The sequence below is a fragment of the Phocoena sinus genome, chromosome 1 (assembly GCF_008692025.1).
Source record: "Phocoena sinus isolate mPhoSin1 chromosome 1, mPhoSin1.pri, whole genome shotgun sequence".
NCBI lineage: Eukaryota > Metazoa > Chordata > Mammalia > Artiodactyla > Phocoenidae > Phocoena > Phocoena sinus.
Genome location: NC_045763.1, coordinates 91,094,725 through 91,383,082, shown reverse-complemented (window position 1 = coordinate 91,383,082; position 288,358 = coordinate 91,094,725). Strand labels below are relative to the sequence as shown.

The following is a 288,358-nucleotide window of genomic DNA, read 5'->3' as shown; positions in this document are numbered from 1 at the left end:
ATATTGTAAACAATTAATACATTTTTATTGAACTGGACAGATTCTGGTTCAGGAAAGAATCTAACAGTTCAGTATAAATCTAGCATAGATTCAGAATAAAAAATAAATAACTTCCTGAAACCTTCCTGAATCTATTACATTAACAATCAGTAGTAGAATTAAATCAGATTTATTTTTGAAAATAGCTGCTCTATAAGTTTTGGTGAGGTCAAAGAGTAAACTTTGTAAAGAATTTTCATTATAATTTTGCCAATTATTTAATATTCCCAGCATTTTAAAAAATGGATGGTGTATAAATCAAGTTATATGCAATTTGCTGGAGATAAAAAGAAAGTAAACTGTATTTGTTTGGAGAGTACCAGTATACTTAGGAATAAGCATGCAAATAATTGCAATGCAGTTATTTGGAGATTGTTGTATAAATGTGTGCATATAAGGATCATAAGGATATGAAACAATGAAGTAAAGCAAAGGCAGTCAAATAAGGGCTTCCCAGGAGAGGTTGCTTTTGAATGGAACTTAGGAGAAGTAGGAGTTGTGAGCATATGCAAAGTCATGACAATGTAAAAAAAAAAAAGTAACAAATTCAGAGAATATCATAGAGATTGTCAAGGATGAAAAGACATTCAGTAAAAGATAGAAGTACAAATTTTTGTAATAGAAATGAGAACTTCAGACAGTTAAAAGACAGAACATTTTATGAAAATCCCTGTAAAATATACAAATATGATGATATTTGACCATAAAACAATGCTAAGTCACTAAACTGAGAAATAAAAATAAACTTTTTCCTTGCTTTAAAATATCTGCATTAAGAATGGATAAATTCCCATTTAAAGAATAATAGTTAATGATAAATATTTTTCAAATATGTAATTTTAGATAGCTGTCATATTCCATTATACTGTATTTAATAATTCTTGCCTATATGTTACTTAGATTATTTTTTAAATTTCTCAATTTTAAGTACAACTGAGAAAAATAGATCAATGATTATTTCTTTAGGACAAGTTTCCACAAAAGGAATTACTAAATATTTAAGTTTTTAAACTTCTGGTACTTGCTATCAGATTAGTCCAAAGAAAGAGGATACCAATTTATATTCCAACCACCTTTATCCCTTAGTCTTACCTGTAATTAAAACCCCCAATCTGTATCATTATGGATGCTAAAGCTAGTGGGTTAACCTTTCATAACAAATAGGGTTTTATAAATCTTTAAATACCTTCCTGCAAACATAAATTATAAGCCAAAAATAGTGATTTTAACATAGAAAAACCTAGCAGATGGAACTTCAATCAAGTAACTGAAGTTGATATCACCAGTAATAGATAAAACTACAAAATTCACTAGAAAGAACACAACCTCACTTTCATGGTGTTCCTGCCAAAATATACACATACACTGATATAAGTGTGAGGAAACATCAGACCAACCCAAATCAAGGGACATTCTATGAAACAAACTAGCCTATAAAGTTCAAAGAGGCAAGATCAAGAAAGATAGAGGAGGAAAAGGAGGGAGACAGAGGGAGGGAGACAAGCAAGAGAAAGAATGATGAAGTAAAATGTACATAATTGCTGACTGTGGGTAAGGGGTATTTGGGAGTTACTTTTACGATTGCAGCTTTTTGTAAATCCAAAATTATATCAAAATTAAGAGGTTACAAAAATTGTCAATGTGATAGAAACAAGCCATAACTTAAAGAGAAAAAATATCTGGTTAAACATGTTGTATATTACATGTATATTATACATGTATATTACAAGCAGTCCTCATTTGGCATGGTATTGTGAGATCGTAATATAAATGTGCAAACTGAAAGCACATAAAGAGAATTTAATAACCAATGGGAAAAACCAGGATCGTTCCATGATCTTTACAAATTTTTGTTAAATTTAAAATCTCTATTAATGTCAGTTATAAATGCATAGGGAAATGAAAAAAACCTGATATTTATTTTGTGCACTATAATTCAAAACATTAGAAACATTGAGAATTAAAGTGTTTTCTTTGTAAAACCCTATCAAGAATAGTTTGAGGAGCATTTATCTTTCTATGACTTGTCAAATTGTCTTATTCCTTCATAAGTTTGAATCAGCTCCAACATTATATTCTTTAGATTTTCAATGCCATAAAATATCTCCAAATGTTCTTTAATGTGAATTTTTTTGCTGGTGTCATTTCCTCTGGGACATCATCATCATTTCATCAAGATCACTTTCCTCATCTATGCTGACAATTTCACCTTCATTAAATTCTGGTGGCTGCCGTATCTAGTCTTTCTAATAGTGTCAGTGTCAACATTCCCATAGTTGACTATTTCTTCTATAACTCCATTCACAAATTTCACTTCCAGTGCTATTTTGTTTCTTTGTTGGTCTTTCTTTTTTTTTTTTTTTCTCTCTCTCTTTTTGCGGTACGCGGGCCTCTCACTGCTGTGGCCTCTCCCGTTGCGGAGCACAGCCTCCAGACGCGCAGGCCCAGCGGCCATGGCTCACGGGCCCAGCCGCTCCACAGCATGTGGGATCTTCCCGGACTGGGGCATGAACCCATGTCCCCTGCATCGGCAGGCAGACTCTCAACCATGCGCCACCAGGGAAGCCCTGCTCTTTCATTTTTATTGGCCTATTCCCACTTCTGATTATTAATTTTTGTAAAATGTCAAGTGGGTTTATTACTGGAAGAAAAGGAGGCAATACAAATACATATTTTGCTCTCTGTATACAAACTAAATAAGAGCTGCACAGTGACCAATCACTGACAACTTTGAATAAAGTGATATAATGGGTCACTGATCATGATATGGGTCTGTTATAATTTGTGTACTGAAGAGCTAGCACAGAAATGTGTGCTTTATGCATTTACTAAGAGTTATTACACTGAGGTAATGGAAATTTGAACCTTGTTGCTAAAGGACTGGTATTACTTAACTAAACCATGGTAACTGAAATTTGTGCATTTAAGGACCTTACAAAAAAAGGACACTCTGTACTTTCTTTCATGATGTTAATGGAAAAAATACCTTAATCTTGATAATAATGAATTTTTTAAGTAGATAAATATATTTTGAAAATTCTTTGATATGACATGTTTGAATTCCCATCAATTCACTGTGGCTACTATGACTTTACAGAAACTCAACTGTGGGTCAGAAAACCGGGGTTTTACTTTTAGCTCTGCCACTAATGTGTTACATAATGGAGATAAATCATGTAAATTCCTATGAACTCTTGAGACATCTATTAAAAAAATTGGAATACATTTTTTTCTAGGACAGCTCATCATACTCCTATTGTCCTGGCATTGTTATTTAAAGCTACCCTTCCACTCTAAAAATTGTCCCAGTTGGGAGAATCAATTATATAGCTTGCCCCCCACCCAGTCTTTTCTGTGTCAAAGTTTTGTCTCTATGACAGAACATAAATACTATTTGTGACACAGTAGTATTAGTATTGCAAAGTTTTAATTGTTATTTACAATTATAAGAATATTAAAAAACAAAACAACTTTAAAGATGACCTTTAAATATATTCTCAGGTGCAAAACTCTATTCTTCCTTACATTTTCTGTGTCTTGTATATTTTTGCAAGTGATACCAAGTTCTTATAGATACTGAAACCTTTTATCACTTTTCAATACAAACTCACTTTTACCACTAAAAAGAGCTCTATGAAATTCACTTGATATTATTAAGCATATTATGCCTGTTGACCTGTCCTATGTTGTAGAGCACCAAGCAGTAAAAGCCCATATAGAAAAGAGATCTAAGTCAGGACTTCTGTACCTTCCTGGTTTTGCCTCTGACAGGTCTGAATTGAGAAACATGATGATATTGGTTTATAACTTGAATTATATATTTAAAAAATATTTAGACATTTTTATGTGGTTCAGAATGGGGTAACAACAAACAATGTTTAGGTGAAAGAATTTTAATTTTACTTGGTATATCAGAAATGTTCCAGAAATTTCATTGTAATTATCTCCAACATTTACCTCAGACAATAGCATTGACAGATTAGAATAGTAATCAACTTCCTACAGATCTGTGATGTTTCTAAATCTAAATGTTAAACACAGCCACCCCCAATCATATCTTAATGTTCACTCTAAGCTACATTCAAACAGAGAAATGTTGCATGAAATTTGATGACAATAAATTATGAATTTAAACAAGATACACATTATTCTTTCTTTACTAAAATCCTGAAATAAATACCAGAATGTTTTTATCAAAAGTTATTACTTTATATCTAATGTTTTAATATATTTGATACCAGACATAATCTTTCTCATCTTTCTAATCAAGTGCAAATTTAAAAATCTGGGGTTGAAGATCAATATGAACCAAAAATTTAGTTCATATTTTCCTTTATAATCTTTGCCTCTTGACATAGCATATTTGTTTATTTACAAGATTATTTATAGAAAGATTTAAAACTTTTAAGCCCTACTTAATTTGATATCAATGAAGAGTAACCCCCCAATTAAATATCAATATTTAATTTGATATTTAAAATATCACCTTTACTTTAAAAAAAAGTTTTATAGTTATATGGACATTAATATGTCCTAGAATTTCTAGGTTCTATATAACATAATATATAATTCCATAATTTAGTGCCTTATTACTAAGTTCTAGGGCCAAAATTTTATGTAGAGTATACAAATTATATAATAATGACCCCTGTTATAGTAAATATGATTTATCTCAAATATACCCTTTATACTAAATGGTCAAATATATCCTTTATACCAAATGGTCAAAATTCTTTAATGGAACACATATACATAAATGCAATATATTATAAAATTCTGGCAATCTTCAACTATTCAGTTAGCCATTTTCAAACGTAGTGATTTTTAAATATTTGACTTGGTCAAATTATTACAGCAGTCCAGTATTTTTAAACAGTGGTTGTTACAGAACACTAAACATTCAAATTACTTGTACTGGTCCAACCAAGTAACCTTGCTCTTACTCTCATATTCCAAGTGTAAAATGTAGGTATCAGATTGCATTATTTCCAAGGTTCCCACCTTCTGTAGCATTTTTTTAAATTAATTAATTTATTTTTGGCTGTGTTGGGTCTTTGTTGCTGTGTGTGGGCTTTTTCTAGTTGCAGTGAGTTGCGGTGTGTGGGCTTCTCATTGTGTGGATTCTCTTGTTGCAGAGCACAGGCTCTTAGGCACGCGAGCTCTAGAGCACGCGGGTTTCAGTAGTTGTGGTGTGCAGGTTCAGTAGTTGTGGCTCTCGGGCTCTAGAGCGCAGGCTCAGTAGTTGTGGTGCATGGGCTTAGTTGCTCCGTGGCATGTGGGATATTCCCAGACCAGGGTTCGAACCTGTGTCCCTTGCATTGGCAGGCAGATTCTTAACGACTGCACCATCAGGTAAGTCCTCTTCGGTGGTTTTGTAAGAGGTTCAATAATAGCATTCCCAAATCCCAGAGTTACTGAGACATTATTTATGATTATTTTGTGTTAGATTAAATTTTTTTAACTTATCCATTTATTTATTTAAAAATTTAGAATTCTTACATATTTCCTCCATTACCCAGTGTCTGTGAGAAATCACAAAAATATGTTTTTTAATCGTTTACTACCTATAAGAACATTATGTTATATAATTTCATTTACATCGTCTCCCTTAATCCTCTGAATGTTTCCAAAGATGGAAATATGGTTATCATCCCTATTAAAAAAAAAAATAAGGAAGAAAGAAAGAAAGAAAAAAGAGGCTTAGAGGCTTAAAGAGACTAAATAATGATGTCATGTAGCTAATGAGTACATGGTAGGGACTCAAGCCCAGATTTGTCTTCATTAAAGTGAGCACCCTTTAAACAATGAATTACAGCATGGAGTGGGTTGGAGATTTTACTTATTTATTTATTTATTTTTTTGTGGTACGTGGGCCTCTCACTGTTGGGGCCCCTCCTGTTGCAGAGCACAGGCTCTGGACGCGCAGGCCCAGTGGCCATGGCTCACAGGCCCAGCTGCTCCGTGGCATGTGGGATCTTCCTGGACCAGGGCATGAACCCGTGTCCCCTGCATCGGCAGGCAGACTCTCAACCACTGCGCCACCAGGGAAGCCCTACTTTATTTTTAAAGTATATATTAAACCAATTTTTTCTAAACCTGATTTTGATTTGACAATTTTGAAAAATATTATATTTGAGGCTTTCTAGCTGCAAAATCTGGAATATCATACAAAAGTCTGAATAGCTAATTTAATTAATATATTTATTGTATCTGTATTTAATCCAATGCTATTTTAAGAATGTGTAACTTCTTAAAATAAATATATGTCAATTACCCACAAGTAAGTAAAACTTTGCCTTTTCAAATAAAAATGATAGAAAGAAAGGGCCTATTTTAAGAGTACACCATGTTCTAATTTGTTTATGACATATTGAGTTTAGGTATCATTTTTAGCAAAGTCAATTCTATGAGTAACTGAATAAACAGTTAAAGTGCTTTTAAGAGTTTTAAGAACCACTCAAATTCAGACCTTAATTACTGCTGTAGCTAACTTTTGTCCTAGCCTCTAAGTTTTGCCCTATCTAAAATATCTATTATAATTCTGGCATATGTACTTTTTAAAATATCAAATATGCAAACATCCCTGCATCCATAGGGAAGACAGACAATACTTAAAATCAGTCATTTTAGATATATGACTGTGAATATATTACTAAATAGCTCTCTATCTTTTCTTAAAGTAAAATTATTGCCTATGATTCTTAAAACCGGCCACTTAAACCACAGAGTGCTGAAATCTTGAAAGATCAATATTCATTTTACCTTTTATGCACCCAATCCCCTCAACAGGAATACTCTCCCTGCTCCATTTATAAATATTGCCCATTTGAAAATTCAATTCAAGTGTCACCTCTTCAGTGTTTATTGAGCTTGTGATATTCCTTCTTTCATGGTATTGTGCTATTTAACTTTCTTTGTTCTTTAAAACACTGTATAGAGCAGAAGCAAGAAGAACCACAATCCTGCAGCCTGTGGAACAAAAACCACATTCACAAAATATATAAGATGAAAAGGCAGAAGGCTATGTATTGGATGAAGGAACAAGATAAAACCCCAGAAAAAAAAAACTAAATGAAGTGGAGATAGGCAACGTTCAACAAAAAGAATTCAGAATAATGATAGTGAAGATGATCCAGGAGCTCGGAAAAAGAATGGAGGCAAAGATCAAGAAGATGCAAGAAATATTTTAAAAAGACCTAGAAGAATTCAAGAACAAACAAACAGAGATGAACAATAAAACTGAAATGAAAAATACACTAGAAGGAATCAATAGCAGAATAACTGAGGCAGAAGAACAGATAAGTGACCTGGAAGACAAAATGGTGGAATTCACTGCTGCAGACCAGAATAAAGAAAAAAGAATGAAAAGAAATGAAGGCAGCATAAGAAACCTCTGGGACAACCGTAAACACAACCACATTCGCATTATAGGGATCCCAGAAGGAGAAGAGAGAGAGAAAGGAGCAGAGAAAATATTTGAAGAGATTATAGTCTAAAACTTTCCTAACATGGAAAAGGAGATAGCCACCCAAGTCCAGGAAGCACTGAGAGTCCCATACAGGATAAACCCAAGGAGAAACACACCAAGGCAAATAGTAATCAAATTGGCAAAAATTAATTAAATTAATTAAAGAAAAATTCTTGAAAGCAGCAAGGGAAAAATGATAAATAACATACAAGGGAACTCCCATAAGGTTAACAGCTGATTTCTCAGCAGAAACTCTACAAGCCAGAAGGGAGTGGCATGACATATTTAAAGTGATGAAAGGGAGGAACCTACAACCAAGATTACTCTACCTGGCAAGGACTTCATTCAGATTCAATGGAGAAATCAAAAGTTTTACAGACAAGCAAAAGCTAAGAGAATTCATTACCACCAAACCAGCTCTAAAACAAATGCTAAAGGAACTTCTCTAAGTGGGAAACACAAGAGAAGAAAAGGACCTACAAAAACAAACCCAAGGGCTTCCCTGGTGGCGCAATGGTTGAAAGTCCGCCTGCCGATGCAGGGGACACGGTTTCATGCCCCAGTCTGGGAAGATCCTACATACCGTGAAGCAGCTAGGCCCCTGAGCCATGGCCACTAAGCCTGCGTGTCCAGAGCCTGTGTTCCGCAACAGGAGAGGCCACAACAGTGAGAGGCCCGCGTACCACAAAAAACAAAAACAAAACAAACCCAAAACAATTAAGAAAATGGGAATAGGAACATACATATCGATAATTACCTTAAATGTGAATGGATTAAATGCTCCAACCAAAAGACACAGGCTTGCTGAATGGATACAAAAACAAGACCCATATATATGCTGTCTACAAGAGACCCACTTCAGACCTAGGGACACATACAGACTGAAAGTGAGGGGACGGAAAAAGATATTCCATGCAAATGGGAATCAAAAGAAAGCTGGAGTAGCAATACTCATATCAGATAAAATAAACTTTAAAATAAAGAATGTTACAAGAGACAAGGAAGGATACTACATAATTATCAAGGGATCAATCGAAGAAGAAGATATAACAATTATAAATATATATCCACCCAACATAGGAGCACCTCAATACATAAGGCAACTGCTAACAGCTATAAAAGAGGAAATTGACAGTAACACAATAATAGTGGGGGACTTTAACACCTCACTTACACCAATGGACAGATCATCCAAACAGAAAATTAAAAAGGAAACACAAGCTTTAAATGACACAATATAGCAGATGGATTTAATTGATTTTTATAGGACATTCCATCCTAAAACAGCAGATTACACTTTCTTCTCAAGTGTGCATGGAACATTCTCCAGGATAGATCATATCTTGGGTCACAAATCAAGCCTCAGTAAATTTAAGATAATTGAAATCGTATCAAAAATCTTTTTTGACCACAATGCTATGAGATTAGAAATCAGGAAAAAAATGTAGAAAATACAAACACATGGAGGCTAAATAATACATTACTAAATAACCAAGAGATCACTGAAGAAATCAAAAAATACCTAGAGACGAATGATAATGAAATCACGATGATCCAAAACTTATGGGATGCAGCAAAAGCAGTTCTAAGAGGGAAATTTACAGCAATAAAATGCTACCTCAAGAAACAACAAACATCTCAAATTAACAATCTAACCTTACACCTAAGGGAACTAGAGAAAGAAGAACAAACAAACCCAAAGTTAGTAGAAGGAAAGAAATCATAAAAATCAGAGCAGAAATAAATGAAATAGAAACAAAGAAAACAATAGCAAATATCAATAAAACTAAAAGCTGGTTCTTTGAGAAGATAAACAAAATTGATAAACCATTAGCCAGACTCATCAAGAAAAATAGGGAGAGGAATCAAATCAATAAAATTAGAAATGAAAAAGGAATAGTTACAACAGACACCGCAGAAATACAAAGCATCCTAAGACACTACTACAAGCAACTCTATGCCAATAAAGTGGACAACCTGGAAGAAATGGACACATTCTTAGAAAGGTATAAACTTCCAATACTGAACCAGGAAGAAATAGAAAACATGAACAGACGAATCACAAGTAAGGGAATTGAAACTGTGATTAAAAATCTTCCAACAAACAAAAGTCCAGGACCAGATGGCTTCACAGGTGGATTCTATCAAACATTTAGAGAAGAGCTAACATCCATCCTTCTCAAACTCTTCCAAAAAATTGCAGAAGAAAGAACACTGCCAAACTCATACTTTGAGGCCACCATTATCCTGATACCAAAACCAGACAAAGATACTACAAAAAAAGAAAATTACAGACCAATATCACTGATGAATATAGATACAAAAATCCTCAGTAAAATACTAGCAAACAGAGTCCAACAGTACATTAAAAGGGTCATACACCACGATCAAGTGGGATTTATCCCAGGGATGCAAGGATTCTTCAATATATGGAAGTCAATCAATGTGATACACCATATTAACAAATTGAAGAAGAAAAAACATATGATCATCTCAATAGATGCAGAAAAGCTTTAGACAAAATTCAACACCCATTTATGATAAAAACTCTCCAGAAAGTGGGCATAGAGGGAACCTACCTCAACATAGTAAAGGCCATATATGACAAACCCACAGCAAACATCATTCTCAATGGTGAAAAACTGAAAGCATTTCCACTAAGATCAGGAACAAGACAAGGATGTCCACTCTCACCACTATTATTCAACACAGTGTTGGAAGTCCTAGCCACAGCAATCAGAGAAGAAAAGAAATAAAAGGAATACAAATTGGAAAAGAAGAAGTAAAACTGTCACTGTTTGCAGGTGACATGATCCTATACATAGAGAATCCTAAAGATGCCACCAGAAAACTACTAGAGCTAATCAATGAATTTGGTAAAGTAGCAGGATACAAAATTAATGCTCAGAAATCTCTTGCATTCCTATACACTAATGATGAAAAATCTGAAAGAGGAATTAAGGAAACACTCCCATTTATTACTGCAACAAAAAGAATAAAATACCTAGGAATAAACCTACCTAGGGAGACAAAAGACCTGTATGCAGAAAACTATAAGACACTGATGAAAGAAATTAAAGATGACACAAATAGATGGAGAGATATACTATGTTCTTGGATTGGAAGAATCAACATTGTGAAAATGACTATACTACCCAAAGCAATCTACACATTCAATGCAATCCCTATCAATTTACGAATGGCATTTTTTACAGAACTAGAACAAAAAATCTTAAAATTTGTATGGAGATACAAAAGACCCCAAATAGCTAAAGCTGTCTTTAGGGAAAATAACAGAGCTGGAGGAATCAGGCTCCTTGACTTCAGACTATACTACAAAGCTACAGTAATGAAGACAATATGGTACTGGCACAAAAATGGAAACATAGATCAATGGAACAGGATAGAAAGCCCAGAGATAAACCCATGCACTAATCTATGACAACTAATCTATGACAAAGGAGGCAAGGATATACAGTGGAGAAAAGACAGCCTCTTCAATAAGTGGTTCTGGGAAAACTGGACAGCTAAAGGTAAAAGAATGAAATTAGAACATTCCCTAACACCATACACAAAAATCAACTCAAAATGGATTAGAGACCTAAATTTAAGACCTGACACTATAAAACTCTTAGAGGAAAACATAGGAAGAACACTCTTTGACATAAATCACAGCAAGATCTTTTTTGATCCACCTCCTAGAGTAATGGAAATAAAAACAAAAAATAAAAAAATAAAAAGAATAAAACACTGTATATTATAACTTTTAAAATACACATAATATCTGGTAAGGTTTAATGAGTATAACAGGTACTTATAATTATAAAGAAATATGGACAATTCCTAACACAAGGACAATTCTAGAATGGCCCAGGAGTGCTTGATTCAGTGATAGAAATTTGTTACAAGATACTAATTATGTTACTTTTAAACATTACATAGTTACCCTTTAAAAATGAATAGATTAAATAACATATTCAGGGTTCTCGAATTATTTGAGAACCCTGAACTATTCATTCCCCATGTCCCACATCTACGATTGTTTAGAGGGTAAAGTTTGTCCTTTTCATTCATTCACCTGTCTTCACTAGGTCAAATACTTTCAGTTGCAGAGCTTACAGTATATGATATAGGTCTAATATTTCCAGAAGGAAATCTCAATAAGGAGATCACAAAGCAAAATTTTGCCTATACTTTTGACACTGATTCCAATGACTTGCTTGAAACATGCTCTCTGATGTTTTCGATTAGAGTCAATGATTTTTTTCAGAGGAGGTAATTGAGTCTCATCTGGACAGTAGCTTAGAATATGATAACTGAAAAACATTTTGTAATCAAAAGCAGTAAAAATACAGTTGTCAAGCTTTTCCATATATGTCTGTACCATGGGTAGAACTTTCATAGCTTGTTTTTATTGTTCAGTAATTTTCCAGAGATTCAGAGGCCCCAGGGTCTGAAAATCCATTCTCCCTTTTAGGAATGTATTATTTTTCCTTTGAGGAGACTTTGGATATCAATTTCTTGTTAGGGGCCCTAGAAATATACTTGGTGACCTCCTGGAAACAAGAAGCAGATGGCCAAATTGAAGAAAGATAGAGGAAATCGCAGACTGGTTTTCTTAAATTCTGTCTTGAAATGCTCCAATAGATGGACAGAGCATACTGACTACATGTGAGGATGAGACACTGAAAAATCAAGGTACATATATATATCTGGAAAGTATGGCAAGGAGAAAAATGAAGGACCTAATATTTACTGAGCACATGAAAAGCTGATTATTATATCACTGTGTTGCTTGATAAATCTAGTGTCTATAGTCACACTGTCTGCTACTTTGTCCCTGTGATAATAAAAAAGCTTTAGTAAAATACTGTCAGGTTTAATAAAAGCAACCATTTGGTGATGAAATCAATTTTGTGGTAAACTTTTTCTGCTTTATCAATTGAATCAGTTATCTGCATTATCAGTTGGATTAGCCGTCATAATCAGCAATGATGGAGAACATCAGCTTGAACATGTATGTGTGTGTGTGTGTATACTGATGACATCATACACACATGCATATTCTTATTAGTACATATATACATACACACAACTGTGTGTATTCCTGTAAACCTTGAAATATAAAGAAGTAGCAAATGGTCTCTGATTGTTGAGTTGATTTAAATTTTTTTTTTGGTTGGCTTAATGATCCTTTTTTTTTTAGTTTTTTAAAATTGAAATATAGGTGCTGTACAATGTTATGTAAATTGCAGGTGTAAAACATAGTGATTCTCAATTTTAAAGGTTATACTCTACTTATAGCTATTACAAAATATTGGCTATATTCCCCGTGTTGTAAAATACATCCTTGCAGTTTATTTTATACCTAATAGTTTGTACCTCTTACTCCTCCACTCCTATGTTGCCCCTCCCCCCTTTCCTCTCCCCACTGGTAACCACTAGTTGGTTCTCTATATCTGTGAGTCTGCTTCTTTTTTGTTATATTCACTAGTTTGTTGCACAATGGTTCCCTTTTCTCCACATACTTGCCAACATTTATTATTTGTGTTCTTTTTGATGATAACCATTCTGACAGGTGTGAGGTAATATCTCATTTTGGTTTTTGTTTGCATTTCCCTGATGATTAGTGGTGTTGAGCATCTTTTCATGTGCCTGTTGGCCATCTGCATTTCCTCTTTGGAAAAATGTCTATTCAGATCTTCAGCTCATTTTTAAAATCATGTTGTTTTTTTGATGTTGATTTGAACGAGCTATTTACATATGTCAGATATGAATCCTTTATTGATCATATCATTTGCAAATATTTGCTCCTGTTCAATAGGTTGTCTTTTCATTTTGTCAAAGGTTTCCTTTGCTGTGCAAAAGATTTTAAGTTTAATTAGGTCCCATTTGTTTATTTTTGCTTTTATTTCCTTTACGTTAGGAGACAAATCCAAAAAAATATTGCTACAATCTATGTCAAAGAGTGCTCTGCCTGTGTTTCCCTCTAGGAGTATTATAGCATCGGTCTTACATATAGGTCTTTAATCCATTTTGAGTTTATTTTTGTATATGGTGTTAAAGAATATTTTAATTTTATTCTTTTACATGTAGCTGCCTTGTTTTTCCAGCACCACTTATTGAAGAGACTGTCTTTTTTTCATTGTATATTCTTGCCTCCTTAATGATCCCTCTTTAGTAATCCATTAAGCATCTCTATGTTAACTAAGAACTGAAATGAAGGAGGCATCTAAAATGTTTGAGCAGATATATGTAACTATTAGAGAGAAATATTGGTACAAAGTACAGCCCTTAATTAAATGAAAAAACTCTGCTTGTACCAAAAATGTGAATAATTTATCTGAAATTTAATAAATGAACAAAAGTAAATGAGGCTGAAATGAAACAAAAAACATAATCTTCTGCATTGTTTAAGCATTTCATCCTAATTATATCTAGAATATCTACCAGAAAGAAACAAACTTTACCTGATTTAAAAAATCTAAGGTGATTCTGAGATTCATTTGTTTTTTAGGAGGATGAAAAATCATGATTTTGTTCATTAGGCTCATTAGGTGTACATTAACAGGAGCTACCTAAGACGTGGTTGAAACTTTTGGAAAGTCATTGCTCCACCTTTTATCTTTTAATAAAGAATCAGAGGTAAATAGTAATGTGAAATGTGAGGAAATGACTTAGAGTATCCATTCTATGTAATGAAAAGAAAATTTGAGGAGGAGTAATAAATCTGGAGTTGCTTTGAGTTATAAACTTGTCCTTTGTCTGAGAGAACATGTTTGACAGAACATGTCACAGCTGGTTCCTCTCCACACATCAGTCTCTTGGATGGGAATATACCAGCCAGGAATGAGGACTTTTTAGAAGATGGTGGGGGTGTGAGACTGAGCTGCATCTTCATGGCTTTAGGAATAAACAATTAATAGTAAGAAGGTACCCATGTTAGCCCATATCAACAATGAAATAAAAAGGCCTCAAGAGTAAAAACTCTACTAACCATAGTTCCTCCAAATATACTGGCACATACTAGCTTTCCAAGATCTAAAGTGTAGCACACACACACAAAAAAATACTACTTAGAGTCTGCTTTAGAATTTCTAGAGGTAATAAAATCAACTAAGGCAACAATAGCTATAATTTATTGTGTGCCTATTATATATTGGTAAATGTGAACTATTCAAAAATATTTTCTTTAGTATAGGTAAATATTTTATTACCATTTTAAAGTTGAGGAAAATGAAGCTCAAAGAGATTGTGACTTGCTCAAAGCCACATGCTGCATAAGAGACACAACTTAGAACTTAAATGAACTTCAAATTCCAAGCTCAAACCACGTCAGGATCATTCTGTGACAGCAGTCAAGGGACAGAATAAGAATATTTCAAGATTTTTAACATCTCCAATGTTTGCTATTTTTGTAAATCTTTTTCAAAGTTACAATGGGTAACATAGCTATAGCAGTTTTCTGTTGCCTCTGTTATAAATCAGTACAAATTTATGGCTTAAAACACAGAAATCTGTTTTCTTACAATTAGTTAGGTCAGAAATTTGAAGTACGTCTCACTGGGCTAAAATCAAGGTGTCGGCCAGGTTCCACACATTGTTTCAAGCAGTTAGCACATACCAACTTATTTACTCCATGGTCTCCCCGCCCCCGACACACACAGTTCATATTTTTCCAGTGCCTATTTCAGAGAGAAGGAAAGCAAGGCAAAATGTGGTTAGTAGCTTGTCTAAGGTCATGAAGTTAGTGTGTTTGAGCCAGGATAATAATAATTAGCAACAAAATATTTGAAAGCAGGGCTAATGTATGTTCTAATTATCTGAGATTTTAAGAAAAAAAGTTACTAAGAAAATATATTTGACTTTATAGTTCAGAAGACAGAAACCCAGGAGGGAAAAATAGGTTGTTTCTACTCTAGAAAGGAGAAAAGAGTAAGTTGAAACTCTGCGACAAATGAGACTGATAAAGAAACCATCCTAGGTGCAAAGAAATGATCCCAGAGCTAAGATCTTGCTATCTGCTGCCAGACTTCTTGGATAAAAAACACCTGCCATCTTTATTTTCACTCTATCACTCACTCCAGATTCTCCACTATTGAAATGAGATTTCTACTTAGCTACTAGAATACTACCACTTTGTTTCTCTCAGACATGCCCCCTGTAACTGGACTCTACTATCAATTGTCACCCGCCTCCCTAGATGATAAGTTTTGTTTGCCTGCCTACACTTCTTCACACTGCATACAGCTGGGTCCCTCAATAGTATTGACCCTTAAGCAGGGTCATTCACTCCTCCATCCTAGACCATTGAGGAGGACAGACATTTGTCATGAATAGGGCCAAATGTGGACTCCTCTCCCCACCCACTTTATACACACTTCCCTAAATGCATTGATTCTTCATTTTTTCTTACAAAAAATTATCAAATGCAAATTAAGCAAACATGAGAATGTTTTTTCCTCTAACATATTTATAGAAATGTTGACAAGTGAAGGCTCACTACAAACTTCCCTTCTTCAACCATCATATAATTTTTTGTTTTATCAAATGCAAATATATTAAACAACTCTCAATGCAAATCATAATTTTTTATCATGATCAGAAAAATAACCATAAGATCTGTAGTTAAATAATTTATAAAATTCAAGATATACAGCCAATAAGGTGAATGTGCTCTTCTGGTCCACATATCAATAGTGTTACATGCAAAATAAATGATATTAAAATCATTTTCTTTGACATTATTTTTCTCAGTGAATTTATAGTGATACTTCATTTATGTTATGTTCTTTCCTAAGTGTCAAAAGTTTCTATAACAAGCCTAGATTTTGGTCAGATTTATCACATGTTTTAGTCTATAGGTTTTGAGTTTTTTGTTTCTTCTTTAAAAGAGGAAGGGCATTGACTTACCTCCAGTCTTTCAATAGTAACAGTTGCCTCATTTTTTCATAGTTTCTCAAAGATAAACAACTAGAGATTCCACAGTAATACTGAAAATATCTTTCAGTACTTAGACATGTGATCTGATCCATCTGTTTCAACACATAAACAAACTATAAATGATGATACTTTCTCCTATTTATCACTTTATTAAACATTAATTACTCTCTCTTTTATTCTATTTTGATTTTGTCTAGAAATATAAAAGAAAAATATATACATAAAGAATCTTCATATTCTCTGACAGAAGATCATGGACTCTGGAGCCAGACTTCCATGTTTCAAATCCTATTTCTGCCACCAATAACCTGTGTGACTTTGGACCAGTTTAAATGGTCTATGTCTTAATTCTCTCCTCTATAAAAATGATAATTGTAATATGACACATCTCAAAGGGTTGTTGTGAGAATCAAAGGATATCATATAAAGCACTGTTACCATTTTAGATTTTTATATATTTTAAGACTTTACTCCAAGCCACTTTTCTATATCATTTTTACTCAAGCATAGACTTTTTAAACCCCATTTTACATATTTAGTATTTCTATATAATAAAACAAGTTTGTCTTTGGGTTGTGTGTTGACTTCCCTCACAAATAAGAGACATTGTTATAAAATATTTGAAACAATTCTAGGCTATTAAACATTTTTTCTAGCATTTGTGGCATATTTTTGGATATGTGCTTTAATACTGACCTGATTAGAGAGCTAACAAAAATTTCCCTTTTTATCCATCATCAATGTTAATTGTAATTTGTATAATCAGAATTGCACCTTATAATATTGCTTCTCAGATTGGATGCAATAATTCTGTTCAGAGTCCATTGATTTCTTAATAACAATCTAAATAAATCTATGGTTTGGCCTCAGTAAGAGTAGTTTTCAGGCTTAAGTGAATTAATCTATTTCCCTTACATTGCTTTTGATTAGGATTAAAGCTTCAGGTATAGTCTACTTATCATTTAAAATAATTGTGTTGTATATATTTTTATAAGTTGAGATTTTATAAATATCATGCTTATTTTTAAAACTACATTTAAAGAGAATTTTGGTGTTTTCTTCCCTCTAACCAAATTCCTCTAAATGTCAGAAAATATAATAGAAATATAAATAAATTAGTAACAATACAAAGTAGCAAGAAAAGGATGGCTTCAGTGAATTTCATTTTGATAAGTTCAATAGATACAGAAAGCAGAATGGATGGAGGAACAAATGCAGAGAATCTACAGCCTAAAATACACATAAAAGAAAATGGTTACAAGGTTAAGAACAGTTCCAGAAATAACCCAAACTCAAATCCAATAAATACCAGGAGTGCAAGGGGGCTGTGAGGTTTTCAGTGGAAAGAAGTCAAGAGTTATGATCAGAAGAACTGTGCTTATGAACCCCTTGCCACACCAAGAATGATGCCAAATAGCTACCAAGTAGAGAAATACATTCCTCCTCAAGCTAACAATGCCATGAACAATATCTTTAAAAAGGGAAAGATCCTCGGACTTCCCTGGTGGCACAATGGTTAAGAATCTGCTTGCCAATGCAGGGGACACGGGTTCGAGTCCTGATCCAGGAAGATCCCACATGCCACGGAGCAATTAACCCGTGCACCACAACTACTGAACCTGCTCTCTAGAGCCCTCGAGCCACAAATATGAGGCCCACGTGACTAGAGCCCATGCTCCGCAACAAGAGAAGCCACCGCAATGAAAAGCCCGCGCACCGCAATGAGGAGTAGACCCTGCTTGCACGCAGCAGCAAAGACCCAACGCAGCCAAAAATAAATAAATAGATACATTTTGGAAAAAAACAAAAGGGAAAGATCCTCTGGAGAAGCCATCTAGATAGAATGCTAGGATTGGAGAAAGCAGCAGAAAATTTCTTCTGAGAATTCACAAAAACATCTCTGAAGGAAAAATCAAAGGGGACCAACTGGCTTTTTCCAGTCTAAAGTTATGAGAGTTATTATCCGAAAGGGAGAAATGTCAAAGGAATTTCCCAGAGGCACTTTCCACTTTCAGTCAGGACTTTATCTATACAATTCTGCCCTACTCATTGTCACCAATAACCTCCACATTACCCAATCTAATATTCAATTATTCACCTTCTCAGAATCATTAGAATAAATTAATCATAATCATTCCAGTTGGAAACATTTCCTTCACTTGACTTCTGAGATATTAAACTTTTCTGCTTTTCTTACTCTCGCAGTGTTCTCCTCTTTAAACTTTTGCCCTACAATCATTTGCTAGGTGGATAAACCCATCTCATGACTTTAAATACCAACGAAATGATCATGACTTTCAGATCTATATTTACATGAAACCCTCACACTCAGTTCCAGACTGTATATCTGACAGCCTACAGGACAACTTAACTTGTATGTCTAGTAGCCATCACACTTATGACACGCAAAACCAATTCACTGTCCTGCAGAAACCTGTTTCTACCTGACTGTGTTTCTATTTTTAGTAAATAGCCCCAACTTTAATATAAATTGCTTAAGCAAAAGCTTGGAATCATCATTGACTCTTCTTTCACACTCCCATACAATCAATTAGAAAGTCCTGTTATCTCTATTCAAATTTGACTACTCAAAATTGACAATTTCCCACTGTTCTATTACTGTTTCACTAAATCAATAGGTGCAAGTAATTCACATGTATCAATACATATTAAAAAACAGATTATACTCAATAATTAATATAAGATGAATATAACAAAGAAATAATATATAAATAGGAAATCCATATTATTCTTAAAAAGGATTATTAGGAGACAAAATGAAAAATGAAATAAAGGAAATTTTTATTTTGTATTGCTGTCATTTAACTTTATACACAAAGTTTTGATAAATGCAATTTTTAAGGTTTTGTTTAATATTATAAATGTTTAATGAATTGTGTAATATTGTATATAAACATTTGAAAGTTGATTTTTAAAACTATATGTTCAGATTACTTTATATTGACACATGTAGATGAATTTTGTTTACTTAAACCTCTGCACTGAAGCTGATTATGTAACTGAATACCTAGCTGAATTGAATGATTAAATCATATGTCACTTACCTATTTTTCCTACAGAGGGACATTTACTTGTCTCTATTTTTCTACTCTGGGACAAAGAGTGATAGAAGTTACCTGATTTTACTCATCACCTTGGCCATAAGTGCAAGAGCTTCTCTCATAAATAAACAGACTTTCTGTGTTACAGGGTATATAAACTTCAATTATACTAGCTGTGATTCAATTAATTTCTGAAGTGGTTGTGACAATTGATTTCCACTCTAGCTCTGCACTAGAGTTCCTGCTCCCACTTGCCAGCAAAAACTAGATGTCATCAGGTGTAATAATTTCTGAAAATCTGATGACTGGGAAATAGTATCTCACTATTTTGATATGTATCCCACTGACTACTAAGAAGACTGAACAGCTTTTCCAATCTCTGTTTTTCTTTTCTTTTCTCTTGTTGTACATTTATATTTTTAAAGAATCCTTCCTTAACTCCAATATAATAAACATATTATTCAAATGTTAATAAAGACATATTGCTACATTTTTCCTGTGCTTTGATACTCCACAACTTAAAATCTAGAATAACCTTAGAAAAAAATCACTTACTCTGAACCTCAATCATCTCATCTGTAAAATGAGGATAAGGGTTGTTATGACAAATGAGCACCTTGCCTTACTTAACTCACTTTCTGACTTCACAATTTACTCATGTTCATTCATGTAGTTCCAGTATATTTTTAACTGCTGTAAAGCATTTTATTATAGGAATATCTGTGAGGTATTTCTTCCTTCTGCTCTGGAGGGGAAGAAATCAGAGAAATCTTTAAGAAATAGTATTTGAACAAAATACTAGCAAATAGAATCCAGCAGCACATTAAAAGGATCATACACCATGATCAAGTGGGGTTTATTCCAGGAAGGCGAGGATTCTTCAATATTTGAATCAATCAATGTGATATACCATATTAACAAATTGAAGGATAAAAACCATATGATCATCTCAATAGATGCAGAAAAAACTTTCGACAAATTCAACACCCATTTATGATAAAAAAAAACTCTCCAGAAAGTAGGCATAGAGGGAATTTACCTCAACATAACGAAGGCCATATATGACAAGCCCGCAGCCAACATCATCCTCAATGGTGAAAAACTGAAACCATTTCCACTAAGATCAGGGACAAGACAAGGCTGCCCACTCTTACCACTATTATTCAACATAGTTTTGGAAGTTTTAGCCACAGCAATCATAGAAGCAAAATAAGCAAAAGGAAGCCAAATCAGGAAAGAAGAAGTAAAGCTGTCACTGTTTGCAGATGACATGATACTATACATAGAGAATTCTAAAGGTGCTACCAGAAAACTACTAGAGCTAATCAATGAATCTGGTAAAGTAGCAGGATACAAAATTAATGCACAGAAATCTCTTGCATTCCTATACACTAATGATGAAAAATCTGAAAGAGAAATTAAGGAAACACTCCCATTTACCATTGCAACAAAAAGAACAAAATACTTAGGAATAAACTTACCTAAGGAGACAAACGACCTGTATGCAGAAAACTATAAGACACTGATGAAAGAAATTAAAGATTACACAAACAGAGGGAGAGATGTACCATGTTCTTGGATTGGAAGAATTAACATTGTGAAAATTATTATACTACACAAAGCAATCTACAGATTCAATGTAATCCCTATCAAACTACCAATGTCATTTTTCACAGAACTAGAACAAAAAATTTCACAATTTGTATGGAAACACAAAAGACCCTGAATAGCCAAAGCAACCTTGAGAAAGAAAATGGAGTTGGAGGAATCAGGCTCCCGGACATCAGACAATACTACAAAGCTACAGTAATCAAGACAGTATGGTACTGGCACAAAAACAGAAATATAGATAAATGGAAGAGGAAAGAAAGCCCAGAGATAAACCCATGCACATATGGTCACCTTAGCTTTGATAACGGAGGCAAGAATATACAATGGAGGAAAGAAGGCCTCTTTGATAAATGGTGCTGGGGAAACTTGACAGCTACATGTAAAAGAATGAAGTTAGAACACTCCCTAACACCATACACAAAAATAAACTCAAAATAGATAAAGACCTAAATGTAAGGCCAGCACTATCAAACTCTTAGAAGAAAACAAAGGCAGAACACTCTATGACATAAATCACAGCAAGAGCCTTTTTGACCCACCTCCTGGAGAAATGGAAATAAAAACAAAAATAAACAAATGGGAACTAGTGAAACTTAAAATCTTTTGCACAGCAAAGGAAACCATAAACAGGATGAAAAGACAACCCTCAGAATGGGAGAAAATAGTTGCAAATGAAGCAACTGACAAAGGATTAATCTCCAAAATAGACAAGCAGCTCATGCAGCTCAATACCTAAAAAACAAACAACCCGATCCAAAAATGGGCAGAAGACCTAAACATACATTTCTCCAAAAGAAGATACACAGATTACCAACAAACACATAAAAGGATGCTCAATATCACTAATCATTAGAGAAATGCAGATCAAAACTACAGTGAGGTATCAACTCACGCCAGTCAGAATGGCCATCATCAAAAAATCCACAAACAATAAATGCTGGAGAGGGTGTGGAGAAAAGGGAACCCTCTTGCACTGTTGGTGGGAATGTAAGTTGATATAGCCACTATGGAGAACAGTATGGAGGTTCCTTAAAAAACTAAAAATAGAACTACCATATGACCCAGCAATCCCACTACTGGGCATACACTCTGAGGAAACCATAATTCAAAGAGTCATGTACCAAAATGTTAATTGCAGCTCTTTACAATAGCCAGGACATGGAAGCAACCTAAGTGTCCATCGACAGATGAATGCATAAAGAAGATGTGGTACGTATATACAATGGAATATGACTCAGCCATAAAAGAAACAAAATTGAGTTACTCGTAGTGAGGTGGATGGACCTAGAGTCTGTCATACAAAGTGAAGTAAGTCAGAAAGAGAAAAACAAATACCGTATGTTAACACATATATATGGAATCTAAAAGAAAAAAAATGGTTCCAAAGAACCTGGGGGCAGCACAGGACTAAAGACACAGATGTAGAGAATGGACTCGAAGACACGGGCAGGGGAAGAGTAAGCTGGGACGAAGTGAGAGAGTGGCATGGACATATATACACTACCAAATGTAAAACAGATTGCTAGTGGGAAGCAGCCACATAGCACAGGGAGATCAGCTCATGCTTTGTGACCACCTAGAGGGGTGGGATAGGGAGGGTGGGAGGGAGGGAAGAGATATGTGGACATATGTATATGTATAGCTGATTCACTTTGTTATACAGCAGCAAGTAACACAGCAATGTAAAGCAACTGTACTCCAAAAAAGATGTTAAAAAGAAATGAAGTAGTATTTGACCTGAACTTTGAGAAATACATACGCTTTTACCACAGAGATGCTAGAGAAAAAATAACTGTGCTCCTGAAAGGCATTTCTTTCATCTAGGGAAATTCAATTTCAATAGTTTTACTCTTACAAAAATAATTTATCTTTCAGTCTTTCTGACTGAAAACATTGAGGTTATTTTCAAATTCCTGGTCCATTCAGTGTTACAAATGGTTATAACAACAATTATAGTGGTCATATGCCAGATACACACCTAACTGAACTAAGGAAAAAAAGCCTCTGCACTAATGCCTTTGCTTTGTGGAAAATTAATTTTAATGAAACAGTCAAGTGAAGCTCCAATGGTTAGGGTTTCTGTCACTTTAGGTTTGGTTGAAAGCAGTTTTTGGAAAGGTTGCTCCAGAACCTTCTCTTTGGAATAATAGCACATGCTTAGAAAATTGAATTCTGTTTTTTTCCCTTGAAAAAAAAATGCATTTCACAAATACTTTCTCATCTTTTGTTACTCTAAACATTATTGTTCTTTGGCCTTTTTTGGCCTGATATTTTTAAATCATGTTTTCTATACCCAAAATGTTTCCCTTTAGAATACAGCAAGTTTTTATTTATTTGAGTACATTTGAAGCCAAGTAAACCTGGTAACATTAGAAATCATGTAAAATTAACCATGATCAAATATAAAGTTATTAATTTCAACATGTAAAACATGCTTTTCAATTCTTGCTATTAAATTATTAATGTACGTCACCTCCATCCTATACACCAAAAAGATAATCCTCCATATACACTCAGATTCTGTTCATAATCAAATATTCTTAAATACAATTCCTTGTATATGTGGACTTTAGACATTCTTTTCTTAGAATGTGGTTTTATTATTAATACATTAATGCTTATGCAAAGAATCTCTGAGAATATAAACAATTCTTCCAGAGAAAAAGATGAGAAATGTAAAAAACTTGTAGCATTTTTAATTGAAATTTCTTGAATTAAACATTTATTTTTTTGTTTCTTTTTTAAAAAAATTTTCTTTGTTTATCAAATGAGCCATATGGAATCAGTCTAGGTTTGGAAGATGATGTTTCATGAGATTATATTGGATACATCAGTATTCTTATTCAGAATATTTTCTATTTGATAAGAAAACGCCTTTACTTTTCTGATTTCCTCTTAGTCTCTTAGATTTGCTTTAACTCATTTATTAATGAGAGAACCAAATATGTTGTGACCAGTTCAAGCATTTAAGAAGGTAGAATATTCACAGACAATAAAAAGGAAAATGTTAGGATAAGATTGCTGAGATACGTATCAACATGTTCAATGTACAACAGGCCATGAGTATTTGAAGTTATCTGTAACACTGGGCAGAAATTATTTGCGTCTCTACTGACGAAATTCTACAAGTTAACAAGGAACTCCACTATATATGGGACTTCTAATCAATAGTGACAAAGACATTAATTTAGTAGATTCCCCAGACAATCCTTGTTACAGCCATTGTCCCATATGATATTGAAGGCATGCTATATTTTTTTGCCATATTTCCAAATTGTGGATAATTTTTTCCTACAGTACCTCCTTTAGCACCTAATACAGTTGCAAAATTTAGAGTTTTGTTGACAAATTGATGGCATTTTCATTTCTTTTTCTCACCCATGCTTATTACTCTCTCGTTTTTTCAAAGAACAGGGCTTGCTCCAAACAATGAACAAAAGCACAATTGTCATTTTCTCTATATATATTTTTAAAATTTCAGTACTTAACCTAGAACATTTTTCCACTTCAGGAACCCCAATCCTTTATTTTATTATTCTATTTTTTTTCTGTGGTAATTTCATAGCAGCAAAAATTGTCTTATTGATTATATATTATCAAGCCAAGAGTTTTGTGTTTGATCATTTGTTTGATTTGGTTTAATCTAATTTTCTTTTTAACCAGAATAAAATTAGAGAATGTATCTTACTCCTTCCTTCTGAAGCTGAATTTCTAACAGAATTTTTTTTAAAGTTTCTGCCTGGGTTGAGCCTGATGGAATTACATTTGCAGTCATTAATAAAGGACCATCACATGGACTCTCTTTAGAAATTTGAGGCTTTGCTTCTAAAGTAAGAGATTAACCCACTCTTTCTTTCTTTCTACATATTTTTTGGTCAAAACTGATACAGCAGTTTCTGCACTATATCCTACCTATATACTTTCTCATGTCTGTCCATTAAGAAGATATCAGAATTTTTTCTTCATAAAATAAGAAAGATTCATGGTAATATGATGACTTAATTAAAAATAATTTAATGTTCTGGATTAACATGGTGTTGAAAGGAGAATGGAAGAGTTACCTGGCAATTGATCAAGATGCTTTATCTTTAAAGACATTACTCACATAAAAATAGCTCATAAATCTGAAAGTCTGATTACTTTAGCAGTAGTGGGAACATTTTTACAAAAGAAAAATCAATTAATGAGAAAGGGGTCTTTAATAATACTGAAGTACGATATTCCTGAGTTTTTTCTCTTAGGTATCCTTATGTGGGTTATATGCATATTTCACTGAATATGTTTAAAAAGAGCAAGAAGAACTCTCCTCAGGTAGTCTTCACAGTATTTTAAAACAAAGAACTTCAGTAAAGAGATAAACAATAAATACAAAAATAGCTTTACACACGTGGTGACATGCATTTAATATAAATAACACTGTTGAGTGTTGACTGTTATTCATCATATGAATATAAATTGAGTTTTTATAGCCATTGCAAATGATCTCACTGTAAGAGTCTCTGTCAGTTTTTTGAGGCACCAAGTGGACACACCTAATAATCAGATTCATATTGATTATCTTCCTATAGTAAATGAACTGGTTTAATCTAAAAGCATACATTCAATATCTACCCAAAATTTGACCTGTTGTAATTTGACAGTATAATCATACTATGTTACTATATACTGCACTCCTTTGAAAATAGGTATATATTTTTCCTTTGAACTTAAATTTATAAAACTTCATACAATAATAAATGTTTTCCATGGACAGATGGATAAAACAATCTCATGATGTCAGGTGCTCAGAATAAACACATTTAAAAGGGTGTTTTAAGGGCCACTAGTGCCCTTGATCAATGGCTAGGTCTTTTATGACGCTGTCTGGCTTTAAAAAAGAAAGCTATGTAATGGTGTACACAGATAAATATTCTTCAACAAATACAATTAATGGACTTGATGCTATTAGAATTGGAGGAAATTCTTTCCCCAAATATATGTCTATTGACCTAAATCCATATATATCCAAATGATTAAGCTGAAAATGGTTCCATCATTGCTAACATTTGATGTGTCCTGTAACACAAGATTTCAGAACCACTCTGACATTTGCACAGAAGTAATGTAATAGAATACCATGTGCAATCATGCCAGAGACTGTTATGAAATACCTCTGTTATATAAACATATATAAACACATGATATAGAAAGGAAAGGACAACATGGACTTGTAAATCAATTCTATAATTCAATAACCCAGAAATGTCTCTTTACGACAGTATAAGAAAATATAAGTTTTTTACGTCAACTCTGTTGGAAGACAAGACAAACACCTGTCATATGGTTGCTAATCTATTTAATAAAACGACTTCCTAAAATAATAACAGTAACACTATTGTCAGGATTTCTTGTGTTATACAAAAGGGGAGTAAAGCTTAGGTCAATTTATAAATGATAGTCCCAGCATCTACCAACTGAAGTTAGAAACTTTACAGTTACCACTTCTAAGGCTGACAACATGAGGAAAAAAAAATCAATAAATAGTCGCACGAAGAATATGTTGGATTTATCGCAAAAAAATAAAAGACTGAATAGACTATTCATCTAAGACAGAAACCCTTGAGTGAGGTTGTAGAAAAGTTTACTGGTGTAGAAATGTCTTTAGGACATTGTTTTCTGCTCCTATCTCCATCCTTAGTGTAGGTCAGGCATTCAAGAAGAGTGCTGAATAATGAATGAAGCTTGCCCCAGCAAAGATAAACCAACTTTTAGCCTAAAGAAAGCATTTACAGCAACTCAGAGCTCCTATGTTGCCATCTCTGCAGGCATTCTACAAAGAGGAAATTGGCATAAGTGTGTTCCTTAAAATCTTATAGTCTTCCCCAATCTCCTTTTGTATAGAATGTGACCAAGGTAGCTAGTCACTCTCGACGGTGTTGAAATGTTCCAAGGGCAAATCATTAGGAAAAATACATGTAACAGAAGGGTCAAGAGTATTCATCTTTTTTATTGCATGATTTGCATTCTGTTGTGTCTCCCCTATATTATACTGATTTTAATTTTCTTTGCTTTTAATTTATTCCATATAACCAATCTATTTAATTACAGTTCTGAAAGATGCTTCCTTTTAATGATTTTCTTTGCATATTTTACTTTTTTCAATTACAGTTACCTGAGGAATTATACTAGAATAAGGAAGATTATAGCCCTTGATTGAGACCATGTTCAATTTCAACAGTGGCAGAAATATGCAGAGTTCTTTTTTTTATTTTTAAGCTGATAGTGTTTTCAGAGCAAAAGAAATGTTAGTCAAGACAAGCAATGTAAATTTTTTATGATTTAAGAGCACAACGCCTTCTCTACAGAATCACTATGGTTTGCAGCAAATTCCACATCAACTATGAAATATAAAAGTAGAGAAATCTATTATTATGTACTATTATACCCACACTGCTTCCAAATAGAATATATATTAATTCAGACATCTGACATTGCTTGACATCAACACAGCATGAGCTAGCTTCTGAGTTCCTTGCCTCTGTTTCTTTTAACGAAAATAAAAATACATTTTCTGTATTTTCTCAGATGTTAATCACAGGGAAGTTGAGAGGAAAAGATGCACCTACTTCCAAGTGGTTAATTAGCTTACACAAGAAATGAATAATGGGCCCAGTTACTGTTTTGTAACACCTTAATAATAAAGTTTTAAAGATAAAACATATTTTCTGCAGTTAGTATTGTTTCTATATTACCTACAAGGTATCTACATATTTAAGAAGAGTATTTTTAGATTTTAACCAATTCAAGTAGATATACAATAAGTTTGTAATTGATACAAAGATAACATCTATCAAATTCATTTTTTCATTTGCTTCCTTTAGAAATCCTCTCAGTGCAGGTAAAAATATGTCTGTCCATGTACATTTTAAGTGTCCCATAAAAATTCATTGTTTGAAAATGCCTTCCAAAAATCTAAAGTGTTAGAAAAATTTTAGATATATATGTTATTGTATATAGTAAGATGGGTAAGTTTTAGTACTATTGAGACTAAAATGTATATAAGTGTAGAAAAGAGTTGAGTCCTTAATACAGAAAACCTTTTTTCTTGACATAATATCCTTATGACCAAGCTTAAAGGTACTTCTGTTTTCAAGATCAGAGTACAAATAGTAGGGAATCTGGGAAGGGAATCTGGGCGCATAATCCACATTTTTCCCCAGAGGATAATATGGCCATATACAGCAACAGTTAATAGCAGCATGAGCTCTAAATAACAAACTACAAGCACTGCTTTCACTAAAATCTGAATATGCAAATCATTATTCTCATCTGGGTCATCTTATGTAATTTTCTTTTCAGAAGCTTCATGTCACTTGGTGTTTTAGCAGAAGTGGCATGCTTTGCTCCAAGCTGGTCAGTCATAGGACTGAGACAAGCAGACGTTTATCACTATGATAAATATTTGCAACTGTAATTTACTTAGGCCTTTGTTGATCAGACATGAGATCTTGAGAAAGGGCTGACATTTGATGAGTGAACTGGTGACAGGACAAAAATGTTTTCTACAGTATAGCTTTTGACATTTGGAATATGCTGAAATAAATTTGTGCCCAAGATTTGTAATCATCAGAAAATATGTCTGTGAACTAGCTTTTCAATAACCATCAGGATGCATTTCTGAAATGGTCTACCGCAAAGCTTATTTCTGTTCACAAACAAAATCTCTATAAATGCTTTCACCTGACGGGCCAACACAGACCATATTCACCGGTTTATAATTCCTCAAATATCTTATATGTTAAAATATTGGACTTCTATTATGTAAATAAAGTACCATAAAGGACAATAAATAAGAATTCACTGAAATGATTAAAATACACTCTTTGTGTATGACTTAAGTGAATAAGTTGCTTAACTTTAGAGAAAAATGTCAAGATAGCTTTATTATTCTGGCTAGAAAATGTTAGCATCAAGAATAAGGAATAGAGACAGACTAACCAAAACTCCTATTGTTCTACAGTTTAGTTGTGTCTTAAATTGGGGAGAGAAGGCTATACCCAAAATAATCAGTTTCCTGGCAATAAGTGAAGTTATTAACAGATCTGTTAATGACATCTTTGACCTAATTGGTGATCATATTTTAAATGACCGTACTGATTAAAGATTTCATGACTGTTGAAAAGTTAAGGTCATTTATTTCATCAAGAAAGAGTGTGGCATAGGCAAAAAGTCACTCGGTTCAAGTCGAGAATCCTGTTTTCTGATGTCACTACAGCCATCCACTGAACGATCGATCTTCCTTATATTCTCAAACGCTCAGTCCAATTGTACAATGTTTACTCTAGCAAGAGGATCTGTAAGTTTTCTTTTGCCTATGTTTCTCTGAATACTTTAACTGGCATTTCCCATAGACTGCAGATAAAATATGAGAATAGCTCTTAATTGTACCTTTGGATTATCATAAATATGGACCAAATTTGTTTTATTAGGTAGAGAAGGTCCAGTTTAAGTGGAAATATAAACAGTCAAAATGTTTATGTTTAATAAGCTACATGGTTTAAATGGATCTTTCATATCTATTATCATAAATCTCATAAAAACAAAAAGGTTTTTAATCACAGAAATGTAGTGAGTTAAAAGGTGACCGTGGTAGTTCTTCTTCTAGTATGGCTAGAAGAAGCCATACTAGAAGAATGACTAGTATGAAAGAACAACTAAAAAACAACTATGCAGCAGATAATTAACTATAAAGTGTGGATAAAATATTGAGAAAAAAAATTCCCAAAAGCCACAACAGCTGTTTGAATGTAACAGAGGGTAAACAAATATAAGCAGAACTGGAGAGACGCTGAGACCTGGAGAGAATAGAGCTTGAAAAGTTCATATTTTTGTCACATTTACCCAAATGCCACCCACACCCCAGTCTGCACTGTGTGGTATGGCTAAAACTCTTGATGGAAAACACAAGGTCACACTGTCTAGCAAATTAATGGACAGTGTGCAAGCCACCACAGCCACTAGAAAGTGAAGATGCAAATTCTTGAAAAAAGGATGCCAGAAAAAGGAAACTCAAATTAGGGTAATAGCTAAATATCTGATTGATCTTTGCACCAGATAGGCACAAGGCAGACTCCAAGCAGACAACAAATCAAAGACTGTAGCTTGGTTTATCAAAGATAAATGCTGCTTTAAAAATTGCTCTTTGGGGCTTCCCTGGTGGCGCAGTGGTTGAGAGACTGCCTGCTGATGCAGGCAACACGGGTTCATGCCCCAGTCCAGGAAGATCCCACAAGCCGCGGAGAGGCTGGGCCCGTGAGCCATGGCTGCTGAACCTGCGCGTCCAGAGCCTGTGCTCTGCAACGGGAGAGGCCACAACAGTGAGAGGCCCGCGTACTACAAAAAAAAAAAAAAAAAAAAAAATTGCTGTTTGGCAGATCCTAACTTAATTCAAATTTCCTGAAACACACAAATCAAAATGTCCAAGACAAAAAAATCCAAAATTACATATCATAGAAAGAAGAAAATAAGACCCATTTCTTAAGAGAAAAAACAAACAAAAAATCAATGCAATAGGGACCAATGCCAGATGAAACAAATATTAGATTTACAGATAAAACATTTTAAAGCACAAATTATAACTGCTCAAAGAGAATGAAACTGATAGATAAATAGAGAAATGAAGAGATGGATAGATATGCAATTAACAGATATGGTAAAAATATAACTGTAGAATCAAGATTATGTGCATGTCAAATTCCTTTCAACTTTTTTGGTTTTTAAAATGTTTTCATAATAAAAGGTGAAAAGAATAAATGCTTTATAAGAATGAAAAGTACTATCACACTGAAGAGAAATATTATTTATCTGTTACTGAAATAAAGTATATTTTACAAAATTTTCCATATGCATATAAATGTCTCTGCTCAATTAGTTTAGTTAATTCTATCTATCTGATAATGTGAAGGACATATAAGTATAATAGCTAAATTTATGTTTATATGTGAAAGACTGACTAGTTTTTCAGAAAAAAGAAGTGCTGTGTACAAGCTTTGAAAGTTAAAAAAAATTGTTTTACATAGCAGTTAGTCTTTTCCCTACTGTCATTATTCAAGTCAATTTCCTCTGAGCTTACATTTCTTCCATTTAAAACGTAGTTAATTTTACATATCCCCTAGGATTATTGTAAGATCAAATGAGAGAATGTATTCTGAAGGCATTATAGCAACTGAGGAGCATGCACAAAATATGATCGTTATATAATAAGTGGAAAAACAGATATTTGACCTATCTCAAGGGGTCTCAAAGCCCAGGAACTCATTGTGTACCCCTGCATCATTGCCTTTGATTAATTATTAGTAATGCTAAATTCCTAGTTATTATGAGGATAAAATGAGATAAAGTTTATGAGCATACTTCATAAATTATATAGTGCTAAAATAATGTTATTAACTAACATATTTTTTATTTTACTTTGATTAATATAACTATTTTGATTACTATTTAACAGAACATAATCACAATTACATATATAATTATATCCATATATGTGTGGTTTATACGCAGATAATTATATAAACATAAAATTTCGGTAATACACAAATAATGGTCACGGTTTATCTCTATAAATACAGATAGATATAAATACATATTCTTTATAATGGGTTATCTCATTTATATAAGTACATTTTCTTCTAAAATTTCCTTTTACTAATATAAAATTTGCTTTGAATTCTCTGTGCCACACTGTAGTCAGATAATGAAGCAACCACATCTAATTAACAAGGAAAAATCATATATATGAAGAAAACAGGTGTACATTTTAAAAAAAGATTTTATTTAAGTATAGTTGCTTTACAATGTTGTGTTAGTTTCTGCTGTACAGCAAAGTGAATCAGTTATATGTATACATATATCCCCTCTTTTTTAGATTTCCTTCCCATATAGGTCACCACAGAGCATTGAGGCATATATACACTACTATGTATAAAATAGATAACTAATGAGAACCTACTGTATACCACAGGTGATCATTTTTAACCTTTAAAAATTTATTTGCAATAGTCAAAATATCCTTATTTCTAAGACTTATACCTTACAATATTATATTATAATATATATTGTATTACATGTCATTCATATATATATATACACACACACACACATAGTGGCTTACTGTTAACTGTAAGTAGTTTCAACTAATTAGGAGGTTGTACAGTATAAGGCCCACCCTTTGGTTGTTGGAGCTGGAAATTGATTCTGACTGGTCCATCCAACCAGGTCTCTGAAGGGCTTAGCAACAGACAATACAGGAAAATAAAATAAAACCTATTCATGAATTAACCACAATGATTTTAAGAACAAAACAGGACTACAGTCTTGAGAGGATAAACTGTGTGGTTCCCAAGCCTGACAGATCATTAAAAATCATCCAGGCAAATTTTTAAAATACAGTTTCCTAAAAAACAAAGTCCTAGGGGTTTCCCAGGTGGCACAGTGGTTGAGAGTCCCCCTGACGATTCAGGGGACACGGGTTCGTGCCCCGGTCCGGGAAGATCCCACATGCCGCGGAGCTGCTGGGCCCGTGAGCCATGGCCGCTGAGCCTGCACGTCCGGAGCCTGTGCTCCGCAACGGGAGAGGCCACAACAGTGAGAGGCCCGCGTACCACAAAAAAAAAAAAAAAAAAAAAAAATCATATTTTTTGATAGTTTTCTGTTGATTCATATAATCAGTCGAGCATGGAAAACACCCAGTACTATATTTATGCTATATACATCACCTAATTCCCATGTTATTAAAACAGAATCTCAGTCACAAAGAATAATATGGAAACCCATTTTCAGAACTGGACAGCTCTGGGTCTCAAAAACAAGAGGAAGCAGAAGCTTGATTTCTTTTTTTCAAAAAGAGGAGATAATGATAATTTTACTTAAACCAATGATAATAACTAATAACTTATTTTAAGGTACATTGCCTGTTATTGAGCACCTGCTGTATTCTTGGCATTTTCTTTCATTGTTTCAAGTTGGGCTTTTCTGATTTTTAAGGAGCTGCTTGTAGAAGAAACCAATAGGGAGTGGTGGGAGTTAAGACAGAGAGTGAGAAGACAAGCACGACTAGCATTTCAGGCACAACCTATATCTGATTACGCAGAAAGTTCCGAAGCATAAATTATACTTCAGAGTTTGTCCTTCTTTGAGGCAAGGGAGTTGGGCTTCTATATTCCTACAGTAGCAGTCCCAGCTGGAAGTAGGGGAGAGAATGTAAAATCCCATGTAACTTCCAGCTCTTCCATGCATGTGGGCAATGGGCTTCAACGGGCCAAGGAAGTTGCCTGTGCAAATTCTTAAAGCATACAGGAAACTGAGAGAAAACTGGCAGTACGAATAACTGAACTGAAGGTACCTAAGAGGAGCACTAACAATGTCTAATATATCGATTTAACACATGTTTAATGAAGGCATGCCCTCTGTCAGACTTGTCACTTTGAGGCAGTGGAGACACAGCAGTGAACAAACAGACGAAAACCATTATCCATATGGAACTTACCATTCTAAAGGGTTACATGATTTGCAATGAATCAGGCTCAGAAATCAAGACTTAAAATAAAAGGTAACATAGGAAGCATTGGATGCAAGAACAAGGAAAAGCCTATATCACTGTATGTAATCAAGTTGGCAACTGCTAGAAGGGGTTGTTCAATCCCATGGGTCCTCCTAAGAAGCTCTATGAAGTTCACAAAGAACTATCTGTTAGAGGATGAAAAATGAGGAAGGCATTTTTTAAAAGGCAGCTCACTCCACAGGGCATTAACTCCCCCCACTACCAAAATGTGCATGTTATGCCAAGGAATTTCTTGTAGCATCCACACTGTAGCAGCCACTACCGTGTTATCCCTGGGTATGACAGCAGTAAAGGCCAGGAAACTAATAAGTATAGCAAAGGACTGATTTGACATACTCTCAGAGCATGTACAGAATGGATTCACAACAGCCATGGCTGCAATTAAAAACAAATGAAGACAATCAGATATGAAGTTGTGTACATGAGTTATCTGATACAGGTCACTTCTTGCACCACACTGTTCCACTTGTTTCCTCCCTGAAATCAAATCCAAGGCAGAGTTACTATCCAGCTGACGGTCTACTGAAATCTCTGTAAAGTCGTGAGCAAGAAGGCTATTAAAATAGCTACAATCAACAATGCAACCACTGATCTTTAGATTATATTTAATAGTGATTAAATATATCTTTCAATATCCTTCTAGATTGATCTCACCTCATATATCAGTTTAGCTGCTCTGAGACCCAAATTCCAAAAGGAATGAACTCTTCACTGTTTTGCCCTTGTCAGCCTATGCTGCTGTAATATATATTCAGATTTATAACTAATCCCAAAAGCTTCAAGAGACTTTGAAGAGAATATCTTATATTCCAGTGTATTCCTCTTCCGCTGTGTAACAGCAATCCTAGCTCCTCATTTTATTTGGAGTCAATTACTCCTCACATTTCAGTCATTCCTTTCTTTGCTTGCCAGTCTGCTGGAACGAAAAGACCAAAATGGACTGGATATAGTTTTAATGTTCTAGGAACAAGTAGTGTTTTCCCTAAGCAGAAGCACCCTCTCCATCACGAGGAATCAGAAGGTTAACTGTACAGAACCTAAAGTGGTGAAGACAGAAAGTACAGATTCTGAAAGTGGATCAGTGGGGTATGTCCATCTCTTGGTTCCTGGACTTAACATATTCTAGCACTGGAGACAAAACACTATGTATCAATGGTCATTTCAGCATATATACCACACTCTGAATATCAGTCCCCAGCTTCAGAGGATGTTAATCCCTTTCAGACATGTTAGCTCAGTATTCCACGTTATTTAAACCAGCTACATGTTATATTAAACCAGCTACTTGCAACTGATGAAATACATGTTAACATCTGTAAATCTCAGGGTCACTGTTAGACATCTTTTGTTGTAAAATAGGTACCTAATTGCAAGGCAGTGTTATGGGGGATAAATGCCTAAGAGATTAGGTGTTCTCTAAACTCTCAGTTGGTCACAGTGGAGGAGGCACTGTGGGAAAGGAAGATAAACCCAGATCTGGAGTTGATGTCAAAATCCTAACTGCTGCCTCTTCTAGGGCGAATGGTATCTGCTTCAGCTGAGGTATTTAAAGGGTCTCCAGGAAAGCGGAGATTTCTCTCCTCTGTAAAGGAGCAGAGATCTTTTTTTCAACGCATAGAAAGTTGAGGGAAATTTAGTGGTCTGAGTTCCATGGAATCATCCATCAAAATGTCCCCATCCAGTTCTCAAAATCTTACTCTTCCTATCAAGGTCTTAACCAAGCAGAAGAAACAAGAAAAAAGGACACCTGTCAAGGCTATGGATTTATCTCCTTTGCAATTCTGCCTCCCTTATACATAGATCCTGACCTGAGTTTCAATACAGTCTGTCTTGAGACTATAGGAGATGAAGCTCTCCTTAAACTTCCATAGAGATCTGCTACTCTTCAGTTGATGGTTATGAGATTTAGTCTCTGATTTTTTTTTCCAAAGATCCCAGTGCCAGTATCTCCACAGCCTTTGCAATATTTATTGCCTCTATATTTCCCAGGTATCACAGTCACAGTGTAACATAATGCCTTACTATTTTTCCTTCATCCCAATCCATCAAAGTTGAGAATAATATGAATTGTAAAGCTGGTGTGTATCCCAGGGTTTTTCAGCGCTCCACTTAACCCCAGCAAGTATCTTACTGCCATATGACTGATTAATGATCCACCTCCAAATTTCAGCTTTCTAGGCAACTTTGGATACTATTGTCTTAGCTTGTTTTTCCCAATAAAACAAAGCCTAAATGAAAGTTTAAATGTAAGTAATGTATTGGGAAGTATAAGCCAAGCAGCAGAGGTGGGAGTGGGGGGAAAAAGCAAAACAGCTGAGCAAAACTGAAATGGTGCACGACAGTGGTTGATATAAAGAAAAGGTAAACAATAAACAAAATAAAATGTACAGTTTGGTAGATTGTGATAAATGCTATGGAAGAAAAATAAATCAAGAAAAGGGGACAGATACATCAGAGAAGGCTGATTCAATTTTAAATAGAATGAACAGGGAGGGCCAGAGAGGTAAAATGTGGCCAAATCATATAGGGCTTTGAGGTACATTTTAAGGAGTTTGGTGCTGAGACAGGAAGAAGCCTTTGGAGGATTCTGAGAGGAGACGTTGCATGTATTGACTTATTTTTTTTTAATAGCTCTGCCTGCTGTCTGAAGAACAGACTATATATGGGGAAACAGCTGAAGCATGAAAATGTATTGAGGCTATCACAGTAATCTAGTGAGAGAAGATAAAAGTCTTGATCCAAAATGGTAGTGGTGGAAATAGTAAGAAGTGATCAAATAATGGATATATTTGGAAGTTAGACCTAATATGATTTGTTGACAGATTTTATGTGGGGTCTAAGATTACAGACTTGAACAATGCAAGCACTGAAATGGGAAAGAAGGTATATTATATTCATTATTTTAAATTTACTCCCTGTACAATTGGTATTATTATCACCATTTTCTGGATGAGGAAACGGGTTCAAGAGAAGTTAAGTGTCACATCCAAGGGCAACTAATACAGGGAAGAACTGGTATTTAAAAATATGTCTACTGGTCTCCAAGCCAGATGTTATCTCTTATATTACACTTCCTTTTCAAAGATCATTTCTGGAAATGTGACAGAACTGACTATTCTGAGTTTCACAGCATTGAATTAGAGTCCCTTATATTCTTTTTGCTTAACCACAGGATTTGGGAAGAAATGGAAGGTTAAAGTATAAATTAAGTGACCTCAACTTTGGTGGTAGTGGGAAACTTTACAACTATTTTGAAGTTATAAAAATTGAAGCATGAAACTCTAAGAATTGTGAATTAAATCACCATCTTCACAGTCCAAATTATCCAAACCAATGAGCAGCCCCATGGCTATTGGAGCCCTGGAGGAGCTACGTGGTTGTCAAGTCCTTAATGCTGGTAGTCATAGTGATCCATCAACATAAGAGAATGCTTCATACTTTAACCAACAGATGTTATCCTTTAGTGAAAGATGACACCTTAATGAACAATCATCTTGAAGGAAAGGAGAAGTACTCTGGGAATACCAGCTACTTAATTTATTGGTTTGGCAGGAGGGTAGGAAAGAAGCAATTCCATTGTCTGAAAAATAAATCTCTGGAGGTTGTACAGTCTGCCTTTACTCATGAAATTCATCTAGACATAGCGCTTCCACTAACCTCCCAAGGAACTCTAACCTTTGATCGGCATCCTTAAGGATGAAGAATTACAGGAAAAACTGTCTAGCTCCACCATACTTAACACCTGTAGAAATGAAAAATGATAAATGCTTTTACTTTGGGTTTATAATTCTCAGTTACCTTAAGAATTCCACAGACTGAATGGGCAGTAGGACAAGGATGTAAATACGAAAATAAAATAATGACTGATACCAAGTTTTGTGAAATAACATTACTGTAAATTGAAGCCTTTTAGGAATTGAAAAGGCACTTTGATTAGTGCATTTTAAGTAGAAAATTTGTATCTCAACTATTGGCAATTGATTTGGAGATTTAACTCCACTGAGACATTAAAACACAAGCAAACATCTCAGTCTATTAAAATACCAATAAATCCTGTGGTGTGAAATATTTGTTAAGGTAAAGACTTAATTCTAATGCATGTTGAAAGTTCCAACCTTTAGTGGAATTTTGAGTCTAAATCTACATTATCACTTAGCCTCGCTTATACTTGTGAAAAGGAAAATATCAATTATATTAAAATAGGGCTAAAAATATAGACTACTGTTAACTGGGAAAAATTTGGAAACTTTCAAGTCTATGCATTTAATACACACTTTTTATATATGTTGTACATAAACAATTTATAAGACTCAAAGCAATCAAATATCAAAATAATTTATAATAATACCAGATAGTAAAAAGTATTTAACAAATATTTTTCTTTAGCATAATGTATTAAAGTACTCTTTAAATACACATATGAGAAACAGAAGGATATTTAAGTATCTGAGAGTTTTAAGTAATTACACAAGGAATTAAAACCTTAGGATTAAACTGGCATGTGCCATTAAAGAGATTTAGATAAAATGCTAAAGGATTTCAGAGAAGATTCTACTCCCAGCTATGAAAAGGACAGGCACCAATCTAAAGCTAATGACTTAGTATCCCTTGACTAGATGTGAATTAAGTAATTAAGTAAAATACAAAGTAAAACCTTAGCAATGAAAAATCTTTCATTAATGACTGACTCACTTGAGACATTGAGGAGAAAGCATGGTTAAATCCACTATATATCTCCTTTCCTTCCTAAAAGGAGTCCAAATAACATAATATAGCTTTTACTTTATGATTCAATGTCTTCATTATAGTCGTTAGTTATTCTTGTGCACTCCAGTGGAGCGTTACGGTTCAGCTGGAAATGGTATTGTACATGAGGTTAAATGTGTAGCAACTACGATGGAAACTAGAACTTGATTTCTTAAAAAATGATGTCAACATTTTTTAATCTTTTTATATATTTTTCAATCTTTCTCTTGGAAATTTCTGTCTTCAAACTGTTGCTTGAAAGATGAGTACTTGCATGAATTCCGAAATTTCATAGCATAGTTGTGTGTGTGTGTGTGTGTGTGTGTGTGTGTGTGTGTATTCACAGGTTTAAGTAGACAAAGGCCAAAACTGTCTTTCCCCAAATGTTTTCTCAAATATTCTTTAACTCTTTAGCACCATTTAAAAACAGCATCTGATTTATACACAAACACATGAAAAACAAGCTCCTTCTTAAGAGCCTGCACTTATTATTCTAGGTCATTTGAAGCACATCTGACCTGGTTATGAAGAAGTGGTAACACCTTTCAAGAATCTGCAGTCAATTTTCTTAAGGAAAACATCCAAAAGCCTATATTTTTTCATCATCAGAGGAAAACATTTATGTATACCTGACACTAGGTAATATTTATTCTTTAGTTTTGACTTTTAACATAACTTCAGAAACAGAAGGTTTCTTCATCATGGAGCTACATGCCCTCCTGTCTCAGGAGTCAAAGAAGTTGAAGGAGTATTCGGGAGAAGGTTGAACAGATACAAGACTGCCTGCTAACCCCACAGTGACAGGATTAGACAGCAGATTGGAGACAATATGTGCCAGCTAGAAAATGCCTGTTGCTTCACTTCTCACCTCCAAATCTTGCACAGAATTCCCATTTATGGCCTACCCTAACTGAAATGTATAGAGAAGGAAATTCTGGGGTATGCATTTCACTCTAGCCCAAAGGTAACATATTACAAAGCCACCACATCACATACCATTTTTTTCAAAAAATCTCTGGCTTCACTTTCTACCCCTGTTGGACAGTTACCAAACTATACCCTATACCAGGGTCTCACAAACTTTTCCTGTAAATATTAAAATAATGAATATTTTAGGCTCTGTGGGTCATATATGGTCTCTGTCACATACATACATTTATTCATCAACCTTTAAACCATTTTTAGCTCATGACCCTGTAAAAATAGGTCACAGGCTGGATTTGGTCTGTGGGCTGCAGTTTACAATCTTGTCTCAGCCCATCTCACAGTGTAGAGGCTTACAATTACACCCATTTTCCTACATAATCACATACTTCCAATAAATAAATCTATTTCTCTTTCTTTACAGGTCTTTAAGAGATACATTTCTCAATGTTCTGTAAAACTACTATTCATCAAATAAAATGTCTTTATTCCTAAGAAAACTCTCCCAATCTCCTAAGCAATAAGGTACTTTCATTTTCCCCATAGAACTTTGTATAAAACTCTATAACAATGCCTTGGATATTGGCATTATATTATAATGGCATTATAATTATAATAATGCCATTTTAGATTCACATTGTCCCACAATTCACTTATGTCCAGTTTTTTCAGTCTTTTTAATATGTGTTTGAGTTTGAATATATACCACTGCGCCACCAGGGAAGCCCGTAATATATGTTTTAACTAGTAATTTATTATGGGTTAGGAAACCAGCTAACCAAACTTGTTAGAAAGATATAAAATAAAATTAAGGACATTTTGTGCATGGATTTATAGATATGTTTCATTGCTTGGGGTTTTTAAAATATGTGTTACTGTTTTGTTTTTAAATTTGTTTCCTTTTTTACATTTTCACCCCCTTCAGTCATTTTCCCACTCCTCCACCCCCACCTCTGGCAACCATCAATCTGTTCTCTGTATCTTTAAGCTCAGTACTTTTTTCTATTCTTTTTAGATTCCACATATGAGAGATCATAAGATGTTTGTCTTTCTCCGTCTGACTTACCTAACTCACTTCACTTAGCATAATGCCCTCAAGGTCCGTCCACATTGTCAAAAATGGAAAATTTCATTATTTTTTATGGCTTAATAATATTCTATCGTATAAATACCACAAATTTTTATCTACTCATCCATCGATGGACACTTAGATTCTTTCCATATCTTGGCTATTATAAATAATGCTGCATCAAACATGGGAGTGCACATATCTTTTTGAGTTAGTGTTTTTGTTTTCTTTGGATAAATACACAGAAGTGGAATTTCTCATTCATATAGTAGTTCTATATTTAATTTTTTGAGAAATCTGCATAATGTTTTCCACAGTGGCTGCACCAATTTACCTTCCCACCAACAGTGCACAAGGGTTTCCTTTTTTCCACATCCTCACCAACACTTGCTATTTCTTGTCTTTTTGATATTATAATAGCCACTCTGACAGGTATGAGGAGATATTTCATTGTGGTTTTGATTTGCATTTCCCTGATGATTAATGATGTTGACTATCTTTTCATGTGCCTGTTGGCCAATTGGATGTCTTCTTTGGAAAATGTCTATTCAGATCTTCTGCCCATTTTTTAATCAGATTGTCTTTTTTTTTTTTTTTTATTTTTGCCATTGAGTTGTGTGGGTTCTTTATATATTTGGGTATTAGCCCCTTAACAGTTACATGATTTGAACATATTTTTCTCCCATTCGGTAGGCTGCCTTTTCATTTTGTTGATGGTTTCTTTTGGTATGCAAAAGCTTTTTAGTATGACGTAGTCCCACATACTTATTTTTGCCTTTGTTACTTTTCCTTTTGGTGTCAGATTCAAAAAATCATCAGCAAGACCTAGGTCAAGGAGCTTGCCACCTATGTTTTATTCCATGAGCTTTGTGGTTTTAGGTGTTACATTCAAGTGTTTAGTCCATTTTAGCTAATTGTTGTGCATGATGCAAGATAGTGGTCAAGTTTTATTCTTTTGCATGTGGCTGTCCAATTTTCCCAAACACGATTTATTGAAGAGACTGTCATTTCTCCATTGCATATTCTTGGTTCTTTTGTCATAAATTAATTGACCATATGCATGTGAGTTTGTTTCTGGGCTCTCTATTCTGTTCCACTAATCTATGTGTCTATTTTTAATGCCAATACCATACTGTTTTAATTACTGTAGCTTTGTAATATAGTTTGAAATCAGGGAACATGACAGCTTCAAGCTTGTTCTTTTTCAAGATTGTTTTGACTGTCTGAGGGATTTTGGGGGGATTCCATAAAATCCATGAGCAAGAAATATCTTTCAATTTATTTGTGTTTTCTTCAATTTTGTTTGTTAATGTCTTGTAGTGGTCAATATACAGGTCTTTCACCTCTTTTTTTTTTTTGCGGTACGTGGGCCTCTCACTGCCATGGCCTCTCCCGTTGCGGCGCACAGGCTCCGGACGCGCAGGTTCAGCGGCCATGGCTCACGGGCCCAGCCGCTCCGCAGCCTGTGGGATCTTCCCAGACCAGGGCACGAACCCGTGTCCCCTGCATTGGCAGGCGGACTCTCAACCACTGCGCCACCAGGGAAGTCCTTTCACCTCTTTGATTAAATTTATTCCTAGATATTTTATTCTTTTTGATGCAATTGTAAAAGAGATTTTTTCTTTATTTCTCCTTCTGATATGCCTAATAACTTTGATATAATATAAATATAATAATATATTATATAAATGCATAATATTTCAATATATTATATGTATGCTATATAAATACATAAAAATATACAGATACTCATGAAAAGTCAGTTTACAATTATTCTGCCAGGAATACTGAACTCACGTATTGTTTTACCTAAATTCCAAATAATTCTAAGTAGCCTGCATTTTTTTCTAGATATGATAGTGCATTGGTGTGCACTGCTTATTCAATACTCCCTCATCAATAAAAGAACTTTGCATGGGCAGAGACAGAGTAAAATCAACAGTTCCACAAAGATTCAAGATGAGGACTTTTTGCCAAGAGCCCTATGTTATAATGATGAGTTAGGTTCATAAGGTACAAACTACATTTCAAAAGAATTTTTTACATCTCCCCATAGTATTCTGTATTTGATTTTTAGACAACTACATAATAAGCTAGCAGCTATTCCCTTAAGCACACCCCATGAGGTATCCCTTTAAATCCATATCAGAAACAGAGTGCTGTAAATGCTATTTTGTCCACTGATCACCTTCAATTCAATAAACTATAATGGAACGTTTACTAGTTAGTTTAATTAAATCACTGTAAATAATAACATTTCTAAATATAATGACTATATTTTTAAAAATAAAAATAAGAAAAACAACTCTTAAGGACAGAAACTTCCTGTATATTTTATGGTACCTGGTATCTTAAACATACTTTTCAAATATATTAATTTTCAAGAAGATAAATGTATTTTATTGAACAGCAATACATATTAAAATTTCTTAGTGTTTGTAGGCTACAAAAAAAACACATTCTGGGTTTCTTGAATTAATCTAGTTTGCCTCTAGATAGCAAAAGACTAATGTACCAACAATACGGATAGTTAAAACTTACCAATGGAGATAGTTCAAAACCCATCATTGTTGTGGCATGTAGACATAGTTATAATTAGGCTAAAATTTAAATAACTTAAAAAAGGTAAAGGATGGATGTTACCTGTTTGAGCAAGTATATACAATGGTGAACTGACACACTAGAAAAGGGACTACCAAGAGAGATCATCAGAAAATTAAAAATATGAATTCACATATTCATATTTTGCTATTTTTAGTAAAAGAAGATAATTTCAGTAGAAGTCTTTTTGAAGAAGAATAGGAAATAAATAAATAAGCACAGGTAAACTTTAATTATTGAATTAGGGAAATGTAAACACTATTAGTACAACCACAAGTTCCCCATGCATAAAATGGATGTTGAGCAAAACATGATTTGCTTGGGACTGAAAACGATTTTTTAAAGACAATAAAAATGAAATCTACTTGAAATAAGATGTCTAAAGTTATAAAATACTGCACGTAAAATAAAGAGGATATATAAATTACTTAAACAAAGGAAAATATGTACTAGAAAAGATAATTGATTTTTCTTTCTCTCTTGAGAGTTTGGGAGCTTAACTATTGGGCTTTTATTCTAGCTCATGGCATCATTCAAGTTATCTCTCAAAAAATGTGTATAACAAAACGCATTTAGTGCATACCCAATGCAATTTTAAAATATATTAGCTCTTAATAGTCAAATATAGATAGCAGTTTTGTAAATGATGACTTCTCTCATGGGAGTTTGAAAATCAAGACATTTAAAACTTTTAAAAATTAGGTTTGAATCCTCACTGTGCCACTTGCTACCCATGTGACTGTCAGTCATGCACCATTCTTAATCTTTGTTTCTAAGTGTGTAATGTATGTAATATCTACCAGCTTGCTGCAATGATCACATGTGATGACATTCATAAGGCACGTAGTGTGGTGACGGGTACTGAGTAGTCCTCAATAGAAAGCTGTGGTTGGTTACCACTTGTGGCAATCATTCCCAACAAATATTATTTTATAATTTATTTTAGTTACCTTTTCCTCTTTTTTGGATTCTACATTTTAGTCTAACTGTACTTCAAAATAGAATGCTAGTTGCAAGGGTTTTAAAATGAGGAAACCGTTCAGGAGAAAACAGGGTAGCTATTTGTAACACCCTCAGAAATATACTGGATCCTTATATGTTCACAACTGTAGATACCACTTCTGTGCCAAAAGTCTGTGTCTTCCAACCCATGCTCTATAAACCTTGAGTAATTCTTGGTGGGGAAGGGAGGGGGTGGGGAATGTGAGTGGGTCAAGATCATTCAGTCTTCACAACCTAACAGTCTGGGAACTGAAGAAGATCAAACCCAGTTTATTGCAGACAAGCAATTTTTAACCTCCGAAGAAACACAAAAGGTACCCATTGTTATTGTCTCATAATCTTTGCAGCATTACTACTTTCTGCACAATTCAGTCACCATTTCCACAAAGATGTGTGTGTCAAAAACACAGCTTCATAAAGCAACATGACTCTTCACCACCGATTGCTAATTGTCCTTGCTAATCTCACACTATATGTCAAAGAGTGATGAATGCTGTGGGATCAATACCAATTAACACGAACCTCTGTTTTCTGAAAATCAGAGTTTATTTAAAATTCTTTTTTCATCTAGTTGGCATTACCCTAAGTAGAAAGTACTCCTACTGAGTGTTTTGTATGTCCTTTCTTTTCTAAGCTTTTTGTAGGCAATTGAAGATTTATGAAACAGGAAAAAAAAGAAAAAGAAAAAGAAAAAAGAAAAACCATGCCCTCTCACTGCAAAGCAGAAACAGAAAGATCTCTAGCTTTCTCCAAATCACACTGAAGTGCTGGTAAAGCTGCTGAGAAATAGGCAGTCACACACTTTGCTGGTGGGAGCCTAAATCAATAAAATACATTTGCAAAGCAATTCAGCAATGTTTTTAAAACTCTGAACATGTTTATACCTTTGACACATTAAATGTACCTTTAGTAATTTATTCTAAAATACCATAAGAAATGCTGAAAAACTTTTTGCCCCAAAGTTTTGTTGAAATATTATTTGTAATAGTGGCAAATTGAAAATAGCCTAAATATTCAATAAAAGAGTTACTATGAGGTAAGTTGTGTACTTCCAGTAATACCTTATATTATAACCCAATACATGAAAAAATATTTTTAAAAGATTTTTAAAGTTGTTTAAATGAAGGTAATATGATGTAATGTAAATAGCAGCTCCACACTTAGGCTCTGGAGTTGGACCCTAATCTCAATTAACTACTAGTTAGCTTGGTGATGTTGGGTGGGTGAGTTACTTAATTTCTCTGTACCTCAGGTTCCTTATCTATAAAATGAGGAAAATCATATGATTTACCTCATCAGGTTGTTGTGAGCAACGAATGAAATATTGCATATAAAGTGACTACAGCATTCCTGACATAGAAATCAGTCAATAATATTAACCCTTACTATTACTTGCATAAAATTATGATACCTAAATCTGTGTGTGATGTGAAAAATACTTAGAAACAAGACTTACATAAATTGCACTCATATGTTTTAAAAGTAGTAATCTTTTAATGGTAGGTATTTTTTTCTGTTTTGATATGATCACTAGATTTTCTACACTTTTCTACATCTACTGCTTTTTTCACTGAAGAAAAGAAATTTTTAATTATCATTTAAGATTAAATAAAAAATAAATATCTCTGAAAATTTTTGTAGACAACCTCTACTGCTAAATCAGCAACTCTGTGTCACGAGGAAAATGTCAACTGTGTTGCTCAATCACAAGTTAAGCTATACATTATATCCATCACAGTTTGTTATTAGATGCTAGTATACTCCCAAGAGAAATGACAGACACAATTTAACATCCTCAGATGTTCTCAATTAGTTCAACAGCTCACTCGCTCACTCACTCTCTCGATTAAAAACTTATGTCTACATGGCTAGTCATATAACATTCCACTTGCCATTACTCAAAAACTACGTTTCAAAACTCATCAGCATTAATGGAGGAGGAATTCAAGTATAAAATGACTTGTTACACTAAGTCTATATTATAACGTGCCCTTTGCTATTCTATTTGTCAATGGATTTCTTCTTCCTTGGTCTTTGTCATTTTATATCTATTTCTAGTGTCATTTTTGATAGTCTTAAGCTAAACTGTTTCTACCATTTCCTGCTTAATTGGCCCACAGCAAGACTCTTCACTGCAATTATGCTAGACAGCATCAATAAGTAATCATTATAATTTTAGCATCAATGGCAAATTTAATACGCATGAGAGAAAAGGTTTATAACAGTACTTAATTTTCAAAATGCTGAGTTGTAAAAAAGTGGTAAAGCAATAGTATATATTATATGTGGTAGGTTATATTCTTTTTATTTTAATACTTGCTCATTTTATGTGATACTAAGAGGGTTCAACTAACGTAATGATTCTCAGTTCTACCCTAAAACAGACACACAGAGAAAACAAAACAATGCTGCTAAGAATTCAATTTCATGGAAGTCATAACATTCTAGAAGTGATACTGATGTTAGTAAAGCTTGCCCAATATCATGAGACACATTCACTTTCATAGGCCTGCAGTCTCTTTAAGTAAATTACAACTCCTGATGCACTAAATAACACTACTCACCTGCTAGAACATCTTTGAAAATTGAGGACTATCGGTTTTGATAAATAAGTAACATAGTTTACTCTTTTACGTATCCTGCTTCCCAAAGTGGACCTGTTTAGAGATAAATTGAGTTAACTTGATTTTTATTTCTAAATATCCTTATTTACTTCTCTCTCGTGTATGACTATCATCACTGTTGAAGTAAATTCTTGGCATACTGTGGCAATGGAAAGGGAAAGAAATTTCGAAGAGCCCAGTAATAAGGACACTGGCAAAAGACAGCTATGGAATAAAACCAAGCGGAAAGTGAAGGCAAATCTGAGATAATAGACTGGAATTCAGTGGGTGCCTGGAAGCTCATGTGTACAGAGAGCATGGAGCCTAAAACTGGTGAACACAAAGGAGGAGCACTGCATATAGGAGTTGTACACTGCTAAAGCAGTGCGGCAGGAGCCAGGAGACACCCGGCTGGATGGCAGCAGAACACAACCGGCTGCAGAAACATTAAGAAAGTTTAAAAAAATAATAAAATGTAAAAATAAAAACAAACAAAAGTAGTAGTGGCACTATAACCAGCAGCAGGAGCACGAAGGTAGGGTATCAAGTAAGAAAATTAACCTGGAAATCTTATGATTAGAAGATAAGGAACTTAGGAAAGTAAACTAAGCATCCATCACGGGTAATACAGGAAAGAATAATTTGTTTCTTACACAAGTTTTTAATTCAACCAATGATTTTCTAACACAATATCTGTTGGAGTAAGAATTAATCCTGAAATTTAGACAATTTATGGTGTTAGGAGTAAAAACTAAATATGCCAAAAAATAATATTAAGTCTGGTGAGACTGTGGTCCATATGTGTATTATCAAAGAATATGATCAAGGCAAACATTCATGAAATCAAATCCTTGCTGGATCATTTGCCATCAGGGTGACTATGGGAACATCATTTCACTGAAACTCAATTTTCTGATCTCCAAAAGAGGATATGAATTCCCACCTCAGATATTATTGGAAGACTGGAGATAAATGTAAAGTACTTGGCACATACAAGATGCTTCATAAATGATAGTTACTTTTACTAATATTAAAATGTCAATAGTGCTGAGTTTGAAAAACCCTGTATTATGGAATTGGTAGTCCCTAGTTTATGCCAACTTAGCACCTAGCACTTCTGAATTATATTTATCACAGTCTTGTTTCTCCCATCAAGGGCTCAGAGACAGAAAGAGAGAGCATGATAGGAACAGAGCAAAAAGAAAGCCAGAGTATTCGGACCTGACTTTCTAAAGCAATACCCTATCACTTTTACCATTTTCTACTTATTAGAAGCAAGTTACTAGGCTCAACTCATACAAGTGAGAAGGGGATTACACAAGGCTGTGAACACCAGCAAGTTAAGATCATTAAAGGCCATTTTATAGGTTGTCTACTGCAGTCCTTTCTCTGTCCTTTAATGATTCAATCCCTTGCTACTATAGCATCAGCTCAAAGTCTCATCATATAAATCAGATTCAAGCCTCTAAGGAGGCTTAGGTAAGCCTCCTTAGATGTTATTCTTAACACCTCAGGTGTAGTTAAGCACATTCATACCACACCATTGGGAAAGGGCACATGGAAGCTAGTGCACGGTTTCTCTTGAACCCTTGCTTTTTTTTTTTTTTTTTTGGCTGATCTTAATCTGTATCCTTTAACTGCAATAAACTGTAACTGTGAGGATAAAAGCTTTTTCTGAGTCCTGTGAGTTCTATTAGTGAATCATTAAATATTAGGGTGGTATTGTGGCCGCTCAACATCTACCCTCAACTCTTTGCTTGCAAATCTCCTTAGCCATATCACCCAACTTACTAGGCGTACTTTCTACTTTTCATGTTCATTAAGTAGATACTGTTGTTAAGCTTCTGCCACTCCATAACAAGTTATGTCCCTTCCTCCAGTTTCTAAGAACATGTTTCTCATTTCCCTTTAAGTTCTCCCTGGAAAGGCTCTCCACCTCCATATTTTTACTAAGTCTTATAGTAAAGACAATTTAGGATTTTCCTAACACTATGCTGAAAATCCTTCCCAGTCTTTATGCACTACCAGCTTCCTAAGCGACCCTACACATGTAGATATCTGATAGAGCATCACTCTACTCCCAGTACAAAAATCTGTATTAGTTATATATATGGATTTCTCCACAACTTAATGGCTTGAAACAACAAACATTTTTTTTAATCACCTAGTTTCTATGGGTCAGGAATCCAGGCATAGTTTAACAAAGGTCCTCTAGCTCAGGGTTTCTCACAAAGTTACAATCTAGGTGTTGGCTACAGCTGCAGTCTTCTCAGGGTTTGACTTGTGTGCAAAATGTGCTCTTAAGTCTCTCGTGTGGCTACTGGAAGCCTCACACCCTCACTGGCTGTAGGTCAAAGACATCAGTTCTTTGCCACGTGGGCCTCTCTCCATAGAGCTATCCAAATATGGCATCTTGTTTCTCCCATAATGAGGCCCGATAAAGAGAGAGAGCAGGAGAAAGTGGTAGAAGGAAAGAGAAAGAGAGAGAAACAAAGAAATGGGAAGAAAGGGAGAGGAGGATAGAACCCAGAAACATTTTGTAACCTAATCTTAGAAGTGACATCTCATCACATTTGCACTACTCTGTTCATTAGAAAGAAGTCATTAGTCCCAGCCCACACTTAATGGGAGAAAATTACACAAAGGTGTGTATACCAGGAGTTGTAGAAGAATGGGGCTATATGCCACCTACAACCAGACCAGAAAAAATGAGAGGAGACACAATTACAATATCAGGATTGAAAAAATACTATTTCTATAGATATAAAATGATAATAAAAGAATATTATGAAGAAGTTTATGCTACTACATTTAACAACAAATTCTTTGAAAGACACAAACTTCCAACCTTCTTGGAAGTTATTAGTTTTCTATTGTTGCATAACAAATTACCACAGATTTAGCTTACCATTTATTAGCCTACAGTTCTATATGTCAGAAATCTAAGCAGATTTAGCTAGGTCCTCTAATTAGGCATTCATGAGGCCAAAATCAAGGTATTTGCTTGGTTCAGTTCTTACATGGAAATTCCGAGGAAGAATCTACTTTGAAGTTCATTTATGTTGCTGGCATAATACATTTCTTGTAGTTGTAACACTGAGGTTCTCCTTTCCTTTCTGGCTTTTAAGAAAGAAACTACCAAATCTACACAAACACTTCCAGAAAACTGAACAGGAGGGAAACTTTGCAATTCATTCTTTGAGGCCAGAAATCAAAACCAAATACATTCAAAGAGAAAAGTACAGAGTAATATACTAACCCTCATGAACACTGATGCAAAAGTTATAATTTTAACAGATGGTATTAAACAATGTCTATAAAGAATAATATATCCTAAGTGGAGTTTATTCCAGGAATAGAAAGTTGGTTCGACATTTGAAAATTAATAACTGTAATTCATTCTCTTAACAAACTAAAAGAAAGCCCTTATGATCATCTCAACAGACACAGAAAAAGCATTCCACAAAATTCAACATCCATTCCTGATTTTTAAAAAGAGAATAAAAGAAAATTTCCTCAGTCTTATAAAGGGCATCTAGGAAAATCCTAGAGCTAAAATCATATTTAATGGTGAAAGACTGAATTCTTTCCTCCTAAGATCAAGAGCAAGTAAATAGTGTCTGCCCTTTCTCCTTCTATGCAACATTGTACAACTTGCCAGCACAACCAGGTAAGAAAAAGAAAAAAAAAAGCATCCAGACTGGAAAGGAAGAATCAAAACAGTCTTTATTCCTAAATGGTGTGATTGTCTATGTAAAAAAAATCCAATGGAATCCTCAAAAAAAGAACTATCAGAACCAATAACTGAATATAGCAAGGTTGTTGAATAAAATGTCAATAAGGAAACATCCATCGTATATCTATGTACTAGTAATGAATAACTGTACACTGAATATTAGAAAAAATAACATTTACAATACCATAAAAATATGAAATACTTAGAAATATATCTGGCAAATGACATGAAAAATATGTACAATGGTATTTGAAAAATGTTGCTGAGAGATTTAAAGACCTAAATAAATATAAAGATATATATCATTCATGTCTAAAGATTCAATAATATTAAGATTTCATTTCTTCTCAAATTTATCTATATATGCAATGCACCCTAATCAAAATCACAGCAGTCTACTTTGTCAAAAAATTAGATGATAGTTCTAAAATTCATAGGGAAATACAGAGGACCTAAAATTGACAAAAATATATTTGAAAAACACAAAGTTGAAAGACTAATACTATCTGTTTTCAAGCCTTATTTTAAAGCTTCAGTAATCGAGATGGTGTGGTATACAGGCAAAGGTAGACCAAAAGAACAGAAGCGAATGGTTAGAAATGACCCATACATATCTGGACAACTGATTTTTGACAAAGGTACAAAGGTATTTCAGTAGAAAAAGAATAAAATCTTTTAAATAAATGATGCTGGAATAAATTCATATCTACACACACACACACACACACACACACACACACACACACACACACACAAAGTTAAGAAAGACCTTTGATTCATACCACATACCATACTCAAAAAATAACTCAAAACGGTTCACAGACCTAAGTATAAAATGATAAAGCCTCTAAAAGAAAATGTAGGAGGAAATCTAAGTCTAAGTCAGGCAAAGATTTCTTGAACAGTACCAAAAGCACGGTCCTTAAAAGAACAAATTTACAAATTAAATATTATTGAAACTAAAATATCTGCTCTGTTAACAATGTTAAGGAAAATAAAGGTAAGCTAATGATAAGAAAATGTTTTAAAACTTATATCTGATTTTAAAATGTACCTAGAATATATAAAAAATACTCAAAACTCAATAATAAAATAATAGCTACCTCAATCAAAGATTGGGAAAAAAGTCTGGACACCTCACCAAAGAATATATACAGTTGTAAATAAGTTTATGAAAGACTCAACATTATCAGTCATTAGAGAAATACAATTTAAAACCATAATACATACCTAGCAAAATGTGTAAAATTTTAAATATCTGACCACATCAAGTGTTTCTGAGAATGTAGAGGAACTGGAACTTTCATACAGTACTGGTAGAAATGGAAAATGGTACAACCATTTTGGAAAATAGTTTTACGGTTTCTTAAGTAGTTAACCATAAACATACCACATTATCCAGCCATCTTATGTATTTACTAAGAGAAATAAAAGCATATGTCCATTCAAAGACTCACGTACAAATGTTAATAGCTGCTTGCCTCATAATAGACAAAATCTGGTAATAACTCAAATGTCCATCAACAAGTGAATGGATAAACAAAGAGTTATATCCATACAATGGAACACTATTCAGCAATACAAAGGAATAAACTATTGAAGTGTGCTACAACATGTATATCTTTCCAAATAACCAAGCCAAGTGAAAGTATACAGACAGAAAAGAGTACACATTCTATGATTCCATTTATATAAGATACCAGGATATGCACATTAGTGTACAGTGAAGCTTATCAATGGTTGTATGTGAAATTCAGGGAAATGAGAGGTGGCCTATAGAGATTACAAAGTTTCACGATAAAAATTTTGGGGGTGATACATATGTTCATTATCGTGTTTGTGGTGATGGTGTCATGAATATATATTTATGTCAAAATATCAAATTGTACCCTTAAAAATGTACAGTTTAATGCATGTTACTTATTCCCGAATAAAGTTATTTTTTAAATTATTTTAAAAACACACAATATAATACTATTTTATATAAACCATATTGGCAAAAAATAAAAACATAGACAAGTCCATAATAACAGAAATGTTTATACAGTACTATTGGTCAAGAGAATATAAGTTCCAATAAGAGCAAGGATTTCTTTTTTTGATTTGCTCACTGATATATTCCTAGGTCCTAGAACAGTACCTGGCAGATAATTCATGCTTCATAAATATAAATTTAACACTTGAATAAACGAATGAAGCATTTATCAGCACATCTGACATTATATCATAGAGTCAACAGTACTAACTTCACAAGAGCCAGTAATTTTTTTTTTCTTTTTTTTTTTTTGCGGTACGCGGGCCTCTCACTGTTGTGGACTCTCCCGCTGCGGAGCACAGGCTCCGGACGCGCAGGCTCAGAGGCCATGGCTCACGGGCCCAGCCGCTCTGCGGCATGCGGGATCTTCCCGGACCGGGACACGAACCCGTGTCCCCTGCATCAGCAGGTGGACTCTCAACCACTGCGCCACCAGGGAAGCCCAGAGCCAGTAATTTTATTTATCTTGTACTTGCACAAATACACCAAGAGACATATACAAAAGCATTCATTAGCAGTATTGTAATGACAAAAACCTCAAAGATGCAAATGTCTATGATAGGTAAATGACAACTTGACAACATATTCATGCAGTGGAATACTATAACTCAAATTAAGGGAATTATTACAGAACCATGCAGCAGTATGGCTGAATCTCAAAAATATAACACGCATGAGTGAAAAGGGCAGTAACAAAAGAATATGTGCAGTATGATGCCAATGACATAAAGTTAAGAAAAATTACTGATACATTGGTTTTACTATTAAAGTATCAATAGCAAAACAATTGTGAAACTGATATATAACAAGTCAAAATTCAGAACTGTGAGCACCGTTGGGGTAGAAAGGAATAGGATGTGAGAAAAAGCACAGACAGTCATGGTCTATGTAACTGTATGTTTTTAGCCTCTGTTATTATCTGTAGTACCTTATTTATCTGTATTGTATTTATTATTTTGTACATATCAGATAGTCCATCAAAATAAAATCATTTTGAAAAATAGTAAGGAAATAGGAAACCTGGGGGTTCTGCGTGTGACAGCCTACAGAGTGAGAAGGTGGGTGGCTGTGTTCCGGGGTGTGGGAGAGTAGTGGAGGTGTAAAGAGCTAAACTGAGGAGACGTTAATTGCTCTGCCAACACTCACATTAACTTCTCTCTTTCTTCCCAAGATGCTTCTTGGATGTTTAAGAGAACATTCTTTTTAATTTTTTTTTTTTCTGAGGGTATAATCATCAGGCTCCTTTGCTCCGTGGGCCAGGGTTATGTGAGAGGAATACGAAGCAGGCTCTCCTCTATACATCCCTTTGTATTCACCCACTGCTGGAGTTTCAACAGGCAGAGGAGCTCACTCGGTCAACACAAGAATGTTTCTGGTTCCCTCTCTTGAAAGGCTGCAGTTTTCTCTCCCATATTTTCCACTATTAACACTCTTTTATGTAACTCTTTTCTTGCACAGTTTTATTGAAACCTCATTTTCTTTGATATCTCTGTTCCTCTTTATACAATATCCTTAAAAAATACATATCCTATATATTTTAAGAGAATCACTAGTGAGAGAAGCAATAAACACATTATGTTCAGTCTGCCATCTTGAACTGAATTTCTATATTTATTTCCCAAGTAAACACACACACAAGAAAAAAGATACCAAATATAAATAGGCATAATGTTTTGAATAATTAGCTGTTTTGAGTTATTTTATTTTTCTTTTCACTAGTGCAAAACTGACCATATAAAGCAGCCATTTTTAGCTATTGCTTTTTACTCTGTAGCTTACCATAAGACAACATTAAGAGCAGTTTGTTCTGGTTTCTTAAATTGATGATTCATATAATTTACTTCTTGATTTTTTATGAAGAGTATCTGTCTGACTAAGGGACAGCATGTGAGAAAAACTTGATCTTTACCAACTGAGGGAGAGTGAGAAAATATATAAACCAAGTTTACATAAACACCTAGTAGCTTAAGATTTCTAAATGACCAGAATGGCTGCCAGCTGACAAAGAGATTACATTCTGTATTCATTTGCAGTGAAGCACCTACGTTTTGGCTGAGTTGCTTTGGATCTGAACACTCAGCAAATCTCAGTTAAGTAAGTTATACTAAAGCAAGACTTGGATGGGCACCATCCCCTAAAAAGGAATATAAATGTGTTATAGTGGAGATGATGTTAAATTAAAGATGTAGTTCTCTTTATTTTCTAAATTAATTTTAAACCTTTCATTAAGGCAACTTCTTATATAAAATTTAGGTCTTTGTTACCCAGGTTATTCATATCTGGGTCTAATCAAATGATTTATTTCCTTGGCAATTGTGTGACCAATAATACAAGTATCTTTCTTTTTAACAGAGTAATCTTGTATATAATCCCCTGAACATCCAGAAAAAGTCTCCTTAACAGTGATGACAACAGAATGGCACAATGCCATGGTTCTTATTAAAATGTATATTTTGAGATATAAGAACTGAATTCAAGTTCTGAATTCAACTCTGAGATATAAAACCCGAATTCAAAATCAAGTTCTTAACTCAGGTTGAATTACAGGTTCATTTTTAAAGCTGTATCACAATGAAAAGTTACTTGAAGTCTCTAACTTAATTTTGTCATCAATACAATAGTTAGTCCCTTAAAGAGAACACCTACTTACCTGGATTATTGTATGGATCAAATTAAACAACACATGGAAAAGTAGTGTGCAAACTTTATAAAAGTTATACATGTAATATGATACATTGCTTGATAAATGTTTGCTCATTTTAATGGAAAATCCTGGATTGTTTGTAGTATCAAGGTTTCCTAAGTATATGGTAACTAATAAAAGTATGATGCACCCTAATATTTCTTGGAAGTTCTCTAACACTTCAAAGTTAACACAGCACTTTTACACTCATTTGACCTTCCCACTCTTTTGCAACTTTTCTACGTCTACCAGGTGTCCTCAATATTTCTTCTCTCTCACCACAACCAAATAATAATAATATGTGTGTTAATGTATCTTTAATGCCTTCTTATTATCTCTATAATCTCTACATTTTATGATATAGTTCCAGAAAATGTAAGGTTATTCCATGTAAACTCTCCTGAAGGTAACTGGAGTAGTCCAAACAAATGCCTGCAACGAAGAGGGCAACTGCATTCGTTTTCTGTTGACACAATAACAAATTTCTACAAACTTAATAATCTAAAAAACATGAATTTATTATCTCACAGTTCTTTAGGTCAAAAGTTCAAAAGGGTCTTACTGGGCTTAAATCAAGGTGAAAGCAGGGCTGCTCTCCTTGCTGGAGGCTCTGGTGAAAAATCAACTTTCAAATTCATGCAGATTGTTGGCAGAATTGAGCTCCATGCAGCTAGAGCACTGAGATCCCTGTTTCCTTGCAGGGTATAGGCTGGGTCATTCTCAGCTTCTAGATATTGTCTGAGTCCTTGGCTCATGGCCCCCTTTACCTTCAAAACCAACAACAGTGGGTTGAGTCCTTCTCATACCTCATCTCTCCTATCTTCTATTCTTCACCACATCTTTGTCTGCCTCTTCCTCCTCTTCTTTCATTTTTAAAGGCCCATGTAACAATCCAAGATAATCTTTCTATTTTAAAGTCAATTTATTAGAAACTTAATTACATCTGCAAAGTCCCTTTTACCATATATCATAACATATTCACAGGCATTTAACGTAAGTGGGTTGAAGATTATGTTAGCCAAAAACAGCACAGCCTAATAGATAAATAACCATTTAGAAGACAGGAAAATATTAAAAACTTTTAATATCCTACAAAATGTTTATACAAACACTTTTATGTATTCTGATTTTAGAGAAGATATTTATTCAAGAAAATATAAAATCTGGGAATTCTGAACGACCAATCAATATAATTCTGTTATTTCTGAGATATATTAAAACAAAACTTTTCAATATAATATGTATCTAGACTCTTCTTTTTTGTGGTCTAACTTTTTCCTTTTTCATTACATTCTGGATAATTTATTTTTATTTTCAGTTTTTTGGTTAATATGACTTAGGTCAAACTCTGGCAGAACTCAAAAGATGCCTTAGACCTTATTTTTATTTTCAAATAATGTCAACTACAAATACAATGGATTATTACTCCACCATAAAAAGAATGAAATTTTGCAACAACATGGATGGAACTTGAGGGTATCATGCTTAGTGAAATAAGTCAGAAAGAGAAAGACAAATACTGCGTGTTATCACTTATACGTGGAATCTAAAAAATAAAATGAACACATGAATATAACAAGACAAACAGACTCACAAATACAGAGAACAAACTAGTTGCTACCAGTGGGGAGAGGGGAGTGGGGAGGGACACAGGAGAGGCAAGGATTAAGAGGGGCAAACAACTATGTATAAAATAAGCTACAAGGATATACTGTACAGCACAGGGAATATAACCAATATTTTATAATAACTTTAAATGGAGTATAATGTATGAAAATTTTGAATTACTATGTTGTACACCTGAAACTAACATAAATAACTAATATAAATCGACTATACCTAAATAAAATAATAAATAAGGTGACGTACAATCAATCCATTCCCTTATTATAAGTAATGAAGGACAGATATTACTATTGGAACATACAAAGTATCATCTATAGAAGGACTGATCAACCAACAGTGAATTTGGAGTAAGGAATTTAACACTATGATAAGTCCAGCACTAACTTCCCAAGTCACTATGGGCAGGTCATTTATTTCTTCCACATGTACATATTCTTTGCTTTATAAAATATTGCTGAATGAGTTATCTTTATGCTTTACATATTTTGGGCTAATTGCTCTAATCGTAGCAATATAGCATTTTGGTTAAGAGGAACAATTTGTGACCACCACGGCCTGGTTCAAATCCTGGCTCTACCACTTATGAGCTCTGTGACCTTGGATAAGTTATTTAACCTCCCTATGCCTCAGATTCTTTATATAAACAGTGCATAAAATTACAGAAAGTTAATATCTAATTTCACATGATTATGTTAAAGATTAAATGGCTATTATTTGTAAAGTTCTTATAAGAGAACTTGGCACATACAAAATATGTTCTTTTTAAAAAAAATTTATTTTATATTGGAGTATAGTTGATTTACAATGTTGTGTTAGTTTCAGGTGTACCACAAAGTGATTCAGTTGTACATATACATATATCTATTCTTTTTCAGATTCTTTCTCCATATAGGTTATTACAGAGTATTGAGTAGAGTTCCCTGTGCTCTACAGTAGGCCCATGTTGATTATATATTTTATATATAGTAGTGTGTATATGTTAATCTCAACCTCCTAATTTATTCCTTCCCCCACCTTTCGCCTTTGTTACCCATACATTTTCTAAGTCTGCTTGTTTCTGTTTTGTAAATAAGTTCACTTGTATCATTTTTTAGATTCCTCATATAAGTGATATCTATGATATTTGTCTTTCTCTGTCTGACTTATTTCACTTAGTATGATAATCTCCAGGTCCATACATGTTGCTGCAAATGGCATTATTTCATTCTTTTTAATGGCTGAGTAATACTCCATTGTATATATGTACCACATCTTCTTTATCCACTCATCTGTCAATGGACATTTAGGTTGCTTCCATGCCTTGGCTATTGTAAGTAGTGCTGCAATGAATATTGGGATGCATATATCTTTTCGAAGTATGGCTTTCTCCAGATATATTCCCAGGAGTGGGATTGCTGAATCTTATCTATTTTTAGTTTTTTAAGGAACTGTCAGATATTTACACCTGTTCTAAAATGCTTATTGGCATCTGATTACCTGTAAGTTTCAAATTTCTTAGTGTACCATTCATGACCTTCCATATTTTGATTGTATCTTCTTTTTCAGACCTAATATTCCACTCTTTTGGCCAACTTCTCCCCTAACACACAATATCTCTCTGCTGACATGATTTTTTGTCACAAACAGGTTTATTTTTTACCTCAAAACACCCTTAAAATGTCTGGTTTCATTTTTTATTATTATACTACCACCATGGATTGCCCTCCCTCAATCTTTCTACCTGTTCAGTTGTTCTCACCCTGCAAAGTCCTATTCATATTAATAACACAGGTTTATCACCTCTGGATGCCTAATATTTATGTCTACCATTCATTTGACAAATGTATACTGCGTTACTTTCAGTATAGTTGCAGCTTCTTGAAGACAATGTTTTCAGCTTCTGCATATTCACTACTATGTCATTATTTACAATAAAACTGTGTGGGCTTATTTATTGAACACAGACATTATAATTTAAGTAAAAATTGAAATTACATTATTATTGAATTTGATCTTATGCTACAAATTAAATAAAATTATAATAGGAATTGTTAGTTCTCTATTATTTCTTTGTAATTCTACAGAACAAAAGCATGAGTTTACAATGTAATCATGGCAGAGACGCTTTAAGGTATATTACATTGTTGGTTTAATTTGAGAAATATGAACACAATGCTTTCTGGAATTTTTAATATAAAAAATACAATGAAAAATTCAAAATAGCCTTCAAGGGAATAAAAGTGTATTTTGTAAGAGAATTTATAGTCTGGATGTGTGTTTTTTAAAATTCTAGCTTTACTAAATATCTGAAGAATTGAAAAATTGAAACATTTTTCCCTTCCCTATAGCAAAGGCTTTTAATGTAACTACCAGGTTGCATACTAGCCATTTTTACTATGAGTTATAATGTGAAAGATGAACTGAACAAGTGAAAAAGTAAATCTACAATTTGTTTAAAGATTTACAAATGTAACAGAATAAAAAGAAAATGAGAGGTGTCAGATTTTATATTGCTATACAACTTTGGTTAGGCATAAAGAGGTACATCTGTTTCCTTTTAAGAATTTACAACTGCTTCCTGAAATTAAACTGATACAGTCATTAAATAGTTTGCTAATTTGAAAGCAGAACTTTAGGGATAAATAACTATAATGGATGAGAAGGTTATCTAGTCATGGTGTTTTAACAGTGACAATTAACAAACCAACTGAATTTTTAAAAGATTTGTCTTGGATAAGCTAATAATTGAAAGCTCCTATAAGTATTGCTTGCCACTATGGCTTATCAGTAATAAAAACAAATGCAAATTTAAAAAGAAAAGCAAAGAATAAACTATCTACTTGATCAAACTTATTTCTGAGGCACACATTTAATACTGACTATCTCTGATAACTCTATTAAAATGTTAACACATTTTAAATAGCACAGTATCACGGTTATTTTATATTCAGATTTATTAACTATTACTAACAGAATACATACGTCATTTGTCAGTAGATAAAAGCTTACACCAATAAACTGATAGGGTAAGTTTTTTCTTTGTGTTAGTATTTTGTTTTTATAACATGAAAGGTCAATCAAAAGAAACTACAGATGGGTGATTAAGAGTTTCATTTAAGACCTTGAAGATATGAGAAAAAATTCATAAGATATGTAATTTTAGATAGCAAACAATAAGAATTTATCAAAGAAATTAAACGCATCAGTAACATTTCAATTCCCTTGGATATTGTAATACCATCAGTTGGTAGTGTATTTTGATTTTTTTTTTATTTTTGCTTTTTTTGGCTTTTTCTTCTTTAGGTAATCTTATGAACAAACTGCTTTTTATTTATTCAACATGTTTTATTCAATTACAGTCATTATTACTTAAACTCCTCTAATTGCTCCACATTTGGCCAGTGAGAGCCTCTTTATATGAGCTGTTATGCCCTTTCGACATGACCCTATTAGTCTGAAAAATTCCTTCTTACTGGCACAAGACATTCTCTGCTTCTTTTCTGTAGTCTTTGCCCAGGACCTAGAATCAGTGAGTACTTCAAGGAGTCCAAATTGTTTTAAGTGGAGAAAACACACACACACACACACACACACACACACACACACAATCTGTTTCTGGTTTTCCAAAATGTTAATGCTATTTGGAAAAAGAAATGCGAGAAGAGACTGTTACTCTCATTACTCTCCTTGGTTTTCAGGAGGATAATGAGAAGATTCAGTAAGAATCTGCCAGTAGGGTCCTGATAGAACCCTGGAAGTTTACAGTCAAAAGATATGTCAAATCATGAAACCACTGGGAAACCAAAAGTCTAGTATGTATAGGGATTGTATAGGTCCAAATAATAGGATATTTTGAATGCAACCTCAAACAAGAAGTACCCACATATCAAAGAGGAAAACAAGGCAGATGGCTGAAGATAGCGTGCCTGGAAGGAGCAAGGAAAGATCAAATCACATCAGACAGATACACAGCCATAGGTAGCAGTACCAAGAAGATCTGGAAACTGAAGTTAATTTTTTCCTCAAAATATCTTTCATGCATCCTGCTGAGGTAAAGTTACATCTTTGGATTTGGCAGCCACCATACAGATAAGAGAAAAATAAGCATCTAGACAAAAGAAGTAATAATTAAAACTTTGCAAAGTCTTTGAAGCCCTCTCAAAAGGTACAAGCTGATTCACAAGTTAATTAATTAACTGCCTGAACAAAATTCAACACTGTCTCTAGTAAAGCCACAAAATCCAGACACTCAACAACATACATGCAAAATGTCCAACATCTAATAAAAAACTATGTCAAGTGAGGAACATGACCCATAACTAGGAGAAAAATCAATCAATAAACAAACTCAATATATTAAAGAAGATATAATTAGTAGTCAAGGACCTTAAACGAGCTCTTTTGACATGTTCAACTACTTAGAGTAAAGCATAAAAATTATGAAGATGGACTTGGAGACTAAGTAAACTTCCAGAGCCAAAAAATATCAGAATGAAGTATCACTGGCTGGGCTTTCAGAAAATTAGAAAAGGATGAAAAAATATTAGTAAACTTGAAGACAGGAAATAGAAACACCAAAACTGAAGCAGAGAGAAAACAGACTTGAAAAAAAATAAACAGATGCCCAGTGTCCTGTGGGGTAATATCAAGCAGTCTAACATACGTGAATTTGGAGACATTTTTAAAAGACAAAGAGAAAAGAGGACAGGGGAACAAAGGTAAGAAATAACACAAATTTCTTAAAATGCAATTCAGAAGACAACGTAACAACATCTTTAAAGTGCTGAGGGAAAAAAACAAATTGTCAACCTAAGTACTGTTTGCAACAAAGCATCCATGAAAAATAAAGACAAAATATTCACATTTTCAGATAGGCAAAAGCTGAGTGAATTTTGAGCCATCAGACCAGCACTACATGAAATGCTAAAGGAAATTACTCAGGCTGAACGTAGAGTTTCCAAAATGGTAAATATGTGGATGAATAATACTATTCTATGGTTAATAGAATAATTCTATTCTATTCTGTATACTATTATAATAATGATAGTTTACTTTTCAAAGCAAAATTACTAACACTATATTGAAAGTTTATAACTTGTATAGAAAAAATTCATGATAATAAGAACAGCACAAAGATAAGAAGGGGGAAATGGAAGTATGCCCGACTAGAGTATTTAATTACATATAATGCTATAATATCTTTTAAAGGTAGATGGTCATATTTTAAGGATATACACATACACACACATACTCCTATTATGTATAATAACTCTAGCAACCATTAAATCATAAGGCAGGGTTTCCCTGGTGGCGCAGTGGTTGAGAGTCCACCTGCCGATGCAGGGGACATGGGTTCGTGCCCCGGTCCGGGAAGATCCCACATGCCGCGGAGCGGCTGGGCCCGTGAGCCATGGCCGCTGAGCCTGCGCATCCGGAGCCTGTGGTCTGCAACGGGAGAGGCCACAACAGTGAGAGGCCCGTGTACCACAAAAAAAATCATAAGGCAGAGAAGTATAGCTAATAAGTCAATAGATGGGTTGTTTCTCACCCCTTTCATTACTTTCTACATTCCTTCTACCTAGACTGAAATTTCCTGCTGTTTTCTCTTTTTCCCACCACTTCTGTACTTCTGACCCTACTCTGGAATTTTCAGTTATTTTATTATATATGAAATACTTCATATATCACACACCCCAATCTCCAGTTATGTGGCCCACCATAATCAGGTCACACACGTTAGGGCATACAACATTACTGCAAGCATTTTCTTTGATGAGCTAGACACTAAAATAGGTACTAGGGATGTGGCAGTGAACAAGTTAAAATGAATTTCTGTTCTCAAAAAGCTTGTATTCTATGAATAAAGACAAATATTAAATGTGTGATAAGTATAGCTAAAGAGATTTACAATACAACTAGCTCTTATTCATCTTTGTTTCCCTATTGCCTAGTCCATTTTGAATCACAGAAAGCACTCAATAAATAATTACTGACTGAATAATGGAATGTAGTCATGATTTAAATGCTGTTCTCTAATAATGTCTTCTCTGATTTCTCCAGGAAATATAAGCTTCCACAGCTCTTTGTTCATGTCAGTTCTTAATAACCCTTACCATCATATCGATGATAATCTATCTGCTTAAATAACTATGGGCTACAGGAAGGCAAGTTCTGCACATTTTCTATGAATAATCTGAGTATCTCCAAATTAAAACTTCTGAGGTAACCCTTTATTATTGTTTAAATCGCTTTGACTGATTTTTCAAATGGATAACCACCCTTGCACTACTGAAATAAATTCCACTTGTTCATGATGTATTATGTTTTCCATATAGTGTTGGGTTCCATTATGAGTTAGGAATGTTCTTCTCTATTTTATAAGCTAAGATAAGATTGGTGTTCTTTCTTTCTTAAATATTTGGAAGAATTCTCTGGAGAAGACATATGGGCCTGGAATTTCCTTCCAGTGAATGTTTTTAGTAAGACTTTCAGCTTCTTTAACAGATATAAGATTAACCATACTTCTTATTTCATGTTCTAGAAGTTTTAGAAAACTGTTTTTTAAATAATTTGTCCATTTCACTTAAATTCTAAAATTTGTTGGCATAAAGTTGTTCATATCATCTCCTAAATAGTGTTTTAATGACTGTAGAAACTGTGCTGAGGTTACCTTTCTATTTCTAATCTTGAAAATGTGTCCTTTTCCTTTTTTCTTGATCAGTCTTAAAGAGTTTATAAATTTATTAATCATTTCAAAGAACATAATTTAGGATTGGATATATTCTTTATTAGACATTCATTCTCTGTGCTATTGATTTCTGTTCTACTTTTATTACTTTATTCTATTTCTTTTGCCTTTGAGTTACTATGCTTTTTCTAGCTTTGGGGAATAGAAATTTATCATTCGTTTTTAGCCTTTTTTTCCCCTAATATGTGTATTTCATTCTTGTGAATGTTTTAGCTGTGTGCAAGTTAGATATACATATTTGTCATCATCAGGCTCAAAATATTTTCTAATTTTCATTGTAATTCTTTTTGACCCATGGATTATTTAGAAGTGTATCTTAATTTTCAAGAAGTTGGGCACTCTGTTATTGACTTCTAGTTCATTCCACTAAGGTCAGAGAATATACTCTGAACTACTGAGACTTTATGATTTAGAATATAATCAATTTTGGTAAAAGTTACACATGCATTTGAAAATAATATAGTCTTTGTCATTGGTGGATTCATTTTCTAAATATGTCAATTAGGTCAGTTTATAAGCTGTGTTTAGATGTTGTCATTTTATTCTGTCAGCAATTAATAAAGACATTAAATTATCCCTTTCTGATGATGGTATTGTCTATTTCTGCTTCTAATTCTGTCAATTTTTGCTTTATTTATTTAGAACTATGTTATTGGGTGATATACATTTAGAATTGCTTTATCTTCCTTATGGATTGACAGTTAAATGAATGAAAACAAACTCCTGTTAATTTGCAGTGATGCATTTTAACAGTTGTTTTGTCAGCAATACATCTACATGAGCCTAGTGATTAAGGTTTGAATAGTAAATTACTTTACTTCCAAAGTTTTGAGGTTTTTTGTTTTTGTTTTTGTTTCCTGGGTATGGAGTTGTAGTTTGATCTGAATTATCTTTTAGCATTTTAAAGGTGTCATTTCACTGTTATATGGCTTCTATCTTTAGGGTTCAGAAATATTATTGTTCCTTTGAAAATAATTTCCCCCATTTGGCTAGTTTTAAGATTCTTCTTTGTCTTTAGTTTTCAGCAGCTTTATTATGATGTGTTTTATATTCACTGAGCTTCTTGAATCTGTTGGTTGATATCTTCCTTCAGTTTTATATAATTTTTATCATTGTTTCAAATATTACATTTGCCACATTTTTTCTTTCCTATCCTTCTGGGACTCTAGCAACATATATGTTAGGGATACCAAATACACATATGGTTGAATGTGTCCCACATATGTCTTACCATCTCTTTTTTTCTCCATTCTTATTTTTTATTTCTACCTCAGAAAGTAGATTTCCTACTGAAATGCCTTTTGAGCTACTGACATGATTTCTGCTGTTTCCTGTCTACTGTTAATCTCAATTATTGAGATCACAATTTTGGACATTGTAATTTTCTAGTTTGAGAATGCCCATTTGATTTTTTTTAAAGATTCTACTTTATTATTGAAATTCTGTATCTTTTAATTCATTTTGTCAGTCTTTTTTCTCTACTTTAACATATTTATAAAAGTTATTTAAAGTCCCTATCTGCTATTTCTAACATCTTATTCATATGAATCTGTTTCCATTATCTATCTTTTTCTTGGCATACCTTATAATTTTGATTGAATGCTAGGAATAGTGCATACAGAGTCTAGAGATTCCAAACAATGTTATCTTCCATCAGAGTGGGTTCACTTTCTCCACTACACAGATAAATTGACAGGTGGGTTGAATCTTAATTTAGAGACTGAGCTGAGTTGAGTCCAGGCTACAACTTTTCTAAAACTAACTGTACTCTTACATTTCCCCTGTTTTTTAGATAACATCTTTCATGCTTTCAACTGGTGTTTTCAGTAGGTTCCTGGATCCTGGCACATCTTTGTCTTCTGAGCACCATTAGACTACAGGTAATTCCACTCTGCTTTTCAGAAGTCTTCAGCTTATCTGATTGTCCTACCACCTTGCTTCAGAATTGAGCAAATGTCTGCCAGGGAAAACAGGCTGTTCATTGATTCTACTCAGATTTCCTATTTTGTCACCTCAAGTCCATACAACTGCCAAAAGCTCAGTTGGTTTCTCTGTTCTAGCAGTACATCTGTCCAAGTTCAGATTCTTAATTCTCAAACCTGGCAAATACCACCAAGGGAAAACAGTTATAGATTATCTGTATCTTTAAATACAACTCTCAGATATATTTAGACAGATGATTTTTTTCCTTTTAAATCTTCTCAGTGGGAGTATTTTTCTGCTACAAATAACCTAAAAACCATTCCTTCACATGAGAAAAAAAAATCAAACTCCACTCCAACAAAATTTCAATAGGTCCAGTACCCTTCCCAGTATTTCTACAGATCCCTGAATGTGGGATTTAATGCCAGGTGAAGTTGAGGGGCAATGCTTTCTTTTTCTTGTGTGTACCTATATTCTCTTCAAATTCCTGCTCTCTTAGCTCAATTTCTGTCTTCTGTTGTTAGCTGTCCATGATCTTACCTGCTGTTTTCTCTGGCTGACTTTTGCCTCAAAACATTAAAAAAATTACAAGAGACAAAAACTAATTTTTCACTACCAAACCCTCACTAACACAGCCAGCTAATATAAACAGTTTATGATGTTTCAGGCATAATAAGATGAAGTTGTAACATTTAATTTATTCTATTATGTAAAATATTATAACATCCCCCGAAACAAACTAACCTGGACTCACCCTTTCTTAGTCAAAAGGCTCGATAGGGCTTCCCTGGTGGCGCAGTGGTTGAGAGTCTGCCTGCCGATGCAGGGGACACGGGTTCGTGTCCCGGTCCGGGAAGATCCCACATGCCGCGGAGTGGCTGGGCCCGTGAGCCATGGCCGCTGAGCCTGCGCGTCTGGAGCCTGTGCTCCGCAACGGGAGAGGTCACAACAGTGAGAGGCCCGCATACCGCAAAAAAAAAAAAGGCTCGATAATATAACAAAGAAAATAATAAGTTTACTCCTGTTGTGTTCTCTGAACAATTAGTCAAATAAAAGCCAATATTTAAAATAGTATTTTTGGAGATACCTGTACATTAGTGCAAAGAAGACTAATCAATATAAAACTGTAAAGCCTCTGCCTGAGATATGGTAGATGTCTGGTGATACTTATGAGGGATAAACCACATATTTTTCTCAAGTATAGTTTTTACTAACTAAACACAAAGAGTGGTATTTATTATTTCTTTACCAAATGATCTTTAAATGCCAAAAACTGGGCAATGAACAATTTACACAAATCTATTTTTCTTGGGCGCATATTTGAAGGAATTATTTGGACGGTGGCATTACTTGAAGTCAGAGGGTGTGTGTTGAGTGCTGATTTGGCAATTCATTAGCTATGTCACCTTAGGTAACAAATAGATTACTCACTAGTTCTTTCTGAATCTGTTTCCTCAAAAGTAAAATAAGAGAAAACTACCTGCCCTGCAGGGTTGTTGTGAGGTGTAAATGCAAAAGCATTTAATCATTCATCTTTCATTTAGTGCCTATTTTGAGCACTATGTTGAATGTTGTGGAAAGAGATGTAAAAGATACATTTCTGGCTCTGAAAGTGTCCAGTGTATACTGAGGAAAACAGAGATGCATGTACATGATTAGAATTAAATGTGATGAATACCATGGCAGAATCAAACTTAGGATGTAATAGAAATCAATAGAAGGGCTAGATTCAGCCTGGAGGGGCTAAGAAAGAAGTATATTGAGATGTGAAACCAAATACAGAAGTTGGTAAAAGATATTCAAGGTAGAAGGAACTGTTTGTGTAAAGAACTGTTGTGAGAGAGTGCATGGTATTTTGGAAAAGTTAAAAGTAAATCAATATAACTTGATTATTTTCACCTAACAATTAGGATAGTTGATTATAGAGAGCAAGGTTGTACCCAAATGCTAAAAACCTTGTGTGCCATCCTAAAGGATTTATATTTTTTTCATGGAGTCAATGGGGGTTCACCAAAGGAGCATTATTAAATGCTCAGTCATGATTATATAAATTATATAAATGATAATCTCTTTGCTGAACCTGAATTCATAGACTTGCAAAAGATTAAAGTTAATTAGAGAATGGATCCATGACACTGCCTCATTAGCCTAAAAATTTGCCAGTCACTTTTTGTCATGTCTGACTAACAACTAAGGGACAAACATCAAGCCCTACAAACCATAAAAAATCAAGGAAGTTTTATGACATCCCTATGGCAAGCTCTATACAAAACTTCAGCACATTTTATCTTCATTAAACACTTTCAAAATATCAAGTTGTGAGTTTCTCCACAAAAATCTGTATCAAGGGGTTACCATGGATCAGAGGAAGATGTAGATACTGGTGGACCAAAGTATTAGCTAATATTGATTATTAGCTAATACTAGTGATCATCAAGGTCCTGTCAAAGTTTATTGATGGTCTGTTCAAGTATTTTTCCAGGTATCAAGTTAAAAAAAATGACAGCTCTGTAACCTCAAAATTTTTAATAAGTTCATTTACAAAAAGAAAAAACACATTACTGTTCCTTCTTCCTGGTTTAGAGGTGGGGTTGTATTGCAGTATCTTCAGTTAATACTCAAAGGTAATAGCTAAGGAATATAGAAATATATGACACTAAGTTTCCTATAAATGAAAGGACTTAAATTATTTTAGAGAAAGGAGGAGATTCTCTATTAAGAATGCATGCCTCTAATCACAGACTGGCTCTAATCTGGTTGTCTAAATTTATTTGTTAAAATTAACATTTTTAAGTAGAGTATGAATAGCCCTAGTGTCTTAATATCGTCTGATATCAGTGTTTTCAGCAACCATCACCTCCCACCTCAAATTATCTTATTCTTGATCTACTAAAGGACACATTTTTTTAAGTTGTCAAAAAAATAACAGTTTGCTGTTTTTATTTCTTTCTGTATTTGTTTTTGGTTAAATGTTTTGGTTGCCAAAGGCCTTTGTTCTAAAACAACTAAGTTTAATAAGATGATATAACCCTTTGGGTCACAGTATATAAAAATCAAACATGGAAAATTGTTTCAAACCAACATGCCAAGACTATTAGAAAGTACATAAGAAATGCATTTCAACATTTTCTACCATTACAAAGCAGAATTTGATTAAAGTACAGAAACTGCCTTCTTTCTTTTCATTATTTGCAGTAAAACCAATGCATTAAGCTACTGTTGCTGGTGACCAGACTTTCTACTCCTCACTTTCCAAGCTCAAACTCAATTAAGAGATTATAAACTCTAAGTAGTAAATACGATTTGCAAATACCACTAAGGTGGCAAGTAGAGTCCATTAAAGGAAAAGATTTCTTCTACTTCTCTACAGAAATATTTGTCTTACTATTAACACAACGTATCAGGTTGCCCTTGTCTGACGACCCCAAATATAAATCTGAAGCACTGAATATAAAAAGTCCATTTGATTTGATTCCAAAACCTAAGGGCAGAACTTAAAAGAAAATAACAATTAAAATAAACAAAAAACCATTTTTTTGCAAGAGCAAAAAGTGTAAGAACTTCTGTAACCCTGTATAACTAAGTGATAGGGGAAGAAATGGACTTTTTTTTCCATTTTATAATGGTCAATATACCCTCTCTTGATAAAATATTTCTAGCTGGTGGTGGGTCAGTACTCAGGAATATTATATTCAAATGAAAGAATGTTCATCAGGCTGGGTTTTTTTTATAAATAGCAAAATATACTTAACATGAAAGTTACCATTTTAACCAGTTTTAAGTGTGCAATTCAATGGCATTAAGTACAATCACAATATTGTTCAACCATCACCACTATCCTTTTCTAGAACTTTTTCATCATCCCAAACAGAAACTCTGTACCCATTAAACAATCACTCCCCACTCCCTTCCCCCTGCCTTACTAACCTCTATTATTAATTGTCTCTATGAATTTGCCTACTTTAGGTACCTCATGTAAGTGGACTCATATGATATTTGTCCCTTTTTTGTCTGTCTTATTCACTTAGCATAATGCCTTCAAAGTTCATAGATGTTGTAGCGTCTATCACAATTTCATTTTTTAAGGCTGAATACCATTCCATTGTATGTATATACCACATTTTATTTATCCATTCATCTGCTGATGGACATTTGGGTTGTTTTCATTTTTTGGCTATCAGAAATAATGCTACTACAAACGTTGGTGTGTGAGTCTGAGTCCCTGATTTCAATTCTTTGAGGTACACACCTATAAGTGGCATTGCTAGATCATGTGGTAATTCTATGTTTAACATTTTGATGAACTGTCATACTGTTTTCCACAGCGGCTGCATCATTTTACATTTCCACCAGCAGTGCACCAGGATTTCAATTTCTCCACATCCTCACAACATTTGTAATTTTCTATTTTTTTGATGAGTCATCTTAATGTATATGAAGTGATATTTCATAGTAGTTGATTTTCATGTCCCTAGTGATTAGTGATGTTAAGCATCTTTTCATGTGTTTATTGACAGTTTGTATATCTTCTTTAGAGAAATGTATATTCAGATTCTTTGACAATTTTGTCAGGTTAGTTTTTGTTCTTGTTCTTGTTAAGTTGTAGGAGTTCTTTATATATTCTGGATATTAATCTCCTGTGATTTGCAAAGAATTTTTTCCCATTCTATGGTTTGCCTTTTCACCCTCTTAATAGTATTCTTTGAAGGACAGTTTTAAAAAATTTTTTTAAATATTTTTATTGGAGTATAATTGCTTTACAATGGTGTGTTAGTTTCTGCTTTATAACAAAGTGAATTAGTTATACATATACATACGTCCCCGTATCTCTTCCCTCTTGCATCTCCCTCGCTCCCACCCTCCCTATGCCATCCCTCTAGGTGGTCACAAAGCACCGAGCTGATCTCCCTGTGCTATGAGGCTGCTTCCCACTAGCTATCTACCTTACATTTGGTAGTGTATACATGTCCATGCCTCTCTCTCGCTTTGTCCCAGCTTACCCTTCACCCTCCCTGTATCCTCAAGTCCATTCTCTAGTAGGTCTGTGTCTTTATTCCCATCTTGCCCCTTGATTCTTCATGACCTTTTTTTTTTTTTTCTTAGATTCTATAAATGTGTGTTAGCATATGGTATTTGTTTTTCTCTTTCTGACTTACTTCACTTTGTATGACAGACTCTAGGTCCATCCACCTCACTACAAATAACTCAAATTCGTTTCTTTTTATGGCTGAATAATATTCCATAGTATATATGTGCCAAATCTTCTTTATCCATTCACCTGTTGACGGACACTTAGGTTGCTTCCATGTCCTGGCTACTGTAAATAGTGCTGCAATGAACATTTTGGTACATGACTCTTTTTGAATTATGATTTTCTCAGGGTATATGCCCAGTAGTGGGATTGCTGGGCCATATGGTAGTACTATTTGTAGTTTCTTAAGGAACCTCCATACTGTTCTCCATACTGGCTGTATCAATTTACATTCCCATCAACAGTGCAAGAGGGTTCCCTTTTCTCCACACCCTCTCCAGCATTTATTGTTTCTAGATTTTTTGATGATGGCCATTCTGACCAGTGTGAAATGATATCTTATTGTAGTTTTGATTTGCATTTCTCTAATGATTAATGATATTGAGCATTCTTTCATGTGTTTGTTGGCAATCTGTATATCTTCTTTGGAGAAATGTCTATTTAGGTCTTCTGCCCATTTTTGGATTGGGTTGTTTGTTTTTTTGATATTGAGCTGTATGAGCTGCTTGTAAATTTTGGAGATTAATCCTTTGTCAGTTGCTTCATTTGCAACTATTTTCTCCCATTCTGAAGGCTGTCTTTTCGTCTTGTTTATGGTTTCCTTTGTTGTGCAAAAGTTTTTAAGTTTCATTAGGTCCCATTTGTTTATTTTTGTTTTTATTTCCATTTCTCTAGGAGGTGGGTCTAAAAGGATCTTGCTGTCATTTATGACATAGAGTGTTCTGCCTATGTTTTCTTCTAAGAGTTTGATAGTGTCTGGCCTTATATTTAAGTCTTTAATCAATTTTGAGTTATTTTTGTGTATGGTGTTAGGGAGTGTTCTAATTTCATTCTTTTACATGTAGCTGTCTAGTTTTCCCAGCACCACTTATTGAAGAGGATGTCTTTTCTCCACTGTATATTCCTGCCTCCTTTATCAAAGATAAGGTGACCATATGTGCATGGGTTTATCTCTGGGCTTTCTAGCCTCTTCTATTGATCTATATTTCTGTTTTTGGGCCAGTACCATACTGTCTTGATTACTGTAGCTTTGTCGTATAGTCTGAAGTCAGGGAGCCTGATTCCTCCAGCTCCCTTTTTCTTTCTCAAGATTGCTTTGGCTATTTGTGGTCTTTTGTGTTTCCATACAAATTGTGAAAATTTTTGTTCTAGTTCTGTGAAAGATGCTTTTTTGGTAGTTGTTGCCTGTGCTTCTGGTGTATTATCCAATTAGTTTTGCTTAAGGAAAAATACACAGTAGCTATGTACAAACTATGTACTCTCAGAGGAGCAGAATAAGTTCACTTAATGGAATTACTGTATCCTTTAAAAGCTATAAATAAGCTTTTTGGAGTTATTGACTGTTGTTTAATTACTCTTAGGTCATGGTGTCTGCGATTTCATGTCTAGTTCACCAAGTAGTAGAAGTACTCCCAAGGAGTGGTTAGGCTCTGCCTCTTGCAAGCCTTATCTGGGGGTATTTATCCTAAAATACATTTTGGCATCTAATTTTAAAAGTTTTAAAAATCAGTTTGTAAACTGCAAGTCACTTAGTATTTAGATTAAGCTTTATAAACTTAAAAGGCAACTTCCCCATTGCCTTCCAGATTATCCTAAAGAAATCTTCGGACAGATTTCTCGTCAACCGTCCAGATTATCTTTGCCTTTCATTGTTTTGATTAGGCTATTTTACAACTCTAGAGAGACAGAAATTAATTTGTAGAAAAATGTATATCTATGCAAACAATTCTTGTCCATAGAAATGAAACATCTCTCTAGTGGAGGTTCAACTGATTTCCTTTCCCCACTGTAGAAAAAAAGTTTGTATCTATTAAGAAAACTTATTTTAGGATTTCTAATGGCCTGTAAATATGCTTTGTGGATTTTCCATAAAACCAGTTACAACATTTTTCTGCTTCCTTTATTAATTAATGAGTTAAATAAAATTCTTGACACATTTATTTTACATTTTTCTGAGAGCCATAACTTGGAACATTTACAAAAATATTATTTAATAACCTGCACCCCACTAAAATAGTTATTTAAAAAATATTCAGGATGATTTTTTTAGAGAAGTAAATACATCCTTTAAAAAACAGCTTGTTTTAATATTCTTTCTGTGCCATTTTAAAATTCTTATCCCTATACTATACATATTTTAAAGTCCAGGTCAAGGCTTTTCTGGATCAATTTAAAAATTCTGGATTCCCCTGAACTCAGATCCCTTATGCATCAACAATTTATTCAGTAATTGATCTTGCACAGCACTGGAATGTATTTGTCTTCATACACTGTTTAATTTTTCATATATTAATATCTATTTTCTCAACGTAAGTCTATAGTTCTTATATGTTGGGACTTTTCTTTATAACATCCACAACATAAGGCTTTATATAGAATAGGAATTTAAATATTTGATTTAATTTGCTAATTTAATTAATTTCCACAATGTCTGATAAAGCTTACAGGTGCAGTTCACTATCAGATTAATCAAAATTTTCTATTAATTAATGACATAAACACTTAGGGTTCAAAAAAATAGTACTAACACTACTTTTACTCTCCTCATCGAGATTATATGGAATGGACCTGAATAGGTGACCAAGAATGCTTTCTTGACTTGTTTTTCCTTAATCTAGTTTAGTCTTTTTAAAATTTAGTTTACCCTTCCTCCAGCTCCACCCCCAAAAATCTCACACAGTCTAAGCTTGACTATAGATCAATCTTTCTCAACCTTTTCAGTTTTGCTTCTCAAGAGAAAATTTGAACTTAATTTAAATTTTCATTGAGTGTGGTAAATTACTAAGGAATAACATTTTGTCATGTAAGATTGAGCTTTGGAGGGCCAAAATATATTGTAATATATAAATTATTTTCTTTCCCCCAAAGCCAAGTTTTACCCCCTTGCTGGAAATATCACCTCCACTGAGAATGCATGCTATATATGTTTTTCAAGGTTGCTGGAAGTTGTAATTTCAGGAAATGACTTAAACTTTTTAAAAACTGGAGTGTTTATGGGGACACAAACCTTTATCATATGACTGAAATTTGACACATTATTATGCTAACAAAGCCCTCTCCTTTTATGTTATTTCTCAAATACTCTCACCCCAATTTGATAGATGTAAAGGTGAGGGAGAAAGCGGGTAAAGAGGAAAAAGTATTCTCCTTTAACACTGTCATTTTTATTCTCTCACTATATAAACATGTATATATTTAAACATTTCTAAATGAGTTATTTATTTATGAAGTTCCATTCTCAAGGAACATGCATATAGTACAGATAGTCCTACTTTGCATGGTTCTATGTGTACAAATGTCAATTACCACAATTTAGTTTAAAAAACACCAGTCACTCAAAAACATGGTTGAAATTTCATTTACCACGCTGTACTAGCTCTAATTACATAAAGTGCAATTTGATTCTGTCTCTTCAGACCACAAATCACTACGTAAATAATAGATGTACATCATGATTAGTAACCAATCACATCACTTCTTTCAAAGTCTATCAATGACTGGTCACTGTGAATCTGTTATTTAGTTCACAGCAAAAGTACAGCTGTGTTGCATCCTTTTTCCCAGTGATAAACTCACAAGACATTTTACAAAATGATTAATCAAAAAAGGGCACTGGTCAGTAAAGCTGAAAGAACAAAAAAGAAATGAAAAGTGATAATGCTGGAAGTTAAAATGAGATCCAAAGTAAATGGAGTGACAGAAGAAAAATATGACTGCAGGATTGCTGACACCATCACAGTTCAAAAGATTCTAGAAAAGCAGCCAGGGAAACTTAGTGAAGGTGAACTTATGGGCATAATGGAAGAAAATGATTGTGACAAAAGGAAAGGACTTTGAGAGGAAGTGAGGTCAAAAAACTTCACATGAACGCAACTCTAAGAGATATTTCAGGACACTGAATGTGCAAAGCCTCCCCAAATTTTGGAAGTTGTTTCAAACTTAGAATGGAGTACGACAATCCTCCAAGGCAAAGAAAAAATACTCTATCATGTTATACCAGGAGAAGAAGCAAACACTGTTCAAAGTACTCTTGATAATTTTTTATAAACATAAAATCCTTTCTCATTTAAAAAAATTACAGTGCACTAAATACATACTAGTTTTACTATATTTTTATTTCCCTATACATTTACAGCCATCAGTAAGAAAGTTTTAATGTTCTGACAGGAATATTTAGAAGTTATAGAATAATAGCATTTTTTCCTATTGATTATTAGGATTTATGTGCAGATTTAGCTTTCATGTCATTTTTACCTTTATACACTACCCAAGAAAGCGAGAACTGCCTATTCTCAAACTTGACACCATTCATTCACCAAGTTCCAATGTCTGACCCCATAACTTATTTATATTATTTAATGTAAATAAGTCTCATTGATTGCACATGTTAGTGGATGCCATATATTTTTTAAGCCATTGGTTAGGTACCATCATGCTGATCTCTGAACAGAGATGGAGTTACTAGAGGTGTTTTCTGAATTTTTGTTCCCATTTACTTCCTTGGCATATGACTGGTCACTAAAATGTGGCTGGTAGCCACCTACAGTGGTAGGGGAAATTTTTTCTATCCTTCTTTCTCTTGACCTACCAGTTGATGGTTGTTATGATTTCTCCTCTCAAGACATCTCACCCCTTTTCCTGTACTGAGGCTGATCTGGGTGATAAGAACTTTTACAAGCAAAAACAGCTGCAAGTAAAGAAACAAAAGAGAGAGGTACTAGAAATGCCTAATAAGAATTGAATTTCAAAGTATCTCCTGTTCCATTAGCTCTTTTCCAAGTAAAGCTTCTGACCTATTCCTCACTTCAGCATTTGTTATAAAATATTTGGCGTAATGTGGGATTTTGTTTCTAAAGTATAGATGACTTTCACATATGGCTTTTGTGTAAAAAGGCAACCGATTAAAATGTACATACATTTTTTTATTTCCCTGCAGGATCAAAGAGAAAAAGGAGAAATCTCTTAGTAGAAGTAAGAAATATTTTAGCTCTCAGTCTGTGTCCCCTTGGATAATATATAGTAAAATTATTTAAAAGACTTCAAAAGAACGTTGTGCCTATGTACCTGCACACATGGGACTTAGAAAAACGAAGATTACATCAGTTGCCTGAATTCAAGTTCATGGTAGTACTATTGTGTTTGATTATACTTAAGCATAATCATTCTTCAAAATATTAATAATATGCACTAGGATTATTATAGTATCTTCATTAGCTATATTGGAATCTTTAATCAGAATTCAATTAAATGTTTTTCAGTTGTTAGTATGGATGAGAATATGTGGGGAATTTGCTAAAAACTAGAGATTCCACGTCAGAAGGACTTGAGTGGAACTGAGGAATCTGCCATTTAAAAAAATGTCTTGGGGCTTCCCTGGTGGCGCAGTGGTTGAGAGTCCGCCTGCCGATGCAGGGGACGCGGGTTCGTGCCCCGGTCCGGGAAGATCCCACGTGCCGTGGAGTGGCTGGGCCTGTGAGCCATGGCGCTGAGCCTGCGCGTCCGGAGCCTGTGCTTCGCAACGGGAGAGGCCACAAAAAATAAATAAATACATAAAAAATGTCTTGAATAATTCTGTTGTTGGTACACTGAGGACTAAACTTTAAGAAATATGGAAAAATAGACCTGTCGTTATTCTAGTGCAATATGAATCCAAGACAGTCTAATGGGGGCTTCCCTGGTGGCACAGTGGTTAAGAATCCACCTGCCAATGCAGGGGACACAGGTTCGAGTCCTTGGAAGACCCCACATGCCACGGAGCAACTAAGCCCATGTACCACAACTACTGAGCCTGCGCTCTAGAGCCCACGAGCCACAACAACTGAGCTCGCGCACCTACAGCCCAAGCTCCACAACAAGAGAAGCCACCGAAGTTACAAGCCCACACACCACAACGAAGAGTAGCCCCGCTCACCACAACTAGAGAAAGCCCGCGCACACCAACAAAGACCCAACGCAGACAAAAAGAAATAAAATAAGTTTTCAAAGTCTAATGAAGGTGGAAATGTATAGTTTATGGAGTTATATTGCTTGACGTCAACATTAACTCCTTCACTTATTAAACGTGTGATCTTGGTTAAGCCATAAACTTTCTCTGTCTCAGATCCTTCACCTGTAAAATGGAAACTAGAACAGAACAAGTTTTGCAAGGATGATGTGAAATAATCCTTCTAAGGGTTTAACACAGTGACGGGCAAGTAGGAAGGGCTTAAAAACAATTGATTCATATTGGTTTTCTTTTCTTTTCTCCACAGGTTCTACAGATCACCTTGTTGTCCCCTGAAGTTCTAATTCCATGTGAGAATGCATTGTAAGATGTCCTCCTGTCATTGCTGTTAGAGATGATTTCAAATAATTTTCAATCTCTTTTTACATTTATTCTGTTTGAATTTTAAGAGTCAGAGACCTGGACTTTCTTCTAACACACCCTTTTACACAGATATCCCTTGTTGACTACTATGGAGGAAAGTTGTCCTTATCTATTGGAATATCTGTGCATCTCTTTGTGGCTCTCACTGCTCCTTCTGTTCTGCCAATGATGTGGCTATGGGGTAGAAAGGTTGTCCTCTCACTGGAGTCAGTGCTAAAAGTATTTTCTCCATTAAACTAAGTCAACACTATTAAATGGTTCCATTACTGCAAAAATCTGCAATTATATTGGCACACTCTACAGGCAGATATATAGACTGCATATTGTTCCTCAATTGATCTTTTTGTTGCTTAAGTCTATATGTCAGGCATATCTCAAAGGAAAGGAGAGGAAGGGGTTTAAATGATTATGACCAGTGACATCTCCCAAATTCAGTAATCAGATACTTTACCCCTCCTCCCACAGAAATAAGTGAATAAGGGGAGGAAGAACGAGCAGACACGGTTCTCTGGCAAAGCCCTTCCTCATGGAAATGCAAGGAGATGGGAGTGAACAGGACTAATCAATATTCATCTTGGTAATGTGCAGCAAGTACACTGGCAAGGCCCATCAGGTGCTGAAATATTGACATAAAATGCAAATTTGAATGTAATGTATCTGGTCCTTTGCAAACCCCTCCCCCCTCACCCCCACTACAGCAGGCTATACCTGCTACTTTCTAAACCTGGAATGATACAAACTTGCACCTTTGGCAACTGAAATTTTGGATACTTTGTTGCAATATGGCTGGGTTTTCTATACTTTCCTACCAATTGGTCGATAGCTGACCAACTGGTAGTATACAGTATATAAGGCATAATAATGGGGTAAGTAAAGTAATCAGTAAGTAAATATTATGTACACAAAGCCGAAAGTAATCATTGTACATAATGCCAAAAATATCTGGATTTTCCTACAGCTACTCTACACATGGGGTTGCCTCAGTACCTTCACTTGGACCTCTGTCCTTCCCTCCAACCCCCAGGATATCTGCAACCAACAGTAATTAAATGTTCAGCAGGTGTGCACCATATATTTGCTACACATTTTGAATATTCCCTTTGAAAATCAGGGGTTTTTTCCTAATCAGTACTATTGAAAGGTGAACTCTTAACTAGATTCAAGAGTTCATTATAGTGAAATGCCACAAGCCAAATTCAAGGAGCTCACCAAAGAAACAGAAGTGATGACTGGGAAAATAACTAATTAGCAATACATATCAAAAGAAGGCATCACTGTCATATTTTCTGCCACTTCAGTCTACTAGACCTCTAGCCCTTTCCCCTTCCTACCATTCCAACTAGCCCTTTGCCTAAAGGAGTCAACTGGTCCTAGACAAAGGAGCCACTTCCTAATACTTAAAGCTCATGGCTGAGGTGAAAAGTAGACGCAGCCCCTTTCACACTGCAGCATGAAAACAGGTCTTCAGAGCACAAAAAAAAATTTAAATGCCCTTTCCCTAAGGTATGTATTTGCATATGGTGGCTTATGATGTTATTACCACTGTACTGTCCTTCAGCAACCTTGGATGATCTGAGATTCTAACACTTAAAAAATTATTTCTAAATGGAAAACTGACATGTATGATGTTTGGAGATTCTAGTTATACAAAAGTTAGATGATTGCTATATACTTTTCCCATCGGTGGTTACAAAATTTTACAAAATTATTATTTAATAAGATGATGCACTGAGATTCTTGACACTTACCTTCACTTAATACATACAAATTTAATTGTCTTCTTCACACATTAATTTTGAAAATGTTAAAAAATACACAGAGAAGTCCATGTTAATGTATTATAATTGTTTATGGTTTGCATATATGTATAACATATCTAAAAGAAATCAATCATTACTAATCATGTTGAAATCTTTATTACTTCCCTCTATTCTCAGGTGTACCTACAATCATAAATATAGTTTGTTATTTTCCAAAACACATATTTTTCATAATTATTAGTATCTACAAATAGTAATATTATTTCGCATGTTTTATTCATATAAATTACATCATACTTGAGCTGTATTTTCAACTTTATCTTCATCCTCTTATTATGCTGATGTATTTAAATCAAGTTTATTTATTTTAAAGATGGATAACAATAATTCATTTCTTCTTTTCCTATTGAGAAACGTTTAGACACTTTTTCTGATTTCCCTATTACTAGCAATTATGCAAAAGGTTCTTTTTATGTACGTGTGTGACACATTCTCTAATGTATCTACAGAATATGAGTTTTGTATCACAGGCTATGTACATTTTCAACTTTATTACTTAATTATTTTCCCATTGATTTTTTTCCCAGATTGCATTCCCATTAGCAGTATATGAGTACCACATTTTTCCCACATCCCAGTTAACAGTTTTCAGACTTTTACATTTTTTCCAAATTTAGAAATATGAAATTTCATCTCATTTTTTAATTTTCCTGTTTACTAGTGAAGTTGAACAATTTTTCATATATTTTCAATTTTTATTGTTTTAGCAGAGCATATAATCAAAATAAATGTTTCTGTTGTTCTATTTATTAAGAAGAAAAAAAGCTGTCTAATTGGAATTAAGTACTTTAGGGAAGAGAATTTAAAGAACATAAATAGAAAACTATAATAAGAAGGTGAGATACTTTAGACTGTATAATTTGGATGTTATAAATCATGGACTATAGAACTTCCCTCTACATATATGTAATCCATAATTTTTTCCACACTCAAATGTTACATTTTGAATTATAATGTAGACTTTTCTGACTCTATGTCCTTTCATTAACTCAAACTCAACTTGATTAAAACCAACAAACATTTTTCTCACTTTCCCCAAAAGAAGCACAACGTATTTGCTTTATGATTTTTTTGTTACCGATACCTCTCTGAATGCCCAATATTAAAATTTCAATTATCCTATAATTATCCACTAACCAATCAGGCACAAAATTCTGCTAAGTCATTCTTAAAATAATTATACACAAAACTAAATATTTAGGTTTAGAATGAGAACCAAAATAGATTGTGTTTGTCAGGGATCTATTGTTATACGTAATCCCATATCATCTTAATACAGTGTTAAAGATAGTGATGATCAGAAGCTGTGCATAAAAGTCTTCATGAAGACTTTTATTTGGGGTTCCCCCTTACTTATAGGTGTGTTAGTACTTACATATCTCAACCCAAAATAAGGATAGGGCAGGAGGAAGGGGAAAAAGGAGGGACTGCAGGGTGGTACCTTGGTGATAGAATCTGGAATTCCACTTTGAGTTACCCCAGCCCTGTGAGGCTGTTAGAAGGTCTGCTAAGTTTCTCAGACTCCATGTAGACTCTTCTGAAGGTGGCAGATGCTCTTAATGAAAATGTAGCCCTAAGTGCTGGGCTTTCTTCTATTTCTTCACTCTTCCAGATCTTGGTCTCATACTTTGTCATTGTCATTATAATGCTCCAATGCCTTTAAGCAGTCATATTTATATTTCTTTGGCTCTTCCAGTCCTTCTCAGTGAAAGAGTTGGTCTAAATTATCTAGTTTTGCATTACTAGAAACAGAAGTCTTCTGTAATATTAGTGTTTATAAATATGCAATTCCTTCTTACTGGAATTTTTGCTTCACCCCTGCTAAATTATATCCAAATCAAAATCCATCTTCAAAAAAAATGCTCAACATCACTAATTATTAGAGAAATGCAAATCAAAACTACAATGATATATCACCTCACACCGGTCAGAATGGCCATCATAACAAAATGTACAAACAATAAATGTTAGAGAGAGTGTGGAGAAAAGGGAACCCTCTTGCACCGTTGGTGGGAATGTAAACGGATACAGCCACTATGGAGAACAATATGGAGGTTCCTTAAAAAACTAAAAATAGAACTACCATGTGACCCAGCAATCCCACTACTGGACATATACCTAGAGAAAACCATAATTCAAAAAGACATATGCACCCTGATGTTCATTGCAGCACTATTTACAATAGCCAGGACATGGAAATAACCTAAATGTCCATCAACAGAAGAATGGATAAAGAAGATGTGGTACATATATACAATGGAACATTAGGCAGTAACAAAAAGGAAAGAAACTGGGTCATTTGTAGAGATGTGGATGGACCTAGAGACTGTCATACAGAGTAAAGTAAGTCAGAAAGAGAAAAACAAGTATCATATATTAACACATATATGTGGAATCTGAAAAAATTGATATAGACAATCTTACTTACAAAGCAGAAGCAGAGACAAAGACGTAGAGAACAAACAAACAAACATATGGATACCAAGGGAGAAAGATGGTGGTGAGATGAATTGGGAGACTGGGATTGACATATATATATGTATATATATATATATATATATATATATACATATATATATATATATATATATATATATATATATATATGACTGATACTATGTATAAAATAGATAACTAATGAGGACCTACTGTATAGCACAGGGAACTCTACTCAATGCTCTGTGGTGACCTAAATGGGAAGGAAATCCAAGAAAGAGGGGATATATGTATACATATAGCTGATTCTCTTTGCTGTACAGTAGAAGCTAACACAACATTGTAAAGCAACTGTACTCCAGTAAGTTTTTTTTAAAAATCCTAGCTCAGATAGATTTGTGATTGGTAGGGGTACCATGAGAATTTTAAATGCGAATGCAAAATGATCCCTTTTTAAATATATTTTCAAATACAGCATCTATGAACTTCTTCCCTCCCTGTATGCATATATTGCACTTTACATTAAGAGATGGAGCCTAGTTTACTTCCCTTTAAATCTGGGTTGGCTTTAGTTGCTTAAGCAAAAGATGTTGCAAATGTGACTGTTGTGCTTCTAAGTCTAGGTCATAAGAATCTTTGCTGTTCAGGCCTAGGTCTTCAAGAATACTAGCTCTTGGGATGCTCCCTTAGAACTTAGCTACCATGCTGTAAGAAATGTAAGCCACATAAAGTGAAGACATGGAGGTGATCTAGTCAACAACCCCACCTGAGCAACCAGCTGACAGGCAGCATTCTGCAACCATGTGAGTGAGTAATTTTGAATATCTAGCCAAGACTAACTGTGAGATGACCCTAGCCTCCATCTGACTGACACTGCACAAGAAACCTCAAGTGAGAATTATCATAGCACCATGAGAGTTAATGATATTTTTTGAACCACTAAATTTCAGAAGAGTTAGTTATACGGCAATTGATAACCTAAACATCCTTAGGAACTTTAAAATCAAGTGAAGAAAACACAAAAGTAGATTCTAATAATCAACTGTAGTAAATACAATGACAAAAGTGTTCACACAAGATGTTATGGAAAAAAGAAACTGAGAAGAGAAACCTTGAGAGAGGGTACTGGGGGCCCAGGAAAGTATTTCTATATGAGAAAATATTCTTAAAGAAACTCAGAAGAAAAATAAGAATGGTTCAGGCAAAAGAAATGCCATTAAAGATGTTTAATGTTCTTCTCTATCCTCTTTAAGAGAGAAAAATGTTAAGGGAACTACAAGCATTAAAATTTTACTGGATTGAAATTATTGGGAGACAATGGGTAGAAACGACTGTAGAAAAAGGCAAGAGACCATATTATGCAGGGCCCTGGATTAGTCACTTTAAGGAATCCTCACTTGATTGTCTAGAAGATAGGGAGACATTGAAGGCTTTTAATCTAAGAAACAACAAGGCAAAATTAGTCTTTAAATCAACCATCTCAGGTGCTGTGTGGATAATAAATTGCAGATTTAAAGTAGAAGAGACATAATGCCTGGGGCAGAGTTGAGTCCTTGTAACAGGGATCATTTTTCAGATATAAGAAGATGGTCATCTGTGAACTAGGAAGGGGGCCCTCACCAGACACCAAATCTGCCAGCACGTTAATCCTGGACTTCCAACCTCCAGCGCTAATAACAGAATGCCCAGTCTTTATTTTATTCATGGCTGCCCAGAAGGAAGATTAAAAATCCAGACTTCTTCAGAGCTAGATATGGCCAAGTGGCTAAATTCTGTCCAGTGGGATGAGAGAAGAAATGATGTGCCTTAAAAGAGAAAGGGTTGCCCCATCCTTTTCCTCTTCCACACAGGTACAGGTGACAAACTAAGGTCACAGAGCCACCAGGAGAAGGAGACTTGATTCCTAATGTGCAGAGGTGCTGGAAGAGAGAGAAATCAACCCTCTCAACCACAGCTGAATGGCAAAGGAAGGAAGGAATTAGAAGAGAAAGAAATACTGATGGTAAGGAAAGGGAAAGAAATAACTCTAATAATTCACATCATATAAAATAAGGTCCTGACCTAGGCATACATGGAGGAGTAAGAAGGATTTAGAGATATTATGCAGAAAATTTAACAGAATTTTTGATGGATTGAATGCAGGGATAAAGATGAGAGAGAAATCAAGTGTGATTTCCATGCTTCTTGCTTTGCAATGGAGAGAAAATTGTGCTACAAACTAATATGATTGAAGGAAAATATTGGTTTGATATACTGAGTGTGAAGTTCCTGTAAGAAATTAAGTTAGTGACATCTAGCAAATCTTGGGTATATAAATATCATGCACGGAGGTATTAGGGTTAGAAATTCACTCATTCACTCATTCATTAAATGATTACTGATTAAGTGACTACTAGGTGCCAGGCACTACTCTAGGTGATTAAATTAGAGCAGAACAAACAATGACCCTTCCTCCTGAAGAATATATTCTAATAAAAGAGACAGTAAATAATAAAAATAATAACAAATAAATAATAAATAGAGAATGACTAAGGTACTATTTTGACAGACTAGTTAGGGGAGGTAGGGGATCTAGATAGAAATGACTTAAAAACAAGGGGAAAAGTCACTTCAAAAGAGAACAAAAGAGAAGAGAGCAAAAAATGAAAGTGTGGCAGTACTCTGACAGGTCAAGGACCTTAGGAAATGTTTCAAAGACTATTTTCATTTATATAATGAAAGGGGAAATTTTTCACAAGGGTTTATATAACCTACTGGATAATCCTTTTTAAAAATGTTTTTCAAAAATAACTAAGTTCATCAATATTAAATGATAGATAAAAATCAAAATAGGTAACAGCATTTTTTAACATAATGGAACATCTCCGGAATGCTGAAGCAGTATAACATATATGAAAGAAGTATATCATGTAAGTTTTTTATCAAAAGAAGACTAACATACATAAACAGCTAACAATATAATCCATTATACACTATTAAGAACTTACTTTTGTAATACTGGGCATAAATGTTAAAAAAGTTTCATTCTTTGTTCTACGTGTTGTATATGTACAATTTCATATAAACTTATTTTTATGTATGCCTCTGTAGATAGTACTGGCTAAAAATTTTTGTAGTGCTTTATAAATTTCAAAGGAATTTTATACCCATTGTAGATAGAGAAGATCTTTAATTTTAATTAGATACATAAATATCAAATAATTTTCTCATGCATGTATTGAATACTGCAATATTTCTAAATCTAAGCTATGCATCACACTTTTATCATTTTGTTCTAAGTTCCAGTTACCAATTTAAGTTACAGTAACCAATCTGAAGTGACTGAAAACAAAAGTAGTTATACCATTTCCTCTCTATAATAAAATTCTTTTGAATATCTAATGTAGGACACAAGATACAAAGAGTTTCATGGACTTTCTAAAAAGGAGGAATTGGTATGTACAGATAAGATATGATGTTGCCTACAATACTGTCAGATTGATTGTATGGAAATAAGAAAGTTTTACTACAAAACGAATGACTAATTAGAAACAATAGAATTATGTTTAAGAAAAACTATGCAGTTTTATTTTATTTTTTAAAGAGAGATAGAAGAAGTAGTAGGGTATGGCTGAATTTATGTATAGCTCCAGCTTCTGCTTTTCAGTGGTATGATCAATAGTTTTTGATTCATTACTAAACTCGAGTGTTCTCTACAAATGAATAAGCTTCTCTTACAGCAAGTATGTTTTCTGTATGCTAAAATCATCTGTTTTCATCTGTAACATAGTTACCATCCATTGCTTACTTGATCTTTAAGTATTATCATCTGGTATCACATTTTCATAGAATTTTTCTTCTTATTAACTGCTTGTTACAAATGATCTTCCAGTACCATGAAATATAGGGAAATGGAGAGTTAAAGGGGGAAAAAATGTGCTTATGTAGTTTTGGTCCAATCATTAATATTGGACCATACATGTTTGAGATCAGAACAATTTTTATTCCCAGAAAAAATATTAATGTCATTAAAAGAATAGCAGTTGATCTTGAGGCAATAAAATTCATATGATTATGTTTTCATATTTTGTGTGTCTTTTAAATACAGTTTCCTGTACTCAAATAAGTATGCTGCCCTGCCTGCTGAGAGGTGGAGATAGAAAAAGATTGTAGAAGACATTCTGAGAAGAGTGAAAAGCATATGTAAAAACAAATAATCAAACAATCATGTTGTATTAAGTATTAATGCACTATTATAACCACTCAGCTACTGTACTTCTATAAACTCATTTTCAAATTGTGCAATGATTTGAAAGGCTTGAAAATGGGTGCAGAATAAAATTGCCAACAATTTTTATGTATGGATCATTGAAACATACTCTATGCTGATTTACCCTTGATAGATAGATAGATAGATAGGGAAACAAATGTAAAAAAAAGAAAGACAGAATTAGCCTCAAACATGCTCTAGAAAGTTATCCCAAAGAGTGTCAGACATAACTCTGTAGTTTTATCTATTACCTCAATAGAAAAGTTCTGTTTTCTGTTTCTGCTAGGAAATAATGGAAATTCAAACTGTGGTTACGATTGCTAGGGTTATCATTAAACTAAAAACCCTCAAATAATTCCCCCTTCTTTCTGCTATTCTGCAATCTCTTTTTTATGTGTGATCCATCTCTTCAAAAGAAATTTTCAAATTTTCCTTCTTGTTATTGAGGTTTTATGGGAAAAAAGCCTCAAGTAATCATACACACATGCACTCATATTCATAATATCAGGATAAAAACAGATGCAATGTGATGCAAATCCTTGGGGATTATAACTTTCAAAAGTATTTGCATCCTAATTGAGATTTCTTGAATTTAAAATATACATATTTATATATACATGAAGAGTGTTCAGTAAAAGACTGTAGAGATTTATACACAGTATGTGTCTGATATCTCAAACAATTTATCCTCTTTTTAATGTAGAAGAAATGCCCATATCTCTAGTTCATATACTCTAGTCCTTAGGAAATATAACTTCTAGAAAAATCAACAGAAGACAAAACTCAAGTTGCATTAGTGGTGTAATTGTATGAGAGGGTGGTTGACAACTCTTCTCCATCTTTTTATCTTATAGAAAACACATTTTCCAGCTACAAAAAAAAAAAAGTTTCTTGAGTATAGTTAAGTTATGAAGGGTGTATGAGAAAGTTAGTTTGTCATTTACTCTTCCTTTGCTCTTGTGAGGCAGCTACCTCTTTTCTTGAGCTCTAGAAAACAAGTATTTGGAAGCTTAGAAATAATGCTTTTCCCATCCCACTGTCCACCCATCACTGAATTCTACTTCAGGTTGACAGGGAAACTACATTTCTGGTTATGGCTGTGTGTGAGGAGGAGAGATTTCAGCTGTGTGGGGTCACTAGTGGAATATCCCATTTACAAGAAAAAAAAAAAAAAGAAAAGAAAGCCTCTTCATTTATTTATACGTAGTGTTTTAGGTGACCAAAAGCCCTAGATAGATAAAAAACACATGAATATTTAACCAAATAGATTATTTCAATAGGATAGTTTAAATGACAGTGCATATATGTATATATAATAGCTATAGACTGTGTACCTTGAACAGAAAATACACATTGATAGTCTGCATTGCAAACTTTCTTTAAAGCACTAAATACAATATCAAGTTCTCTGTCAATGACAGCAGACGGTTCCAGGCACTATTTGTTTCATAATCCTATATCTAGCTAACTTTACTTCTCTGAAGATCAAGATACCAGCAAATGCTGAACGGGAGCAGGAGAGTCAATCCTTGTTTGGATAACAAATTTCCCACAAAATATCTCCCCAAGCCCCAAGGAGCTGTAGTGATGTCATATCCGTTGTCCAGGTCTCCACACCTCTCTCAGCTGTTACTCCCTTTATCTTTTTCTTGGGTCAAAACTTTTCAGGTGGTCTGGCTATATAGCCGCGGGAGAGAAGGTAAATTGGGGCGCGCGGCTTGGAGGAGCTTCAGCACCTCGGTCAGCGGCCACTGCAGCTCAATCCACTCCTAGAGCTCGCGGACTCCCAGCCCTGAGAATGCCTGCGGAATGATCGCCCCCCAGGGCGGCTGCCGCTACTGCCGCTGCTGCTACCGCTGCTGCTACCGCTGCTGCTGCTACTGCTCCTGCCGCCGCCTCTGTCTCCACTCAGCTCTGACTGGCAGGCAGAAAGTGCAACTGACGAAGGAAAGGTCTCTGCAGTGAGAGTGGAGTGGCTACATAAAAGAGAGTAAACAGGGGCAAAAACCCAGATCAGAATGCAGGCGGCATCCAACCTACTCAATCTCCTGCTGCTGTCTTTGCTTGCTGGATTAGACCCTTCCAAGGTATGGGCAATATTTTAACTCTTGTTTGAAATAAATGTGCAATATGTAACAGACCGACCAAAAATGCATTTAATTATGCAAAAAAAAAAGCAGCATGAAAGACAGCTCTTCCAGCTATCTTGTGGTGTCTGGCGTATTCCCACTGCTTGGAAGATAACAAGGTGAACTACCCGAGGGATAGCTCCACAAGGTAGAGTCCCGGAGAGAGGGGGGAGGGACCAGGAGCGAATATAACGTGTATGGGCAGCGGGCAATGCGGCTCTTGGGAGAATTTAGCTTATTTGGTATCCAAGTGTTTAATGTTCTCTTCTGAAGTCGGACGGGTAATGCAAAGGACTTAGCAGTTAAAATAATGCAATTTGTAATCATGTATTAGGAGATGGTGAACCGTTTCTTTGTTGAAAGCAGAGAAGCGTTTTCCAGCTGATCCTGGTCAATAATACTCCCAACGCAGACGTGCTGCGGTTTGTGTCCAAAACATTTGGGATGCTGCTTGTAACACACAGGGCAGAGCAGCAGAGCTCCACTCTCTGCCATGGTTGAGAGGCATTGGTGAAAGGGGCTTGTGTTTGTTTTCTCTCTTTTCATTAAGGAAATTACGGAGCACTGAGGAAGTTCTGATTACCAGTGTTAAGAAACAGGAAGTGAGAATCCTTTCAAACTAAGGAGGGCAATAGGAAGGATGAGTTGTCTCATATCTGTTGAACTCTGATAATTATCCAGTACTGGCAATTAAAGTGAATGCTAACCTCTTTTGATAAAAAATCAGAAAATATGGAGAAATATTTTCAGCAGTGTATGAGAAAAGTCTTCAGGATAAAGTGAGATAATTTGAGAGCTTCAGCATTCTAAGAAAATCATAACTATCTGGAATAAGATATAATGCATCTAGTAAAAAGTAAGGAAATACAATTTCAAAAATTAGTTTACTTCTTTAACTGTTCAAGAGCAATTTGACACAATAGGAGAAATGATGTCATGTTCTAAAACCATTTAAAGTTGTATTTTGGAATATTGTAAAGTTATTTTAAAATAACTGTGTAGTGTAGAGAAATTGTTTCTTTTCATAATTGAACTAAGATATAACCAAGCATAGCCTAATACTGTGGTTGACTTAATATTTCTAGGCCTAATATAGTATATAGTGAAAATTTAGAATCATATCATCTATGCTTATAATTATTTCTGTGTACTTTTCATATTTAGAGAGACCTGATAAGAATAAGATCATTTCCTTTTAAAGCTATGGTTGTGATATTAAGACAAAATAATAATTTTGTCTTAATATCCTTAATGGGATATTTCATACACTAAGGTGTAGCTTTAAAGCATTTTACATCTAGGTACAAAGTGTTGATTCTGCTTTCATATTTTTTAATCTTTCTTTTTCATTTTTTTCTCTGGATCTATAGTAACATATTCCATTGCCACTCTCATTATGTTTGTTACAACTTTGAACACATTCTACTATATATCTCATCTGAAATATTCTTGGTAAAACATTTTTAAAAAGCAAAGCTTATTACTGAGTTACTGCATAAAAAAATCACTTGACTTAAAGTGAGTTTTATCATTCTTTAAAATGAATTCGGAAATGCAGAGCTTTACTAACGACTGCATGTTTCATTTGATTTTTCTGATATCTTTAAATGCATAAATATCTTCACTTCTTGTACCCCATTCTTTCCCAAATTAAAAATTTATCAACAAAGAAGAGCTTCTAATAAATATTGAGATAAATTCTCCAAATAAATGACCTATTTTTAGTCGTGATCTTTTTCTAGTATTAATAAGTTTATTTCCATGTATTCAACAACAGAAAACTTTTCTTCAGACTTAATTTTGGCTGTTTGGTACAACTGAGCTGAGAAATCCAGGAAAGGAAAGGCATACATTAACTTTTCAAACTGTCCTTTTCAGTTTCTAGATATTGCAATACAGTATGCAAAGAACAGCAGATAGTATTTGTTATATATTACATATGACAATATACAGAATATTAAAATGCTCATAGCAAGTGATTTTAATGTTGTGAAAAGGTCTTTGGACTAGTAGACAAATTTTGTTTAAAAAAATGAATAAAACTACTTTTGTTATGTTTTATCAAACTATTGAAATCACAAAACTATATCATCTCCCCTCCCCCAAATCACAAATGGCACCACTGAATTCTCAAAATGATTGTCAATTAGGTTATGAAATAGAAATTTTCTCAAATTTTATTTTTTTACTAACTACTTAAGGGTTTAGATAATAATTAACATCCATGATGCAAATTACGTTTGGCAAAATTGAAATTAAATTCCAATAATACAGTAGCACAAAATACCAGTTTGTGGACAAATAAGTAATAAGTGATGAAACTTAAATATATAAAAATTCTAAACAGCTAATAAAAAACATTTTATAACGTTAGGACTGATATATTTCAAAATCATACTTTTAAATAAATTCATTTAATTATTCTTCTATATTATTGCATTTTATATTTATACTACACATAAATCATGCATGGATACACATAAACTGGCAATACAGTAGAGCTATTAAAATTGAATAGACTTTTTAAGGTATAGGATTGTCACATATAGCAAATATTGGAAATCTAAATTTTAGAGCATGCTTATATATTAATTTATCTGAAACAAAAAGGCTTCTAACAACAGTACAAATTCCATTTCATGGAAGATTATATAATATTTATGTTTATGATCATTCTTCCTGAGACTGAAACTTACAGATCATATATGACATTTTATAAAGTGCTTAGGTATCACTATCTTACAGCAAGATAAATCACTTGCAAGTCAAATTTATTGTTAAATTTAAAAAAAGTGCCCAAACATTTATATTCACAGGATGAACTTACTTTCAGCATCCACTTACTTTCTTTTCTCTCATTTAATATACCAGAATATTGGTAAGATTAGTATTTTCTTTCAGTAAAGGAAGGCAATTCAAAAAAATCAATCAATTATTTGTATTTTTATATAGACAGATTATTAATTTTCCTCTCAAGAAAATCATGAGAATTATGTTTTCTTAATTAAAATCATATTAACAAATTTCCAGTTCCATTTACAAACTCATAGGTATATCCCTTTGCCCTTTGTAAGAGATATTAATTAATTAATTTCATTGGTAATGGAGTATCTGAACTACAGGCAATATGCCAAATCATCATTCATCCAATCTTAAGTAAATTAAGAAAAACCAAAAGCTTGTAAGAATTCAATTATTGCTCGGTTTTATAGAGAAAGGACTATTTCTGTGTAGGAAATTCCTGAGGGCGGCTGCTAGATGGCATCTCTGTGCTTTTAAACAGAAGGCACAGAGTTTAGTAATGACCTTGATAGTAGGAGAGTGAACCTCTTTTTCTTTTACAAGAAGATTTTTAGCAGACCATTATTTGAACATTATAACAAAACAGTAATCCCTTGAACCAGAACTGTGAATTTCTCTGTTCTGCAATGCTGAATCATAAAGAAAGGAGGTATAAATGTGACTGTGCAGATTTCAAATAGAACATTTACACTGGAGTCAGACACTTGGGGAACAGTTAAAAAGAGGTGACATGGGCATAGCCACACATTGCAGTGACCTTTGTACTTTTAAGCAGTCATACCTGTGTGATAAATATATTGCAAAATGCCCTAGCATGCTTAGATTGAGAAAGCATTCACTATCTCCTTACTTAGAAATATATTAAAGAACTTATCACCATGGTACTTGCTAACACTACAGACATAAAGTCAAACAATGATTCAGCAATAATCTTCAACACCAAACTGTTTTTTCTATCTAAAACAACTTGGCCAATTAGAACTCTTGCCTTAAATAAGACAGTTGCTTTAAGCCATATAAACACAATGGGAAGTAAGGGAATTTCAATAATTATATTGTTATGTGCTTCATAACATAATATACCATGTATAACTGCCTTTGTGTTTCGGTATTGCTAAAAACAAAACCATCAAAGACCTAAATTGGCTAGAGGTGGCTTTAGTACATAAATCTAGTTAAAGTTTATTTTCTTACAACTTTAAAATTAAATTGATAAAAGAAAAAGCAGCAAGAGAAATAAACTGAGATCAGTATGAATTTGCTTTAAAATTCATCTTAATCTATCTTCTCGGGCTTCCCTGGTGGCGCAGTGGTTGAGAGTCCGCCTGCCGATGCAGGGGACACTGGTTCGTGCCCCGGTCCAGAAAGATCCTACATGCTGCGGAGCGGCTAGGCCCGTGAGCCATGGCCGCTGAGCCTGCGCGATCGATCAGAGCCTGTGCTCTGCAACACGAGAGGCCACAACAGTGAGAGGCCCGCGTACTGCAAAAAAAAAAAAAAAATCTATCTTCTCCTGTATCTCCTGTATGCCAGAGACATCCTCTGTACAACAGGATCAACTCAAATTAGAACAGAAAATATGGATCGATGGCATCTGGCAAGGGTCTGTAATTACATACCAATAAACCCGGATATGGTAAAAAATGAAAAGCTCAACACAGCCCACCTATGTTTTGAAAGTGCAAATGACTTTGCTACTCTCGTTTTATTCCATCCTTCTTAACCCAATTAAATATTTAGTTTGGAATGTAAATATTCTTTCTGACTCTTTCTCTTGGCAACTTGAAAAGGTTAAAATGGTACTGCGCTCCTTTATTTTTTTTAAAAAATTTTTATTCCTTGTAATTTTGCAACAATTCTCTTTAGAAAATGACTATTGTGATGATCCATTCTCTGTTGGGAGGGAAAGCAGCACAAGAGTGAGAAACAAAAGGGTCAGGATTCAGACAAAGTCCCTCATTTTTCATCCCTAATTTGCCACTGATATGTATATATGTGTTTTTATTATATATATATAATAAATACTTGTATATGTTTATTATACATTATATAACAAATACACACACACACATATATAACTTTGGGAAAGCTATGATCTCAGTTCTCTCACCTGTAAAATGAGGAACGTACATGCTCTTTTTTAAATTTTATATTGGAGTATAGTTGATTTACAATGTTGTGTTTCTATTTTGTAAATAAGTTCATTTGTATCATTTTTTTTAGATTCCACATATGTGATATCATATAATATTTGTCTTTGTCTGACTTACTTCACTCACTATGACAATCTCTAGGTCCAATCATGTTGCTACAAATGGCACTATTTCCTTTTTTTAATGGCTGAGTAATATTCCATTGTATTTATGTACCACATCTTCTTATCCATTCCCCTCTCGATGGATATTTAGGTTGTTTCCATGTCTTGGCTATTGTAAATAGTGCTGCAATGAACACTGGGGTGCATGTACATTTTCAAATTACAGTTTTCTCTGGATATATGCCCAGGAGTGGGATTGCTGGATTATGTGGCAGTTCTGTTTTTAGTCTTTTAAGGAACCTCCACATTGTTCTCCATAGTAGCTGTACCAATTTACATTGCCGTCAACAGTGTAAGAGGGTTCCCTTTTCTCCACACCCTCTCCAGCATTTATTGTTTGTAGACTTTTTGATGATGGCCATTCTGAGGTGATACCTCATTGTAGTTTTGATTTGCATTTCTCTAATGCTTAGCAATGCTGAGCATCTTTTCATGTGCTTCTTGGCCATCTGTATGTATTCTTTGGAGAAATGTCTATTTAGATCTTCTGCCCATTTCTTTTGATTGGGTTCTTTATTTTTTGATATTGAGCCGCATGAGCTGTTTGAATATTTTGGAGCTTAATCCCTTGTTGGTCGCTTCGTTTGCAAGTATTTTCTCCCATTCTGTATGTTGTCTTTTTGTTTTGTTTATGGTTTCCTTTGCTATGCAAAAGCTCTTACGTTTAATTAGACCCATTTATTTTTGTTTTTATATTCATTACCCTAGGAGGTGGATCCATAAAGATCTTACTGCAGTTTATGTCAAAGAGTGTTCTGCCTATGTTTTCCTCTAAGAGTTTTATAATATCCAGTCTTACATTTAGGTCTCAATCCATTTTGAGTTTATTTTTGTGTATGGTGTTAGAGAATGTTCTAATTTCATTCTTTTACATGTAGCTGTCCAGTTTTCCCAGCACCACTTATTGAAGAGACTGTCTTTTCTCCATTGTATATCCTGCCTCCTTTGTTGTAGATTAACTGATCATAGGTGCATGAGTTTATTTCTGGCTTTCTATCTTGTTCCATTAATCTGTAAGTCCATCTTTGTGCCAGTACCATACTTTTTTGATTACTGTAGCTTTATAGTATAGTCTGAAGTCAGGGAGCCTGCTTTCTCCAGCTCCATTTGTCTTTCTCAAGACTGCTTTGGCTATTTGATGTCTTCTGTGTTTCCACAGAAATGTGATATTATACACAGAAAATACTAAAAATGCTACCAGAAAACTATCAGAGCTCATCAATGAATTCAGTAAAGTTGCAGGATACAAAATTAATACACAGAACTCTCTTGCATTTCTATATACTAACAATGAAAGATCAGAAGGAGAAATTAAGGAAACAATCCCATTTATCATCACATCAAAAAGAATAAAATACCCAGGAATAAACATACCTAAGGAGGCAAAAGACTTGTACTCTGAAAACTATGAGATGCTGATGAAAGAAATTGAAGATGACACAAATGGAAAGATATACCATGTTCTTAGATTGGAAGAATCAATACTGTCAAAATGACTATACTAACCAAGGCAATCTACAGATTCAAGGCAATCACTATCAAATTATCAATGGCATTTTTTGCAGAACCAGAACAAAAAATCTACATGTTCTTAAAACTTCTTTGTTAAACTCTAGGATGACTCTATGCTATGGTCAGTATGTGTGTGCCCCCTCCCCTTCCCACAAGTCATATGCTGAAACCTAATCTCAATGTTATGATATTAAGATATGGTGCCTTTGGGACGTGACTGAGTCATGAGAATGGAGCCCTTATGAATGAGATTAGTGCTCTTATATAAGAGGCCCCAGAGAGATAGCTCACTCTTTCCACCATGTGAGAATATAAAGAGAAGTCTACAACCTGGAAGAAGGAGCTCACCTGACCATGCTGGTACCTTGACCTTGAACTTCCAGCCTTCAGAATTGTGAGAAATAAGTATCTGTTTATAAGCTGCCCAGTCTGGGGTATTTTGTTATAGTAGTCCAAACAGACTAAGATATTCTGTATAATACTATTTGATCATTCATTAAAAATTAACAGATTCTTTTGTAGAGTACAGCTTATAAGATCATAAATTTGTGAGACCCGAGGGCTTCACTCTCATGACATAATCACCTCCCAAAGGCCCCACCTCCTTATACCATCACCTTGGGCATTAGGATATCAACATATGAATCTGGGGGGAGACAAACATTCAGACCATAGCAGTAACGAAGAAATGACCATTTCTATGAACACAATTTCTTTGCTCTTTTCTCTTGGATTGCTTTTTCAGTCCCTCTGTTTATACCAGTTTCCCGGCTTTTCTCAATAGAAACTTCTATAAAATCCTTGAAAAGACCTGACCCTTAATTAGATACAACAGCATTTCTCCTGATGCTGCTCATCCAAATGCAAGTCCACCTTAGTAACTCAAGAATTGATTCTCTCATACGAAGGGCAAAAATAGATGAGAGCAATTGTATAATATCTAGGATAGACCCTACCCATAAACACCTAATATTTAAGAAGAAATATACTATTTCAAAAATACCTGCACACCATACCTTAGTGAAGTTTAATTTTAACTCACTTGTTACTTCAAGAGGTTGCAAACCATTTTGGGGGAAGAGGGGTCCAAGACACAAAAACAAAATTAGACCAACTCTATCAATAGTGCCAGTAATTTAAATGGTGCTAATAAAAATACTCAAAAATATTGTAAAAACAATAGATTTTTCTAAAAACACATCTTTTGTGCTTTAAAAACAAGGTGTTATAAAGCATAATCACAAAGTTATGCCTTCTGTTATTCTCATACCAAGCCTTCAGCAGAATAAAAATAAATTCAGAGAAAAGGAACACAGATGCTGCTATGTTCATGCTTTTGCCTCTCCCTGGAAAGCTCTATCCTTCTTCTCCATATGTCAAAAATTTACCTATATTTTAAGATGCAACTCAAATATCATTTCTTCCATAAATCCTTTCCTGACATGCCCTGCACCCCAGGAGAAGATAATCCTGATAAACTAAGAACTCCTATAAGAAAAGAATGATGTTTTATTTATCTTTACATCTACAGCCACTGGCACTGTGTCTGACACAGAATAGGTGTTCAATGAACACAGACTGAATTGTATTTCTTCCCCTCCCAGATTTATAAAACACTCTATTTCCAATCACTCTTACTATACTTACCACTTTCTTTTTTACAAAAACTGGGTATTTATTATATTGTGTCTCCCCTACTAAATTATAATGTACCTGAGGGCAGGCTCTGTGTTTTGATCATGATCTTATCATTTCCTATCTATCAACTAGCACAGTGCCTATTCAAATATAATATCTATCAACATTTGTTGAATGAACAAATGAATAGATGAAGAAAAAAACGTTAAAATCCTAGGCTAAATAACTTATGGATATAATCTGTGTTTTTGGCCCATGCTCTCATCAGATAATATATTAGGGGTAGGGAAGTAAGACAAATTTTAAGAACCTTGTTTTTAAGGGTTTGGAATTGATACCAGGTTATTTATCTTGAAGAATGCTGCAAGATGATGTCTTTTAAATTTTTTGATTAATTTCCTGTCTTACCTCACCATCCTTAGTGCTATTTTTGACTTTTGGTAACTCCCTGGGATGCTACAAATTCAGTACTCTTGTGAATTGCTGTGTTTCATGATGCTTGTTGGCAAAGTTAGCATATCCTCTTATTCCTTGGTGTATCTATAAGTGTCCATTTTATTTGCATAAGTTTATGAGTCTAAACATTTTATTAATGTGTGCTTATTGTTTTGACTATATTTTATGTAATGTCTTACCTTATTGGATAAATTAGTATATTACCTATATTTTTCCACCTCTTTTAGGGACTGAGTTATTTTTTTAAGGATCTAAAATATTCCATTGAAATTATTATCTTACTATATATTCTTATAATACCACAATAGGAAGATAAGTAGTATTGGCTCCATATTTGTACTGCATTACTATATGAGCACAACACTCCCAAAGAGAATAAAGTTAAATGATTAAAAGCAAATAGAAGTAGAGTTAGAGTTATCTGAATTAAATATAATCAGAAATTCAAATTTTTATAATTAACTTTGTAGGTTAAAATGCTCTGAAAAGAAATATCAGTAATAAAATTGTTTCAACAGCACAAATAAACAGCTATCTAGATAACTCCATAGGAAGGACATAAATTGAATAGAAGATCCTTTTCATTTTTCCAACTAAACTGAATGTGATTAAGAAGAATTATCCCCTGATGATTTAAATAGCATTACTAGAGAGACCAGTTCCAAAAGGCAGGATTTCTGCAAATAGAGATCAGTACTGGATATGTTGATTCACTGGCACCAAAATGTCACTGATGAAATGTTGCCTTACAAAAGACACCGTTGCTTCTGGGAATGATCTATGTCTATGGCTGCTTATGCAATTGTTTATCTGGTGAGTATTTTCACACCTACATGCGTTTTGGGGCATGATGACTACATCTTAGTGCATATTATTGTAGTACTAAACAAACTGAAATATTATCCAGCTCAATACACACTAAAGACTTTTTACCATACTTGTTATTATTTATATTTTGCTACAGATGTATTCTTCTTTACAATAAGCTGAGTGCTAGACCAAGTCAGGGAATAAAATGACTCTAGTTTGACTGCCATATACCTTAAAAGATTCCAGGGATAAGTAGGAGGAAATGTACAGAGTGCTATGAAGCTCATGCCAAAGAGGTAGATAGTTATTGTAACATATAGTGACTCAAAGTAGGGCATAAGACACTTGAGAGTAAGGAATCAAGTAGGTTGAAGGAGTCAATATTTACTAGTAGTGCCCCCATTGGTGCCAAAGCATGATGACTTCCCTGTCAGGAAAAGCAAGAAAAGGCTCCAAATCTAAATATTTGTCCTAAAATAAAAATGGATATTAAGAAGTGATGAAATTATAAATGAGCTTACATGCAGCAGGAAGGTGAACACATTCAAATATAGTTAAAAGAAAAAGAAAAATTGAGGGGAGGTAAGCATTTATTTACACATCAAGGATGCAGCTTTTAAAGATGATATATACAACACATCTGCCAATGCTTATTTAACCATTTCAAGTGACGTTTATTGCCCCCTGCCAACACCACACATGCAAACACACACACACACACACACACACACACACTCTCTCTCTCTCTCTTACAGAATGACTGCATTCATTAATCTGAAACCTGGATGCCCTTCTATTACTAACTGTTTAAAATAGGGTCTCTGGGGCTTCCCTGGTGGCACCGTGGTTGAGAGTCCGCCTGCCGATGCAGGGGACACGGGTTCGTGCCCCGGTCCGGGAAGATCCCACATGCCACGGAGCAGCTGGGCCCATGAGCCATGACCGCTGAGCCTGCGCGTCCAGAGCCTGTGCTCCACAGCGGGAGAGGCCACAACAGTGAGAGGCCCACATACCGCAAAAAAAAAAAAGGGTCTCTAATTTAGTTCAACTGATCTTTAATATCTCTTGGTAAGAAGAAATAGAAGGAAGAAAAAGGCATGAAAGCATTCTTAAATTCCTTTTCCTTTTTTATTTGCATCTAAACACTGCAGATAGAAATAAAATAGAAACATACTTCATTTTGTCCATCTACATGGTCATTGCTTTTGGAAAAGATACCTCTCAAGGGACTCAACCTAATTAACATTAATTTAACATGTAAAATTAAGATAAAGGAAGAGAGAAACCATATCAAATTCTGAACAAATTATATAATAATTAGGAAATTAGAAAGTTCATAGTGGAGTGAACAGAGTACTAAATTAGGAGTTAGAAAATCTGAGGCCTAATATCAACTCTGCAACTATCTAGTTGTATGGCTTTGGGCAACTCACTAAACTTTTTTGGTTTCCATTTCCTCATGTAAAAATTAAGGATGCTGAACAAAATGCTCTTCTGTATTGGTAGGTCATCCTAAAATGGGGCACATTCATCTCATCTAAATGTAGTTCATCACCCTTTCATCCTCCTTCCTTCTGCTCACAGACTCTCAGGTTGTTAAAATTAATGATACAATCTAGGCTTCTTCTACTTTACTGCTGAAAATTAAAGTTATGTCATTGAGCAGACTATAACAATTCAGTTGTACACACATAGTGACACAAAAAAATAAATGTCAAAACGTATAAGGTCATTCCATATCCCAAGCATTACAGCATATTTTACATTTATTTTGTATCATTCCATTAGCTTTAGAAGATTTAATGAAAAACAAATGAGTGAACGACATTGTGTATCTACTGTCTTTATCTGACAATAGTTAAAGAGACTCTTAGAGTTACAGGAAATATAAAGGCCATCTATTTTAATTCTGCATAAGGCAAAAATCTCCTCTATAACATAACTGATGGATGGTTAGCTAGCTTACGGCTATGTGTTTCTAATATTGGAGAGTGAGACAGTATTCAAGTAATTAGACTACTTTTAATCAAAAATAATTATTAGAAAGTTTTTTTTATTGAGTTATGACTTCCAATGATATTTTCTAATACTGAGTTACAATTCTTTATGTGGCTAAATATAGAAAGAAAAAAAGTATATGGACTGTAGTAGACAGAATAATGTCCTCCCAAAGATGTTCATATCCTAATTCACAGAACTTGTGAATATGTTACCTTATATAGCCAAAGGGAATTTGTAGATTTGACTAAATTAAGAAACTTGAATTGGGAAGATTATCCTGGATTTTCTGATGGGATCATGTAATCAAAAAGGCCCTTTTTTGTACAGCAAAGAAAACCATAAACAAAATGAAAAAACAACCTATAGAATGGGAGAAAATATTTGCAAATGAAGGCGACCAAGGGATTATCTCCAAAATTTACAAATCGCTCATGCAGCTCAATATCAAAAAACAAACAACCAAATCAAAACATGGGCGGAAGACCTAAGTAGACATTTCTCCAAAGAAGACATACAGATTGGCCAAGAGGCACTTGAAAAGATGCTCAACATTGCTAAGTATTAGAGAAATGCAAGTCAAAACAACGAGATAGACCTCACACCAATCACAATGGTGACCATGAAAAAGTCTACAAACATTAAACGCTGAAAAGAGTGTGGAGAAAAGGGAACCGTCCTACACTGTTGGTGGAAATGTAAATTGGTACAGCCACTACAGTGAACAGTATGGAGGTTCCCTAAAAAACTACAAATAGAGCCACCATATGACCCAGCAATCCCATTCTTGAGCATATATCTGGAGAAAACATGGTTCGAAAGGATACATGGATCCCAATGTTCATTGCAGCGCTGCTTACAATAGCCAAGACATGGAAGCAACCTAAATGTCCATCAAGAGAGGAAGGGATAAAGAAGATGTGGTACATATATACAATGGAATATTACTCAGCCATTAAAAGGAATGAAATAAAGCCATTTGCAGCAACATGGCTGGACCTGGATATTATCATACTAAGTGAAGTAAGTCAGACAGAGAAAGACAAATATCATATGAAATCATTTATATGAGGAATCAAAAATATGACACAAATGAACTTATTTACAAAACAGAAAAAGACTTGAAGACTTAGAAAAATAACTTATGGTTACCAAAGGGGAAAGGTAGGGGAGAAGGATATATTGGGAGTTTGGGATTGACATATATATATATATATATATATATATATATACACACTACTATATTTAAAATAGGTAACCAACAAGGACCTACTCTTTAGCACAGGGAACTCTGGTCAATATTCTGTAATAACCTAAATGAGAAAATAATTTGAAAAAGAATAGAAACATGTATATGTAAAACTGAATCACTTTGCTGTACACCTGAAACACAACATTGTTAAACAACTATATACTCCAATATAAATCAAAAAATTTTTTAAAAACATACAATTCGGGCTTCCGTGGTGGTGCAGTGGTTGAGAGTCTGCCTGCCAATGCAGGGGACACGGGTTCGTGCCCCAGTCCGGAAAGATCCCACATGCTGCGGAGTGGCCCATGAGCCATGGCCACTGAGACTGCGCGTCCGGAGCCTGTGCTCCACAACGGGAGAGGCCACAACAGTGAGAGGCCCGCATACCGCAAAAAAAAAAATACAATTTTTTTTTTCTTTTTACAAAAAAAGGTCCTTATAAGAACAAGGACTGATGCTCAGAGTCAGAAAAAGGGGAGAAGATGACAGAAGCAGAGATGAGAGAGAAGCACTTTAAAGATGCAGGAAGGGGCCAAAAGCCAAGGAATGCAAGCCACCTCTAGAAACTGAAAGGCCAAGAAAATGGATTTTTCTGTAGTTTCCATAAAGGAATACAGCCTTGCTGACATTTTGATTTTAACCTCATAAGATTTATTTCAGACTTCTGCCCTCCAGAACCATAGGATACTAAATTTGTGTGTTTAAAATCACTAAGTTTATGGTAATTTGTTGTAGCAGCAACAGGAAACTAATGCATTCGTCTTGATGATAATAATTAATATGTAAATACAAAACTTAAGTCAGCCAAATAATGCTACAGTCTGTACTGGTGAATATTAAGATTAGAAAGACCATAGATATGAAATTACAGTGAGGTCTAAAAATTATAAAGGTAGTATAGAAATTAAAAATCGCTTACTAAAGAAGACTTACTAGATTACACATAACCCTAACTGAATTACATGATAGGTTACTGTGTCCCCTAGTTGATATTTGTAAGACACAAAGTGATGTTTGTTGTTGTTGTTAGGTAAAATCTGCCTATAGAATCTTACCCTCAACCTAAGAAGTAAGTGGATTTCATTTCATGTCTTTGCCAGCATAGGACTTTTTAAAAGCATTTGATTCCAGATTCTTTGTCCTGGATTTATAATCTACAGTGAAAATACAAACTCTCTACCAATGATTCAGTAAAATGATGATGACAGTTCCTTCTTCTTCATCAGTCAAATCTGATTTACTAAAGACATTGGCACGTCTTCAGTGCTGATTTTGAAAGCAATTTTATTTAGAGAACCAATGCATGTTACACAAATAAAGGCACAGTCAAATATGATGATTGCTTAGTAACATTCCACATACTATAAGCAGGATCCACTCTTTTTACATGCAGTCAAGAAAAACATTGAATTTGCTAATTTAATTTTAAATAATTGAGATTTGTTTTTAACTTTAAGAAAATTTGTAATATGAGAAAATAATTAGTCCAGAAATGAATGATTATCAATGATCTTAAATATTACATATGATAAGGTAGTTCACTGGCATTCATATTATATTAATTTTTTCAACAAATACTCATACCTGACACTGTTCTAGGAGTTGGAGATAAAAGCACTTTTAAAAAGGCACAGTTACTATTCTCAAAAAGATCTTAATATTTTCTACTGGAGAACTCATATAGGTATACCAATAATTGTAGTACTGTAATATGTCTTATAACAGTGACTTGTATGGGATGCAAGTAGGGCATAAAGAATGGACACATTCAGTAGACTGGGACATAAAAGAAAATTTCCTGAGGGAGGTGATGCTTAAAGGAAGATCAGCTGGGTAATGAAAGGAAAAAGATGGTTATTCCATTAAAAGGCAAGAGCCTGTATGAAGTCACAGAGATGTAAAAGAGCATGTGAGCACTAAAGAACGTTTTAATGTGACTTAGCTCTTTTGCTGCTAATCATATGGGAAGTAAGAGAAGCTGATGCAGATGAAAAACAAAGAGAACTAGTGGTAGCATTAAATTCTTAGAAAAATGACTACCTAAAGGGTCTAAGACTTAACCTGACCAGATTTTTAAATATTTCTGGAGTTGAATTACCTTAACCCAAAACAAATAAAAAAAACAAAATGTGGTTATATTAGAGTCCTCCAGAGAAACAAAACCAATAGGATGTATGTGTGTATATAAACATATATATATATATAATGTATGTGTACATAATACAGCACACATCATATGTAAAAATATTTATTATAAGGAATTGACTTATGTGACTATGGAGGCTGATAATTCCCAAGATCTGTAGTCAAGAAGTTGGAGAACCAGGGGAGTTAATGGTGTAGTTCCAGTCAAAAAGACTACAAACTCAAGACATAGAAGGAGTCAATGTTTTTAGTATGAGTCCAAAGGCAGGAAAAAAAATTGATGTCCCAGCTCAAAGGCAGTTAGGCAGAAGGAATTTTCTCTTACTCAGCCATTTTGTTCCATTTAAGACTTCAACTGATTGGACAAGGCCCACCTACATTAGGGAGAGCAATCTGCTTTACTCAGTCTACCAATTCAATTGTTGGTGCCATCCAGAAACACCTTCACAGGCACACCCAAAGTGATGTTTGATGAAATACAGGTGCACCCCATGGCCTAGTCAAGTTGATACTTAAAATTAGTCATCACAGTAATAAAATTTAAAACAATCTATACAGCTATATATCTAAGTGTCTCTGTATTATATCTATCTAATCTCATCTCTATCTATCAAGCTAGTTTTTAACCATCTACCTATCTTAATTATCAAAACAGAAATTACTGAGAATCCCAACACATACCTTACCCCAAGATCTCTACAATTTTATTTTGATTATCTGTCCCTGCCTTGTCCATATCATGCTGATTGGGCTCCCATGAAAGTCGTGACTGAAGACTCTTTGAATCATGGATTGCATGACCACCACCATGCATGAAAATTATTATTACTCAATTATTAAAATTATTGTGAATCCTTTGGTCACAAGTCTGTTGTCAGGATAGTTTCCCCTAAATAAATGATGTATTGTATTTTCATCTGGCTACTAGATGATTATGGCTTAGTTAAACCGGTCTGCAATTTAGCATCACCTTAAATTTTTTCTCAAGTTGCACATTGATTTCAAATTCTATTGACCAAGGACTTCTCTGGTAGCACAGTGGTTAAGAATCCGCCTGCCAATGCAGGGGACATGGGCTCGAGCCCTGGTCCGGGAAGATCCCACATGCCACGGAACAACTAAGCCTGTGCGCCACAACTACTGAGGCTGCACTCTAGAGCCTGTGAACCACAACTACTGAGCCCGAGTTCCACAATTTCTGAAGCCTGTGCACCTAGAGCCCATGCTCCACAATAAGAGAAGCCACTGTAAGGAGAGGCACATGCACCACAACAAAGATAGCCCCCGCTCGCCACAACTAGAGAAAGCCAGTGTGCAGTAATGAAGACCCAACACAGCTAAAAATAAATAAATAGATTTATTAAAAAAATAAAAAACCTCTTCATTAAAAACAAAAATTCTATTAACCAGTTTTTTTTTTCATGATTCAAAGCTTATTCATCCTGGACTAAGAGGGATTTCTTTCTTGTTTTTCCTTTTCCCTCCTTTTCCCCCTCCTTTCTTCCTTCCTTCCTTTTTCACTTAATTTCTTTCTTCTTTTCTTCTATTCATTCCAAAAATACAATAAAACCCCATCATAATGTTAAAATTGAGAGCCCCAAAGTTCAAAACATGTAAAATGGGTTGCCATGTTGCAACAAAGGCAACAAAATGACTAAGGTAAGCCTGCTATAGAAGTTTGGAGCCAATCACTGATTTCATGACGTGCATCACTAGGGACTTGTGAAAGATTTTCAATGTAGTTTTAGAATGTCTGCCATGCACCTAGATCTATCTGGAATCTAAAGACATAGCAGTGACCAACAAGACAAAATCTCTGCCCTCATAACACTACAGTCTAATAAAAAATAATAAGCAAGCAAATATATGTCAAAAAGTAGTACATTATGTGGAAGAAAAACAAAACAAAGAAGAGTGAGAGGCAGCGGCATGTTGTGGGGTAGTGACAAATAGAACAGGTTCCCCCGTAAATGTGATACTTGAGCAAAAACATGAAGAAGGTGAGGGAATGAACTACAAGATATCTGGGAGAAGAGAATTCCAAGCAGAGGAAATTTTAAGTACATATTTAGAAAAGCAAGAGCATACATGGCAATTTTGGGAAAGGGCAAGGAGACTAGGAACCAGGAAATTGAGCAAGGAGAAGACTAACAGAAAATGAGGCCTGATCATGTGGATCCCTGTAAGTGGTTTGTTGGATTCTGAGTGGGATGGGAAGATTTTAGTGGGTTTTGAGCATAGATGGGCATGAAATACATTTGTCTTAATAAGACCACTTTGGCTGCTGTGTGAAGAATTTACTTCTAGTGTTAAGGGAAAAAGTAGAGAGACCAGGTGGTATAAAAAACTAAGTTAATGTTGATGGTGGCTAATAGAATGTGTGAATGCACTGGAAATTGGTTATGAAAGGTTGTTGACTTAAGCCACTGGAAAGAAATATGTCTCCCGAGATGCAAAAAAAAATACTGGGAGAGGAGATCAGGAGTTTGATTTTGGACATGATAACTTTGAAATGTCTATTAGACATCCAAGTAGAGTTGCTGAGTAGGCAGTTGGTATTTGGAGTCCAGTAGAGAGGTCTGGACTGAATATATCATTTGGGGAATCATCAATATCTAGACAGTATTTGAGTCGATGAAACTGGAGGGGATCACCAAGAGAAGTAGCCGGACCACTAAGCCTCAAATATTTAGAGCTAAATAAATGAGGGACAACCAGTAATATAGACTGAGAAGTAGTTCATGAGACAGGAAGAAAACTAGAAGAAGATGTTGTCTTGAAAACAATGTGAAGAAAATGTCTCAAGGAGAAAGATTTATTAAATTACTAAATTATCATATGCTTCATATGGGCTAAGTAATATGAAAATTGAAAACTATACAGTCTTTAGAAATGGAAATCATTGATGACATTGATAAGTGGTTTCAGTAGACAGATGGTGGCAAAATCCTCATCCTAATGGACTCAATAAAGTATGGAAGAAGAGCAACTTGAGACGACAGATATAAACAAGGCTTCCTAGGAGTTTTGCTATGAAGAGAAGAGAAATGGGGTATACCTAGAGGAGGATATGGCATCAGACATGTTTGTTTTTGCTGATATCTAAAACTAGATATAGCACCATGTTATAATGCTGATTGGAATAATCTATGAGAGGTTAGTTTTAAATAGGAACACAGAATTCTATGGAAACAAGTAGAAAGACAAAGTATACGTGTACAAATGCTGTTGGTAGTTTAAATAAGGAAGTGCAAGCATGTGGAAGCGCTCTTGTAATCGCTTTTATCTTCTCAGTGAAGTAGAAAGCAAGGGGAGCAGCTGAAAGTGAGAATAAGTTATTGGTAGTCAAAAAGAATGTCCTGAAAATTAGGAGCAATGAGGACTTTTCCACTGCCAGACTTAGTGATAGAGGAGTGTGGCAAAGGGCTTGAGATTACTTTAGAAGCAGCTGCGTACTCAGAGGAAAACCTGAGATTTCAATAAAAGTGAAAAGGAGAAAGAAATTTTCAGGGAAGTGGGTAGACATGAGGGAATGTCACTGTTGATTGATTGTGAGTTTCTCACATGTTGCTGTCTGCAGTAAACCAATAATGACTCTTTCATGTACATTGAAAGACAAGTCTGAGTTTTCCCCAGGAAATAGTTATTTTTTCACTGACTTTATGAAAAGGTTTAGCAAGTTCAAATATCTCCAGATGTGGAGAATGTGCAAAGCCATAAACTAATTGGAGGGCATTCAACAAAGATTATAGTAGAAAGTAGAAAGATGTATCACTCCCTTCCTCCTCACCCTGGGCCAGATTTATCTTAGATGTCACATCATACTCGAGGGAAGACTCATCCACTGAGCCTTAGAAGTTGATATGGTATAACCAGGAAAGAATGTCAAAGCTAACAGCAAACAGGGTTACATATTTTAACTGTAATGGGTCAAAACTCTATCCTGAAAATTACCTTAAAATATTTTTAAAGCACTACAAGAAAGTTGTCTCACTGACTTATATGGGGGCTATCAGTTCTAAACAGCAATTTTCCAGTGTCCAAGAGGACATGTTATTTCAGCCTCAAATACACAGGAAATCTGGGTTCACTTTTGTTTCTTCTATAAATCCTGAAACCAAAATAGTCTTATTTCTGTGTACTACATTAATGGAAAGAAATGTGTAGTTTGTTATATTTAGCAATTTACTTCTGCTCTAGCATATGCTTACAAAGACGTGGCTCACATATGGCTCTTAATCAATTATCTGATGTCTTTCTAATTATCCAACAAACAAAAAAGAAGAAAAATGTTAAGTTTAGTTTTATGTGACTAAAGCAAAACAAAAACAAAAAACAAAACCCTCTGTGACATTCTTCTCATTTCCCTTGCTATTGGATGACATTACAATAGAATAAAAAGAAGGTGTAAGGTAATGCAACGATGTTGAACTAAGAAATGGGAAATGGAAAATGAAAGCACGTGCCTGTGTATGTGTGCATGTGTATTTGTGTATGAAAAAGGAAAAGTTTCATCTGGTAACTACTAGAGTAAAACCTCAACAATTGAAATTAATTACACCAACTATGGAAGTAAGTGAACAGCATGAATTACAAAATATTTATAAATGCAGCTTATTTCCAAATCACATAATAATCTAAGTTAGTCCTATAAATTTTACTTGAATCTTGCCTAAGAGAGATCTTTAGAAGCTATTACAAAAAATAGATGAAATGACTTTCAAATTATCCTATCAATTGAATAAACAGGAGTGATTTAAATTTCCCATCAAAATTCCATTTATATTTAAAAAAAGCTTGTTTCCTTCCTTCCTTACTCCTCTTCTTCCTTTTACCATCTTTAGAATGATAAAATGTCACCTTTAAACTGTCACAATTATTACATGGTCCAAATGACAGGGAATTGCAAAAAATAATGTTTATTGATTGAAATTGTAATAAATTACTTGTCTGGCTTGAAGCATGTTACTTCTCTCTAGATCATACATTTCTCAGTAATACAGTGGGGAAAATAATACCACACTCATGGGACTAAATGAAGGTTAAATAAGATAATCTTTTGAAGCACCAAGTCCAAGGCCTGGCATTTAGTAAGTGCTAAATAAACAGCTGCTTATTTTTCAGTAAATCAGTGTTCAAAAAATATTGCTTGTGCTATATGTCCTACTTCTTAATTAAATGTGCTAAGTTTGTTACCTGACATTACTCATCTAGTTTCTCTTATCCAATTTTACATTATTCTCAGTATATCTTAGGAAAACAGAAAATACATATTCCTTCCAGAAACTCTCTTCCTGCCCCTGCCCTCATCCTCATAAAGCTTACATTATCTTTTGAAACAGTGGTGTGGAAGCGTTTATATTTAGGGGACCAAAAGAGAAAAGAGAAAGTAACATTCTTCAAAACAGAAAAGGCTATGTCTTTAGGAATAAATCAAGAGCACAGTTATTTTAAAAAATAACAACCAGTGATTTGCCATAAGGGTTGACAAAAGAGGGGTGGAAGGAGGCGATTTTATATGTTCTATCTTTACTCACTTACAGATCGTCTCTGATCTCTTGAACACTGCTTGTTGGTATTAAAAATCTTTTGCATAAAGTAGGATAGAATTGGATTAACAAATGGCCCCTAAAGTCCCTTCCAATTCTGAGATGTATTTCAATTCAACAAATAATTGCTAAGCACATGTTCATTTCAGGTCCCCTAGATGCTGTGATTTTAGTTTGTTCCAATCTTCTACGCACTTTTTGTACTCATGGATTTATCCAGAATCACAGTAAGTGCTCAAGGAAAAGAAAAATACAAACGAATCTAAATTTCAGTTGACTGTGGTTCAGCTCTTTAGCAAAATCAAATATATCAAAGAACTCAAAGATTAATTAGATGCCAAATAAAGTATCAGTTATTTAACCAAAAAAAAACAAAGACGCCAGAATAGAACAAAATTGGTTAGGTTACTAATTATGCAAGCCTTCTCCAATTGTGCTTTTTTACAAGGTGGAAAAGGTGTGGGTGCAGCTAGAAATCAGCAATAATCTGTCCAGTCATGGCATCCATCCAGTGATCAGATGGTCACTACAATCCACCTGGATACGTATGATTCTCCTACATATAATATCAGGTCACAGTTCCTTAAGTGGAATTTAACCACAAAACAGAGTAATTTGAAATTATCTAATTATATATTAGGTACATTTATTTTAAAAGGCTAATGAAAAAGTTAAAAAAAAAACACAAACTGCTAATTACATATTGACTGTACTATGTCCTAGCATTTTGTGGACTCTGTCTCTTAATCTTGTATTCTTTTCTGTCCTCCCCTTATTAATTTTTCAAAGAACTTAAAATGTCCCTTTGGAACTTAATAATGTCCACTAGACTACAACTATGACTATGCTTTTGGTGACTTGTAGCAAATCCTTAAATCCTGCTTCCCATTCCTCCTGTACTTTCCTTCCTTCATTTCCTGTACTTTCCTTCCTTCATTTCCTTTTTTTTTTTAGCTCCTTCTGTCATTTTTATGTATTATTTTTACCCTCCTTTTTCAACTCTCTGTATATGTATATTCCAATGCTCCTGGTGTTCTCCTAAATATTTTTTTCCTGAAGACTATACCTTCTATGCAATAACATTCTGCTGCCTTCCTCTCCCTTCTGCTGTCTCTTTTTATTAACTTCCATCTGTATGGAAAAAGCAATCTCTTATGAAATCACTGTGTTACTTGTTGTGTTGCAAGCATTAATAAGTGGTTTATGTTTTCTGTGGTAATGGTCACTTGCAGTTCCAAATGACATTTCTGCTAGCTGAAATGAGACTATTTTTGTCCTCAAGAAACCCTGATATTCTGGCAAAAAAGACTGGCCGTAAGTCAGAAAGCCACCAGAAAAATGGTTACCTTAGGAAACAAAACAAATTATTTCAGATATTTTGTGAATCCCTCTACCTACAGGAAAAATGACGTATTTCAAAAACACAAAACCTTTCAAAAATGTTTTACTATTAATTCTTTAATGTCCAAAGGATATTGCTTATGGCTCCTTACAGGTAAAAGCATCAGTGCACAGATAATAAGCTTAAATTCATTTTAAAAACTAAAAGCATGTGTGGGATTTAGCCAATAATTATTTTCTAGCCATGGGACTATGTAGGTATGTTGCTGTGTCACTTTAAATGTTAATCTAAATGTTATCTGACAATATCCACACCACTGTCCCCAAATAACAACTATTTGCCTGAGAGAAACCTGGATATGTTGTTAATTTAGATAACTGAAATAATTTGCTTTCTGTTGAGCAGGGATGCTTTACTTTCATCTGTAAAGCACAACCCTCCATGGAGCATATACTGATAACCTCATACTGGCTTCTCACTGGTTGAGGTAAGGTCACAATCAACTCACTAGACAAGTTCCACGGTAAGGGGGATTGAGCCAGAGCTTTTCTCATGTCATCAACAGTGGCATCAACCACATGAACAACAACAAAAACATGATGTTCTATTATTGAATTTCCTCCTTTGTGAAAGTGAGAATGAGGGCCCTGAAGAACAAATAGAGTTGTTTCTCATTTCCTATTTATCCTACATCTTATTCTGGGGAACATGCTTCAAGAGCGTGTTAGGACAGTCCCTGTTTCATGGGTCTTACAATCTAGTTGTGGACAGAGACTGAATCAAAAACTAGATAAATAAATAGCACGACAATGTAGCATTTGCAAATTGTCGAGAAACTAACTCAGGGCACAAGCATGAGGAGATGGTAGGGTTATGTAATGTATGTAGGATTAGATTAATACTGCACCTTGCATCAAAAAACCCAACAAAGGGCTTCCCTGGTGGCGCAGTGGTTGAGAGTCCGCCTGCCGATGCATGGGACACAGTCTGGGAAGATCCCACATGCCACGGAGTAGCTAGGCCCGTGAGCCATGGCCGCTGAGCCTGCGCGTCCGGAGCCTGTGCTCCGCAACGGGAGAGGCCACAATAGTGAGACGCCCATGTACCGCAAAAAATCCCAAAAAACCCCCCCAAAAAACCAGAAACATAATAATAAATTGACAGGATGTTACAGGTCCTTATCACCTAAATAAAAGGAAATTTAAAACATCTCCACAGTGGCATAAAGGTAAAATTATGAAAGGAGAACCATTGTTGCAACATCCAAAACTAAAGAAAGTGAGGGTACCACTGGTGCAACTGAAGTGTCTGAACCCTGAGGCACTACCTCTGTAATTCTGAAATTACAGAGCTGGGAGATGATATCAAAATATTTAGAACTCCTAAAAATAGTTAGTTATGAGCAGGCTGATTTTAAACAATGTACTGGTATGGAAATACTCAAAACCCTAGAAGACCCTTTTATCCACTTATTAAATCATGCATTTGTGCACGAATTTCTTTCACAAACCATTAACAAGTACAATAGTAAAATGCTAGTCATTGGAAAAGCAGCATGAAACATTGACACTGCAGCGGGTAAAAATAAGCTGAGCAATAACTGCTAATTTTGACATACACTTTCCGAGCAACTATCAGGTCCCAGGTACTAAATTATCTGTTAGTGGTATAGAACCTTTACAAGTTATAGAAATGAGAAGAGCTGACTCTCAGAGGGTCAAGAAAAACATTGAATACATGCAACAGAAACTGGGTCTTGGATCTGAGTAGAAAAGGATTTGGCAAGTGAACAAAAAATCTGGGACTGTAGTGATCTTTTGTAATAGTGGATAGTTTAGGCTGTATGATTTCAAAAACCCTGGGAAAACATTTAAATCAAAGCAAGTTGATTTTTCGTCTGCTTTTCTTATCAAAACCTTCAATAATCCCCAATTTTCTTCAGAATAAAATGTAGCATTCCATGTAAAATTCTTCACACTGTCACCTCATTTCTTCTTTTAGTCCCTGGACACTCTTTGCTAAGCCCTATCAAAAATGTACTATTTCAAAATCATCTATGCCTTCTGGAGTCTTTATTCCTTTGTTTCACAATATTTATTTTCCTTAGAAGATCAATATTTCTACTCCTTAACTCTCAAGACCTACTGATCCTTCATGGTCTCACTCTGCCCAGACAGAATTAGCTTTTTCTTCCATGGGCCCATAGCACCGTTTTTAATTTTTGCTATAACATTTAGACAGCCTATCTTTTTAGAGTCATTTGTATTTGTGTCAGATTCCCTCATGAACAGTTCAAAACAAGAAATTCAATCTTCTTTATTTTTACAAGTGCCCCAGAGGACGCACACAGTAGCTTCTCAATAAGTGGCTGCTGAAGGAACTGAGACTGATAGATCTGTAAACTCACTTTTGTGGTACACACAGTAAACTCAGTAAACCATGCAGCTTAGTCTCCAAGCCTAGAGATCACTTTAGCAAATAATTAAGTTCATAAAACAGAATGTAGACCTTCCAATTTTCAACAGTTGTAAATCTTTCATATCAAGGACCCAACCTGACAAAAGTACTGGATTGTGCTCCAGAGCACTGAAGTTCTAGCTCTGGGTCGACAATGTTGTCTAAGAAATAACGCCTCACTGAGTTCTCTGAACCCCAATGATTTCATCTGAATTTCAAGAGGTTGAACTCAGTCATCTCTACAATGTTTTCTAGACCAACATCTTAAAGTCTAATCTCAAAAATTAGACAATGAACAATAATAAACATTTCAACCAGAAGAGATAATCCATTGGAAAATATCATTAAGTAGCAAAAGGAATGCATTTTTAAGGTCAAGATCAATGCACTAATTTTCCATATTTGTCACTGAAATGCATGAAGAATAGCAGAGCCTACAGCATTATCATAAAGATACTTGGTATTCAAAAAGGCACAATTTCCAACATAAACTGATGTTTTAAATAGCCTCTTGGAAATACCACAGGACCATCCTCTAATGAGACAGAAACACTTGATCTGCCCAAGGAACAGTAGTTACCATATCACCATTACCTTCTCAGAGGAAAAGGAGAGTATTAAAATTAAATGTCAGGGACTTGAAACAAATTGGACAATAACTTAAAAAAATACTAGTTATGCCACACTATTATAGATCTGCAAAGAGAGAAAAGTCCAGTTAAAAAAAATACTTACTAAACCATAAACTCAAAAGTTGACGCTTAAAAAATTATCTTAAAATCAAATTTAGGAATACACATACACACAGGCATGCACACACCCACACACAAGCTCTGAAATACTTAAAGCAAAACTAAGTTAGATTATCAATCCTCTGTCATTAAACTACATAAAAGATAGTCCTTTATTTCCTCTTTAGAATACTCTTCATACTCCTAACAACTTGCTTTATAATAAGTGAAAAAATATAAATAAAAAATGATTTGACCAAATTGAGATTTTCTGTCAGCTCTAGATCTTGAACTGTACTACCACCTTGGACAGCTCCAGGTCACACTGAAGGCTGGTCTGCTTGGGCCTCAAATATAACTTTAATATTGGAAACAATATCATACACTTCCCTTGAAGGACATGGTCCTGCCTCAAGAAACAAGAAACAACTCAAAGAAACAACCTAACCTTACACCTAAAGCATTAGAGAAAGAACAAAGAAAACCCAAAGTGAGCAAAAGCAAAGAAATCATAAAGAACAGATCAGAAAAAAAAATGAAGGAAACAGTAGCAAAGATCAATAAAAACTAAAAGCTGGTTCTTCGAGAAGATAAGCAAAATTGATAAACCATTAGCCAGACTAATCAAGAATAAAAGGCAGAAGACTCAAATCAATAGAATTAGATATGAAAAAGGATAAGGAACAACTGACACTGCAGAATAATGAGGATCATGAGAGATTACTACAAGCAACTATATGACAATAAAATGGACAACCTGGAAGAAATGTACAAATTCTTAGAAAAGCACAACCTTACAAGACTGAACCAGGAAGAAACAGAAAATATAAACAGACCAATTACAAGCATTGAAATTGAAACAGTGATTAAAAATCCTCCAACAAACAAAAGCCCAGGACCAGATGGCTTCACAGGCGAATTCTATAAAACATTTACAGAAGAGCTAACACCTATCCTTCTCAAACTCTTCCAAAATATAGAAGAGGGAGGAACACTCCAAAACTCGTTCTATGAGGCCACCACACCCTGATACCAAACTGGACAAAGATGACACAAAGAAAGAAAACTACAGGCCAGTAACACTGATGAACATAGATGCAAAAATCCTCAACAAAATACTAGCAAACAGAATCCAACAGCACATTAAAAGGATCATACACCATGATCAAGTGGGGGTTATCCCAGGAATGTAAGGATTCTTCAATATATGCAAATCAATCAAAGTGATACACCATATTAAGAAATTGAAGTATAAAAACAATAGGATATTCTCAATAGATGCAGAAAAAGCTTTCGACAAAATTCAACACTGATTTATGATAAAAAACCTTCCAGAAAGTAGGCACAGAGGGAACTTACCTCAACATAATAAAGGCCATACATGAAAAACCCACAGCCAACATCATTCTCAATGGTGAAACACTGAAACCATTTCCACTAAGATCAGGAACAAGACAAGGTTGCCCACTCTCACCACTATTATTCAACACAGTTTTGGAAGTTTTAGCCACAGCAATCAGAGAAGAAAAAGGAATAAAAGGAATCCAAATTGGAAAAGAAGTAGTAAAACTGTCACTATTTGCAGATGACATGATACTATACATAGAGAATCTTAAAGATGCTACCAGAAAACTACTAGAGCTAATCAATGAATTTGGTAAAGTTGCAGGATACAAAATTAATGCACAGAAATCTCTTGCATTCCTATACACTAATGATGAAAATTCTGAAAGAGAAATAAAGGAAACACTCCCATTTACCATTGCAACAAACAGAATAAAATACCTAGGAATAAACCTATCTAAGGAGACAAAAGACCTGTATGTAGAAAATGATAAGACACTGATGAAAGAAATTAAAGATGATACAAACAGATGAAGAGATGTACCATGTCTTGGATTGGAAGAATCAACATTGTGAAAATGACTCTACTACCCAAAGCAATCTACAGATTCAATGCAATCCCTACCAAACTACCAATGGCATTTTTCACAGAACTAGAACAAAAAATTTCACAATTTGTATGGAAACACAAAAGATTCCAAATAGCTAAAGCAACTTGAGAAACAAAAATGGAGCTGGAGGAATCAAGCTCCCGGACTTCAGACTATACTGCAAAGCTACAATAATCAAGACAGTATGGTACTGGCACAAAAACAGACATATAGATCAATGGAACAGGATAGGAAGCCCAGAGATAAACCACTCACATATGGTCACCTTATCTTTGATAAAGGAGGCAAGAAAATACAATGAAGAAAAGACAGCCTCTACAATAGTGGTGCCGGGAAAACTGGACAGCTACATGTAAAAGAATGAAATTAGAACACTCCATACCACCATACACAAGAATAAACTCAAAATGGATTAACGACCTAAATATAAGGCCAGACACTATAAAACTCTTAGAGGAAAACATAGGCAGAGCACTCTATGACATAAATCACAGCAAGATCCTTTTTGTCTCACCTCCTAGAGAAATGGAAATATAAACAAATGGAACCTAGTGAAACTTAAAAGCTTTTGCACGGCAAAGGAAACCATAAACAGGATGAAAACACAACCCTCAGAATGGGAGAAAATATTTGCAAACGAAGCAACTGACAAAGAATTAATCTCCAAAATATACAAGCAGCTCATGCAGCTCAATAGCAAAGAAACAAACAACCCAATCCAAAAATGGGCAGAAGACCTAAATAGACATTTCTCCAAAGAAGATATACAGATTGCCAACAAACACATGAAAGAATGCTCAACATCACTAATCATTAGAGAAATGCAAATCAAAACTACAATGATGGGGGCTTCCCTGGTGGCGCAGTGATGGAGAGTCCACCTGCCGATGCAAGGGACACGGGTTTGTGCCCTGGTCCGGGAAGATCCCACATGCCACAGAGCGGCTAGGCCCGTGAGCCATGGCCGCTGAGCCTGCGCATCCAGAGCCTGTGCTCCCCATCGGGAGAGGCCACAACAGTGAGAGGCCCGTGTACCACAAGAAAACGAAAAAACAAAAAAAACCGAACTACAATGAGGTACCACCTTACACCAGTCGGAATGGCCATCATCAAAAAATCTACAAACAATAAATGCTGGTGAGGGTGTGGAGAAAAGGGAACACTCTTGCACTTTTGGTGGGAATGTAAATTGTTACAGCCACTATGGAGAACAGTATGGAGGTTCCTTAAAAACTAAAAATAGAGATACAATATGACCCAGCAATCCCACTACTGGGCCTATACCCTGAGAAAACCATAATTCAAAAAGAGTCATGTACCACAATGTACATTGCAGCTCTATTTCCAACAGCCAGGACATGGAAGCATCCTAAGTGTCCATCAAGAGACGAATGGCTAAAGAAGATGTGCACTTCCTTATTTTAAGCAAGACTTTCTTTTTTTTCTAAAATTGAAGGCCAGAAAATTATAACTCCTTGATAATGGTGAAGGTCCATTCAAAGCTGTACATATGTAACCAGGAGAAACACAAATCTTTGATTTGATGACGAGTGTTTCAAAATACACTATACTTGAAATTAATGAATTTTCTTCTTTAAGTCCTTCATTTACAAACTGAAGAAAACATATTTTCCACTTATAATCTTTCAAAGGCCCCCATTATCCTAAAGACAAATGCGAACTCTTCAATGTGGCATATAAAACCCCCACAGTGTTGTCCGATCTGACCCCCTGCTTTCTCATTCTGCCACACACTCCAGCACTATCCAAGGGCCCCAAGGTGTTCCTCCCCACGTTTTGGTACTTGCTGATCTCTTGGCCTGAAATGTACACCATGCTCCTTCCAAGCCTGCTTTCACATATATTTACCACCACCACCCACAATCTGCTTCAAGACTAACTTAGGAATCCCTTCTATAAAGCCTTGCTCAGAGTTAGCTGAACTGAGAAGAAAAAACAATCACTAATCAGACCATATCACAGTGAAAACCATGAAATGTGGGCAGAAATTTTGTTTTTACTATTATTTTTGAATATTCATACATTCCAGGCACTGTACTAGCCACTGGCAATATAACCGTAAGAAGAATGCATGCCCTCTAGAACATGGTCATCCTTGGTTGAGTCAATTCATTTGTAAATCAACATTTACAACACATTTAATAACTGCTATGTTTGCAGTGTTAAAAAATACGAGAATGAATCTCTTCCTTTCCTCAATTTCAACAGAGGAACCAGTAAGAGAGATGACAAGGTATACCTCCAACCCCATATGAGGAATTAACAGAAGGGATGAATTAAAATCTCTTCCCATCTCTTGGTCCCCTCATCAAAACCAAGGATATTAAAAAGACATGAAAAACTCACGAACTGGATGAAAAGAAACTTGCTTACATCTCTTGGATCCTTCATTAAGCTCAAGGGTGTAAAAGGTGTCTGAGAGAGGAAATGAAAAAACAACAATAAAACCTAAAACTAGTAGACAGATTTCTTCTGAGTTATGTCTCCCTCTCCAGATACATATGATGCTACCTTCTAACACAAATCCTGGTAAAGGGGGCTTCAAAAGGACCACCTACAGAGCTGAGATAAATTTTCTGCAATTAGACACATAAAACTGGCATCAGACCCTTTTGAGGCTGATTGTGGACTGGGGTTGGCCTACCTGAAAAGAATCTAGAGGACAAGAGAAAAGCTAACTACCTGCCTTGGAAGCAGGCCAAGGAGAGTGATAATGGAATTTGCTTGTACTCCTAGAGTTTGTCAGGAAAAGGGATATATGGAAATCTTCCACATACTGTTTGACAATGGGGAAAACATGCATTATGAGTCTTGGGTTCTGCGCAATGGGGTGGCCCAGAAATATGAGGAGACTTCAACAGGAAGGATATGAAGTTGTACTGCCAGCTGTCCAGGACAGAGAAAGGAACTCCACTCTGCACAGGGTGCATTCACTAATGTCAACTAAATTACAAGAAAAAGAGCCCACCAGGGAACTTGTAAAAATCCCAAGTCACACAATGAGACATTCAGCTTTAATCACTTGCATCCCCACAGAGTGGTACCAAATTTAACTAGCAGCCCAATGAGCAGAGACACCTCGCTAAGAAAAAACTGGCTAATCCTGCTCCCCATCTATGCACCACCCTCAAACTTCGGCTTCGGGAAAGAGTTAACCATTTCTGAAGGGTGGAGACAAACAAGTTGGAAGGTTAAAGGAGAGCTACTAACCATGTTATCTATAGACTTCCTGTTTGAAGTCAGTGGAGAAGCAGGAGGGAATATTTAACACAGAGAAGCTTCAGTTCTTTGATCATTACAAAGTTCATGCTAATTCCTGAATCAAGATTGTGTTTGTTATTGAAGCAATTTTAGAGCTGTATGTTATTTTTGTCAAAATGTAAAAACTCCAGGACCTACTGAAACTTTTCATTCTGAGACAGACAAGTTCACCCTCATTGAAAAAAAGGATTGAGGATCAATAAAAATTCAAGAAGAAATTGCATTTTGATGATAATTTACAAGTCATTTATGTTCAACAAACCAGTTAGAGAATGAAGTATAATTTATTCTCCAAAAATCATTATAGGCAATTTTTTTCTTTTATTTGCTAATTCTGTATTTTAATAAAGGAAAGAAACAACACAGCTGACTTTACCAATCATCGCTTACAATAATTAATCATTTGTCAAAGTCTCTACTAGAAGAAAAGTGCTTCGCTATGTACTGCAGATCAAAAAAATGTGAGGGGACAGTTGTATAACATCTAGTCAAAATTCTGTATGTGTTTATGGCATTGAATTGTGAATCTCTGCAAACTCTGCAATCCCTGTAGTTCTAACCATCAACCCTTCCCCTTCCAACACTGACCCCTCAAAAATAAGAATATGCTGGTAACGATGAGAAGTGACTAATTAAACTTTTTATTTAACTTTAGAAAATATTTCTATACCTATTTCATAGAAGGTGCCAAAAAAAAGTCAGTAATTTGATAATCTGGAGAATAAATGAAAAAGTCGACAGGGTTATTAACAGATAAAAGTGAGCTGATTATGAGTGTTAGAAAAGAAGCCAAGAAGAGGTGAAAGGAAGCTAAGCAGCTGAATCTGGAGGTCTTCACAGAACTTCCCACATTCCTCAATGTGTATATTGCTATATAGTTTTCTTTCTTTTAGAATTTTTTAACATATTAGCTCTAAATCCAAACTCTTGTGTGAAGGTTTATGCCCAGTTTCCTGGATCACTTTATAAGTTATATCTTTCAGTCATGAAAATATATTGGTTATTTAGCTTCCAACCCATGATGGGAATTTGCTTTTTACTAAGGCATGGTCTCCCCTCACTGTCTGCAGTAAATCTTTATCTATTCTTCTGTGAAACACTGCAAGATTATAAATCACAATAACAGTATTAATGGCTTTTTATTACATAGTCCATTTGTCAGGGACCAGGATCATTAGGAAAATTACTTCTGTAGGTGTTTTCTTCTATCTCTAACTTTATTTTATTTAGACTCAAATATTTGAGTCTTTATTTTAATAGACTCAAATATTTTAAAATGATTTCTTTTTTCAGTAAAAATATTTTCTAACATTAAAAATTATTACTTATGGCTCTGCTCTTTCTGACCAACAAAGAAGGCTTGACACATGGTATTTAAGAGGGTCAAGGAATCAAGTTATTGAAAGCAAAATTAAATATTGGTTTGGCCAAAAAGTTCATCCAGGTTTTTCCATAACATCTTACGGAAAGTAGACTAAAAAATACAGTATCCATCTTAAATATGTTACTATAATTTATAAAAGACTTAAATCGCAAAGTTTAGTCAACTTAAATTTCTCTATGTACAAATTAGATGTAAAATTACATCTAATAAAAATTAGCTTATTTTTAAGATTCTTCATAAAACAATTACTATTAACTGCTTGAGAAGTTTATAAGTCATTAATTTTGTAAAAATACACTTCAGTGAAATTTTCATTGCCCCCATCATCCTCCTTCACCAGTTTTGTAGATGAGCCTTCCTTATGATAAACTGACATATCCAAAAAGATGTCTCTGAGGTCCACTGACCATTCTACATATATTATCCAAATAAATCTCATCATAGTATCTCAATATTTAGAATCAGAAATTTCTTTCTATTCAATTTATTCTTAAGCTAAAGACTCATTTAAATATATTATGTCTTCTCCAAACACTCAAAAGTTTAGAAATGTCATGAGCATATGCAGTTTTTATAAGTAGATGAAAGGATAGACCATTTAAGGTCTCCATCCCTATAAGAGTTCAAGCAAAGACTGGTTAACATGGGTTATGGATGTTGTGATAGGAATTTCTCAGTGGGACTGGCAGAGTTCTAGGGTTCTAGTGACTCTATTTCTCTTCCATCTAAAGAGGGTGACAGTGAGGTACACGGATACTCATTAAGATACTACATAGCTTAAGAATGTATCAATTAAAATGAAGAAATGGCCAGTAGTCAGGTATAAATATAAAAGGAGAATCACTGAGGCAATTTAATATACCCAACCCAAGAACTGCCCAGGGGGAAGGGTACAAACACAGGCAGACCATTCTGCTATGACACATCCTCTATAACACCAAGCAGCTCTTATGTGAGTGGCAAATACAGGAATAATGTTAATGTAACAGAAATGTGATGTTTTACAAATGCTTCTTTTCTAGGCATGTGGAGCTGGAATTATGAGACTAGAATGATAATGAGCCTCTGTACCCAGGTCACCTTCCCCAGTAAAATGTACCTCCACCCTTGGTCTAGGCTTGTGGCAGGCTGTACTCCCCATTGTGGCAAACATAGTGACTCTGAGTTATGCTTCCATCTGCATTGTCCCAAGCCCACAAGTCACAATTTACACTCAGTTGCTCCTGGCATTTATAGTATCTCATGGTGCAAACTGAAGCTATTGTGAGCTGCCTTCCCAAGTTATCCAAGTAATCTCTCAAGGTACCATTTATTGTTTTTGTTAGTGTTCTGGATACACAATTACATAGGTTTTGGGTGATTTGTCCCAACCCCATTTTCCCCATAATACTGTAATTTTTAGTACACAGTTTTTCAGGATACAGAGTTTTTCAAGAATCCAAGTATCATTTTACAACAGAAACATGAGTATATGTTACCGTCTGTAGAGAGACTTAAGGGTATCCGACACTGGTATTATTTGAATTATATGACTAAGTCATCTTATTTTGATTTCCTTTGCTTGAAGCAACTTCTGATCATTACTGGTCACTCCAATGCAAATATCCAATCCACCTGCCATATTTCACATGGGAAATTATAAATTTGCATTTTTATTACATATGTCAATCTCTTGTGAATTTGGTTAACATGTGTCAGCAGACAACTGCTCAGTCAAGTCTAAGCACTAACAAAACTGAGTTTATGACCTTAAAAAGCTGAAGACCAGACTGAACTCCTAGGAACTAATAGAGATTAATGCCACCCTCTAAGGTCTTGACTCAGCGGCCATCTACCCCTCATCCAAGATTGATCCGTCATTCTATCTTGCTGTGAAACCTTTTTAAATGTCTAATTTCTGTACTGCAACACAATGGAGACTGATCTTGATTCAAACACCCAACTCTGAATAAATCAGTTAGCCTCACTAAGCCTAATTCTCTACATTAAGAAATGATGATATTTATATACCCATTGAATAGGGTTGCTGTGAATGTTTCACAAGTATAGCACAGTGCTTGAAATGTAGAAGTAGTTCTTAAAGTATATCTATTATTATTATAGTTCCTGGTGAGCAGTACACCCCATTTGTGCCAGTCCTTTCCCACCATTATGTCTCTAAATTTAACAAACCTTTAAAAAGTAAAAGGGGAAAAAAAGCATGGGGGGAGGAAAAGAAGAATGCATTAAGAATTTAGAAATATGTGGTTTTGAGAACTGAGACCTATCTAGTTCAGCTTTATACTTCTAACCCCTGGCATATTTAAAACAGTAAGGAAAATTTTTTTCTGTAGTACTGCTGAAAAGGAAAGTAGTATAAATTATGTCTAGCCTGTAGCCTCAGATAGATGCAGTTCTTAGAGGGTCCAGAGCACCTCCTGGGGCCATATTACTGATAGAAAGCTCTACAGCTATCTTACCCAAAATTGCATTCTCAAGTCAGTTAAAAGACTATGCGTGTTCTATTTGAGGAAAAAATAATGTTACTCAAGAATCCACTCTCATGCTCACACAGTTTAGCCAGGAAATTCTTCCTATGTCTTCTCCAAATCCAATCTTCATTGCCTGCTCAGAGAGAGCAAATATGGCCACATTCTAAAATTCTGATGAAAAAAAAGCTTACATGTCCTGAAGAAAACTTAAAATGCATCCAATTTTTATGCTCTTCTGACCCCAAAATCTATAATACAGTCCTGTAAAAAGGACTCTGAATTAGTGAATAATCTTGACTTTTACTAATAAATTGTCTGAGATAGGAAAACCATTAGACCTATCTGAGCCTATTTTTTTCTGAGGGGATCAATAACGTCAGTTATGCCTACCACTTCACAGTGTAGTGAAAACCACTATGAAAAATTTAATCCATTACAGTGGGCTACATAAATGAAAGGGTATATCATCATAGTAAACTTGCAAAGATTTTAACATATGGAATTCAATAAAAATTTCCAAGCTAGCAGTAGATACAATTAACATGTATTTCAAATTGTCAATGTTAAGTAAAGCATAAAGTCTGTTTTTCCCAACATACGTTTAAAAGTTTCAATGTTTTAAGGGAATTGGGTTGGCTAATGCAGGCACAAAAACTAAAGAGAGTACAGGTCACCTAAACCATTCACCCACCTATGCCGTCTCCTGAATGCTATAGCACCTCTAAGGTTCATTCATTTAGCCACATAAATCATTGCTTAATCTCACAGTTGCTGCATCCCTTTCTGCTGTGTATTTACATTTTTCTCTGGTTGTAAGTTAAATTCAAGCATTTTGTTACCATCTTTTTTCTCCCCTGGTATATTTCCTGAATTAAACACACTTAAGAAAGTGTTGTCTGAAGTTTTTCTAATTTCCACTCTCACTTCCTTACCATTCCTTGATGTATGATGCTTGGAACTGGTGATATGTCAATTTTAATAGTCTTTAGCCTTTTAAGAACTCACAATGTTATCCTTTCACTTCCTAATTATTCAGCTTCTTCCCAGAGAGATCTCATTTATGTAACATCTAGTCTTTATAATTTTCTTAAATTTCAAAGGCAGAAAGAGAAAGTACATCTAACTTAAGCATTAACTATTATTTAATCTCTGTACCATTCTTTGGTGCAACAGCTAATCATACATTTTATTATTTCATCCATATTTGGCAATAAAATTATTAACAATTAGATGTTTAGGTTATGCTCTAACAAAGATTCAGTTGGATTTTTAAATGTTTAATCTATGAATTCCTCTGTGTAGTTTACTGTGACGGTGAAGATTTTCATTTGTATTCAGAGTTCCCTATGTGGCTTTCATACTGTCCCTTTGGTGTTTCTTAATCTACTTGCCTTCTGATCTTCATTGTCTCTGGCACTCTGATGAAATACATTACATGAGCATTCAGTCTAAGTGTTCTTTAAACATATCTCATTTTCAACAATCAAAACACCAAGGTTGAATCTCCAAGTCTGACACAACAGCTGTAAAATTACCTTGTTCTTATTGGGCAGTAATTTTTTCTGGAACTGTCCTTTGAATGCACACCTATATTTTTTTATTATCAGGAGTACATGATTCTCCTACTGGAAATCATGCACTGTGATAACAAGCCTCCCGAAGCACTACTTGGGCATTTTATATCAGATACTGCCTAAAACTACAGAATATTTACACAGACATAGTGCAGGCACAAAAGGAAAGAATTGAGTATAGACGTTTATTAACCTAATTTTGTTGAAATGAAAGAATTGGTTGAATTACAAAATGTAAGATTATCAGAAAGAGAAAAATTGATGAGTAGTGCTTTCAATGGTTCCTCTCTGCAGCAATTAGAGATGCAGAAAAAGTATATCTCTCCTGATTATATTCTTCCCAAAAGGACTGTTTGCTGGTCCTCAAGTATGCCATGAGCTTAATGCCTCTGAGAATGTACTATTGAGGCAGTTAAGAAGGACACTGTTCAATGTTCTATCAAGACCCAGCTGAAATTTCATGATTTCTATTACATTTTCTCATCTTTATACTCCAGACTCACCACTCAGCAGAATTATTTGCTTCCTTCTATATGGCCTCATGATGTTTGGTTTATTCCTCTATTACAATACTTATAGTATGGCTAAGTAACTACTTGTATATTTTGCACATATATGCCTGTCTCTCTGGAGATTGTGAGCTCTTACCAATAATGGTAAGGTCTCATAAATTATCAATATCAACCATTTATCAATAAATTAATTCAAATGCCATAATGCCATTTTTAAGTAACCAGCTAGCTCGCTAATTAATTACTTACATTTACTGACCCAACTCTGAGCTCTATGCCAACATTTACAACAGCTATTTGACATCTCCTTGCAGGTATGTCAGAAGTACCTCAAATTTAATATATCCAAAAATAAATTCATGGACTTCCAGTCCCTAACATGAACTTGGCTTAATATCTTCTGCCCCAGTGAGTATTCCCATCCATCCAGTTGTGTGAGCTAGAAACCTAGAAGTCACTCTTGACACCTTCTCCTTTATCACCTCCATTTTTCTTGATTTTGTCTGCTAAATATTGATATCTTTGAGTCATTCCAGTTTTTGCCATTTCCGCCACCCCACCCTAATCCAAACAACAGCACCACAAGTGGGTTTAGGAGAGGTAAGCTAAAGACAATAATTTAAAAGTAACATATGAACAGAGTTATAGGGTTTGCTGATGAAAAATGAATTTTAAAAAAATACAGGATGTTAATCACAGAATACCCACCCATTATGATTAATCAATAAAGATATGAGACTGGCCTCCAAAAGTGCATCCCTCATGACAGCCCCTCCCAAAGAATGTCTTTAGAAGGATAGTTGTGCAATTGGCTTTATTTGGCCTATTAATGAACACTGAATTCCAATTGTGGGATGGACTATTGTTTAGAGGGAGAGAGGGAATCCTATATGCCTCATAACAGGTGAGGTTTTGTGAGAAGAAAAGAAAGATTGAGACTTTAGCATTCCTGTGTTTTTCCTCTAATGAGTCTTCTTTAAGATTATCGAATTCTCTTACCTGCAGTTTGAACCGTAGCCACATTTTCCTTTGTTAGCCAGAGGTCCCAGGATGAGGAATAATCTGTCTTGCAGGAACTCACCATCCAATGGGGAAGAGAGACGTATAAAGCATTTGCTGTAATAGGATATGATAAGATTATGTATAGGCAATGGCTTAAGATAGTCAAAGACCAAAAGGATGCAAACTATGCCTTCTCTTTTCCCTTTATTTCATATAAACTATATTAATTGTGTTTGAATAAATCTGTCTACTTTCAATTACATGCTCTTTTCACTAAATGACCGAAATAGACATTTGAAGAACTACAAATGGCCATTCAAAATATCAGGGCCTTTCACTGATATTAGTTGTTCTAGGTTAAATAAATAAGCTACCACCTGCAGACTCAAACTTTCCAAACCTAATTTATATTTAATGTTGAATGGCTTCACTAGCTAAAGAAGACAGAGCTCTGGCAGGGGTTCCAAAGGGAAGAAAAGAATATTTGAATATTGAAAGGCAAATTGATGTTTCCCAAGAATGGAAGGCAAGGTTGAAGTATTACCAGTAGGAGAATAGTTCTATGAATTGGAGTGATAAGTGATGAGATGGACTAATTCCGTAGGTCGAGACCAAATTGTATAGCTTTATATGACACATTAGAGAGTTTTAATTTCATCTTATAATCAAAGAGCTAAAAGGGGATTTTAAAAAGATTTTTGTTTTAGTAAGATACCATGGTAGCACTGTGAAGTTTAGACTGGAATGGAAAAAGGATGATAACAAAAAATTGTAAGAAAAATCCTGAAAAGGTTTTATGTAAAACTGGGATTGCGTTGAATCGAGAGATGGCAGATTAAAGAAAGAACCATGAAGTAAAATGGACAGAATTTGGTGAGTGGTATGAGAAATATAAAAGTTTAATAACTGTGATTTATAGCTTGATGGTAGACAGTGATACCCTTAACTGAGATAAAGAGTACAAGAACAGGAACAGACTTTGGAGGTGGTGGTAATGAGAAACCATGAGTTCACTTTGGTACCTGTAGTATTTGAGGAAACTGAGGTATATTCAAGAAGCAATTAGATGTTAAGTATACAAAGATTTCAAGACTGAAGACATAGATTTCTGAGACATCAATACATGGAAGATAGTTAAGAGCACTGGGTAAAATGAGGTTCTCCTGGTACATATATATATATATAAATGACCAAAACCTTTGAACTCCAATGGGTAAGAAGCCTCCAGCAAGATGAACAGAGCACTAATGGTTAGACATCTAGGAAAAAAAGTCAGAAGGGGGAACTGTCTTAGAAACCAAGAGTGAAAAAAATTTTAATACACGGGGAATGGGTAATAGCAGTAAAAAGTGTACATGGAAGTCAAGTAGTGCTGAAGACAAGTTATCAAAGATGGTAATCATGAGTTTATTAAAAAACTTTAGCATTTCCATAAAGCAGCTTATTTAGGCAGGTTAAATAAAAAAAAACAGATGTCAAGTAGGTATAACGATTCAATAGAATCTTACGTGTACAGGAATAAGAGATGTAGGGTCATAACTTGACAAGAAATAACCCAGGGTAATAGTGTTTTGGATGAGAGATTATTTTTTATAAGCTGGGTTAATCTCCATTTCCTAATTCCAGAATAGCTGAGGTGGCATCACGATAGTATTCAGCAAACCTATGGATGCGTGAATTCTGCCTTGATCTAACCACTTCTTTTTCCCTTTGAATTCCCAGTGGAGATATAGGGACCACAGCAGCAAAAGAATTTAACATTCTTCTTATAAACTAAGATTTCAATCTTAGATTCTTAGAATTTTAGCATGCCAAAATGAACCATATGGAGAATTTATTTTATATATTATTTGGTCTAAATGAAACAGCCTCATAATGAAGCAGACTAAATGGTCGGCTCATTCTTCCTTACCTCTCCCCCATCTCCAGCCATCAAACTGAGTTTGGTATGCAGGAAGGTCACACATCCCCACAACACAGTGCATTCTGCTCCAAAACGTAACTGGGAGACGGCAACTTCCATAAAGGAACAACCTTGAAAACAGTCACACTTAGCTATCCGACATCATCTGAAAATAACACTTATTAGCATGGTACCCAATAAAATGTTTTAAATTTTGACTAATCTATATTATGCACTCTTCCTCCTTTAGGGTGGAATAAAGAGGGTGGGCCCACTCTTCGAGAAGGAGTCAACTGTTATCTACTAACTAAACTTCAGAAACATTGTTATTTACCTTTTATTTAGTTTACCTTTATGTTAGGACATATTTAGTTTGAAATATTTAAAGTAGAGTTGTTGCTTTTAGGTAAAAGTCATTATTGACCCTCAAGGTAAGAACTCATCTTAGGAAAGCTATAAAATTATTAAGGGAAGTTTTAAACCTAAATTAAAACATTTTAGTGTGAGTGTTCTTTACAAGGAAGGAAAATTATTACATGTCTTTAGAAATGGAATGAAATTCATTTTGATTTCACAATAATCACATATACCCATCTATACTATCAAATTTTACACATTTACTGATGTTACTTCTAAAATAAAAACCATACCAAGAAATTATACATTCCTACATCTAAATTTGAAGTAAATCTTTTTACAATGAAAGTAGACAGGTTTATTTAATTCTGTCATATTAGATGGAAAAGCAATTTGCTTTTGGGCTACAATTCTTTTCAAATGGGTAGGCAATTTGGTCAGTTTTTTTTTTAACATCTTTATTGAGTATAATTGCTTTACAATGGTGTGTTAGTTTCTGCTTTATAACAAAGTGAATCTTCTTAATTACAAAAGAAATAGTGTTATAATTAAAATAATTTAAAATGGAAATCCAAAGTCATTTTTAAATTTATGCTAGAATATATATTTTAATAGTTATACTGAAATATGAATGTATCCTAGGAATAAACCTAATTTTAAAGAAAATAACACTATAATTCACGAAGATCAAAGTAGGAAGAAGCCAGAAAGCTGAACAATTTCCCCTACTTTCTTAAGGCTCAACTAATCCTTCATCTGCCCCCAAAGCCTGCTCTTAAAGACTCTCCCTAGAACCTAGAATCTGAACTGGTTGTTTCCTACTATCTGTATATGTATTTGTCACTCTCTTACTTACCTTTCTTACCCAGGGACTAAAATAGGGCTAAATGTGTTGGACACACACTGGGCCCAGCATCCTCTCTGCCTGCTCACAGATGTCTGTGAAGGCTAAAAATATTAGGCTGCGTTTTTGCCCAGGGTTAGCCACATACTGGATTGAAATAAGTATCTGATCTATAGGTTGGATGAAACAACCTGGCCAAAAATGCTCTGACCAAATAGAATCAATTGAAATTTGATAAACCAAAATTTTTGTTTTCTTCCAGAATTCAGACTAGAGATTACAAAGGGGTTTGACTAATTCATAGCAGGAAGAGGCAGAAGGGACACAGGGAGAAGCAGAGATATCATGGAAGAGCAGTATTCTAGAACAGAGATCTGCAAATTTTTTTTTTGTATAGGGACAGAGAGTAAATATTTTAGGCATTGCAGGACATATGGTATCTGTTGCAACTAGTCAACTCTGCCATTGCAGCGAGAATGCAGACATGAACAAATATGTAAGCAAATGAATGTGGCTGTGTTCCAATAAAAATTTATTTACAAAAACAGGTGATGCACCAAATTTGACCAACAAGCCATAGTTTGCCAATTCCTGCCCTAGACTACTGTTGTCCAGTAGAAATATCATATGAGCCATGTATCTTATTTGATATTTTCTACTAGCCACATTAAAAAGTTAACATAGGTGAAATTAATTTTATTAATATATTTTATTTAAACTGATGTGTCCAAAATGCTGTCATTTTAACATGTCATTAATTTTAAAGATTATTGAGAAATTTTTACATTTTTTAATACTACGTCTTGGAAACCCGGTATGCATTTTACCCTTAAAGCACCTCTCAGTTTAGACTAGGCATTTCAACTAAACATAACTTTTCAATTTAGACTCGACATGTTTCAAGTGCTGAAAAGCCACCACTTACTAGTGGCTATCATATTGAACTATGTAGCTGTAGACCATAGAAGAGATTGTGAAGGCTTCCCTGGTGGCGCAGTGGTTGAGAGTCCGCCTGCCGATGCAGGGGACACGGGTTCGTATCCTGGTCTGGGAAGATCTCACATGCGCCAGAACGGCTGGGCCTGTGAGCCATGGCCGTTGAGCCTGTGCATCCAGAGCCTGTGCTCTGCAACAGGTAGAGGCCACAACAGTGAGAGGCCCACATACCGCAAAAAAAAAAGAGATTGTGAGAGTAGCCAGTCTCCTGTGAAGCCCAGAGTCCTTATGGATTTCAGTTGCAGCATTCTTAAAAAATATTGTCTGGGAAGATCTTGTACTTGGCAGCCCAAAGAGCCTCACCTAAAGTGTGAATAGATAAATGAATGAACGAACAATGGGACAAATGCTGTTAAATGCATAGATCATCCCAACCTATATGTATTTTATGCAACTTAGTGTTTTCATTATTTTTTAAAGTGAAAATTTTGTGAGAAAGAGGGTTTTGTCCTGCATATGTTTGTGATTCAGTAGCTCTCCTATACTGTTGTTCTTATTTCATTCCATGGAGATGTTCAGTAACTGTTTTTTGAATAAGCATTGAATGTTATAGTCATTATATTTACCATCTACTCACAAAAATGTGTGTTGCTTTAAAATAAATTATTGAGCCATAATACAGAACTGTATTAAATAGTAGGTAACTAAAACAAGAAAAATGAAATAACTCAAGTGTTCAATAAATTAGCCAAGAAGTACCTATATGTAAACAAGTCAGTCCAGTATAGGAGCAAGGAAGGAATCAGAGAGGCAGTCTTTCTTGAGCTGTCCTAAAAGCTAGGTAGGTGTTTCTTAGGAAGATTAACTGTTTATGGTGGTAAATAGTGCAGCCCAGGTACTGTTTAAGCCACGCTTTATAATCAAGGTAACCAGGGAGAAAGTTAATTTTTTTAAAAAAAGATAACTATTAACTAGATAAATGTTGGGTATTTTTTTAAAGACCCACCAATCATTTATTTAACAAATATTTACTAGGTACCTGTTTTTTTTTTAATTAATTTTTATTAGAGTATAGTTGCTTTACAATGTTGTGTTAGTTTCTACTATACAGCAAAATGAATCAACATACATATATGGATATCCCCTCCCTTTTGGACTTCCTTCCCATTCAGGTCACTGCAGTGAATTAAGTAGAGCTCCTGTGCTATACAGTATGTTCTCATTAGTTATCTATTTTATATGTAGTACCAATAGTGTATATATGTCAATCCCAATGTCCCAATTCCTCCCACCCCCCTCCCTTTCCCCCTTGGTATCCATACATTTGTTCTCTATGTCTGTGTCTCTATTTCTGCTTTGCAAATAGGATCATCTAAACCATTTTTCTAGATTCCACATATATGAGTAAAATATTTTTGTGATTTGAAGAAATTTAAATAGCTACATATTTTAGCTTTACTTCAAAGAAACAATTATTCCAATTAATACCCCTAATTTTAACTTCTATGCAAGGATAGAAAAATGGAAAACTATTGTCCCCATAAAACTTAGATATGTTTCAGCAAAGAATCCTTTCACTATTTGGGACAAAGAAAGTTGAGTTTGAACGGTTTTGCTGACACAAGCTCAAAACATACCCTTATTTTAAAGATTGGAAAATCTCATAATTTATCATTCTGAATGAACCCTTTATAGATGCAGAATATTTCAAAATCTATCAAGAAGAGAACATGTTTGCTAAGGAAATGGCACCTTTGAAGTCTTGAATCTGGCTGACCTTTCCTTCTTTCGGATTATTCAAGATAAATGGCTGCAGAGAATGACTAACTGTGGAGAAAAGAAAAGCAGTAGCAGCTAAGAACCTCCAGAATTCTGAGGCACTTGCAAACAGTAGATCATTTCCTTTCACTACAGGAACCCCTGCCAACGTCTGATCCTTCTGATGATTATTCAAACTAATCATGAATGATGCATTAAGTCACTCTCTAGCTTATTATGAAGTCTAAGCTGCATGTACCTGGAATATTGAGATAGGAAAGAAACCATTGTATTTCATTTAAAATAATATTTTCCCCCAAAATGTAGACTAATACTTCAGTTTTCCTTGAATATCCTACTGCATAGAAAACAAACTTAAGTTAAAAATAAGTTATAAATTCTCAATAGAGCATTTACAATTGCTAATTCAAAATTTATTCACTTGTCTCATTTGCTCTTCCAAAATACATGTTTGTGGTGGTTGTTATTGATTTTTATTAGAGGAAATTGACTGAAGCAATTTAGAATAGGAAAATGAAGGTACTAAAAAGCTATTCTTCCAAACAGTTTCTGGCCAAACTGTCAATGTAATATGATCCATTTATTAAGGCTTACTGTATGTTAAAGTATCCCCATAGCATATACTGTCATTTAGCCTAAAATAGACTGCAAATTAGATTTTCTAGCTTCTTGCTGGGTAAATTAAGAAGCTAGAACATAGAGCTTTTACATAACATTCCTGAGTTGCAGTAACTGGCATATCTGGAATTCATTTATGTATTCAATCAATAAATATTTATTGAGTTCCTTTTCTGAGTTTGGCTCTATTCTAAGGGATATAGCAACGAACAAACCAGAGAAAGCCCCTTGTTCTTAGAGGACACTCTGGTAGACAGAAGTTGTCAATTAAAAAGAAATACAATGAAATATTATCACTAGCAATAGGGGTTGGTAAGGTGAGAAATCTATCCAGGTGGAGATAATGGTAAAAATCATAAATGGTTTGAGATTTTTATACACTGAGGTTATGCTGTGCCTCTCTGTTAAAATGATGTTTGAGCAGAAATGTGAAGCAAGCAAGAGAGTACATGTACCAAGACAAAGAAAGGTGCTTAGTGGTGAATCTTGTTGGTGTATTCAAGGAACACCAAAGGGACAAGTATGCTTGAAGAGGACAGGAGAATAATCAGAGATGCTATTAGAAAGGTAACTGGAACAAGATCCCAAGTAGGCTTAAACACAGTATGCAGATTTTAGATCAAATCCTCAGTAAAACTGCAGCCATCAAAGGCTTTTAACAGAGTGACTGGATCTAAACTATTATTCTAAAAAGATTGCTCTTTATACTTTGTAGAGAATAGAGTATAACGGGAGATGTAGGGGTCAAAAAAATAGAAATCTGTGTTAATATGAATTTGTCTAGAGGGATGGCAGTCAAAGTACGAGAAAGGTTCTGATTTTGAAAATATTTTGAAAATATGGCCTACATCATAACTAAGAATACCTAATTAATTGAATCTTTATTGCCACTTATAATCTTTGTAACTTTGCCTTTCAAATGACAGCTACTCTAAAATATAAAAGTTGAATGAATCAAGTAATTTCTAAAGAAATTTTATATTATTTATTTACTTATTAGCTTACTGGCTTGATTGTTTATTTAAAGGTATGAAACCAAATGAAGTCCTAACATTACTGACTTGCTTGACACCCTTGCAAACTGCCTCTATTGTGCAAATTACATCCCTTTGTCTCAGGACTTTCATTAAAAAAATGTATCTCCCTACCTCCCTTACATTCATCACATTCACCAAATTCCCTAACTGTAACACACATTTATTTCAAGAAAGAAACATATCCTCTCATCCTACTTTTCTTTTTATTTTTCTGCTTCTTTCTTTTTCTTTTTTTTTTTTAGGAAGTCTGTTGGCTGCTCAAAATAACAATGCCAAATTAATTAATTTGTATGCGCCAGAAAACAAAAACTTGGTAATTAAGAACAATGAATATGATTGGGATTGACATATATACACTAGTATGTATAAAATAGATAACTAATAAGAACCTGTTGTATAAAAAAATAAACAAAATAAAAGTCAAAAAAAAAAAAAAAGAACAATGAATATGGATGTGGAATGCCTAAATTCAATTCCCAGCCCTTACTGACTTTGAGACCGTGAAACAAGTTACCATATCTTTTCTACCCCTCAGTTTCCTCATCTGGAAAATTGAGAAGACATTAGTAGTGTTTATCTCAAAAGACTGTTGTGAGAATCAAATAACTTAATATATGTTAAGCAGTTAAAATTGTGTCCAACACAATAGTATTGTTTGTGTCATGGTCATCTTCACAGTTGCAGAGGGAATTAATTCATTGTTTTTCAAATGATAGGCATTTGATAAATATCAGATCAAATTGGATTCTTTTTGACACTGCTTCATTGCTTTTCACTGCAATACTTGGGTGGTCTGCAAGGTTTGAGAATGATGCTGACCAAGTTACTAAATTGAGACCAGCTGACAGTACCAAGAATACACAGCAGGCATTTTCTGAAAGAAGAAGAGTATCAGAAGTGTCACCCCTACAATACTAAAATTTTGGAAGATTCCATTTTTAATAATTCCATACTCTTGCCTTGTCCCTGACTCAAGACTATCAACAGGAAGCACATTGCATTACAATCCATTCCATTATAATCACAATCTTCCTTTATGCTAGTATTTTTTTTTTAATTTTGTTTGTTGCTGTTGTGTTTATTGTTTTTGTTTTAAAAATCATTTTATTGGAATAAAATCAATATACAATAATACATATTTTAAGTGTACAGTTTTATAAGTTGTATTAGTTTTGACATGTGTATTCCCTGATAAAACTATCACCACAATCAAGATAAAGAATACATCTTTCAACTTGCAAAATTTCCTCAGGCCCCTTGGTAATCTCTTTTTCCCATCCCTTCCAGACCTTCCCCTGAGAAACCACTGTCCTGCTTCCTATAGCTATTCGGATTACTTTGGGTAATCCCACTATTTAGGATTACCTATAGCTATTAGATTACTTTGTATTTTCAAGAATTGTATATAAATAGAATCATATCGTATATACTCTTTGGTCTGGCTTTTTTCACTCAGCATTATTATTTTTAGATTCATTCACATTGTTGTGTTTATCAACAGTTAATTCCTTCTTTTTCTAAGTACTACACCATTGTAAGGACATACTATAATTTATCCATTCACCTCTTGATGAAAATTTGTGTTTCCAGTTATTGGCTATTTCAAATAAATCTGTTATGAATATTCATGTACAAGTCTCTGAACTGGACACATACTTTCATTTCTCTTGCATAAATACCTAATAGTAGAATGACTAGATAATATAGTACGTGTATGTTTATTTTTTTCTTCAAAGTGGTTTTGCCATTTTAGATTTTTGCCAGCCATGTATGAGTGTTCCAAGTCTTCCACATTCTTGCCAATATTTGACATGGTCAATCTTTAAAATTTTAGACATTCTACCAGGTATGTAGTGATATCTCATTGTGGTTCTAATTTACACTTCTCAATGACTAATGATGTTGAGCATCTTCTCTGGCCTCTGATAGTTCCTCACATGCACTGATGCAAGCGCTGGTCAATATCTGCCGAATACTTGAGGGGCAACTTTACAAATCTATACATTTCTCTCTCTGTGCAACCCTCTCTTCTACAGAACTGAACTTAGCAAGCTCTAATCTTCCAAGATTCTCAGTTTCCTCTACTCAGCTCAAGGAGTCCACTGGACTCCTCCTGGGTTTCCCCTTCTCTACAATCTGGAAACTCTGACAACAATAAACTGGTATAATTTTAGTCTTCATTCTGTTTCTTCCCTGTCTCTTTGAGATCATTATTCTTTGTTACCTGGCATCCAATGTTGTTAAAATCATTGTTTCACATATTTTGCCCAACTTTAAAATTTATCAGAAGATTTATCAAATCTGTTCCATACGACTCCAACTTAGTCAGAAACTGAAGTTCCCTTTTTTGCTCTTATGGTCTACTGTTATATACCTATTAGATCCTATATCACAACCAGACTTGCATTATTGTGTGTTTTTGTGTTTTTTCATTATGAGCACTGGATTCACATAAAGTTATAATACCAGGTAATCTATCAGTTATGTGATCTTAGGCAAGTTACTTCCATGAATCTCTTATTTTTAATTATAAAATTAAGATAACCATATTTTACATGATATATAATATCATATTATTAAGATAGTCATTCTTATGATAGGGTGAGCTTTAAATTGTATAAGGCATATTTGTGTTCTGCATAGTAACTGGAACATAGTTAATATTTAATTATCATATATTTTAATACATGATCATCAACAGCATATACCCCAGGTACTACTAATGGTATGTTGGCATGTCTCAGAATGAGGAATGGAGGAAGATGGACAGATGAACATGTGAAATCAAAATAGGAGAGTTAGATTCATTCACTCTTGCTTAGAAATGATTTTCTCAATGAGCCAGCCTCCTTCTTTAAACAGTCCTTGAGCAGGCACTACTTAAGTTTGTCTCTCATTCTTTCCTTATTTCTTCTGACCAACCTCCATCACCCACTCCTTTCAATTTCTGAACTTTTTTTAGATTATTAATACAATAAATTTATAAGCAATTTTTACAGAATTAAGAACTTTTACATATAAATTTCTATGTGTATGTTCTGATCCATAATAAGTTGATATTATCATTTCATTCTCAGAGCTTATTTTTCTAGGTATTTGGCAAATATTATATATAATTTATGTGCAATAGTGAAATACAAAATAGAAGTAGCTAGAGATTCTTTAAAGACATTGACATCAGAAATCTAGCCACTCTTTTATTACCAAGAATAGTAGGAACATAACTTTCAATAAAATATTGTGTTGGGGTTATTTTACCATAAATTATTAGTCAGTGCTGCAAGGGGCAAAACTCTTATCTTAATTATAAGCTTAGGGTAGTAATATGATGCAAATAAATTTTATTTCTAGAGCTTTACGAATTTAACCAGATATGGTGTTGTTAAATATACCAATACACAATATCATTGATTCTTCTGTGGCTATCCCTATGCAAATACATTTTGAGGGGTATTAGATATATACATAGATATACAATAGAGGATATACAGATATACAGATATAGATACATATATCTATGTACTTTTTACTTAAGAAAATATTATAATTAAGACTGCTAAATAATATATTTGCAAATTAAGTGAGGATAATAAGAAAGAATGTATCTACAATAGCAGTTCTCTGATCCAGACCTGTTTAATGTTTTGAAAACTACAAGGGATTCATCATGTTTCTCTCTAACTCAGGGTCACTCTTTACATTGAGTTTGTATATTTTCTGAAGACTTAAATAGATACCTGAAGTTACTGCTCTATATCAGTTAATGCCTGTATATGTGTTCCAGTGTGTTCAACCAGAGATGCAGAACCAATAGGAGGTAAATAAGAGATTTATTGCAACAAATTCTCTATACACAATCATGGGGTGGCTAGGCAAGCCCAGAATCTGTCAGACAGGCTATCAAGAAGAGTAGGCTGAAACTCACAGCACAGGCTGAAGCTACTATCCACAGGTGCAATTTCTTCTCTCAGGTAAGCCTCAGCTCTATTTTTAAAAAGGTCTTTCAACTGCTTGATTTAGGCCCACCCAGATTATTAGGGATAACCTCCCATATTTAAAGTCAATTGATTATGAGCTATAATCACATATACTTTCACATATATTGATACTTTCACAGTAATACTTAGATTTCTGTCCGACTGAATAACTGGGGACTGCAGCCTAGCTGAGCTGACACATTCAAAAGACCATCACAATGCTCCAGTGTCCTATTAGGGGACATGGGACTAAAAGGTTGAGCGTTTGGCAATCCTGCATGTTTCTGAGCTCAGACACCCATAGATAATTTCCATCCTAAGATGCTGTAAGTGTCCAAGTTCTAAGCAGTTGCTTTCATCAGTCACTGTTATTAACCAAAGAGGAAAATATGGTCTAATTGCTAAAAGACTAAAGGTCATTCCTAATTTTTTTCCTCTTTTTTCTAAGAACAAAGAAAGAATGGAAGTGCGGTTTCCTCTAATGCAATGCTATTATTCAAAGATCTCTCTCCAGTAATTTATTCATTAACTGTGGGAGGAAAATAATTTCAGAGCCCTCATATTGTACCACATGCATCAAAGAACAGTTCACCCTATGGCTACCAATTATGACAGGCAATTGTCTAGTAGTAATTGGAAAAATCATAGAAGGTTCATAAAACAATGGATCTGTAAATGTTCCATATAGTGATCATGTAGATTACTGCTACAGGAACACAGAAAGACGAAAGATGTGTCATGCAGATACACAGAAGGAAATAACAACTATAGAAAACCCTTTGCCCCGGTGTGAATATATAAATACATTAGGAGGAAACACTTAGTAACATCTCCCTGGAACTCAAGATGTGACATCAATTACAAAAAATCTCAATTCTTAAATTTCAGTGATGTGGAGAAGGGGCAGGGGTGGGGAAGGCTTTAAACTGTTTTTGTTGTTGTCTTATTTTGTTTTTGTTTTTACATAAACTCTCTATTAAACTGAAATGTTATAGAACCACAATATACCACTAACCCTTGGCCTGACTTTCTTATCCTGGAGTCTTTAGATATATAGGGTATCCCTGAATATGTCTCAGAAGTGTTTCTGAAAGAACATTCTAATTTTGTATGCGTGCATGTCTGTGTTGTTTCCTGGGGAGAAGACTACCACTTTCTTTAGCTTTCCAAATATTCTATTACCCTAAATTATTAAGACACACTCTGAGTACAAGCCACTACTCATAGCTAGGCAGCTGTAACTGTAATCCAAAATACTTAAGTTTAAAATCCCTGTGACCTGGGGTGTGATTTCATCTCTCTTAACTTTGATTTTCACACCTACAAAATTGGGATGAAAATATTTTCTTGAAAGGGTTATTGTGAAAAATAAATAAGATGATGAATATGAATGTGGTAAATTAGAAAGTGTTTTATTCAATACATGAGTTAGTTTTACTGCTATCTTTTTAAGGGTAAGGGAGTATAGCTCTTGTCTTCTACCTAGCTCTTTCTAACAGCCTGGAAGTATTATTACTCAGGCTGATACGAGTGCTCTAATTTGAACCAAAGCTGTACTTCAGTTTTAACAAATGTTGCTTATACTTTAACTTAGGTATATTTTTACCCCTTGGTAGATTATAACTTCTGAAATATCATATACTTTCTGAAAGTTTTTAATATGTTCCTAGGATTTTAACTTTTCACTGTTTTTGGAATTTTCCTTTTTTTATAACCTTGCTGTAATGAACTTACACTCAAGTTTGTAAATAAAGTGCTTAAAAAAGAGTGTGATTTAGATCTATAGTGGGCTTTTTTTAAGGATTTTTTTCTTTTTTTGGCTGTGCCAGGTCTCCGGTGCACGGGTCCTCCCCAGCTGCGGCAAGTGGGGGCCACGCCTCACCGTGGTACGTGGGCCTCTCACCGCAGTGGCCTCTCTTATCGCGGAGCACAGGCTCCAGGCGCATGGACTTCACTAGTTGTGGCGCACGGGCTTCAACAGCTGTAGCTCACAGGCCCCAGAGTACAGGCTCAGTAGTTTGGCACACAGGCCCAGCTGTTCCGTGGCATGTGGGATCTTCCCGGACAAGGGCCCGAACCCACGTCCCCTGCACTAGCAGGCGGACTCCCAACCACTATGCCACCAGAGGAGCAGGACCTGTACCATGTATAACCATTTCTGTTGGCACAACATATCTGACCATTAATGCGCAATGAACACATTTGTTGGATGAACAAATGAATGCAAGAAGCTACTTTCCAAATATTCTGCTAATATAAATTACATTTACTTCCCTATATAATTTCTTTATCCAATTTTAGTTCCCAAAGAAGTCTGTAAGCAAACAAATAAAAAAGCAATTGAATTAGTTTCTTGGGAATAAAAATTTTAAGCGATTTAGTATATGAACTGTGATCTTTCTCTTTACCTGGCCATAGTACTGGATGGTGTTTGTGCCAGTTGTGAACTGCCTTACTTTCTAAAGAAGCTTTTGGGTTTTTTGAGTTTTTTGATGTTTTGGGGTTTTTTTGCGGTACGCGGGCCTCTCACTGTTGCAGCCTCTCCCCTTGCGGAGCACAGGCTCTGGACGTGCAGGCTCAGCGGCCATGGCTCACGGGCCCAGCCGCTCTGCGGCATGTGGGATCTTCCCGGACTGGGGCACGAACCCGTGTCCCCTGCATCGGCAGGTGGACTCTCAACCACTGCGCTACCAGGGAAGCCCTGGGTTTTTTAAAGCATGGCAGGAATTTTACAAGATGAGGCCTACCTTGGCATTATAATTTATAAAAGAAATACTAAAATTAGGACAATATAATACAACAAGGACAGAAAGAAACAACTCTCTCTGGTACCAGTCTCTCAACAAGGACTCCAGGCAATTCACCCTAGATAGAAAGAGACAAAACATCTGGGATTTATCCTGGCAAATACACTGATTCTCAGCATGGGAGAATGATTTGGATGAATACTTGATAGAGGCACTAGAATTCTCTCTAGCCTCAGGGGAACTTGTTACAAATACCCTGAGAGAGGCAGCTGTAAGAAACTGAGAAAGTAAGCCCAATAAGAGTTTCTTCTAATACATTCTAGGGAGCAATATAAGAAACTGAGTGAATGGGAAAACTCAGCAGCAACTCCAAAAACTTGTGTTAATCACAGTGGGCCAAAGCTTCCCTCTCTCTTTAGAAAAAGCAGCATGTGCTGTTATATGCATAACAGAAGGAATGTTTGTGTTGATGATCTGGATGAGACTAGCAACAGTCAAGTCACCACTTAGTGGCCAAGTAAAGGCTGAGTCACAAAACAGGACACCAGGAAACAGAGCAAAGACAAGCAAAATGAAAATAGGTGTGTGAAACAGGTGTGTGAAAATAAGTTTATGAAATTATAAATACGGAGTTCCAGAATCAGGTATACTAAGTTCAAATCATCTACTACTTACTAGCTGGGTAATGCGGGATAAGATCTTAACCACTCTGCTGTTTACTTTCCTCATGTGTAAATTAGGATAATAATAGCATATATATCATAGTTTTGTTGTGAGTACTACATAAGTTCATTTAAAGTGTCTGCATATAGTAGGCATGCAATAAACATTATCTATTACTAATATTATTATCATAATGTAAAAACAGCCCAAATCTTCCACTATAGGGGCTAAGCTGAGTAAAAACAGCAAAATAATCGATTGTAATAATAAGTAGCCATTAAAATTATACATATAATACAAAAGAGTAAAACATCCATTCATCCACTCACCCATCCATCTATTCTCTCATTTTTTACATTTGAATAGCTGTTACACATCAAATACTGTTTAAAACTTTCTTTCATAGCTTTCCTTAAATAAAAGAAACCTTGATTTCTCTCAACTCTCCCATCTTCCTAGACTAGCGCATGACTTAGCATGGAATAAAACAAAGACAAAGATACATTTCTCTATATAGAAAGATGACATATATTTGAGAGTTGTCACCTGAATCCGAGTAGCATGAAGACAGGTTTGAGAAACTAGAAGTATGAGGAGTGATGTTCTAGACAGAAAGGTCCAAAGATAATAGTAAGCTGAAACTAAAGGAAGAACATGGAAAATAAGAAATTGCCCCCAGGAGAGGATATAGTTGATGGGAATTTAGACAATAACATTTAGTTAATTACCTAATACTCAGTTCCAATTCTTGGTTTGTGTTTTGCAGGGTGCATAGTACATCTTTATTCCTGCCTCTAATCAACATGGCTTTGTCTTAGTGTTGCTTAGGGTAATTGAAGGAGATAGGAATATGTTCCATGTTTGATCAATATGGCACAGAGAGGAGAATGCAATGATGGAGACAAAATATAAGGAGCTTCAGATTTGAGGAGTGCTGGAAAACTGGAGTCAATACCACACATGCCAGATAATTTGCAGAACGTCTGAAAAGCTACTGGAATTGCTACTCTCTGAGCAGTGCAATTGAGCCATTTTATTAATAATTAAAGGATAGGATATTCCCATATAGCTGAATGACTAGGGGACTTTTATAAGCATCCACCAAAGTGAGTTTGGTGGACATTTTTGTAAGTTCTTATGTGAAGGTGAGAATACAGAGGAAGTGTTCCTAACTTTGCAGAAGGGACGGTGAGTCTCAGGGAAGGTGTCCAAAGACACAGTGATATTTAAAATATTTTGGGAGACAGGTAGGAATTACTTTGGGGAAAAATAGTGTAAATAAATGAACAAAGACTCAAAAACCTAAGAAAGCATAAAGGATTTTTTTAGATTATGTTTTATAAAAGACAGCTTGTTATAATACATGATTCCTATTTGTTTTATGGGAAAAATTAGAATACAGGTATAATATTATTAGAACTTTATAGATATGTGTTACATATAGAAAAATATTTGGGAAAAAATGTGCCTGGGCACATAAGATTATGTTATTTCTAAATGATTTCCATGCCAAATTGAAAGGGAGTTTCTTTTACTCTATGCCACATAAGTTAAAGAGCCTTCAGATGATTCCATTTCCCAGTCTTTGAGTCTTCTAGCTGAGAGCCCAGACATTATGGAGCAGAAATAATCCATCCCCCTAGTAACCTGTCTCAATGCCTGACCTGTAACAATCATGAAAGATAGTACACAGTGTGACTGTTTTAAGCCATTAAGTTCTATGGTAATTTGTCATGTAATCAGAGTGACAAGAAAAATATACTCAAACATTAACAATTAGGACGAATCAAGAAATCCAGGTACATGAGGTTACCATATTTGCAAACTATATATCACAGTTATTATATTTATATTAAAATAGAGTTTACAATAGTCACATCTATTTTTTCACTAAAAGAATATAATACACTAAACACAAATGCCAGTTCTGAAGTCTGACTACCTGGGTATGGAATCTAGCTTGCCACACACTAGTTGTATGACTTCAGAAGAATTAATTGTCATATGTTTGTCTTTTCATCTATACAACGGGGATAATAATAGTGCCAGCCTCAGAGGACTGTGATGAAAGTGAAGAAGATAAATATAAAGTCCTCAAAAGTTGACTGGAACAGAGTAAGCACTTATTAACTCACTGAATGTTAGCTGCTATTATTATATTATTCTTTGATTTGTTCAACAATACTGTAAATTAAGTATGAATATTATTCCAACTTTATAGGTAAGGAATTGAAGCTCAAGGATGTTGAATGTTTTGCCCAGGGACATGCAGCTAATAGGTAGCAAAGCTAGACATCAAATCTGAGTTTTGTAACTCCAAATCCTATTTTAAAATGCATACTCCTGTATCTCACAATAGCCTTACTGAATGAGAATGCAAGGTGGGTCCACCAATCTAATTTGAATACCATTCTAGGAGGTTCTAATGCACAGGAAGGTTTGAAAACCACTGCACCTAGTCAATATAGAGAATATAAGATTTCTGCAAAATTTAAAAATCAGTTTTTTCTTTTTGAAATCTTTACAGCATGGAAAAAACACTCTCTGTACTTCTCATATAATTAAAATAATCCATGCTAGGCAGATTTTACCATTAGATTCCCAAGAACATTAACACATTCATGCCCTGTGAAAAACAACAGTTCCATTATTGTAGGTTGCCTTAGTGACCATGTGAGAACAAGAAAATGAGGACATAGGCTGCCTTGTTGCTTTTTGGCAAGGATAAATTGCCATAAGTATTTTGAATTTGTTTACTGGCTGCTCACAGAGTTACAGAAAGTTTCTTATGCCTGCTTTCCTGAAATAGGCCAAACTCACATAACCCAGTGGATTGCCAATTATTATTAGGATAAGATATTAATGAGCTCCCCCAAAGCTATATCAGGGGCACAAGTCAAAACACCTACTTCAGGTTTGATGCACATTTAGTGGTCTACACAGCTGTTCTCAAGAAATGTAGCCCATTTTGGCATACTTCCTCTGCCTTGCTCCAGCTCTCCAGTACCTTCCAGAAAGGAGCTTATACACTCATCTGGAACACCGATTTCTACAACTGGCTATCAGGGGACACCCAAAGATCACCTGGTTCTGATGGCCAGCAGGGCTCATGCTTGTGGCCCTGAGGACTGTTACTATTTGGCTTTAAAAAAACTGCTGCCAGAGTGTCTGGCTTCCACTCAGCCTGAATCTAGGTGCTGAAATCATTCCCAATGGGACACTGATAGGTCTTGGCACATTCTCAACTACTGGAAGCTCTTAAAAATATAATAGGCTGCGTGGACAAGGCCTACACAAGGCCACTCCTTTAAGACTAGAAGACGTGGTTGTCTCATCTATTGGATATAAGAAAGCAACACAGAGTCAAGCAAAATGAAGAAACAAAGGAATATGTCCCAAATAAGAACAAGATAAAATCTCAGGAAAGAAACAAATGAAACTGAGATAATTTATCTGATAAGAGTTCAAAGTAGAGGTCATAAAGATACTCATAAAACTGGGAAGAAGAATGGATGAACACAATGAGAACATCAACAAAGACATGGAAAATATAAGAAAGTACCAAATAGACATCACAGAGCTAAAGAATACAATAGCTGAACTAAAAAATACACTAGATGGTTTCAACAGCAGACTATGTGAAGCAGAAGAATCAATCAACTCAAAGCCAAGGCAGTAGAACTCACCCAATGAGAGGAGCAAAAAGAAAAAAAAAAGAATTTAAAAAAGTGAAGATAGCCTAAAAGGCTTATGGGACAACATCAAATGAACTAACATTTGTATTACAGGTCTCCCAGAAGGAGAAGGGAAAGAGAAAGGGGCAGAAATCTTATTTGAAGAGATAATGGCTGAAAAATTCCCTAACTTAGGGAAAGAAACAGACATCTAGATGCAGGAAGCCCAGAAAAGTTGAAAACAAGATGAATCTAAAGACACCCACTCTGGGCTTCCCTGATGGCTCAGTGGTTAAGAATCCACCTGCAAATTCAGGGCACACAGTTTCGAGTCCTGGTCCAGGAAGATCCCACATGCCACGGAGCAACTAAGCCCATGTGCCACAACTACTGAGCCTGTGCACTGGAGCCCACGATCCACAAGTACCGAAGCCCGTGCATCTAGAGCCCATGCTCTGCAACAAGAGAAGCCACTGCAATGAGAAGCCCACACACCACAACAAAGAATAGCCCCTGCTCGCTGAAACTAGAGAAAGCCTGCGTGAAGCAATGAAGACTCAATGCAGCCAAAATTAAATAAATAAAATAAATAAATTTATGTTTAAAAAAAGACACCCACACGAAGACACATTATAAATTAAAGACAAGGAAAGGATATTAAAAGCAACAGGAGAAAAACAACTTGCTACATGCAGGGGAACCCTCATAAAGCTATCAGCAGTTTTTTCAACACAAGCCCTACAGGCCAAAGGAATTGGCAGGATATGTTCTAAGGGCTGACAGAAAAGAAAAAAAAAAAAAAAAAAAATCCAAACAAGAATACTCTACCCAGCAAAGTTATCATTCAGAATTGAAGGAAAGAGACACAGTTTTCCAGACAAGGAAAAGCTAAAGGAGCTTACTACAACTAAACCAACCTTACATAAATATTAAAGGGACTTCTTTAAACTAAAAAGAAAGGATGCTAATTAGTAACAAGAACACATATGAAAGAAAAAATCTCATTGGAAAAGTAAACATATAGTAGAGGTAGTGGACTACTTATAAAGCTAGTATAAAGGCTAAAAGACAAAAGTAGTAAAAATAACTATAATTACAATGATTATTTAAGGGATACACAGGATAAAAAGATATAAAACATAACATAAAAACAAAACATAGGGAGGCGTAAAATTGTTGAGCTTTAGAATGGGATCAAACTTAAGTTGTTATCAACCTAAAACAGACTGTTATAAGCTGTTTATATGTAAGCCTCATGTTAACCACAAAGCAAAAACCTATAGTAAATGCACAAATGATATAAAGATAGTAATATAAACATACCACTAAGGAAAGTCATCAAATCACAAAGGAAGAGAGGAAGAGAAAAAGAAAGAAACAGAGAGGAACTATAAAAATAGCTACAAAACAATGAACATAATAGCAATAAACACACACCTATTAATAATTACTTTAAAAGTAAATGGGGTATATTCTCCAACCAAAAGACATAAGGTGGCTGAATGGATTAAAAAATGACCCATATGTATACTGCCTACAAATGAAACACTTTAGATGTAAGGACACACACAGACTGAAAGTGAAGGGATGAAAAAGGTATCCCACACAAAGGGAAACCAAAAGAAAGCTGGAGTAACTAAACTTACATCAGACAGATAGACTTTAAAACAAGGATTGCAATAAGAGAAAAAGAAGGGCATTACATAATGATAAAGGGGACAATCCAACAAGAGAATATGACATTTGTAAATATTTATGCATCTAGCATAGGTGTACCTAAATATATAATGCACATATTAACAGACCGAAAGGGAGAAATAGCAATATAATAATTGTAGGGGACTTTAATACCCTACTTACATCAATGGATAGATCATCTAGGCAGAAAATCAATATGAAAACATCAGCCTTAAATGACATGTTAGGTCAAATGGACAGATATTTACAGAACATTCCATCCAAAAAGCAACAGAATTCACATTCTTTTCAAGTGCACAGAGAAAAGTTTCCAAGGTAGATTATATGTTAGGCCACAAAGCAAGTCTTGATCAACTTAAGAGGACAGAAATCATATCAAGCATCTTTTCTGACCACAATAGTATAACACTAGAAATTAATTACAAGAACAAAACTGGAAAATTCACAATATGGGGAGATTAAACAACACATTACAGAATAATCGAGGGGTCAAAGAAGAAATCAAAAGAAAAATTAAAAAGAAAAGCTTGAGGCAAGCAAAATGGAAATGTAACATACCAAAATTTATGGGATGCAGCAAAAGCAGTTCTAAGGAGGGAATTTCATAGCAATAAATGCCTACCTTAAGGAACAAGAGAAGTCTCAAATAAACAAACTAACTTTACCTCAAGGAACATAAAAAAGAAAAGCAAATGAATAAATGAAGCCCAAAATTAGACGAAAGGAAATAACAAAGATTAGAAAGGAAATAAATAAAATAGAGACTAAAAGACAATAGAAAGGATCAATAAAACTAAGAGCTGCTTCTTTGAAAGATAAATAGTATTGACAAACCTTTAACTAGACTCACAAAGAACAAAAGAGAGGACTCAAATATATAAAATATGAAAGAGGAGTTGTTACAACTGATACCACAGAAATACAAAGGAGACTATTATGAACAGTTATATGCCAACAGATTGGACAACTTAGAAGAAATGAATAAATTCCTAGAAACATGCAGCCTACCAAGACTGAATCATGATGCAATAAGAAATCTGAACAGACTGATTACTAGTAAGAACACTGCAACAGTAATCAATAGCTTTCCAACAGACAAAAGTCCAGGATCAGATGGTTTCACTGGTGAATTCTACCAAACATCCAAAGAACTAATATCAGTGCTTCTAAAATTATTTCAAAAGCTGAAGAGGGGAGAACTCTTCCAAAAACATTTTATAAGGCCAGTATTATCCTGCTACTCAGACAAGAACACTACAAGGAAAGAAAATTATAGGCCAATATCAGTGATAAACATAATTGCAAAAATCCTCAACAAGATATTAGCAAAGTAAAGTCAACAATACATTAAGAGGATCATACACCATGATCAAGTGTTATTTATTCCAGGGATGCAGGGATGGCTCGACATCCTCAAATCAGTCAGTGTAATATACCACATTAACAAAATGAAGGATAAAAATCATATGATCATCTCGATAAATGCAAAAAAGCATTTGACAAAATTCAACATTAATTTATGATAAAAACTCTCTACAGAGTGGGTATAGAGGGAACACACCTCAACATAATAAAGGCCATATATGACAAACCCATGCTAACACCATACTCAATGGTGACATACTGAAAGCTTTTCCTCTAAGATGAAGAACAAGACAAGTATGTCCACTCTTGCCACTTTTATTCAACATAGTATTGGAAGTCCTATCCAGAGCAATTAGACAAGAAAAAGAAATAAAAGGCATCCACATTGGAAAGGAAGAAGTAATACTGTCAATATTTGCAGATAACATGATACTATATAGAGAAAACCCTGAAGACTCCCTCAAAAAAACTGTTAGAACTTATAAACAAATTCAGTAAAGTTGCAGGATACAAAATAAATACATAAAAATGTGTTGTGTTCCTTTACACTAATAACAAACTATCAGAAATAGAAATTAAGAAAACAATCTCATCTACAATTATATCAGAAAGAATAAAATACCTAGGAATAAATTTAACCAAGGGGGTGAAAGACTTATATATTGAAAACTACAAGATATTAGCTTAAAAAATTGAAGAAGACATAAATAAATGAAAAGATATTCCATACTCATGAAATAGAGGAATTAATATCGTTAAAATGTCCACACTAACCAAAGTGATATATAAATTCAAAGCAATCCGTATCAAAATTCCAATGATATTTTTCACAGAAATAGAGAAAACAATACTAAAATTTGTATGAGACTGCAAAAGACCTTGAATAGCCATAACAATCTTGAGAAAGAAGAACAAAGCTGGAGATAGCATACTTCCTGATTTCAAACTATATTACAAAGCTATAGTAATCAAAATAGTATGGTACTGGCATAAAAACAGAGATGTAGATCAATGGAATAGAACAGAGAGCCTAGAAATAAACTCACATGTATATTGTCTATTAATTTATAACAAAGGAGCCAAGAAAATACAAAGGGGAAGGAACAGCCTCTTCAATAAGTGGGGTTTGTAAAACTGGACAGCCACATGCAAAACAATGAAACTGAACCACTATCTCACACCATACACAAAAATAAACTCAAAGTAGATTAAAGATTTGAACATAAGACCGGAAACCATAAAACTCCTAGAAGAAAACACAGGCTGTAAGCTCCTTGACATGATTCTTGGCAATGATTTTTTTAAATCGGACAACAAAAGTAAAATAAACAAACGTGACTATGTCAAACTGAAAAGCTTCTGTACAGTGAAGGAAACCAACAAAATGAAAAGGCAACCTACTGAATGGGAGACAATATTTGCAATTCATATACCTGATAAGGGTCTAATATCCAAAATACATAAAGAACACATACAACGCAATAGCAAACAATAACAACAACAATAATAATAAACTCTTAAATGGTCAGATTTCAATAGACAATTTTCCAAAGAAGGTATCTGGATAGCCAACAGGTACAAGAGGCTCAACATCACTAATGTGATGGCTCAACATCACTAATCACCAGGGAAATGCAAATCAAATCCACAATGAGATATCACCTCACATTTGTTAAAATGACTATCACCAAAAAAATAACAAATGTTGGCGAGAATGTGGAGAAAAGGGAACCCTTGTGCACTGTTGGTGGGAATATAAATTGGTGCAACTGCTATAGAAAACAGTACGGAAGTTCCTCAAAAATTAAAAATAGAACTACCATACAATCCAGTAACTCCACTACAGAGCTCATAAGATATTGTAAATAATGCTGCAATGAACATGGGGGTACAGGTATTTTTCCAGTTAGTGTTTTCATTATCTTCTATCTGAAGATATTAAAACAACCTAAGTGTCCATCAGTGGATGAATGGATAAAGAAGATGTAAATACACACAAATACACACACACACACACACACACACACACACACACACAATGTGATATTATTCAGCTGCTATAAAAAAGAATGAAATCTTGCCATTTGTGAAAACATGGATGGACCTCAAGGGCATTATGCTAAGTCGATAAGTCAGAGAAACACTGACTAAGTAAATAAGAAAGACAAACATTTATAACATATGATCATATGAAACAGATGAAAAAAAAACACCTGTGGATCCTCAACAGGCTTCAATCTTTCCCCATTTCTCATTAAGAACTAGTTATCTGTACAATAGGGCTATGGGCACCTTCATCTCATTTCCTCTGTGAACTCTAACTTAGACTATATTGTGTAATATATTTATGATAGCTAGTGCACTAATACATGAAACATTATTACACTGACAATGGATGCAGGGGGAGGGAAAGAAGGATGGAGGTGCTCACTGAGGGATACTTCTCAAGACTGTGTAAGAGCTATGGAAAAGGGAAGAGACAGAGGAAAGTACAGTAGAGTAGATCTCTCCCCACTGGGAGTTGATTTATATAAAGGTCTTACACAATAGAGGAAAAAAAAACCCTTTTTTTTTTTTTTGGTCTTATGAATCTTTATGAGCTCAGTGCCTTAGCATGGGATAAAAATGTGAGTTCACTGGGGGTCATGAAGAGCTTATTATTGAAATACAGAGACAGCTGATTCCATTTGTGTTGGCTTAGAGACAAAAACTCCTTGAAAGTAACCTGAAATATTACTTTAAAGTAACCTCTTAAATATTTCCATATTCTATTTAAAAGCCTGCTTTGCATGACAATTATTTGAGTTAGTAAGATATACCATTAATTATAAAAAGTAATTACAAAACAAAATATCGATGTGTCTGAAGTCCTCTGAGATATTGCAAAAAGCACATTCCCATTGATATTAATGCTTCCTTTAGGTCTCATTGTATGGGTAATCGCTTTCAAAGCAAACAGAATTGATTGCTTTATGTGAAAATTCAGAAGCACTGGATCCTAGCTCAGCCGTTTACTAACTATATACACTTTGGACAATTATTCAAATGTCCTAAACTTTCATTATCTCATCTGTGTAGTAAGGATTATGGGAGCCTCGTCTATGAAGAGATTCTGGATCTTCTTTTTATGGAATTGACCACACTTTTCTTTAAAGTCTTGCTGTAACCTACAAATACTTCCTATCAAAGCACATACCAAACTTTTTGCCTCCCCACCCACACTATACACTGTACAGCTGTACAACCAGGCCAACAGTGAACACTCAGTGCATACTTGTGTATGAATGAATAAATGAATAAGTGAGAAAAATCTTATGTAAAACACTTATGAAGTATATTCTACTACTACCATTTTACAGAAAACAAAGCTAAAGCTCCAAAAGGTTAAACAGTTGGCCTAGACACTAGAAGATGCCCAGAACTAGAAGATGGAAAAGCCACCAGAATTTAAACCTCAGTCATATCTTCTCATTCTGCCTTGCAGACTTCAACATGGTGTGGTTTCCCTTCAGAAAGCTCACAGAGCATTTTATGATTGCCTGTGGCCACTACTATATTCTTCCTTGCATTGTGAGGTGCCAGTACTTGCCTTATCTATTAACTAAATTCAAGATTCCTTAAGGACAAAAGAGCACACTACTGATCTTTGTACTTGAATTCATAATGCCTAGTTCAATAAATATTTGTGAAATTAAGAAATTTAGTTTTTAAAAGAGATCCCAGCAATCTCTCTGGATTGGTTTGACTGTAGCTCTATCTGTGGCACAGGAAAGGATTAAATGATTTTTCAACAGTAATATTATTATACCTCTTTTACAGCAAATTCAAGATCCCTCCCATTCTCTTACATCTATCATAGAATTTTATTTGATTTCTGAACAAATATCACCTTTTTTCCTTCCACAGTCTATATATTCTATTTTATCTCATAATTTTTGCAGAATTATGAGGAACTATGAAATAGTTTCTCATAAGTTTATCCTCTGCTGAAAATCTTTTCTACATGTACCTTATAATTTGTAAGCAGTCTTGAAATACAAGCTTAGAACATCTGGAAGAAACTGAGCAAGAAAGCATTATTGGGATTACTTACTTTTCAAAAGACATGTAAAAATTTTATTCTCTCCAACTGTCTGATAATATTTGTATATTTCAGATGAACTTCAAGTAAACTTTATGTTTTTTGTGTGGTAGAAAAGTCGAACTGTACTGTTATGACCTCTGCATATAGTATTTTAAATTTGATTTTATAGAGCCCTAAATGGTTTCCTAAGTTATTTTTAATTCATGTAAATTACCTGAATTGGAGGTCTATTAACTTTCATTAGGCTGTCTCAGGAGCTGACTGCTGGCAAAGTGCCAAGCTCCTGGAGCCTGAGGGGTAGAGAGAGATGTGGGACTGCCAGAATGGAGATACCAGAAATAAAGGTAAGAGCCCAGCACACTTACTCTTCTGCATTCAAATGAACAAGACTGCAATTTAACTAGTACTTTTGGCATTAAACAATCAAGATTCAAGAAAGTTTAGTGGAATGCAAGAGGTGGGTTTCCCAAGATGCCTCTATATTTAGACTATACTTTTGGTAGGACTTGGTATTACTCTAATGCTTCCTGGTTTTGCTCATCCAAATGTAGCAAAGAAACAAAAAGATTATTACACTGAGAGCACTTATGACATTTTACAGTGCCAGGATGATGTACTATCTGCTTAGTTAAGAAGATTTACCTGCACAGTTGCTGCCTCTAGGAATCCATCACTAATGAGTTCAGGCCCATATATCATAGCTAGAAAGCATGTGACAGTTTGAATACAATCCAAGTCCTGGCATTTCAGGACTGTACTCTAATTTCCATGAGAATGTTTCAGGGTGTGCAAGATCTTTACAGTGAAGACAAAAGGACAATGGATTCTAATCAAAACAAAATAACGAAAGCAATCACGCTTTGATCCACACCTACCAGAAATCGAATCTCAGGTCAGTCATTTCCACAGGGGCTTTCTATGAGTAAATTTTATATCTCTGAGCCTTGGTTTTACCATCTAAAAATGGATGCGATAATGCCCACCATTAGGGCTTTTTTTAGAAGGACTAAATTAGAAAATGAATATAGTGACAAGCATAAAATAGGCCTTCAGAATATGGTATTTTTTGCTGCCTCTGTAGTTGTAAATATATCTGTGCAAAGAGTTACCCCTAATCACACCCTTAGAATCCCTGTGCCAGAAGAAAACATCAGAATGACGGTGAAATTATAAAATTCAATAGATTTTTGTCAAGTTTTCTCTGTTAGAAAGTAGAAAAGTGCTTATGAATTTAAGTAAAAGGAAACATATACTCTGTGCAAATGTTACTGGCTAAATTTGCCAGTAAAACATCCTCCCAAAAAAGGAAGACACAAGTAGATGAGGAGGACTCAGGATCTATTCTGCTCATTCTGTAGATCTTCCCGAATGCAATGTGTGTTGAGTCATGCACAATAAACCTCTATAACCCTGCAGAAAGAACCATTCTAGCAAACAAAATGAACACGCTTTATGTTGCTTTGTTTTTCTCCACTGAATGACTATACTTCCCAAAGCTTGCCTTTGTAAGTATTTTAGATATGTTTATTTCCCATGGCAATGACCGAAGATGTTATGCAAGTCTAACAATGTAAATGTTCCCGTAAGACAAAAGATTTCACGTGGTCTCTAAAGACAACCTTGAAATTAGTTGTGGCAGCTTTCTTTAATGTGTTCATTCACTCCTTCAGTAAATATTTATTAAGTGGTCTCTGTGGGGTAGACAATGTGAAACACAATAGGGAACGAGATAGAAACAGGGCCTGCTTTGATGAAGTTTATACCTTTTCCTTCATGTCTGACACTCTTCTTATGATGGCCTCCTACTAATTTTTTAATGATATAATTTTCTAATTCCTGAAGACATTTATATTCTTAAAATTGAAAAGACATAGCATAGCACAAAAATTTATCATGTCATTCTCTGCAAAATCACTACCACCAATAGTCTGGCATGTGTTTTTTTCACTTTTTCTAATCTCTTTCTCTCTTCCTTTCTCTCTCTCTTTCTCTCTCTCTTTCTCTCTCTCTCTCTCTCTCTATACATATATTTATATGTAATATCTTTTTCAAAAATGGCATTATATTATAAATTTTTAAAATTTAGCATAACGACTAAGTCATAGTAGTTACTCAATATATTTCCTTTTAATACAGTTTGCAGGCTCTGAATTAACTTGAATTTAAAACAAAAGGCAGTGGGGAACAAGACTTTAGGCTTTAAAGAAGCCAAATAGTCCTCGTAGAGTCATGAAAGGAAATTTTCCACTGAGCGGCAGCCTTAAGCTGATTATCCTCTTACCACAGGTCCTTATACCACAAATCTTAAAAGATGGACTGCCTTTATCAGACAATGCTTCTTTCTTTCTTTATCATCTTTATTGGAGTATAATTGCTTTACAATGGTGTGTTAGTTTCTGCTTTATAACAAAGTGAATCAGCTATACATATACATATATCCCCATATCTCCTCCCTCGTGCTTCTCCCTCCCACCCTCCCTACCCCAACCCTCTAGATGGTCACAAAGCACAGAGGTGATCTCCCTATGCTACTGGGCTGCTTCCCACTAGATATCTATTTTACATTTGGTAGTGTATAAATGTCCACGCCTCGCTCTCACTTCGTCCCTGCTACCCTTCCCCCTCCCCATGTCCACAAGTCCATTCTCTACTTCTGTGTCTTTATTCCTGTCCTGCCCCTAGGTTCTTCAGAACCATTTATTTATTTAGATTCCATATATATGTGTTAGCATACACTATTTGTTTTTCTCTTTCTGACTTAATTCACTCTGTATGACAGACTCTAGGTCCATCCACCTCACTACAAATAACTCAATTTCAAATCTTTGTATGGCTGATTAATATTCCATTGTATATATGTGCCACATCTTCTTTATCCATTCATCTGTCGATGGACACTTAGGTTGCTCCATGTCCTGGCTATTGTAAATAGAGCTGCAATGAACATTGTGGTACATGACTCTTTTTGAATAATGGTTTTCTCAGGGTATATGCCCAGTAGTGGGATTGCTGGGTCTTATGGTAGTTCTATTTTTAGTTTTTTAAGGCACCTCCATACTGTTCTCCGTAGTGGCTGTATCAATTTACATTCCCACCAACAGTGCAAGAGGGTTCCCTTTTCTCCACACCCTCTCCAGCATTTGTTCGTAGATTTTTTGATGATGGCCATTCTGACTGGTGTAAGGTGATACTTCATTGTAGTTCTAATTTGCATTTCTCTAATGATTAATGATGTTGAGCATCCTTTCATGTGTTGTTGCCAATCTGTATATCTACTTTGGAGAAATGTCTGTTTAGGTCTTCTGCCCATTTTTGGATAGGGTTGTTTTTTTGATATTGAGCTGCATGAGCTGCTTGTATATTCTGGAGATTAATCCTTTGTCAGTTGCTTCATTTGCAAATATTTTCTCCCATTCTGAGTGTTGTCTTTTCGTCTTGTTTATGGCTTCCTTTGCTGTGCAAAAGCTTTGAAGTTTCATTAGGTCCCATTTGTTTATTTTTGTTTTTATTTCCATTTCTCTAGGAGGTGAGTCAAAAAGGATCTTGCTGTGATTTATGTCATAGAGTGTTCTACCTATGTTTTCCTCTAAGAGTTTTATAGTGCCTGGCCTTACATTTAGGTCTTTAATCCATTTTGAGTTTATTTTTGTGTACGGTGGTAGGGAGTGTTCTAATTTCATTCTTTTACATGTAGCTGTCCAGTTTTCCCAGCACCACTTATTGAAGAGGCTGTCTTTTCTCCATTGTATATTCTTGCCTCCTTTATCAAAATAAGGTGACCATATATGTGTGGGTTTATCTCTGGGCTTTCTATCCTGTTCTATTCATCTGTATTTCTGTTTTTGTGCCAGTACCATACTATCTTGATTACTGTAGCTTTGTAGTATAGTCTGAACTCCAGGAGCTTGATTCCTCCAGCTCTGTTTTTCTTTCTCAAGATTGCTTTGGCTATTCAGGGTCTTTTGTGTTTCCATACAAATTGTGAAATTTTTTGTTCTAGTTCTGTGGAAAATGCCATTGGTAGTTTGATAGGGATTGCACTGAATCTGTAGATTGCTTTGGGTTGTAGAGTCATTTTCACAATGTTGATTTTTCCAATCCAAGAACATGGTATATCTCTCCATCTGTTTGTATCATCTTTAATTTCTTTCATCAGTGTCTTATAGTTTTCTACATACAGGTCTTTTGTCTCCTTAGGTAGGTTTATTCCTAGATATTTTATTCTTTTTGTTGTAATGGTAAATGGGAGTGTTTTCTTAATTTTACTTTCAGATTTTCATCATTAGTGTATAGGAATGCAAGAGATTTCTATGCATTAATTTTGTATCCTGCAACTTTACCAAATTCATTGATTAGCTCTAGTAGTTTTCTGGTAGCCTTTTTAGGATTCTATATATATGGTGTCATGTCATCTGCAAACAGTGACAGCTTTACTTCTTCTTTTCCGATTTGGATTCCTTTTATTTCTTTTTCTTCTCTGATTGCTATGGCTAAAACTTCCAAAGCTATGTTGAATAATAATGGTGAGAGTGGGCAACCTTGTCTTATTCCTGATCTTAGTGGAATTGCTTTCAGTTTTTCACCATTGAGAATGATGTTGGCTGTGGGTTTGTCATATATGGCCTTTATTATGTTGAGGTAAGTTCCCTCTATGCCTACTTTCTGGAGGGTTTTCATCATAAATGGGTGTTGAATTTAGACAATGCTTCTTAAAGAAAATTTCCAGTGATGTGATAAATCTTCCTCCATATTGCCAAGAAATGTTTAAATGGATTATTTTTCAAAGAAGGATTTTTTTAAAACCCATTCTAGATTAATAGAAAGCTGGTTCCTTTCTGTTTCATTAAAAAAAAAAAAAGTTGAAAGTCAAGTCAAAGCCCAGTTTAGAAAAAAAGGCCATTTTATATCAAACCATTTCAGGTAGTTTTTACTTCTTTTCTCACAATTCTTCTCTAGGCTTTTACAGCGTAGGGTTATAGAGGACTGTCATTTTCAGTCCTTCTATCTATTTTTAAAAAAAATGAAAGTGGTTATATGTAAAGAATGAAAGCCATCCTTCCTTTGAAATAAGGCTAAATCATTTTTAAAAGATTTCAAGCTAAGTGTGGCTCTCAAATGCTTTTCAATCCCAAGAAATTCTCTGGCCTTCACTCATCAATCAGCAAAGTGATTACATTATTTTTCCAATTTTCTTGTTATTGCTATATCTGTTTTTCAGAAGGCAATGCTAGAATTAAAGAACTTCCTTTTAAAAATGCAATAAAATAGTAAGCTTTCTTTTAAACCAAAGTTAGAAAACTTTGTTCAGTTTCTATTTTTTATGTCCTACCATATTGAGAGACAATTATCTACCATATGTGAAATGTAAACAGCTAGTTTTAAAACACATTGTACAGACTTACAGATTCATTAAGACATCAGAAATGGTTGCAACTAATCCTCCTATTTAAATAAATGAAGAAACTCAGGGAGGAGACTAATACCTCCAATATGTCAGTTACTCTACTCAGTTTTTTATCTATTTTACCTCATTTAAGACTTACATCCAACTTGCAATCAGAGTCGTAAGTCCTAGTTTATGACTAGTCCAAAGTCACAAAGTGATTTAACTGCAGAACTGAGACTTCTGCTGGAGACTTTTGTCTTAATACATAGCTCTTTCTGCTATACCAAGCCATCTTGTACCATCGATTGATCAAAGGCTTACATGAATACGGTGACAGGCTGAAGAGAAATGATTTGGGGAACTGAACCTTATTGTCAAAGATAAGAGATTTAAGGCTAGATAGTATAAATGTGATTTTTTCTGTGATAGAGACTACCTTGTTAGATATAGATTAGATAACATCCCTATTTTAGTACCATCTCAATTGCCAGAGAGAACGTCTGTGACCAAACAGCTAAATGTAGCTGAGTATGATGCAGCTTAATTGGCTTAAGCCTACAGCTATAAATTTCTAATTTTTTATGCTCTAGCTCAATTAAGCTCACCTAATGCTTTAAATATTCAGCAATTTATTATGAGCATGAGTATAGCATATTCACTACCTTAAAATAATCATCCAGATTCAAACCTAGACTTTGCCACTTTCTTGACTACTCTCTTACCTCACTTCTCTGCATCCTTGACACTTGGGTCAGAATTACTATCCAAAAGCATATGATTAAATATATTCACCAAATATTTACTTTCAAGCCATTATAAGTAGAGAAGATCCAGATAATTAAAACAATTTTAGACTCTTAGGTCTCTCTGATAATTAACTCCATTTTTCTTCTGACTTTTTGTGAATAATTTTAAAATATAGAAATTTCACTTGTTAGATTTAAATAGGACTTTTCCCCCAAGCTTTTCTAATTACATAAACTTTAAACAGATTTTACCCACACTTTAATTACTTCACTCATAGGATGAGCTAAGAATATATTTCAGACATTCCTATTTCCAGGTTGTTCAGAATTCAGAAGTGCTGAAATGTTTTGAAATTCCCCTGTAGAATTTAGTGCAAAAATACAAGTTAAAAATAAGTAATTGGATTGAGATTATAAATACACAGATTTAAAAGGACATGGCCACAGGAGAATTTAAAAATATTTATAAATTCTACCAAACCTCCTTATTGTATTCAGGAGCAAATATTCAAAAGCAAAGGAATAGTCACACAGGAAGGAATATATCCTTGTGTAAATTTTAAAATTAGCATTCATTGGGGCAATCAGGTTAGAGTCAGTCATTCTACAGAAATATGTCTAAGAAATAAAGGACACTGTCTGATGCATAGGACTACCTGGCATCCAGAAAATGCCTGGACAGAATCCTCTGAGATTCATGGTTAAGCCGAGCATCTACAAAAACAGAGTTGCCATTTACTGAGATGGGGAACGTCACTCGAGCAATTTTGCATTGTTTCTGTGACAGGAGGGGACAGAGATAAGAAATGCAGTTTAGAATAAGCTGATCATACGCCGCCTGTGGAGATCCAACTTCAGATATTAAGTAGGGAGTTTAGGTAAATGAATTTGGAGCTGAAGGAATAGATCCAGGCTGGAAATAAAATTTTAGCAGTTCACAGCATGTAAATAATAGCTAAATCTCTAAGACTGGATAATCTCACTTAGGGATGAGCAGAGAAGATACAGAAGAGTAAAAATCCAAAGACTGATTCCTGGGACAATCTACCATCAGAGATCAGGGAGCTGAATGGTAAAAGCAAAGGGAGCTAAGAAGGACAGGATGGTGAGAGAGTAGGAAAAGCAAGAAAGCCAGAGTTCTGGATGTCAAATGAATAAAATATTGACATTTCAAGGAAAAGAGAATGATCATTTGCATCAAATGTTGCTGAGAGATCACAAAAGATGAGAACTGAGATTTGACTTCTGATTTAGCACTGTGGTGACCGCTGGTGACTAACTAGAACAATGTCTGTGGAGCAGTGGGAACAGAACATGACTGGAACAGGTTAAGAGTAGAATAGGAAGAGAGGAACTGGAGATCAAAAGTTCAGAAAACTCTTTCGAGGCATGTTACTTTTTTTTTTCTAAAAACCAACCTTTAATAAGCTCTGCCCCTGAGTGGTCAAAGTGAAAACTGGGGAGACTTTGGAGTCCACCTACTTCCTGGTTTATGTGACCTTGGAAAATTACTTAACTTCCTTGGGTTCAATTTTCTGTAAAATGGGAAAAATGATGCAGATGAGATCAATATATAAAGCAGTGGGACAACATCAAGGCATTTTACTTTAAAGAAGAGAAGAGAAATGGTCTGGTAAAGGGATATGTTGAGTTAAAAGATCTTCGTAGTTATTTAAAGATTTATATCAGATAATATATTAAATTTTCTTTAAAATCTACTATTTCATTGTTTTACAATTCATCACAAGGAGCTAAATAAGGATCAAATTAAGCTCTAATATCTGGCATTGTCTGATCTCTGATAAAAACACTTTGCAAATAAAATTAAGGTAAGTTTAGGTAGTTGGCATGTAACAGCAAACTGAAAATTCATTATGTAAGTCCATTAACTAAATCTACACATTATCAACAAATTTCCTTCCTCCTTTTGAAACCTAAGATTGGAAATATTCTTCACCTGTTTAATTGAATATGTTAAAACGGTGACCTTATAATCTTCCCTATTAATATTTAAATGCTTTTCCATGAATAGATTAAGACAACCTAAACACTGAATTTTTGAGTGTGTCAATATCCACACCTAAGATATAAAATATAAGATATAATCTATTTACCATGTTTAGTCATATGTAGTAGGCAGATGTCCACATCCTAACCCCCAGAACCTGTAAGTATGTTACCTCACACAGATAAAGCGCCTCTGCAAATGTGTTAAGTTTAAGGTTTTGAGATGGACAGAGTACCCTGGATTATCCAGGTGGGCTTAATTTAACCGCAAGCAGCCTTATAAATGAAAAAAAAAAGGCAGGATAGTTAGAGTCAGAGAAGAAGATGTGATGATGGAAGTAGAGGCTAGAGTGATTTGATTGCTGGCTTTGAAGATGGAAAGGAGCCACAACCGAGGAACTTAGACCACTTCTTGAAGAGGGAAAAGGCAGGAAGCAGTCTCTTTCCTAGAGCCTCTAGAAGGAACACTGCCCTGTTAAGACTTTAATTGTAGCTCTATGAGATCCATTTCAGACCTCTGACCTATAGAACTGTAAGATAATGAATTCTATTATCGTAAGTCACTAAGTTGGTGGTAATTTGTTCTAGTTGCAATAGAAAACTAATACACCGTTAGGCATCTATATTTGTCTAGATCCTTCAATAAACTATGAACTCCTTAAAGTCAGGCTCTGGTTTTGATCAGCCCTGTATTTCTTACAGATCTCTATAGTACCTTGCCTATAACAGTTGCTCAATAAATGCTGAATTTCTTTGGAAAATTAGTTAATATATAAGCACTGTATCAAAACTAGACCAGTAACTACAAAAATGTTTGTGCAGAAGGAAGCCCTAAAGGGGAAAATGATAAAATGTGGTATTTATCCTCATTGTTCTTTCAAAAAAATGAGTTTACCAACATAAATGAAAGACACATTGGAGAATTATAAATTATGTGACCTTTTCTTACTCAGGATGATACTATAATTCCTGAATATTAGAAGAAACATGCTCTTAGATTTCCACAAGTTTTTAATATAAGTGCATTCTAGGATTTGCATATTTTTAATCATGGAAGAAGTAATAAGGTAACAGTATTTTTTAAAAAAAATTCAGCAATAGTTATTGCAATTTGTAAAATATGTTTATTGATTTTATTTTTATTTTTGGCACAACATCCAAAAATAGAAGTTTAATAATAATTTACCTTTTTTAAAAACAGTGTTTTCTGAAAATAACTTTCCTATTATACAAAACAAAGTTTGTGACTATCTTCATAAACAATGCTGTATTCCATTTCAATCCTTCATTGCTATATTGGTCACTATAATAAATGATACTGTGATTTAGACATAGTATTAAAAATCACTGAGATCTTGGGGCTTCCCTGGTGGTGCAGTGGTTAAGAGTCCGCCTGCTGATGCAGGGGACACGGGTTCGTGCCTTGGTCCGGGAGGATCCCACATGCCACGGAGCGGCTGGGCCCACGGGCCATGGCCGCTGGGCCTGTGTGTCCGGAGCCTGTGCTCTGCAAGGGAGGCCACAACAGTGAGAGGCCCGCATACCGCAAAAAAAAAAAAAAAAAAAGAAAAAAAAATCACTGAGATCTTAACATTTGATTTAACTCTGAAACATACTAACCTCTCCTCCCACTGCACATAATATTGTACTATCAAATTATAAAAAAAACATAAATAGCTGAAAAATCATCTGGATGATTTTATATTTAACAAAGAATGTAAATATATTGTACTGCTTTCCTGTTTGTGATTCCTTTAGACATGTTATTCAACATTAAATCATTCTTAGCTCAGTGAAGCATTTTTCGTCAAACTAAACCTAAAATGTATTAAAGTTTTCACTTGATCTTTTTTATAACTCTTTGATGCCCCTGATATTGTACTATCTAGCTTACATATTTAGTTTGTTCACATGTCTTTTTTGCTATAGGAATAATTAGTATACACTCCGTATAGGTATACTCAGTATATATTCACTATATAGCTATGTATACTCAGTATACAGCTTAATATCTAGCTCATAGTAGGTGCTTTATAATAAATCAATTACTCAGATCTCTCAGTCATAAAAACTCTTCAATATTAATGATTTATTTTTTATGACAACATTCAGTCAGCTCTGACAGTCAGTACAGATTTGAGCCAATTTGTTGCCTTGAATATCTATAAAAAATAATACAAAATATGAAAATACTAATAGTTCTTAGGAATTGAAAGGTAATCATCATCAACAAAAACTTCAATTGCTCTCAATATATTATATTTAGTAACGCAGGAAATTTAACTATGTATATATTTCAAAAGTATTGTCAACAATCATGAAAACTGAAAATTCAGCCAGCCAGAATGCCAATTCCTCAACTAACCTCTCCTTGTGATACTAACTCTCCGAGATCATCTCCAGAATTATAAAAAGGAAGGGACACTATACTTACCTCAGAGAGATAGAGTGAGAATTAAATGAAGTAATATCTCAGACAGAGGAGCTTGAACTTGGAAGTCAGATAGACCTAAATTTAAAATCCATTATGTCACACCTCTCAAGGTCTCTGCATCCTCACTTGGAAGAGGAGGATGGCAATATCTATCTTTGAAAGTCTGTTTGGACTTTTAAAGATAAAGTATGTCAAAGTGGGGCTTCCCTGGTGGCGCAGTGGTTGAGAGTCTGCCTGCCAACGCAGGGGACACGGGTTCGTGCCCCAGTCCGGGAGGATCCCACATGCCGCGGAGCGGCTGGGCCCGTGAGCCATGGCCGCTGGGCCTGTGCGTCCGGAGCCTGTGCCCCACGACGGGAGAGGCCACAACAGTGAGAGGCCCGTGTACCGCAAAAAAAAAAAAAAAAAAGTATGTCAAAGTATCTGATATAAAGTAAACATTCAATGCATAGTAACTATTACTGGAAAAGTAATGACCCAGAATAAAAATGTTTAAAAAATATTTCCACTGTTTTTTTAAATTAGAAATATTTTTGATCTGTGAATCACTGTTCCCAGTTGTGTAACTGCCTAAAAGTCAATTCAGCCTTTATGTCTCAGTTTCCCACATATACAATAAGAATAATAATAACCAGTGCTTTGTACCTCTCAGAGTTGCTGAAAGGATCAAATGAGGCAATACAAATGAAAGCTCTTTGAAAAGTGGTGTTATTAATAGCTGTGCTAATACTCATAATAATTTAATAGCACAGATAAATCTGGCATTAATTCACAACAATGGGTCATCTTATTGAGGACATTACAATGATCTATTTTCAGGATAGAAAGTTCCCAATGAATTGGCAAGTATATAGAAATAGACTTCTGAAAGGATGTCAAAGCTGGAACATCCTCAATTTTGTGTGTTTCCAGCTATAGGAAGTGAAACTATTCTACCTTGCAAAGATAATTATTACTTTATTTTAATATTCATCAATTTCTCCATGTTTTGAATATTTGCCAACTTCTTTTCTAGGAAGGGTTTTGAGCTATTTCTAAGAGAGGAGGGTTATTGTGTTTTTAGTTCTGTCAAATGATTATGATCATTATCTTTAAGTTTTTCAAGAGTAGAGAATCAAGCTTTAAAAAATAAGCATGAATTTTAAGACAAAGTGTTTCACTGTTTAATGGCATACTTCATCATTTACCTTAAGACAACAGAAACTTCTTTTTCAGTGCCTTTTACTTGTTTTAAAGATGATTTCTTTCAGACAGTTCAGATCTTAAGAGAATTACAGTGTAAAATTTATTCAAAGCAAATTTTCAAAAAGACATTATTTTAAAAGTAATAATTCCAGCTGGTTAAATGAAGAACACCAAAAAAATTTGAGTATTTTCTGTACCCTGACAGCATACTGGCCCAATTGTACATAAAATATTGATATTTACGTCTATTCCTTGCCACTTAAAAATCAAATTGACTTTCTTTTATACAACTTTGTATTTTAACACGTTCTATTAATTATCAACATGTATTGTGTACGTAGAATGCACACAGCGTACCATGTATAGTGAACCTACTTTATGTAATGTTTCTATGTGCATAATTTTTGGAATTCTTAAAATTGTTAATGTTTGATGACTTTAGTAGGCCAAGTGAGTAATAAAATCAAGATTAAAAAGTAGTGTCCTTATACATAGTACATAGTGATGAATAATCCAAACATTAGCCAAACTGTCAAGCATTTAAATTACTATTCTAAAAAGAAATTTCCCAATCTCTCTTCTTTTTAACTGTATTAAATGTTGTATTAGTTTGCCAGGGCTACTGTAACAAAATAAGAAAGTGGGTGGCTTAAACAACAGATATTTATTTTCTCAAAGTTCTGGAGGCTAGAAGTCCAAGATGAAGGTGTCAGTAGGTTTGGTTTCTTGTGAGGCCTTTCTCCTTAGCTTGCTGATCGCTTACTTCCTGCTGTGTCCTCACATTGTCTTTCCTCTATACATGCACATACCTGTGTCCATCCATATGCCCTCTTATTATTAAAAAAAAAAGTCATACTGGATATAGGCCCACCCAAATGACCTCGTTTTACCTTAACTACTTCTTGCATTTCCAAATACACTCACATTCTGACATACTGAGGGTTAGGACTCCAATATGCTAATGTATATAAAGGATAGAGTAAAGGATCATTTAGTAACTTTGTTGTGGATAATTTTTGGAAAATTGGAATAAGGTTTAATTATAACCATTTTCCCACAAATGTTGAACAGTCAAAAATGTTCAATGGTTTTGTAAAAATCCCACAAGGAAAATCCTGTAGGAATATTTATCAAATTCCTACAAAAGAAGGCAAAGCAGGAGCTCCTAAGATTAAATGTAAAAGGTGGTGGGGATGATGGAAAATCACACAGAAAACAGTAAATAGTTTAACTACATACAATAAAAATTTTTCATATGCAAAAATTTGAGAAGCAAAATGGTGGACAATATTGGTTATAGTGGACCATTATTTGTTACAAAAGCTTATACAGATAATAAAAATCCTTATCTTCAGAGTTGAAAGAAGTAATGATAGGACTGAATAAAGAAAACTAAACAAAATTAAAGACAATCTACAGAATGGGAGAAAATATTTGCAGATGATGTGACCAACAAGGGATTATTCTCCAAAAAATACAAACAGCTCATACTGCTCAGTATCAAAAATACAAACAACCTAATCAAAAAAATGGACAGAAGATCTAAATAGACGTTTCTCTAAAGAAGACACACAGATGGCCAAGAGGCACACTAAAAGATGCTCAACATTGCTAATTATTAGACAAATGCAAATCAAAACAACAATGAGTAGTTTTAACCGGTCAGAATGGCCATCATCAAAACGTCTACAAATAATAAATGCTGGAGAGGATGTGGAGAAAAGGGATACACTGTTGGTGGGAATGTAAATTGGTACAGCCACTATGGAGAACAGTATGGAGGTTCCTTAAAAAATTAAAAACAGAGCTACCATATGATCCTGCAATTCTACTCCTGGGCATATATCTGGAGAAAACCATGATTCAAAAAGATACATGCACCCCAATGTTCACTGCAGCACTATTTACGATAGCCAAGACATGGAAGCAACCTAAACGTCTGTCAACATATGAATGGATAAAGAAGATGTGGTATGTACATACAATGGAATGTTACTCAGCCATAAAAAAGAATGAAATAATGCCATTTGCAGCAACATGGATGGACCTAGAGATGATCATACTAAGTGAAGTCAGTCAGAAAGACAAATATCATACGATATTGCTTACACAAGAAATCTTAAAAAAAAAAGTGATACAAATGAACTTATATACAAAACAGAAAGAGTCTCACAGACATAGAAAACAAATTTGCATTACCAAAGGGGAAAGTGGGAGGGATAAATTAGGAGTTTGGGATTAACAGATACACACTACTATATATAAAATAGATAACCAACAAGGACCTACTGTATAGCACAGGGAACTATAACCTATAAGTAAAAGAATCTGAAAAAGAATATATATATATATTATATATATTCAGTTACATATATTATATATATAATATACATATAACTGAATCACTTTGCTATATACCTGAAACTAATACAACTTTGTAAATCAACTATACTCCAATAAAATTTTTTTAATTAAAAAAAATAAGAAAAATGTAAAAAAGCATTTAACAAACATGTGAAGTAAAGCAGAATAACATTCAATATTACTTGCAATCAAAGATTTGTGTATGTGTGTGTTTAAAAGCCTTGCAAATGGCTCGAATCCATTACTGCTAATGGGTAAAGAAACTGCATGAGTTGAATCAACTCCAACTTGTGTCTGAAGCCACAGAATTCTTGGTCATCTTTCCTCCAAGAATTCTGCTTCCTGAAAGTGGAAGCAACAAGGGGTTGGGACTATTTGGCACAGATTGGTCATACCATTGTAATGGGTAATGGAAAACCAGCCCAGCCTATGCAGGACACCTATGCAGGACACCTGTTTGGGGAGGGGCAGGGTGGGGTGGGGACAGTGGGCTAGAAGGACACCTTCCAATGCACAAGATGCCCAGGACCCTGGCTCCCTGGTAAATCACAGCACCAGCAGAATGAATGCTGATCACCTCTCTTTGCTTGCATGTTGGAATGCCTACCCACGTGCAAGGTGGGAAGCTCCACTCCAAGAAAATGCACAGGCACACTCCTTGCTACTCAGGGGGCAAACTACCAGCTTAAAAGTGAGAGCCTCGGAAGAGAAGTATGACATTACCTAAGAGCTTGTTAGAAATGCAAATTCATGGGCCCAATGTGCTGAATCAGAATCAGTGGAGAAGGGGCCTAAGAAATTGTGTTTTAGCAAGTTCTCAAAGTGATTCTTACACACATTAAAGTTTGAGAACAAATGTTGCAAAAGAAACCCAAAGCTGACTGACCCTGCATTTCTGCCCCCTGTGCATGAGGGCCTGACTCTGACCATAAAAGCAAAAGGGTTAGCGGTTTCAAAATGGTAGAAACTGAGAAAAAAACAAAAATAAATCCACCACCTATCAGCCATTTAGCCACCTCTCACATCAAGACATGAATGAATAGTCCATCTTTTATAAATTTGCTTAGTTTTGAGTGAGAAAATGTCTTTATGCCATTGGAGAAAAAAAGGAATTCATTTATTTAGTAGAATGGCACTACAAACGCATGTTTGCATCAAAATAATCAAACCACTATCCATCAAGATACAGAAAAAAAAGTGCAGAGATTTAAGGATATTTGCTTCCCTTTAACTTTAGTAGCAGAAGCAGGATTATTCTCATGCTCCTGATAATACTTATGCAACAGGATGCTGGGGGGGTCTGGGGACGTGATGCATGGACCTTCAAGAACTCCTCAAGCTGTACCATCTTCTCAGCTGGGTAAGAAAAAAATGCTCGCTGTTTCAAACTACTGCTTCATGAGGGTTGGGAAGGGCGGGAGAGGTTGGAGTGGCGCGGACGATATCAGTTCTTATGGTGGAAGCTCTGAACCTAGGGTCTGGAAATAGTGGCATAACCAAGCTTAGGCTGGCATGGGTAGTGATGCGCCTGAATGCATCACCTCTCCACCTACTTTTCCAAGGTCCTACTTGGACTCCTCTCACAAAGGGATGCCCATGGTCTACATGCAGCATACTGGAGTTAGGAAACTGCAAAAAGTTGTGGAAAGATGAGAGGTTGGAAGGAAGCCAGGTACGACCAGGTATTTTCCCCGTGGCTCCCTCCACATGCACGTTTTACAAGACCTTCACCTCAGTCACGATGCTCCTAGTGCCTTGACGCCAGGCTCAGGAGCCTACTTTCACCAGATGTTGTACATCCGGCCATCCGAAGACGGTGATTTCGACAAAGTTCCGGGCGTTAACTGTGTCCACCGTCAACGGGGCCAGGCTCATCCACTCCATTTTTGGAACTATGGCTCGGTCTGGGCCGAAGAGCAAGTCAGCTAGCCATGCCTCCAGGTAAAACAACACTGGGTTTCTCAGTTCCTGCACAGGAAACCACCATGGCCAGGTGTGAATCCCTGATGGCAGAAGTGGTAACCCCAGCAGCCCATCTCCCCTGGTGGGCGTCGTCCTTCCGTACCCGCGGGCCTCAGTGGCACCTGCGTCCATCGTCAGGCTCCAACCAGCAGCCCGGGAGAGAGGTCATGATGAGCAGCCTCGTGGGACTTGGGGAAGTGCATAGCCCAGGCCTTTTAAGATTTCCGGTTGGGCCCGCCCCTCTCCGAATCTCTTCTTATGGTCAAATGTGTTTTTGTATCTACACTCCTTGAGTATATGTGTATATAACGTCTATGCTTTTGCTTTAGACCATTTGAAAACTTTTTTGTTGTTTGACCACTACAGTAGATTAAAGGCTGAAAGGAGTCCCACGTAGGGTTTCACCCTTCAGCTATTAAACACTGTCAGCATTAAATCCTGTCACTTGATCCCTGCTTTAGCCTATTCGCACCCCTGAGCGATTTCTGGCATCATAGTTTATTGGAAGTGATACCTGTGGTGGTACAGGTGACTGGAATATCACTCCAAAGTAATGAGCTAACTCAATTCTATCGAAATAGTATTCTAAAAACTGGGTAGTCAGGGATGGACGACTGGTCAGGTTAAATCCTGAGCTTGTGACTCAGTCCAGTTTAACAATTATTTTTGGATGCCAGACACTGCCATCCAACAAGCAATACTGAGATAGCAGTGTTGTTATCAAATATATAGAACATGGTCATTATTCTCAATCATGCACCCCAGTGTATTTGGAGGAGTCTTACATTTAAACAGACAATTTCAAAAATAGTGGGATAAACACTAAGAAGCTGGGTATGGCAGCATGCTGTGGGAGCAAGTGATAGAAAACCCAGTTCAGACAAAGGCATCAAGAATGACTTCATGATGATGCATCAGGGGGGCAGACCTGAAGGATAACTAAGAGCTATTAGATGTCAGTTCACTACAATATGTAATAAGCAATTTATTTAATTATGTGTATCTCACTTTTTTTCTGAAAAGGAAATAATATTGGTAATGTACAGCTTCCTTGGAAAATATTAACAAAAAATAATGGGAATTCTTTATGAGGGTATCACTGTAAATATTTAGTTTCATATGTTTGGTTTTCAGCTTTTTGCCTCTAGTCTTAACTCAATATACAAGGAATATATTTGGACATATATTCACTGTGCGTCCTGTGAGCAATGTCTAGATTTACTAATGTTTTGGTCTTTCCTAGTCCCCTTTTTTAATATTTATTCATCCACTTCATTTCTTCTCCTGAAGCATTTAACTCATTTTATTCAGCTGCTAAATTTTCAGATGATCTCCAATCCTAACGGTGATGGAGGTATTGCTTTGTATTACTACTTAATGGTCTTGGGGAATCAGTATTTTTGACAGTTAACTATTGGGTATTGATGTGTGTGTGTGTATAAGATTTTTAGGATTAAGAATTGAACTTGTAACCTCTTGATGCCAATAGTTACTACATGATGGTCCTGACATCATTTCCTTCACCTGAGTACTCCAAATGTCAATGTCAATTGTCAATGAAAAACAATGTTAGCTGTAAAGTGGCAGTTGGGTCTTTTATAATCTGCAAAAGTAAATAATGCTAAACATCCCATTCATAAACTAGCATTATATAAAGTTCATGTCTTTTATTTCAATCCAGGCTTTAAATATCTTCTGCTGATTGGCAATAGTAATATTCCTTTTCCAAGAAGTGAAATTGTTCTTTAAAATTCTTGGCTTCTTGTCTGTTGAGGGAGTTTAAGTCCCAAATTATTTAATACAGATTTAGTAACCTCAAACTTTGCTGATCCAGCTTCCTCTTAACCTTTCCATTAAACTGTCTGATGTGGAAAATCAATAGCTGCAGTTACATAATCTGTAGCCTTTCATGAGAGGGAAGATGGTGCAATTATGACTAAGCCAGATATATAATTATTTCTTTATATCCTAACTAAAGTTAGAAAGCTAAACTTGGAATACTGCTTTAAAAATTGCATTGCTCCTAAAACACTTTCAAGACTTTCAAATCAGAAGGCCTTCCCACTAATTAATCTTCAGATTGGCATTATAATGTGTTAGCAGGGAGAAGGTAGCACTTTCAGTGGAATCTTTGCTTTGAAATTTCATACTTTTTATAGTTAGTGATAGGAGAAACCCTGAAGAGAATAAATGAAAGTGAAATTTTACTTTGTAGCTCCTTCACTTTTAGTTTCAGCTCCTTTCCTGTTTTTGGTACGCTACTCTCTCAAAGCTATTGCTCTCAGACAGCTTACAACTAACCCCTTTTAAATTTTAATTTACAATGACTTTTTAAAAGGTACTTGTTTTAGCAGATCTTGAAGATCTAATAAATATTTAATGGAGGAAATCTGAATTATCACGGAAGGTAGCAGGTAAGAGACTGTGGGTAGAGGGTAGCATCTGGATTTTATACCACATCTGAAAATACAAGGTTTGATGTACCTCAACTGTATAGTTATTTCTTTTTCACTGTAGGCATCCCCATGGCTTTCTCAACCTCTGCCCTAAATTCCTTTAGCCAACAGATTCATCTCTGCTGCATTGCTTCAGTAAGTAAGAGTGCAGACCATGAAATCGGATAGATATGAGTTCAAACCCCAAGTCCTCCATTAAGAAACTCTTGCCTTTGGGCATTTTGCTTTACATCTCTAACCCTCAACTTCCTCATCTTTGAAGCAAGGATAACTGTAAAACTTACTTTCTAGGGTTGTTGTAAAGATTAAATGAGTGGTACCTGGGGCTCAGGCATGTTGAAGACCCTCTGAGAAGCCATGCTGAATGTGCCTCAATCTGCTTACACAAGGGATGGAGACAGGAGTATTTATCCCCTGGCTTAGGTCTCCCATTAGTTAAGATTTGCAGTGTTTAACTCCTTGCATTTCCAGATTTGCACATATATAAGTCCAAATGTCAGAGTGGGTTTGCGTAGGCATTCCAAAGGAGTAGAGAAGCCCCAAGGCAGGAAAACCATAAAAGTCACGTGATGCATCCTAGAAAACATGCTGTCAAGTTATATGTGCACAGTTCATTACCAGAGCAATAACTAGAGTAAATATATGGGCCAAGAGAACATCAAGCAGAACCAAGGGGTGTTCAGTAAACCCCCTTTCTCTTCTGGCTGAGGGCCTGTCATGCCTCATTGCCAAAGCTTCACTACTGGTGATATTTTTAATAGTAATAACATACATTCAATATGCAAATAACAATACAACGTGAACTTTTAAATAAAACATCTTTTGAAATTATCTAGCTAAGGTTAGAGATTCAAAATATGGAAGAGAGTTCAAGGAAGCAACCTGAAATTGTACAGTTCAGTGTAATATGAAGACTCAAATAAATCTCTAGAGACTCAAATTAAAATCTTCCCTTGGCAACTACAGACTGCTGCTTTTGCATTGGCTCCTTAATCTGATTTAGCCTGTATTTACTCTTAAGAACTGGGCAATTACAGTCTTCTTCTTCTTTTTTTTTTACATTAGCTACTCAAAACAGTAACTGTGTCTGTATCTCCTCACTCACTGTCTTTTTACAATAAGTGCTCAATTAGTATTTGGTACCCACTTGACAACCTTGGAGGACTACTGTGAAGTTAAAATTGGGTAACTAGTGTAAAAATAAACCTCACAGCATATTAATTTCACTTTTCCTTCCATTGTATTATAATTAAGTAGGTAGACATATCAACAGAGTCCTTAAAGTAAATCGTTTTTCTCCCTACCAACGGCTAATAACACATCCACATAATTCCAGTCATTTATCTGTTTCACCACAGAGCCTGAATTTGCCAGGAGGTCTCAACTCATAGTTCCAGATTTGAGTGCTGGTCTTCTGGTATTGATTCTCCTGGGTTATTTTTTTCTCCATTTAAATTAAAAATCCCATTCTAATATGCTTCTACCCTTTCCTCCTATAATATATTCAATTGCTATTTACCAAATATAACTCTATGTATTTCAAGTGGCAGTAAATTATACTTTCGCCCTGCCTATATAATATGTTCTATTGCTATTTACCAAATATAACTTTATATATTTTAAGTTGCAGGAGATTTATGCCTTCACTCTGCCAGATATTTGCTTCTGTTTTGTTCAAAGAATACCCACTGAGTTCCTGAGTAAATCATTGACTAGATTTATAATGCCTCTACTCACAGGGCAGCTATGCATGAAGTAATAACGAGATTCATAAAATATTACCATTATGAGTTGCTATGCCATTGTATTGCTTTCCTTTCAAATATTTTGACACCACAATGTCAATAGCTCTATAGTGTGAACATCCTTTCTGGATTGTGCCTGAAAAAAAATTGCTCACCGGAATTCTAAGTTCCCCCAAAGCATCACTGAATCTTAGTTTTGACTAAATGCTGCGTATCAGAAGCTTTAAATATATCAGTTATGTAATTTGGAAATAGGGGTGATTTCTATCAGGGATTTAGACACAACTTTGCTCCCTCATCAAAAAGAATTTTAAAGTACTAATTTTGCATTGTGCTATTTCAGGGTTTGTATAAAGAGAATTATTTAAATATGGTCCTAAACCCTCAGAACTTCACAATCTAATAAAACACTGGCAAGAAAAAAACATAAAAAGACATGTAAAATGCTAACCAGAGAAGAAAGGCAAGAAAGTGACACAGTTGACCATGATTTTAAGTTTAGTTCATGCATATATGTTTTGTAATTTATATTGTTGATAAATTTTTAAGGACAAAATGCTGAAATTTATACTGTTTACAGTCCATTCAGAATGTATTTTTACATTATAGGTACTCAATCAACTGTAGAGTTGAAGCTTCTTTGGGACAAGGGATGAGAAAAGAACATTATGCAGCAAGATCAGATATGGTCTTCCTCAAAAATGCTCTTCTCTCATGGTGCAAAGGACCTCACTGGATGATTCTATATTTTACCTGGACATCAGGTCTGTCTTTAAAGACATCTATCTTAGCTCAGAGGATCGTTAACAGTTTCCAAACTAATATATATCCTTTTTATTACAAATCTTTTAATGACCCCAAAGCAATCTTTTGAGAAAAATAACCTATGAACCTACATACAAAATAACAATCTACCAATACTTGAATTTAAAAACTTATGACTTGGTGCAGCCACTATGGAGAAGAGTATGGAGGTTCCTTAGAAAACTAAAAATAGAATTACCATATGATCCAGCAATCTCATTCCTGGGCGTATATCCAGAAAAAATGAAAACTCTAATTTGAACAGATACATGCACCCCAATGTTCACAGCAGCACTCTTTACAACAGCCAGGAAATGGAAGCAACCTAAATGTCCACTGACAGAGGAATGGATAAAAGAAGATGTGGTGTGTGTATATATATATATGTCCTAAACCCTAGAACCTGTTAATGTTGCCTTATTTGGAAAAAGGATATTTGCAGATATAATTAAGTTAAGGATCTTAGATGACATAGATATATAGATATATGATGGAATATTACTCAGCCATTAGAAAGAAATAAATAATTCCATTTGCAGCAACATGGATGGACCTAAAGATTGTCATACTAAGTGAAGTCAGACAAAGAAAGACAAAAATCATATGATATCACTTATATGTGGAATCTAAAAATATGATACAAATGAACTTATTTACAAAACAGAAATAGACTCACAGACATAGAAAACAAACTTATGGTTACCAAAGGGTAAAGAGGGGGGAGGGATAAATTAGGAGTTTGGGATCAACAGACACACACTACTACAGATAAAGCAGATAAATAACAAGGACATACTATATAGTACAGAGCACTATATATTCAATATCTTGTAATAACCTATAATGGAAAAGAATCTGAAGGTGTTGCTGTACACTTGTGTTGATCTACACAACATTGTGAATCAACTATACTTCAATTAAAAAATTAAAACTAAAAGTATAACAAAAAATTGAAAAATTAAAAAAACATAACTAATATAATTGAGATATATAAGACAACAATAATGAAATGATGCCTTTCAATATTAAAAGACATAGTTAAGTAACCAGATGCTTTAACATACTTATGTAATCATCATAAGTGTGAGAGTTACAAATGAAGATTAATCAAGAGTGTAGTATATGGGCTTCCCTGGTGGCGCAGTGGTTGAGAGTCCGCCTGCCGATGCAGGGGATGCGGGTTTGTACCCCAGTCCGGGAAGACTCCACATGCCATGGAGCGGCTGGGCCCGTGAGCCATGGCCACTGAGCCTGCGTGTCCGGAGCCTGTGCTCCACAACGGGAGAGGCCACAACAGTGAGAGGCCCGCGTACCACAAAAAAAAGAGTGTAGTATGGACAACTCACATATTATTATCAACAAAACACACTGGATTAACTAGCAGGCAATTTAAAAAATGGTGAAAAATCTTGGTAAAGTTCCAAACCAAACAAAATACATTCTTCTTTCAATTTACATGGTGAATATATTACTGGAAAACTCAGTTTATATTAAAAGCATGCCAAAACATTTTCCAGTTATACAGAAATAGTGCTATTTCTAGGATCAAATAATTACAACCAGGATTTTTGCCTATATTAATACCTATTAAACATTTGGAATGTCTTGAGGGCTCCAGAATTTTTTTTTTAAATCAAGGAGTGTCCTTCGATCTGAAAGACCTGTGGCCTATTGTTGGCTAGCCGCTTAAAGCCATCAGAATTTCTGAGTGTGTTCCCACAGATGTCCCATAGGTGAAAGCAAAGAAGCCCTGGGGCAGGAAGTGAGAGACACCTTGTACAGCTGAATGGAGGCAGCAGATCCACAGCAATGGCTGAAGAAAACAGTAGGCAGAGCAGAAAGAGGGCACAAAATTTGTCTGATACACTCCTATTTTAGTTCCCAGCGCTGCTGTAACAAATTACCACAAACTTGATGGCTCAAAATAACAAAAATGTATTCTCTCACAGTTCTGGAAGCCAAAAGTCTGAAACCAAGGTATGAACAATCCTCTGAAACCTCTAGAGGAAACCCCATTTCTTGGCTCTTCCAGCTTCAAGTGGCTCCAGGCAGTCCTTGGCTTGTTGCTGCATCACTCAGATCTCTGCTTCTGTGGTCACACTGCCTCCTCTTCTCTGTTTGTCTCCTTATTAGGACACTTGTCATTGGATTTAAGGCCCACCTGGATAATCCAGGATGATCTCATCTACGATCCTTAACTTAATTAAATCGGCAAATATCCTTTTTCCAAATAAGGCAGCATTAACAGGTTCTAGGATTTAGGACATGAACATATCTTGGGTATATTCATTCAACTCACTACAACCTTTTTCCATTCCAGGCTGCTGTTCTGTCATGCCTCATTGTATCAACCAAAAACACTTCTACAGATATCCAAAACACATTAATGTGTGCAGTATTACACCACTGAGAGCCACCTAGCCTGGCTAGTTTTCCCGTGTATGACTTCTTCTAACAAAAGGAGGAAAGCTATTCAAGAGCACATTTCATTACTTTCTCCCACTATTTTCCGATGTAGACTGGACTGCTTTTCATAATGTCAGCCTTGACTGTTTTAGTTACAGATGTTCTTCTAGTGCTAATACATGGCACAATCAAGAACAGCAAGGAAGTTGAGAAAGGATTGGATTTTGCCTACTGAGTCCTGGTCAAATCACTTAAACTAAGACTAATTTTTCTGCATCTGTAAAATGAGGATTAAAGTTTTTCCCTCACAGTCATGTGCAATGATTAAATTATGCAGACAAATCCGTTTTAAACATGTAGAAGACAATGTAAAAATAAATGAATTTGAGTGTTAGATTTTGAATCATATCTTCATATTTGGTGGGGAAAGCAAATTCTAAGTAGACTGATTTTGCAAATATTAAATATATTTTCATCTAACATTTTTTCACAATTAATATATTCTAGGACTGCATATAGATAAAACAACAATATGTCAGTGGAGGTTGATAGGTATATAGAAAATTTCCTTTGACATGGACAAAAACTATGAATTGTTTAGTACAACTTCTAAGTGTTTCCTAAGAAAATGGAACTTTCAAAAGATCCTAAGGATCTTCTTCTTCTTACAAAAATAAGCTTCTGAGCTTAAAACAGGTAACCACAAAATGTCCCAGATTTAACAGGGACTTTTGCCCCTTTTCATTAGAAGTTAGCCTTAGGGTAGACAATGGTACAAGTTCCAAAAAAGCTTTGACACTGCAGTAATGTAAATGATATGTAATGTAAGAAAAACTTTAAAATGAATATTTAGAAATGTGTTATTTGGAACCCACCTGGAGACCCACCTTTGCCTGCCCTACTGAGTAGGCTGGGTCACTTCTGCAATTCTCCTCATTAAAACCACAGGAACTATTATCAAAGTCAGAGTGACCTAGGTTATTTCTTTTTATAGTCTGCACAGGTAAGATCAAGTAATGTCAAGCAGTCAGCAGGAGTAAGGCAAATTCTGAAACCAGAATTTCACTGTCTGCATTTAATACCACCTGGTCAGAGAATGGCATTTGTCATCAAAATGATTTTGCATTTAGGACATATAGAAATAGTGCTAATAATTGACCCTAATAACTGATGTGTGATTGGTACACGTGATTGTGGGCAGATGTATTTTAACTATATTATCTGCAGAGATTAAAAAAAAAACTTAAAATTCTTCTGACATTTCCCCTTTCACTGTATTTAAGTGATTGTCTAAACATCTCAATCAGCTTATGATTTTATCTGTATCCCATGGCAAAATAAAAATTAAAAAAAACACTGAAAGCTTCAACTGCTTTTATAAAAAATACTAAAAGCTTCAATTGTTATTATAATGGAAACCTAGTTCAAACTCACATGTCAGATAGTCACATTTATCTTTTAGTTCAATTTTAATTTTTTTATTTGTCAAAGATAATTGTTAGAAAAGTGAACATTTTTATTCAAAATGAAGAGCTTAAAATATTAGAAATGTAAAATGTGAATATGAAAAATAATGAATAAATATTCCACTAAAAGACCTCTACTAGTTGTTTAAAAACAACATATACACATTTATGCATGCATGGCTGCATGTGTGTATATATGTATCATAATATCATATTCTAAATCTATGTGTATAGATGGTTCATATGTATATGTATGTCATATTCAAAATCTGGTCACTGATGGTGGTGAAGATCATTGTAAGTCAAGTGAGTGAGTCTAGCTGTCAGATTTCTAAATGACTGAAGTAGATTTCCATTTCTTCCGTCAAAAGCTTAGCTTTTGTCAAGAGTACTGGGTAATCTCCACCTACAAGTTGTCGTTGCTTAGGCTAAGAGATTCATTCTTGCTCTAGTTTTGTGGGACCTCGAAAATGTGAGGTTTTTCCATGGTTTTATTGTTTTCTTTTAAAATATGGCAGGAATCACTTATAATCATTGGAAGATTATTAGACTAGAATCAAAGGATTCTATGTCCTACACCGAGCTTTCCATTTAGTATTATCTTTTTCATTACGGAAAACTATTTAAGCTCATTGGGTCTCAGTTTTCTTACACGTATAATGAAGGCACTAAAATAGATTATCTCTAAGATGATGTACTTGGTAATATAAGACACATGAGATAATATATAAGAACACTTACTAAGCAAAGCACAGTTGGAAATATTGAAACCTATAACTTGTATTCAGATATTTGAATTTTCTCTTGATTGCTAGACGTTTAATTAAAATTGGGACCATGTCATTTATTAATGTATGTTTGTTTCAATTAAATAATTTAGCAATGATGTAAGAAATAAGAGATATTTTACAAGTGTATTTAACACAAAAGTATTAAGAGGAACTGTGGTTATAAAATTCATTTCTCTAAGAGAGCCTAGACCCTGTTTTCTGTGGAATAAATTTACCAGTCAAGGAAATACCTCCAATTTATGGGGGAGAAGAGAGCTATTCCTCCCCTGGCTCCTCAAGGAGAAGGCATTCTAAATCCATTCTTATTCCCACTCTACTTAGAAAATGGAAGAGAGGTGGAAGTATATGTTTTCCCTTGATCCTTACTGATTACTATTGATTTAACCAGATAGTAAAGGGAAAAGAAGCCCATACATAGTTAATATTTATGATGAGAATAGGTCATTCCCTGGTTGTAATGCTGAGAATTGTGTTCTTCTGCTCCAAGTTAGGGGCAGATTATTTTTCATCCTGAATTATTCATTAAATCTAAAAGGTAACTTTTAGCCAATTGTTGAGTGTTCTCACAGATCCTGGCTGCTGCCAGTAACTATCTTCAAAACATTGACTGCAGCTGTGATTTCAGGCAATAATGGCCAATCACAATTCTGAAAGCAGGTGATCACAGCTTTTACAGTGCCTCTTCCTTGTGATAGAGTCAATTTCCAGAGGCTTTATTTACTCCCTAGAAACAGGCTATTAGCTTGATGATCACACCCCACTGAGAAATTTACAACTTTCTTAAGTCTGAAGGGGAACCCTTACAGAGCAAATTGTAGGCTTCCCCCAAGAAGTAAATAAATCTAAAATAAAATAACTCTTTTAGCAATACAACACCTGCAGGAGTTAACAGTTTCCCACACCCAGTCTGGTTACATTTGGCCTGAGTCCATCACTGCATGTATCTTAAGTGATATTCTTATTTAATGGCTGCTTTAATGAGATTTTGATCTTCTGGGAAGTTTAGCTGGAATCATTTGCAGTCAATCGCAATCCAGTGAATGTTTGGCTACCTTCAGACTACTCTCAATGTTTAAAAACCGGGGGAGATTTTGCTCCTTGGTTGCATTAGAGTGTTACAATCTAGAAGGAGACTTTCACCATGAGTGGAAGAATGTGCTCAGAAAGTAACAGTAGCTGAATAAAGTCTTACTAGTGAAAAATAAAAACTGTCAAATATGCAAAATATATGATATGATGCATGAACACTCATCCAATTCCTTGTTGCCATAACCTGACGACAAAAACTTTTTTTGGAAATCATTGGAAAGGTTCCTTTTACCTTATCATAGCACAAGAATTGTTAACAAATACCTCCTCAGGCCTCCTCACTTTTTACATTTTTTTATGTCTAAAATCTACACATTTGTCTGTGTCCACACACTGACAGTGAGTTATTGGAGACTGGCTGGATGGTGGTAGTGGTGGTTGGGGAGATTGTGGAGAGTAGAGTTAAACAGGTGGGAGGAGAATTGATATCAGCAGTTTTATTTTTCCTGGACGGCTGATTTCTAATAGTAAGTTATTTTCAGGAATAGGGAGAAAGTTACTTTCCTTGACTTGTTTGCCATCAAATTTCAATTTTCCAAAAAGGAAATATCTCTGAAAAAGAGTCATTTGTCACCATTGAATTGCATTGCTGGCCAATAGCTTTTAGCAATTCTGTTCAAAACTGCTTAGTGTAATGCAGTTTTCATGTATGTATCAACCATTTATTCAAGTACTAAAACAGATTCACCTTTCCTCCACATATTAAAGGATGAACAATATATTCCAAGTTACTTAAAAATTAGAAATGGAAAATTCAGTCTCATCCCCTCTTTCTAGAGAATTATGGACCACATGATAGGCTAGGACTTGTAGCCAGCAGCCGCATCTTTAGAAATGAAGAATGGAATGTCCCTTTCTTCTTTCATCCTGCTAAATGTCACAAATAACTTCTGACTGGTTCCTAAAATAAAGTCAAGATTTTTTTTTGTCCTGCTTGACGTGATTAGGTTTGATGCTCTGTTCCAATCTACTCTGACCATATCCTCTCCCATCTTCAATCACTCAAGAATATTTTTTTAACTTCTTCCATTTATTTTTTGATGATCCTAAATAGTTTCTTCAGGTAAATGTGTGATGGTGGACTATATAACATAAAGAACTATAGCTTCACAACTATAATGATGACTGAATCAACAGAAAAAAATACTCAACAGTTGCTCATATTCTCTAGTGAATAAAAGTTGTTATAGAAAAGGAAAGGTTTGAAAAATGTTGATTTTATTGAAATAAAGGAAATACCTTGTTCGTGTATCCAGAGCCCTCTGAATAATGAAGGAATTTAAATACAGTTGAGTGTAGCTATGTCTACAGCACATTGATAAATAAAACACAATCATATTTGTTTACTGTAATCAGAGAATCATTAAAAATAACTAGAAATAATTTATTGTGATACATATGAATTACTATTGTGAAAAACCTTTTATCTATTTAAAATATTATTATATTTTGTTTCAAAGAGGTTTTCAAGTACTAAATTCCCTTAGGAAAGGCATGTATCAAAATATACAAAAGTATAAATTTGCAAAACAGTTTCAAGAATTGTTTTTCTTTGATAAGAAATGAGAGAATTCATAGATTTTAACAGAAGCTGTAAGCAAGAAGTTCTTAAGCATCACTAGTAATCAAGCATAGAATAGCAAAAGTAGGAAAACTATATTTTGTTTAACCTTTGTAAAGTCAATATTATCAGCCTCATCAACTCAACAGTTAACATCATGCACTGACCACAATCCCTGCCTATTTTTGGCCTCATGTTCTTTAGCTCCATGACTACAGCAACCCCCATTTCCAATCTATTTCAGCCATATTAAACCTATTATCTCAGGCAGAACAGATATATAATTAACCTTTGTACATCCAAGAGCTTATCACAGTGGCATCTATTTGGCACTTAAATATTTCTGAAGGAATGAAATCCCTCTCAACACAGTGTTTCATCCTCTCATACCAATTAACTCTGTCTTTGTCCTTCTTGTGAAGTCTAGACCCTTGATTATTCCCTGTGCTTCCAAACTAGCTATTTTCTTTAAGGCTTCTCTTCTTTCCACCCCACACTGGACTCCAATGTCAGTCATTTCAAATATATGTCGATGTTCACCTTAGAATTATCTTCCCCTCTATCCTTTTGCAATATTTTCCTTACAATTCCTGAAATTCTCTACTATCTTCTTTCTACTAAGGCTTCCAAACTCTTCTGGTAAAAGTCACAAAACCAGACTAAATACATTAGAGCCACGCTGTCTTACTCAATCACCACAGCTGCTGGGAAATCCCTTGTATACTTAAGTTCTCAACCTACCCACCTAGCAAGGTAGTCAGGGATTCACTGACCTACCTCTCAGTAAGAGCATTGACAAGTTATATTCTCTAAAGATTCTGTTTTCTGTATTTAAAATGAGAGTATTTATGGTACATATTCCACAGAGCTGTTGAAAGGATTAAATAAGTTAATGCATATAAACCATTAAGTACAGTTCCTAGCAAACAGCAACCCCTAAATAAATATTAATTTTTTTCATTGATTACAGCAATTAGGATGAACCAAGTGCAGTTTCCTTAACATATCACTTATTTCTGGAATTTCTACTTCTCTTTTTGTATAACTGATAACTGTAACCTTCTGTCGTGGAACAATTTCTCTGTTTACCCGCACTCTTGACCTCTGTCTAGTCTAAATTCCCTAGTTCCTTTTAGTTTCATTTCCATCTTCATGCTTTTCCTCTGTACTATGCAGTTCCTTCCTCTCTGGATGGCAAACATGTTCAATTTCTTCATTTCCTCTTTGTGATGCTACTATTTCAAATTTCTACACCATCTGTCTCCTTACTTTGCTGCCAAAATTACGGAAATAGAGCACATCTTGATGCTTCCACTTTCTCAGAATTTATTTACTCCTCAAATTTATCCCTGTGATCATGATTCACCATGGACCTGTACTATTTAACAGGCCTACTAAATATTGAAATTATTCTCTCCAAACTACTACTGACCTCCTAATCACCTATCATGCCCTCCTTCTTGAAATCTCTCCCCATTTGGCTTCTAGTCATAATACCACCATTTTTCACCTCTTCTTTCCAAACCATCAGAAACACACTTAAGTCCAAACTCTTATTCCCGCAGCCTGCTTCTCTACCTCTCTTACTTTTCCAGCTCTATGTCTCTATACCCCATATATTGAAGAGCATCCCATCTCCATCTTTTCCTTCCCAACCATCTCTCACATTTATCTCTACTGCTTTCTCTCAGAGTTTGTCTCCTCCTGAAATTCTACCTCATCCTATATGACTAATGAAATTCTCTGTATTCTTTAAGATGCCACTCAAATATAATTTTCCTGAAGTCCTCCCTGGTTCTCTCAACTGGTGTGACAGCTGTTTATTTTGCATGTCCAAAATAATGTAAACCTCTTATAATGTTGTTTGACTGCCTTAACTAGTATTACTTTTAACTAGTTTATTAAAAGAAGAGATTTTATCATATTTATTTTTATATCTCTCATGCCACATAATAGGCTCTGAGAAATAGTAATATATTGAATTGTTTAAGTAGACATATACAGGAATATGGTATAAGATATTTAGAAGTAAAGGACATAGAGAATCCAAAAATCTCATGAACACCCCTTGTATTTTTGAAACCTTATTTTTGAAACACGTTTAATGATTTCTTCAAATATAGGCATCTACTTCTGAAAGGAATTTTGAAATTTTCACTAAATCTATAAAGTTAATACTTTAGAATGTCCTCAACATAGATTCCATTAACATTCAAACCCAACCCACCGTAGGTACCCAAATCCATGACCCACTCTGACTTTGTCATCACAAACATGTTCCATATCTCAATTATAATCTCCAAAATTCAAATCTGTCTTACTTGTCTTTGACCTCATTGAGCTTTTTAATTCACTAATGCTTCCATTTTCTTCCATGTTATAAGCCTCTTCCCTGGCTGCACTTCCTTCACCATCTACCTTTCACCCCCTGATTTCCCCACACCAAGTACTTTCTTGCTTTAACATTCAATTTGCTTGCTTCACCATCTTTATCCCCACAGCCAAACTGCAACCCACTGAATGCCTTCTCCACATCACCCAGATCATGAGCTTCTAGGTAAGATCAAACATATGCACAGACTGCTATCACTATCAATTTAGGACCTTTACCTTCCTTTCCTCTAACGCCAGTATGTTTTAGCTCAAGCATTGTTTCCTCTGGGAAAACTTTTCTGATCAAACATGCCATGGACTTGCAGGCTGGCTAGGTACCTTTTTTTTCTATGTTCCCTAGCAATCTGTATATCCATTACATTCATTTCTTCAGTGAACATTTCTTAAGTCTGTATCCATGGACTTGTCTAAATAACAGCTACTCAGGAATGAACAAAGCAGACAAACTTCCTGTCATCCTGAAACTTACATTCTAGTGAAGGAAACATCAAAAACATAAGGAAATTCATGGGTAATATAATGTCAGGCTATTATAAGCAATAGGAAAAAATTAAAAGAGGAAGGGAATATCCTATTTCAAATGAAGATTTTAAAATTTCTTGTGATGATTCAACTTCTATACCACAACCTAAGATTCTAGGGCCAATATGTGGTAGAGAAGTCCTCTCTAAAAAGCTAACTTTTAAAGCAAAGACTGAAATGCAGTTTAATACATAAAAAATGTACATATTAAGTGTTAAGTAAAATATGTATATAAATACATTTCCAAGTTTAAATTATTTATTTACATATTGAACATATATAAATGTATTTATTCAATCCAATTTTATTGAAAATTCAAATTGTTTACATATATTTTTTACAATTAAATATTATCCTTGGATAAGAATTATTTCCTTTGGTGAACTCCTATAGATTAAACTCATGAGGTCAAAGTTTTGGTAATTCATAAGACTCTAAATTCATATGCCAAATGTTAACCAGAAATTAACAAATATTGATTGCTTTGGTAGGAGGCTTCCACATTGTCCCCAAAGATTCCAATCTGGTATTCATGCCCTTATGTAATCCTATCTACTTGAGTATGGGCCTCATCTAGTGACTCTCTTCTAATGAACAGAATTTGCAAAAGTGATAGGATTGCTCTTTCAATATGACGTTACAAAGAGACTTACCTCATATTCTAACTAACTTAGTGGTATTCTAACTTCTTCTGCTTATATACCCCCTAAAAGAATGTTTAAAATTTATGTACCCCTTAACTGAAGTAAATTTTTGAGTTGATCCTTTTTTTCACCTATTCTTACTCTCTGCCTCACTATTATCTCCTTCTTCTTCTGTCATGCTGTGAGCTGCCCTAGGTATAATCTTACATAGCGAGGAACTGAGGGCAGTCTCAGGCCAATAGCCAGTAAGGAAATGATACCATCAGCTGGATGACCTGTGAGGGGTTGATCCTGCCAATACCCATGAGGGAGCTCAGATGCAGATCTTCCCCCACTGAGCCTTCAGATGTGATCACAATTCCAGCTGTGACTGTGGCCTCGTGAGAGACCTTGAGGCTGAGGCACCCGGTTGAGGTGTACACAGATTCCTGACACACAGAAACTGTGAGATAGTAAATGTTCATCTTTTAAAAGCAACTGTTTTGGGGTACTTTATTACACAGCAATAAATACCAAATATAACTGCCTTTTCCCTTTGTACACTCTGTGGTACCCATATAAATGCTTGTTGAATGAATTAATTAAATATATGTTGAGGATTTTCTACTTTTATCATCCAATTCTGTTCTTTTTTTATTTTATGGGAAATGTATACTTGCTGATGTAAGTTAGTTCCCCAAATCACTCAGTATTAAATATAATCACTTAAACATCCAGAAGTCTGAATACCATTTAGAATTACATTTAATCACTCACTATAATTGCAAAACTTTGAATCACTTCACAAGTAAAGCTGCTGTTATTGTATGTGTTTAGAATCAGTCAAAAATCAAATCCTGGGGCTTCCCTGGTGGCACAGTGGTTGAGAATCCGCCTGCCAATGCAGGGGACACAGGTTCGATATCTGGTCCGGGAAGATCCCACATGCCACGGAGCAAATAAGCCCGTGAGCCACAACTACTAAGCCCATGTGCTGTAACTCCTGAAGCCCGCGTGCCTAGAGCCCGTGTTCCACAGCAAGAGAAGCCACCGCAATAAGACTGCGCACCGCAACGAAGAGTAGCCCCCACTCACCGCAACTAGAGAAAGCCCGTGCGCAGCAACAAAGACCCAACACGGCCAAAAGTAGGTAAATAAAATAAATAAATTTATAAAAAAAAATAAAAATCAAATCCTGAACCTGCCACTTAACCAGTTACATAACCTTGGGTGAGCAGTTTAACCTTACTAAGCTTCCTTAGCTTCCTAATCTGTCAAAAGGAGATTATATAATCCACCTCAGAAGGTTTTTATGAAGATTAAATTCAATAATGTGTTTAACCAATAGTAAGCAAAAATGTAGCTATTATAATTAGACTCCGACAAGACATCCTGAAAAAAAATTCTTTTTTAAACCGCTGAAAGCTAAACTGAATATTCCAGTTTATCCTGCACTCTGAAGTATATTTGACTCAGGTCATATTAAGTCCACTTAAAAAAAATTGTATATATATCCAACCTAAGAATTCCTAACTTGGGTTAGAATTTAGAGGTTGAATCATCTTTAAACACTTTAAAATCATTCACTTTTAAGTATGTTATTGCTTTTTTATGGTCCTTGAAGCTTTAAGAAATGATAAAAGCAAATTTGTTTTTGTCTAGCACGTGCAAATGCCAAAACACACAGAATTGCCATTAAATTTTCCCAACTGGAATATCCTTATCCATGAAATTCTTTCCTTAAAGTGTCGTTTTAAAATTATGATGTAATTTGAAAATGCCAAGCAACTATATTGTAACTTTTCTGTTATTTTTCCCTATATCCTGGCATAGTCTGAAAATGTACTTCACAGTTAAGAAACATTTTTCTTTAGGAACTGGGGTCCTTTACTTCTAAACTATAAACTTAAGGGAAAAATTCTACTTGTGAAGTAAATATGCTCTTTTCCAAGAAAAATCACAGTTAGGAAGCAATGCAATGTGGCTCGATATTAAAATCTTTGACAAAGAAGGAAATGAGATCTTCTATTTGTTATTATCTCCTATAATACTTGCTCAAAAAATTAAATATTTAAAAATCATCCTTCTAAAATGGAAAATATGGAATAACCCCTCTAAAACTCTTTTTTTGGATAAGCTAAGTATATTTCTGATATGGATAAATATTAAGGGAGGATGACTCATTTCCTTTGAAAATTTTTTCCTGTCTAAAAACTAACAGGTAAATGAATGAAAAGAAGCAAAAAACAAAAATAAAAACAAAAACAACTGTTTTTTGCTTTCAGATATGTATGGTTTTTTCAAGCTAAATAGATACTCAATTGAAACATATTGTTAATATGATTTATCTCAAAAGGACTTTCAAAAATTTGCCACAGCATCAGGAGATGAGTTTTTTCTTTAATGATCTTACAAACTATAACTGCTAATCATAATCTTAAAAGTTGCATTTACTTTAGAAATAATGATTTTCCTGTTTGTCTCAGACGGGTTGCCTGAATTATATTCATTTCTTTCTTAGCTTTACATTCCAGAACTAACTGGCTATAGGTCAATTTTATGTTTTAATGTAGAACAATCTTTTTTTTCTAACCTCTCTAAAGTTTGGTAAATTTATAGCTATTTCTAATACTATATTTAAACTTTTAGTGGAGTGTTTCCTAATGTACTGTTCACCCCCCACATGGACTCTTATGGCTCAAACTGATTTTTAAAAATACACCCTTTAGTTTCATACACTTTCCATTGGTGTTCACTTTCATGCTCACTTGAGGGCTATACTAGCAAGGTACTAAAGAATTAATAGAGGTTTGGCATTCACAAACTAAACTTAGGGAGTAGAGTATACTTAGCATTGTAATTTACTGTTCTCCATATAATACTTAACCAGTTTACAACATTCATTGTGTACATATGTTAATATAAATTATTGGAATTCTAATACATTTTACAAAGAACATTTTGTTACAAGTCCATCACAATTGCTATCTTGTGTGGTAGTGGTATTTATTTTTTAATATTTTTATAGTGATATATATTTTAGGACAGTTGATGGTGGTGTTAATTATAAACATATAAATCCATGCATTGTTACCATTTTGTTTCTTTCAATATTTTTTTTATCACAGATTATTTTTCTACAGACAATTGGGACACATGAGATGGATGTGCGCGCGCACACACACACACACACACACCACATATCCACCTGCAGTCAAAAAAGTTGGAGAAATCCTCCAAGGAAAGTTTTCCACATTGGGGTCTAAGGAATTCCTGAGCTCCATGAATATACTCTGGAAAGTTCAATGATAGATTTTAATTTTTGTGATTTTTCTTCAAAGATAAACTGAAAAGGAGTGAAATTGACTCATGTTTTAGATCATCTTGTGACCATCTTTCATCCTAATTTTGACCCAGGATTTATTGCTTGCATTTACCTTTGTTTTTTGTTTTTTGGTGGTTTTTGGCTTTTACTGCATTTGCTCTGAGGGAGGCTCAAACAAAGTCAAGGAATGATATAAAACATGTTTTTTTTTCAAGAGTTCCAATAGAAAAAAGTGATCAGAGAATGGAGATACGTTATAGATACAGAGTGCATAAGCATGCTAAACACGAATAAAAAGACCTGCACAACTGCAATAAGTACCACGTGCAAACTGTGAGTGTACAAAGTGCAGCTGTTCTTTCCAGAACATACCAGCTACAGCAGTTCATCAGTAATGTCTGATGAAACTGTGCAAAATAACTACAATGACCTGGACAGTGATTCGGGGATGATAAATCATTCTCAAAATTAAAAGACAGAATCAATAGCAAATGAAAATTAAAAGATGCCAATATATCTTTATATTATTAAACCTCATCTGGTCAGTTTAAAGTCAAGAAAGTAGTTATATTAATAACATTAACATTATTAATCTAAATTTTATTTTAGTTTTAAAATTTTATTTTTATGGCTTTTAGTTATATAAGAGTGAAATGAATAATAAATCTATTCCTAATCTTTATACATATTTGCTGCATACATTTGTACATATGTTATATTACAAAAGTCAATCTAAGTAAACAGTGCTATCCACAGTATTAGCAGTAGTAGTAGTAGTATCATTACCATCATCATCATCATCTACCCTTTAAATGGGTCCATTTGATGACTCAAGCCTGAGAAACTCTGCTCTAGGCTTTAATGCTTTTGAAACACAAAGTAATACATTTCCACAAGCACAAACACACACACACACACACACACAAACACACAATGAAAATTTCAGAGTTCTTACACCTACACTGGAAATGTAAGAATTATCAAATTCAATCTGATATCCTATTCTATTCCATTTTAATTTCAAAAGCTATTCATGACCCATTAAATTAATTTAATAACCTAATAACAGCGAAACCATACAATTTGTAAACCACTGCCCCAAGGACCCTGTCAAACAGTTCGACACCCTTCAGGAGGTGCCATGATATGGATCAGAGGTCCAGAATTGGGCCCAATAGGAGGGGATGGAGCTCTCAATGGAAGGAAAAAGAAAGTTAAAAGTTGTCATTAATACATGGGGTGACTATAAAACTCTTGGAAAATGATGAATAAACCCTGAAATTTAGGTCTACTTTAATATAAGCAAAAAAAAAAAAAAAAAAAAAAATCTTCTTGAGGTCTACCAAAGTAGCACAGCACATGTTTAAGGTCAAAATCCCAACCTGAATAAAGAATAATTTGGTCAGCATGTACTGATAATGCATAATTTATCTCTACCAACTGAATTGGAGGTTTGGGGTTGTAGCAGAATCCACCAGAAACAAGACAACAGATTGCAAGCAAATAAGCAAATAAAGGAACTTAGTCCAGGGCTAGGGTAAAACTCATGAAGAAATAAATCCCATTAACTGAGGTTAGAAATAAAAGGTTAGGAGCATGTACAAGGGCATAATGACTCCCAGAAAAAGCTTTGCAGATAAACATATTAAAACCCTGTGCTCATTCATCTTATTTAGTCACTCTACCCGCTACTGACCTGAGAGTAATCAGAGTGTTTACATCTATTGGTATTCATATTTATTCTCTCTGTGAAAGGTAAACAGCTCAATACTGGGATCATGTTCTCTGTATCCTGAGAGTTCCAAATAAAAGAAATCTCTCATGTGCTTCTACGCCATATATATTTCCAGCTCCATTGGGGAAAACATTTCCAAATATGCTAATGACAAGCTTAAGAAGGCTTTTTTTAATACATGTGACTCCTGTTAAAGATGCCTGAAGTTACACTGTTATGGAACAAATAGTTTAAGTTGTTGAATAACAGTTACAATTTGTATTATTGTTACATTCACTGGACTGTGAAACATATTTAAAATGAATTTTAAAAAGAATTCAAATATGACACAAAGGCAAATATTAAAATAGTCATTTATTATGCTATAAACTATTTTTCTTTAAAATGGAAAGTAGCAAAGTGGCACATTCTGAGAAAGTGCAATTCTCTTTGAGTTTACATAGAGTAAAGTGAATAAAAGTCAATCCACCTGAAACATTATTCTAAGGATCTAAATTATCTGGACTAATCATCAGCACCGATTTAATAAACCAGATAATTTATATGCCTACCATTTTATAAGTCACAGTATATACTGTTAATATCACAAGAGATTGTTTTACAAATATCAAATAGTAATTGGGAATGATCATCTCCCTTCGGACATGTCATTAGTAGAGCACTTAGCTTACATTTCTGGTTCTCCGTGATATACCTCCCGTTAAGTGACTCTGAAAATCAAATTTAAAACTATGTGTTGCAAAAATGAAGGGATCTTTGTTGGTCGTGCTCATTCTTGTCAGTTTGACTGCTTCTTCAGTGACCAAAAGTTGGCTCACAGGAATCTGTAAAGATCCTTTTCACTACAGGAGGAATCAAGCATTCAGGAATTGAGGTTCATTAGTAGTATGAATGGATGAATGAATGAACGCGCACACACACACACACACACACACACACACACACACAATCTAGCATTCAATCTATTTGAAAAAACTCATGTCCTATTTCTCTGTTATACTTCACTAAAAATATTGAGTGAAAATGATAGCAAATTATGAAAACGACTACCTTCAATTTGTTAAATAATTATAGGTTGAATAGGGAGGACAAGTATTTGCCTCTAAACAGATTCCTTCTTCTGTAGGGTTTTATCAGGGTCTGTGGTTTCTTTACTGAGGACATGATAATGCTCACAGCAACTCATGAGTGTTAAAAATGGTTTGGACATCAGTCAAATTTTTACTGCATTTTGTATGCAATATAAATGTCACCTGTTTTAAAATATGAGTAAGCAAAATTATTGGGTTTCTTTCAACATTTTAATGTCTTGGACATTAAAATGAAAAGAAGAGAGAGAGAGGGGGAAAGGAAGGGAGGAGAAAATATGTGAACATGCTGTAAAGCAAATTTTCCAAGTAAAATTTTTCAAATTTCTAGAGGAAAAAGTGACTACTTTTGTTCTACAAAGGTTGTATTTTGGAAAAAATAATCAGGGAAAGGGTGGATTGTTAGATAAATATGCAACTTTCAACTTAAAGTCTGTTGTTCACTGGTTGCTATTTTATAAGCCTCTGTGGATGAAGTCTTTGAAAGAACAATAAATTTGACCAGTTATCTGCTATGGGTCTCTTATATTTACCAGCCTGTTATTAGAATAGTTGGGGGGAATACAAAAACTCTTAACATTTCCCCAGACTTCTCCAGACATTCTGGTGTAGAACTGAGGCTAGACCCAGTACATCTCTAGCTTGGCACACCTGTATAGTTTAGGTAGGAAAAATAAATTGCAGAATCATTTATCATCAAAAATAATAGTCTCTTGGGCTTCCCTGGTGGCGCAGTGGTTGAGAGTCCACCTGCCTTTTCAGGGGACACGGGTTCGTGCCCCAGTCTGGGAAGATCCCACATGCCGTGGAGCGGCTGGGCCCGTGAGCCATGGCTCCTGAGCCTCCGCGTCCAGAGCCTGTGCTCCGCAACGGGAGAGGCCACAACAGTGAGAGGCCTGTGAACCGCAAAAAAAATAAAAATAATAGTCTCATCCAAGGTAGAACCTCATTCTTATCCAGTAGGAACATAGAATATATGAAGCTTGTGCTAATGAGGACTGTGAGCTTTATATAATTAAATTAGCCCCTCCTTAGAAAAAATTAAAAGTATTGTCCTGTCCTGAATGTGCCTAACTTTACCATCCACGGTGCATGTAAAGGCAAATTTGAGATTTTGTGAGCAATAAGGATTAAGTGAAACCATGTAACACTAACCATATTCAACATTTATATCTTTTTTTTTTTTTTTTTTTGCGGTACGCAGGCCTCCCACTGTTGTGGCCTCTCCCGTTGCAGAGCACAGGCTCCAGACGTGCAGGCTCAGCGGCCATGGCTCACGGGCCCAGCCGCTCCGCGGCATGTGGGATCTTCCCGGACTGGGGCACGAACCCGTGTCCCCTGCATTGGCAGGCGGACTCTCAACCACTGCACCACCAGGGAAGCCCTAGATCTTTTTAAAAATGGCAATTTCATATATTCTAACACACAGTGAAATATCACTACATATCATGATTTGACTTATAAACACTAGTAATGAATATTAAATGTAGACAGCTTTGCATACACTCATCAGAAATTTTGCTACTAACATGTATTTTCTTTAATAGCTAAGCACCATGCTTGGCTTTACGAAAATGAAATTGGCATTAATGTAGATGATCTAATGCATATAAATACTGGTCTTTGTTATTTATCACACCATGAAAGCATTGAATCAACCTGTGAACCTAAGTGAAAGAAAGGAAAATCCATTTAAAATGAGAATACTCTATAAGAAACTGACCCAAAAATAAAAAACTGCTTTCTATGAGTAACAGTGGTCAGTAGATCATTAATATTTTTGTTCTTTTCTTCTGGTGCTTACATTTTATTTTTATTGCTTTTAGTTTAATATATTCATCTAGTAATAACTAGCATGTTATTCATACATTATCTATCTTCCTTATATGGAATACTTAATAAGGTATGTTATTATTTCTTTCAAACAATGGCCATTTAAAAATTTCCTCTTTGAATCTCAGTAAAAGATTTCAATTGCCCTAACTCAAAGAAGAAGGCATTACATACTTTACACTAAGTTACTGATTCATGGGGCAGATTATGTACAAGTTTAAGATCTCTAGCTACATCCTTCTAAACTCTGAGATCTGGGTAGAAGTAATACATTCACCTACCAAAAACTTATCTGCAGGGTTCTGACATTAGTTCAACCAGAATAAACCAAGGTTAAACATTTATCTAACAATCACTCTTTTTCTCTAATTTTTTTTCCCAAAATACAAGCTTTGTAGAAAACAGTCATATTTTACTCTAAAAACTTGAAAAATTTTACTTGGAAAAATTTGGTTTATAGTATGTTCACATATCTTTTCTCCTCCCTTCCTTTTCTTCACTCCCTTCCTCCCTTCCTTCCTTCTTCTTTTTCTGTCTTTTCTCTTCCTCTCTCTCTCTTCCTCTGTCTGTCTCCTGGGCTCCACACTTCCCCTCCTTCCCTCTGCCCCTCCCCCTTCCCCTCCCCTCCCTCCTTTTCATTTTAATGTCCAAGGCTGCTTGAGCAGCCTTGGTTTTGAATGTCCAGGGGAAGATACATTTATTATATCACTATGAAAACTAAGCTAATACTAATAAACTCCTGGAAGAAAAACTTTTATTAAATCAAATTTTCAGATTACTCAAATATTTGGCTAAATTAAAATTATGCTATATGTATTAAATAAGGTCTGAAAGACTCATGCCTTTATCTGGAAAGTTGAAATATTTGCTGCTTGAAGATTAATTTATTTCAACAATGATAATCTGTTCTGTTGTCTTGAATTTGCTGAACCACTACCTCTTTTCATTAGTATAGAAATTCTATCTTCCCGAATTTTTTCTTGAGTATGTTTTTATAATGATTTAAGCAGTGACTCAAATGGTTCTTTCTTCACTGAGTTTTAGAATTCAGGATTTTCTCTATACTCAGCACTTTGAAAACAAATCTTATGAGGTTTTGTTTGTGTGTTTAATTTTGTTTTCTTCATAATGAGCATGGTGTATAAGTGTGCGATATAATTAACTCTTTTATATAGATATCAGAAACAAAGTTTTACGTTGATTGGAAGGACAATCAACTAACTCTCAGTTAAAATTTTAAATATTCACAAAATTCCTGGTTCATTCTGGTGTGTTCGTGTTGGTTATGATATTTTCTTTTGAGAAATTATAAAATCACTAGATGTGTATAATAAAACTTTCAGAAATTACAGTAAAGTTTAAAAAGTGAAAGGAAAATAATGTCACTTCTAATCCTAGCAAAATATTTGATCACAACAGTTTTCTTCCAGATTGTTTTCCATTCTGTGTATGTATGTGTTTGTGTATGTACATAACTGTGTAAGAATATGTGTTCTAAGCATTAATATTATTACTTGTGTGCAATGTTTATCCTCCTTTTTCCACTCAATATTATAATCATTTTATAAGATCAGTAAAAGTTTTTTAAAAGGTACAATTTTAATATCCATGAATACCATACTTAGTACTACAACATGATTTACTTAGTCCCCTTTGACTAGATTTTTGGGATGTTTCCAATTTAGTAGTTATTTGTTATACAGATGAAGGTATTTTCTCTACACTTTTTCCCTGAATTTTCAATTATTTTCTTAGGATAGCTTCTGAGAAGTGGAATTGTTGGTTCAAATGATATAAGAAAGTATTCAAAAATACAAAAATAAGACACTTAAATATTACATGTATACAGAGAAAAAAGTAAGCATCTTTCTATTCCCTATAATCTTTACCCTTTAGTTAATTAATGCTATGAATTATATTTGTACTTAGTTTCCTGTGCTAGATCAGTATATCCAAATATTTGTACAAATTTATTACATATAACTTTCTTCTTTACTTCTCTTTATTTTTTAACCACTGAAAATGAATAATACATAATTACCCTGCGATTTGATTTTTTCCATTTAAAAATATAACAAGAATTTTGGATAAAACACATTCATATGAAGGGCTAAATGCTGCTATGCAGTACTGATGTATGATAATTTACTTAATTACTATCTTGTTAATTGACATTCATGTTGTTTGAAAAAAACAACACAGTAAAAAAAAAACACGCAGTAACCACAGTACATATATCCTTCTTTACTGATTTTTTTTCCTCAGAACCATCTGAACTGTGGGGCTGGTAGAGTTTTAATAGACACCACTGAATTTACAAAAGACTTTAGCAATTCACATGCCTTCCCTTCTCTACCCCGAAAAACAAGCTGTGTAAGAGACTGCCAGTATCGTAAAGTTAAACTAACTTCAGAGTTGCTTTCTATTAGTGAGTTTAAATATATTATTCTATGTTTATTTCTTTTCCATTTTTTATTCCATGAATTGCATTTCCATATCTCTTGCCTATTTTTATACTGGATTATTTGACTTTGATTATAAAAATCTAGGAGCTATTTAAATATTAAAGATTTTTAATATTTTCTCTGTCATATATATGGTATCTTTTGTCACAATAAAGTTTTTTTTATTTTATGGAGTCAAATACTTAAATCTTTTGACTTATGGTTCATAGTTTCACATCTTGATTATTAAAGCCTTTCCTACCAGGAGGTTATGCAAAGATTCAATCTACTATATTTTCCTACTGCATTATAGTTTGTTTTTAAAAAATATCTATAAATAATTTGAAAAAAGAGGTCTAAATTAATTTATTGCAGAAGAATAGCTTATTGTGCCAATAACAAGTACTAAAATATTTATTAATTTCCCTCTTAATGTTTCTTAAGAGAAGGAATTATATAATTGAGGTTGCATCATGTGTAATCCACTGGAGGAATATGATATGATATTTTATTTACCTTATTATACCAAAAGCCTGTCATAGTATATGACATTTAATAAATGTTTGCTGAATGAATTGGAAATAATCAAAGAGAAAATATGGTTTCATAAGTAAACTGGTAAAGGAGTGAGCTACAAATATCTATTGCTGTATAACAAATTATCCCAAAACTTTAGTGTCTAATAAATTTAGTGTCTAAAAAAATTGACACAATTTACTATGGTCTCTCACAGCTCTGTGAGTTGATGGGCTTCATCTGTGTGGCTTTTAATCAGGGCCTGTCATGCAGCTGCAGTCAGATGGCTGAGGTCATCTCAGATGGCTTCTCCACAGCACTTGCAACCTTTTTTATTTACTGCATGGAAATAGCCCAGTTTCAATTTGGTAGGAGAATATACAAGAATGTTAACATTAGGATGTATGTTCATTGAGGGCAAAGGTCCACTCTTGAAAATTCATTACCACAACTATCTGCTGGGATCTTCCTCTACTGTAAGATCCAGAAAATACTGTCCTAACTCATTCCAAGCCCTTGATCCTACTTCTTCCTTCTCCAGTCTAATTTTTTTTTTTTTGGCCTTGGGACTGAACCAGATGTAAAACACCAACTTACTTGTGTACTTGATGTACACAAGTACATCCACCATCCAGCCTCACCCCTTCCCAAGACTTTATGTTTCTATACATAATCTTTGAGCCAAAAAGTGTGATTCAATACTATAAAACAATCAATTTAAATTTGATTATTATTTATTCTTCATTTTAAAAGTATTTGGGCTTTTCTTTCATATTTCTTTCTCATGACTTTCATTTTTCTCCTCCCTTACCTCTCTTCTCTTCCCTGTCCCATTCCAAATCTCAGGGGGAAAAATAAACACAAAACCTTCCCATATTTATATGCAATCAGGGGAAAATAACTTCCCATTTTGTACACACACTCTCTTGTTCACATCCCCAATTCAGCGGCAGACCTCACTCTGAATATTCAAAAATTCAACTGAGGCTTTTATAATACCTTTTATATGAAAAGAATTGAGCGTTTAGACAAGGGCTCAACCTCTTCCTGTCTCTGATGTCTATATACATATTAAGGGAAACTGAGGTACTTCTTCAAATTATCCAAGAAAAAAAAAAAAAAGAACATTACTGACATACAGGCAGAGAAATATGAAAAAACAGATAACAAGTAAAGAGGGAAATTCCAAGGAGACCAGGAAAAATTAGATGTTGGGAGAAGTCTGGGGCTCCAGAAAGTCCAGAGATGAACCTAGAAAACAAAATATTTAAGAAGAAGCCAAGGAGAGTGCAGATTCCCCTAGATCATTGATGGTGCTGTGAATGAATGTTAATACATAAGCCTAGGTTTCTGCTTATTTGGTAAGGCTCTTGATGGTAGTGGTTCCAAAGATAGGGAGAAGCAATATAAACCAGGGGAAAAAAAGTGACAGCAAGAAGTAAGCCTAAATGGAACCTCTTCCCTTGCCCTTTTCTCTTTTGTTTCTTATTCTCAATATTATTAGTGTCATGAATGTATTAAATCCTGAATTGTCTCTCACACATTAATCTGTAACTCTAAAAGTACCCATTCTTAAGAATGCAGATATAATAAATATGTACAAATATATAAAAGTAACATACAATATATGTAATTGAACACAACTTCTAAATCAGTGCACACTGTTATGGCCAAAAAAAAAAAAGGGGGGGGGAACAGGTATTTGTACTAAAACTGGTATTGGAGCCAGGTGGAAAAGCCAAGTAACTAAAACATGACTTTAAAAGGTGACATAACTGGACATTATCAAAAGTATTAAGGGTATTTCACCTTCCACATAACAGTGAGTAAGGAAGGGATTCTGAAATATAAAATAGGATATACTCCTCCTACCACTTAGATGTCAGGGAGCTTATATCACAGTGGAGTAAGGAACGGCTTGAAATTTTGTATGAGTACATTATTTTAACTGGCAGGAGAAATCCGGAAAGAATTTCTATTCTTTTGACTTATATACATAGATTAAAAACAAAAGACAGTAAATACAGCAGGTAAACAGGTTTGATCCCAGCCAGACTCCTCTCAGGTTAAGGTGGAAACATGACCTTTTTTTTTTTTTAATTGAAATATAGGTTACATTTTCCTTCTATTTCTCTAGTATGCTAATGGCCCCTGGGACAGTTACTGCAAAGTAGGGCTGACTGCTAGGAATAACCTTAGACTCACTTAATCCCCATGTCTTATTTATGCCTTATCTTCATTCAAGCAAGATCTATGGTAAATTAACCACTACCAAAAGCCTTAAACTAAAAATCTGTGACAGAAGACATTTTGACTAGGTTCTTTGAGAGGAACAGATATAAAAGGCAGAATAGTCAAAACAGGAGAGAAATGAGACTGGGAGCTTCTACTCTCTTATCTGTAGCTCCAACATGAGATTCTGACAGATGTCTATGTGACACATAAAGGGAGAGGCATGATAGGAATGGGGCAGTAGATAGAAAGAAATTTCTTAGTGTTAGTGGTCTTCCTGATCTCTTAACTTCCAGACTTTGCACTGACCAGTTACAGCTTCCACGGCTGTACCTAAAGTTACCTGGTTCCCCAGGAAATGCATGGGAATGGTGTACTTCAAGTTCTTGTCTAATTCATAGACAACTGGAATTCCGTAAGTCGGTGCATTCAACTCCCACCCCCGCCCCATGATGGTTTTTTCAGAGAGATACTCAGATATTTGACAGTTTCCTGAAGACTTTTGTCGTATCTATGATCACAGTATCCATATCACCTTCTTGATTTATGAACTATTTATCTAAAAGGGTAAGACCAGGCCTTAGTACCATTTAGGCTTTCACCAAAGGGCAGCTGATCTTCAGTGTGATCTATATAGGGATGATCCTCACTGGTGTCGCTGTAGAGAGGATAATTGGACTCCTTCATGGGAGGTTGGACTTTACAAAATCTCCAGCTATTTTCCTGGACTTCACCAGCCTTGACAGCTACCCCTTCTTTGTTGAGATTGGTCAGACCTTCATAAGGTTGCTCACTACTGGTAACGATAATTGGTCAATGTCACCTAGCACTGTCCAGAGGGCCTAGATTGCTGTCTTCTGCACAGAAATGCATCAGATGTCAAAGTCATAGCTGGACTCTCATACTTTACCTCCTTTTGCCCTTCCAGGTTCACATCAGTGTTGTCCCTGCAACTAAAGCAGTTTTCTAGGTTCCAGAAGCTTTCATGGTGCCAGATCAGTATACTCTTATAGGCAGCCATGGCTGCGGGATTGGGAGACAGCACTGACATAGACATGAATGGGAGTTTCACTGAAAGTTCGCATAGTATTTTTAGGGCTACCCTAATCCAGTATATACATGGACATAAAATATATGATTACATAACAATATCAGAACTGGTAGAGCTCCTCTACTCTTAAAAGAAAAAGCAATATATATGTACACCAATACTAAGAGTAGAAATAATTGTGCCACTTTTGTTGAGTCTAACATACATATATTTTTGGATATAACATTTCAGAAAATTGGATTATTTTACAATCGATATTTGTTCAATATAGTTTTCTTCAAAAACATTATTAATCTTAATGTTGCATCTTATACTCAATGGTATCTTAAAATCAAGTATGTGTATATATAATAAATATTTCATATGACTAAATTTCTATGTACAGTACATAAAAACTAATGAAACTATATTATATGCATTGAATTTTATTGAGGCTCACAACTAAAGTAATCAGTGAAGAAATTGTTAATAATACCTTCATGTTTTCACCAGAAAGCTGGACATAATGTTAAATATTTAGGCAAGAGTACAGAAAAACAGATGGGATTTCTGTGAGTAAAATGTCAGAATGTTTGCTGTATCAACTGCTCTTTTTATAATCCCAGATTATAGGGGATGGAGGACATCCCCTAAAATGGAGTTTTTTCCATCTACTATGTACTATTTTCCTTACGGTAAGAATGTAATTTAGAAGAAACTTGATATTTAAGTAGTTTTCCTTCTTACAAATTCATGCTACCGCTGACTGTAAATATTTAAGAACTTTAGAAAATGCATTTCCCAAATGGGCCTTGTATCAGTTTTCTATAAATTAAGATTTTCTGAACATGGAATAGAAGGTATCTGGCTATTTGCTATTCAGAACTGCATTTATCAAAATGGCATTCAATTAATCCATAGCTAAATCTAGGCTTCTATATAAACCCTCTTTTCTTATGTGAATTAGTAATATCCCAGCCATGATGAAAGACAGGAGAAAGGGACTTTGGAACCAGACCCAATGTATTGCATCAAAAGGCAAAACAGCTCATTAAATCCAGGAAAGACATATAAAATATCTAACATATATCAAATGAAATCTTTTAGAAAGAGAAGATGAAATGATATAGAACACAGCAATAAATAACTTAAAACATAGCAAAATAGCTAAAATACTGAGTTGAAAGATTATTATTTTAAGGAATAGTTTTTCATTTTGTAAAATACAGATACTATCAAAAATAGGAAGAAACATGAACAAATTCAGAAATTCACCATTCAAACTCTGTTGTACAGTCAGCAACACACATAAATAATACCATGAAAACTGATATTGGAAAGAAAATATAGTGATTAATAAACAAACCTTAAGGCATGTTTTTCGTGTTTTAGACAAAAATGGTTTCTCATTAGTCCTTGAAAAAAGAATGGTACCTCAGTCCACCAGGATCCCATGACATCCTCTGATGAAGTTTTTATAGCTCTCCTTTAATTTTGTTAGAACCTCAAGGATAAAAAGATAATTCAGCTCATTCCAAATTACCCCTTCACATTTTTCTCCCTTGGTGACAGTCCTCAGAACTTTCATAATCATTGCTGGTCAATATGCCAACAAATATGATTAAACTATATTTATATAGTTTATATACATAAATATATATGCAGCTCATATGATTTCTCTGAGGAACAATAATTATTGATTAATAAAAGTTCACAATGAGGTTCATCTGAATGATGTTTGCATAACTGCTCTCTGCTAATGAAATTACACCTGATCCTAAAGGCACAAACAAATATGTATGGAGGCTAATTGTGAATCAGTTTTCAGGGATTCTGGTTACCTTTTTTTCTAAAGTTCTATAGTAAGATTTTCTGCTACCATCGTGAGCTTGCTTCCTAGAACTCTCCTGCCATTACTCAAAAGATCGACCCAGAAGATGCGTAGCTACTAAGGATGCTGGTAGCTCACAGGTAATGGCTTCTGGCATGAGCCCAGGTTGACACTAGACTCTTGCCTCTATTATTTCCATCCCTGCTGCTACCTACAACCACCAATCTAAAGCCAGTGTTAGAGCGTCAGTGCTACAAATGGCACCATTATTCAATTGCAGTTGGTGCAGATACAAATTTATCAGATTTTGGCAGTCAATTTCTCTCTGCTATGATATTTTTAATGGGCTGACCAACATACATGAATGCCTATGTGCTTTGTGGGCTCTCCATGGTAACTGTATAATCTGTTCCTCTGACACTGACAAGATCCACAGTGGAACAGTCTCGGCAAAGGTTAGCTCAGGTATGCTGTACCATCACAGCATACCAGCCAATACCCAGAAATGAAGCATATGACCAATGAACCAATAATTTGAATAAATGATCCTCCATATTATCCCTTTAATTAACAATATTGTCTAGGCCTCTCTTTCTAGGTAATAGCATATTTTGTCTCTTTCTAAAGTATAAAATCTTATTTTGGGTCTCTCCAAAGATTTGTAAATTTCTAGAAGCTCACACTCTTGAATTGAAATGGAAGCCTTAGTGTTCAGTTGTAGTTTCTCTGGGATATCCACTGAGGAAGACACTTAAATCTCACTATGCCTCCTGAGCATGCTCATGAGATCCTCTCAATTCCTGAGCTGCAACTAAAGTGATGTCACCTTGCCATACACATCCTAAACCAGTCATAACTATCAAACAGAGAAAACTTATCCAGCAAACTCTGAGGAAATCTGAACAGTCCTATGACTTCATGACAATGATATTAAAGTTACAACTAAGCTTTAATGAAAAATGTGTTGTATAAATAAAATCTGAAAAAAGATGTATTTCATTAAAAGTCTAAGTACTGAAGTGCCATGTAACCAACAAAGCTATCTTAAAATACTTAAACTAAGATCATGTTTTAGTAAGATTATCATACATACAACAATTTTGGGGGTAATTTAATTAAAAACAGGTTGATATTAAAAGTAGCACTGAAAACTACAAGCTCAGAATAAGTTTCACCTATTTATCATTTTCTCATCCTTCTCATATTTCAAAATGATTATTCAACATTTTCTCACAAACATTAAAATATACAAAGGTAACATTTGATCATGTTTTTTGTTTTATTTATTAATGCCACTTTAGAAATACAGCTCTTTGCAAAACTAGTTTTTAAGATGTAATAATGGCATCAATAAAATCTGAACATCTTTAACCAGAACAAAATACATGTTCAGTATTCTGATCTCCATCTTATAAAACAGAGGTCAAGGTACCCTAACCAGTCAGGAAGTCTGTCAGGACTGAGGTGGAAGATGGATGAAAAGAGACTGATTTAGTTTTTCCATACAGAGTTCTGCTGGTGCCACTCTTGTGGGTTTATCTTAAACAAATGGGGGTTGACATTTTAAGGTTCTGGCTCAACTCTAGACTGCTTCAAATTATCAACAAATGAAAAATAACCATGGCTTGTGCCATTACTTGTCAAATATTGTAATTATCTGCATATTTAATAACTATTCTTTGCATGCTACTTTATTTTTCACAAAGAACCATCACGTGTAAGCTCATTTGTTCTTCAAAATGGCTCAATGAAGGATCCATTTACCAACGATTATGTTTCAGATGTCACGTAAACAGTTTCTTGAGAAACAAAAATTTTAACCCAAATCTCACACATCAGAGGGTGGCAGAACTAGATATAGGATCCAGATATGGCAACTTCATCCCATGTTCATCCCACTATAGGACACTACCTCCCACAAGGCAATTTAAAATCAATTATGTGATGCAATGATTTGTTACAGCCTATGCTGAAACCCTTAGACAAACCATGCAGTCGCCTAAAAAATTTGATATACAGAATTAAGGTAGAATGATTATTATGAAAAAAATGAAAACCTGAAATATAGAAAAGCTTAATAAACTAGATGAATGGCAATACGCAATTTGGAATTTTCACATTAAAATTCTCTCTCACTTTGGACTGGCTTAAACTCATTTTTATCTTAAAACAAACAAAACAACAGAGCCAGAGCTATTTAACTGACTACCCTAAATTTCTGAAGCTAAGTTATTTTTTAGCCACTCTTCCTCCCAGAGGATATAGAAATACTTTAAAAACGATAAGTTTGTAAAAGCGTTCGAGAGGGTGTACCATTATGTAGTGGCCCAGCACCCATCATTTCTCTGTGTTCACTGTCCAGGTGCCTTTGGAGTTGCTATATGGAGGAGGGAGTCTGAGAAGGCATCCAACACTTGGCGCCACTCCCTTCTGGCATATGCCAGTTTCTTCTAACATGCTTTGCACTCTGAGGCTCCTCAGAGTAGGTGGCTTCCACTATAGGAAGAGAGTTGGGGAAAGATATTCATGAAATGAATATTTATGAACAATCCCAATCTTCATTTTAAGTGTAAGGGAAAAATACATTTTAAACAGAGAGAACCTTAGGAATTGCTGATCTAAGTCTCCATCTTTTAAATATTTACAACCTCCTTGTGTTACCTCTGAAATCCTTTAATCTGAAGTACAGTAAATAAATTAGGAGAGCAACACTGAATCTACCAGAGAACTCTGATAAATTCTCTTTAGCATGAGCAAACCAGTCATTTATGTAAGTAGTTTCCTCATTTTTGAGCAAATTGTTTTTCAAGCAAAGTTAAATTGTTTTGCTATTCAACTAAAATCTAGTTTGTGACACTCACTTAAATGATGCTGTTGAAGTCTTTCCTTGTAGTTATTTAAAAATTGACAAGGCCGTTTTCACAAGATTATTGGAAGTTAGGTATAAGCATTGATGATATTTTCCAATTCCCTTCCATGCAAACATTTTTGGGGGTCTTGTTAAATGGGGACATTTAACAAGATGGGGACAAATGGTCTAACGACAGAAAAAAAACAGCATATTTGAAATAATACTGTTTTATAAAATTCAGTATAGGGATTATAAATTGCCACTTCTTGTATGCGATTTACGTTTGCTCATTTAAATCTTCCTGTGTCCTAGAATATGTACTTCAAATTTTTAGATTAATAGAATTTATTTTATAGAACAGTTTTAGGTTTACAGAAAAACTGAGCGGAAAGTAGATTGTTACCAAATACAACTTCCCAGCACACACATCTGCACAATTTCCCTTATTATTAACATCTTGCAATAATGCATGCAATGAACTATATTGTGTGCCCCTCGAATTTCATGTTGAATCCCTAAACCTCAATGTGATGGTATTTGGAGATGGGGCCTTTGGGAGATAAGTAGGTTTAGATGAGGTCATGAGGGGTGGGACTCTCATGATGGCATTAGTGCCCTCAGAAGAGGAGGAAGAGGTACCAGAACTTTCTCCGCCATGTCAGGACCCAGTGAAAAGGCAGTCATCTGCAAGTCAGGAGAGCTCTCACCAGAACCTGACTATGATGGCACCCTGATCTCTGACTTATAGCTTCCAGAGCTGTGAGAAAATAAATCTCTGACACCAAGACACCCAGTATTTTGTTATGGCAGCCCAAGCTAATACAATGCGGTACATTTGTTAAAATTGATGAACTAATATTGATAATTATTAACTGAAGTCCAGAGTTTCCATTATGGTTCACTATTTGTGTTGTACATTCTATGGGTTTTGACAAATTATAATGACGTGTCCACCATTACAATATCATACAGATTAGCTTCACTATCCTTAATCAATATGTATTTTAATTACTTTTTCAGATTGCTTACGAACTGACATCTTAGTACTTTCCCTCTCAATCTAAGGGAGATTACCTATTTAAAAATTCTGGTGTATACAGAGTCATTCCATTTTTCTTCATTAATACGAGATTTAATTACTTTGTTTCATAAACCAGTTTCTTTAAATGGATTTAATCAAGAAGTATGAGGTCAGAAATAATTCTACTTAATGAAATTGTTAGTCATGAGGGGATTCACAGTCATTGTGACTCAGAAAGTCTAATCCACAAATAAAAGAAGTTGGGATTTAAAGCTCTGCAATGACTTTCAGTATAATGTCTACTAATTACTTAAATCGGCTTGGAAGATTTTATAGGCTGGCCAGTTAGAAACTGTATAGGCAGCTGGGGAGGTAAGACCAGATCCCTGTCCCTTTCTCTTAAAGTCAGATTTTGGGAAAATCTGCCTTCTCCTCCCTTTCCTACCTCATACAGTATCACAATGCAGTTAGAACAACAATTCTAACACTGGGGATGGAATACTACCAGTTGTACTGTGTGACCCTGGGTGAAGTATTTAATATTGCAGAGCCTCAAATTCCTTATTTGTAAAAGATCATAATGGTACTTGCCTCAATTTCTGCAATAATTAAATTACTTAGTATACATCAAAATTCCGAATACAGTCCCTGACGCTCAATGAGTATTTGTCACTGTTGTTGTCATAATCATTATTATTATATTATTAGAATTATTATACAGTAGAGATCCAAGAAAGAAATTAACCATAGCAACAGCTACCTGCAATACAGGCAAAAATGATCAAGAGTTGTATCAGAACTTCTATTTCAGATATGATAGCGTTAGCTCTACAGCCAACATAATATAGCATATAAGGAGTGGAGACAGCATTAAATTCAAGAAGTACTGATTGAAATTTCTCCTGGCTTCCTTCCGAGTTAGTCTGACATGTGTCTATTTACTAACAGTAATAGTTCAAAATATAATGTCTTTGAAAACTACATGGTCAACAGGCAGAGGAGTAGTCATTTTCCAGAACAACCATCGATAGTAAAAATATATTGAAAAGAATTCCAATTTTTTTTCCAATTTATAGAATTAGAGGATTACAAAGGTATGGTGATTATCCCTGCTCTCAGGACAGCCGACACACACTGATCCATGTAGGTAAGAGGAAGAAATGAAAAACTAAAGATTGGAGACGGCATATTATATTTCAAAAGTCAAGATACTTTCTCTTTGCTAGATCATGAATTTGGAGACAACTTATCTTAATAAATAAATGTAAATTATTCAGGAATAATAAAAATAATATTTAACATTACAGGTGTTTAACTTGTCTGCCAAAATTAAAATGCTGAACAAGTATTTTACCATTTAACCCAGTCACTCTCTGAGTACCATTATTTTCTCCATTCTACATTAAAGAAAACTGAAAAAGATCTACTAGTAACTTAACTAAGCTAGTAAATGGTGAAAACAGAATTTTAGCCAAGGATATCTGGTTACAAAGATCCTGCATTCAACTATTCTTTAATACTAGGAAAGAAAAATACATTAGGAATCAGAAGAATTAATTTTAATATGAAGATCTTGTACATACTTGTCATAACCATGGAAAAGTTGCAACCCTCCCAAAATACTTTTTTTCTTTAAAGTGGGGTCCTACTCTGAGTTAGGCTGAGGCTAGAATGAGAGGACTTTGAAACCTGCAAAAGAAAATATTAGGTACTAGCACATTATTTTTTTTTTAACCAAGGGACCCCATGTGGTTATGTAGAACTTCTCCTGGTTTCTTTCTGGGCTAGTCTGAGATGTATCTATTTTTTAAAGTATAACAGGCTTGGAAATTATTTTGATTTGCATCTGTGCACATGTACACTGTGTGTGTGTGTACACAGTTACCTATAGAAATTAATTCTTTTGAACATTTAAATAGATAAAAAGCTAGGAAAGTTTCCAATTTGATATTCATCATTAAAATATCCTGTTGTGGTAACGGACAGAACTTACACAAATGATTTATATGATTGTAATATTTGTATTTTTTGTTATTTTTAATATATAAGCTTGTATTTTTATTAGCCTATCATTTTAAAAGCCTGAACTTGATATATCAAAGACAATTTTCCCCATAGAAAATAAATTGTGATGTATAAAACAGCAGAAATTCAACGTTAAGTCACTTCAGGGATTTTCTTGAGACTAATACTTCCACCTCTGGCCCTCATAAACGAATACACATTCATAGAAGAGCAACTGAAGGGGAGCTTGCAGAAAATGCAAGAGGACACCAGACACTCTTCTTCTCCTCATATTTGTGTTATCACACTTGTACTATTCAGTCCTACTTTAAATTTATTCATACTGAAAGAATTCTATTTTACTGATATTCTGATAGACTTAACCTTGTTTTGGTTTGTGAAAATCTACAAACTTTCCAGTATTCACTGAAGCATAGTTTTCAGCTAGCAGCTTTTGAGTGTCCTATGACCATGTAACCCATACACTCATTCAGCTGTAGCACCTATAGCTCCGTGGTAATTAAAATTAGCCTTTCTGGAAAAAAAAAATGATTCTGAAAATCACTGTTTTCCATATTTTCTGAAATTTATTTTTCACAATGTACCCATTAAGATATAGAGTGAGAGATAATTAACAATAGAGTTGATACAAAAGCAAAAATGATATAACAGGCTTTTGAATTTTAAAAGTTACCAAAATGTTAATCATAATTACAAAAATAAATAAGATATAACATTTATCTTATTACAAAACAATAAGATATAATATTTTTTATCCCTAGTCTATGCTGCCTAGCTTCTTGGTGCCCAGTTGAGATTTCATTAGGAATAATTATCATTCATCATCATTTAACTTGGAAAGTCTAACTTCTAAGGAAAGTGAGATTAAACTAGAACAAGTGAGATCTTTCCAGAGAAGAGAGATAAATAGCTAGTGTCTGTAGACACTATTTTTAAAAGGTGAAAATCTATAATTTTCATTTTTACAAACAAGTCTACTCTAAGGAAAAGTATCGCACTTACTTCAAGCAGACATCTACTTATTACAGCTGAATGAACTACAGGGTAAGAAATCTGGTTGAAAAACCTCAAATTTCAGAATCACTCAAAACTCTCAAAAGAATATTCCCACATATAATTTAACTTCATCTGACTTTCCCCTTGAGTCCCTTCTTCTGCAAAAAGGACTTGACATTGTTGTTTACATTCTGATCTCCCACTTGCTCCTCAATCTGCACACTTCAGATGACTGGCTCTACTAATCCACTGAAGGCAATCAAACTAAAGTAATGAGTGGCTTCTATACTGTATGATGGGATAACCATTTTTCTACTCCATTTCCCTGCAACATGTGACATTGTTGATCCAACAGGTGACTCTCTCCATGGCACACAGAACTCTCTCCTATTCCTCTTTTAACCTTTCACAACATTGCTTCTTTTGACATTGACACCCTATTTTCTTTGCTTATCTCTAAAGATATGCTATCTCAGAGTTCTGTCCATAATCTTCTTTTTTGTTTTCATTCTGTATGTTCTGTCTTGGTAGTATTCATCCATTCCTGTGAGTGACAGTGATCAAATCTGAATCTCCTGATCCAACAAATTCCCAAATCTCCCATTCATATTTCTGCTTAGAAAACATTTCCACTTGGATGTCCCACTGGTATTTTATTCATAAGTGGCACGTTCCAAGCTACATGCATTTCCCTCTGCCCAAACCTATGCCTCATCTTCATTTCCCTCTCTCCAGTAAGGGGTTCCACCTAACTCCTTTCTCCACTCCAATCAGCCCTAAATAACTTTCTTTCTTTAACATCTTTATTGGAGCATAATTGCTTTACAATGGTGTGTTACTTTCTGCTTTATAACAAAGTGAATCAGTTATACATATACATATGTTCCCATATCTCTTCCCTCTTGTGTCTCCCTCCCTCCCACCCTCCTTATCCCACCCCTCTAGGTGGTCACAAACCACCTAGCTGATCTCCCTGTGCTATGCGGCTGCTTCCCACTAGCTATGCACCCTACGTTTGGTAGTGTATACATGTCCATGCCACTCTCTCACTTCGTCACAGCTTACCCTTCCCCCTCCCCATATCCTCAAGTCCATGCTCTAGTAGGCCTGTGTCTTTATTCCCATTCTACCCCTAGGTACTTCATGACCTTTTTTTTTTTTCTTAGATTCCATATATATGTGTTAGCATACGGTATTTGTTTTTCTCCTTCTGACTTCACTCTGTATGACAGACTCCAGGTCCAACCACCTCACTACAAATAACTCAATTTCGTTTCTTCCTAAATAACTTTTTTTTTTTTGCGGTACATGGGCCTCTCACTGTTGTGGCCTCTCCTGTTGCGGAGCACAGGCTCTGGACGCGCAGGCTCAGCGGCCATGGCTCACGGGCCCAGCCGCTCCGCGGCATGTGGCATGTGGGATCTTCCCGGATCGGGACACGAACCCGTGTCCCCCGCATCAGCAGGCAGGTGGACTCTCAACAACTGGGCCACCAGGGAAGCCCCTAAATAACTTTTTAATATATCATTTCTCTTCAGTCCTTTTCAAACCTTAAAAAAAACTTTTCCTGAACTCTTGCCATGGTCACCTAACCAGTCATCCTACTAAATCCACTCTCCATTCATTCACTAAAGTTCTCTGACTAAAACAAACTGTCAAAATCCAGAAACTATCAAAAATCAAACCAGATTAATAAAAAAAAAACAGATTAGTAAGAATTTATTGAGCACAGAAGCACAGTTCATGAACTGGGAGTCTTCAAACCAACAGTGGAATGAAGCTCAGAGGCCTGTCATAATAGGACAACTTAACATAGTGAAGATGCAGAGGCTGTTTATTCTTTACAAACATTGGTTATAGCACTGGAGTTTCTCCAAATGACAGGGGACTGGGTAAAAGTGGTTATCTTATGCCATTTTTGGAAGACAATTTAGGTTTTATTTGTGATTTTCAGAGGCATTTACAAAAAATGACCCAAGTTTCACTTGCATTGCAGGATAAGCTAAATTAGGTTTCCTTATGTGGTTTAACTGGCTTTATCTGCTCAGGGAATTTTCAAATCTGGTCTCTATTTTGTATTTTATTTTAACAACAACAATAAAAATACCCAAATACATCTAATCGTACCACTACCTTGCTACAAACCTTTGCCACCTCTCTGTTGTCAATAGTATTGATTCAGACCTCCTCAGGATGGCCTACAAGTTTTTCCATCTCTTTCAACTTCTCCCAACTCATCTCTAATCTTCACCTCTCTATAATTCAACAACACAGAACTTCTCAACTCCTCCAAGTACCCCAGGCTCTCCTTTGTACTTCTGATTTTACTCCTGTGAAATGCTACCCAGAAAGCCACCTATTCTTTAAACACCAGCTTATTCATCATCTCTCATGTGTTTCATAACTCTTCAACTCAAAGTGAGTAGCTCCCTTTTGATTCCATAGAAATAATTCATTCTTCTATGGCAACATTTATCACATTATGTTATGCACACATTCACCTCACTTCTCTGTGTGCTACTTAAGTTCTAACACATAGCTGAAATGTATTTTTTTATCATTTTAACATAAATTCTACGTTCAATGTACACATTTTGATGTACATTTAATATGTATCAATGCATATTCATGTACATTCTACTTTCAATTTATTATAATCAATTTAACATTTTAATACAACTTAGAATGATTATAAATATGCATTTGTTTTATTTTTGTTGCTCCTGAGTAACATATCTATGGAGATGTTTATTGTTAAATCAAAACGCCCCAAACTTTTCAGCTATTTTAGGTGTCTATTTTAGGATTTGTGTTATTGATAGTCTGTTTGACTATCAACTCTTGCTGCTAAATGGTGCATCCTTCTGCAGAAGATTCCAACCAAATCCATTCACTTTTCTTACATCCAATTTACTAATTGGTAAGCTAGAACACCAGCAAACTAACCTTATAGTTCTGTATACAGTTAAAGTGGATGATGACCTGAGGGCTTTCTTATGAAGGGAAGTGTTTGCACTTTATGCATAGACTATTTTTTCTCTCTATCGATCTAAACACAAATTAATGTGACTTTCTTTATTCACTTTGAGGTGTCTAGTTAAGTGACAATAAAATAAGTAATATGGTACTAAAATATGTTCATTCACATATCAAAATAAAAGCACCAATTAACTTCCATCAGGTACTTCCATCAGGTACTATACTTTCTTGGGATTAAAATGGTGAAAAGCCCTTGAAAAGTTTGGTGGGGTAACAAACACAGAGATAAGCAATTATAAAATAATGTGACTATACCCTAACCAGGTAGTATGAGAGCCATAAAATCAAATCAAGAACCAGTTCTTCTCTTTGAGGCTATAGGAAGAAGTAGTGGATGCTTTGTTAGAAATATCTGGGAAATTTTTTATATTACACATTCTAGTGCTCATTCCAACAACATTTGTGGGAAGGAAAGCCCCTATCATACAAATCCTTAAAAAAAAAAAAAAAAAAAAAAACTCCCTAGGTAATTCTGAGTCTTTCTACCTCTACCCCCACTGGGAACCACTGCAAGAAAATACCTCTCTGACCTCCCCTAAGTTTGCTGAACGGCAGAGTTGAGAAAACCTTCAGACAGAAAACAAACTTTGAGTTAAATTTTTATGGGTAAGAAGTCCATTAACATTCTAGAAGAAGGAAATAGTATCTAAGCACATAGAGGAACCAGAAACTTAGTAATTGGGGAGTCTTATACTGTGATGTGTGAGGACAAAGTAGAACAAGCAGTTGGAAAGCTAGGCAGGGACTACATATACTTTATGAAAAACTGGAAATCCCACACTTGTATGATGAGGCAACTGTGCTGTCTGCAGCCAAGTCAAGCAGGGATAATTTCACATTCGCTACTCTCAGTGATACCAGTGAGGGAAAATGAGGTCATTGTTGTGCACTATAGCTGAAACTCTGTGTCAGGGAAGATTGTTAGGGGCAAAGGTGAGCACACTGTTGTTGATGAATTATAGAGGAGTTTTAAAACAGTGAGCAACATTCCTGGAGCTACTGATATCTCAGAGATCTTTTAAATGTCCAGGTACAAAGACATAATATCCACTTTGTGTGGGAAAGGTAAAGCAATTGTTTTTTTAATTGACCAAATAAAATTTCACAATTATTCACTGACTACATGCTATTTCTTGGGAATCTTAACATTGGTAACAGCTAATATTTTTAATATTAATATATTTTAGACACTACACTAAGCATTTTAGCTGGTCAATTATGCCATGGTAATCCTCACAATAACTTTATCAGCTAAGTAGTAGTATTTATTCCTGATATAAAGATAAGGTAAGTGAGGTTATCCGTAAGTTAAATAACTTCCTTAGAGTACAGAACTGCTTAGGCAGCAGAACCAGAATTCACACCCAGGTCTGGCTAAATCTAGACTACAAGCTCTTTATCATTGAGTTGTATTAACATGGTGGGATAAATAATTATGGACTTCATTCTTCTTCAAGAAACAGAATACTGCCTAACATGAAAACAACCAGGTTGAGGAATAACATTCTAGTCTAGATTCTCTTTATAAGCACTGTGCGGCCTCCAGGGTGTAAAACTCCTTCAGTAGCACTCTTCATGGATATTAAGAACATTGCCACCTTTGCAATATAGAATGGCAGTGTATCATTTTTAGGTCAGTGCTCAAGTTATGATAGCAAAAACGTCTTAGTTGTAGAAGATCACAAAGAATAAAATTACCAGTAACTATAATCTCCAGACTTGGAGAACCAGAGGTTTGAATTTTTTTTTTTCTGCCTCCTTGCTGTGTGACAGTGTTTTTAACCTCTATGGGCCTCCAATTGTTCATTATTAAAACAGGTTTAGCAATACAAACAAATCACAAAACCTGTTGTAAAGTATTAGTAACACAACTGCTAGTAGGGGCTTGTAAATGAAAGTACTGCTTTCAAAGCATTGTCACACCATTGTCCCATGACTGCACGAAGGGCAAACCAAAAAGTCACGACTGTTCATGTAAGCAAAGAGCCAAGTGCTTGAATTTTAAAGAATGGCATTGTCCTCTAGCATCATCAAAATGTAATATTCTTCCTTGGTTCCTCTCGGGCACAGCACATAGTAAAACCAAATAAATATTTTAAATCACACACATATATAAGACTTAAAATTAGCGAAGCCATATTCCAGTATTGTGCTTTGCTTATTATTTATAAAAAATTACTTTAAATATTTGACTAAATAAATGATCATTACATGTTACATTTCAATGATTACCTAACTTGCAAAATTTTTATGTAGAATGCATATATAAAAACATTAATATGGATAGATGAATGTTTATTTGCATAATTTACATTAAATACTATTAAATGCTCTTTAATTTCCCACATTCTTTTATAGCTATTTTTAAAATTAACATTAACCAGATTTCAAAATGCAGATTGCATTCCTAATATACTATAACATTTAACAAAGTACTTATGAGTTTATGAAGTCAAGCATTTAAATTAAGTCACTAATCACTGTAAGCTAAGAGGTGGCGTTACATATTTTTTAAATTTTATTATCTATTGATTCAACATGTAAATTACTGTAACAATGATATTGAAAGTATTTAATTTTGGTAAAATAAATAATATATAGTCAAAGAAGTTTTATTCAATTTAAGTCCAGCACAAAAATACATTTTAACAAAAATCAGTGATTCTATTGACTGAGACAAGAGTACTGAGCTTCTACTTCCAAAACAGCAATTACATTTTTAAAGTAGAAATAATTGTATCTTATTTATATTTACCAAACATAAATAGTGTTTCCTTAAATATACTTGGCTGGTAAAACAGTTTTCTGAGAATTAGACACAATTTATTTCATCTGGCTATATTTTAAATATACAAATGAATGGTTGTTAGTGCTCTACATATTGATAGATTCCTTCTGTTGATGAAATACAATGGCTGTTTTCTCTTTCCCGTGCATTTAGAAATGCAAGCAGCTTTGTTACACATAATGACAAATCATTGGACTAGCTTTCTCTTTGAGAAAGATTCTAACCAAATACATAAACATTGAACCAACTAAAAGTATTGTGTAAATTCTTAGAGGCTTTAATAAAAACCCTTCATTTTCTTTTTAAAAGCAAATCTAGTAAAGTAAATGTTTGAGTTTCATGTTTTGACCTAGTAGTCCTTGAACTTGCCAACTCTGAGTCAATGTGAGCATTACCAGCCCTGGACTGATGGCACCACAGCCAGCGTCTTCCAGGATTTGTCCAGGCTGTGATTTTATGGGGCTGTTAGATACACTGGGATAGAGTCTAATGATTTTAGAGTAGGAAGTTGTTATATGGCACAAAAGGTTCCTGAATGACCTGCCACTGATCTGAAAGAATTAATGAGCCTTTACCTTCTATATTAATATCCTCCCACATGTAGAATAATGTTACATACTTGGAGAACTTACCAGAATAGAAAATAACATTAAAAAACATTATAAAAGAAGAACCAAAGACCTAGAAGTCTGCAGTATAAAGTGAATTCCACTTTGGGTTTGTGCTAATAAATAGATTGCTTTTGCAGATATAAAGACTGAAAAGGCATAGCCTTATTGGAGAGTAAGGGTGACTTTGAAAGTAAACTCGCAGGATCAAAAATGTCATTCTGTGCTCCCATGACAGAGTCTTTCTAAATCTAACTAGTCTTTCTAACTTCCTCTTAAGGATTGGCCAAGGTTGTTTCAACCAGAGACATTGCTGAGAAATCAGCCTGGTTGAGAAGGCTCCATTGTGCTTAGAACTGGAATAGAAAAGACAGAATAAACAAGAAAGCACACAGAAAGTTCATGGAGCAAACACCTGAGGAAAGCCAAAGTGAATTCCACATAGGGAGGGGAAAGAGATAATTATCAACTTTGGGGCCTGAGACAAGAAATTAAAGCCAAGGAGTAAAGATAAAGCAAAAACCATATTGGATAAGACTGAGTGGAATGGGATAGAGGCCACTGACATGGGACAGAAATGTGGGAATCCTGAGAATTTGTTTTTATGGGTCAGCCTCTGTGTGTAGTGGTACTGAGGTGGCTTACAATTCCTGAGAGGGAAAAGTGTCATCTATTCAGCCATTAGATTTTCACATTTAGGGAGGCATATTGGCACTGATGTTGAGGATGACCCCAAATGTCTGTGTTAGAAGAGGCACAGGCACTGAGTTGGGTGAGGGTTAGAGGACCCCAGCCCCACAAAACCCTTCAAACCATACTGTCCGTCCACCAGTTCTGGCTGGGAAAGTCCTAAACACCCTGCAAATAAAATGCAAAATATGCATTCCTTAAGAAAACATCATGTTTCCAAAATCATGCATTAAAAACAAGAAGGGTCGGGCTTCCCTGGTGGCACAGTAGTTGAGAGTCCACCTGCCGACGCAGGGGACACGGGTTCGTGCCCCGGTCTGGGAAGATCCTACATGCTGCGGAGTGGCTGGGCCCGTGAGCCATGGCCGCTGAGCCTGCGCGTCCGGAGCCTGTGCTCCGCAACAGGAGAGGTCACAGCAGTGAGAGGCCCACATACGGCGCAAAAAAAAAAAAAAAAAAAAAGCGTTACAGGATAATGGGTTCTATCAGACCACTCAAACCTATATAATTTGATTAGAGAACTTACAAAACAATAATTGTACTAGCATACTAACACAGTTAAAAATATATCTTAGTTTCTAATAAATAAGGAAAGACTTCAGTAAACACAGGATTTTAACTTTCAAGAAAATTTGAAGGCAACTTGATGGAAAGGGAGGTAAGGACCTATTGAGGCTGCTGAGCTATAAAGAGCAAAACGCACAATCTGGGAACACCACAGCAAGAGGGACAAAATGAATGTCCACATCAAGTCAGGAAACATGACATTAGGTAAAGTATCATCCTGTAAAGAACCACGTAACTTCAGCTTACTGTGTTCAGCTGTACTACTATACGTTGCTTCTGTTACTTTTGGTGCAAAATGTTAATAATTTGGAAAAAACATGTATGAACCAATCTAAGTTCACATTATATTGACATCATTCCTGAATTAACAAATTGTGTATCAGCTAATCCAATATATTTGAGCTTGCTAGGAGAGTAAGGAGAAGGGGGAGAGAGTTGAATTTTAACCTAAAGTTCAAAGCAATAAAACAGAAGAGAAAAGGCAGTGGTGGCCTCTAAGCTGTTTTCCCACTGAATTTGTCTACTTCTCAATCAGGAAGATGCTTAGAGATCTAAAGCCAAATTTTAAGACTCTGAAATTCTCTCTAGATCAGCTATTTGGGAAACCCTAGCATAGTGACTTCTAAAGGGGATTCAAAAATACAATGTATCTTAAATCATCCTGTGGACTGATGAGAAAATTTTAGCTTGATTCATCACTGAGATATACATTATAATAGGTGAACATTACCATGTTCTGTCCAACTGGACTTGACTTTAACAAACATCAGTTGTTAGAGTGGAAAATGTTTTCTTTATGTCAGTTATAATCATAATTCTTAAAGGAAAGGATAATATATTTAAATTGCAATAAATTTCATTAATCCTACAAAAGAAAAAATGTATCATCATTTGTTATGAATAAGCCATTTTACTCTTCTCTGATCTAGGCTGATCAGACCAACCTGGCATGTTTCAGAGAATTTCATTCTGTTCTAAGCATAATAATATTGACCAACAAGAGTGTGTCCAGATGAGAATAACCAGGAAGGTGGAAGCCCTGCAAGCATAACATAAGAGGAAGAACTGAAAAGTCTGGGCATACTCTTCTTGGAAGAAGGCAAGTTTAGGGAGCTTGTTATTTTAAAGGGCCATAATGTAACAGAAAGAAGTAGACCTCTCAGTTGATACAACACAAGGCAGAACTAGCACAGTGAATGGAATATGAGAGACAACAAGGACTTACTCATGATAGGAAATGTCCAATATCAAAGCATATAGTAGCATAAGCTTGATTTTACCAACACTGAAAGTATCCAGGTTGAAAAATCTAGGTATCAGGGATGTTGCATCGTGCATTTCAATACTGAGCGAAATCTGGACTAGATGACCTTTAAGCCATATTCTTTGATGTTCTAAATCTTTAATCCTAACCATTTGGGAATAGTATATAGTACACTGTGACGTTGCTTCCCCATCCTCTTTGGTTATAAGAATGTTTCTGAAATTTTGACTGGATATCAAAACCAGGAGTTTTTGAAAAGTGCAAATACACGTTCCATCCCAAGCCCCTTGAGCAGCATTTCTGATCAAGTGGGAAATCTGTATTTTCAATGGCAACAGGTGACTATGCTGAATCAGACATCTTTTCAAAGCATTGGGCTTCTAAGGTCAAAACAATAGACTCGGTCTGTGACCACCTAGAGGGGTGGGATAGGGAGGGTGGGAGGGAGATGCAAGAGGGAGGAGATATGGGGATGTATGTATATGTATAGCTGATTCACTTTGTTATACAGCAGAAACTAACACACCATTGTAAAGCAATATACTCCAAAAAAGATGTTAAAAAAAAATGGACTCCATTCCTTTATTGACTTATTAAATTTTCAAAGTTGTGTTTTAGTGACTAAAGACTGGGCACTTTTAACTCAACAACCAATTTTATTATGGGAAGGTTTATGTGTGAAAGGACAGCTAAGCAATCCTACTACTACTAATAATAATAATTGTAGTAATTGCTTAGAGAACTGTGCCCAGCACTTCACATGCATTGTCTAATTTTATTAGTACAAGCTTTTTTTTTTTTTTTTTTTTGCGGTACGCGGGCCTCTCACTGTTGTGGCCTCTCCCGTTGCGGAGCGCAGGCTCCAGACGCGCAGGCTCAGCAGCCATGGCTCACAGGCCTAGCTGCTCCGTGGCATGTGGGATCTTCCTGGACCGGGGCACGAACCCATGTCTCCTGCATCGGCAGGCGGACTCTTAACCACTGCGCCACCAGGGAAGCCCTAGTACAAGCTTAAGTCAACCTCTAAATACTGCTTTTGTTATTTTACTGGAGGATGTAGAGCCAAGACACTTTGATTGCTGAAATCATAGACTATCAGAAACTTAGCTATTTGAAATCAGATCAGTAAAAATGGAACAGTCCACTCTTTTTTTTAATATAAATTTATTTATTTTATTTTTGGCTGCATTGGGTCTTTGTTGCTGCATGCGGGCTTTCTCTAATTGCAGAGAACAGGGGCTACTCTTCGTTGCGGTGCACGGACTTCTCACTGTGGTGGCTTCTCTTGTTGTGAAGCACGGGCTCTAGGCACGTGGGCCTCAGTAGTCGTGGCTCGCAGGCTCACTAGTTGTGGCCTGGGGGCTCTAGAGCACAGGCTCAGTAGTTGTGGCACATGGGCTTAGTTGCTCCACGGCATGTGGGATCTTCCCAGACCAGGGCTCGAACCTGTGTCCCCTGCATTGGCAGGCAGATTCTTAACTACTACACCACCAGGGAAGTCCCTCAAGTCCTATTTTTAACCCTGTGTCTTCCTTTGCTTGGTGAGATGCTCCATGGTTCCTCTGGTGTGCCACCTGTCTTGATGTGACAAGTTAATAAGCCTAACTCTGTTGGACTACAGATATGTCTTTGATGTTCTTTATCAGATGGGCTCTATCAGTAGATATTAAAATCCTTAATTTAAAGATCAGTAAAATAAGGTTCAGAAAAGAACTTAGTCAGGATCATATAGTAAGTGACAGAACTGGGATTCCAGGCCAGATCTATATGATTTCAAAACCCATTCTCGTAACACTATGCACACAGAGTCAGAGAATGTTAGAGCTGAAAAGGAAACTAAGGTATGCCAGACTGCTAAATTTAAATGAAAAGCTAGGATTAGAATCTAGGTGTCCCTACCTTCCAACCCCCATCACATGGGTAGTTTTGTTTTCATTCAGCTGCCAATCAGCAACTTTTCAGGCTTTTCCTTTAGCTTGCACCTTTTGTGGATCCAGTATGTTCCCGGGGTTTGGGGGATACCCTGAGCCTTCACTGAGACTCTAACACTGGTAACTTCAGGCAGTCCCCAGAACTCCAGATACTTCCTGATTATTCCCTCCCTGATGGATGAGAATATAACCAAATCAAACGAATACATTTCAATTTTCATAGCTGCAGAAACACAATGCATCAACCTTTCTACATATAGTTAATAGACTACTTCCCTAAAATGAGTGAATTAAGTGAAAACATCATCCTCTTCTGTTTCCACTCATCCCAATATCAGAGTACATGGGTGACCACCCATGCTAAGTCTGTAGTCAACCCTGAGTTCGTGCTACCCAAGTCCTGCCATTGTGAAGCTGCGTAAGGCAGCAACAGCCATCAAAACTCAAATATTTACAAATTATGACCACTTTTTAAATGAAACCCCTCAGATCCCACTAAAATATCCCTCACTGCCTAACAGTGGCATCCATCTTAAGCCACTGATTTTTATATATGGCAACTATCCAACGTTATTCAATGCAAATATAATGGAAGGTAATCAAAATCATGCAAATGACACACGGTTTCATGCAGTGATGGAAGTGTTGAGATAACTGCCCTGATAAAATACAAGGGGATTATTAAACAGTGCCTGGCAGATTTATATCCTTTAACAATTGAAGAGAGAAATTATGGAATGGGCTCTTTAAAAGATAATGATTTGAATATCAAAGGTCCTAAAAAAATTAGGTAGCTCCTTGGAGAGTTTTGCAAAAACAAATCTCTTTATGATTGTGCTGTGAAAACAGATGACAATATTTTTTAAAACTAACCTCACACACACACACACAAAGCGTCATCTATTCTTAATTCATGCTAATATATCCTCACAATTGTAAGATAATTTAATGTTCATCTTTCTTTTCCAAGATAAAATTTTAACTATAACTTTACTTTAAGAAATTTTAGGGCCCATTTAAACTGTATTAAATTTAAACGTCTGCTTTCTGCTAACAACCATCTCTGGATGGTGGGAACTCCTGAACCCCTTTTTTCAGTGAGAAATATGTGTGTTTGGGAATCCTCACTCTCCCTTCTCTTGCAGAGCTTGACCCTTTTTCTTTCCTTGGTTGTACCTTCTTCATCACACAGGATGTGTGTCCACACACATCAGCCCTTCACTTAGTTGGCTTCCATGGCCCCTTCTCCTCAAAGTGTGGTCTGTAGACCAGCCACTCTGACCACCTGGGAGCTTGCTCAAACTGCAGAATCTCAGGCCCTGCCCTCAACTTCTGAAGTAAAATTTACATTTTAACAAGACCCCCCAGTGATTCATATGCACCTTAATGTTTAGCACTGTTCTCGATGATTCCCCAGCACTTTTTCTGCAATACTGTGTTTCGTGAAATCTAGAGTTTATTCTTGTCGGCCTCCATATCTAATAATTCACAAAATTCTATGTAAATTGCCTAGCCCATGTGTTATCCTTCCTCTGTTCATCTCAGTTCTTACCGGATCATCCAAACAGCCCCCTAACTGCTCTCCCAGCTGTCAATCTCCTCCTTACCCCTCTCCCCAGTATTTATTGCACCTTTTCTGAGTAATCTTTCCCCAAATAACAAACAAGTTAGCTATCACTCTCCTTCCTGCAACTCTTGAAAGACTAGTTTTAGTAAGATCTAATCTCCTGGGAGAGCCGCAAGCACCAGCTGGTGGTCCCTGCTACCTCTCCAATCCTATCTCCTCCCTCCCCCCACCCCACCAGGCGCTTTTCACTGGCCCTAGTCCATGCTACTTAGAGCTCCGTAAAGAACATGTGATCTCTGACACCTTGGTGGTACATTTTCACATGCTGTTCCTGGGCTAGAATGGCCTTTCCTTCCTGATCTACTTAGGAAATTCTACTGAATGCACCTAAACCCACAGTCTCCTGAAGCTTTTTCTATCCCACCCAAACTGAATTCATTACTAACCTGTTTATGTCCTACTACATTTTGTACAAATTACATAGCACATTATATTGAAATTATTTTATATGTGTTTTTCTCTCTTGTTTCTGAGATCCTAAATGAGTGAATTTTATTAATCTTTGATCTCTAGCATTTAGTGTTTAGCATATAAAGGATGATCAATAAATCCCTATTGAATGCATAAGTAATTCACCATGAAACACACGTTGCTCCTCAAATAATTCTAAACGCAATTTTTATAGAAAAATACTAACTTATACATGTATTTTGATATTAATACGTATATTATTGAAAGGAAAACTATTTAAGAAAGGACACATTTTTTATCATGGGCATGTTTCTGAATCACTCTTAGAAGAAAAATGAGGTGCACATGAATGGCGCATTACCATTACTGAACAGTAGTTATGAGCAGTCTCCAGTTTTAAGTTCAATAACCTCTTGAAAACCTTACGACCACAGTAAGGTTTGAGTTCAATAACCTCTTGAAAACCTTACGACCACATAGCCTAAGCATGCAAGCTTGAATGTTTAGAAAAGGGAACTTTTGTTTATTTTGTTTTGTTTTAAATAGTGTTGAATGAGTAGAAAGATAAAACATAAAACTTCCAAATTTGAAGTGTAAAATACTAGAATTATTTGTGCTTAAATTGTAGCCATACAGCCTAGGCTGTTAAAAATTGGGAACACATCAGAATCACCTGGGGAGCCCTTGCAACCATACTAGTATCCTACTTCAGTGTAGGACACGTAGGTGATAGTGAAAGAGAAAAAGAAAGGAAGGAGAATAAAGGGAGGGAGAAGAAGAGAGAAGAAGGAAAGGGTAGAAGAAAGGGTGGAAGATAAAAAGGAAAGAAGGTAGAGAGAGAAGGGAGAAGAAAAAGTAGGGAGGGAGGGAGGGAGGGGAAGGGAAGGAGAGAGAGAGAGAGAATGCACTGCAAAGACAATCTACTTTCAATAATGGCAAATATTGCAGCACTCCTCATGCTATACCCTATCTGCATACATTTTACCAGACACTTGACAAGAAGCATCTATACTAGAATTAAATTTTCAGCCATATGCTTTATGACTCATATTACATGTAAATATTAGAATTCAAACTACCCCCTGTTGACATGTGCATGTAATTTTAAGTACAATTTTCTTGATAATGCAAGGTCCTTCAAGAGCTTTGATATTTCTATTTACCTCTCTTCCTTCTCAAGGAAAATGCTGTTTTCACAATAATGTTCATTTTTTCTATTCTCTTTTTTCACTCAATAGCCCTATATTATTATGGTTTAAGTAAATATCATGATTTTATTTTATTAATTGGAAGAGAGGTAAAAATGTACTAGGACAAATGATGCATATTGACAAAGGAAGGGCTGAAGAATATAATTCTCTACTCTTTGAAGCATTGCACAAAATTCCTTATGACTTAAATTTTATTTTATTTTTGGGTCCATAGTAAACTACACTGTCCATTTCCCTGAGTTAAGAATTAAGAGAATTAAGAGCTAAACTTTTAAAACCAGCTCAAGCACTATCTTTTTCCTGACCATTTCACCAGAAGATACCAATCTCCTTTTCTTTTAATCCTCCACTATATCTCTATAAGATTGGAACTATTCAGTTCATATGTACATATTTGTTTATAGTCTGTTACATTCTCAGATTGATAAATTACCCAAAATATGAGGCTGTACCACATTAATCTTGCATTTTTCAGTATTGTACTGTTCCTGGCCCAAAGAATGTACTTAATAAATGTTTAACAGATCAATGCCTTTAAAAGTCAATGAGAGAATAATGACATACTTCTGCTTACATTTTTCTAACAGAAAATAATACATAATTAAGCTGGGAAATGAGAGAACAAAAAATATTAGGAAGCAGAAAAAAATCATCTGTTTAACTTCAATAACAAGAGATAACCTTTGTCAACAGTTTTCCTTTACTTATCCATGTCAAGTTCATATATATGTCATTGGGCCCCTTTCAGATGAGTATTCACAAAGGGAGCTGTTTGTAAGTCAAGTTACTTCTGTCCTCCTAAAACTGTTTTTATAAGGTCAGTTGTTCTTAAATGTGTTGAAACATAAAAGGACAAGCAAATGAGGTAATGAGCTTGTACAGCTTCATCTATGTGATGGTTGTTTTAATGACCTGGCCTTAACTGTTTTTCCAACCCCCTTTTATAAAACTACATAACTCTCACGACTCTTTCAATGATGAAGCTTGCCTGACTTGTTTCAAGTCCAGATCTTTAGACATTTATGTTTAACTATGTTTGTCTGCTAGAGCTTTCTTTCAAATCACAAAACAACTTTGACTACACATACTGATGAGGGGACAATGCTGACAAATAAGTAGCTAATGCTGCTACGTACAAATTAACTCTGCAGAGCTCCTGCTGTTTATGTGAATTTGTTAAAAAGCAAGCTACAAATGTATTCTTTTATACTTTGATGTTTGGGGGTATTTACTACTACCAGAATTTTGGTTCCTGCTAAACATACATTTCAACTTCCAAGAGGGAGATAAGTTTTATGAAACAACTTACAACAACCTTTCAGAAAACTGCACATTTTAAGATCCAATTTTATTCTTTCACGCTACCACTGAAACAGTCTTCTTTCTGATCACCAAGCAATTTTCCAACCTCTTTGAGATTTCTCTTTCTAAACAATTTCTTCCAGAAGAGCTTTTGGCAATAATTTAACACTTGTCTGCCCTGGTAAGTTGGGTGAATTAGAAAAACCTGAAAATAGATTCCAATGAAAATGAAGCAGGGACTGAACACTTACCTGAGTCAGTGACTCCCTGACCTGGCTCTGTCACATTCAAAGATAAACTCAATAAGTAAGACACATTACTTTTAATTTTTGTGCTCAGCTTTAAGTATTCATTTACTGAGAGCATGCAATGACTAAACTGCATGCTTCCCCCAAATAATTCCAATTATTTAAAAAAAGATTAAACTTGAAATAAATAGTTGCTATAATACTGTTATTGCATGTGTTTTTTTTGTGTGTGTGTGCACATATGTGTGTGCATAATACTTAAAAGCATACTTAGAATGTGACAGTTGAGGTTCAGATACTGAACTTGCCCTTAATTAGCTGTGTGACCTAGGCTAGCTTACTTAACTTCTCAGTGCCTCAGTTCCTCATCTATAAGCTGGTTATAGTAACAATACCAACCTCATAGGGTTTGTGTGAGAATTAAATGAATTCATACAAATAAAGCTCTAAGAACAGTGCCAGGCAGACAGGCTTAAACAAGTGGCTCCTCAAGGCTGGCCTGTGGGATGGGTATGCTTTAGACCCTTTCTAGGATACTGCTGTCAGCCAATCCCTATGAACCAAGCACACTGGAATCAAGAATATTTTACCCTTTTAAAACTCTTAAAGCTAAACCTTTACATTGGTAATTTATACAAAATTTGGTGATCTTTACTTCCTTATTGCTAACAATTTCTATCTCTATTCTCTCTTCTATAAATATGGGGAAAAGATACATAAACTTCTTTTGCACTAGAGTAATGATGACAAATATTGATTGAGAACTCCTTGTTTGCCAAATCTTGTGATAAGGGCTTTATATGTAGATGTTTATTTCATCCTCACAAATTCCTAAGGAATCAGGTTCTCTTGTTATCCCCGATTCACACATAGGGAAACCGAGGCTCTGGGAGGTCACACAGCCAGCTGTCTAGTAGTGTCAGAGCAGAAAGCGAGGAGGGGCTTGTGTAACTGCAAAGATCGAAGCTGAGCTCTTAAGTATGGCACTATATCATGGAAGGGACTATATAGGAAATTCAATTTAATCTCTCCATTTCCCAGCTGAACGACCCAGAGCAAGGCAATGACTAAGTGATGCAAAATTTAAGTCTTTTGCCTTACAGTCTGAGGGTCTCTCTGTCACACCACTTTGCATCCTCCTTTCCTCTAGCCTAATCCTGGATTTATATTTTTTCACTTCTTCAAGTTTGAGTAGAAAGTCAGAGTTAAAAAAAAAAACAAAAAACCATGTTTGCCCTGAATATATTCCTCCCGCACACATCCATTTTTTTCTCCTTTGAAGTAGCAACAAAAGCTGCCAACAGAGGATCCCCTGGGCTTATAGAGCATCAGTCGGCTTCTCAGATGAAGGCAAAGATGAGAAGACAGAAATCCCCCCTTTAGAGAACTTTGCTAATGTTTTTCACTCAATACATTCTTTCTTTAGTGAACACTTTTAAGACAACCCTGAAACCTCAAGGCAAGAATGGCAAAGCACTGAATTCTAGGAGCTACAGGTGGTCCCTAATTGATTGCCAGGAGCCAAATGAAAGGAAGTTGAGTGAATGGACACTCAGATCTCCATCTTCTCCAATTCATTTTATTTAAACTCATCCTTTCCATAGCCTACAGTCCCTTCCATCCTCCCCTATGTTATTGGAGGCAAACTTCATTAGCCAAAGGCAAGAGGAAGAGAAGAAATATATTTCATATATTTATTCAGGGTTCCAGTGACTTGAGGCTTATCAAGAGAAGTCAAAATAAGAGAGACAGTACTTCTTGGCTTAGACCAAAAGTGCTTGCATTCTAAATATCAAATTTGGAAGGAAAAAGCATTCTTAACTTTTAAGTTTACACTATCTTTTTACTCAGGTATACATTCATCGTGTACACGTAACAACACACATGCAAAATGCAATAATATTACACTGGCTCATTTTGCAACAAAGCGGGGAGGCTCTATTTTAATTTTTGCATTTAAAATGGTCTCCATTTTACAATGAGGGAAGTTCAGGAACAAAACAATAATATATTAATTTATGCATTAATTTAATACTTACTGATAACCTGCTATGTACTAGGTACTCTCCTAGGCATAGAGAATACCCCAGTGAACAAAACAGGCAACGTTCCTGCTTTCATGGAACTTTATTTCTAGTGGATAAAAGAAATAACAAGATGAATAATTAAAATATATAGGATCCTAACCTGTGATAAGTTCTAAGGAGAAAAAATGTAAACCAGCAAAAGACAACATGAAATGATCAGGTGAAAAGTGTAGAAATTTGAGATAGTGTGGTCAGCAAAGATCTTATGAGAAAGTGATCTTTGAATTAAAACAAAAAGGAAGTGAGAAGACATTTGAGAGACTAGAAGCCCTGAGGTGGAAAATTATCTTGCATCTCTGAAGAACCAGAGTGACTCCAGTGAAGGGAAGGGTTATAAGAAATGAGATCAGAGAAATAAGAGGAAGCCAGATCATGCAGAACCTTATGGTTCATGCTAAATATTCTCACTTTTACCAGGAGTGAAATGGGAATCTATTAAAGAGTTTTAAGAAGAGGAATAATATAATCTTACAATTTAACAGAATCACTCTGTTGGGGGGTTAAAAAAAGGACTGAAGTGGTACAAGGTCAATTAGCAGTGGCTCTTGTATTAAACCAGATGAGAGATGATGATGACTTTGGAGCAGCATGGTGGCAGTGAGAGTGGTGTAAAATGGTTGAATGCTGGGTATATTTTGAAAGTAGAGATGAAAAGACCTGATGATGAAACTGATAAGAGATGCAAAAAAAAAAAAAGAAAAAGTTAAGGTTGAAATCTAACTTTTCAACCATGGAACTGAAATGAAGAAGACTATAGGAATGGTTACATGTATATAATTTTTTGGTTTCTTTTGCTTTGTTTGCTGGAGATGGGAAAGGCATATCAGAAGCTCATTTTTTTTTTACATGCTCAATTTAAGATGTCTATTAACCATCCAAGTGGAGATGTCAAGTAGATAATTGGATATACAGGTCTGAATTGATAGGAGAGGTCTGCGAGGAAGAAATGAATTTGGGAGTCATTAGCATATAGATGAGGAAGAATCGACAAAAGAGACTGAGAAGGGTAAGTCAGAACGTAGAAGGAAAACTAGGTGGATGTGGTATCCTTGAAGAAATTCTTTCAGGAAGGATAAAGTAAAAGTCTGATGAATGCTGTTCATAGGTCAAGAAAGTTGAGGACTGAGAATTGACTGCTGGATTTAGCAACATGGTATCATTGCTAGCCTTGATAAAAGTGGTATCAGTGGAGTAGAGAAGTGTGAACAAAACCCTGATTAGGGAAAGAGAAACTGAAGACGGTGAGTATAGACAACTCTCAGGAAGGTATGCTGCAAAGGGACAGTGAGTGATAGGGGAAATAAATGGAGAGAAAATAGGATCAAGAAACTACTGTTTACCTGTTTGTATTTAAAATGAGTGATATAAGTGGGTGTTTATATCCTGCTGTGAATGGCCCATTAAAGTGGGAAGATTTATTGATGTCAGTAAGAGAGGAAAGGATTAAGAGAGCTGTCATTGAGTTGATGAGATGGATGTGATCTAGGGCAGTCTACTCAAAGGTGGTCCAAGAATGGCAGAATGAGAATCAGTTAGGAGACTGTCAGAAATGCAAATTATTTGGCCCTGTGCTAGAGCTAATAAGTCAGACTCTCAGGGTGGGACAAAGGAATCTGGGTCTTATCAAGCTCTCCTGGTAATTCCTTATGCATGATAGTCTGAAAGGCACTCATCTAGTGCAGAGTGGGGGAATCAACCTTACCTAGGAACACAAACAATTTATGTGTGGAACAGGAGAAAAGGTAGAGTTATGTGGGCACAGGTGAGGCAGGTGGGTAGGTAGAGTAATGGGACCTTATGGAAGTTCTCTTGTAATTGCTTTGACTTCTCAGTGAAGGAAGAAGCAAGAACATCAGTCCTTTTTCTCCATTTTGAGTTGGACTATTAGCTCCAGAGACCCAGAATGACTTTGTGTCACTCAGCAAAGTTGTATTATTCTCTTCATCCTCTGTGACTGAGTACGAAGTTAGCATAAACTTTAAGCCTCTTCCTCTACTTTATGCCACTCTTCCTATTTTTCCTCCTTGCTAGCAAGGGTCTACTTTGCTCTTTCTAGAGGTCACTTTGGTTCACCTATTCTTTTAGTCAAGCTATGTTCCCCAGAAAACAACACACACACCTACCATACAGATAGTCCCCAGACTAGCAAGTGTACTGAGTACCAAAGCAATGTTAAACTTTCGTGCTCCAGATCAAAGAAAAATAAAATTCCAATGACAGCACATGCCAATATTACAAAAGATTACCTATAAGTCTTTCTTGGTCATTAATTATTTGCTTACTAAATATTTACTATATAGGTTTATCATGAAATCACTCTACCATAAAATATCTAATGAATAAATATATTAATCAATAACTTCCTCTCCCACACTTCTCACATCTATTCAATCACTAACGATTTCACCCCAATTCTTTACGGTATCCATCCTTTTGAGCTCCACAGACAGTTTCTTGTTCTAGGCCCTTGTCATCTCTTGCCTGAACTATGAGAATATGCTCCTAAGTTACGTTCCTGTCTCTGATAGGCTTTGCTGTTCCTACAACCCCCATCAGCCTATCCTGCATCATGAAAATGCCAATGTAATAATTTCAGACATAAAACTAATGATTTCACAGCCTTGCTTAAAATTCCTGAATTGCATCCAAGATAATATCCAAACATCTTTGGCTGACTGTGAAGCCCTGGGAGTTGGTAACTGCTAGTATTTCCAGGCTTGTCTCTTGCTACTTTACTCCATCAACATTCACACCATGCTTGTGGGACTTCTGTAACCACTGGGTTTCTTGCCCTGAACACAGGTTGCTACATCCACATAGAAAAATCAGCTTCCCCATCTGCAAACAGGAGCCCAACTTATAAAATGGAAATTATAATCAATTTACTAGATTATGAGAGCAATGCAAACTATTTAACCTTTTATAAATCATAGCTATTTTATTTCCCATAACTAACAATCATTATAATTTAAGCTTTTCTATTTCAATGTGTGCCATTTAAATCTGTTTTTTTTTAAACCACACATTATAGCTTTTACATTGTTCATAAACATCATCAAATCATAAACTTTCACTGTTGTTCTCTTTCAGTTCTTCAGTGCAGGTATTTGCATCTCTGGGAAATTACAAGAAGCTTTCCATTTATATTGTATTTTTCTTTATTTCTTCATTTCTTTTAAATCTGCAAATAAGAGTACTGGTTTCCCCTGATATTCATGTTATATTCTTCTAAAGAAGCTATTATTTTGTTGATTGATAGCTCATTAATAAGTATAATTACCATCTGCCATGTTGCATCTTAAGTTATCCAGTAATTGCATTTATATTAGTTTTCAATTTTGGAAATTAAGCTCTTAAAAGAGACTCTTCTCCTTTATTAAAGTCAGGTAGAGTTCCTGGTAATTTTTCAAACAACTAGATTTGTATATCCACTTTACTTTTTGTTACTGCCATATTGTAATAATAATGTAAAATTTAACAGTCCTTTCTATGAATGCTGTTATTTAATACTAAGTTTAATATATAAACTATGGTGCTTTTATGTTAAATTTTGCATATGACACGATTTTTGAAAAAGACAAAAATACGTAATATTTGGTTTTCTGGGCACTGTGGTTAAAAAATAAGGGTCAGCTGAAACATCTGGATGTATTCTGAAAGAAAAAATGTAGCCTGGATTTCAAGGTAATATATGCAAGGAAGATTTGAGGAGTCTCAGTATTCACCCCAGTTTAAAGCTGTTTTGAAGAATAAAGGCACACACACCTTTATAAATATATATGTCTTTCAATTTTATTAAAGATATTCTCTTTATTTCTCCTGCCAAAACTGTTTAAGGAAAATACATATCTTTCGAGATACAAACAATTCCAGAATTCTCCTAAGGAATCAAAACAGTATTTTTTTCCTTTTCATATGATTCTTTTTCACTTAATTTTCATTCACCCACATTTCCCTTCACGTCTTCTCTCTGTATTTTTATTTTAAACCACATATATTATATAAGACAAGGGCCTCTGATTTATTCCATTTGGGACCTGAGATTTGGATGTGGACAATTTTGCAGTATTTGTAAAAAGAATATAATAAAATTACCCATAAGCCGCAAATTCAATATATACATTTGCCGTCAGAACTCTAATAAACAGATTATTGAATTTCACAGCTGGAAGGGGCCTTGGAGAGCAGCGAGTCCACCCCCCACATATCGCAGGGAAAAAAAAAAGTGAAGCCAAGGAGTTTTAATTTACTGGCCAGTCACTCAACTAACTGCAAGAGAACAAGGAGCTAGACCTCAGACTCCCTGGGGAGTCACAGAAGCCAAGTCTTGTGCTTTTTTAATGTCACATGTTCTCTCATGACATAAACTTGCAGTACTGGTCTGTCATTCTTCACAAGGTGAAAATAGAGTTAACTGAGTTTGCTGTGTGCCTGAGAAACTGCTAAGCATTCATTCGTAAAAGCAAAACTGGGAACCTATGAAATTTCTTTATCAGGAGCTTTTCTCCAAGGCTGCCTTTTCTGTCTGTTCACATATAAGGTGCCTAGGGCAATGTCCTCCACAGGCAGTAGCTATTAATCTCTGACAATTTTTTTTAAGAGGCAACAGTGCTAATTTTAGGTTACTATATAAAAAATAATTTCTTACTCAATTATCTAATCATCTTGGATATTCTCTTCAGACTTTGTTTTCATGTTTTGTCTAAAAGCACTTTTTCCATGCTCAGAGAAATCTGTGGATATTAAATTTGGTGTTTGAAATGCGCGCTTTGACAGACCTCAATTTAAGGGTGCTATGTTTTTTTATGAAGGATAAAGAGAAGCTGATTATACTGACAGAAATCCCAGAGGCAGTGAACTCTGTTGATGGTAACTGACTATATAGTGGAGCAGGAAAAGCTCTAATTTCCTCCTTCCTTCAACCTCTGCTCTAACAATTACCAGTGAAGCCCTATCAAGAATATTTTGTTTGATGATCCAGCAAAGTATCTGGTAAAGGAGGAAAAGGGAAGAGCAGGGAACTTCCTGTGAGGGTGAGGGAAAGAGGTTCTGTAAGCTTTCCCTGCATGATTAGAGCTTGGGAAGTTGATCTCTTTTCATCTTTTCATGCTGTAGAGGTGGCGTGCTGCAGTCACGCCTCCCGCTGCCAGCCCAGAACCAGGATCTTAATCAGTCACTATGAAAACTCATTAGCTCCACAGCAATGAGTCTTCCACTGCTGAAGCTTGGCGCTGTGCTTAGCACCATGGCAATGATATCAAACTGGATGTCCCAAACTCTCCCATCCTTGGTAGGACTGAACACCACGAGGCTATCAACGCCAGATACCTTAGTAAGTCACTCCGGTGGGTTTGGCCGTCTTGGGAAGTAAGTGCATTAAACCAGTGGGCTTTATTTTGTAAACTGCAAAGGCTGAGATTTTGCTTCTCTATTTACAGGTCTTCTTCAACAATACAATATTTATGTGGTAACTTTAGTCATGGATGTTCCTTTAGGAACACTTTAAAGTTACATCAAAGAATAAACGAACTGCCTGAGAAATTAGCTGTGAAAGGAAATACTAGATTCATCAAATTCTTAATGAAAAGCTTTAATTTATATTGTTCTGAGGTTTTGAAGAATTCTTTCTTTTAAAATATGTTTTGTTTCTTATTATTTTACTTCTTTTAACATCTGTAAAATCCCCATAATTTTTCCTACAGAATATGCTATAGGGTATATTCTAGCTAATCTAGTTTTACTATAGCAGGTTCTTCTTTGGAATTCAATTCCTGTGACTGAAATGCATTCAGTCAGAGAAACCAACCTCTTTTAAACATAAATGAATAAAAAAAAAAAATTCAGCAATTTAAAGCATGACCAAAAAATCCTTTAAGAGAGCTACGAATCACGAACAGAAAACTTACTTGATAAAATCATCTCCCTGTATTGTTTAATTTTTTCATAAACTCTTCTCCTGTCACAAGGCTAACTCTGTAGTCTTCATTCATCTACGATTAGTGGCTTTTTAACCCTTCTCACATTATAAAAAATGTCTTTTCTCATGGTTTATTTGGCAATACTCTAAAATATTTCAAATAAAAATGAAAACTATTGGTTCTTCAAATAGAAGCTTACAAATTCAAATAGAAGGAATAACCTGGAAAAACAATTTCCCTGCTAGCAAATAATAAGTACAGAAACAATTAGTATTCAGAGCCCTTTACCTTTTTATGTTTATCTGTTTTTTACCATTGGACTGCTCCCACAGATCAGAAAAAGTCAGATACTTAAAAAAAAAAAAAAGCAACTCTCCATTTTCAAGATATGTTTGCAGTTACTAATAATAATTACTCTGTCAATCAACGTGTAATTAACTGAGTAGAGGCAGATCAAATTAATTACATAATTTGCCAGATTAACCTGGTGCTCAGGGCAACAGCAGAGCACATGTGAGGCACACTTTGACCTGCTTTTATATTTTTACCTCCCTTGAACCACTTATGGTACCTCAGTGCCTCCATTATTGAGATTCCCCTCCTTCCCTGTATGATGTGTGTGGCAGGAGGGTGTAAAAGACATTTGTAGTTATAAAGAAACCATGACATGGCATTAATAAGCAATCACAAAACAAAGAAATTTACATTATTTAATATTTACTGAGCCAAATTTCCTCAATGTTCAAGTACCTGGTGATTTTTAACAACTTAGTTGTTGAATTAACTCTTTCAAGAAATGAACCTAGTTAAGCAATTCATGAAAAAGCTATGTTTCAAACTTGGTACCTTGGTTCTGATATGTATATTTTCTGTGTCTACAGATATTGGTTTGGTTATTTCCTGTTTCTTGTTGATGGAGGAGAATCAACTTTCCAAAATTATGCATGATTTTTTTAGAACTTCTTGCTCTCTTATGAGTTTAAAGTAAATCCATTTTCTTTAAATTAGTAATTTAAAGAAAATGGATTTCTTCTGATTAATAATCTCTTGGTTGAAAAATATAAAATATTGGTATGGTCTACAAATGTTCTGACACGACTGAGTCACCTTTTGAGTGACAAAAAATAAAGTTCAGAAAATTTTACACTATGTTATTCACTGGAATGGAGAAATCACGTTGCAAAAGTGTGTGAGTGTGAGTGAATGAGTGTGAGTGTGTGTGCGTGCATGTTTTACAGAAGTGCCAAATATTACAGAAGCAATTTCCCCACCTTAACTATTCAAGATAATTGCTCATATCTTAGGATTCCCATGGTGAGAAATGAATGAATCTAGTTCCTACATTAAGATCATTAAATGTTAATGCTGGAAAGGATCTTAGAAACTATCCAGGCCAGTTATTTTTACACTATTTTTTGGCAGCAGTGCCTTTTTTTTTTTTTAGAATTAAATCTTACGTAATACATTCAGAATAAATATTTGCTGAATGAATCTTGAGGTGGAAATCCAATATATAAAACAGGTCATGGGTCAAATAATAAATTATTGGGGGGAGGCATTTACTGTGCCTCTATCATCTGTTCCCTCCCCATATAATCAACCCCTTTCCCTGGTCAAAATGCCTCCACAGAAACCTTAGAACTCTCAGGAGCTTAGCTGGAAATATGACTGATCTAATCCAACCTCCTCATTCTGCAAGTGGGAAAACTGACCCCAAATGTTTAAGTGACTAAAGAGATTTCCCCTCGCTGGTTAATGACAGAATCAAGGGTAGAAGCAAGTCACCTGACTGCAGTCCTGACCAGGGAAGTCATCTCACCCACCTTTGCTCTCCTTGCCCCTCCTGGTCCCTAGTGCCACACTAGGTTCTCTCTGTCCATCTCAGGTGGTTTCCTATGTCCCTGGACTCCACTTTCCTTAGGTGGAAGGGATGACAGTTCCCTTCCAAGTAGAGCTATGGTGTCCAGCCCTTCTCAACTCTCTCACTCTACATTCTCACTTTAGACAGCACGAATGGTATAAGCTTGAAAGTCTGTGCTTGCAAGTCTGTATACACCCCCCCGAAAATGAATGAATGAATAAATAAATAATGTAGGTCTTAAAATTTGTTTTATGAGTGTTTGTGGGATGTGCAGAGGGCAAAAAGTACAGATTTACACAAATATGAATATGGTCTTTCTTTAAAATGGTAGTTTCAAATAACCTTGAGAAAACAAAAATAAGAAATATAGGGTTTTAATCATTAAAGGCAATTAAATCTGTTTATGGCAGGTACCTCTGAAATAGGCAGTGTACGTTTGAATGTCTCAAAAGCTGAAACAGGTTTTTAAATTTCCAGGGTATTTTTGTCAGTAAGTAGTTAAACACTGCTCCTTATTAGGGGAATAAACTCCCTCTGGCTTCTCTTAGAATCTTGAAACATCCCTTTATCCTCCTCTTTGGCCCTGTTCTCTCTCTCTCTCTCTCTCTTTCTTTCCTTCCCCTCCTAATCTATAACTGGGCCCATCTGCCTTCGGAGGAGCGGGTGTCTGCAGAGACAAAACCTGGGCTCTGAGAAAGCTCAGGCTCCTTCTGGCATGTCTCTCTGATGCAGAGTAACTTCCCCCTGAGGCTGAGCTTCTGAGAAATCACTCACACTGTGGATTCCACACCAGGAAGAACCTGGAAAAGAATAATTAAATAAGCAGAGGACATTTAGCAGACACCAGCTGTTCTCAATCAGCCCTGCCGCTGTGGTGGGAAGAGGCCTCCAAGGGACCTGTGGGCTTCCATGATTTGTTTTGCTACATTTTCAAATGTCTAGCCAGCTTCTCCTCATAAATAACTACTTCAATGACTTAGTCAGTTTTAAGTTTTGGAAAATGAGTAGAATACTCTGATACAAACTCTCAATACTCTCTAAGTTTCTTAACTCACCAATTTTTTTTTTTTTTTTAGTCCTGGATGAAGATATCTGACTTCTGTTTTGTACCACTGTTTTTCTTCCCCAAATCCTTAGGCAATGTCTATTTTGTGAAAGACCAACTAAACAAATTAAGGAAATGGATGAAAGAACAGAATGGTAAATCTTGAAAGTCACAGAGAATGTGATAATTGCCTTTTTAGAGTAGAACTGTGGTATGGGTAAGAGAGTAGATTTATTCTTAAGTACTTAAAGCATAAGGAGAGCAAAAGGGGGAACATTACTAAGAGAGAAGTTCAGAGCCAGTCCTTTAGCTTTCCACCGATGGAAGGGGCTGCCTATGAAGCAGGGAAATCCTTATCATGCAGAGTTCAAGCGGAAACACAAGGAGAATACATATGAGAAGTGTCACTGAGTGGAAAGACATAGGACCAGACATGACTTCTAAGTCCTTCCCAACTCTGAGTCATTATGATTTCCAGAATATGAGAAGAAGTGATCAACCAACCTGAATTTGAGGGTGTCTTCGGTTTAGTGTTTGTTTGTCATTTTTACAGTTGTTTTTCTTAGAGCCTTGAGGTTGCCTTGAGTGAAGAATATATATTTCTTATTTCAGTTCCAATTAGTCTCATAAGAAATAGGAGGAAAACTGCTATGCAGTGACATCTTTATTAACACATCCTCCAGAACACAGCTTCTTTAAGTGTGGTCTGTCAACATCTCTATCATTCCTGTCCTCACATTTCTTCTCTTCACAACTAAAGTCATTAGCATGCTAAACCACATTTCATTCTCTGAGACCAAACCTATCCTCAGACAGATAATTTATAAGGACTTTTCACCAGGTATCTCCTCTAAATCATCAGGTATCTCCTACTCTAAATTGAATAGGTTTTAGTAAATGGATTTTTTTCTGCTTTATTTTCCCCTACCTTGTACACCCCTTTCAGTAGCTTGACCCCTTATTCTTCTTTGCCTCAGTCTGTACTTTTATGAAATTCTCAGACATTCACCATAAACATAAGACCTAACAATGTTCAACCAGTTGATTCTGTCCTCTTCAAAGAATCAGAATTCTGTCCCTTTGCCTGTCCCTCCACTTGTGTCTCGCCAAGGCTTTACTGCTAATTATTCCTTTGGAGTCTCAACTGCTACTTGTTTCCACATTGTTTGGATAATGCCCTCGCTGGGTGCATCTCCTCTAAAGCGAAGTTTTTTCAACTATTGGTGAATGGACATAGGCCATCTATCTGCAATCTACCTGCAAAGGATGAACATAAAGAGCTCTGATCTGAACACTGGAGAAAATTGGTATAAGTCCCATATATAACATTTACTAAACGGGTGACTTCGGAAAACATTGCTTCAGTTCTTTGCATTTCAGTTTCCTCCTAAATAAGATAATGTCTATTTCAAAGGGTAGTTGGTTCAAAAGAAGTGAGACTAATACAAAAGAAGGGGTTTTATAAAAAGAAAACCATGCTGAAATGCAAGATATTTTTTTAATTTTTATTTTTAACCTCAGTCTTCAGGATCTTTCTTTCCTGTTCAAAGCCCCTGACGTTCTGAGAGATTTCTCACACAGTAGCTTTGTATTTATAAAGCATAGCTCTGTAATTAAATTGTAAGCAAAAAATCCAAACTTGAAATCCAGTTGTTAAAATTATCACTTTAATTCTCCTATTTAGAGCATGCCTAAATATTTCATGAGTTTTGTAATATTAAAAACTGCTAAATAGTTCATTTAGTTCTTCTAATTAACACAAAAGGTTCAAAGAGAACTGCATCAGTAATCACTGTGATTAGCAATGCTTTGGATAGCAATAAACCATATGCACCCTTCAGGTCCAAGTAGTCAGCTTCACGGTAGCTCAGAAAATGCTATCAGAATTATCTTCATCATATATAAAAGGGAATTTCAGATAACTGGTAGTGCAGTATGGGGGTTAAACTTTCAAGCTCTGATATCAGACTGTGCAAGTGCAAATCTCAGCTCTGCTGATTACCTCCTACAAGACCTTGAGCAAGTTCCTTACTGTCTCTAAGCCTCAGTTTCCTCACCTATAAAATGGGCAGAATAACATCACCTGGTTCATAGAGTTACTGTAATATTCAAAGGCAATAATGTATGTGAACTGCCAACTAATGGCTAGAGCACCATAAATGTTTGCTATTACTATTATATGAGTTTTATTGACACCTAAGTAACTGCTCTTTTAAGTTAAAATGAGAGCAGATCTTTTCTCCTTGGTATCCAAAACCCATCTAAATATTTCTTTCCACCTGAGGTCTTAGCTGGTTTTATTTTTATCCTCTTTTCAATGCCAATATGGGTGCCATAAAAGAGAACACTAGAGACGCTCATAAAGCTTCCTTTATTTTATCACTAAACCTGACACAGAAGTCTCTATCAAACCCACACAACTGTCAAGCACTCATCTTTTATACTAGCTTTTTTCTCTTTTGAGTTACCTTTTTCTTGCCAGAGAGGTAACTTGCTATAGTTGAGATCATTTAGACTAACTCTGTAGTAGATAAGGCCATGGCTCTTTTCAATAATTCTTACAAGAAGACAATTGAAAGTACAAACAAAACTGGAGTCTACTTTTATTAAGCTGACCCTTCAGGAAGAATGCTAAATGAACATCAAACCCTATTCACCTTTTCTGCTTCCCTCATTCCAGAGAGCAACTGACACCCTGCCCTGACATTATAAGCTCTTTACTAGTTAGCCAAACACCTGGCAAGCGAACATCAATATTAATGATGCCAGGTTTAATAATCAGTATTTGCACTGCTGTTAAAGATATTTTAATATTATAATTGGGTGGTCCCTGCTCCTTTATACAAAAGCTAAATTTATTCTAGTAAGAAGCCTTAATTTTCTGACATATTTGAGATTTGTATCCAATGTCAGGAAAAGCCTAGTTGAAACTGTAGAGCCTATGTCGAGATATATTCGTTCCATATTGTTACTCAGCTTAAACCTTTAATTACATCATTGAAACTACTCTGCTAAGCTGTACCTATCTCTATTCTGTAGATGATCTCTTTGCATTTTTTCTTCTTTAGTATAAAAAGATTATCTTTATGATCTTATCTGATTCTAACATTATATAATTCTAAGTACATCTTTCTGTCCCAATCATAGTCAGGCATAAATGCTAGAAAGAAGGAGTAAGGGGAATCAAAAGAAAGAAATGATAATGAATCCAATACCTCAGAAATAAAAGGCAGCATAGGACACTTCTATGAGCTATCTGAAAAAGGAGACTAAAAGATAGGTTTGGCACCATTTCCTTTTCATTACAGACTAAGGACAAGGACTGTGACGTCTTTTTGAATTTTGTGAGTTTATAATTTATAGCTTCCCCATGATTGTTGTTGGAATGCCTATAAGCACCCTATAGTAATTTTCTCTAAAGCCCTTGAAAGGAAAAAAATCTGTGTGTTGGTTGATGGTATGTGATGAGCTAGGGCCTGGGAGAGAATAAGTAGGAGAGTAAATCTGTTCTGCCGCAAATTACAAGACAGAAGATGCCACAGACTATGGCAGCTCTGTGGAGAGAGGTCAGGCTGGTTTAAGTCCTTTGAAGAATCTGCTTCCAGGCAAAGTGCTCCAGTCTAAAGGCAAACAGACCAGCCCAGTAACACTGGGCATTGTGCAAAATAGTTCTCTGCTGGGCACCATTCACCTCCATGTTCCTAGCCCTGTCTCAGCCTTTCTTTCATCCTTCCTTGCTCCAGCCCCTCCAGCCTGAGTCATTAAAGACCTTCTTTTCTAGACAAAATTCATCTCCCTCTTCTCCTGATAATATAAGAAATATCTCTTTATCTGCTGATTCCCTGGAAACCATAGAGGGAAGGACAAAGACTGAAGAATTTCAGATCCCAGTTGCAGAAGTTAGTCAGAACTTAGCTAGAAGGAGGCCCACTGGTTTATCTGATATTTCCACAGGAAAAAGAAACTCAGATGCAAACTGGATGGTCTGTCTATGTAACACCTGTCAGGTAGGTTTTTCAATATCCATATGATTGACCTTGAAGAATGATTATCTGGATGTTCAGCATCATATTAATATGGCCATAGCACTGGAATTAAAAGCAAGATTCTATAGCTATACAGTCCAATAAGGAGGCCACTGTGGCTATTGGGCACTTGGGATGTGGCTGGTCCAAGTTGAGGTGTGCTATAAGTGTAAAATGCATACTCAATTTCAAAGAGTGTACAAAATAGGAGAAAAAAACAATGTAAAGTATTTCATGAATAATTTTTATATTGAGTACATGCTGAAATGATAATATTTTGGATATACTGGGTTAAATAAAATATATTATTAAAAGTAATCTCACTTGTTTCTTTTTACTGTTTTAAACCTGCCTACTAGAAAATTTAAAATTATACACATGGCTCTCATTCTATTGGACAGTACTGCTCTGGCTTCATACATAGCTCTACTATATACAAACTGTGCATTCTTAGGCAAGTTAACTAATTTTCTCTTCTGTGAAATGGGAATAATAATTATTCCTACTTCTTAGCATCGTTCTTTGTACCCATGCATCAGCAAGTCAATGGATGTGAGCTATCCCATGTAATAGGGTCTGACCTCGAGCAGACAGCATTCTTCAGCCTCAGCAAACCCCAAAGAGAACTCAGTTGACAGTCAAGCCACTGACACTCTCAGCACCTGGAATAATGAATGAGTTCCTCTCTGGGCTGTGCATTAAGACATCCACAACAGCTTCTGATTGCATAGTGGAGAATGTATGCTCAAAGCAGAGTTCTTCTGAAAAATAACTAGACAAAAAATAAGTTACTTATTTTTGTACTTGATAGAATGTACTTGATATAGCAGATAGGAAGTAGCCAATATATCCTGTAGCTGGATATGGACTAATTATTGAAAAAGACATATGAAAGACAGATAATAATACTAGAAAATACACACTAAGTGCCTAAAGAATAACACAGACAATCCTTCAGAAGAGGTTGAAACCATGAGGACTGAGTAAATTGAAGGTTTGTAAGAGAGGTATTCCAAGTAGGAGAACAAAATGAGTAACATACAAAGATGTGAAACAAGGTTGCACACTTTCAGGACACAAAAAGACCAATTTGGTTGGAAAGAAGTTTCTTATAGGAAGATACAGAAAAACTAGAAACATAAATAGGAGGCAGACTGCAGGAGAACAGGAATATCACTTTAAGATAGGGTTCTAGGGAGTTTGGGTGACAAGTGCACAAAAGTAATTTGGGAAGATCAGTTCGGTGGCCTATGCGAAAATACCATCTTTAACTCTTCTGAGACTCTATATCCTTCGCAAAACAATGCTGGTCTAATTATTTTTACCCTATATTCTCATGTGATACCTTTCCAGCTTTATTAATAATTGACCCTTCAATACATGGGAAGCTCTCTGGGAGAGGACTTTGCTTCAGAATATCACACATGAGTAATAATCAGAAAAATACATACTACTAATTACCACTTACTGTTGAGGAAGACAAACTAACAGAGCCTGTGTAGAAAGATTGGTGATATGTGACTAAGTATTGAATATTTAGTGGATACTTCTAAAGCTGCATTAAATTGTCCAAATATGACAGAAAGCATTAGGAAGTGGTATAGGATCAATAAATAGTTAATAATATGGAATCAAAAGAAAAAGAAAGATTCTCCTTCTGAGCACTGAAAAGGAAGGTATAACTGGATGAAGCTGTACTGCCTATGTGAATTATTTAATCTCTTTCTTTTTAACTTTAGAGAATAAAATCACAAGCTTTAAATATCAAAAAATAACATGCTTTGCTTACAATTATACAAACCCACACTCTTTCTCTCTTTGTCTGTGTTTTCTGTGTTTTGTGCTATTGATTTCCTCAGACTCAGATTAGTCCCAAAGAAGGGTGGCAGGTATACAGCTCAGCACAGGATCCTGATGGACGATGCATTTGCACAGTGGTTGCTCCAGAACAAAACCTGTGCTCCCGGGATGCCAAAAGCAGGCAGCTTCGCCAGCTGCTGGAAAAGGTAGGTGTCCTCTGTCCCCTGTGAATATCTTTATTGAAATATACTATTCTTTGAAAAAGAAATTATGGGAAGGCAGGTAATGGTGAGGAGGGTTCTTCCAATTTTTGTACCCCTTCTCAAATAAATGCTTTCCCCTTCCTTTAAAGTAGTACCTCAAGATTCCTGCTCTGTTGTTCTATTTATATGACTTTTACTTTCCCCAATCTTGCCTTAAGACTGGCTTTCTGTCATATTTCTTAATATCTAGTCTATCTCTCCTTAAGAAGAAAATAGTATGAAATGTTATTTCAATGACAGAAATTTAGCCTCAACTTTCAGGATCACACTAGGCTCTTTGAGCTCATACTTTTCGATCTCATTAACAATCTTGCAGGGAAGTTAAAATAATGGCATACAATATGCAAGCTATCTGGACAGACAATGAATAATTCCAAGTATTTAACATCATTTTCTAAGTCATTCCTTTGAACATTAAGTTCTTCAATTTCATTCAATAGCATTCTCTCCATATAATTTACTTAAGCTGGATCCATAACAATCAAATGCAGAATGCCCTTGATTTATTCTCTTTCACAGATGAAAGTCATCTCATGAAAGGTTATTTATGTTTAGTTTAGGGAGGAAAAAAAAACAATGAATGGTTCTTTCAATTTTCCTCATTCACACTTCCACTGTGTTGGCCTCTGAATATAGTTGGACAGCTGGGGTGGCCAGAGTGATGGAAGGATGACAACATATTTGAATTTTAAATAACTTCAGGGATAATAAGATAAATTAGGTAGTATGTGTTTTTAGAGGATATCATGCTCAACAATTCACTCTGTGCAGTATCCTTTCCATGATCATCTACACAATTATAGCACTGAATAGGAAGCTTTAACAGAAAATTAAGAGAAGCTAGAAAAATGAAAGCACTGATTTTGTTAATACAGACATCCCTAGTTTATGCAATTTTAAGTCTAGCTACAGTAACTCTTCCACTGCCATATAATTAAAATAACTTTCCTCAGTGTACATTACTTGGAAGTATAACGATGCCCTAAGATTTTAAGAAGACTTTTTTTTCATATTTTCATACAGAGATTAGTCTGCTTTTTCTGCCCTTACCCTTGGAGTCATCATCACCTATTTGCTCTCTCTTCTTAAGTCTCTTTTTAAAAAAGATCCAGTCTTCCCTGCTCCTTCAATATCTGTCCCCTAAACAAGAGCAAATGTAACTGTCATTCAAGTTAATGACCCCAGCTAACATGCCTCTCAACTGTTAAAACTGTTCATGACATATGAACTACGATTATTCTTCTCTTCATAGATTTTCTTTATATCTATGAAAAAGTTCAAACATATAGTTTAATATTGTTTGGTTACTAGGGAAATTAATTACGTTGGTAAAAAGATTTAATCTTTTAAATCCAATTTTGCTTTTCTATTAACTTGTACTTCCTCTCAGATTACTACCTTTCTACTCCATCTTCTTTTCTACGCAAAAATATCTTCTTTCTACATCAACTATGATGAGAAACATTTTCTTAGACTCGATAATCTTATTTCTGTTACTATTTTCAGTACAGCATTGCATACACACACCCACACATAGACTTGGACATTTCTTCAAAAATCAGCTGAAAATTTTAAATAAACTATGAATGTCAGAAAGTGGATATTATTCTCTTCATGTCCAGAGGGAAATGTATTCCAGAGCTATGATAAAACCAGGAATTAGTAAAGGATGAATAAGGTATGAAAAGTACAACCAAGGGGATTGATTGAAGCAATCATTGAAGTTTATATGACCATACCATCCAATAGGCAATTTGTTTACCGTTTTAACGAAATTCTAGAAAATCACACCTTTTAAAATGCAGCTGTATAGCACAGGGAGATCAGCTCGGTGCACTGTGACCACCTAGAGGGGTGGGATAGGGAGGGTGGGAGGGAGACACAAGAGGGAGAGATATGGGGATATATGTATACGTATAGCTGATTCACTTTGTTATACAGCAGCAACTAACACAACAATGTAAAGCAGTTATACTCCAATAAAGATGTTTTAAAAAAATGCATCAATACCTAAATGACAAAAAACAAAATTTATTAACAAAATCAAGGTCACCACAGGTTAGATTAATCAAATTCGCCATTTGGTAGTGTTATGGAAACAGAGGAATAATAAATTGTGTGTACTATTTAGAGTGGCCTGAAGGAAGTAAGTAGCACTGGTTTGCTGCACTGACCCAAAGAAAAAAACATCTGAAAGCAGCATTCCTTATGCAGACTGAGCCAGTCCCTTGCTGGCTTCTCTATAGTTTTACAAATATGCATGGTACCAGATGGCAAACAGGAGCATGACCGTTAAGCAGCCCATTTCATTATTAACCAAAGGATTGATTTATTCTACAATAAGGGAATATTCTTATTGATAATAATATTAATATCAACAGTTCCCATCTATTGTATTTGTATCTGCTCCATTCAAACCTTATAGCAGAAGTTGTTGCCCTTCTAAGTTTACATAAAAGGAAACGTGTTTTTTGAGGCTAAAAAACTTATCAATGTCACTCAACCAGTAGACTGTGGAGCCATACCAGATCAACTTTGCATTTTCTCAACACATGCCAGTGTCATTCAAAATGCCACTGGTGGTACCCACACTTATTTAAGTGATGCTCTGTCAAATATTTTGAATAAGTATTTATACTACTGAATATTAGAAAAATTACAATTGGTTTCACAATACATCAGGTCTTAGTGTATACAAACTAAAATATTTCACTTAAAAAAAAATGCTTGTCTGTTAGCTATGTAGCATCTCTGTACAGGCCCGCATTGTCTAGGTCAATATTTCCTTAACTGTGATTTTTGGAATAGGATGCTGATGACATCCTCCAATAAAATAATTTTAAGGAACACGGTACATGATACTTAACTCTTGAAGATTTCCGTCACATGGTTTAATACTAAAGGTTCTGTGAAGACCTACAGTAAAGAAATCCCTGTTTATTTGTGTTAATCCCAATGCTATCCAAGCACACTGAACTGTAGGGCTTCTTTTTTTCAAGTGGCCTCCACACTAATTATAAATGAGAGTGAAAATTTAAGTTAATTTCTGTTTAAGTTCAGAAAGGCCTCAGACGTTTTATTTATACAAAGAACCAAGGTAAATAAAGAGTTAAAAAAATTATCAGTGAAGAGTAACAATGAGCTTGCCACACTATGGAGACAGTCTACCAGGGGCATGTGTAGGCAGCTGAATAGCAGGACATCAGAGATAAGCAGACTAAAAGAGGAATGAGTCTCCTTCCCACAAGTGTAATCATGGGGATCCAATCTCAAGTATCACCAAGGAAACTGACTCTCAGTGGGTCTCCATAACCAGTGGGAAACTGAACAGTCCTAGGTACAGCCAGCAGGAAAAGCAAAAGGCAGCCCAGAACCATCCTCCCCAGTTAGACAGCTCCATCTCTAGCCATCACCCCAAATGTAGCTCTTATAATTATACATGATTCTGCTTGAAGGTCACAATCAAGTCTCAGCAAAAATTCTCTCAATGCATTTTCACGTAACACAAATAAAGCTGAAAATTAAATTGACAGGGTAAGTTAGAGGCAAAATAAGAGAGGCCGTTTTAACTTTATCCAGGATATCTCACTTGCCTATCATTTTCTAATTGTATGGATTCTGCCTAAGTACACAGAATTCCTAGGAAAATATTGGACATGCCAGAGATGCGTGTTTTCATAGACAAATGTCATATTTAAATGTGTAGATAGTTTCTTTAACACAAATGGCTTTTCTTTATTCATGCTTCACCATAATGGAGTTGAAAATTATTTTGAAAGCATTGCATTCATCCAAGATGCAGTTACCATGCTTTCAATGTTGCCTCAGTAATTCTGTGCTGCATCAAAGTTTTTTTTAAATGAAGCTTTCTGAATGTAGGAATGATAGTAAATTAAGAGATATTTGAGGGTCATGTAATACTATAGCCAAACCAGTGACAGGAGAAAGATACTTTTGTTAAAATATTAAAATACTTGTTACATATTACTACTGTTGGAAGCCTAAGATAATTTTACCCAGTAAATATTTATTGAGCAATTATTCTGCGCCTAGTTCTGTGTAAGGTCTTGGGAATAAAAGGTATGACTAAGACACAGATTCTAACCTCAATGAGTTTACAGAAGGGCAGCCACTTTTCTGCTTCCCATTCACACACATTACACAATTAGATTTAATATAAGCTAGACTGTAGTATGTCCCGAAAAGACAGGGTTTATAAAGGACAGGACTATGGATCAAGACAGTAGAAAAAGAAACAGAAAAATGTGACCTTCTCTGACAAAAAAACAAACAAACAAAAAAAACAAGTGGAGGAACTGAGGCAAGCCAAAGCAGCAGAATTCACTGCCTTTTCTGAATGTTCCAATGCTGAGGAATATATTGACAACGGGCTCTTTAAAGCTAGCTGGTCCACTAAGCTTTGTGACTTACCTGATGACAGAAATTGTCTCTGAACAAATCCCTTCCTTATTTGTAACTCACAAGTTTTACAATGAAAATAACTTTTTTATGTGTTACATAAATAATACTTGTTTATTTTAAAATACATGGAATAACACATAAAAATATATGAAATGAAGTAAAACTCATCTGAAATCCCATTTTTTGAGCCCATGCTTTCATGTATTCATTTATGCATATAAAATTTATATACAATATTTACCAGGGACCTCTTTCTACAATATTTGTTACTTCTCCTCTCACCCACACCTCACCACCCCCCACCAGAAAACTAATTTTAACCACCTAATATGTATTCTTCTAATCCTTCCATATCTTTCTCCATGTTTTTTGCTTATATACTCCTTTCTTTTACATATGTGTGCTCAAGTGTGTGTATGTGTGTGTGTGTGTACGTGTGAGACATAGCGAGAGAAAGAGAGAGGGAGGGAGAGAGGTGAATTTTATTTAGAATAAAAGGATTCAAATTAAAGATCTTTACATTTGCTTTTCTCACTTTTCTCATGTATATTCCTCCATGTTAAGCAATGTTTCTCAAAATGTATAAACATAAGAATCACTTAGGGAATCTTGATAAAATGAAGAGTCTGCCTCAGTACCTCTGGGGTGGGCCCCAAGATTCTGCATTTCTGACAGGTTCACAGGTGATGCCAAGTTGTTGCTCTGTAGACAATACTGTGAGTACCAAAGTATAGAGCTCTATTGTATCCTTTAAATTGGTTTAGTCATATTCTATTCCTCAACTCATTTAATAGCTCTCCTTCTATTAGAGGCTTTCACTTTGTTTTCCAGATTCTGCTGCCGTAAGAATTAGTCTTTCTTTCCTCATTTCTACATGCTTTATAGGTCACCTATTTCCCACTTCTAAATAGCCTGGGGCTCAATGAACTTGGGATGGTGCCATCACCTTAACATATGTTTACTGCCTATCTACCAAACACTTGATGCAGTGGCCATTTTCCAAGTCTCTTAAACAGTATGGTCTCTGAGTTAGGAGGTGTCCCAATGCTACCACCACTCATCTTGCTCAGTTCAGCCTTACCCCTGGGAGTACTTCAGATGCAGCTTGAAGTAACTGTACTGGAATGAATGCATGCTAGATCTGCTGGACACTTCACCACCATCCACAATTGCTAAGCATCCCAGACCTTGAGGAAGTCAGTCAGTACTTTAAGAAACAACTTATCTTAACATTTAATAGATTGAGCCATGATAAGCTTACTAAGCCCTGGAATGAATATTCTATTTTTTAAATTTATTTTTCTGATATATCAAATTCTTATTAATATTTAGTCATTTCTAATGCTAGAATGTCCAGGTACAATTTTCTTTTGCTAAATTATGTTTTTTCTTTTGCTAAATTATTTGAATGTTCATCATGAAGAATTAGCCTTCTGAAAGTATGTTCTGTGGAAATGCAATTATGGATTTGGCACTTCCGGTTTTTAATGTTAATGTCATTTTTCCTACTTCAGTAGTGATTGTATATACCTGTAAACAGACAATAATGCCAATGTTCTTGTTTAACAGGTTCAAAACATGTCTCAGTCTATTGAAGTCTTAAACTTGAGAACTCAGAGAGATTTCCAATATGTTCTAAAAATGGAAACCCAAATGAAAGGGCTGAAGGCCAAGTTTCGGCAGATTGAAGATGACCGGAAGACACTAATGACCAAGCATTTTCAAGTAGGTTTGACTTCAGCAATCTTGTCAGTCCAAATGAGACACTGAGTAAGATGGACAGCCACCATGGCACTCAGCTAGAAATACCTGTACATCGGCCCATATATGCAAGGTTCAAAATTCACTGGGGGACATCAATAATCTCTCCACTGAAACTGACCATTAGCTGGTAGGAATGCATAGAAGACTTGCTATAAAAAGAGCCTTACCCTCCTAGAGCTAGGTGGAGATTCTGGATAGATTTAAAGGCATTTCAATATGTATGACAATGGTAAATCTAGGAAAATTAATAATTAAATTTAACAAAGATTTTCTGATGATTTTATGCCTTGCTAATATGAGGAGAAATACAGAGAATATGAATTATTAAAAGAGGCAATAATACCATTATTAACAGCACATAAACAAGGGCTGTTTCACAATTTGATACAAAAAAGTATTTATTTTATTTTGTTTATTTATTTATTTATTTTTTTTGGCTGCGTTGGGTCTTTGTTGCTGAGCGCGGGCTCTCTCTAGTTGCGGCGAGCAGGGGCTACTCTTCGATGCAGTGCACGGTCTTCTCTTGTGGAGCACAGGCTCTAAGAGCACAGGCTTCAGTAGTTGTGGCACATGGGCTCAGTAGTTGTGGTGCACCGACTTAGTTGCTCCGCGGCATGTGGGATTTTCCGAGACCACGGCTCGAACCCGTGTCCCCTGCATTGGCAGGCGGATTCTTAACCACTGCACCACCAGGGAAGTCCCACAAAAAAGTATTTTTTTAGACTTTAAGCTGTTTATTGGTAATTATCTAGAAACACTGAAAATGGAGAAACAATGCTTTTAAGCATGCTATGTGGATTTTTATTAACTATGTATGACACTGTCATAGATTAAAATAAAATCTATGATAATGCCATTTGAACCTCTATTAAAAAGAAATAGTCTGCCTTACAAAGGCATAGCACATTGTTTACAAAACATACTGTGATTTTACGAGCATAATAGCCTCTGCTTTCCCTGTCAGTTAGGAAGTGAGATACACTGCTAATGGTGAGGGAGTGGGCCTGAATCCAAGTTCTTGGTCAAACATAAGAAGTGCTTTTCATATAAAATTATGATTGGCAGGGAGCTAGTCAGGGACATGAAACAGGGTCTCTGCATGACACAGTTTAATATGGCAGAAATTAGCATGGTTTTGTAATTTTCTTCAGTGGTGCTCAGGAGCCTGAGTAGAAAGGTATCAAAAACAATCTTGCACTGAACCAGTTTTACAGTTGTCCCAGAAAGGTACAACAGAAGGACAAGAGGGTAAGGAAGTTCAGCGTATTGACAAGAGAGGGGGCTAAAGTGATGAATCATGAGATTAAACTGAAGAGAGAAGTAAGCAAAGCCAGAATGTTAAGAAATGATAACAAATTACAGCAAGGCCTAGAAGATAAAAATAAATTTAAAGATTATTAGAAATAAGAGAATGAGTAAACTAGAAGAATAGAGAAATTATGGGGGAATGGTAAACACAGAAGAGTATAAGGCTGAAAAGCAAATTAATTTTAACCAACATTTATTGAGCACATACTGTGTATAAGGCAGTGTTGGGCCCTCTGCTGGGTATATACTACATAATCTCTCTTCTTTGAAAGACAACTAACAAACAGGCAGGTAAAATTTGACTGTAAAAAGAGGCATAAACATCAAAATGGCACAAAGGGAAGAATTATTAATTTTTCTTAATTTTGTTTAGGGAAGTTCAGGGAAAGAGCTACAGGGCTTGGCAATATTCAAGAAAATGGTTTTGGACTAGTACCCACTTTCCTCCCCAGAAAATACTAAATTACAGAGGAGATCAAGAAAACCAAAAGATGTTCAATGTCAATTTTCAATATTCAGGGTTAGGGTGTAGACGATAGAGCAATACCGTGAGCCTGACGTGATGCTGAGGCTATCAACAAAGTAGGAATGATCAGCCGGTACTTACGGCACATAGGGAGCATTCCCAGAAAGGAAGGGGGACAGAAGGAGAGAAGCTCGGGGTTTCTGGCTCAGAGTGAAAATCATTCAAGTTCAGATGGACAATACAGAACTCTGTGACGCCAAGGGACAGCTTGCAAGTACCAGGGCTGGCAGAGTTGGTGACAAAATGATGACGGGTGTGCATCTATGGGAACTTATGGGAGAAGAGAGGAGACAAAGAAACAAAAAGATACAAGGCTGAGAGGAAAAAAAATGAGAAAGTTGCCTATTCTATAAGTTTGCCTAGCAGAAGCCAAGCCACCAAAAAGAAAACTTAATTCTTAGGCAGCACCATAGAACATGATGATTTTGATTTTCCTAGTTCATGTAATCCACGTGGATACAGAACTTGTATAAGTCAAACTCCAAATAGCAATAATGATAATAACATCATTTTCTTGAAGAATTACACATATTCAACACATAGTTCCAAGCACTTTAAATATACTATATATTAGTTAATCTAATCTTCACAACAATCCTATAAGGTAGACACTGTGTTTATTCCCATCATTCACATGAAGAAACTGATGTACAAAGAAATTACACAATTGGTCCAGGATCGTATATCTAATATGTATCAGAACTACAAAGTCCAGCTCCCGAGTTAAGCCTCCTAATACCAATGCTATACTGCCTCTCCAGGTAGACTATAGCTCTCTGAATTAAATTTAATAATAATTAAATGTTCAATATATGCTTGTTGAATATATTTATTCACCAAGTCCTATCATGAGTCAGATTTTGCTCCAGCTGCTGAAGTGCCATATATGAGAAGAAGAAATGGAACATTCCAAAAGTAAGTTTAACATTGAAGAATACTTTTAAATTGGAAGAAAATCCTCCTCTGGCACACCCTTTTCAGCTTATCAAAAAATTTAAGTAGGTTGTGTCTTCTATATTCTTTATGATAAAAAAGCTTGTTCTCGTTATCATACTTGAGACTATCATTCTTATATAAAGAAATCTTGGTTGGGTAAGATAGTCTAGGTATACACTTTGCTATAAGAGCAACATAGTAGAAAATGAAATTCTAGAAAGGATAAGTAAGCACAGATCTGTGTTATTTTATTACTTTAATCTTTTAAGTATTCGATACGTACATTAGTTGGACTTTCTATTGCTCTCTGACAAGTGTCCAGAGTTAGAACTGACTGACAATAATTGAATTATAAATTTCTGAAAAGACCCCAAAATTCATATATATACACACACACACATACACACACACACACACACACACACACACACACACACATATATATAATTTTTAGCTCGGGAAATAAAATGCCACCAAAATTGTGACACTGAATTACTCTCTTTTCAATATTCCCATAGTAGAATGTAAAACACTTCATTGTAACAGTGGCTATAATATGCAGCAAATGGTACCATCAGAACTCTTCTCATTAAAATCCTAATGAAGCAACTGTGTCTTCCTTTAGGGATAGCACAAAATGCTCAAACTAATAAGGAGTTTATTTCAAAATAAGCCACTAAAATGAGCAAAGCTATGCAATTCTAACTTTTGACTGTGATATTTATCAATCTTTCTCATTATTAAGACTCTCTGTCCCCTCCCACTCAACATGGAGGTACAGACAAATTCTAAGCATTCCAATCTTACAGAAGAAGTGGAAATTCCCCCCAAGATACACAAGCCCATAAATCAGGGTGGCAATGGGAGCTCCTGCTATTTTAATGCATTGATAGTGATAACATGCTCTAAATGTAACTGTAAAATGCAATTTTCAGCTCCTTAAATTAGTTAGTATACAGCATGGTTTCTGTTATGATCATAGCAGTGACAGCTCTTCAACGAATGAGATAAATTGCAATAAACTCACAACTGAATCAAAGTCATGAAATATTTTCACTGACCACCACCACCAAGTTAAAAGAAAGGAAAAAAAGGTGACATGTTCAGAAACTGAAAGTGAAACTGCAGGTTTGGCTCAGTCCCAAGATAGGAGTGAGGGAAACAGTGCTGGCAAAGTATACTTCTTGTTCTCTAGACAAAAATCAACGTTTCGGTTTCAAACAACTCTGTGCTCTTTTATTACATCAATTATGAGCACCTTAGCCCCTGAAAGAGTTAATTTCACTACATTGGTAAGCAACTCTGCCTTACCTAAAGAGCTCTAAATTATCTTTGCTTAGGCAAATGAAGTCAGACAATGGGTAATAATTCAAAATAGTAAACAGCAACGTACATTTCTTTGAGCTTTGAAAAGCTTTGCATGATTTACTATACTTGCTGAACTTACCTTCCTAATGATGCTGTGCTAAGAAGGATATTAAAAAGAGGGAGGAGTAGGACAGAGTGGTGGAAGCCCAAAGTTGGAAAAATTCTGTTAGGCAAAAGCTGTTCCAGGATCCAAAATTTCCTGTAAGTACCCCTATATTATTAATAATTAGTTAATGGGTAAATAGACTTAACTAAACAGGATATTTGACCTATTTCTAATAATTCGTAACTAGAAGATGGACCCTGCTTCTATTTCCTAACTAAATAATGCATTGTTCACTTTATAAAATGCCACCAGAAAGCAAGATAGTAAATAAACCCCGAAATGCTACCATAGGAAGTTTTGTAATTATGATAAGGATCAATTTGTTTCATAAGCAAGTAACCATTTAAAGAGGTGTTCTTGTATTGAAAAGCTGAGATAAGTGGATTACTATTAATGATCACGTAGCCACTTACATTCTCACGCAATAAGCAATTTCAATCAGAAATCAATAAGCAGGGCTTCCCTCGTGGCGCAGTGGTTAAGAGTCCGCCAGCCGATGCGGGGGACACGGGTTCGTGCCCTGGTCCGGGAAGATCCCACATGCCGCGGAGCAGCTGGGCCCGTTAGCCATGGCCACTGAGCCTGCGCGTCCGGAGCCTGTGCTCCGCAACGGCAGAGGCCACAACAGTGAGAGGCCCGCGTACCGCAAAAAAAAAAAAAAAAAAAAAAAAAAAAAACAATAAGCAATTGTGAATCTCTCTTAATCTCCCTTAAGTATCATGTGAAAAAGAACGTTGCTGTTTGATCTGTTTAAATGACTCTCATGAATACAATTGGCTGCTTTTCACAGGAGTTGAAAGAGAAGATGGACGAGCTCCTGCCCTTGATTCCTGTGCTGGAACAGTACAAAACAGATGCCAAGTTAATCACCCAGTTCAAGGAGGAAATCCGGAATCTGTCTGCCGTCCTCACTGGAATTCAGGAGGAAATTGGAGCCTATGACTATGAGGAACTACATCAAAGGGTGCTTAGCTTGGAAACCAGACTTCGTGACTGCATGAAAAAGCTAAGTGAGTAGAACAATTCCATTTGTCCAGGTTGCATTTTTAAGTAGTTTCAATGACAACTGCATTCTTACATTTTGGAAATAGTCATGAATTCCTAATTCTAGAGAAACTAGTACCCGCTTTCTAAGTGTAAACTAGTACCTGCTTTCTAAGTGTAAAATAAGCGTTCCTTGGGCTTCCCTGGTGGCACAGTGGTTGAGAGTCTGCCTGCCAATGCAGGGGACACGGGTTCAAGCCCTGGTCTGGGAAGATCCCACATGCCACGGAGCAGCTGGGCCCGTGAGCCACAACTACTAAGCCTGCATGTCTGGAGCCTGTGCTCCGCAACAAGAGACGCCACGACAGTGAGAGGCCCACACACCGCAAGGAAGAGTGGCTCTCGCTCTCCCCAACTGGGGAAAGCCCTCGCGCAGAAACGAAGACCCAACACAGCCAAAAATAAAAATTAATTAATTAAAAAAAAAAGAACAGTTAAAAAAAAACCTGTTCCTTGATGGTTTAAGCAGGCCTGGTTATTCAAGGTTATCTGATTAACAGTTGCCTGATTTTCAGAGCACCCTGTTACCGCGGTGGTTTGAAATAAGAGGTCTGGCAAACACAGCACTGCTATTGGCTACACTAATGGAAATAAGCTTTATTTCAGACAGATTATTGGTGACGGTCAATCACTGTGTGGCCACGGAAGAGGAAAGCCATTTCTGGCAGTAGAGAAAGTTAGAGACTGGGGTAAAGGCCATTGCCCTGGGACCAAATGTGAAACAGTAATGATAAGGAAATGAATACAATTTCTCTACTATGCAGAGGTGCCATCTGCTGCTCTGATCCACTCAAGAAATAAAAAGGAGGTACCTACTCAAATACATATTCACTACTCTACAAGGGGCCAAACATGTGACATGGGGAATGAACTTTAATTTTTGACTCCTAAAATGTGTGGTTCCACCTGGTCTGAGTTTACAAACTTTTCCATTGCCACTCAGTTGAAGTCATCATGGGACTAGTTTGTAACAATGTGGAATAAATAAGTGTTCATGAATTGACTAAGAGGGATTGTAAATCCATTTACGAATAGTATTTTAGTTGTTGACATGCTGTGATATGATGCTGTTAGGTGAGGGGGACTCAATAACCATAGAAAGTGTTCTCTCAAGGTACAAAAAACTTTTCTGGAATAGGAAATAAACTGGGAAGAGAGTAAAGCATTTCAAAAAAAAAGAGTCCATTTCTAGTAAAGAAACATTCAGAGCATAAATGTAAACACAAAATAAAGTTTGGATGACTTACAAAAATATTTTAAAGACTACTTATTTTACAGATGCAATCCAAATGATAAAAAAAAAAGACAGCTAAAATACAATATGTTGCATTCAGTAATCACAGCCTCAAAACAAAGTGGGGAATCACCACATCGGAGGCCCCACTGCAGTCATCTCAGGATTTCCAAGAGAATCCAAAAGAATTTATCAGAAGGCAGTAACGTAAACTCCTAAGGCTAAACGTGCAGCAATCCTCAGCTCCTTATTTCTCATCATGCAAGGCCCATACCTTTTCACCTGTAACTGGTCTCCTAATAATCATGACTCCAATAGATTCCATGACTTGCTCTTCTCTACCCACTGTCCACCTTTTTGCCAAAGGGATTTTTTTTAAGTACAAGTCTGAAATTATTTTTCTCTATTTAAAATTTCTTATGAATCCCTTATGTCCTAGGATACAGCCCATGGCTTAGGAGGCCCTTCATTGTGGCACTCCCTACATCTCACATCTTAGGTCCTGCCATTTCTCCCCTCATACACTATCTCCCAGTCACATGTGCTCCACACTCTAACCATGGGGCCATATTGAGAAGCTGTTTGCTCCCTCTCCTGAAACACTCTTTCCCCTGTTTATCCTTGCTTTATCAATAAACATACTTTCACCTGCCAAGTGTGACAGACTCCTATTCATTTTGCAGGTCTCAGTTTAAATGTAATGTCTCACCTGAATTTTCACTGCCCTCCCCATGTGTCCTCTGCATCCCTGCTAGGTGCTCTCAAATCTTGAAATCTCACCAATGACTGGACTTTTCATGTTCCACTATCATTTTGTGTTATTGGATGTCTCTTTTGCTAGACTTCTGTTCCATAAGAATAAGTACGTCTATGATATTCACTCTAAATACTGTATCTCCCATTGCCTAGAAAACTAAGAAAAGTTTCTCAGTAAATATTTGCTGAATAAATTAATTCTAAAAGCAGTCATAGTAACAATTTCTAAACTTTCAACAGAGTAAATATTAGGTATTTCAACAAGTAGCAGAGAACAATCCCCTTTACTTGCAAAACAATGATCTCTTTTAGCCACATATTTGTGTCAAGATGGCATAGGACTGATTAAGATTAAGCAAGGGAAAAGTCATTTATTTAATACAGCACTTAAAAACTCCCTTATATGGTGTGCTTTTATAATTCAAGTTGTGGAGTTTATTGCTAACAGAAAATAGGTAAATATTACTGCATAAAGAAATTCTGCTGTCATATTTTATTCTTTTTTAATCAAGAAATACTTTTAGGGGCTTCCCTGGTGGCACAGTGGTTGAGAGTCCGCCTGCCGATGCAGGGGACATGGGTTCGTGCCCCGGTCTGGGAAGATCCCACATGCCGCGGAACGGCTAGGCCCATGAGCCATGGCCGCTGAGCCTGCGCATCCGGAGCCTGTGCTCCGCAACGGGAGAGGCCACAACAGTGAGAGGCCCGCATACTGCAAATAAGCAAATAAATAAATAAATAAATACTTTTAGTTCAATGCACAGATGCATTTTATAGCTTGCCAGATGATGTCTGGCAAGAAGAAAATCCCAAACCAAGAATTGTTTTAGTGCTCTCAATACCTAAAAGTTACTTTAGGGGTTCAAAGGAGTATTCAAATGCGTATTTATTAGCCCATAAAATATCTGGGTAAAGATATTCTATAAATGACAGTACATAGGACTAATCTGTGTAGGGCTTTAATTTGATTTGGAAGAGGTCCATTTGTTGTTGATGAACCATTGAAGACCTTGAGAATCTATTCACTCTGTCATTCCTAGTATCTCACAATAAACCCAAGCCATTGGCTTTGTATGCTAAGTCGAGGCACCTACTTAGCGCAAATGGCCTCAACTAATAAACAAGGACAGGCAACAGAAAGGTTCTACACTTAGTAATCACCTTGAACCTTAAAGTGTGCCAGTTATGTTTTTGAAGGATTAACATGGAAAACTCTTGGGATTTGCTCTACTTTACAAATGAACTTCACTTCTAACATACACTCTCTCTGAGTTTACTTAGCTGGAAATAATGTCTAACACAGTTAGGAAATTCTACATTCCTCTCAGCTCTTTCATAACTCCCAATTTGTTTTTACTAATCCACATATAACTCCCAACACAGAATCTCCTACAATATTAAAAATGATATTTGGGACAAAGAGGGTTAATCTAAGTAGACACAGATTCATCCTATTCCTTCTTACTGAACCATGGATAATGTCTCTATGGTGTCCTTAGGCCTCAGGACTGTGATCTGCAATATATGTCAAAGATTTGTTTTATTAATTTTCCCCCATGGACCACAAAGTTTGAAAGACTGTGACTGTCAAATAAATTATATTAATTAGTTAACATTTATTTTTATTTTAACTAATCAAAAATATAAAATCTAGCAACCAATATAGGTATCAAACAGCAATAAAACTAGCATTTAATTTTCTTATTTAATGAGATGATAGCTATTTGAGTTAATTGATATGACCTTATAAGATACTGAAAACAGTTCTCACGTCATAATGCTTTAGATTATTAGTGGCCCTCAAATCCCTATTCACTTAGTACAGAGGCCAGTGCCACAAGCAATGACTCTAACTCATTTATGCTTTTGTCCCAAGAACTGGGTACTTTTCTCCATCATACCATGTTTATGTCAATTAATCAAAACCACTTACTGAGACTCTCTTGAGCAGAGAGGATGTCTATCAACTGGACCACAATGCTTAATTACAATGTAGAAAACATGTCCAGGTAAAGACAGACAGCCCTAACACCGTGAAATCTAAAGCCACATGGTTCCTGAAAAAATAAATAAGTGAATCTTCATATTTTTCATTAAAAAGAGAATTACTCCAATTTCAAGGGAAGTACCTGATAAGGCACATTTATTTACAGAAGAAAACACAAACAATTTTGTGTGGTACTAAGTTATAACTTGATTAACATTTTATTTAGTTTTTACAATTCCTGAAAATTGGTACAGACTGGACCAAGTTATCTCTGTGAACACTTTTAATTCCATGCCTGGCAGTATCTCATAAATAAGGGCCTGAATATCAAAATGTCAGAGCACACAGACTCAGAAAACAGATGTTAAATAACATCAGGACCATTCACAGGAAATGTAGAGAAAAAAACGTATCAGGGGTTCAATGTTCCAAAAAGGTCTAAAATCCAGTTGCTATGCTGCACAGATCTAGAGTAGGATATTGGATAATTATGACATCAGCAATATAGTAACAGGTGCAATAAGGCTCATCCATCAATGGCATCTTTATTCTTCACAAAAGCCTCTAAACACACACAGCCAATTAGCAGAGGGTAAAAATGGACTGGGGAAAGAAAATAAAATTGCAGCCGTGATGAATACATTTCCACTCACCTTTTCAGTGGATTTGCTTTTAGGGAAGATGTCACAGTGCACAGCACATGAACTTTAAGAAACTAAAAAACAAACTAGTGTCATTGCCTGCAAAGTTTAACTTAATAAGGTACTGAAGGAATCACAAGTCATTAAGACCACTAGGGCACCATTCAGCTTATTTCTACTAGGGAATTAAAGTTTTAGAGAAAATAGAAATTAGAAAAAATGCTTCAACAGAAATGCATCCTAGTGGCCTGAATGAGGTATAGTAATGTACGTTCCTAAAAGTGCTTAATTTTCTCTATGAGGGACTGAGTAAAGTCCCCTGTGCTTAATTAAAACATATCACATTCCTAGACATGCAAAATGTAATTGTATGCATGTGAGAATCTGACTGGAAAAGCACAGCTGAAGCTCTTTCACACCCCCTGAGATCACCAATAGATATTTAATGTAGATTATAATCACGTTTTCCAGGCTTCCAGCCCTCCACCTCCACCCCCCACCCACACTTCCTCGGGTTAGTTCTATTTTAGGGCAATAGTTTGGTGCCATCTAGTGAAGTACAGGATGCATCCTTCTATTAACAGAAACAGTTTTGAGCCTTCATGTTTAACAGAAGTTAACAGCAGCATTCAAAATTTGAGATTACAAGTAATCTCACCTTGGGTTACTATTTTTATCATGTTTATGCCAAATTAGTTTTAAAAGAGAAACCAAATTGTCTACGTGGTAGTAGTCTTATTTATACATTCAACAAATATTTATTGACTCCCCAGTGTGCACTGGCACTTAACCAGGTATTTGGGGCTACAAAGATGAGTAGCAGGCAGTGTCCTCCTACCATCAGAAAACTTGCATTATAGTGGGGACAATAAGCACATAAGTAGGTAACTACAGCAATGCTGAGAGCCTACTGCTTGACAGACACTATGCCAGCTTTTTTAGGTGTGTTAGTCCTAACTGCTCTAAGAACTCAGGGTCAGGTATTATTATTAGCAATTTATGGAAAATAGATAGCTTAAATTAATTTTCCAAAGATACATGTTGAAGGCAACAACTTTAAACCCAAGTCCTTCTGAGTTCAAAGACTGAGATTTCTTTCCCACACATGATGTGTTTTGTTGGGTACCTAATAATAGAGAAACGCCCTGGACACCTCAGTAAGTTTAACTCAGTAAATAGAACCCAACTGCTGTAGAAAGAAAGAAGTCAGAGTCACTTTTGATTCTTCCTTGAATTTCACTCACATGCAATCACATCTCCCCTCTCCCTCACAATTTCTCAAAACCACCTCTTTTCTGCATTCACACTTTCACCACCCTAGTCCACAGCACCACTGATCACCTCTCAGATGGATTACCACAATGGCCTCCTAACCACTGCCCTTACCTGAAGTCATTCCCTGTCTACCACACTAGGAATTTAGAATAATCTTTTTGACATGCAAATCTAATTATATTATACGTTGTTTAAGTGATTTTCCTTTAAAATTAATTCTAAATAGCTTTGCCTCGTTTGTCTTGATGACATGGATTCTGCCTAACTCTAGCCCTTGTCTCTCAAATTCTCACTAGGCACTCACTCTAAGCGTTAGTCATTTTAATCCTTTCAGTTCCTCAATCGTGCATGCTTCTTCACCTCCTGGACACTGAACTTCCTCTCCCCTTTCATGGAACACTCTTCCTCCCTACCTCACCTATCCAAATTCTAAGCTTGCTTGCTCTTTCATTTTATAGACCAGAAACCAGCTTTTCTGTGGAGGCTTCTCTGATTGCTCCCTAACATGGCTGAATTCCCCTGGCACAGTCTCCCACATGCCCCCACTGCACCCCCCATGACACTTCAGCTATTTTACAGAAAATTTCCATTTCTTTTTTTTTAATCTTCACTACCTTATAGACAAGGTGTCCTTGCTCTGAGAAGTCAGGGATCATCTGTGTCTTGTTCCAGTTGAATCTCTATAGACTGTGATAAAACATCTGAAACATAAAAGGTAAAAATTGCTGTCTACAGAGTTTCTGAGAGCAAATATTATTTTTTAAATAAAAAGCTTTATGTTGCTTTCAAGAAATAAATCAGTGTATGTCAAAGATAAAACATCTATATCTTTTACAAAACAAAAAATCTTTTGGAAAAAAAGACAACAAAAGCACAGTATTTTTTTAATCCTTGTTTTTATTGCCATCTGTTCTTTCTTCAATGGCAATGCAGTATTTCATTCCCAAAACACCTGATATTTGGCTGTACTTAGTACTTAAAGCAAGAGACAGTGAAAATCTCAGTGAAAGAAAGAATTAACAGGAAAGTCAAACTGTGTGCCTGGGATGAATAAGAGTGCAATTTAACTTGGAAATATAATGGGAGAAATTTATAAGACTACCTCCTCAAATTAAATTGAGTAGATCTTCAAATAAGTTATTTACCAAAAAGTCCTATTCTTCCTAAAATTCCAGATTATAATATGGAATGCAATTTCTCTGGTATCCATGCACCTGATGATGATTCATTCTTCTGGAACCCCAAGACCCTAGTGATTTTAGCACATTTTTGAGGTAACTGGTATATCCTGTTTTACCATAAATTGATTTACTGTTTATCTTTCTTTTTAATGTCCTAAATTTTCCTAGATTACAACTAAATTATAAGCCTTTTAACAATATAAAGCCTGTGTTTTTAGAGGCAAGCCAAATTATTCAGTTTTCATAATGCAATTCTGCTCCATTTAGTTTGGATGTTAGATAGGCTTCTCCTTAAAGATATGTTCATAATATAAGCTTTATTTCAGAAAAAGTTCAGGCAGTTTTTAAAATAATTTAAGAGTAAAATTGTGTTAACTTTGGAAGGTGGAGGTATTTAGACACATATTATTCTTGATCCCATTTACCAGACACCCACTGAAAACTCATTCCATGCCATGCAATATGGCATCTGTTATGTCCATTCTTATCCACACCTTTCCTTCAGCAGTATAGTTGGTAAGATTAGACATACAAATAAAAGGTTAAATAATATAAATAGATTTTACTATCAAACGTATGGTAGAGAAAAACTTAAAGTAGCTTTAATAGATAGACTTTAAAGATCAAATCATATCTACTTCTTGCTACATGAGTTCTCCAATGGCCTTTAAGTAAAAAGAAGTAACATTCTTTCATAAACATATTTGCCACTCCATTAAATTTATTTATATGGGCATGGCCTTAGGATTCAAATCCAGAGCTATTAGTACACAATGTTACAAAGTACAATTATATATTAAAGAAATAAACAAAAAGATGGTTTTTATGCTTCACTGATCCAAACAACTGATCTTCCTGCTGAATCCCCAATGATACCTTTTCCTGAGCTACTTATTGATAAATATGGATTGTAACTGATAATAAAAAACTTAATGTTTCAAAATCATCAGAGTATTAAAATGGTTACTTTTCTCAACTACCTATTCAGTATATTTTCTGAACATACAGAACCATGCACGTGTAATATATTATAAAATGCTAATATTTTCATGTGTCTCACTGCAGACAGAAAAGCATAGCAGGAAAAAATCAATGAAGGAAGACTCAACTTCCTTCTTTGCCATCCACTTTTGCAGGAACATTTGTCTTCCACGCATTTGGGGAAATTATCCTTTCTTTCTGGCTTCCTTTGTCCTCATAGAACGTGAGAGTAAAGTGAGAAAAATAATGTGTATTTGAACAAAAGCTAGTTTGGGGGAACCAATAAATGGAAATGACTTTCACTGTTTTAGTTTATAATTTCTGTGCTCTGTTAGAATGAGAATACCTGTGTTTACTTAATACTATCACAAATTATAAATAAAAAAGTGGCCAGTTTTTATAAATTCCTGCAACTCTAATTTTACTAATATCGTTTGACAAGATGAATTTTAGCTTAGGACTCTAATAACTATTTTTAAGAGAAACTTCTACTGGGAAGAAATCAACATCAAGAGCCCTTTCTGTGTTTTGCTTCCCAAGAGTAAGGGTAGATACTGATGATGTCCATGATCATGATCACCCTGATGACGTGTGAGCGTTTTACAACCACCACAAATAATACCACCTTCTCCCCATCAGCATAAATGTCTACTGATCCCATATCCATTCCATGCTCCCTTAGAGTAACAAAATGTCAAGCTTCAGAACTTCCATCTTAGAGATGAGGAAACTCCACCCTGGAGAATAAGTACATTATCCAATATTACACAATGATTTAATATTGTGGCTTAGATTAGAAACCAGACCACCTAACACCCACCTCAGGATTCTAACCTGGATGAAATATACTACACAAAGAACATTTCCTGGAAAACTGTGGAAGTCAGAACAGAGAGACAAACAGCAACAAAACCGTTAAAAGAGGCATAGTTAATAAATAGATTAAACTACCATTTGCTCATGAAATTCATTTATTATTCTCTTTCATAAGTTTCACCCTCTCCACTAGATTATTTATAAAGGCAAACAAATCTTTATTAAGCAACAATAGTAACATCAGCACAAGAATAAAATTTCCCCACAACCTTGTATTTCTTCACCCCCTTTTCTCTGCTTCTTCTTCAAAATAATCTTTTATAGCTGCTGCTTTGGTGTGTAGTCTTTTCAAAACCAACTCCAACTCAGCTTCTGATCTCAACATTCTCTTCATTTCAGTTTTGTAATCACCAATGACTCCCTGCTGCCAAATTCCATGTCATTTCTTTGATTTTCTAGATACCTCTGTATTCCCCAGAGGTCAGTACATCATCCTTCTTAAAACATTTTCTTCTTTAGGATTTCTTAACACTGCACTATTTTTCCTATTCCATGTATAGCTTCTTATTGGGCTCCTTTGCTGGGTGCTAGAAATATTGTGATGTCCCAGAACTCTGTTCTAAATGCCTTCCTCTTCTTTGTGTATATCCTCTCTCCAAGGCTCTGGCTTTCACTATCTTCAGTGTGCTGAAGACTGTCAAAACTGTGTCTCATAAGAGTGTCTCCTACCTACATCTGTATACTATCTTCTCTACATCTCTACTGGCATGGATAATAGTCATGAACAACTTTAAATAACCCATAGTGAATTCCTGATTTTTCTTTTTTTTTTTTTTTTTTGCGTTACACGGGCCTCTCACTGTTGTGGCCTCTCCCGTTGCAGAGCACAGGCTCCGGACGCGCAGGCTCAGCGGCCATGGCTCACGGGCCCAGCCGCTCCGTGGCATGTGGGATCTTCCCAGAATGGAGCACAAACCCGTGTCCCCTGCATCGGCAGGCAGACTCTCAACCACTGCGCCACCAGGGAAGCCCAATTCTTGATTTTTCTTTCCAAACCCATTCATTCCTCAGCATTTCATCTAAATAAATGACACTACAATCTGACCATCTGAACAAACCAAATATCTCTAAATTATTTTTCAGTTTGAGATTTTCTTTAATTTCTCTTTTTAATTTTCATCCTAATGCCTAATCCAAAGCCTGGTCCTAACTGACTTTATCCAAAAAAGAAAAGAAAAGAAACCAAAACAAAACCATAACCCCAATCCATCTACTTTTCTCCACCTTCATCACCACTTTCATTATCTCCCACCTGACCAATGTGATGACATTCAATGCGTCTCTCTGCCTATACTCTATCTCCTCTACAATTAATTTTTTACATGTAGCTAGAGTGATTTTTTTAAATGTAGCTCACATTCTGTCACTTTCCCATCTTCTTAAAATCCTGCAATAGCTTTCCATCATACCTAGAATAAAAACCAAATACTCTGATTTTACAAACCTTTATTCTGTTCAACTCTCCAACCTCATCTTCTACTCTTCCAAGTTTGTTCTGGACACACTGGCTTTCTGCATTTTTATTTCCATTTCTCTTAACTCACCAAGCATATCCAAATCCAGGGCCTTTACAAGAACAATAATAGTAGCTAACATTTATTAGACAATTAACTTTACCAAATACTGATCAAAACACTCAGCATTTATTTTTTATTTAATCTTCCCAATAACCCTTTGACTTAGGTATTATTACTGCTGTTATCCACGAGACACTGACAGGTTAAAATTTGTTCAAGTCCTTTAGAGAGTGAGAAAATCAGGATTCAAATCCAGGCAGATTTCTTAAACCATGCCTCCAATTACTTTAAAATCCTACCTTTATCTGGTTGATTCAATGACTAAACATCTTTCTCTTCAAGGATCCATGGCTGCCTGCTTGTCAATTAGATCCCAAATTAGATCCCACTTTCTTTGAAAGGTCTTCCCTACTCACCAGAAGCTACAACCTATGGACCTATTTTGTCTCCCTGTTCACCTTATATCCCCAGTATCTAGCACAGTCCTGGTACATAATAACTTCTTAGTGAATGGTTGTTTTAAAAAAAATTATTTTACATTTAAATCATAACTATTTATTTTACCCTCTACCATATTTCAGAGAAAAACCTACTGCTACAAAAAGAAAGCAAAGTCATTTTTAGTTGAGATGTCAGAAGCCTTTAACCTCTGGTATAATTTCTGTCTTAATTCCTGGCCTAAACATTACAAGGCTTAGCAGTATCTCTTTGCCATATGGATACAATACTGGGTTAGAGTCAAATACCCCAGAAGCCAAGATACCCCAAGCCACCAATGCATTATCAGTATCTGGAAATGTTGATTCATGAGATTCATGGCGTGAATCCCAGTCCCAGAGATTGTTCTTATTCAGATTTGACTAATCAATCCAACTCAATTCATACTAAAGTTATGTTGACATAAACTGAATCCAGAGGATCATTTAAACCCATTTAAACCCAGAAAACAAATCAACATCTAAAATATGCATATGACTGAGGGAAATATGAGCTTTGTGTCTTCTTGCTTTGTCCAAACTATGCTTCAGCCTTCAGGCAATAGAGGCCGCCTATGGCAAAGGGGCCAATTTTGATGATAAGGTAGGTTAAAAACCACAGTTTGAGGTTTAATTTTACAGTTTGTCCCTCTAAAATGTTATATCAAACTTTGTAACTACAAAATCTCTATTCACTTTTAGTAACAGAACAACCTGACATCATCATAATTTCTTACTGCTTGTGTTACCACTTGGTCATTTCCTCTGGGTATAAAGTTTTCTGGGGATGAACATTCCATTATGTTTATGTTTCATATTTGGGACATTATATTGATCTATATCCAGAACAAATTTAAACTGGCATCTGAGATTCTTTGTATTTTTTTTTCAAATGACCATGAAATATCATTCATCTTTAAAGGATATTTTTCAAAACATTTTAGACTGATTTTTCCTCTTATAGAAAGTAGTTATTCAACAGGAGCATATTTTTCCAAGGTCATAATCACTTACTATTTTGAAATAAAATGTACAACATTTCTACTGGAATCACACGATTAGTATCTTTTAGTACACCTCCTCCAAATGTACTAACCAATGTTATCACTTATTAGCTTTTTTTAACATCTATATGAAGTAACTGATGAATATTAAAATTCATAGTGTGGATTCTAATTTTTTTAAGATTAGAAGAACTAGAGAGATTGCATTATCAATTGTAAGACAGAGTTAGAAGTTTAAAGAACACAATTTCAAACTAGTGCTTGCAGTACTGAAACCAAATTAAAATGCAAAATATTCACAGCTTCCAATTCTGGAGACTTATTTACATCTTCAATTTCCACCTACTTCCTAAACCTGCAAGGAAGCATGGCAAATAAAAATCTGGAAATGATCTTTCAATAGGCAGTATATAAATGTGATTTTTGCTTTTTAAATTTAATGTCTGATTTTAAGTTTTTACAACTATTTTAACTTTTTAAATTATAATTAAATATTGTATGTGCATGGCTAGAAAATTATATGCTTAAATAAAAAGGACTTGGAATAAAAAGCAACAGTCTCCTCCTCCAGCTCTGCTTTCCAGAGGCAATCACATTTAATTTTAGGGCTTCAGGTGGTTAAATTTATGGCTTCAGGTGGTTAATATGCTTTTTTCCACTTTTTTTTGGTTTATCAGTTTTGGACGTTGTTTATTGACTTTCTACTCTGCAATGTGAGGATATAGATAGCCCAACCAAAGCCACTTTCTTTCTTGTTTCCTCATAATATGCTTTCATAACTATTCACTTATATTTAAATATTTATTATTTTTTCCTCAACTCTAGGAAAACTCTCTAAACACCATATTTTTAAATACAAAGACAGTTATACCCCCATCTTTCTATCATTTCTTCTTTCAATTTTTACTTTTCTCACAGTGTGAACTTTACCTATGCTTTTATGTTATCATGGTTGGAAACATTTTGTCTTTTCAATAATCACAGAACAGATGAAATGTCTGTTAAATATTCTGTAATTAGTTCACAGCCTGATTCTTCAAGTTAAACATGAGTGATTGCATTATTATCACAATGCTTATGTTGTTCTTCGGAAGCTAAGTGGTGGACTTCAATGTCTCTAAGTCAAATGTCACATCAGTGCTATTCAAATGAGACTGTTACTAGAGTTAAGTTCAAATGAATTCTCCTCTTATGTACTCCAATAACTGCCTTCACCATAACCAGTTTTTTCCTAGAAGGTCTCATACAGTATTTCTATAGATTAATTCCTCTTATTTCTGAGACCACCCTCCTAGAGATTCTGTCCATTCTGGACTAACTGTTCTCAAGGCCTTCTGCACAGCTATCACTCTGAAACAAGAAATCATATTTTCCTGATTTTCCACTGTCTGTATATTTGCTTATTTTGCTGCAATATAACCTCAAGTAACTTCTTAAAAAAGAGTGCATTGTAGGTAAACTTTGAAGTTTGCAAGTCAGAAAATATCCTTATTCTATCTGCCCCTGATTTTTCTTCCTAAATATAAAGGCACTGATTATTATCTTCAAGCATCCAGTATTGATGAAAAGCCAATGTCAGTCTAGTTCTTGTCTGCATGTGTCCAGGTCACACATTTTCTGTGAAAAGGGCCAATTTCTTCACTTCATTCAGTACCTTCTAAAATTTCAGAGTAATTTTTTTAGGAGTAAATATTTTTTCATTTATTATGGTATAGGCTTTTATTCCAAATGTTTAGGTTTTGTATCTGGGGAAATTCCATGAATAATTTCTTTGATAATTTTCTTTACTCTTTTTCTCCTCTCATTCTAGAAAGCTGCTTTTCAGATGTTGGAGCTTCTGGATCAATCCTATATGCATCCATATATTTTGTCTTATTTTCATTTTTATCTTTTTCTTTTAATTTGGGGGATAACTCTTTTTATCTTCCAACCTATTATTTTTAAAAATGAAATCATATCTTAAATTTCCAGTAGATCTTTTGTGTTTTCCTTTCACAGTATACAGTCTACAATACAAATCTCTTTAAAGACACTAGGATTTCTTCTGCTCTCTGAATTATCTCTCTTTTTATGGTGGCCTGGTTTTTCTGCACATTTATGTTGGTCATTCTTATTGTAAGCTTTTCAAAAACATATGCTAATCGTTGGTTAACCACTGATTTTTTAAAAGATTTGAACAATAAATCTGCTTGGAAATTCTGTATTTAGGTAGAAATGGACACTTCATTCCATGGTGAGTAGGCAAGGAAACTACCGATGTCAGAATGCAAGAACCTTTGTTCAGGAGCTCCAATGCTTTCATAAGTTGGCCTAAGTCTCATCAGGCAGTTAACACAGTTTTGTAGATTTTTTAAACTGCCTTCTGGGGTCCCACATCAAGGATGAATATGGTATCAATTGCTCTTAAGCAATTCTTTCAGTGGTGTTCTTGTTTTCCGGGTCCTATCTCACTTGCGACATCCTTTATACCCATGTTTCTGAATCCCGAACTTTTTAAACAATTTTTTGTTATACAAGTTTCAGGGGTACAGCATTACAATTCAACATCTTTATATACTACAAAGTGATCATCACCACAAGTCTAGTTATCATCTATCACCAAACAGTTGACCCCCTTCACTTATTTCCCCCTACCGCAAACTCTTCCCCTCTGGGAGACACTATCTGATCTCTGTATCTATCAGTTTTCTTTTGTGTTATTTTGTTTGTTCATTTGTTTCATTTTTTAGATTCCACATATGAGTGAAATCATAAGGTATTCATCATTCTCTGAATTTTTCACGTGGCATAATACCTTCAAGGTCCATCCACATTGTCATAAATGACAGTTTCTTTTTTATGGCTATGTAGTATTCCACTGTGCATACTTCTTTATCCATTCATCCACTGATGGACAATTAGGTTGTTTTCATATAATGGATATTGTAAATAATACTGCAATGAACATAGGGGTGCATGTATCTTTTCAAATTAGTGTTTTCATGCTCTTTGGATAAATACCCAGATGTAGAATAGCTGAGTCATATGGTAATACTATTCTTATGTTTTTTGAGAAATCACTATACTATTTTCCATAGTGAGTGCACCAATTTAGTCCCACCAAAGATGTAAATATGTTCCCTTATCTTCATATTCTCTCCAACATCAGTTATTTCTTATCTTTTCAATAATAGTCATTCTAACAGGCATAAGCTGATATCTCACTGTGGCTTTGATTTGCATTTCCCTAATAATTAATGATATTGAACATCTTTTCATATGCCTATCGGCCATCTGTATATTTTCTTTGGCAAACTGTCTATTCAGATCCTCTGCCCATTTTTATTCAGCTTGTTTTTTGTTGTTGAGCTGTATGAATTTTTATATGTTGTGGATATTTTTTATATGTTTTGGATATTAACTCCTTATCAGATAGATGATTTGAAAATATTTTCTCCCATTCAGCAGGTTGCCTTTTTGTTTTTTTGTTTTTTGTTTTGTGGTACGCGGGCCTCTCACTGTTGTGGCCTCTCCTGTTGTGGAGCACAGGCTCTGGATGCACAGGCTCAGTGGCCATGGCTCACAGGCCCAGCCACTCCATGGCATGTGGGATCTTCCCGGACTGGGGCATGAACCCATGTCCCCTGCATTGGCAGGCAGACTCTCAACCACTGTGCCACCAGGGAAGCCCTGCCTTTTGGTTTTGTTGATGGCTTCCATGCTGTGCAGAAGCTTTTTAGTTTGATGTTGTCTCATTAGCTTATTTTTGCTTTTGTTTCCCTTGCCTTTGGAGTCAGAGTCACAAAAACACTGCTAAGACCAATAGCAATGAGGTTACCACCTATAGTTTTTCCTAGAAATTTAATCGTTTCAGGTCTTACATTTAAGTCTTTAAACCATTTTGAGTTCATTTTTGTATATGATGTAAGATAGTGGTCTAGTTTCATTTTTTTGCATACGGCTAGCCAATTTTCCTAACACAATTTATTGAAGACTATTCTTTCTCCACTGTATATTCTTTGCTCCTATGCTGTAAATTAATTTTTCATATATGTGTGAATTTATTTCTGGGCTCTCAACTCTGCTCCATTGATCTGTGTGCGTGTTTCATGACAATACCATAATGTTTTGATTATAACAGCTTTGTAGTATAGTTTAAAATCAGTGAGCGTGACACCTCCATCTTTATTCTTCTTTCTCAAAATTGTTTTGGCTATTGAGGATCTGTTTGGTTTTGTACACATTTTAGAATTATTTGTTCTAGTTCTATGAAATATGCCACTGGAGTTTTGATAGGGGTTTGCACTGAATCTGTAGATTGCTTTGGGTAGTATGGACATTTTAATAACTATATTAACTCTTCCAATCCTTGATCATGGAATATCTTTCAGTTATTTGTGTCTTCTTCAATTTCTTTCATCAGTGTCTTACAGTTTTCAGTGTGCAGCTTGTTCACCTCTTTGGTTAAATTCATTTCTAGGTATTTTATTCTTTCTAATGCAAATGTAAAAGGGATTTTTTTTAATTTCTTTTTTCTGATAGTTCTCTATTAGCATAAGGAAATGCCACAAATTTCTGTATATTGACTTTGTATCCTGCAACATTACTGAATTTATTTATCCATTCTAACAGTTTTTCTCTTTTTTTTTTGGTGGAGTCTTTAGGATTTACTCTATACAGTAGTGTGTCATCTGAAAACAGTGACAGTTTTACTTCTTTCTTTTTGATTTAGCTGTCTTTTATTTTTTCTTCCTAATTGCTGGGGCTAGGACTTCCAATACTATGTTGAATAGAAGTGGTAATAGTGGGCATCCTTGTCTTGTTCCTGATTTGAGAGGAAAAGCTTTCAGATTACCATTGAGTATGGTGTTAGCTGTGGGTTTGTCATATATGACCTTTATTATGTGGAGGTATGTTCCCTCTATAATCACTTTATTGAGAGTTTTTATCATAAATGGATGTTGGATTTTGTCAAAAGATTTTTTCTCCATCTATTAAGATGATCATACAATTTTTATGCTTCATTTTGTTAATGTGATGTATCACATTAATTGATTTGTGGATGTTGATCCATCCTTGCATCCCTGAAATAAATCCTGCTTAATCATGGTGTATAATCCTCTTAATGTATTATTGGATTCAGTTTGCTAATATCGTGTTGGGGATTTTTACATCTATGTTCATCAAGGATATTGGCCTGTAATCTTCTTTTTTGTGTTGTCCCTGTCTGGCTTTCGTATCAGACATGTTGGTTTTGTAAAACGTGTTTGGAAGATTTCTCTCCTCCTCAGTTTTTTGGAAGAGTTTGACAAGGATAGGTATTAAATCTTCTTTGAATGTTTTGTAGAATTTTCAAGTGAAGCTGTCTGGTTCTGGGCTTTTGTTTGTTGAGAGCTTTTTGATTACAGTTTCAACCTCCTTAGTAGTAAACTTTGATTCAGATTTTCTATTTCTTCATGACTCAGTCTTGAAAAACTTGTATGTTTCCAGGGATGTATCCATTTCCTCCAGGTTATCCAATTTGTTGGCATATAACTGTTTGTAGTAGTCTCTTACAATCCTCTGTATTTCTATGGTATCAGTTGTAATTTCTCCTCTTTTATTTCTGATTTTATTTATTTGAGCCCTCTCTTTTTCTCCTGGTTAGTCTAGCTAAAGGTTTGCTGGTTCTGTCTTTTCAAATAACCGGCTCTTAGTTTCATTGATCTTTTCTATTTTTTTAGACTCCATTTATTTCTACTTTGATCTTTATCATTTCCTTCATCCTACTAATTTTGGGCTTCATTTGTTCTTTTTCTAGTTCCTTTAGGTGTCAACTCAGATTGCTTATTTGTGATTTTTCTTGTTTCTTGAGGTAGGCTTGATTGCTATGAACTTTCCCCTTAGAACCACTTTTGTTGCATCTCATAGATTTTGGTGTGTCATATTTCTATTCTCATTTGTCTCTAGGTATTTTCTGATTTCACCATTAATTTCCTCAATAACAAACTGGTTATTCAGAAGTATGCTGTTGTTACTTCATGATTATTTCCCTTTTTTATCTTCTGATTGATTTCTAGCTTCACACTATTGTGGTCAGAGAAGATGTTTCACATGATTTCACTCTTCTTGAATTGATTGACACTTGCTTTGTGACCTAACATGTGATCTATCCTGGAGAATGTCCCACATGCACTTGAGAAGAAGGTGTAGTCTGATGCTTTTGAATAGAATGTTTGGATATTTCTATTAAACCTATCTGGTCTAATGTGTCATTTCAGTCTAACATTTCCTTATTGATTTTTGTGTCTGTAATGGATTTTTGTAACCATTACTGTAAATGGGGTTTAAAGTTCCCTACTATTATTGTATTGCTTTCAGTTTTCCCCTTTAAGCCCATTAATATTTGTTTTATGTATCTAGGAGCTCCTCTGTTGGGTGGCTATACATTTATAAATGTTATATTTTCTTGTTGGATTTACGTTATCATTATGTATTGCCCTTCTTTGTCTTTTATTACAGTTTTTGGTTTAAAGTCTATTTTGTCTGATATGAGTATGACTAATACGGCATTCTTTTCATTTCCATTTGTACAAAATATTTTTTCCATCCCTTCACCTTGTTTGTATGTGTCCTTACTTCTGAAGTGAGCCTCTTGTAGACAGCATATAGATGGGTCTTGCTTTTTTATCCTTTCAGCCACTCTATGTCTTTTGACTGGCAAACTTAGTATATTTACATTTAAAGTAATTAATGATAGGTGTGTATTTACTGCCATTTTGTACACTGTTTCTGGCTTTTCTTGTGCTTCTTCTCTGTTCCTTTCTCCCTTTCTCTCTTTCCTTCTGTTTTGGCAATTATCTTTAGCATTATGTTTGAATTCCTTTCTCATTTTCCTTTTTGTATTTACTGTTAAGTTTTTTCTTTGTGATTACCTTGTGGTTCTCATAAAAACATAGTATGTTAATAGCTGTCTTTTTTCAGGTGGCAGCAACTTAAATTTGAACATATTCCAAATCTTTATTTTTTCACACTCAAGCTCCCTCATATTTTATACCTCTAATGACACATTTTACTCCTTTAACATCTGCTTATCTAAGAAATTCTTGATCTCTCCTTTAAATCTGAATGATAACCTTGTTGGTTAGAGAATTTTTGGTTGAAATGTTTCTTTCCTTTTAGCATTTTGAATATGTAATGCCCCTCCCTTCTGGCCTGTACAGTTTCTGCTGAAAAATCTTCTCATAGACTTAAGGGATTTCCCTTGTATGCAACAAGTTGTTTTTCTCTTGCTGCTTTTAGAATTCTCTCTTATGCTTAACTTTTACCATTTTAATTATGTGTTTTGGTGTATCTTTGGGTTCATCTTATTTGGAACTCTCTGGGCTTCCTGGAACTGGATGCCTGTTCCATTTCTCAGATTAGGAAATTTTCAGCCACTCTTTCTTCAAATAATTTTTCTGGCCCTTTCTCTTGCTTCCTCTTCTGAGATACCTATAATGGAAATGTTTTTCCACTTGATATTGTCCCAAAGGTCCCTTACAGTAACTACACTTTTTAAAATGGTTTATTCATTTTGCTGCTCTGTCTGGGTGACTTTCATTGTTTTGTCTTCCAGTTCATTGATTCATTCTTATTCCTTAACTGGTTTGCTGTTGAACCCTTCTAGGTTATTTTTTTGTTTTAGTTGTAACTTCTGTTTGGTACTTTTCTTATGCTTCCTCTCTCTTTGATGAAGTTCTCACTGTGTTCATCTATTCTTCTCCCAAGTTCAGTAAGCATTTTTATGACTATTTGAACATTTTATCAGGTAGATTGCTTACATTCATTTCATTTAGTTCTTTCACTGAGACTTTGTCTTGTTCTTTCTATTAGAACATGTTCCTCTATCTCATTGTGCCCAAATCTCTGTATGTGTTTCTATGTATTAGGTAAATAAGCGATTTCTCCTAGTCTTGAAGGAGTGACCCTATTTAGCACATGTCCTCAGGGGTTCCGAGGCACAATCCTGCCTGGCCACCAGAGCTAGGCACTTCACTTGTGTCCCCTGTTTGGGCTGCATGCACCCCACTATCATTGTGGGTTTGACGTGCTAGTGAACAGGGCTGCTCGTTGAAACAGCTGTGGCACCTGGCCATAGCTGCTTCTATATACTAGTTGGTGGGGCTAGGACTTAGAACACCTATGGACCCAGCCACAGCTGCTGCAAGGCACAGGTTGGCAGGAATATTACTTGGTCAGCCATGAGGCCTAGCCAAGGCACAGGGGTGGGTGGGGGTTTCAGAGGGATGCATCCACTGGCACTAACAGGTTAGAGGAAGAATGGCAAAATGGCAACCACCAGCACGGGCATTAGCAAGGTAGCCTGAGGCTGCAAAATTGCTCCCAGCAGTGTCTCAGTCTCCAAGTAGTATCCCAACTGCTTTCCACCTCTCCAGAAGATGCTTAAAAATTAGGAAGTGGGTCCCCTTCACCTTTGGTTCACAAGTTCACAAGCTTTTCATGGTGGTGCTTGGTTTTTCCCTCAGCAAGAGGCCCCATCTGTCTTATCTACCCATCTCAACGCTGTCCTTTTACCACTGGTTGTGGAGGCTCTGTTCATCCAGCTTTCAGGTCCCTTACCAAGGGAATTATTCCATATGTAGTTGTACATTTGCTGTATCCATGGGAGAAGGTGAGTTCAGGATCTCCCTACACTGCTATTTTGAACCCTCTTAGATCCGAAGTCCCTTTTTTTTTTAATTTATTTTTTATTCTTATTAGTCATCCATTTTATATACATCAGTATATATATGTCAAGCCCAATCTCCCAAATTATCAAAACAACACCCCCACCCACTGCCACTTTCCCCCTTTACTGTCCGTACATTTGTTCTCTATATCTGTGTCTCAATTTCTGTGCTGCAAACCAGTTCATCTGTACCATTTTTCTAGGTTCCAAATAAATGCGTTAATATGCGATATTTGTTTTTCTCTTCCTGACTTACTTCACTCTGTATGACAGTCTCTAGATCCATCCACGTCTCTACAAATGACCCAGTTTCATTCCTTTTTATGGCTGAGTAATATTCCATTATATATATATACCACAACTTCTTTATCCATTCGTCTGTCGATGGGCATTTAGGTTGCTTCCATGGCCTGGCTATTCTAAATAGTGCTGCAATGAACACTGGGGTGCATGTGTCTTTTTGAATTATGGTTATCTCTGGGTATATACCCAGTAGTGGGACTGCTGGGTCATATGATAATTCTATTTTTAGTTTTTTAAGGAACCTCCATACTGTTCTCCATAGTGGCTGTATCAATTTACATTCCCACCAACAATGCAAGAGGCTTTCCTTTTCTCCACACCCTCTCCAGCATTTGTTGTTTGTAGATTTTCTGATGATGCCCATTCTAACTGGTGTAAGGTGACACCTCATTGTAGTTTTGATTTGCACTTCTCTAATAATTAGTGATGTCGAGCAGCTTTTCATGTGCTTCTTGGCCATCTGTATATCTTCTTTAGAGAAATGTCTATTTAGGTCTTCTGCCCATTTTTGGATTGAGTTGTTAGTTTTTTTTAATATTGAGCTGCATGAGCTCTTTACATATTTTGGGATTAATCCTTTGTCTGTTGATTTGTTGGCAAATGTTTTCTCCCATTCTGAGGGGTGTCTTTTCGTCTTCTTTATGGTTTCCTTCACTGTGCAAACACTCTTAAGTTTCATTAGGTCCCATTTGTTTATTTTTGTTTTTATTGCCATTACTCTAGGAGGTGGATCCAAAAAGACCTTGCTGTGATTTATGTCAAAGAGTGTTTTTCCTCTAAAAGCTTTATAATGCCTGGTCTTACATTTAGGTCTCTAATCCATTTTGAGTTTATTTTTGAGTATGGTGTTAAGGAGTGTTCTAACTTCATTCTTTTGCATATAGCTGTCCAGTTTTCCCAGCATCATTTATTGAAGAGACTGTCTTTTCTCCATTGTATATCCTTGCCTCCTTTGTCGTAGATTAGTTGATCATAGGTGTGTGGGTTTATCGCTGGGCTTTCTATCTTGTTCCATTGATCTATATTTCTGATTTTGTGCCAGTACCATATTGTCTTGATTACTGTAGCTTTGTAGTATAGCCTGAAGTCAGGGAGTCTGATTCCTCCAGCTCCACTTTTCCCCCTCAACACTGCTTTGACTATTCGGTGTCTTTTGTGTCTCCATACAAATTTTAAGATTTTTTTTCTAGTTCTGTTAAAAATGCCATTGGTAATTTGATAGGAATTGCACTGAATCTGTAGATTGCTTTGGGAAGTATAGTTATTTTCACAATATTGATTCTTCCAATCCAAGAACATGGTATATCTCTCCATTTGTTGGTATCATCATTAATTTCTTTCATCAGTGTCTTATAGTTTTCTGCATACAGGTCTTTTGTCTCCATAGGTAGGTTTATTCCTAGGTATTTTATTCTCTTTCTTGCAATGGTAAATGGGAGTGTTTCTGTAGTCTCTCTTTCAGATTTTTCATCATTAGTATACAGGAAAGCAAGAGATTTAAGTGCATTAATTTTGTACCCTGCAACTTTACCAAATTCACTGAGTAGCTCTAGCAGTTTTGTGGTGGCATCTTTAGGATTCTCTATGCATAGTATCATGTGATCTGCAAAGAGTGGCAGTTTTACTTCTTCTTTTCCAATTTAGATTCCTTTTATTTCTTTTTCTTCTCTGATTGCCGTGGCTAGGACTTCCAAATCTATGTTGAATAATAAGGTGAGAGTGGACATCCTTGTCTTGTTCCTGATCTTAGTGGAAATGCTTTCAGTTTTTCACCAATAAGAATGATGTTTGCTGTGGGTTTGTCATATACGCCCTTTATTATGTTGAGGGAGGTTCTCTCTATGCCCACTTTCTGGAGAGCTTTTATAATAAATAGGTGTTCAATTTTGTAAAAAGCTTCTTCTGCACCTACTGAGATGATCATATGGTTTTTCTTCTTCAATTTGTTAATATGGTGTATCACATTGATTGATTTGCGTACACTGAAGACTCCTTGCATCCCTGGGATACATCCCACTTTATCATGGTGTATGATCCTTTTAATGTGTTGTTCAATTCTGTTTGCATCTATATTCATAAGTGATATTGGTCTGTAATTTTTTTTATAGTATCTTTGTCTAGTTTTGGTATCAGGGTGATGGTGGCCTCATAGAATGAGTTTAGGAGTTCCTCCCTCTGCAATTTTTTGGAAGAGTTTGAGAAGGATGGGTGTTAGCTCTTCTCTAAATGTTTGATAGAATTCACCTGTGAAGCCATTTGGTCCTGGACTTTTGTTCGTTGGAAGATTTTTAATCACAGTTTCAATTTCATTACTTGTGTTTGGTCTGTTCGTATTTTCTATTTCTTCCTGGTTCAGTCTTGGAAGGTTATACCTTTCTAAGAATTCGTCCATTTCTTCCAGGTTGTCCACTTTACTGGCAAAGAGTTGCTTGTAGTAGTCTCTTCGGATGCATTGTATTTCTGCAGTGTCTGTTGTAACTTCTTTTTCATTCCGAATTGTACTTATCTGAGTACTCTCACTCTATTTCTTGATGAGTTTGGCTAATGGTTTATCAATTTTGCTTGTGTTCTCAAAGAACCATCTTTTAGTTTTATTGATCTTTGCTACTGCTTTCTTTGTTTCTATTTCATTTATTTCTGCTGTGATCTTTATGATTTCCTTCCTTCTGCTAATTTTGGGTTTTGTTTGTTCTTCTTTCTCTAGTTCATTTAGGTGTAAGGTTAGATTGTTTATTTGAGATTTTTCTTTTTTATTGAGGTTGGCTCGTATAGCTATAAACTTCCCTCTTAGAACTGCTTTTGCTGCCTCCCATAGGTTTTGGATCATCGTGTTTTCATTGTCATTTGTCTCTAGGCATTTTCTGATTTCCTCTTTGATTTCTTCAGTGATGTCTTGGTTATTTAGTAATGTATTTTTTAGCCTCCATGTGTTTGTGCTTTTTACGTGTTTTTCCCTGTAATTCATTTCTAATCTCATAGCGTTGTGGTTGGAAAAGATGCTTGGTATGATTTCAATTTTCTTATATTTACTGAGGCTTGATTTGTGACCCAAGATATGATCTATCCTAGAGAATGTTCTGTGCGCAGTTGAGAAGAAAGTGTAATCTGCTGTTTTTGGATGGAGTGCTGTAGAAATATCAATTAAATCTATCTGGTCTATTGTGTCATTTAAAGCTTCTGTTTCCTCATTAATTTTCTCTTTGGATGATCTGTCCGTTGGTGTAAGTGAGGTGTTAAAAGTCCCCCACTATTATTGTGTTACTGGCAATTTCCTCTTTTATAGCTGTTAGCAGTTGCCTTATGTACTGAGGTGCTCCTATGTTGGGTGCATACATATTTATAATTGTTATATCTTCTTCTTGGATTGATCCCTTGATCATTATGTAGTGTCCTTCCTTGTCTCTTGCAACACTCTTTATTTTAAAGTCTATTTTATCTGATATGAGTATTGCTACTCCAGCTTTCTTTTGATTTCCATTAGCATGGATTATCTTTTTCCCATGCCTTCACTTTCAGTCTGTATGTGTCCCTAGGTCTGAAGTGGGTCTCTTGTAGACAGCATATAGATGGGTCTTGTTTTTGTATCCATTCAGCAAGCCTGTGTCTTTTGGTTGGAGCATTTAATCCATTCATGCTTAAGGTAATTATCGATATGTATGTTCCTATGACCATTTTCTTAGTTTTGGGTTTGTTTTTGTAGATCCTTTTCTTCTCTTGTGTTTCCCACTTAGAGAAATTCCTTTAGCATTTGTTGTAGAGCTGGTTTTTTGGTGCTGAATTCTTTTAGCTTTTGCTTGTCTGTAAAGCTTTTGATTTCTCCATTGAATCTGAATGAGTTCCTTGCTGGGTAGAGTAATCTTGATTGTAGGTTCTTCCCTTTCATCACTTTAAGTATATCATGCCACTCCCTTCTGGCTTGTAGAATTTCTGCTGAGAAATCAGTTGTTAACCTTATGGGAGTTTCCTTGTATGTTATTTGTCATTTTACCCTTGCTGCTTTCAATAATTTTTTTTTTTGTTTAATTTTTGCCAATTTGATTACTATGTGTCTTGGCATGTTTCTCCTTAGGTTTATCCTGTATGGGACTCTCTGTGTTTCCTGGACTTGGGTGGATATTTCCTTTCCCATGTTAGGGAAGTTTTCAAGTATAATCTCTTCAAATATTTTCTCTGGTCCTTTCTCTCTCTCTTCTCCTTCTGGTACCCTTATACTGCAAATGTTGTTGCGTTTAATTTTGTCCCAGATGTCTCTTAGGCTGTCTTCATTTCTTTTCATTCTTTTTTTTCTATTCTGTTCTGCAGCAGTGAATTCCACCATTCTGTCTTCCAGGTCACTTATCCGTTCTTCTGCCTCAGTTATTCTGCTACTGATTCCTTCTAGTGTAATTTTCATTTCAGTTATTGTATTGTTCATCTCTGTTTTTTTGTACTTTAATTCTTCTAAGTCTTTGTTAAACACTTCTTGCATCTTGTCGATCTTTGCCTCCATTCTTTTTCCAAGGTCCTGGATCATCTTCACTATCATCATTCTGAATTGTTTTTCTGGATGGTTGCCTATCTCCATTTCATTTAGTTGTTTTTCTTAGGTTTTATCCTGTTCCTTCATCTGGTACATAGCCCTCTGCCTTTTCACCTTGTCTATCTTTCTGTGAATATGGTTTTTGTTCCACAGACTACAGGACTGTAGTTCTTCTTGCTTCTGCTGTCTGCCCTCTGGTGGACGAGGCTATCTAAGAGGCTTGTGCAAGTTTCCTGATGGGAGGGACTAGTGGTGGGTAGAGCTGGCTGTTGCTCTGGTGGGCAGAGCTCAGTAAAACTTTAACCCACTTTACTGCTGTTGGGTGGGATTGGGTTCCCTCCCTGTTGGTTGTTTGGCCTGAGGCAACCCAACACTGGAGCCTACCCAGGCTCTTTGGTGGGGCTAATGGCAGACTCTGGGAGGGCTCATGCCAAGGAGTACTTCCCAGAACTTCTGCTGCCAGTGTCCTTGTCCTCACGGTGTGCCAGAGCCACCCCCCACTTTTTCAGGAGACCCTCCAACACTAGCAGGTAGGTCTGGTTCAGTGTCCCCTGGGGTCACTGCTCCTTCCCCTGGGTCCCGATGTGCACATTACTTTGTGTGTGCCCTCGTAGAGTCTCTGTTTTCCCCAGTCCTGTTGTTCTGCAATCAAATCCCGCTGCCTTCTAATTCTGATTCTCAGGAATTCCTCCTCCCACTGCGGGACCCCCAGGTTGGGAATCCTGACGTGGGGCTCACAACCTTCACTCTAGTGGGTGGACTTCTGTGGTGTAAGTGTTCTCCAGTTTGTGAGTCACCCACCCAGCAGTTATGGGATTTGATTTTATTGTGAATGCGCCCCTCCTACAGTCTCATTGTGGCTTCTCCTTTGTCTTTGGATGTGGGGTATCTTTTCTGGTGAGTTCCAGTGTCCTCCCGTCAATGACTGTTCAGAAGTTAGTTGCGATTCTGGTGTTCTCGCAAGAGGGAGTGAGGTCACATCCTTCTACTCCACCATCTTCAAAGACGATTTTAATAAAAATTATCTAGGACAACTTTAAGCAGCCTAGTATATCAGGAACCCTTGCAACTGCTACAGGCTTCTTTCCTCCACACTGTTTCCAGACAAGGCTGTGTGCCCTCTAAGGAGCTGCTTCCATATACAGTCCTCAAGTATATTATGTTAAAAGACAAAGGTTCCTCCCATTAGGTTAAAAAATCCAACTATAAAATCCACCTATGCTCCACTTATAGAAAACATATCTATCTCCCAAGCCTCCAGGAAAGATTCATAATATGTATGGTAAATCCTTTTATCAGTTTTCCTACCACGTGTGTGTCACGGCGAGGTGTCCCTTACTTCTCTTCAAGGCAGAGCAGCTCCATCCTCAGCTCTTATCTCCTCTGCTTAGACACTAATGCATTTTATTTCATCCTACACCTTTAATTATCACTCTCCATCACTTTCTGCCTTCCAGAAATTTGTTAAAAATTTCTTCTCTGGGCTTCCCTTGTGGTGCATTGGGTTTCCCTGGTGGTGCAGTGGTTAAGAATCCACCTGCCAATGCAGGGGACACAGATTCGAGCCCTGGTCCAGGAAGATCCCACATGTCGCAGAGCAACTAAGCCCGTGTGCCGCAACTACTGAGCCTGCACTCTAGAGCCTGTGTGCCACAACTACTGAGCCTGAGTGCTACAACTACTGAAGCCCGCACGCCTAGAGCCCATGCTCCGCAACGAGGAGCCACCACAGAGAAGCCTGCATGCCACAACAAAAATAGCCCCTGCTCACTGCAACTAAAGAAAGCCTGCACACAGCAACGAGGACCCAATGCAGCCAAAAATAAACAAATAAATAAATAAAGAAATTTATTAAAAACAAAAAGTTTATTCTCCACTAATGGCTCTGTACCATTCCCTTTGCTTTGGGTTTTTTCCCCCATGTTTTACTCCTTTACTATTTTAATGAGATTTTGCAAAATAAAGGAGATAAAAGCACCATCATCTTAGCCAGTTACTTTTCATATTTTATCTATTTTTGCTATTTGTATTCTGTTCAACAAAAGTATTTATTTTTCATGCATAAGGAAGAAGTCACATATTTTATTTGTGGTGTTTTTTAGGGGGAGCAATGTCTTTCTATTTATTTCCATACACTTATAGTTTAAATTTTCATGCACTTACCATTGTGAATTTAGAAATATTTATGTAGGTCATCATTAAAGATCATATTACTTTCACTTATTTAGTGCATTCAGAGAATATACGCAACATATTCTTTCAGGATACATTTACTTTTTTCTAGTTCAAACTGATACTATTTTATTCACATATTGTTCATGTGTTTATACCAAGTTGAGCTAATATATTCTAAATAGGTTTAACTGAAGATCTTGCTATTCAATATAGATAATGCCACAAAGACTTCTGATTTGCTCAGTTTAACAGGTCTTAGGAAGTTATAAAGTAATTCCTTTATATAAAACATATAAAGATGCTATCACATCTAGTTTCTTCAAAAAAGAAGAAAAAAATATATTCGGTTTAGGTTTCATGAAAAGCTGGAGATTACTAAATGTGTAGTTATCACTGAAGCAATAGCACAAAATATAATGTTATCGTTCATCATCTTTCTAACTGCATGGCTTAGTATTCTGCCCATTACAAATTATTCTTATGAGGAACACACATAGAGAAAAATGAGGCAAAATAAGCCCTAAGTTACAATTAATTTTGTCCTTTATTTGCTTTGGGGATCTGTTCTTTCCCTTCCAAACATACAGGAACTGACAGGCACTAAGTAGAAATTTATCAGTTCTAAGGATAGGCAGAGGAGGATCTAAGAAACATGGGCCATATAGAACAATTTTTTTAAAGTAAAAAAAGAACACAAAGAAAAGAGGAGTATAAATGGATAGGAAAATTTCTTTGTTTAGACCAAAAGTCAACATTTACAGGCAGTCATATTGCCTTTCACAATGTGTACGATAAATCACTTTTAAATTATTCTGTTGTAAAAATCTCACAAAACGCCTGGGTTTCTTTTTGGTTTAGACTTTGGCATTTATGAAGTCCAAGCTTTTCCTAAGATTTTATTCATAGATAGAGTGATAAAAAATATAATTTTTCAAGAAAGTCACTAGTTTTTTATCGTGTATTACATCAATTGATACTCTACATCTTTCACTGCATGGGACTACAGGGTATGAGGGCTTGAGTTTTGTGGGGGTTTTTCCCTGTATCTTTAGGGCTGCTCTATCAGGCTTGCACAAGGCATTTACCTTTCAAAACTCTACGTCTTTCAGGTAGATTGTGATTACATTTTTTTAAATTATATTCTATAAATATAACTTTCACAGGAGCTGCTCATTTACCAATACAAACTGAAAATCGACTTAACAAGAGTTCTTTCTGGCTTGCATAAGTAGTCCAAAGTCTCAAAGCATGAGCAGAGAGGGTCAGGTGAGGGGAAGCTGATGATCAGGTAAACAGCATCATGGAAAATTTAATTTTGCTGACTTCTTTACTTAGAAGCAGCAGCTGGACTGGTATAATGATAATGACGTTCCTCATTTATCTCTTTCCAGATTGTATAAATAATTTCCCATTTTAAAATTCCACACTTTAGATTTAGAGCACTGAAAAAGCAACTACTCATGGTTCAAATTATAGTTAAATGCATAGCATCCCACATGAATGATCATTTATTCAGAATGTGGTATTAATTCTATTTGCTTTGTTTTAGGATTCCTTTCTTTGCTCTTGGTGTAAGTATGTGTGTTGGAATTATTGCCATGTTCACCCAACATGTTCATGTTACTCTAATTCCAGCATGTGGCAAATTGATGAAAATCACAGGCCCAGTTACAGTCAAGACATCTGGAACCCGATTTGGCGCTTGGATGACAGATCCCCTAGCATCTGAAAAAAATAACAGAGTATGTTGCTTCCTCAAATGCCTTTGCTTAGAATTATGTTTTATTTAAGCTTTATGCCTACTAGACCATCCATTATTTTTCAGGGATATTAGTTTCAACTTGAAAAGTGTTACACTGTTTGCAAATATTTTCAGTTTGATAATATTAACATATCTACAGATACATGGCAAACTTATTTTAGTAAAATGTTCTATCCTATAATTCATCAGTATAGTGAGTCTAATTTTTTATTGGTTATTACTGTTTTATGCTTGAAAAGGGCTAGTTACAAGTATACAAATTTTTCTGTACATTCCTTCTAGAATTTGCTCCTTGGTGTGAAAAAAAAACTAAATAAGTAAAAAAGCTCAAGAGCTACCCAATTCACTGAACAAGCTAAAATATACCTAGAATCTAGGGGTAATTTTAAAGAAAACAGCGTAGAGGGTATTTGGCAATGCCTGTATTATGAAAATCAGTATACTAGAGACTTACCATAGCTCCATTTATGTTCTATTACAGAACTCAGTACACATTAGGATTTTCAAGGGTTACATCCAAGCAAGTTTAGTAGCTAAGTTAGTAAAATTATTTCATTAAAAGGTGGTTGTACCTATCAGCTGATCCAATGAACAAGTATTACTAGAAGGTTCTTTGTTATCCATAAAGGAAAAATAAGTTGAATGCTCAAAATTAAGCCATATATTTTTCAGAGCAAGGGATGGAATAAATAAATTTTCTGAACGTGATATTTTTTGCAGTTATTACTAATCAAATTGATCAGGTAAATGAAAAAAGTGATGTTATTTGCATTGAAATATGTTTGATTCACTCAGTGATATGCACTGAATGGTTAAAAAATTTTTAAAACAACAAAAAAGAAAGGACAAAAAGCAAATCAACTTCAAGGCAGTACATTTAGTTGTTTCCTTTCCACACAGACCATGTCACTATTTTTGCAAAAGCCTGCAGTACTATCAAACTGCAACAGGTAAGTGGTAAGAGAATCTTCCAGAGCCTGAGAATGACAATATTAATATGTGCTGATTCTCACTGTCTTTATTTTGGAATTCTCAAAAAAGTACAGAATTTAATTACTCCATTTTTTCCTTCTTCCCAGGTTTGGTACATGGACAGTTATACTAACAATAAAATTGTCCGTGAGTACAAATCAATTGCAGACTTTGTCAGCGGGGCCGAATCAAGGACATACAACCTCCCGTTCAAATGGGCAGGAACTAACCATGTTGTCTACAATGGCTCACTCTATTTTAACAAGTATCAGAGTAACATCATCATCAAATACAGCTTTGATATGGGGAGAGTGCTTGCCCAAAGAAGCCTGGAGTATGCTGGTTTTCACAACGTTTACCCTTACACATGGGGTGGGTTCTCTGACATCGACCTAATGGCTGATGAAATCGGGCTGTGGGCTGTGTATGCAACTAACCAGAATGCAGGCAATATTGTCATCAGCCAACTTAACAAAGATACCTTGGAGGTAATGAAGAGCTGGAGCACTGGCTATCCCAAGAGAAGTGCGGGGGAATCCTTCATGATCTGTGGGACACTGTATGTCACCAACTCCCACTTAACTGGAGCCAAGGTGTATTATTCCTATTCCACCAAAACCTCCACATATGAGTACACGGACATTCCCTTTCATAACCAATACTTTCACATATCCATGCTTGACTACAATGCAAGAGATAGAGCTCTTTATGCCTGGAACAATGGTCACCAGGTCCTATTCAATGTCACCCTTTTCCACATCATTAAGACTGAGGATGACACATAAGCAAATGTAATTTGTGTTCATTGATCTAACAGTGTCATCTGTGATAAACTCTATAGGACCCCTTCTGGTTTTTCTTTATAATAACTTTCATCATTTCTCCAAAGCATTTTTTGTTATAAAGTTGGTGTTTCAAAAAACATCTGAGCCTGTATAAACTAACCTGTTGGAAACACATCTTAACTCCTAAATTTACAAGGCCTATCATGTCCTTGTCATGAAAAGCACTAAAATGAGTTTAAGTGGCTAAAGTCATAGTTTTACAAAAGATTAATGATCTGCCTTATATTAGAGTCAGAGATTAATGGTGGCTTAAATGCATGAAATGTCTTTTTTTTTTTTAACTCTGTCATTTTTTTACTGTCTTTTGCTCCACATCAGAAAATATTTTGGTAGGAATTAGGGGGAAAAAAAAGCACTTCCCCGCCATTTATTTCTAAAAACGATTTAAGGATCTTATTTATATGAGAAAATATTATTAATCATTTTGCTGTTATACAGTTCTCTGATGCGGTGCTGTACAGTCATTTTTAAATCTCTTGCTAACATTTTATTGGCAATAGGTATTTCTACCATTGTAACCACCATTGTGCAACTGTATCTCTTCACTTCTGTGAAAGTAAGTAATATTTTTTTATAAAATACACTGAAGTTTAATCTCAGTAATCATTATGGGTCACTTTTTCAAGAGTGGTCAAAAAGGAAGTATCTTCTCAGCTTACCCCTTTACATAAGCATTATAAACTAAAAAGAAAATCAAACCAGATTCCTTACAATAGAGTCTTTATTTTACCCCAAGTTTACTGGACCACTGACATGGAATCCTAAAATTGATTCAGTAAGGATGAGTTATTCTGATCACTCCACTGAAAGCAACCCATATAGTTGCTTGCAAAGATGCAGTTGAGTCACAACTGACTTGAGTTGACTCTACTCATTTATTACACATTCAAATTCTGTTCTTTATAATTAAATATATTAATGTTTTAACTTAAATTTTACACACAACTGGCAATAATGTAATTTCTTGTGTCAGGACTCTAAAAGTACAGGAAGCACATGTGAAAACTCTTAAAAATAAAATTTCTGTAATGTCATCTAGACTTATAAATTCTGGAGAGCTACTGGCAAGATTGTGCAAAAGAAAATTGTGGGAAAACTTGGGAGTTGTCTGTGTGGTTTATTGTATAAATAACCAATTTAGAAAACAACATGGGACAGCAACCCCCTGTTACCCTAATTCATTGTGTGCAGAAATACTGTAACCAAAAAATAAAGCTTTAATAATATTTTATGTTAATAACACCAAAAACATATAATCAATATATATAAAACATATCACTGAGTTTGGAGGTACTTTCCACATACTTACCTAAGGCAGTTTTATGGAAACTAGTGTGGGTTGGTTTTACAATTTAAAAAGCATATTCTATAATAAATAATATATAACTTAAGCTCTTGTGAATGTTTAGTTTCACACATATGCAAATCATCATTTCCTTTGTAAAGTAAGAATATAATAAATCAGATAAGGCATTGTATAAAGAAATAATACTTAAGAGTAATTCATTTCAAATGTCACAAGTAAAACATCATTCTCAAATAGCTCACTGTCAAAACTGTAGTATGAAAAACTCAATCTCAAAATTGTTAAAATTTAACAAAGATTTCTTTTTTTGCCTACAAAAAGTTATTAGCATGATTTAATGACCATTCTGAGTTCTTCTGCAATGCTGTCTTCTCTTTTAAACATTTATATATGTTCTCCTCTGCTTCTGAAAGTTAGAAAATTTATGGGACTCACTTGTCATTGTACACACACCACAAAAATAATCAGTCAATACTTTGTACATCAAGAGTTTGTATGAAGAAAGAAAGTCAATTTCAGAAATGAATGAGTTTTTAGTATATGGCCTCTAGCAGATATCTGGGTCTTCATTACTTTTTAAAACAATAATGTAACATGATATCACATAAATTCAAAACCTCAATGATCACAGCTTTTTTGTGAGATGTACGGCTTGTAAAGCACTTTATTGTTTTCTATGTAAGGGTTCATCACCACATCCAGGTTACAGTGTATGTGCTGCTAGAGCAGGCACAGATTTTATTATTGTCACTAGAAGTGGGGTTGACATGGGTTTAAAAATGTAATTTGCATTAAACACTTAGTTTAAAAGCATTTTTCTTAATAAATTATTATCAGTGTGTGCCTGAAATAAATAAGAACTTACTCTAATCACTGCTTTTTTTAAAAATCTCCAACAAATAAAATAAATTTTATGAGGGAAATAATGACTATTTAAAAATCATACACATAATCCAATCCATAAAGAAATCCAAGCTCAGAAAGTTTTAATTCTAAGTGAACTGTGTAACTGGAATTTTCTGAATTAACCATATCATTAACAAACTTCCATGTCATTTAAATAATAATATGGGGCTTCCCTGGTGGCGCAGTGGTTGAGAGTCCGCCTGCCGATGTAGGAGACACGGGTTCGTGCTCTGGTCCGGGAGGATCCCACATGTCGTGGAGCGGCTGGGCCCGTGAGCCATGGCCGCTGAGCCTGCGCGTCCGGAGCCTGTGCTCCACAACGGGAGAGGCCACAACAGTGAGAGGCCCGTGTACCGCAAAAAAAAAAAAATAATAATAATAATATGATCATGGTCTGATTATGTTTGTGTGACATTTGTATCTGTGGCACTTGAATCATAATATTTATTACTTGCACCTGCACTTACATCTATGAGTTCACAAAATGACAGTGTGTTAGTGCATTACCAATATGTAGAGATTAAAAAAGAAAATAATGACAAGTGCCTATATGCCACATTCCATATAGTGATATGGTTGTGATAAGATTTACCATGAACTCAGAATCTCTGGTTCCTATCATCATATTCATAGAGTTATTTCATCATTATAATCTATAGTATTCTCTGATGACATCTTTTCTTCATAAAATTGATTCTTAGTCCTAACAAGAAAATGGCATTTACATCTGAAAATTACTACCAAAATTAAAATTACAAATTTTTCGAACAGAATTATTTTAAAAATATAAATATAAAATTGTACTTATGTTCATCAACAAATGAAACCAGTTATTTTTCTACTAAGGTAAATTATATATACATATAATTATACATATTATAATCCATAATATGTATAATTATACATATTATATATATATATATACACACACACATATAATAATCCCTTAGCTTTATTCTCCTTAAAAAGATTTTTTAAAAACCCTATCTGAGCACTCAGCATTACCAAATTGTTTCTTTCTTCAAATGCTAAATTTGAATGCAACTGATAGCAAAATTCAAAGTATCCCTTCGAGTTAGAGCAAATATGAAAAATTATTGACACTACAGTGTTTCTAAAAGCCAAGCCTTCTAGAAATATGGATATTTTTGAAAAAGAATAAAAAATGGCATCTTGCTGACTTGACAAGGTAGGTATGATTATATCCTTTACTGAACGTACAATTTGAGTTCCTATGACAATATAAAAGAATATGAATTTATAGACAAAGCATACTTTGCCTCTCCATCATCACATGATTAGTGGACCATGAAAAAAGCTACTAAAAGTGGTCTACCTAGCACAATAGGCAGGGAGCATTAATTAAAATTTAGATGCTATAGGCTGATACAAAGCCTTAATCTCTGACTGCTCATAGCTAGAAACAGTCATTTCTAGAAAGGCTCAGAGACACTAAATATCATTCAGTTCAGTAGGCTGTATCCATACTGAAATCAAGATCATGGAATGATTTCTGTTTCTAAAATTAAGTAAGCTCAGCGTAAATCTCTTAGCTGATAGTTTGTCATAATCAGTTACTCTTCATAAAAGGTCTTGAGCTTAATAAAATGTGTTCTTTTGAATTGTTGAACTCGAACTAGAAAAAACACTGTGAAAACATTAGCTGATGGAAGAAAAACCAACTTCACCAAACTCTTTTAGTTATTTTTCTATCAAATAATGAATTCAATTGATGGCAATCTCTTGAATAAAGAAAAGCGTTTACTATTTAACCGGTCAGAAAGAAATCCTCCCCGAACTGACTTTACTAGGCTGATTTTTCTGAATCATACCTTAATATTATGTGATATAGTTTATCCCTCTTCATCAGGGTTAGAGCAACTTTAATCATGTTTGGAGTCTGCCTTGTCTCCAAAGCGTCAAACTAATTGGCAGAAGATGTATCCTCTTTGAAGCTCAGTTCATTGATTGCCAAATAAGTTTTACAAGTATAAATTAACATTAAACATGACTTGAAAATTATATGAAAAAGGACATAAAGTTGTACCTTGTCAAGAGTACACAGTACTTTTCATAACTATAACCATCTTAAAACATTATTCATAGTTAGAGATATGAAGCAAAATGGTGAATACGAAAGAGATCTCAGGAATAGAGCTGCAAGAAATCTGCTGGTAAACCATACACACATATGCAGTTCAGTACAAAGTTACATCCCTACCAAAGCTATAGTCTTCCCAGAAGAGACTGCACACATTTTTTAAAAAATAATTAAAATATTGCCATAAAATATAATTCTTACCACAGTTCAGACTTGGAAATATTGCATATCATTCAGACATTATCAGAAAGTAAATACTATATGACAAAAGTCTTGAAAATGGAGCAAAAAATGAGCTGATGAAAAGAAGCATTAGCCATTTTAAAGGTCTTCATGGGCATACATTCTAGCAAGAACAAGCAGCAACAAAAATATTAATGAAAAGTAAGTTTTGATTGTACTAACTGCTATAAAGGGAATAATTCTATCTCATAAAGAGTGACTGGGTGTTTACTAGGGGCAGGGTGGGATAGGAGATCTTTAGGTGGGATAGTCAAGGTAAATTCAGTTAAGGAATGAAATGTCACCATCTGATCCACACAAAAAATTTTACCTCTTCCTTTCCATTCCTAGAAATCCATGGATGAAATATTTCTTAATATTTCTCTTTTCAGAAGTTTGTTTTGTTTTGTTTTGTTCATTTTTTGTTTTTTTAACTTGGGAGGTCAAGGATACACTTCTGATGATGACTGAACTCCCTGAAAATATATGCTAAATTTAGTGTGTGCTTGTACATTCTTTTATGTAGGGGACTTACAGCTTTCATCACATTCTCAAAGAAAGCCATGACCCAAAAGATCACCACTATGTCAATGAAATTTTAATCCCAAATTTATTAAGCATCTTTATGACAAGCACTGAATGTCTGCCATCTGTCTTGCAATACTCAAGAATTTAGCTTGTTTCAGAAAGAAATTAACATCCTAGTATTACCCATATTTTTTTTCTTCAGAAGAACGCAAGATTAAGTTGTTCCCTATTAAAAACAAAACAAAACCTCTAATGGGACTTTTTTTCTATTTGGACCAAATCCAATTATTTTTTTGTGATCCAGCTTTAGAGCACACTCTTGCCACATTCAGTGGCCAAGAGTCTCTATTATGAGGCCTGTCCTACATCTATTGGAGTCTGGAGAACATTCTCTTATAGTTCTAATGCGGCCTTTTAGCAGCACCATTAGAATCTGACTGGAATTGAGGAGATGTAGTGTGCTCCATCAAATTTAACTGCAAACTCCTCTTCTGAAATTAGCTACCGCAGCAATGCATAAACAGCAAAAGAAAAGACTGTAACACTTGCCTTGGTTTAGAAGCTACTGTGGTTGATATGCATGTAATCAACAGCTACAGAAAATAAAAATAATTTTTATTTAAAAAAATAACCCTAGTCATGTTTATACAGATAAAATCATACTGAGTAGATAACTGAGGCTGCTTCCATCAGTGATATTTTGTTTGATTTCTTTTTGTTCCCCAAAGTACTTAAGCAGACATTCATTAACTTCCACTCTGTTATGAACCAAAAATAATAAAAATAAATATCTGCAACGTCTTTATTAAACTCCATTAGAAACTATTCTTGGAAGATGTAGTACACATTGAAAAAGAATTTGAACATGTCTTTGTATAGGTAATGAGTTCTTATACTCAAATGACATTCTTGCCCTTCAGGTAAAGTCTGGCCCAGAAAAGTGGTTAAAAAGTATAATTAATTTATTATTAGCTTTTTTTCTTGCCATTCTTCCTTAGAAAATGTACACTAAACAAATATAAAGAACCCTTTCCATTTCATTGTTTTCCATTTTTCAAGGCTATTTCATTTCTATTCTTTCATGTAAGGCTTTACAATATCCTTATGGAATAGGGAGGGCAAAACATATCATTCTGATTTCACAAATGAGTAAACGGTACATTTATGTTTCCATGTTTATATTTCTCCAAAGATAGTTCACAGGCACCTCACATTCAGTATGTTTCAAACCAAAATCCTTATCTTTCCTTCACCTGCCCCCCAATCTATTTTTCCTTCCTACCCCAGTTAACAAAAATACCATCCCATCCACAACCTTGTTTTCTACCATACCTTTGGCTCTTTAAACACACCTGTCCCTTCTATTATCAGATTACTATGATAAATAAATAAATCTAATCATATCTGAAATCTAAATCAATGCTATTCCAGATATTTGTTCTCAACCATTATCTTCCAATTTGTTTGGTTCTCTCATTGTTTCCTGCTCCATTCAATCAACCCTCTAATCTTCATCTCCATGCCCAGAAAAACAGATGCCCTCTTTGCAAACACCTCTTCTGTTTACTGACCTCTGATTCCTCTCCTATATAATCAGCTTTACTTTTTGCTTTGGCCAAGGGCCACTTCCATCAACTATGGCTTTATAGAATACTTCCTGATCAAGCAAGCTCCCCACTTTTCAAGTCAGATTAAATGGTGGGCTTTATACCTTTCCTCATAATTCACATTTAAGACTGACCTCTTACTCTCTAAATTTGTATTTATCATTCAAAATTCACTTAAAATACCACCTTATTTCTGAAGCTTAGAAAACATCATTCTCTCAAAGTACTGATCTTATAGTATCAAAATTATTACATCACATTTTAATTATTTGTTTCTTCCAAGTTAGTGTGGACTCCTCAAGCATAGGGACAATGAGTTATATTCCTTATATTTCCTGGCACAGTGTCTGATACAGAATAATCTCACAGTAAACATTAATAACCAAAGAAGTATAAGACCGAATGACAAGGTGACCACCTTCCCATATCTAAAAACATTAAAAACATTGTTCCATTCTGAGAACATCCTAAGAAATTAACTTTTCCAAATTTATTGTATTGAAAATAAATTTCCATTTCTTACTAAGGTCAGATTTTAAATATAAGAAGCATAAAGACAAAATGGAGCTTAATTTACTCTTTGGTTAAACTGATCTCTTCAAATAAATTTTATTTCAAAAGTAAATTTTATTTCTATAGCTACCATGGTCATTTGCAGTCTCACCTTAAAACTCATTTTCTTAAAAGGAAAAAGCATTTAAATTTTCACCCACTCAGTTTCTGGTTCCTTATTTTGCCTTTTTTTCTCCTGTAAGTAAAGACATCTCTTAGATATATATGTCTTGGAAGAACAAATAGGGTTTTATCAAAGAGGCATGTGCTACCAGGTCAGGAAAAAGTGAAAGAGTCATCATTCTCCTCTCACCTGTTACCCCTTCTTCCTTATTCTGTGTTTTCAGAGGGTGCATGAACAAGAAATCTGATGTTCATTAATCTGTCAATGGTT

The 288,358-nt window shown here is 35.2% G+C and overlaps 1 protein-coding gene and 1 long non-coding RNA gene across 4 annotated transcripts; both read left to right on the top strand.

Moving 5' to 3' along the window:
• Positions 1-87,105: 87,105 nt before the first annotated feature.
• On the top strand, positions 87,106-282,330 carry OLFM3 (olfactomedin 3). Of its 3 annotated transcripts, none has more exons than XM_032641558.1 (6): positions 87,106-87,609; positions 237,872-238,018; positions 244,067-244,222; positions 249,296-249,515; positions 278,799-278,905; positions 280,005-280,821. In XM_032641558.1, exons 1-6 carry the CDS (start codon positions 87,541-87,543, stop codon positions 280,680-280,682), a joined length of 1,377 nt encoding a protein of 458 aa, XP_032497449.1. In that variant the 5' UTR covers positions 87,106-87,540; the 3' UTR covers positions 280,683-280,821. The 3 variants fall into 3 exon arrangements, with proteins under 3 accessions (XP_032497449.1, XP_032497440.1, XP_032497457.1); XM_032641549.1 differs by lacking the exon at positions 87,106-87,609 and adding an exon at positions 228,263-228,495 and having other exon boundaries at positions 280,005-282,330; XM_032641566.1 differs by lacking the exon at positions 87,106-87,609 and adding an exon at positions 236,934-236,955 and having other exon boundaries at positions 237,870-238,018; positions 280,005-280,682.
• LOC116758605 lies at positions 143,668-160,111 on the top strand. Its single transcript, XR_004351195.1, has 3 exons — positions 143,668-143,798; positions 147,795-147,799; positions 160,097-160,111. It is a non-coding gene; the product is annotated as an uncharacterized LOC116758605 (long non-coding RNA).
• Positions 282,331-288,358: the final 6,028 nt, after the last annotated feature.

Bases quoted from the DNA above. Each gene is read 5' to 3' on its own strand.
- OLFM3 (XM_032641549.1), top strand. From the start codon at position 228,367: ATGAGTCTTCCACTGCTGAAGCTTGGCGCTGTGCTTAGCACCATGGCA. The intron at 228,496-237,871 runs GTAAGTCACTCC...TGATTTCCTCAG, and splicing joins TATCAACGCCAGATACCTTA to ACTCAGATTAGTCCCAAAGA. The intron at 278,906-280,004 runs GTATGTTGCTTC...CCTTCTTCCCAG, and splicing joins CATCTGAAAAAAATAACAGA to GTTTGGTACATGGACAGTTA.